Here is a 242,487-nt window from a genome sequence, read left to right as displayed (position 1 = left end):
TAGGTTCACCTTAATCATAGAATCATTGTGTTGGAAGAGACCTCGTGGGTCATCCAGTCCAATCCCCTGCCAAGAAGCAGGAAAATCACATTCAAAGCACTCCCAACTGATGGCCATCCAGCCTCTGCTTAAAAGCCTCTATAGAAGGAGCCTCCACCACACTCGGGGCAGAGAGTTCCACTGCTGAACAGCTCTCACAGTCAGGAAGTTCCTCCTAATGTTCAGATGGAATCTCCTTTCCTGTAGTTAAGGACTCAATGAGTTGGAAACAAGTCGAAGGCACACAACAACAACATTGGCATTCCCACTAATGCAAAATTTAGAATTTTAGCTACCTGTGCTTTTTCTAATAAAATAAAAAGCTATGACATATGTAATCATAATTTCACTTAAAGAAATCCAACACCAAGATGTTTATTTTAGCAGTGCTCAGGGAACATGTCCTCCCAATGTAGCGACGGGACCAAATGAAGCAAAATCAGTCCAAGGAGAGATCAAACACAGCTGAGGTGTGTTATGGAGCAGAGGAGAAAGGAAACAGTGGTGGTTAGCAGTGAAAAGAGGACAAGAGGAGGGAACAACGTGAGAAAAAGAAGGGAGGGAGGCTGAGGGGGAAAGAGAAATAGAGACAGAGAAAGCAGCAAAAACAAATGGGTCTTTGTTAAGAAACCAGAAAAAGAGGATTTTTATAAATAACACAAATGCCAGAGAAACTTGTTTGCTTTCACCAGGTGTTATAATTTCACTTACAACACTCTTTAAAAATAGCCCCAGCCCACCCAGCAGCTTTGGTCTCCTGCTTCTCCAGCAATCTCCCTGAGAATTTGTGTCCCCCTACGCTGTGCCCACTTCAGCCCTCTCGCTCCGCTTTCTGTGCTTTTATTGCTTAGATTTAATATAAATCTAGCCAGAGAGTCCCACACCAGAATGAACCTGCCACCCTGCAAAACAGGGAAAAGTCTAGCGGCTGCAACTCTACTATCTACGATCCACACGAGTCTGCAATGGCCCAGGTCACATCGCTTTTGATTCTGTGCCCTTTTAAGGGAATTGAAAGTCCAGGAAAGCAGTGAAGCAGCAGGCACAGCTCTTTTCCCACCATACAAAGAGCGCAGGCAAAGCACTGCACAAACAAGAGTTCAAACCTGACAGCTGGAAGAAGCAGTCAGGGTGAGCTTTTCTCCAAATCTCATTCCAGTAGTAGGTTAAAATTCATGGGACGAAAGAAGATTTTACATTCACGCTATCAGCTCAGCAGCTCCCCTCTTTCCCAGCCAACATCTGAGGATAGGGGAAAATAAATAAACATGATGGCTTTATCCTGTCTTGTTGCTGAGACTCACTGTAATACTCCAGAGTAGGATTTTACCTGCTTGCCACAAAAGTAATATCTATTTCATACTCTGCTTTTGCCATAACGTGACCGTTATCCATGTCTTCAGTTGAGGACAACTGTTTCAAAGACAACACACAATGGAATTATCCACTGCGCAAACATCTCATCCATGCCACCCACTCTGTCCCTCATATCCTGGAATTTGGAAGGTTGTTCATAAGGAATGAAGTTATCCATAATTCAGTACAATGGCATGAGCCGGGATTTGCCATTCTATGTTCTCTGCAATGGGCTGGCAACTGCCATATTCAAGAATTGCTCAAGATCCTGCCTCCAAAACCATAGTTTCTGAGTCCACTGACAGTGTCCAGCTCTCAATTCTTTGAAAGGTATGTGTACATTCAAAAGCCTATCAATATCCACACGGTTTATTTTTAGCAATATGTCCTGTTTCATGTCTCTTCTGGAGAGCATTCCAGAGCCGAAAAGCTGCCCTCCCCATCATCCAACATGGAAGAGTCATTTTTCAGGTTGGTTTGCAGAACTTCAGACTCAATCTCCTCCTGCTCTTCCTCTTCCTGCTCCCGAAGGGCCTGTAGTCTTTCCTCCCGGGCCTCCATGAACTCCTGGGCTCCCTCACCCACCACCACGACACTGTCAGCCACATTTGGGGGGCCTTCCACAGGGTTATGGTCATAGGAGAAGAGCCGAAGGCGCCGCAGGTGGCTCAAGTCGGGAAGCTCTGTCAGCTTGTTGCGGTCAAGGTCCATGATGTGAAGCTGGGTCATGCAAAGCAAAGGCTGTGGAAATTCATCAAAGCGGTTCCCATATAGCCAGAGTCCCCGAAGCCCTCTCATGCGTGGTAGGCCATTGGGAAGCGTTTTGAGTCGGTTGTCGCCCATCTGCAGGGACTGTAGCCCGGGCATCTGGAGCAAGGCCCGGGGGAAGCGGTACAGGTAGTTGCTCTCGATCCACAAACAACGGAGGGTCTTGAGCTGGTAGAATTCTGCGGGCAGGCCAAAGAGTCGATTGCTGCCCAGGTAGAGGCGGGTCAGGTGGGGCAGGCGGCACAGCGCTTCGGGCACTTCCTCCAGCTTGTTGAAGTCCAGTGCCAGGATGCGCAGCTCCTGCAGCCCCTCAATTTCCTCGGGCAGCTCGGTGATGCCGGTGCCACTGATGTACAGCTTCTGCAAGTTGCTGAGGGAGCACACCGGGATGGGCACCCTCTTCAGGTGGCGCCCGGAGAGCTCCAGCATCTGGTCCCCGCAGCTCAGCTGCTCCTCAGCCGACGAAGGCAGCCGCTCCTCCCGGCCTGAGGAGCCCCCACTGCCCATCCTCAGAGCCCGGGGAGGCCACTGGCACGACAAGGGCCACAGTCCCGGCCCATGGGCGGGCTCCAAGGAGACATGGCATTGGCCCCCCCTTGTGCCCTCGGGGCTGGCCTCCTGGCGGGGGCAGGATTCGTGCCGTGGGGTGGAGGGCGCTGCTGGCCCCGCTGCCTGCCAGGGCTGCTTCCTCCTGGCCCTTGACCTCAAACCAGCGGTGCTCGCAGGGTCCTGGAGGCGCCCCCGGGCCCCTGGACCTCGAGGGCAGGCCAAAGGCAGGCCAGGCCAGGCAGCAGCTCCGCCTCAACGCCCAGAGCGGCGCCCTTTCTGCCTCCCAACCCACCCTTCACCCTCGAGGGCGAGGACCCTGCTCTTGCTCCTCTCGCCGGCTCCCTCGCCTCTCGCTCCGGGCCCCCCTGCGAGCTCTGAACTCGGCTCCCACACACGACAGAAAGAGAGAGAGAGCGAAGAGAGAGAGAGAAAGAGCCGGGCGCCTAGCGACTCGTCGCCATGGCAACCCCCACGCGGGACCGCCCGCCTATGGGAGCGCCAGGCGGGTTGGACGGGGCGGGCTGGGTGGGCGTGGCTTCCTTCCTTCCCCGCGCGCCTGGCTCCTCGCTGGCATGCCTGCTGCAAGCCCCGCCCCCTCCCCTCCCCTCCCGCCGACACACCCCCTCGAGGGGGCGGGGCTGCCACGCGCCACTAGGGCGTTTCAGTGGCAGAGGCTTCTCTGAGAGGCTCAGCCAAGGCTCGCGGAGCCCCAGGCCGGCTCTTCGCGCCCTTTCCCCGGTTTAAGCAGCTCTGTTAAGGCTTCTGCCCCAGCAACATCTCAGTCTTAGAAGGCTGCATCTCTACGCCGCAGAGTTCATGCAAGTTTCACTGCCATGGCTCAATGTTAGAGATCCTAGGAGTTGTAGCTTGGAAAGTCAGCAGGACTCCTTGGCAGAGGAGGCGGAAGACCTAGAACCACCACTCTTGGGATCCTATAGCACTTGAGCCATGCCAGTTAGAAGTGGTGTCAAACTGCAGTGTAGATCAGTGGTTCCCAACCTGTGGTCCATTGTGGACCATCAGTGGTCCGCAAGGACTAAAACATGGTCCGCGGCCTCAGCATTACTACACTGCTGCAAGGAGAGCAACTGGTCTCATGAAACCCTCTTAAAGTACCAAGGCTTATTAAATATGTTTTTTCTGTGAGCGAGTAGATGGTGACTACTGGATAACATGATTCTATAAGTTCTTAACCTGTGGGCCATGGACCACCAATGGCCTGTAAGGACAAAATTTTGGTCTGAGTCTCCTTCCTTTTTATTTATTTATTATATTTTATTTATTTTATTTCTGGGTTGTAGGTTTTTCGGGCTATATGGCCATGTTCTAGAAGCATTCTCTCCTGACGTTTCACCTGCATCTATGGAAAGCATCCTCAGAGGTAGTGACGTCTGCTCCTTTTGCACCACCTGTCACTCCCCTGTCGCTGACCATGGCATATGTTCTGTATCAGAAACTTAAGCTGATATGGTCTAACCAATGCAATTTTCTGAATCAGCATCCCAAATAACCAAACCGAATCTAAAGTTGATCAAAAACTGATTTGGAATCCTTTTGGTACTAATGTTGGAGAGTAGTCCCTGATCAAAGTGGTCCCTGGTCAAAAAAAAAAAAGGTTGGGAAGCATTGCTCTAAGCTTAAATACAGTGCCATATATGTAATGAGCAGAGTGGGCCCTGGTCAAAGTGATCCCTGGTCAAGGTGGTCCCTGGTCAAAAAATAGCTGGGAACCACTGGTGTAGATGCACCCCAAGTCTCAAAGCCAACACAAGTTTTGGGAAAGTTTGAGTGCTGGATGATGATTCTGGAGACTACTGTTTCAGTCCCTGCTTAGCCACAGAACCACTAAAGCCCCTTTACACTGCCATATAATGCATATATCTGCATTGAACTGCATTATATGCGTCCACACCAACCATATTGTACAGTTGGAACTTACATAATAATAGTCGTCATCATCTTTATTTATACCCCGCCACCATCTCCCCAAGGAGGACTCGGGGTGGCTAACATGAAGCCAAGCCCAAAAATAATGCAGCAAAATAAGATACAAAACAACAGAACATTAAACACAACAAAATGCATAATGTAACAAAATAAACAGTGCAAAACAACATAATAAAAATCAAACAGAAAGGGCGGGCCAGATGTGCAAGATAAAATGTTATATTGCAATGTACATGGGACTTGCGGCCCAACATCTGGAAGGCCATTGTTTGCCCACATCTATTGTAAAGAACCTTCTCTCACACAAAAAGTACTGACAGTCACAAGCCCCCTGTAATCCTGAGGCAACGAACCTGTGGCTGTCATCACATTACAAGTTTTCAATCCACATTATCCACAAATTGCATGTAAGAGTTTGTAGTCCCAACAATGTTTGGAGGGGCAGAAATCGTTCACTTCCACAGGGTGTGTTCCCCTGTTCACCTCATTTTCTGTCCCTGCGATAATTGGATTTTGAAGAATGTGGCTTGTTGTGGAAACAAGGATTGGTGAAAATGCTTAAGTAAAGATACCCTTTCCCCATGATAACTCTTCCAGGAGATAATTTCCTTTCTTAGGGGTAGATTCCTGTTGTCTCACCCCTGTTCCTAACTATGAGTTGTTTGTAAGTCAGATGTTTGTAACTCGGGGACTGCCTGTACTGTATTCATTTCACAGAATCAGAGTCAGAAGGACTAATGCCAACCTCCCGGCCAATGCAGAAAATTCATCTAGAGCAGGGCTTTTTAAAATTTTCCACTCATGATCCCTTTCAGCCTAAGAATTTTTTACGTGATCCAGATATATAAAATAGGTATAAAAACCAAGCAGTCAATGATAACACATCAGCTTTTGCAAGACTTGCTACACAAACTGATTTTCCTTTTTGTGAAGTACAGCGGAAGCATCTTCTGCAGAGTCCATGTAATAATAATAATAATAATAAACTTTATTTATATCCCACCCCCTCTCTCCAAACAGGACTCGGAGTGGCTTTCAGAAAATAAAACACAGTACAAAAACCAAATCAAAAATAAAACACAATACATAAACAGCAATCTCAAAAGCACTGTACAACAGATCCGTGTAAATGTCTAAAAGAGCCACCAGGTGACATTTAGGAAAAAAATTGAGACTCCAATATTGAGCTACGTGCAGTGTTCTCAACCTGTAGGTCCCCAGATGTTTTGGCCTTCAACTCCCAGAAATCCTAACAGCTGGTAAACTGGCTGGGATTTCTGGGAGTTGTAGGCCAAAACATCTGGGGACCTACAGGTTGAGAACCACTGAGCTGAGGGAACCCACTTGGGGTCAAGACCCAGTTTAAGAAGCCCTAATCTAGGGCATTCCCAGAAGGTATCTGTCCTAGATCAGTTCCCACTGATTCCTTTAGACTACTCTTAAATTGACTTAAGGCCCAAGTGTCCATTGTTACAATGGTTCATCATTACATTATCTCCAAATTTTGCCAGATACTTCCACCTGTGATGCCACATACTAAGCTGACTGCCCAAAGAATTCTGCACAAACTAGCTGTGAAAGTAGTTCTTGCGGTGCATGAATGCTTTGTGAGAAGAACAAATAATACAACACCCTTCACAGGACCAACTCCAGCATGAAGTGTCTCATGATGGAAGGCAGTGTCTCCAAGAAGTACCAATCCTAAAATGGTTCAGACATGAAGTAAGGCATGAGTGTACATGAAGTGTATGTCCCTGGCGTCTGGTAACACAGAGTTATGTTCGGCATAAAAACAACAAAACAGTTCTTTCATCCCAAAATAGCTCATTAAAGCACAAGACACAGCAGGCTGCCTCCACAACCACTACTGTGTCCTGGAAAAGCTTGCTGTGACTCTTACACTATTATACAAGCACTCAACCCACTGCAACACAGTACTGTAAGCAACACTTCAGCTTTGTATCTATGGCACAAATCGGCTGTTGGTGCTCAATAGGGAGTCCTTGGCCAAGGACTTCTGTGTTTTGCAAAAAGCATATTTTTCATTATAGAAAGGAAGTTTGGCATCTGCCTAATATTCAGGAATAACATATGCATAAATAAATGGTTAACAATTGCGGAACATGCACACTTGGCAGTTAAGACAAACGGTACTCTTAACATCTTGATCTAGCTCCCACAGAAATTACCAATTACGGCACTTCTCCATTGACTTTACTGACAAGCAAATCAGACTCAGAATGAGAGTAAGGCCTCTTCTACACTGCCATAATGCCATTTGAAACTGCATTATATGGTCAGTATAAATGTCCTGATATATATGTGTTCTGTGATCCGCTCTGAATACCCTTCAGGGTGAGAGGGTGAGAAGAGTAGAATTTAAATACTGTAAATAAAGAAACTCATAAAATGCAGTTCAATGCAGATAAACAGCATTATATGATTCCACACAGACAATGTAATGCAGTTTCAAACTGCATTATATAGCAGTGTAGATGAGATCAGAGTAAGAGAAAGAATTTAGCACAGTTGGCTCCAGCCACTATGATCCCAGAAGCAAACACCAAGTACACCCCTATGTAAGTGAGCTATTTTGGTACCATCACTCCCTCAGTTATGTATCCATCATAATGAGTGACACTAACTCTAAATTAATTTTTCTCCAGATGGTTATAATGGTGATAGGATTCTTTTTTTCAAAGCTGCATGCAGGTTTCTTTGTCTTCGGCTGAGTCAGTTATCAGCTGATGTCACAGATTTAATCTGCACCCATTTATGCTTTCTAAGCTTTAACATGACATCCTATGAGGATTGTCAGGAAACAGTGGGCCGTTTTTCAGGTAACCACGTCCGTCAGCCAGTAGATATACAGGTTGTGCAAATATGGAAGGCACACCTCCATATCCACCCACAAGCAGGTTGAGCAAAAATCTAATTTGGGACAAGAACCCCTACTCACTCAATAATATCAAGGCATGCTTATCTTCAAAAATGCAGCTAATCCATCTGGGGAAATATAAACACAGATATTCAGTAGGAGGGAAAAAGCAGAGAGAGAGGCCCAGATAGCAAATTAGGTATGCAAGAACAGCATGGTAGAGAGTGTAATTATACAGGATGTACACAAAGATGGAGATGCTAAGATTTAGAAGAGAAAAATGATGGGTATTGACTACCCAGCTCTACTAGGAACTCTCTTCAAACAGGGTCATAGGTGGAAGCAAATAGCAGAAAGAAATGGCTTACAAAGTTCATTTAGCAGCATACAGCTTCAAAGGTGAAGTCAAATCACAACAATCTAGACATTGTTGTAGTGGTTTGGGTGTTGTACTATGATTCTGGAGACCTGGATTGATTCCCAGCTCAACCATGGAAAGAAACCCACTGGGTGACCTTAGGGGAGTTACACACTCCCAGCCTCAGAAAACCTAAACAGCAAGAAACATTTCAGATCAGTTTTGACAAACAAGATTTAGAAAGTGGGACTCACAATAAAGGTTAATTTTAATGGCATCCCAAATAATTAAAATAATGCATATATTTGCTTGCAAATGCTGACTTTAAATTCACCACATATGTCTGCAGAGGCGGCCAAACAGTACTTAGGGTGGGAAATTGATGGTTTCTAAATAGAGGTACTTTCTTTTCCTTATAAAGTATAATTAAGCTGGCTTTTTAACTGTTTATGCACCCATATGCCTCATCTTTGAATCAATCATGTTTCAGCATCAAGCAACAAATGCATTCCAGGTTGCGACTAGATGCAAAGCAAGCTCTAGGACAACAGTGTAGGGTTTGCTGGGTAAAATAGTAGAGCCTTTCAGTTTGAATACATCAGATATGTTATCACATTCCAGGGCACAGTGGAAAGCTGATTGGGTGCCAGATAGCATTACCCTGAACGTGAAGCTGCTGTGTGCGGCACCGAGAAGTATTTTTCCAGTGTCAGAGCAACCTGCGCCACCAGCTCATGAAACATTCACTAGGAGTGAAAACTCATCCACAGAGAGAAATGTGAGAAATGGAAAATGGAAGAGAGCACACTATAGCACCAATTATTACTGGATAGAAAACTGAGAACAAAAGCTGAGATGGTGTGCCTTGCACCTGAACGGGAAGCGACACCAAGGTGTCAGTTCCATGCTGGAAAAGGGGGGAAAGTGAATCTGAGTTCATGTAACCATGCGTGTGATGGTGGGGTAAGGGCATATGTGGGAGAATGGTCTTTGCTATAAGGAATCATTAGATAATGGAAGGATGCAGGGAATTCCAGCTCAGCATGCACCTTCTGTTAGTTTCACACCACACAATGTTCTCTCAACTGTGTGAATGTTCATTGAATGAAAGCAGCAGGATCCTACTGACTACGTAAGCTGATGAATTGGTGTATCATAGCATAAGGGCGCATATGAAAGTTTTGTTGCATGATATTTCATCACAACTTGCAGGGGTACGAGGAATCCTCTATGTGTGTGTTTAACTGATATTAAACTCATACTTACAAAGACAGAGAATATCATACAGTCACATAGGCTAATACCACAATATTGGAATTAACATATTACTAAATAATACCATTTAGAAAATGTAACACCGGGGAAGGAATTGTGTGGTCCTCAAGCTCTTGCTGAACTGCAGCTCTCAGTATGTCTCGCCATTCCTTATGCTAGCAAGGCCTATTGGAATTAGCAGTCTGACAACATCTAGAGGGCTACACAATTCCCACCATTTCAGTGAGCCAGCTTGTACTGTCAGACAAAACAATTTTTACAGTGCTGTTGCTGAAAAATGAAGTTCTGTACAGACAGAGGAGCAATTGATACTGCATTATATGGCAGTGTAAGTGGGAACTGTGGCACAGCTGTCTGAGTGTCAGCTGCATTAAGGTCACTTCTGACCATAAGGTCATGAGTGCGAAGCCAGCCCGGGTCAGAGTGAGCTTCCGACCAATTGTGTAGCTTGTTGTCGACCTTTGCAACCCAAAAGACAGTTGAATCTGTCAAGTAGGAAAATGAGGTATGACCTATGTGTGGGGAGGCAAATTTAACTAATTTACGAGGCCATAACAAAGACTCCAGCAAAGCACTCCAGCAAAAAGCATGCGGGGAATGGGGGAATGCGGAAGTACTTCATCAGTGTCACAGATGGATGAGGAAAGCGACAGCTTCCCTGGTGGCCAGAAAAGTTAAATAGCCTCTGACCATTTGTCTATATCTGTTGTGTGTCTTTGGCATTGAATGTTTGCCATATATGTGTACATTGTAATCCACTCTGAGTCCCCTGCAGGGTGAGAAGGGCAGAATATAAATACTGTAAATAAATAAATAAATAATAGTCAAGCAGCTCACAAGCACTGTATGCCTCTTAGATAGGTGAGATATTAATCCAAGATAGTGATATTGTTCTTTGATCTTAGGGAACAGTAGAGTGGAGAAATTTAGCGATGAAACTGAAAATTGGAGAGACAAATTGATTACCTATAATATACCTAAATGTTTAAAACTGTATTACATCTATCACATGGTATATAAAGCCACACTGTCATTCTTCCCCATTTCCTGCTTATGATCCAAGTCTTAACGTCTTCCCAAATTCTTCCCAAAAACCTTATTTACTCCAGCTTCTAAAGATTTTCCTTCATCCATTTTGACAGTGTTTGTGACATCAGATATATCAGTAAGGTATGTTTTAATTCGTTGAAAACAAAAAAACTTTTGAGATTAAAGTTTTTGAGCATCATCACTGGTGTTTTTCTTTAGCCAGTGGGATGTAGACCTGAAGTTCAAAGGAGCTGCATAATTCAGAGCAGAGGCTGCAAAGAGAGAGAAAACAGAGAAAGGGTAAATGCTGAGTGGTAGGAAAGATTATATACAAGTAAAATGTCTCATTTCCCTTTCCCAAGAACACTAATGCAAGGCAAATTCTAGAGGAAGAATTTTGCTGCTCCTCTGCACATTTGCTTTAGAGAGAAAAAAATGAGGGGTTTTTGTTTTGCATGCATTCCTGGAAAAGGAAATGAGACCAGGATTACATCCAATAAGCCCTAAAGCCCAGTTATCATATAGTTGCTGAATCATACAAAAAGTAACACACAGGATCACCTTGTCTTTACGCAAGGTGTCCAGACAGATACCCTATTATGCTTAGCACTGTTATACTACCGCCCTAAGGAAAAAATGGATGATGTCCCTTACTTAATTGGGTACAGTTGTCTGATGGAGAGCTGTGAAGCGGCGGTCGTGGGGAGAATCACGATAAAATGGATCAACGGTTGTGATGGTCCTGTAATTGCAGGAGAGAACACAATACAAAGCAGAAAATGGCATGCCAGTTGGAATGAGGGAGAAGAGTGGAGAATAGGCATTGCAAGTGGCATCCCAGAGCAGGAACAGAGGAAGGACAAAGAAACAGCACAAACAAATGCAATGAGTGTTACCTTCCAACATGGGGGTGAACAGTCCTCAAGGTCTCTGTGGCATTGGGATCAGTGCCTAAATCGGTGGCATGGTTGTTGGTAGCGAACCCCCCTGCCTGCTGTGGCTGGATCCCTCCCCGTGTCCAGCCTTCCCTGTCCACGCCCTTTGGTATGTTTTCATAAAACCTGTGGAAAATAAGAGGTGGGTTATGGCATGGCTAACAAAATCCACACAGGCTCCTCTTTCCTAAGCAAATAGTTACTTGTATACAGTTCCTACAAAATGCCAAGCACCCAAGGCCCTATGATGCAATGTTTTTAATTGTATCAGAAGCGACTTGAGAAACTGCAAGTCGCTTCTGGTGTGAGAGAATTGGCCATCTGCAGAGACATTGCCCAGGGGATGCTTGTGGGAGGCTTCTCTCATGTCCCCGCATGGGAAGCTGGAGTTGACAGACGGGAGCTGACCCCTATCTCGCAGATTCAAACCACCAACCTTCAGGTCAGCAGTTCAGTCGGCACAAGAGTGTAACCCATTGCACTACCATGGCTCCTTACGATACCATGTGAGTATCTATTTTTGTGGCTACTTACAATACCATGTGAGGATCTATTTTTGTACATGCAAGTCACACATCAACCCGCAGACCCAGGAATGGTGTATACCCTACTGCTGCCTCAAAGATCTCTCCAAAGTTCTTACATACAACAAGCTAATACCTACACAAACAAGTGAACCATAAGGTTTCCACATATTAAAGGACATTAATAGTGCTTTTATATAGAAAGAGTGTTATCACTCTAACACTGAGAGTGTTATCGCCCTAAATATAGGATGTCAAAAGGAACCAAACAGACTCACTTGGAATTGTAGCTAGTCAGGAACCTGTTGGCATGATTAGGATCATACGCTGGTGTCACATAACTGAGGTTATTGTGGCTGAATCCTGTTAGCTCCTACGTGTGAAGCCATGAAAATAAAAAAGAAGGACTTGGAACCAGATGGACAGAGCAAATAGACTTATGGGTTAAAGAGCTGTGATGAAACTGTAAGGCCTTGAGATTGCCTTTCAGGCATACCTTGTTGCCCACATATTCCCGTCCTAGAAGGCTGGTCCGCGTCTGAGGTTGCCTCTGAAGCCCTTGGTACTGAGAGTGGCTCAGAGGGCCTGGCACCTCTGCACTGGGTGGAGTTTCCTGTAGAGAAGCAAGAGGGTGATAATAAGTGAAGACCTCATCCTGAGAGCTGCTGAAGCACCACAGAGAAAGCATAGTAAAGGATGGAGAGTGGAGAAGGAAATGGAAGGTGCAGGTGGATGGTGGTTAGAGAGTAAGAACAAAAGAGAATACTAAGACACCAGATGGTGATACAAAAAAAAAAAAAAACAGAAAAATGGGAGATCTTTGTTTGCAGTTTCTGGTAGGGGAAGAAAAGCCTTAGGCCCCATCTACACTGCCATATAAAATCCAGATTGTCTGATTTGAACTGGATTATAGCAGTATAGACAATATAATCTAGTTCAAAGCAGATAAATCAGATTATCTGATTTAATAATCTGGATTGTATGGCAGTGTAGATTCAGCCTCAGAGAAAGGCGGAGAACAATTGAGACAGAAAAGAACACGGGTAGAGAAATGTGTTATTGAAATATTGAAATATGAGTCCCAGGGAGATAGGGCTGAATATAAATAATGTATTATTATTATTATTATTATTATTATTATTATTATTATTATTTGAAACACAAGATGACTCCACAGCAAACAAGATCACTCTGCTGGCTGTTGTACTGGATCACACGTCGGACACTTCCCAAGTGTCTAAGAGCCGTCGCAAACTAGGTTCCTGAGGGAGAAAACCTTGCTAGCACGTCCCTGACGTCACGAGACTCCGCCTCTCGCCCCGCCCCTTTCTCCACCCCTTTCTCCTTGCGAGAGTGGTTTTTCCTTTGCTAGGGCAGCATTGCCAGCATACTCTCTCAGTTGGCAGAATTCAACTGAGAGAAAATGCGGGCAATGCTGCCCTAGCAAAGGAAAAACCACGCTGGCAAAGAGAAAGGGGCGGAGAAAGGGGCGGGGAGAGAGGCGCAGGCTCATGACGTCAGGGACTTGCTAGCAAGGTTTTCTCCCGCAGGAACCTAGTTTGCGACGGCTCTTAGACTGTGTGATGTATGAGCAAATAATGCGTGCAGATCCCAGTAAGGTGGCCTTTTGCAGCTGGCAGATGGTAATTTTGTCAGCACCAATTGTGCTTAAGTGCAGGCCAAGGTCTTTAGGCACTGCACCCAGTGTGCTGATCACCACTGGGACCACCTTTATTGGCTTGTGCCAGAGTCTTTGCAGTTCGATCTTTAAATTCTCATATTGTGTCAGCTTTTCCAGTTGTTTCTCTTCAATCCTGCTGTCACCTGGGATTGAGACATCGATGATCCATACTTTGTTTTTTAACATGTTTGTGAGGTCAGGAATATTGTGCTCCAAAACTCTGTCTGTCTGATTTCAGAAGTATTATTATTATTTGAAACACAACAAGATGAGTCCACAGCAGACACTCTGCTGGCTGTTGAATTGGATCACACATCAGACACTTCCCAAGTGTCTAGGACTGATGATGATGATGATTATTAGTGTTAGTATTATTATAGCACACAGAGGAGTTGTCTACATGCCAAAAACTTCTATACTCACCTCTATTCTGGTGCTGTGGGAACATACAACGTAAGACAGTTTTAACAGTGGAAGTGCTTCTTTTAGGCTTTAATGTCTTTTTTTAAAAAAACACTTCTTGTTCCACACTTTTTGCAAAAAAAGTATTTTTCTAGTATCTCTATCTGGATTGGGGGTGAAGGGTGGGGTGAGACAGATTGGTGGGTGGCAAGTGTCAACATTTCATTTTTATTTTTTGAGTGTATATTGGAGAGTTGAAAATAAAAAGCAGGGAAAAAGCTGTCCTACTACTCCAAATTTGGGGAGGGGAAATGTGTGGCCATCATACGTCACACTGCTATATTACAAATAGGTGTTGCATTAGGAGGGGAATTCTCCAAAATGCACCTGATTTATTTTGCTGCTGTAGATAGAAGGAGCTATATGAGGCTAGAGAGAACTGTAGACACATAGGACATGGAAAGGAAAGCAGGCAGCTAAACAAAAAAAGCCAAAAAGCCAATAGGCAGAGGGAATATACATACAGCAGAACAATCTGGAGGTATTTGACTTCTGCCAGCACGGGCACATCACTTACTTCAGTACCAGGTCCAAGATTATTCTGCCGACTGAATCCAGACCCCCTTTCAGAGCCTTTGGAAAGGACTGGGAGAAACTCGTCACCCTGTCAAGAGGAACATAATGCAGGTGGGTGGGTATAGTACACACAAGCAGTCAGAGGTGGAATACAAGAGGTGAAAAATGGCACAGGCGAGCAAATATATCCCTTCATCTGTTCTCTCAATCCGCAACTATAAATAGATTCCTTACATGGGGAAAAGAGGATGGCAGATAATCTGTCTTCGTAATGCTGACCCCCGGCATGCTGGCCTGTGAAACAGAACACAGTATTAAGACCTCAAGTAAGCTAGGCTGAACACTTGTTCCACATTACAGCTCCTACTAAAGGGATATCATAAAAGGATGCAAGGAGTCCTTTGTAGAAGAAATCAATTGCATAGTAACCCACAGATAATTATATCAAACCATCTTCCTGCAATAATAAAAAAAACTGCAGGGATCTCTAACTACAGAGAAACCAATGGTACATCTACACTGTAGAATTAGTGCAGGGGCAAACCAAGAATAGGCAACTTGGAAGTCCCTGAACAGACTTAGAAGTGAACTGGGCAGATGAAAAGACAACCTGGCAAAATGGCACTACCAAGAAGAATACTCCACCTTGTGCAACTGTGGAGCAAAACAAACAACCCCGCATCTGTGTGCTTGTTCACAATGCCCTGCCTCATGCACAATTGTTTAAAGCTACAATGTGGTTGCTGTTGCCCTTTTTTGATCAAAAATTATTTAGCTGCTTGTGCTCCTTCTATTTTTATCAGTTTTATACTTATTTATGCAATGCTTCTGACATTAGATAGATAGATAGATAGATAGATAGATAGATAGATAGATAGACAGACAGACAGACAGATAGAGTAATGTAAATGAGGGTCACAGGGAAGACACCACTACTCCAAAACTCAAATGCAGTTGCACTACTAGAACAAGGGCAGCAATTCTGCTAGTGATTGGCTGTGTAGCATGCTTCATATAGATATCTTGGCCCTTGCCAAGAACAGCAGCATATACAGAGTGCACTGGGACAACCTGAGCTGCTGCTTTGTCCAAAATGGGGTTGGCGAAGCAACCTTCAGTGAATCCTGTCTCTTCTTTGGCTCCAATTGTTTTCTTTTGCAGGAAATCTGCATGGGAAGATTTAATTTGAAAGCATGTTAATCTCTCTCCTCAGCCAACAAGGCTCCTGGAACAGCTTACAAACAATCAATAAAAACAAGACAGCCCTTGCCCTCAGGTGTACAGGCTAAATAGACATGACACAAAAGAAGGAAAGGACGGGGAAGAAGGTGGACAAAGTTTTTAAAAAGCAAATGGTCTTTCACTAGGGCTAGTGCAGAAGTGTCAAACTTGTGGTCCTCCAGATGTTTGGGCCTCCAACTCCCAGAAACCCCAGTGAGCTTGCCCAATGGCCAAGTATTCTGGGAGCTGGAGTCCAAAACACCTGGAGGGCCACAATGGCATCACTAAGCTAAGCAGGGTCATCTTTCGTTAATACTTATATGGGAGATCGCCAATGAACTCCACTGCTGTAGGTTATCTTTCAGCGGAAGGAACTGGCCATACTGTTTCTGGTATTCCTTACCTGGAAAATCGAATTAAATTCAAGGGTTTCCCTAAGTCAACAGGCAACTCAAAATTACACACACACACACACATACACACAGAAAGAAAGAGAGAAAGAGCACTAATACCCTACAGTGGGGATTCTTAAACATTTTCTAGCTGAGAATTTTTTTCATGGGTATATAGGTATATAAAATAGGTACAATAATAAAATAATAACTGATATTAAATCAATATTTGCAAGGATCGCTAAACAGGTTGATTTTTCCTATTTGTGAAGTACAGCTGAAGTATTTTCTACAGAATACAGTAATCCCAACATTGAGCTAAAGGACCAATTTGGGGTCAAGACCCACAGTTTAAGAAAAAGTGCCCTTAACGACAAGATTAGAATTCAAAATTTTAGGATTTCAGATGTTTATTTTTATTTTTTATTATTATTTGGAATGTCTGTATTTGCATATGCATATATAATGAGGTATCTTGGGAATGTAACCTAAATATGAAATTCATTAGTTTCACATTCACCTTTTGCACATAGCCTGGAGCAGGCATGTAGCCAGGGGGGAGGGGCTTGAGGGGCTTAAGCCCCCCCCCCCGGAAATTCTCATGGTGGTTCGCGAAAAGGCCTTACTGGTGCATTATTTAAACTGTTATGTTGATTCATATCATGATCTGATCACCATACTCAATATATCCCATATGCATGGGGTTTTTGGGGTAACAATACAAAAGGTTTGCTAGGGTAGACCCTCTTTCACGCACACTCAGCCCCACCCCCACCCCGAAACAAACTCAGCCCTCCCCCCCCCCCCCCCCCAAAATCGAAATCCTGGCTACGGGCCTGGCCTGGAGGGAATTTTAGAGGAGGAGGAAGAGGAGGAGGAGGAGAACAAGAAGCAGAAGATGACTTAATTTATAACCCACTGTCTGTCCTCAAAGGAAATATTTTCTACAATTTTCTGCATGAAAGTTTGTGTGCCATTAGAAAGCAAAGGTATCACTATTCCAGCCACCTAGGTGGACAATTTTGGATTCGGGGAGTCTTTTGGATTTCCAAATTCCAGATGAGGGATGCTCAGCCTGTATTTCTTCCTCCCTGATCTCCTTTTTGTCCAATCCTCCAATCTTTTTTCTACTCTTAGACAATAAATCTCAAGGTTTTTCTGCTTGAAACAATGGTTGTGTATTCCTTTGCAGTAATAACCTTTGCCCTCTTTTTGCTTGGTCACACCCTTTGTACCAAACTTTAGTGTGATAGTTTCATGTTCTGATTTTCATCTGTAAAGTGTCAGAGGGTAGATGAGGATTGATCCACATAGTGATCACTCTCGTGGTAATACCATCAGAGAGGTCTGTTTCATATGAATCCTCTGATGCATTGTGTAAAATATATAACATTGAAGGTCATCAGCCGCAATACAGAAAAGTAAGAACAGCCAGGTTGAATCAGACCAGAGGACAAAGACAGGCAAAAAAAATGTCCATTCTTGTTGTTGTACCCCAACAATTGATGCTGCCTTTTATCCAGGAGCTTGCAAAATATAGTCATCATGACTAATAGCTATTAATCCTGAAACAGCCTTTTCCAACGTAGCCTTATTATGACCCCAGTCTTGCAATTTTCTAATTTTCACATCTGACGGAGGAGGAATAGAAGCCATCCTTCTGCTGCTGGCATGTGGAGGCTATAGAGGGTAAACTCAGCAACAGAAAGGAAGTCTCTAAGGCAGAGAGATGATGACACACTTTTTAAACATGTATCATTTCATGACACAGTAATTCAGTTTTACTAGCAAACCTGATGTTAAACCAGCCCCTCATAAGAGATATGGGCAGAAATGTAAATTGTTATAATGAAATGTATGGGGTTGCACAGAGGCGGCCCTAGGTAATTTTCAACTGTAAGCAAACAGTATTTTGAGCCCCCCCCCCCCCCCCAAACCAATCACTGATATATATTTTCTGTTTGTCGTGGGAGTTGTGTGTGCCATATTTGGTTCAATTCCATCATTGGCGGAGTTCAGAATGCTCTTTGAGTGTAGGTGAACTATACATCCCAGTAACTACAACTCGCATATGTCAAGGTCTATTTTACCCCAAGAGCGCCTCAAGAGTGCCTCTGGGCAAAATCAACTATACTGCATAATGGGTTGAGCCGCCCCTGGGGTTGCAACATCTATATAAATAAAAATGTAATGTTCGTTTGTGGGATTAACATAACTCAAAAACCACTGGGAGAATTGACACCAAATTTGGACACAATACATGTATCAGGCCAACAAATGACCATCACTCATAAAAACACGGAAAAACACAGCAGAAAAGACTTAAAAAGCCAAAAAACAAAAATTACATCACAACTCATGTGCAAAACCACGCATATATACACAAATATATGCACACACAAAGCACATATACACAAAGTGGGCCACAGCAACACATGGCAGGTGATGGCTAGTAATCTATATAAATAAAAATAACTCAAAAACCACTGGACGGACTGACACCAAATACACCTATCAGGTCACCGAGTGACCATCACTCATAAAAACACTGAAAAACACAGCAGAAAATACATTAAAAGCCAAAAAATAAAAAATACATTACAGTGAATGCACAAAGCCACATATATACAAATATATATATACACACACACAAAAACACATCTATACAGACTGGGTCACAGCAATGTGTGGCAGGGGATGGCTAATATCTCATAAAAACCTTTCATTTGTTTTTCTAAAAGTATATTATTTGTATGATAATGATAGACATTTCCAAGATTTTGCAACATATCTACACACTGTAGCTGACACAAACATGTTGCTACACACAGTTTAGAAAGTTCTGCTCTAGGGTGTGACCAGGGGCTGCTCAACCCATTATGCAAAGTAAGCATTTGCAGTATAGTTGATTTTGCCCAGGGGCGCTCTTGAGGCGCTCTTGGGGGAAAATAGACCTTGACATATGTGAGTTGTAGTTACTGGGATGTATAGTTCACCTACAATCAAAGAGCATTCTGAACTCCACCAATGATGGAATTGAACCAAATATGGCACACAGAACTCCCACGACGAACAGAAAATATATATCAGTGATTGGTTGGGGGGGGGGGGGCAAAAATACTGTTTGCTTACAGTTGAAAATTACCTAGGGCTGCCTCTGGGTGTGACATAACTATAGGAAACCTTCAGAAGTACTCTGTTTCCTCTGAAATTTCAATCCATGCACTTGCTAAGAGGGAAGGCCCCTCAACTGCAAATTCCCAAAAAGGTAATACAGAATACAGAAAAGTTCTCTCAGAGAGCTGCATGGATTTCTGATTGTCACCTTAAAAGATGAATTTATTCTCACACACAAGACTGGGTTATAGAGCTGTACCTGTGCTATGCGATGTGACAAGCTGTCCCAAGACATTTAGGTAAGACAGAATTTACATGGCACTTCACAACTCTTACAATGCTATTTTAAAAAGGTTACACCGTTCTAAATTCTCCAACCCTCACAGTTACATAAGAAAGTCCATTTTCATTATAAAATATTTCCAACATCCCAAAATATAGAGTCTAAAGGAAGACTTTAAATGTTAAAATTATCATGGGTGTAAAAAATAAATAGGCCCTCAAAACAACCTATCAAAACAACCCAAACAACAAAAACTTTGTTTGGGGTTTTAGCCCTTCTGTGCTAACCAAGGTGGCCAATTGCAACAATTACACTTGCCCCCAGCATACAAGAGTTTTTTCTCCCACCCTGGACATTCCACAGATATATAAACCTCACTTGCCTAGTTTCCAACAGACCTCACAACCTCTGAGGATGCTTGCCATAGATGTGAGCAAAACATCAGGAGAGAATTATTTTGGAACATAACCATACAACCCGGAAAACTCACAGCAAGCCAAAGCAAAAACTGCAGTTTACATTTTAATCTCACAATTTCCAGTGTCTATGGCATTATTTTTTGAATACTAGTGGGTGACAGTAATGATATGTGCAACTTTTTAAAAATCAACTGGAAGTAACTTGTGATCTGGATTTAGGCCAAACTGCTGCAGCAGCTACCTACATACAGATTTAGAAGAACTTAAAATTCAAAGAACAGGGAGGTGAGATTCAGAGTAGGAAGAATGGCATTCTGTGGCATGATGTTTAAAAAAAGGATAAGAACATAGAGGAAATATATCCCAAATTTCTACCTTTGTGAAGGCAGCACAATTTCATATGCGGTCTTGTTTTAGGCATACGAATGTCACAAGCCAGTACAGATCTTTAAAAACCCTAATTTTGCACTGGATTGTGACCATTATGTTTAGAATCAGGTTGAACGAACTTCTCCTATTATATTTATCTGGCACTGATTCCTAAAAGGCACACTGCACCTGGGTAAAAAAAAAGTCAAGCATCTAGTCTGAATGGGTAAGAGACTCAACTGGATCATAACAAAAACATGCTTTTTAGCCCATAGTTGAGCAACTTCTGCATTATCCCCATAGAATCCAATAGGGGCTGCACCCCACCCATTCTTCTAAATGTATTTTTGTCTTACTGGTTTCAATCTGTCTTATCAGGCTTACAGTTGCACACACTGTTCATTCAGATGCCATATTGGTGTTTATATGCTGGTGTGACTCACCAGAATTATTCCATGGCTGGAAATGTTACACAAAACGATGGGATGTTTGTTTCATATCCTAGTCATACTTTTGACTTTGTAATGTCATGTTATTCATAGCAGTTTATCGCTTATAGCTATTAATGCCATGTCTGATTGCTCAAGAAAATATTTATTTCTCTCTCTCCCTCTCTCTCTCTCTCTCAGCAGTAGTGTGGGAAGGTGGGATTATGCGGGTTGGCAAAAATACAATCGTGGGGCTACAGGTTGGCAAATTGACACAATTGCACTAATTAAAAGAGAAGCGACATCAAAAGTGCTCATCGCAGTATGTATCCACTATTTACGAAAACACAGCTGTAGTGGAATAATGGGTTCTTGTGATAAAGTCCCTAATCTTCTTCGTAAAACACATAAAAGTAGTTTTACTCACAAATACTTGTGCTCATTTTTCTGATGAAAGGTAAGAAAAGAAAGTGTCAGGAGAGTTGGAGCATCTCACCCAGAGAGAGAAGTTGTCACACACACTTCCAGGAAGATAGGAAGAAAGAGGCATAAATCAGATGAGACCCTAAAGAGCAAAGGAAAGGCTATGTGATGTGGAGAGAGAATGGGTTTGCACAAACACACAATCAAGCAGGAAGTAGCCATAAGTATGAGGCACCTAAACTCTTAGAGAGTGGCATGTAATTTAATTGAGTATAGACATTCAGAGGTAGCAAACCTCAACAAATACACATAGTTCTGCTTTTCTAACTGGTGAAGCAATAGTATGGCAGAGGAGGGAGGCCTGCAAAGAAGAGCCGTACCTGGTTGTCCTGGGATATTGTAGCGGAACTTGGAGCCATACTCTGTAGACATGTAGCGAGGTCCCTAGAAGTATATCAAAGAATAATATCATGAACTCTGGAAGCAGACTGCTGCTTGTCTCTTCAGTAGAAGATGCAATTCACCACTCCAAATTCCACCCACTTCTCTTGGCCAGTTATACTTGGGGTTATGCTTAGCTGTTGGAGGTTCTCTCTAAAAGGCATTCATTCTTTCTTTCTAATCCATTTTGCCTTAAGCCTGGACCTGATTTCCTGCATGTCCTCTAGAATTTCAATCCCCCCACCCAAAAAAATTAGTAAATCTTATGGCATTTTCAGGGAGTCCCCAGTGGCGCAGTGGGTTAAACCACTGAGCTGCTAAACTTGTTGACCAAAAGGTCAACAATCGAATCCAGGGAGCTGTGTGAGCTTCTGCTGTCAGTCCCAGCTTCTGCCAACCTAGCAGTTCGAAAACATGCAAATGTGAGTAGATCAATAGGTACTGCTTCGGTGGGAAGGTAACGGTGCTCCATGCAGTCATGCTGGCCACATGACCTTGGAGGCATCTACAAACAACACCTGCTATTCGGCTTAGATATGGAGATGAGCACCAACCCTCAGAATCAGACACGACTGGACTTAATGTCAGGGGAAAACCTTTATCTTCACCTATGCCATCTTTAGGAGGGTTCCTCAACTTGCTATTCCATCTTTTTGTCCTTAACTAATTTCCTGCCATACTGTAAAAAAAATAAGGAAAACAAGGAAGGGCTATGTATGGAGAGGGAATATGAGGTTTGGTGATGGCACAATAGACTTTGATGAGAACCACTTTTAACTTTGCATAATAATCATAATGCTATAATTAGGTAACACAAAAGGTCCCTAAGTACCATAAGGACCCTTTGAGTTACACAATTATAGCAATATGATTCCACTTTGACTGGCATGGCTGGATCTTGTTGAATCTTGGTATTTATAGGTTCAAGAGATGCACCAGAAAACTTTTCTAGATAGGAGTTCTAAATGCCTTCTCCTGAACTGTAAATCCCAGGACCTCATAGGACAGAGTCATAGTAATTAAAAGGGAATCTTAGTGCTGTAACTGCGTAATGTAAATAACCCTCCCCAACACCAACCTCACAGTATTTTTTCCTCTTTTTTTTCCTCCCTAAGTATCCCTCCCATTTGTCTGATATCTCCTTTGTACCAAATGATAAGAGATTTAATTCTCACTTTTTGTTTTGTCTTTCCTACACTTATCACTTCAAGATGAGATTTCACTCAAAGCTTGTTCACAATTTGCATACTGTGATGTTGAGTGATGACTTGTATGCATATAATAGCTTTCACAGACCAAACATTGCAGATGGGAATTTTATTTCACCATAAGCACCAACTGTCCAGTGAAGGCCATTCACACTTTCAGTTATACTTGCAAGCCATGAGGGATGAGGCAGGTGCATGCAAATTGTTCCTAAGATCAGAATTGAGGAACTGGAATAAACTGTCCTGGCGTTGAAGAATACACAAATACAATCAAAGTGCCCTGAAGAAAAATCAGTTCCATTAATGACCTTCTCACCTTGGGCTCCTTCTAGCTGGTCATTATAGCTTGAGTTTCTCTTGTCCAAAATGCTTAGAAACTAACATTTTTCAATTTTTGGATTTTTTAGGATTTTGGAATACATGTATATTCTTATACATATAAATTTGGAATGAGATAAATGGAGGCTAGTCACATATCCGCTCTGAGTCGCCTCCGGGCTGATATGAGCAGGGTAGAAATAATGCAAATATAAATAAATAAATATCCAACTTTTCCTCAAAGAGCCCTGATAGGGGAAAGAGAAGAGTGGACAAAGACTCCACTCACACAAAAGCTGATCCCCAGATGCTTCCCTGGCCATCAACACATTTTTCACTCTTTTAGCAAAGCAACCCCATGTCATTTTGTTCTTCTTCCATTGGAAGAGGAACAGCATAAGATTTGTGCTTATTTCCAGGACGGCCATCCCATTGAGTGCTATCATTGGCCAGGTAAATATGGAAGCATCTGGAACATCTGCTTTTTGTGTATGCAGTCTCCTTCCCCCCCCCCCTCCCCCTCTTTGCCTGTCAAATTTCTCACAGTGAGAAAAAACTTGGGGATAACTAGACATGTGATTATCCCTCAGGTGGAAGTGTGCAGCTAGGAGCAAAAAGTTGTGGGCTTTGGAGTATATTGGATTTCTAGATAAAGGAGACACAGCCTATGTAAAAAAAATGCAATTTAACTTTTTCAACTCTCTTCCTTCCCATCTTCCTTCCCGACTTCCTTTTGTTTTATGGTATGTTACATTAAGATGATAATCTTATAAATACAGACTCTCTTGCTTTGATTAATCATATATACATGTTTTGATTAATCACATACAAATGACTCTAGAGGTCTCTGAAAGCTGGGACCAACACATTTAATTTCGGTAGGGATTATAGCAGGCATGAGCAAACTTTTGCCCTCCAGGTGTTTTGGACTACAACTTCCACAATTCCTAATGAGCTACCCGCTCAATCTCTAGGTAGAGGTGGGGAAGGAACAACAACAACAACAACTGCAAACAATCCCTCTCACTGACTCTTTCACCAGAACATGATACCCAAGGACAACCAAGTAATTTGACATTTAAAGCAGAACATTCCCCCCTCCTTGAAGGTAAAAATGCCAAGTAATAAATGAAGTATCTGATGACTTGCTGCCTCATCCAAAGTCAGCTGCTGAGGCTATCACTTCAACATTTTCTGGTGGCAGGGCTAACCCTGGCAATGGACCCCATGTAGACTCACGTATCTGGCATTTTCCACATCAATAGAGCCTTTTCCCTGTAGTTTGTGAAGATCAGGAGTATATCTGGGCTCCAGCCCTGGTATAGAACTTGATCCTTGGTCCGCTGTATCAAAATGGACTTGCTTGACCTGTGAAAACAAACCAACTTGTAATTAGGCAATCAATATGAATAGTCATATAGAAGCAGTAAAATCCGCGCTACAGCAGAATAGGAAAGAACAGTCAAAACAGAACAGAAATGCTTAGAGAACATTTTACATCCATCTTCTTTTAAGATATATGGGGGATCCTATTATTCTCTAAGTAAAACACATAGAAGGCAGCAAGGCCAGAAGGTCTCATGCTCTTAAACCTCATGTGAATTATTCTTTTTCCTAAACACTCCAAATGGAATAGTATGAATTTCAGCAAATGTATTTTGAATGGAATAAAGGTTCAACTTTTCCTGTTGCACTGAGTGCTTAGAAAAACATAATTATAGTGTTGTTGTTTTTTTTAAAAGGACACAATAGAAAAGGGAAACCACAACTTGGTTTTAATACAAGCAATTTTATAATTATAGAGTTGTTGAGTCTGGCAAATACTAGGGCTCAATCCCACTGCCCTTCCCCAGCCTGAATGAAATATCAGCAGTAGCACATTTCAGAGAGGTAAGCAGAATTTTATTTAAATATGGGACTGTCCCTTAAAATCCAGGATGCCTGGCAACCCTGAGAATAATGTGGCTTGGTAGAACAGGATTAGGAGAGGCACGGAAGGAGGAAAGAAAGCATTAGGAATATTTCTGGAAGCAATTATCTGATATTTCTTGGATCATCTAAGAATCTTTTCAGAATTCTACCCTGCTTACCTACCATCACATAATGTTACTACAGAAGTTAAACCAGAATTTGAAAACATTACTTCTGGACTACATCATACCTTCCAACATTTCAATTGGCAGGACTAAAGATAAACAAGAAGAAAACAAAATGGCTAACAAAAAACATCACCAAAGAACGACAGAAAATATTGGAAGAAAAGAGTGAGATCCAAGTAGTAGACAAAATAAAGTACCTCGGAATAACAATAACAGCAAAGAACTCACACCTGCTCAAGAATAATTATGAGACAAAGTGGAAAGACATAAAGAACGATATGGCAAAATGGAAACATCAAAATCTTTCTATGCTGGGCAGAATTGCGGCTATCAAGATGTCAATACTCCCGAAGCTACTATTCCTCTTTCAGGCCATCCCGATAATCAGAAACACACAAGTAATTAAGAATTGGAATAAAGAGATATCAAAATTCGTATGGTGTGGGGAAAAACCAAGAATCAAATTTACAAGTTTAATCGAGAATAAAGAAAAAGGTGGACTGGGACTACCAGATCTACAATTATATCATGATGCTTGCGGACTGAACTGGGTAAAGGAATGGGCCAACATTAACAACCAAAGAATCCTAACGTTAGAAGGGTATGACCTACGTAGTGGTTGGCACGCGTACCTATGGTACAACAAGAAGAGAATCGAAAAAAACTTCGGCAACCACTTCGTAAGGTCATCCCTCATCAAAATCTGGGAAAAATATAAGAATAAATTTCACCAAAGAACCCCTCTATGGATTTCCCCACTAGAGGCAACCCAAAGGAGAGAGCTAGGGTGGGAAAAATGGCCCAGATATAAAGACATCCTAAAGAAAGACAGGGAAGGCCACAAGCTCAAAACGCTAAAAGAGATAAAATCAACATATGGTGAAATCACATGGTTCCAGCATAGGCAACTAATAGAAGCATTCAACAAGGACAAGAAAGAAGGATTTGACGACAGAGAGACACAATGGGAGAGAATAATGGCTACAGAGAGAAAAGGAATCACGAAACTTTACAAAATACTACTAAGTTGGAAATCGGACAAAAACAACATACCGTAGATAGCTATATTACAAAGTGGACAGACATTTTGGGACACACCATAGACAAAGCAGAATGGGAGAAAATATGGAAGATAAAGTTAAGATGGACCAACTCCTACAGCCTTAGAGAGAATTGGATAAAGATGATGTTCCAATGGTATCTAACACCAAACAAACTAGCCAAATATTATAAAAATGTAGACGAAAGGTGCTGGAAGTGTAAGGAGAAAAAGGGCACCTTCCTACATCTCTGGTGGACATGTGAGAAGGTTAAAAAGTTTTGGTCGGAGATATACCGAACAATAACCAACATACTGGAACTACAGATAGAAAAGAAGGCTGAATACTATCTATTAGGAATGTTGGACTTCGAGACTGACAAGAACACAGACAGACTTTTATTTCACATGGCTACGGCGGCAAGACTAGTATTAGCAAGCAAATGGAAAAACGAAGAAATTCCTAAATTAGAAGATTGGAGACTAAAGCTAATGGACATAAGAAACATGGACACATTGACGCAACACTTAAGAACAAAACAAACGGCAAGGGAAAACAAAACAGACTGGTCTCCAATCAGAAAATATCTCGAGAGTAATTAAAGACATATGTAGAACAGGAAGGAAACAAGAAGAAGATAGAAGAACAACCTAGAAGACAACACAAGTACTAACCAAATTCGGGGAAGCAATGAGTAAACAAAAAATGAACTAAAAAATTACTAACACACTCCACGTCCCACGCCCCAATCACGTGCACACCCCCCCCCAACCCCCCACTGCTCTTCCTGCTAGATTAGGGACACCCTTCCCCCTTCCAACTCCCCCTATTCCCCTCCCACTCAGAAGGAAGGTGCCTTACCGTCCCCAACCCATCCCCCCAGCCCATCCCTCATCCCCCCTCCCCCGGTTTTTAAGTTACAAGCAATATATCGATGTTTAACACCCAATCGATGTACTGATAATGAAAACTATAATAAAAATGATATTTAAAAAAAAAACCCTTCCAACATTTCACAGATGACAACTGGGGCATGAATGACCAAACAACAATGTGTGGTTAAAATGACAACCTGGAATATGACCTGGATTGTGTGATGTTTTAATGTTATGTTTTAATTGTGTTGGATTTTAATTGCATTTGTTTATTTATTGATATGTATATATATAATCTTTTACCTGTGTTTTTAGCCAACATGTATTTTAAGCAGTTTTTAACTGTTATAAATTTTATCCATTTGTTTTTTCAATCAACTGGTTGTTCTTAATCTTATTACCTGTATACCTTAAGGCTGAAACACGCTGACACTTCTTGTAGTTGTTTACCTATGTTTTTAGCCAACATGTATTTTAAGCAGTTTTTACTGTTGTAAATTTTATCCATTTGTGTGTTCAATCAACTGGATATTCTTAATCTCATTACCTGCATGCCTTGTATGACTACAGTGCAATAAGGGTCTTTGGGGCAGAATAAAATGTTGTTGTCATTGTTGTTGATGATATGTGTATGTATATTTATTTACCGTATTTATTTACCGTATTTATACACCGTCTTTCTCACCCCTAGGGGGACTCAAAGATTCAAAGATGATACCACTTCTGTTAATTTTTTCTGACTTTGGTAGCATTTCTTCTTTTTAAAAAATATCTCCCTTATTTATTTCCATGGTGAATTAAATTACAATGAAGTTTTCAAGCTGATGTTGTGTCTGGTGCTGTTATTTATGTAATTTGACACAGTTTGCTCACAAAGTAATATCCTTGATCAGACAGCAGCTGCTATAAAAGTCTTTGTTTAAAATTCATAAAATAGGTGCATTGCATCATGGCCCTCAAAGTCATGTTCAATTTGCTTGAAAACATAACATTTCATAACTATTCTCTTTTTATATGTCAAAAACCTATATGCGGCATTGAATTGTTGCCTTTGTGAGGCCGCCCTGAGTCTCCTCTGGGGAGAGAAGGGAAGGTAAAAGTGTGGTAAATAAATAAATAACACTATTAACAAGGAAGAATACACAAGCTAGGAGAGGCTCCAGCAGTTTGTTCTCCCCTCAACCTACTCATAGAATCATGGATGGCCCATGAGGTCTCTTCCAACTCTTTGATTCTATGATTCTATTAATCATAAAATCAAAGAGTTGGAAGAGACCTCATGGGTCATCCAGTCCAACCCCCTGCCAAGAAGCAGGAATATTGCATTCAAATCACCCCTGACAGATGGCCATCCAGCCTCTGTTTAAAAGCTTCCAAAGAAGGAGCCTCCACCACACTCCGGGGCAGAGAGTTCCACTGCTGAACGGCTCTCACAGTCAGGAAGTTCTTCCTCATGTTCAGATGGAATCTCCTCTCTGGGCATGGGAAAATTCCCCTACCTCCTCTCCTCTTCCCGCTGTGGACATAAGAGTATAAATTACTTCTGTACTTTAAACTCAGCCTAGACTAATTGAAGTAGACCATAGTAAAGGAGGAAAAGTGAGAGGGGAAGAAAGTGGGACACGTTTGAAACTGTTGAAAAAGTGAGATGACAGAAGATTGAGTGAGGCAGTTGGAGGAAAAGTTACAACTTTCCAAACTCCATGGCCAGCATGGCCTAAATCACAAAGTAGGAGAGCCTAAGCCATCATTGGTGGGAACTTGATGACGTTACGTTAACAGAGCAATCCACAACACAAAGCTAGAGCCTTGATTCTGGATACTTACGGTTTTGGTGGTAGGGAACGAAAGGGGTTTTTCCCGGACATACCCGCTCCCTGACTGGTGTACATTCCAGGGCAGAGGATACTTCCCATCTGGGAGCTGGAAAGGCTGGAAGTGCTTGGTAGTTGTTGATTCGTAGTTGTCTTGAAGGAGAGCCCTGGTTTAAGGGAGAGAAATATGAAAAAAAAATCCTCTTAATGAGGACAATCTGTTTAAGTAGAAAAACAGTGCTCTGAAGCGTATGTTAGAGTGTTTATTCCTGTTGGTTTTGTAGCTACGCTTTAAAAGTTGAAGGTATTTTCATAGCATATCCCTTTGTTTTCCCCATATACTAGTTGTGAACATACGCACAGGACTTTTGAGCATCACTATGTTCATCTTTAAAAAGAAATCAATGGAAAGCCAAAATATTACAAGTTCACCAGTGGTGCTCCTCACCTCTGCCTATCTTCTTGTGGTAGCTTCTTGCCCATTCAGAATAGAAGGAATGTTTTCTAGTTTTATGGTAGGAAATCTAGCTGCAAACGCCTAGCTCATTTAAACACTCAATACAAAAAATATTTTTCCCTCAGCACTGATTCCCTCAGAATCAGTGCTGTGTTATTTTTGTAACACAGCACTGATTCTAAGAAAGAGGTGAAAAATCATGAACAATAAATGCATGACATAATGCTATTGTGCTACAAACTATCCCAACCAAAGTGCAAGATACCTACCCCACAGCTGGATTATCTAATTTGTCCAGGCTTGGTTTGTATTGAACAACAGGACGGTAGTTGGCTTTGTAACCAGCTCCAGAGTGGAAACCAGTCCGAGGACGAAACCCTTCCCGACCTAGTGAACAAAAAAGAGTCAGTCAGATTTGTATCATCCAATTATTTACGTGCTCACAATATTTATACACCACCTTTCTGGCAATGTGTTTCAAGTATTCACAATTCAGATATGACTCAATTAATGAAGTAGGGAAATGTATCTGTTTTGCTGCTAATGCAGTAAGTGATTTTTGAGACTGCTGCTGTCTGCCTTGACTATTCTAGGCAGGAACACACAGCTTTAGCAGCATTGACAACAATAGAATCCCATTCTTTCCCAACTCAAGTCTTTACAGTATTACATTATTTACAACAGAAACACTGCTATAATCCTACATGAAAAGTCAGCAGGTGTAAAGAAGACTTTCTAAAAAGGAGCTTCTTTGTTCAAGGCTTTGTTAAATGCAGTATGCCTATATAATGATTTACTGTGTAATTAACACAACAAAAGAGGGAGAATGCAATGGGACAAAGAAATCTGGATAGTAACCCATACATTACATCATAATTGAGTACCGTTTTGATGGATTTTTTTTAAAAAAATATTTTGTTTTGTGTAATAAAAACAATTATAATCATGATATATACAGTGTGTCCCTCTCCCTAAATCAGTATCATAATTTAAGATAGATTTCTCCTTTTATTCCTCATTTCCACTCTCCCTTCCCAAATAATGGAGTCATAAACTGTATCCCTGTCAAACACCAATGATATAAATTGCCTTCCAAATAATTACATTTTGTTTAGATATTAATCATAACTTTCAATGATTACTTTTCAAAAGTTGTTATTGATCCAAAGTGACCCTATGTCCAATATAAAGTAATATAAGCAGCAAAGGACTTCCAAATAATCTCAGATGTATTTTCTTTTATGTCCCCTCTTAATTTATATGTTAATGCTTTTTGAACAAGTTAAGAACCATATACTATTTAACCACTTTTCTATTGAGTTTTCTAATGTTTGTCATGCTTTAGCTGTTTCTAGTATAACAGCATTAAACATAAGTGTAATAGGGTTTTATCTGGCAGGCATTAATTTTCACTTTCAAATATAGAAATGAGTAACAGTATTCCTTTAAACATGGACCTTTTGGCAAAACATTTGTCCTATCCATCCATATTACAGCCTCCCGAAAATCTACATACTTTTGGATACATTAAGGTAAAGGTAAAGGTTTTCCCCTGACATTAAGTCCAGTTGTGTCCGACTCTGGGGGGTTGGTGCTCATCTCCATTTCTAAGTCGAAGAGCTGGTGTTGTCCATAGACACCTCCAAGGTCATTGGCCGGCATGACTGCATGGAGTGCCGTTACCTTCCCGCTATTGATCTACTCACAACTGCCAGGTTGGCAGAAACTGGGGCTGACAGCAGGAGCTCACACCATTCGCAAGTTCAACAGCTCAGCGGTTTAACCCATTGTACCACCAGGGGCTCACAAATAATTCCAATCACCTATTTTGACACATTTTCAACATTTAATAATCTTAGGATTGGATAATAATACCATTATGAGCACTTTGAATTCATTTTCTCTGGTCTGAGCAGATACTGGGACTTTTCACATCTGGGATGTTTCACTTAGTCAGGATGCTCCCTAAAAAGACTAGAAAGTCCCAGGTTTGTTCCTATGTTTTCTGTCAACTCCCAGTACAAATACTTTTATGCTAGTTTTCCAGGTTGGCTTATTTTAACCCACTGTAAAATCAGAAAGAACAGGGCAAAAATCTATGACTTTTAAGTCAGTCTGGATATGCTTTTTAGGCAGTGAAGACAGCGAATGGCTAAAGGCAGCCAATGAAAAATGTCAGGCAGGTGGACATTTCTTCATCTAATGCAGAGGTGGGATGCTGTAGAAAATTCTAACCCTAGGAGAGTCTGGAGGGCTGCATCTGCTCTCTGAATAGCCACTTTGTCTTCAGCTGGCTGACATTTCTCCACGGTAGGGGCATGCCATCAGCAACAGAATGAAGCCCTTCCCATAATGATAAAGGACCTTACCATAAGCTGTGCCATAGCTGGTGCAATAGAATTTCATGGGGTCCATACTTCCACCAGAGCTGGTTTTTACATAGGGAGAAACAACCCCCAAAGGGAGCCGCCCCATCTTCTCTGAAGATACAGAGAGCGATGGTCTCAGGTACGAATTTCCTGCACAAAGAGAGATTGAAGATGACTGACCACTAAGCATTCTAGATAGCGGAGATGCTGCCAAGTGCCAGGAAGAAGCAGAAAACAAGCAGTTTGGCTCGGAAAGTTCTGCAGTGAGCCCTAGAAACAGAATGTGGTCAAACATACACAGCACTGTGATGTCATAACTAGCCCAGAATGTATTTTTAAAGGAGGAGGTTAAAGATATACACTAGTCCATTTGCAGTCACATGAAGAATAAAGCAGGCTGATTATATTTATTCATGCCCTGCTTTTCTCCCAGGACTGAGACCCAAAGCAGTGCGCCTTAATATATATATAATTTTAAAACCTACAAAATATAAGTATTAACAATGATCAAAATGAATAACTGGTTTAAAAGGTCTTGACTACTCCCCGTTATTATTACAAATGGGTTGTGTCACAGGTTCAAACAAGCTAATAACTCCTTCAATGAGTATGAACTGTCTTTTTAAGTGTAAATTTTTAAATTATTGAAACACATATTTTGTTTAGCTTAAAGGAGAGATGAGTAACCTGTGGCCTTCCAGAGATTGATGGACTGCAACTCCCAGAACTCCCCACCATTGGTTCTGTTGTCAAGGGCTACAAGAAACTGCCATCAAACAATATCTTGAGGGCCAAACATTGTCCACCATGGCTAACAGATATAGGATAAGCCCAACTTACCTATCCGAACGTGTCTCTCCTTATGAACCTTCCAGGAATTTAAGATCATCTGAGGAGGCCCTACTCTCAATCCTGCCTGCCTCACAAGCGCAATTGGCGGGGACGAGGGACAGGGCCTTCTCAGTGGTGGCCCCTCCGCTGTGGAATTCCCTTTCTGGGGATATTAGATCGGCCCCCTCCCTCCTGACCTTTAGGAAAACAGTAACACCTGGCTCTTTGAGCAAGCTTTTTGGAACCTCATTGTAACCAGATAAACTCAGTATTGTGAATGAATATGGAACATCTTAACGATGCAAATGGACATGGATTTAAACCTGGAAGTCATTTATTTTTATAGTTTTAAATTGTTTTTATATGAATTTTATTATGTGATTTAACCTGTTTTAAATGATGTATTTATGTGTGTTCAGCATCTAATTATTGCCAGTCTGTACACCACCCTGAGTCACCTTCAGGCTGAAAAGGGCAGGATAAAAGAGTGGTAAATAAATTAAAAAGCCATATTAAAATGAAAGGAAATGATATGCCAACTTTTATTGAAAGCTCTGGCAAAACGTTTGTACTTAGATTACACTGGTCATCACACATTTTGGTGCTTTTAATGTTATCCTTGTTTCTCAGTATATTTAACCTGCTAATTTCAAAAATGGCACCAGTTTCCCCCTATTAGCTATAAATTTAGGATACAGAAAATATGTTATATACCAGTCACCATCTGCTCACCCATATGAAATCATGTTAACCTTATCTAAGAAATTAGAGCTAATGTGCTTTATCCAATGCAATTTTCTGAATAAGTGCCCCAAATAACTCCAGGAACAGGCCTAGAAACCAAAACACCAATATATATATTTGTTGGGCTGTGTTATAGTTTTTCTCTCAAGAACTCTTCCTATACATTTATTTCGTGTCAAAAGCATTGCATAAATAAATAAGATTAAAATTGATAAAATAAGGGAATCACAAGCAGCTAAATAGGGCAACAGTGACCTCATTGTTTGTGGTTTTAAGCAATTCTTCCTCTGTGCATGAGGCAGGGCATTGTGGGCAAGCATACAGATGCTGAGCTATTTGTTCTGCTCCACAGTCGCACAAGATAGAGAATTATTTTAGGTAGTGCCATTTTGCCAGGTTGTCTTTTGATCTGCCAACTCCACTTATGAGTCTGTTCAGGGACTTCCAAATTGCCCATTCTTTCTTTGCCCTTGGAGGAAGACCCTCATGAGGGAACCATCCAATTGAAATGGTCTGATTTTGCTACCCACAAGGATATTCTTGCTGTTACTGGAGGAACATTTAGAGGAGTGTTGGTTCTCATGAAACTTTTCCTTGATTTAAGTCTACTGGGAGGAGGTTGATAGTCATACAGTGAGTGGCTTTCGCAGTGTTCAACCTTATTTCTCTCACAATTGGCAGCAATTTCCCATTGCACATCGGGGGCAGGGGGGCAATGCCAGCTATCGTATAGAGTCTATCAAGACTCTAGGTTTAAGACATCCTGTGATTATTCTACATGTCTCATTCAGTGCTATATTCACCTGTGTCACATGGGCAGATTTATGCCAGACGGGGCAGGCATACTCAGCAGTTTAGTAAAGCAAGGCCAGGGCTAATGTTCTTATTAATTTTGGATCTGCACCCCATGGGCTATTAGTAAGGTTCCGCAGGATGTTATTGTGTGCAGCTACTTTGTGCTTGGTGTTCACACAGTGTTTCCTAAATATTATTGTTCAATCTAAGGTGACACTGAGATATTTAAGGTATATATTCCTATATGTGTACTAAAGACTTCATCAGACGTGCAGGAGGAAAGCAAAGGAAAGCATTGGGAAGAGTGGGAAAACCGTTTTACCCCATTGTCTCCTGGCAAGATTAATCTTTAGGGGCCATCCTACAATCTTTCCCCGTCTTCTTCCTGCTTTCCCTTGCTTCCCCCCACTTCCCCCCACTCTCTCCCTTGTAGTATACTGACAAGATGGATTCTTACAGGTGACTACCATGGGACTCCGTTTTGCCAACATGTGAAAATGAGGAGAAAATGGGGGGAAACATCCATTTGATGAGGTCCTAAATGTGGGGTTTGCTTTCAGTAGGTTTCTTCACTTAAGTTGCTTAAGGACTGCACCGGGAGATACCCCTTATCTGCTAGAGTCCTGGTCTTCTTGCGTATCTGTTTCCGCTGTTATTACTGTTGTCTCAACTAACTGTCAAGCTATGTCGGCACAAATTATCTGCTTCATAATGTTCTTTAAGTTCTGCCTCATCATTTAGATCTCAAGTCTTTGCACAACATGTTCATAGTGCACAACTGGACTGCCTTATACCTAAAACAAAAAAGATAGGAGAGATATCTATGCCTTTCGTAATGGCTTCATTGTCTTTATCAGAGATGTTTCTTTGAACCAGTAAGATCTAGAATACTAGCATTTGAAGCATTAAAAACCATATTAGATTCTCAGTAGCTCTCAGAAACAAAATACAGTTTCTTCTGCATTTCTCTATTAACTCCTAATTAATACTTCCGTGACTAAATTGTGTTTGCATATGCATGTTTGGCTCCAAAACAGTCATAGCTTTTCCATTCCTGACAAAGCACGTATGATATGCTATTTGCATAATTGGTTTGTTGGAGATTAAGTTATTCCAAGGAACGAGGTTTGAATTCAGCATAATACCTTTGTTCTTGGGGGTGGGGGAGGGACTTTTGTCTGTAAACTATTGATTATCTCAATTTTGTTGATAGAAAGACAGTGAGATATTTCTCTTTTTCCTAGGTCTTTGAGGTATAGGCTACTACAATCTAAAAAAGTAGATGAGGATGGTACCTAATTATAAATAATAAGAGGTTTTATTACATAATTGTGTTTTCTGTTTTAATTGGCACAATGGGATAGAAATTTAATTAATTAGTACCATTGGCTTCCCTTTTTGGCAGGATCACTAAGAGCCATCTGGCCTAAAAAAATAGCCTCCCCAGTAAGCCATGTATCCATATAAGCATTACCCTTTTATTGCAAGAACCACATAATTACTGATAATACTTTTTCAGGACAACTTTGCACAGCATAATTAATATCACAAGAGTGCCTTCTAACACAAATTACTACGTATGGCTGACAGACTTCTGTCTCCTTTGAACCAGTAAGACTGACCGGGAAAGGGAGGAAAGAGGGTGGGGGTGAATGTAGCAGCACTTTTAAGACTAACAGGTTTTATTTTTGCATGTACTTTTGGGCAACTGCTTTTTTTCAGATGCAGTACAGAGTGATACCCAAGCCTCAATGCATATTTACACAGCTGTGGGAGAGAGATGGAATGTAATAGGATCCGGAAAACTGCAAATCATGACCTGTAGCTTTAAATTTTCAAAAGTCTGTATAAATTGATATAGGTTATGCAGATCCTTACAGGTATCAGTGCCAATGTCTGAAAACAGTAGACCTGTTCAGCAAAAATCAGTTTTCCTGAGTTCAAAACCTTGTCTGAAAATATTCCTTTTGGCAGATGTGCAGTGGCATAGACTCTTGTATTAATACAGGTAATGTGCCATGAAGTCATTATCTTTGTTCATTTCTCAGATAATAGATTACAATGTGTGGATTTAATTCAATTCATCCATTTCTTTCCAGTCTTCCTTTTAAGTTCCTTGTTCAGTGACTGCCACTTGTAAATCCATTGTTATATGTTTCACAACTAGTTTGGGGGTATTGTCATTTCTAATGTCAGATTTGTGTCCATTTATCTTCTTGCATAGAGGCTATCATGCTTGTTCAACGTTGAGGGGCATTCTGCCATAGTATGGCATATATCACATTTAATGAAGATCCAATGAATACACCTCTGATGCTGTTGATGATGTTATTGGCCCCTCTAATATTGCTTCCAGAATAGATGTGGGGACAGAGTTGGCATCTAGGCTTGCTGTTGCACATCTCACAGAAGGAATCTTATCACAGATTTTGAATACAAAGGAACTTTATTTCAATAGGCAGATTTCATAACTTTCACACATCATAACATGAAAAGAGACCAAGGTGACCCATCCCTGCTGGACTTCCGCAAGCAGGGCAAGACCTTTTCCTGGGAATTTCCAATTCAAAGAGGAGTAAGATAAGGTTGTCCCCTCTCACCATCTCTTTTTATAATAGCTATATAGCAAATAGTATAAGAAATAGTGCAAGGATAAAAAGTAAATTTGGTCAGGAGGAAGAGATTAAATTTAATCTTTTTGCAGATGACCTTATGGTAATATTAACTAGCCCCTTAAAATAAGAGAACTAAAATTAAATTATTACGGAAAAATATAGGGTTGGAGTAAATATAAAGAAACCAAAAATCATTTATTTCAAAGTAAAAACAGAAAAAATAGAAATAGAAAAAATGGAAATAGGTATGGGAAAGAAGAATCAAATACTTGGGAGTGACAACACAAAAAAACACAGTAATGATGAAGGAGAGTAACTATAAAGAGGCATGGAAGAAAATTCCTAAGATCATGAAAGGATGGGGGGGGAGGGGAGAGAGAACTTAAGTATTCTTAGTAAAATAAAAGCTGTTAAAATGTTTTTAATTTTTTTTAAATGTACTTATTCCAGGTCATCCCAATAGAAATTGATTGAAGACAATTTAACACTCATTAGAGACTGGGTTTTTAGGAGAAAAGAAATTTAGAATTTCAAAAAAAAGTATATTATATACACCAGGAAGAATTAGGGTGGCGGATTCCAAACCTGGAACTATACTATGAAGCATTTCAATTAAAACCACTATTGAAAGGACATGAAAGACAAAGGCTCCTATTGTATGACATAAATGCTCAACTGATCCCCATAAGCAGAATAATAGAAACAGTGGGAAATAAAAACTGGATAAAAGTATTAGGCCTGTATAATAAACTTAAATAAGGGAAATATGGGGAATGTATAAGAAAGTAAGCTGGAGAGTATAGTTATAAAAGGAGAGAAATCAGTAAAAGGATTAGCAGGAATAATATATAAATTGATGATAAAATATGATGAATAAATAGTATGAACACTACAACATACATGGCAGAAAGATGCACCCCTCACAAAACAAACAAAAGAGGAAATAAAGAAGGGAGTTTAGAAAGTTAAAATGGAGCAGTATAAAGAGTTAGAAAGAAAACTTATTTGGAAATGGTACAGGACACAAGCTCAGTTATCAAATATGGGAATGGGAATAAAGTCAACATGTTGGCATCGTTGGTATGTGGTGGGAATGTCCAAATACAATCATTTTCTGGGAAAAGATAGTAAAGAAAGTGGAGAAATTAATCAAAACACCAGTTCAGGTAAATATGGATTTTATGTTAATGTCAATAATCATAAGGAACAATAAGATTAATGTAAAAAAAACAAGATTTATTTAAAGCAATGATTCTAGGAGGAAAGGTGCTAATAGCATAAGGGTGGGGAAATGGGGAAATGGAATTTGGAAAACTGGAGTAATATCTGTTTGATCAAGTCTAATTGGACATTATAGCATGCATAGTTTGAGTGGATACACAGGAAGATAAAACAGAATAAATTAAAGATAAATGTGTGGCATATGTGGAATTGATAGAAAGTGGGGAAGCCAATATAGATAATGTACAAAGATTAGGAAAATTGTGATCATGGTTAAAGATACAGATATAGAGGAAAATGTGGTAGGGGATTGGGGGTGGGGAGAATGTGAAAAGAAGAATCAACTTTGTAAAAGAGATAAATAGATGATATAATAATACTCCATTATTTTAAATGTGTACACACAATAGTTGTTTATTGCCTATTAACAGATTGTGCTGCTTATGTACTAAATTTTTTTAAAGACCTTTCTCTGCCAACAAGGTATTTGGAGAAGAAGAGCCATGTTGCCTGGTTGTGGGTGGGATTTGGGGGGGGGGGGGTATGTGTTTTAAAATGCATGTTAATTGTATTATGTTTTAATTGTATTTTTAACCCAGACACACAGTACTATTTGTTTGTTTGTTTTTACTTTTTGTACTCACTTTATTTTAAATTGATCAAAGTGTGTGATTGTTTGCCACTTTAAATCCCCTTGGGGAGAAAGGCGCTGTTAGCCCCAGCTTCTGCCAACCTAGCAGTTCGAAAACATGCAAATGTGAGTAGATCAATAGGTACCACTCCGGCAGAAAGATAACGGCGCTCCATACAGTCATGCCGGCCACTTGACCTTGGAGGTGTCTATGGACAACGCCGGTTCTTCAGCTTAGAAATGGAGATGAGCACCAACTCCCAGAGTCAGACACGACTGGACTCAATGTCAGGAGAAAACCTTTACCTTTACCTACTACTACTCTAAAGGAGGACAAAAATAGGAAAATATACTGTACCAGCACCTTTAAGACTACTCCCCCACTCCAGCACCTTGAGATCTGGATATCATTCTATCTTGTATCTGAAAAGGGAGTTTATATCTGCAAGAGCTGACACTGAAATGAAAACCAGTTAGTCTTAAAGGTGCTGCTGATATACTTCCTTCCTTCTCCTTACCTTTCTCCTTTTTAGGCTACAAGAAACTAACACATCTACTTCTCTGAAAACAATTTGAATGTCTACTTTGTTTGTCTTAAAACACATGACGGCACCTGAGCAGACATCTTCATAAATTGTGGCCAGCCCATGCCTTCAGCCACACGTCTCCCTCTGAGCCTTTAACTTGGTGTTAACATTCCCAGCAAAGCTAGCATGCAAAGAATGCAATTCAATTAGGAGTGAGGGCATGCTTGGTTTCATGGGAGAGCACACACTTTGCATGCAGAAGGTCTTGGGTTCAGAACCAGCTCTCCATTTAAAACTGTGGTAAGGTAATAGTGCTGGATAGTTGTTGAATAAATTTGACAGCCCTGTTCAAGTACAACAGCAAAGGGAAAGTAAATTCAGTAAAGCCACATGTTCTTTCCTCACCCAAAGCCACTGGGGCATCATTTCATCCCACTTCTCCACCTGAGGGCAGGATGCTCTTACCTGTCCTCGTCCAGGCTCTGGTTCAGGCAGAATCTTGCCCCAAAGAATGAAAATGCTCCCTTTAAAAAAAGTTAAGAACTTGACGGTGGAATGCGTACAGCTAAGCCCAAGAGCTTGTCTCCTAGCAACTAGCACATAGCAACTCATTCAAACACACCAAGAAGTTCACATGGATACACTGCATACTATCGCTTTGGGCCATTGGGAAGAACACAGTGGCTCTCTTAGTATATACCATCCACCCTTCACGTTGCCTAGATTGGAGCAAAGAACCAAAGACAAAAATTGGGAAAGAATGAATTAAAAAATGTTCATATAAGAGACAGAGACTCTCTCTAGGTTCTCCAGTAGGACTGTAAGTCAACTTCTGCCAGAAATTTACTTTCGAATTACACTGGAGGACAAGGGATTCCTCATTGGTCTTCAAGCATAACTCTGGTCATCTAGTGGAAGTTGTCCATAGAGTTGCACTGGAGGACTGAGAGATTCCTAAGATTAACATTTTAAGTCAAATCTGCAAATGTGGTGTGCCAACTGTACATCCTAAACATATACAATAGTTCCAAACCATGTGTTGATCACTTGGATTCCAAATCATATCACATCAGGATTCCAAGAGAATAACTGTGCATTTCCCAGCAATTATAGTTTAATGTGTTTCTGAATGATTTTTGCATTAAGATGGAGCCATAGAAGCATGCAACTATTGGATAAAGCCAAAGTCACATAACTAATAATAAGTGTTAGGGTTTTTTTTTTTCTGTTGTTTGAAAAATAGAAAACAAGTCAGAGTGGATATTTAAAAAATATGTAGCACAGTATACCTTCCATATTCCCCTAGCCATAGCAGAGTAAAATATTTGATTTATATGCTGCCTTTTTCCCAAAATGAGGATTTCTGTATCTCTAAAAAAAAAGTTTCAGACATTAAGAATGAGACTAACAGGAGGTGAGATTTGCATTGCACAGAGACATGAGGTTTCAATGTTTTGTTCTTACTCTCCTATACCTGCCTAGAATTAAAATGCATTTATTTAAAATATGTTACTTTTATTCTAGCTAAAGGTAAAGGTAAAGGTTTCCCCTGACATTAAGTCTAGTCATTTCCGACTCTGGGGGGTGGTGCTCATCTCCATTTCTAAGCCAAAGAGCCAGCGTTGTCCATAGACACTTCCTAGTTTATATGGCCAGCATGACTGTGGCCAGTGCCATTACCTTCCCGTAGAAGCGGTACCTATTGATCTACTCACATTTGCATGTTTTTGAACTGCTAGGTTGCCAGAAGCTGGACCTAACAGCAGGAGCTCCCTCCACTCCCCAGATTTGAACCACCGACCTTTCGGTCAGCAGTTTAGCTCAGCAGTTTAACCCGCTATGTCATTAGCAACAGAATTGTATTTATTGGGCAGAACATGTACACTTTAGCATAGATTATCATTTATTTTCCACATTGGTGGTAGTGAGAATATCAAACATTTCCATCTTGCTAACTAGTGGGTTTTTTATATGTGTTCACTGAAAATGGTCAATGATTCTGAATTTAAAAGCTGAGATCATAGGTAAACAAAATAATAGCAAGAGCAAAGAGATGCCACAAATACTTTGAAAGTTAACTGGTGCAATCAAATGCTGAGATAGCTTTTCTCATCTTATAAAGTCGTGAAAAAAACTCTACAGTTAATCCTACAATAAATGCTGAATAAGAAGGCTGGTAAATGATGCCATGTGTTAACATAGTTCTTACAAATGTATTGGTTTTAGAACAGTTATGGTTGAGTTGCACTGAAAATGCATATAACAGGATCAGAATATGACATGGCACAAAGATAAGCAGGTCAAGAAAACCTTTGACCATCAAAATCACCACACAATGCCAGCAAAGCAGGCCTTTGCTAGGTGAGGCATGAGTCCAACTAACAGGGGTTTAAGGAAACATCTGGTCCAGAAATATCCAAACTTTTTCTTTTCTCCTGTGACACAAAGGAACAGATTAAACCTAACATAAGAGATTCGCAAGCAGTTTTAAACAGTGGTCAAGAAGCTGAGGCACTCAGCATTAGATGTACTTAAGGCAGGAGTGTGTATGTTAATATTTGTGATAACAAAATCATTTTGTAAAAGTTCAACAAGAGCGGCTGGGACCTGAAAAACCCAATGGAGCCTCTACTATCTTTTTCTGGTAAAAGGGGGCTGTTTGTACCAAGAGGAGCACACTCTTGGTGGATTTGTATCTTTTAATAGAGGTTGTTTCAATCTCTGGCTTTTAAGTATCTCTTAAAATGTTGCAAGATATTTAAAGCAAAAATTCAAGTTTGTCTCAAGATCAATTTCAATTTTAAAATAAAGTCTTGCATGCCAAAAGAATGATTATGGAAAAAATTAATCATGCTAAGTTAATGTATATACTCATGTAGAAGGCTAGAAATTTTAGTCAAAAATGACCAAAAAATCCCATGTTGACTTACTTATGAGCAATATACGTACTGTACCTTAACTCTTGTTATAAAAGGAACCGTCCCTTTCCCTGGATAGAGTGGAGGATGGTGTAAGGAAATTGGGGGGGGGGGGGGTCAGCAACCAGGGCAGCTGGCCCTCTGAGGCAGTGTTGGTGCTTTCCCCCTCCATTAAATGACCATTGGCTCCAGAGCCCTGGAGTTTGAATCAGCACTTTGAATCTGGGGAATGGGGTGAGCTCCCATCTGTCAGCTCCAGCTTCTCGTGCGGGGACATGAAGCCTCCCACGGGATGGTAAAACATCTGGGCGTCCCCTGGGCAACATCTGCAGACGGTCAATTCTCTCACACCAGAAGCGATTTGCCATTTCTCAAGTAGCTCCAGATACTAAAAAAAACACAAACCACGGGCTCCTCCATGTATCATATGAAAAGCCATATTTTTGGCTCCCAAACCTGCCCTCGACTTATATAGATCAATTGATTCAGAAGTATACACAGTGCTGCCTGACTGAGGCTAGCAAAAAGCAGACACTTGTTTATCACAGCACACACACCTCAGATAAACTAATTTCTCATTAAGTCTTTGTAAAATCCTTCACCTTTTGTCAGTAATGAATGAACAGAATCTATATACCTGTACTAATAATGACACCATGTGGTAGTTCCCAGGAAATGTTATAGATACACCAAGTGGGTGAAATATGTAGCTTAAGCATGACTTTAAAAAAAATGGTGTGGTTGAGAAGAAGAAAACCACATTTGATGGGATCAAACTATATTTCAACACAGTTAATTTTAAAATAGCTGATCATCACTTGCTCACACATAAATAGGAATCTTTGGTTGTCTGTGGTATTAATTATATGACTGATTCCTAGCAAATGTTGAAACCCTATCTGAGCTGGTGTGATAGAACCAGACACAAATCTAAACTGCTTGTCTTAATGTTAATTTTTAAATCAAGGTAGTGGCACATAATACTACTAGTACTTGCAATACTAAGAGGAAACAAAATGGAAAACGAAGAGTAAATACTATATGTGGCCAAAACTAACAAAATGAAGTTCAGCAGTGACAAATGCAAGATACTCCACTTTGGCAGAAAAAATGAAATGCAAAGATACAGAATGGGGGACGCCTGGCTCGAGAGCAGTACGTGTGAAAAAGATCTTGGAGTCCTCGTGGACAACAAGTTAAACATGAGCCAACAATGTGATGTGGCGGCAAAAAAAGCCAATGGGATTTTGGCCTGCATCAATAGGAGCATAGTGTCTAGATCTAGGGAAGTAATGCTACCCCTCTATTCTGCTTTGGTTAGACCACATCTGGAATATTGTGTCCAATTCTGGGCACCATAATTCAAGAGAGATATTGACAAGCTGGAATGTGTCCAGAGAAGGGCGACTAAAATGATCAAGGGTCTGGAGAACAAGCCCTATGAGGAGCGGCTTAGGGAACTGGGCATGTTTAGCCTGAAGAAGAGAAGGCTGAGAGGAGATATGATAGCCATGTATAAATATGTGAGAGGAAGCCACAGGGAGGAGGGAGCAAGCTTGTTTTCTGCTTCCTTGGAGACTAGGACGCGGAACAATGGCTTCAAACTACAAGAGAGGAGATTCCATCTGAACATTAGGAAGAATTTCCTGACTGTGAGAGCCGTTCAGCAGTGTAACTCTCTGCCCCAGAGTGTGGTGGAGGCTCCTTCTTTGGAAGCTTTTAAGCAGAGGCTGGATGGCCATTTGTCAGGGGTGATTTGAATGCAATATTCCTGCTTCTTGGCAGGGGGTTGGACTGGATGGCCCATGAGGTCTCTTCCAACTCTTTGATTCTATGATTCTATGATTCTATGTTAAACAATCCAGTACTGAATCATGGTCATAGAAAGTTTATAAACACAGTAACAACGCCTGCTTTTTCTTCTTCTTTTTCTTCTCCGTTTTAAAATTTTTGAACACCCTACCTATTTTAAGGGACATATTTTCTCTTATCATAAGGATATTGTAGTAAGAGTTAAAGGGGATGCAATTACTAAGATGATCTCTAAACATGTATCAACATTTAGCAATAAAAACCCTTTCTAGTACACAATGTTTTTATATACCTGCCAGATTTGCAGTACAGCTCACCTGACAAATATGCACAACAAATACGCACAACTTGGCATCACCCTGCCAAGTTCAGGTAAGACACAAGAACCAATCTCTTTTATTAGTGCCAGTGCAGACAAAATTAAAATCAATAGATTGGTAGTTGTAGCCTTCCACAGTTGTAGCAAATTCTTGACGCAAATCACTACCAAGAAAGACAATTATGAAGATGCTTGCAGAATTTGAAGATTCACATAATAGCAATGGAGTGGTTAGGTAGAATGGAGAATTGGGTATTTTTTTACATGATAGCAAGATTGTAATTATACTTACATCTTTGAGCTGAAAGATGAGAAGTGAACTTATATTTCTCTTCTTTTTTGTTATATGGGAATGCATTTTGGAGAGTTTGAGAAGTAATATAAGATTTGTATAATAAGCTGAGTTTGTCTTCGTAGTATTTGCAATATGAAATTTATATTGCAACAGCAAAATGTGAATTTTTAAAAGATTAAAACTACAGTACTTTGCTCATCCAGCAAGGTCTGCCTCCCACCTGGAATAATATCCAGGGTGGGATAAAGAAAGAGCCCTTGTCTGTTTTGGTGCTAAATTCCTAAATACAATAATTTCTACATAACGTTGAACTGCTTTTTCTGTCGATTTAATGTAAAATATGTTTTTGTGCTTAATTTGTAAAATCATAACGTAATTTGATGTTTAATAGGCTTCTCCTTAATACCTCCTTATTATCCAACATTTCCACTTATCCAACATTCTGCTGGCCTGTTTATGTTGGATAAGTGAGACTACTGTACCACCAAGAGTCAAAGACAGAGCTTGGAATGTTAGATTAAAACTGCAATAATGTTGCTCATTGGAAATTCAAAATTAATTTACAACCATAAACATGAATAATTTAAATCGTTAAGTTGGTTACTGTTGTTCAAGTTATTGATGAACCCATAAGTATGCAGCAACACTATGGAATTCACTGAGAACAACAGGAAGGTTGTTGCTGCTCACCTTGGAAAAGTACATTTGGGTTACTGGTTCTTTTAGAAGCTCTTTTAATTCTTTTAAAGTTGGGTTTCTGTGAGTTTTCCGGGCTGTATGGCCATGTTTCAAAAGCATTCTCTCCTGACGTTTCGCCCACATCTATGGCAGGCATCCTCAGATTGAAGGGTTTGTTGGAAACTAGGCAAGTGAGGTTTATATATATGTGGAATGTCCATAATGGGAGAAAGAACTCTTCTTTGCTTGAGGCAAGTGTGAATGTTGCAATTAGCCACCATGTAGACATTCATGTGTCAGTATGATTGGGAAAGATGGTCAAAAGCATGCAGTTTTATTTCTCAGCTCTTCTATTCAATTTGCCTTACACCTGCATCTTGTTTCTTTCCATGCCATCAACATAGACACTACTCACTCTGCATAACTCTTGTTTTTAAAGGTTAGTAAGTATTTCAGTTAGAGCCATGTCACTTACTGAGGTGGTTCCTGGAAAGATGCTGAACACAAGTATTCAGAAAAAGGATAAAGAGTTGTAGCCAAATGGGAAGAACCATGGTCAGAGTCCCCAGCATTTTTAAGAGGAAAATGTTTGCTGGCCTCAAGCATTAAGCAGTCTGGGAAGTGCTGAATTGGACTGCAATGATCCTCAGTAAACAAATGGAAAGCTATAAAGAGTACTTAGTGAATTCAGAGTGGAAAAGTCTTAGTCACAAATTCTTAGTCACAAACCCACTCCACATGTACACCAGAAAAATTTTCTGTGCACCCAAATATTTCTGCTTCCCCAACCCCAAGAAAGAAGTGTGTACCTCAAACATCAGTGGTATAGTATAGGTTTTGCACACAGGAGCCTGGAATCCCAATTTTAATTTATAACATCTCTAATTTAAAAGATCACACTTCTATCAACTCCACTATGTTCTGCAGTCATGTTACCTTAATACAAGGTCTTGTCTCTTAACCTTGCATTGCAAGGAAAAGTGTTATTTGCAGTCATCTTGAATGAATCGTAGCTCTAACTAAACTCACTGAAGTATACAAAAAATAATATATTTTACAGATTGACAAGATTTCTCTGTATGACCACGTGGGGAAAAGGTTTATCAGAAATTTATTTATTTATTTACTTCATTTTTATCTCACCTTTCTCACCCCGCAGGAGACCCAAGCAGCTTACAAACTCCGGCAAAATTAAATGCTGCGTGGTCATAACAATAAAACACACCCCATCAAATTATAAAACAGTTAAAATATATGAACAATTAGAACACATAAACAATAAAACAGATTAAAACCATATATAAACCATATAAAGTGCAGTGTCTTGATCTCAAACCTATCCAGTCATTTTCCAAAATCCATAGTCACTGTATGCAGAGCCAGGTCTTAAGCTTTTTTCTAAAGACCAGGAGGGATGGGGCCTGCCTGATGTCACTAGGGAAGGATTTCCACAGCCCAAGGGCCACCACTGAGAAGGCCCTGTCTCTCGTCCCCACCAGTCACAGTTGAGAAGAAGGTGGGGCCAAGAGCAGGGCCTCCCCAGCTGATATTAAAGCTCTTGTTGGCTCATAAAGGGAGATGAGTTCGGACAGGTAAGTTGGACCAGAACCGTTTAGGGCTTTATAGGCCAAAGCCAGCACTTTAAATTGAGCCCAGTAACAAATTGGCATCCAGTGGAGCTGACGTAACAGGGGTTGTACGCTCCCTGTACGCCACTCCAGTAAGAAATCTGGCTGCTACCCGTTGGACTATTTGGAACAGTTTTCAGAAACAGGCCAATGTGGAGTGTGTTGCAGTAGTCTATTCGAGATGTAACAAATGCATGGACCACCACATGTCCTATCGAGAGCAGGCCATACATTTTGGTAGCTTTACCTTTTTGTTCAAATTTGGTAAACCTCCCAAAGGGTGTGACAAGACCCACTGAAGAATGGATGGGGGAAAAACATAATAAAAAGAAGGGGAAAAGAGCTAAGCCAAAAGAGAAAGAAATGGGAAGGAAATTGGGTGAAATGGAATAATTTATTATTCAAGAACCTGGTATCATGTGACTATTTTGCGAAAGAATTGCAAAGCGTTCACTGCAGCTTATCCCAAGCAATATTATATCATTGTTGTATGACATAAATAATATACAACAGAAACCAGTTTAGAATATAATTAGGAGATAAGTTATTGAAGAGAGTCATATTGAGAAATACTCAAAATACCTTCCTTCAATATGGCCTGACATTCTTAAAGCTACTTAAAAGCTAGAGGACCTAGGTCTCCTCTTAAATGAACAAATAATGTCTCATCATTTAGAATACATTTACACTAGCAAGATTCACACAGACTTCCAGAAACACATAATTCTCATTTGTTGCTACCTTTTCGGACAACATCTTCTTGATAAAATATTACCCAAGGAAAACTTGAATTTGGTATGCTGTAAGTGGGCTGTCCACATCTGCTAGGGTTAGGGGCACAGGACCCCCATTAAGATGGGAAAACTTTGAATTATTAAAAAGGCTATTTTACCTGACAGAACACCTCTCAACGAATCTCTAAGTCTTCTAGCATGCTACAAGTAATTCACAGAATGTGCTGGAGGACCTAGAGATTCACAGATATAATATATTAATCAAATCCATGAATAATAAAATCCGGAAAAGCTACGCTCACAAATCTGGAGGGCCAACTGTAATTTTAATAATGCAAGCACTTCTAAATGAATCTGATCATATTCATCAACCTGCAAATACAAATCAAAAGCAAGACTCCCTCATCAATAATGTTTCTGCAGAGAGGAATTCCCAATTTTTAAGAGAAAGCACTGAAATTTTATTAAGGAAGCAAAGCATGGGAAACAATTGCTAAATAAAACAAACCACAGGAGGCAGGGAACTAAGAGAGGTGCAAGTACTAATGTTCCTGGTGTCAAAGAAGTCCAGAACTGTCCTTCTGGAGAAAAACACCCAAGATCAGGGCGTGTTTTCAACAAGGTATTCTAGATCTGGCTGTCGCAATCTCTTCTCTCTGTTTTTGTTTTTGGTAAATTCTATAAGCATCTCCATCACTTCATTCTCAAAGACTTTTGGAGCAGGCTTTGCCTCTGTGGGAAGAAAGCAAAGTAAATACACATTATCAGCTCTGTTACCAGTTCTTGAGGATTCTCTATATGTTCTGCTAAAGAATATTAATATTTCAAATACTCTTATAGATGATGCCACTTCTGTGAGGTTGCACAGGCCTTTAACCATTCAAGAATGTTTCTTGGAAGATACTGCTGGTTATCATCAAAAGTTTGTTTGTTTGTTTTTTCATGTCAGGAGTAACTTGAGAACTGCAAGTCACTTCTGGTGTGAGAGCATTGGCTGTCTGCAAGGACACTGCCCAGGGGATGCCAGGATGTTTGATGTTTTACCATCCTTGTGGGAGACTTCTCTAATGTCCCCAAATGGGTAGCTGGAGCTGACAAAGGGATCTCAACCCACTCTCCCCAGATTCGAACCACTGATTTGTCGGCTAGTAGTCCTGCCGGCACAAGGATTTAACCCATTGCCCCACCAGGGGCTCCTCATTAACACTAACTATAGTTACCAAACTTTCTTATGGATGATTAGGAGGAACTACCACTAAATAAGATGGGTCTTGCTTACACATTTTTGTAAAACTAAATCCAAACTCTGTTAGGTTTCAGTAGTATATCTACTCAAATCAATAGGTCAAATTCATCATCACTAACTTCAGTTCCCATTAATTTAAGTTAATCTGCTTGAAGTCTGAAGACATCTGAAGCCACCCTTGAATGCTGAGAATTTACAACAATTAAAAGAGTGAATTTACTGACAATCAGCACTGAAAATAATACCAAAGATCTTAAAGGGCACGATCAATTGGATAACATATGTATGTCCCCCAACCTCCAAAACATGTTAACAGATAAGAAATAGAGACAAAAGTATTGTATGTACTGACAGCTACAACTGAAAAATAATACTTCATGAGACAGGAAATTTCACAAAAATCTAATGATCAGAAAAGGCACCATTCCACCTTACCTGTTGCCCAGTAGTAGATATCCCAGTCATTGCTGGGCTCATTAATCAGACGATCATAAAGATCCAGCTGTTTCTCACTCATTTGATTCAGATTCTCTTTAGCAAAAAGACTGGGGAACACAATAAGACACAAAGTAAATGAAATTGCTAAACATATGCCTACAGCCAGGAAACTGATCAAACTATAGACAAACAATATACCAAATAAAGACAAATCTCTACATTCTCATATGCCATTAAGAACCAAATTTGCAAAGAGATAGTAAAATGGACAACATTTTGTGGAGACATGCTGAAGTCAAAGAAGAGAATCGGAATATTTTGTATAGCAGGCACAACAGGTAAAAACAGAATTTGCTGCACAAAAAAGAGGACTGATACGAAATTAAGACAATACTGGCTGTATTTTCAGAGATTTTGCTTGAGAAGAACAAGGTCATTTCTGTGAAAATTGCCAAGTATTTTCAGCAGTAAAGTGCTCCTCATTACTGCTTCTTAAAGTGAGGGACCCGAACCTAAACGAAGTCTCCTTAGCTCACTGTGGGGTCCTGAAAAAATTGGTAAGAGTACACATTTTGAACATCACCTGATGGCTGTTTTAGACATTTTCATGAAGGTATTTGTGCAGTTTTTACAGTGGACTCTGCAGAAGATGCTTCAGCTGTTCTTTATAAAAAGAAAAATCATCCTGTTTAGCAAGCCTTGAAAATGCTGATTTGTTATTAGTGTTTGATTTTATGCTTATTTTATATACCTATATACCCAGGGTCACATAAAAATTTCTCAGGCCGAAAGCGGTCACTAATGGAAAAGTTTAAGAAGTTTTGGGTTACAGACAGGACTAGACTATAATGTTATTTTTTTTTTTAAAAAAAAAGTTTTAACATAAAGCATTAGTACAAATTTGTTAACATATTTGTTGCCCAGTAATTAATTAATATTGAATTGTTTGTATATTACTTTATTTATACCCTGCTTTTTCTCTCAAAGGTATGAATTTTATAGGACTTTCTTCAGCAAGGAATATTCAGAGGTGGTTTTGCCAGTTTCCTCCCTTTGAAATCTAGCCCACAGACTCCCATTGCTGGACTTGTGAGTTTGTTGGCACACTAACCAGTCTGATTCAGTTTAGCTTTTAAGATCAGATTGGTTATTTAGTGTGAATATCTAATGCTCTTTGAAAATGTAAGGGTGGTGAGTTACTTTATTAAAATAACTAAGCTCCGCTGATTATATTCATTTTCTCACCTTCCCACAAACATAATTCTAGGTTTTGAGGGAAATCAAGAGAAATCAATTTTAAAAAGCAGGGAGAGCAAAAGAAGGTGCAGCAAAGGGTTTTATTGCAAATTGGGGGGGGGGGGGTGAGCAAACGTTTGTGTGGGGGGGGGTTTATTTATTTTTGTGTTAGGAGTCACTTGAGAAACTGCAAGTCGCTTCTGGTGTGAGAAAATTGGTAATCTGCAAGGACGTTGCTCGGGGACACACAGATGTTTTACCATCCTATGGGAGGCTTCTCTCATGTCCTCACATGAGAAGCTGGAGCTGACAGATGGGAGCTCACCCCACTCCCCAGATTAGAACTTCCGACCTTTTGGTGAGCAGTCTTGCCGGCACAAAGGTTTAACCCACTGCGTCACAGAAAGAACCATAGAAACTGAGCCTCTTTATAATCTTTTGTCATTTCTGGTGCATGTCAGGAGGGCTATGAAGATGCATCTCCACTCGAAGAAGGATAGATTTCTCCAATAATCTGGTGCTGCTGCTCCCACTGGGGATAAATGAACTCCTTGGCACACTGTATTCATATGGTTCAAAGGCAGGAATCGGGGGATGTGGGGAAGGACAATGAGAACTGGGGAACAGAAGGATGCCCGGTAAGGTAGGTCTTGATGGTAGTTTACCTTAGAAGTCGTTCACATCGTCATTGGTCAATGTCAACTTGAAGATAGTTAACAACCAGTGCATCTACACTACAGTATTCATGCAGTGCAACACCATGGCTCAATGCTATGGAATCATGGGAGTTGGAGTCTTGCAAAGTCTAGAGCAGGCATGGCCAAGCTTCGGCCCTCCGGGTGTTTTGGACTTCAACTCCCACAATTCCTAACAGCCTACCGGGAGTTGAAGTCCAAAACACCCGGAAGGCCAAAGTTTGCCCATGCCTGCTCTAGACTTTGCATAACTACAACTCCCATGATTCCGGCTGTTAGGAATTGTGGGAGTTGAAGTCCAAAACACCCGGAGTGCCAAAGTTTGCCCATGCCTGCTCTAGAGTCTTTTCTGCCAAAGAGTACTGGTGCTTCACCAAACTACAGATCCCAAGATTCAGTACCATTGAGCCTGGGCAGCTCGCGCGGGACCAATCTGCGTTAATTCCACCACGTGGGGGCTCCCACCTGAGGAGGAGGCAGTTCTCCAGCATGCCCCTCTTGCGGCTCTCGTAGAGGAGCCGGGCCCGCTTGGTGCTGAGATCCTCCTGGGGTCGGGCCTGCCAGGGTGGCAGCGGGATCTCCAGCATGTCCCGCCCGGAGTCCGAGGGCGCGTCCCCACGGTAGCCACATCTCGGGGCGCAAAGGAGAAGGCGGCGATCCCGGAGAAAGAGGGAGACCCGCTGCAAGGAAGGGAGAACTCTACGTGAATGCCCGGTAGCTGCCGCTCACCCCACACAATTATTTATTTGGGTTGTTGTAGGTTTTTTCGGGCTATATGGCCATGTTCTAGAGGCATTCTCTCCTGACGTTTCGCCTGCATCTATGGCAAGCATCCTCAGAGGTAGTGGGGATGCTTGCCATAGATGCAGGTGAAAGGTCAGGAGAGAATGCCTCTAGAACATGGCCACATAGCCCGAAAATCCTACAACAATCCAGTGATTCCAGCCATGAAAGCCTTCGACAATACAATTATTTATTTGTTTATTTACAGTATTTGTATACCGCTTTTCTCACCCTGACAGGGACTCAAAGCGGTTTACGCATAAGTAATGGCAAAAATTCAATGTCAGTACAAACAATTACAATGATATACTACAACTAGCTGTCCCCTGCCACGCGTTGCTGTGGCCTAGTCTGTTGATCTGGAAAATAAAGTAATGAGAAAGTGTTGGTTTCCAATATATGTAATTTATTTCTGCTTGTGGGTAAACAGTATTTTTTGTTGTTTCTTTGCCAGTGTTGATGTGGAGATTGTCTGGTTTGCCTACTCTGGAACATGCAACATATCACTGTCCTTCTTTAGGGGTCCCTTTCAAATCTATGATACTATATCTGTGTGTGTGTGTGTGTGTGTGTGTGTGAATCATATATATTTATCTATATCTATGGCTGGATGGCTCTTTGTCAGGAGGACTTTGATTATGTTTTCTTGCCCTGATGAAGGGAGTTGGATTGGATGGCCTTAAGTATTTTCTGTTGGTCTTGGGGGTTCTGTGTGGGAAGTTTGCCCCAATTCTGTCGTTGGTGGGGTTCAGGATGCTCTTTGATTGTAGGGGAAGTATAAACTACAACTCACAAATGTCAAGGTCTATTTTCCCCAAACTCCATCTGTGTTCATGTCTGGGCATATGGAATATTTGTGCCAAGTTTGGTCCAGATCCATCATTGTTTGAGTCCACAGTGCTCTCTGGATGTAGGTGAACTACAACTTCCAAACTCAAAAAAACAAAAAACCAATGAACGAAATGTCAATGGCCACCAAATCCTTCTGGTGTTTTGTGCTGGTCATGGGAGACCTGTGTGCCACGTTTGGTTCAATTCCATCATTGGTGGAGATTGTAAGTAAACTATAAATCCCAGCAACTCCAACTCCCAAATGACAAAATCATAAATTTTTGAGTGATGGTCACTCCTTGTGTTGTGAGACGTTTTGTTGCCAAATTTGGTGTGATTTCGTTCATTGGTTCTTTTGTTTTTAAGGAACTCATTATGCACAGAGCATTTATATATATATAGATTAGACATTAATCAAATTAAAAAAAATACATCCATGAGCAATCAAACAATAAAACACCGGGCTTGGTCCAGCTTACTCACCCGAACTGACAGCGCCGCCATCTTGGCGCCTTCCCCGGCCGCTCTAGCCCTCCCTCTTGAGCATAAAGAGAGGCGAGCGCAGCCGGAAAGCCGACAGTGGTGATGGGGTTGCGCGCGCCGGGCCGGAAGAGGCGGGCCTTCCTGGAAGGAAGGGAGGGCGGAAGGGGCGGGGCGGCGGCGGCAGCAGGAGGCGCTCACGGAGAGAGGGAGCCAGAGTGAGGTTCGCGCACACGGCCGCTTGCGTCTCGGGCCTGCTGGGGATCCTGGGCCTTGCGTAACGGGCGCGGCGGCGGCGGCGGCGGTGAAGGAGGAGGAGGCGCAGGAGGCGGCCGCGCGGGAGGGGATGAGGTGCCGGCTCCGAGGGGTCGGAGGCGGCGGCGGTGGGAGGTTTCCCTGGGAGCGCGGGAAAAAAAGGAGGCCATGACTGGAGGGAGCGGGAGTGCGCGCGCAGCTATGGCGGCCTCGGCGGCGGCGGCTTGCAAGTGGGAGTAGCGGCGGGAGGAGGAGGAGGAGGAAGGGGGCCTGCTCGGCCTCTTCGCCCCTCCATTCCCTTCCCGCGCCCCCGCTTCCTTCCCCTCCGGGCCGCGCGGCTGAGCGGAGGGGGCGGGGCCGGCGCTGGGCCCTCAGCCTCCCGGGCCCGCCTTCCTCCCGGAATCGTTGTCCGACGGTGGCCGGGGAACTTCATGAGACCCAAGGGCCATCCAATCCAGCCTCCTCCTGCCACACAATTAAAGCACCCCCAACAGATAGCCACCCAGCCTCTACATATGCCTCCACCACACCCTGCGGCGGCAGCGTATTCCACTTTTACCGTCAGGAAGTTGTTCATAATGTTTAGGTGGAGTTAATTTCCCCGCAAGTTGAGTCCATTGCTCCCTTGCGTCCTGGTCTCCAGGGCAGCAGAAAACAAACTTGGTTCCTCCTCAGTGTGACATCCATTCAAATATTTGAACATGACTATTTGTCTCCTCTCAACCTTCTTTTCTCCAAGCTAAAGATACCCAATTCCTTCGGCTGCTCCTCATTGGTCTTGGCTTCCAAACCATTGATCATTGAACATGACCATACATCCCGAAAAACTTACAGCAACCTATTGATCATTTTAGTTTCCCTTCTCTGGATGCATTTTAGCATCTTGGTATCTTCCTTGAATTGTGATGCCCAGAATTGGAGACATCATTCCAGGCGAGATCTGACCAAAGCAGAATAGGTTCTGGCCCAGCTTACTTGTCCGAACGCATCTCCCTCTACATCCCGCCTCACAGTTTAAGATCATCCAGGGAGGACCTGCTCTTGCCCCTGCCAGCATGGCAAATACGGCAGGGACAAGAGACAGGGCCTTCTCGGCTGTGGCCCCCCACCTGTGGAACTCACTTCCCACCGAAGTTTCATCCCTCCTGTCTTTCAGGGTTGTGGTTCTGGGACCAGGCTTTTGGACAACAGACATAGATAGCAGTTTAATATGGAATTTGACTGGAATGACTATATGGCTGTTAATACTGTTTTTATTGTTTTTATGAATGTTCTATTTATTGTTTTTAATTGTTATTATATTGCTTTGTTATATGTAGTGGCATCGAATTGCTGCCAAATGTAAGCCGTCCTGAGCCCCCCTTCAGGGGTTGAGAAGGAACGAGGTAGAAATACTGGAAATAAATAAATAGAGTGGGACTATGCATTTGGTAGAGGTGGTGATGTGTGTTCCTCTTAGTCCTCGATCTCCAGCTGTGGTTCTCAACCTGTGGGTTCCCAGATGGTTTGCTCTACAACTCCCAGAAAACCCAGCCAGTTTACAAACTCTTCAGATTTCTGGGAGTTGAAGACCAAAACATTTGCGGTCCAACAGGTTGAGAACCACTGATCTAGATACGATGATCCTATTGATGCTGCCTAGAATTGTGTTGGCCTTTTGAGCACTAACTCTCCTCCTCTTCTCCCCTGCACAGTGTGCAGCTCTGCCTCCCCTGTTCTCCTCAGAGGCGCTCCTGAAAATATGTCGGAAGGAGTGGACCTCATAGATATCTACGCCGACGAGGAGTTCAACCAGGTGAGCCCCTGCCAAATGGGAGCGAGGGAGAGAAGGAAGGAAAGAAAGAAGGAAAATTTGCCATATTCAGAATCAACTGAAATTTCAAACAATACTGAGGACTTGTCTACAATAATCATTTAATGCAGTTCAAAGCTACCTTCAAACTTTAGTGATCAGACAACAAAAACCCACAAAACTTCATGAAAGAAAGCCCTTAATGTTCATCTGTGCTAATTGCCATTTGGACCTCAAACTGGTTTCATGAGTTCCTATTTAACCACGTTTCTCAATACAAATTTGAAACTGCATTAAATGATATTTGTAGATTCGCCCCAAGATTGGCTACATTTGCCTAAGAGCATAAAAATAGTTAATTGGTTCTTGGGAGAGTTCGAGCTTGATTTATCCTGGGACCCAGTGATTTATCTTTTTCATAGTCCTTGGCATCAATAGAAGACTTCTCAAGCACCACATTTCAAAAGAGTTGGTTTTCTTACACAGTGGATTTGATGCTCAGGAGGGGTTTCTCCTACTGTTAATGTAGAGTGAGTGAACTGTAAATGGTATGTTATGTCAACTTGTAATAAATGTTTTGATTTTGTTACTTGTGGTGAATCTTTTTAATGTAACAATGGGACTGAAGATATCCCTTACTTCTCAGTCAAAGGGAAGACTGCAGGTTTTTTTAGATGTGGGTTGAGAAGAAAGTGAAACTGGTTCAGTTTGTATTTGGGTATGAAGCTTCATAAATGGATTTGAAGGCTTGTTCTATGATGACAGCAGGCCAGCTTTCACATGAGTTTTTATTTGTATAGAGCAGTGGTTCTCAACCTGTGGGTCCTCAGATGTTTTGGCCTTCAACTCCCAGAAATCCTACCGACTGGTAAACTGGCTGGGATTTGGAGGCCAAAACATCTGGGGACCGCACAGGTTGAGAACCACTGATCTAGAGTAAAGTTGGGCTGTAGCCTGTCCTGTCAATAGTACCACGCTGACAAAGTGACAGAACTACAACACCACTCTGTTTTCTTTTACAGCATTTAGCTTTCATGCCTTAGAGTAGCAGGTAAGAGTACCACAATGCAAATTTGGCTTTCTACTTCAATGCTTGTTCATATCTTACATTAGGGCTGTAGACTTTCCTAGGAATAAACCCTCTTGTGTTATCAGTAGACATCTAATTAAGAAGAAATAATTTAAAAAAGACAAGGCATACACAAAGGTTAAGAAATAACTTCTGAATTTATAGTCAGATTCTGTTTTCCCTCCCTGTTAGCACCATACTCTAATGTGTATGGTTATGAATTTTCCATTATTTGGGACTGGTACCAAACTCAGAGTAGAATTTCTTGCTATTTTTGCCAGAAAACATTATTGTGTGTATATATTAATTTTAGCAGTGTCTACATATGTTGCCTGGTGCCAGAGTACATTTACTCCGGATCCAGTGTTTAATTTTGTCATCTAATCAGACTGAGAAAGATTTCTGGAGTGTTTTCCCCTTTGTGAGTATGAAAAAGATTGAGATGAACAGAACCCTGGCTCATTATGTCAGTCTTCTCTGTCCCTGTGGCCCACTCAGCTTGCTTACACAGCTGCTCCTTTCTCCAGTAGTATTAGCCCCCAACTGCACTCAAGTCCAGTTGATAAATAGATCATAAATCAAGGAGTTATGGAGTGGGGGGAGACCACAATGGCCAATGCCTAACTCATACCTAATGATTTCTGGTATGTGTCTCTTAAGGATTCCAGTGTTGTTGAACTTGCAGCCATCAGCATCATTATATGGTAAGATAAGTAATCAGATAATGGCTTCTCTGTCTCTTTGGTGGGAATTTCTGCAAATCATCTTCTGGGTTACTGAGCTTGGGTTTCCAAGGCAGATCCCTATCCAGGCCCTGTCTACTAAAACAACCAGGTCATTGCAATAATTTTGAATGTGTGAATGCTGACACAATTTGCTGCAGTATCACACATGACTCTAGTGCAGTGATTCTCAACATGTGGGTCCCCAGATATTTTGGCCTTCCAACTCCCAGAAATCCTAACAGCTAATAAGCTGGGATTTCTGGGCACCCAACAGGTTGAGCCACTGTTCTAGTGCAGTGTGAATTTGCTGCACAGACCATTGTTTTGCTGCCTCGATGGCCCTAGGTGTCGGCTCGATCTTGACTTTTGGGCATGGATGCTACTTTGCTTGAAGAAATCTCTGTGTTCTTGTTTATAGTGGAATACATGGTCAAAGAGTGTCAAGTGTTCTGTTTCTATGCTACCTCCTTTCAAAATGTTCTTTATCAAATGAACAAAAAGGAAAATACAAAATGTTGCTGTCAGTGAATGTTGATAATGGACAGTTGTCTTCAGTTCCTTCATTTTAAAAGCCTTTTCAGTTATGCTAAGTATTTTCCTAGAATTCCTAGTTGGGATTATGATGAAAGGAAAACATGATATACCAAGGATTTGACCCTCCAATTTAGGCATTTTTTTACACATTCCAAAGGGCTTATATATTTCTGCAGTTGCTTTCCAGGAAATTGGTAGGTTGTGATTATACTTTTTTTAAGTGGGATTGGAAGCAGTTTTTCTTAAGTTGATGCATATCCTTCCTTCAGCTACTCTTGATCTCTGTATGTGCTTGGATTATGTCAACAAAGGAGAATCCCGAAGGAATTTTGTGTGTGTTTACTTTGGCTTCCTTTATTCCTCATTTCTTATAGCATACATGTTAGGAGCCTAGTTTAATTGTGACATATAGACCCCCCCCCCCCCCAAAAAAAGTTGGGGATCTTTAGACAAGGCTCCATATAGTTCGTGTTTTATTTTATTTTCTCTCTCTGGGTGTCTGTGACTTTGTCATTTGCCTCTGTGACTTGGAAGCAACAAAATGACCCCTCCCCCAGCTCATTCTGTACACTAAAATGGAGGGTTACTCATACTTTTATCATTTGTCAATGGATTCTACTTCACCTTTCACATTGCCTTAAATCAGTGTTTCTCAATCTGTGGGTCCCCAGATGTTCTGGCCTTCCAACTCCCAGAAATCCTAACAGCTGGTAAAGTGGCTGGAATTTCTGGGAGTTGTAGGCCAAAACACCTGGGCACTCAACAGGTTGAGAACCACTGGCTTAAATATTCTCAGGCAAAATAATGTCTAGGAAAAAGAAGAGAGCTGTTATGCAGCCAGGAAAGACCATAAATCCATACGGTATATATTGTGAGAGTTAGACCCCCCCCCCCTTCTACATTGCCATATAAAATCCAGATTATCTGCTTTAAACAGGATTATACGGCAGTGTAAACTCATATAATCCTGTTCAAATCACATAATGTGGGTTATCTGCTTTGATAATCTGGATTATATGGCAGCGTAGAAGGGGGTTTTAGAAATGAGCAATCCTAGAAAACACTGCTACTATGATAAGTGATGCTCATTAAGAGCAGAGAAAAGTGCTAGTGATCCAATAGCAAAATGATTCAGTTTGATAATAGATTATTCTATCACTTTTAGCCTATTGGCATTTCCTTTAGATTGACTGTGCATATCTCATTCATTGATTAATTGAAAATTAGGGCATATTGATATTGATTTAAATTCCACTCATTTCAATTACTGTGCTTGAAGGATGGCTCTGCATCTAATGTACAGTTTGTTCCGTGTTTCTCCTAAAGTGTCCAAAGCAAGTAAAGTTTACTGACTACAACTTCTTAGTACAGTGGTTGATTTGTTCTCTAGATTATTCCATAATTACTGGATTAAATCTCATCTTTAGTACTAACTATAGTACAATGAATCAGTGGGATTTACCCGTGTGCTGACTCAAACTTTATCTGTCCAGTGGGCGTACTCTTATTTGGAGTAATCACCACCCAAGGTAACTTATTCCACTGTAGAACACTTACAATAAAAAGTTCTTCCTATAGTTTTGATGAAATCTCTTCAAATTTGAATTCACTGTTTTGTGTTTCTGGAGCAGGAGAAACAAGCTTGCTCCATCATGTACCTTACTTCCATTGGAATATTTATCTTATTTTCATGTCATATGGTTGTGCCATCTCTTGTAACTATATAAGAAATAATGAACAAAATATTCTGTAGGCAATACAAGGAATGATCTTTAAGGGGCAACGAAAAAATAAGATTCTGGTGCGCCAATACTGCACTTATATTGTTAAATTGTGGCAGAAACATAGTGCCAAAACTAATATTTTCTGAGCAAGCACATGTCTTCTCAAAGGGAGAACGCTGGGGTGTTTTGTGAAACCATTGGTTCTCTACTACTCCTTGCAGTTAAGAAAAACAACTGTCACTAGTTTTGTTTCTTGTGATTAGGGAGATTGTGGGAACATGAGAGAAGCCTCCTACAAGGATGGTGAAACATCAAACATCTGGGCATTCCCTGGGCAATGTCTTTGCGGCCAATTCTGTCACACCAGAAGTAACTTGAAGTTTCTCAAATTGCTCCTGACAACAACAAAAAAGAGGGAAGGGGGGAGATTGAATATCTCATATAAGTGCATTATATGTATGTTAGATCTATAGCAAAATAGATGAGATGGAATGTTGGCCATGCTTTTCTTTTGCAAATGTTCAGTGATACCTTCCTGTCTTCCAGGACTCTGAGTTTAGTAATGCTGACCAGATGGATTTGTATGACGACGTACTAGCTGCCAGTTCGCAACCTTCTGAAAGTTGCCCTAGCAGCTCTGAGCCACCCACTGAAAACCGCCAAGAACAGTCTCCCAAGCCAAATAACAAATCACCCGCTATCCTGTATACTTACAGTGGACTCCGCAATAAGAGAGCTGCCGTGTATGTGGGCAGCTTCTCTTGGGTAAGTGAATATGCCACATAGGAGCAGAAAGTGAAAGCCATAATTTGATGTGTATTTTACAGAAGAATCTCCAGTCATGCGGGAAAGTGTGTTTATATTTCATTCTTACTTCAGATCAGTGCTGAGCAAAGTGCAGGCCATGTGGCCGTCAGCCCTCCTTTTTATAGCCCCCCATAAGTCCCTATACTGTTAGCATTTTTTCACCCCACCTTCCCATCAAATACTATCAGGGTTTGTATTCTGCCTTGAAATGTCCCCCGCTCTTTAAAAAAAAAAGCTGATGCCAGTGGAAGGTAGGTGAAAAGGGCAGAACAAAGCTAGCAAGAGATCAGTGTAACTTTTTCTGTCACATTTTCATATTTTGTCTGGAAGTATACTCAGAGTTGGGGAACAGAGATGCCAAATTTTCCCGGCCCTGCTATGATTATTCTGTCCTGCTATGGATCAATAGTTCTTAATAGCGTAGCATTGCTATGTAATGTGTAAAAGTAAGTAGTTTTGTTGCAAATCACAATTTTCAGTAATTATAAGAAGACTCTGACAAATTTAAATAGGAAAACTAGAAACATTTCATTATACTGTAGAGTGGAACTTAAAACTTTTCCACTTGTGTCCCCTTTCGATCCAAGAAATTTTTATGTGACCTCAGGTATACATGTATATAAAATAGGTATAAACATCAAACATTTACTGATAATAAATCAGCATCTGCAAGGCTTGCTCAACAGGCTAGTTTTCCTTTTTGTGGAGTACAGGTGAAACATTTTATGCAGTCCACTGTAAGCACTTCATGTTATTCCTAACAGATTCATATAAATGGGTGGCATTCAGAAAACTTTTACTGTTGTCAGATTGTTCTTGACCCCAACATTGGCCTAAGAGAACCCCATTTGAGGTGGGGAACCACAGTTTAAGAAGGTCTGCTGTAGAGTATTAATGTAGTAAATGATGGGCAACCTATGGATCTCCAAATGTTGTTCAAAACGTTTTGATGCTGCCTAGTATATATGGTAATTAAGAATACTGGGAGTAAACCCACAGAGCCAGAACACTGAAAGAAACCTTTCATTATTTCCTACAAAGCAAAGAGCAGAATGTGATGTTCTTGATAGTATGGCACATTCCTGTATTCGTAAGACTAGTCCTGCAGTACTCATCTGACCAAAAAATATCCTCTCTAGGACTTTTCTGGGTTCTTCAGGCAATTGTGTGGTATGCTTTTCCATTGGAAGTTATCACAGAGTCACTCCGGAGGACATAGCAAATTAATAGAGAAGATGCCTATCATCCACAGTTTCCTGTTTCCACAGTACATTCGGGAATGTATCCCCCACTAATACATGGTTGTGCTACAATATAATTTTGAGGCAAGGGTGAGCTGCACCATTTCCAGGCTAATTAGGGCTCAAAAAAGGTGCAAGATGTGAGCTTTTTTCCATGTCAGGAGTGACTGAGAGAATTAGCCGTCTGCAGAAACATTGCCCAGGAGATGTCTGGATGTGTTACCATCCTGATGGAAGTTTCTCTCATGTCCTCACATGCGAAGCTGGAGTTCACCCTGTCTCTCGTATTTGAATCAGTAACCTTCAGATCAGCAGTTCAGCCAGCTCAAGGGTTTATTAATCCATTGTGACACTGCAGCTTCTAAGATGTGAGCTGAAATAATTTAAAATAAGGAGACTATCCTCTGGAAATGTTTATGAAACAAGACATTTGAAATCCCAAAGATCAAAGTCTGTGCTGTATCCAGCAATCGGTAATCCCTTTTCTTTACATACATAAATAGGTAGAGCCTTTCAGCAATTCAAAATAATCAGTGTAATCCAGTGCTCCTTTCCCTAGAATTAGTGGGAAAACAAAATTGGGAGTTTGAGGAGTTCTTGATCATACTTAAACAGTGTTGCTGATGAAAGGGGGTGGGTATCCTACAAAAGGTTTTTGTTTATATCTTTTAACTTCCTGCCTCTTCATATGCAGTGGACGACTGACCAGCAGCTGATTCGTATTATCCGCTCTGTGGGTGTTTATGATGTGGTGGAGCTCAAGTTTGCTGAGAACAGAGCAAATGGCCAGTCCAAAGGGTGAGCACTGCTAGAAGTCTACCTAAAAGGATCCATCATGAATGTTGGGAAGTGCAATCTAATGAACAGGGTGCCTGATGGTTCTGTGTGATGTAGGCAGTCGTGAGTCTGGTTTTCCTCCAGTTTTTAAGGTACTGAAGAAATCTTTGTGACTGTCCATTTCCACCTCCAGCAACAGTGTTTGGGTGTTAGGCGAGAGGAGCTGATGTTTTCTCCTGTTGTTCAGGCCATGCATGTATAAAGATGTGTTGCTTTTGCTAGTCCTTTCATGAGCCCTCTTCCCCAGAGGTTTCTGTTCATCTTGAATTAATTTTCCCATGGCTCTGCGAACAGGTATGCAGAAGTGGTGGTGGCCTCTGAGAACTCTGTCCACAAACTTCTGGAGCTGCTGCCAGGGAAGTTTCTCAATGGAGATAAGATGGATGTGAAGTTGGCGACTCGACAGAATCTTGCGCTGTTTGAGGCACAGGCTCGGAAACGTAAGTTTGATGGGGTGAATGTTGTATTAATTGTATAAGTATTTTTATTGTATCTTAACTTAATTAATTGCTTTTAAATTGTTTTAATTATAGTATTTGTCGTATTTTAAAATTTATTGTGTTGTATCATGTTATTGTAAGCCGCTTTGAGTGCCCATGGGGAGAAAGGTGGGGTAAAAATAAAGTAAGTAAAGACATAAATATACTGGCTACCTAAAGAAATAAAGAGTGGGGAGTAAGGACATTCTTGAATAAGAATGTCCCTACTCCTTCAAGTGAGATTCTTGAACAGAGCTTCTTAGGAGACAGGCACAAAGTCACCGTTGAATAGTATATGCATACTTATTCTTGCCCGTCCCCATGACTTCTGATTAAGTAAAGCCCGTTAAAAATTATGATCCCAGTTTATATAATGTGAAGGTATTTTAATAGTTTGTTGTTCATCCTCCTTTAAACTAAATTAGCTCTCACGCTTGAGGCTGCTGTTATAGTTGAGATAACACCATAAGTCTCACAGCTTTCCCTATTTTGTGATGTTGCACAGGGGTGCCGCCGAGGACACACTCAAGGGATTCCACAGACTCAATCGATGGCCGAGCCACTCCAACGGAGAATACTGTGCCTCCCCCGCGCATTGAGAAGCCTCCTTCTGTTTTGCCTTTCTTCAACCGCCCTCCTTCTGCCCTTCCACTCATGGGGTTGCCGCCGCCGCCACCAATCCCACCCCCTCCGCCACTTTCCTCCAGTTTTGGAGTCCCTCCTCCCCCACCAGGAATCCACTACCAACATCTAATGCCCCCTCCCCCTCGACTTCCCCCGCATCTCGCTGTTCCTCCTCCTGGGGCCATACCCCCCGCACTGCACCTCAACCCAGCCTTCTTCCCACCACCAAATGCAGCAATGGGTCCTCCACCAGACCCCTATAGCAAGGCCTCTGCACCATATAATCACAACAGGTGAGAAATTTGAGAAAATGGGAATTGAAAACTCACAGTATCTTAGCATATTGGTTAGCAAGACCAGAAAACATAGTTCACTAACTATCTTTGTCAACACGTCAGTATACGAACACCTGTGTTTTGGAAGAGCATGAAAGATACGCTGCATTGATTGTTTTACCCTATATACCCATGTATAAGTCCAGAAATTTTAATCTAAAAAATAAACCAAAACATTTGTGGTGACTCTTCTATGGGTCAATGTGAATACTGCACCTTATCAAAATGGAACCATAGTCTTCTCTGAATAGAATAGTGAAATGAAAGAGCTTTTGTATGTCCTGTGAGAACCATTTAGAGGACCATTGACTTCCTGTATTCTCAGCACCATGGCAGAGTTCCTGGCCTTTGGATGTCTAGGCAGGGAAATAATGGTGGTCAGAGGCAGCTACTCTCACTGAGGTGGAATTGGTGCTTTCTGCTTTCTACAGAATGACCCTCAATATATCCAAACATCATATCAAAATCCATTATTTGGATTCCAAAATCTCCCCTTGACATATGAGTACAGTCATTTTATTAGCTTTTGTCCTTGCAAAATGGCAGAAAACTCCTTAAGTTTTCAAAGTTCTGAAGGATGCTGTATATTTTATTCTCTGCTTTGTAGGGCTGGGGGAGATAAGGTACACAGCAAGTGAGGAATTAAATATTTTAAGGCCCTTGTTCACTAGGTATTTAGATAAGGAGCCTTATCACTGTTTTGATTGAATTAGTTGTATGGTACTGACTACTGAGTGATGGGTGTATATTTGTGTACCACAGCCGGGAGTTGATTCCATTGCAGCCTCCTCTCAGCGAAGCTGAATTTGAAGATATTATGAACCGGAACCGAGCAATTTCCAGCAGTGCCATTTCCAAAGCTGTGTCTGGTGCCAGTGCAGGTAAATGACGCTGCTGTTACTTCCTTTTACGCTTTCCTCTTAGCCTCCATCTTGACAATATTGTCTTTCTTGTTGCATCCCAGGGGATTATAGCGATGCCATCGAGACCCTACTTACAGCAATTGCTGTGATTAAACAGTCGCGTGTCTCGAACGATGAGCGGTGTCGAGTCCTTATTTCTTCACTCAAGGATTGTCTCCATGGTATTGAAGCCAAGTCTTACAGCGTGGGCGCAAGCGGCAGCGGTGGTAGTTCCTCCAGGTATGTTTCAGCAAATATACAGTATGACTGCTGTGTCTTTGTTGTCGGTACATGCCGGTTTCATTTTCCCACACCTGACAAAATATGTCCTCTTTAGCTCCACCAAGCAATTTGTTGGTGTGCTTCTCTAGAGTCCTAGCAATGCCTATAGAGCAGTTGTTCTCAACCTGTGGATCCCCAGGTGTTTTGGCCTACAACTCCCAGATATCCCTGCCAGATTACCAGCTGTTATGATTTCTGGGAGTTGAAGGCCAAAACATCTGGGGGCCCACAGGTTAAGAATCCCTGGTATAGAGGTATTCTTACTAGGCATTTTTCAGTGCCCTAGTGCAACTTCTACTTTGTAGGGATGACAGAGGTGCACATCAAATGGGTTTCTGCTGAATATTGTTATTTCACTAGGGTTTGTTAATACTCATGGTTTTGCATATCATTGTGAAGTCCTGGAATATATGCTTTGCACCTATGGCAGTTGTATTTCAATTGTTATCTTTGTTGAGGATTCAGCTACACATGTCTACTGGTCCTTACAGCCTGCTAGCTGCTTGCCATTTTCTGTAAAGTCAGGGAAATGAAAAATAGTAAAGAAAAAGAAGGAGTGTTGGCCAAAAGTAGAAATTGTGTTGTTTTTTTTAAATTTTTGTTATGGTCCAACACATTTCTTATACATTGTTTGTTTTACAGCAGTCACGTAATACTCAATACAATCTAACATACATTAACTTTTGGCATCTACTGTTATTTTTACACTTAGGCATACTTTCTATCCTTCACCACTGTGTTCCCCTCCCCCCGAGCCACTCCTTTTATATATCATCTGTCCAAAATTTAATTTCCTCTTGTGGGGGTAACTTTCCATCTTTCTTTTTGAATCCTTTTACAATAAATTTTCTCCATACATCATCAAAATCACTTTGTTTCCATATCCCTCTTTTAACTTTTTAGCTTGTCATTTATTGCCAGTTTCCATGCTTCCTTATACCACTCTTCTATTTGTATATTTATTTCTCTTTTCCAATTCCTTGCTATAAGCAGTCTGCTATTGTTAATAAGTTTGTTATCACATCTTCATCCACTTTTTCCTGCTGTTTATTATTATAAAATGATAATAAAGCTATACTAGGACTTCTTTCTATTTAATGTTTATTATATCCTCAATCTCTCTAAATACTTTTACATATTTACACTGCCACCACATGTGTATATATGTTCCCGACTCTTGGCACCCTCTCCAGCAATTTTAATAGTTTTTTTTAATTTATATTTGCTATTCCATTTGGATACCATTTGAAAAACCTATCAATATGGGTTAAAGAAAATTGCTATAAGTTAATATGGAAATGGTATCTAACACTGAAAGGTTATGTTTAAGATACCCTCATCCTGACTGTTTGAATCATGCTCCAAGAAGACAGTCTGTACTTGTGGTAGGTGAGGTAGCAAAGCTGCACAATACAAATGGAAGATAGTGTTGAACAGTAAAACAGAATAAAATGATCCTATATGTGTTGATATGATTTTCTCATGAAGAGAGTAATTGATTTTTTGCAATTTGGTAGTTTATGGATTCAAACGTTGATTTGAAGTTTTTAAATTGAGACTATGTGGATTTATTAGTCTGACCTCAAACATTCCTTCCATTTGTAAATCCCAATCCTGCCACAATACTGCTGCAATCTCAAGAATAAACACAAGGGTTATAAATAGAACTACATTCGTAAATGGGAAGATGTTTTAAAATGTTAAATTTTAGATTTTTTTAGATACTAGTATGAAAACATTTTTTCTTCATTCTCCAAAACGAAGTTACAGTTTTAAACAAGAATATGAGGCTTTTTCTCTTTTATAATAGTTTATGAATGAATTTTCATATTGATGTCATTATTACAACAGTTTCATGAGAGATGGGTTTCTTTAGTTAATGTTCTGTAAAGCTCATATTGATGCGCTTTTCTTGACCCCACCCCCACCCCAGAAGATAATTACATTCAATTCCCTATGATTAATGTAATGTAACTAACATATATTTTAAAACTTGAGGTTATTTTTAGAGGTCTTTTCTAGAGGTGGAAGCACTTTCTCAAAAGTTTGGTTTTATTTTCCAGGAAAAGACACCGGTCTCGGGAGAGGTCCCCCAGCCGTTCCCGTGACAGCAGTAGGAGGCACCGAGATATGGTCCATGATGAAGACTGGCACGAGGAATATTTCCAGGAAAGAGGCCGGGAACATGAGAGACACAGAGACCGGGACAGAGAAAGAGACCGGCATCACTGAGAAGAAGTGAGGTGATCTTTTGAGAGCGCTACTCCTTCCCCCAGTACCTTTCCCAAACAAACCCACACTGTATTTACTTCACATATCATCCTTAGTGAAGATTCTTACTTGACATGGTCCGTTTGTCCCACGTTCTGCAAGACTTTGTATTGCAGAAAGTTCATGCATCTTTGTCTACTATGAACAAATACATAATATATTTTTGTGTTCTCTTCGACAAATTTTCTGAGAGTTAAGAAATTTCAAGTGGAGAGGAAGTTACAGTGGTCCCTCACTTATTGCGGGTGTTACATTCCAGGACCACCCGCGATAAGTGAAATTCCGTGAAGTAGGGATGGCCCCTCACTTTCCCCCTCGCCCTCCTTACCTTCCTCTTTCTGGTCGCCGCATGGGGCCTGCAACGCCTCATCAATCCTCAATGTTCCCTCGCTACTTAAATTCTTTTTTTAAAAAAACCAGCCAGACAGCGAGTCTGCGATAAGCGAGAGACCACTGTACTCACCATAAAATTTTTTTGTTTGATTTACCTACAATATATTGTAGCAAATAGGTTTATTCTGTAGGTTGGAAACAGATGTTGTCATAAATGTTAAGGGCAAGTGCTCAGTTGGGGGAAAGCAGTGTTTGAATATTGGGGGGGGGGGGGGTTACATCAGGAGCTACTTTTAAAACTGCAAGTTGCTTCTGGTGTGAGAGAATTGGCTGTCTGCAAGGACATCGCCCAGGGGACACCTGGATGTTTGATTTTTTTCCATCCTTGTGGGAGGCTTCTCTCATGTCCCCACATGGGGAGCCGGAGCTGACAGAGGGAGCTTAACCTGCTCTCCCAGGATTCAAGATAATATTTAGTATGACTGAATGTTTAGAAAGTTGAGTCTGGATTTGAACCCTAATCATGAACAAAAGAATGCTTCTTCTCTCCTTTCCCTTTTGTATATAGAAATATCAGCGAAGGTCCTGAGATTTAGTCCAGAGTTTGGTCCTTTCTAGAGGGCGGTCTTTAATTAGGCAATAGGAGTTACTATTTTTTCCTACTTTGTGTTGTCTTTTTAGGAGCTTCGGAAGCATTCGGTGTTTTTATGGACTCGTTATCTCCTCTCCTTAATCAAGACTTAAAGAGTGGAGGCTTCTCCATCCACTCCTCCCCACTGCCCTCTGCTCTTTCTGGACCCCTTGGAAGTGACTTCGCCTGCAGAACTCCATCTTGTGGCACCAAGCCCTCCCTGTCTGTGTTGCTGCTTGATGGAGAAACTCAAATGACTTGGGACTTGGAAAGGGGAGTTTTCCTGAGCCACTGTGACCAGGGGGCCACTTCAGTCCATGGATTCTTGGACCTAAGGAGAATGGTGTTTCCCACAGAGGTCTCCAGCCTCTTCCCTTACCAAATTTTCTCCTAGAGCACCTGAGGAGGAATCCATCCGGCTTTTCTTCTGTAGGAAGAACATGGTGCTTCTGCACAGCACAAGATGTAACTGGGGCTTGTGTCCACAGTCCGCACTGTGTTGTCTTCTCAGGCACCAAGGTGTCCAGTCCTCCTGAAGTCTCAACCTTTTCCCAAAACAGCTTTCAGTCTTGTCTTCTAGCACCATTGTGTACAGCTTAAACACCATAGTATTTCCTCTCTCTCTTTCTTCTGGGATGGGGGGTGGGCTGGTTGCTGCTTCCAGTCACCTCTCTGGCCTCCTTTCCCCACTTAGTCCCTGAACCAAGGCACCTAGTTGCCTCTAGAGGGGCCTGCGTTAGTCAAACTGCTCACAGTGTGGAGTTTCCCTTAAAAAGATAGATCGAACTCTGGCTAATGCAGGCCCACTCACTATCCACAGATGATTTGCTAATAGATTCCTTATTTTGTTTTATACTGTAGCTGCTCTGGTTGCAACTTCTCTCTTAACCCTCTTGTTTCCAGGCACCACCCCTCCCAGAGTGTCACCTTCCTTGTTACAAAGGAAGCGCTGTGAACTGAGACCTGACCAACGCAGTAGCCTGGAATGGAGTCTCAATCAAACTGGAGGGCTTTCTTGAAGTTCTCCCTTACAGTACACCCTGAGCAGTTTTAGATTCAATGTGATGTATGTGTTGATTTAAGGTCCAGAAGTTTCCTCACACACCATCCTCATTTTACATTTAAGTCACTATGGAGGGGGTTCACCCAGGAATTTGCTTCAGGCAGCAGCATACCTCACTGATTTCTGGCATCCCAGTCTACAGTTTGAGGCAGTGAAAAGCCTCCGTTCACATCACCTTTGTGTAACAGTGACAGAGTCATTACTAGGGCTTTTGAGACAGCAACCTCTTCAGGCCAGTGGCATTAACATCTACATAAGGAGTATTATGGAACAGAAATAGCTACAGAGTTCTGATAAAACTCATCTCTGGAATGAAACCCTTGAGGATGGGGTTGTTTCAGTTCTCCTTCCTAGACCGAGTAGCTTATGATAACACACTGTATCCTGGAATAAGTAGCTTCCAGCACCTGGATCTCTGACATGGCCACACTTTTATTAGATTCATGAACGCTCAGTGGGATTGTCCGGCTGCATGGTGAAACCCCTTCATAAAAGGATCCTGTCTCATGTCACAGACGTTGTGTGGCCTACATAAGGATGGATGGTGTCTGTCAAAGGATGACACAATGTAACGCAATACCTCCTTTTGTACTCTGAGAGGTATTCCGCTCAATTTTTTTAAAGGAAAAAAAAGTTAATGTAGAAAAATGGAATGGCAACTTAAAACTGTAAAGCATAAAACTTGGATTGGAAATGTTGCTTTTTACAAAATGGGACGTTTTTTTAGTTTGTTTTGAAATAATGGAAGCAAAAAAGAAAGAAACGAATGACAGAAACATAGCCTTGTTTTCCCCTTGACTCTTCCACCCTTGTTCTTTGTGATTTAATTTGTTTGTCTTTTTCTGATAGGTTGCAAATTGTGTAATAAACTTGATGATATTGTCAATCTTTTATACTGCATTGTATGGCTTCTTTTTTTTCTTTTTTGTAACTTAAATGGGGGCAGGGTGAGTTGTTTTATAGAATAAGATTTTCGGGTGGGTGGTTATTGTGACTTAAAATTGGCCTCGGATAAATAAAGACAGATTTTGACTGGGTGTGTAGCCCTTGTACAACCATGGCTTTATGTAATGCTAAACTAGTTAAAAAAACACTTTATGTACAGAAATTAAAACGCCTTTTTAAAAGCTTAACATTCTATCTCATCATTATACTTAAGTGACACCAGGCTGTCTCTGCAGTTTGTTCCTCTGAACTTATGTGTCTGAACATAAGTTGCATCTCTGAGAAGATTGTATTTCTGTGGAACTAAAATAAACAGCCCTAACTCATTTGTAGGTTCATGTGAATTTTGAGGACAGGCATTTGAAGTTCCATTATGACCCATCACTTGGAAAAACATATTTCTAACTTTATTATAAGGGCAAATAGTATTTATTTATTCTATTAGGTTTTCCCTGTCATAGGTAGTAAGAGGACCTAAAGCTTTGGGGAGCTTCTGTTCAACCTTTTCAAAACTCCTTGATTGAGCGGTGATGGCACGATCATCAGCATAGATGAAACTGTCCCTTGTAGCAGTGGCTGATCATTGTGAAACATCAATGGAGCAAGCACGCTCCCCTGAGGCAGACCATTCTTCTGTTTTCGCCATCTGCTTCTTTGGCCCTGGAATTCAACAAAAAACTCCTTTTTGTAGTGGATTTCCTATGAAGTGGGTGAAGTGGTAGTCCTTTGTGATATTTTAAGTTTTTCTCAGGAGAAAGCAATGATTTACAGTATCATAAGCTTCTGATGGGCATATGAAGACAGCTCCTGTGATCTGCTGCCTTTCAAAGCCATCTTCTATGTGCTGAGTCAGGTTCGGCACTTGCGATGTGCAGCTTTTGCCTTTCCTGAAGCCAGCTTGTTGTGGAATCAGACATGGGTCTACTTTTTTCCATAATTCTATGCAAAATAAGTCTCTCTAGAACTTTGTAAAGATGGCACAACAAGGAGGTTGGTCTATAGCTTTTTGGATCATTATGGTCTTTGCCTGGTTTCAAGATGGCTATGACTTGCTTTCCTCCAGATTTTGGGGATCTGACAGGATGCAATACGTTTGTTCAGCAGCCAGCACCTTGCTTTTGGACCACAGTTCTTAACCAGCTGATTCCTAATCCATCTAAAACACAGATGTGTGCCTTTCATTTTAAGAATAGACAAGCATCCCAAGCTCTGAGGATTACCTGGGAAGGAATCCCACTGGAACACTGCAGCACATCCAAATACGGGGTTACCCTGGACCGGGCTCTGACTTACAAGAAGCACTGCTTGAATATGGAGCAAAAAGTGAGCACTAGAGACAATTATCATATGAAACCTAACTGTCACAATCTGGGGACCAAAACCAGATACAGTGAAGCCATCTGCTACTCTAATGCTGAGCACGCATGCCCAGTGTGGAACCCATCATACCATGTTAAAACAGTGGATGTGGCTCTTAATGAGACATGCTGCATTATCGCAAGATGTCTACGCCCTACACCACTGAAAAGGGATGCAACTCAGAAAAGATGAATTGGAAGGGATTTGAATAACTTCCACATCAAACAATGTCAATAGCAGAAGGAGGAAATGTAAACTTACAGAGAGGTGCATCTATTAAAAGATGTGCAAAGTCTTAATAAGGGTAATTTTCTCATATTTATTTTTAGATTTAGTTAATTTGCATTCTTATTTATAGCCTGGCACTTGAAAGTGTTTGTCGGTCAGCCAACAAAGCTTGCTCTTATTGTAATAATAACACATCTTTATAATGTTGGTGAAATAATCTAACGATTATATGATACAGAATAATACACTTATGATTTTTCGTGCTGAAAAGTAATGTTAACACTGCATTTCTCCCTCTTATTTGTTCTGAGCTCAATCTGCCTATCAATCGATAACCTTTTCATCATCCTCCCCTTTACTTACTGGGCAAAAGAGGTGGATGAAAGAGAAGTATGTGAAAAGGCCTGCAAAGATCCAGCTGATTTCATGGCTCTTTGTTATGGTTGTTTCTTCCTCCACTGACCACGTTTCTCGAAGGAAGTCAGGTCCCCATAAAATATTTTGCATTACAGTTCCCATAATCTCTGACCATACTCTTTGGTGCTTAAATAGATACATTAATTATCAGCACATCCAAACATCAAAGTGCCTATCCCTCAGTGTCAGAGTACTCCATAGAGCAGACACGGGCAAACTAAGGCCCGGGGGCCGGATGCAGCCCCCTGGGTGCTTGCCACAGGCCCTCCTCATTTTCTCTGTCCTCTTGGCACAAGGACATGGTGGCCCACCACATCCTTATGCCAAAAAGACAGGGAGGAAGGCATGCAGCAGCTGAGAGCCCTCTCAGTGACCATGTATCTTGTCCTCCTCTTGGCATAAGGATATTGCGAGCGGCCCCGTCCTTATGTCAGGAGGACAGCTGGAGGAAGGCGTATGACAGCTGAGAGCTCTTGGAGTGTACTCAGCCACCGCCTGTCTTGTCCTCCTCCTGGCATAATGCGAAGAGGACAGCTCAAGGATCAGGGAAGGAGGATTGGAGCAGTCGCCGTGTGACCCGCCTTCCTCTTGGTATAAGGATGGGGAAAGCAGCCTTGTTCTTATGCTGGGAGGACAACCTGATGATAACCCAGGCCCTACCTTGTCTTGCCTTGCCTTTTTCTGGCCCCACCTTCTCCCTCCCTACCACTCATTGGCCCACTCCGCCTGAGGTGTGACCTCCCCCCAATCCCAACCCTGCTGGCAATGAGGCCCCAAGGCAAAAAAGTTTGCCCATGCCTGCCATAGAGGTTACATGTAGCCCTTGAATCCAACTTAAATGAGTACTCTATATACTAATGTATAAGTAGAAGTTTCAGGGAAATAATAGATCCAAAAAACCTGGGTCGTCTTATCCACAAGTCAATGTGAATACTGTAATTTTACTCTTACTTTTTAAAAGGAACCATACCTTTTTTCTGAGTAGAGTGGCAGAAGATAAGAGCTTAGTCCATTCTGGATCCTAAATGCTTCCTTTGAGTCCTGGAGGTCTCATTACTTTGCACTCTGCTTTGTCTTAAGTGGGCCTTGCAACCTTGTTTGTGTATCACTGCTGGATTGTGTGGTCCAAATGAATTTAGTACTTTGTTAAGTAGGCTGGACTCCTGTGTGGGGTTTGATGGTGGGTTTGCCTGGTTGCTAGGCACCCATTGTGACCTCATAGCCCAGGAGGAATCTCAGATAGTCCCAGCTGGCTATTCTGCAGAGCTGGTGTCATTCCAGCCTTGGTTAGCCCCACCATGACTGTCTCCCTAGAATTTGGCCTGGTCAATGCAGCCAACCGATACCTGACTGCTGAGCCCTTCCGCTTCCAGGTGTCAGCCACCGGCAAGCAGCTGAAGCCTCGCCAGGTCTGGGTGCTTCAGTTCCTGAGCCCTCATGGCGCTGGGGCAGCCGGCCCCGGAGAAGGGGCTGGCCAGAAGCTTCACTTGGTCAGTGCCCTGAAACGCTACTTGGCAGCTGACCCAAATGGCAAAGTCACCTGTGACCAGGATAAGCCGGGACCTCAGACCTCCTTCCTTCTCCATCAGTATCCAGATGGCAAGGTGACATTGTGCAAAAAATATTCACAAGCTGTCAACCTCCATTCTCAAACTGGGATTCTGCTTAGATGGGGTGAGGGTGGAGAGGATATGAGACCAATAAGCTATATTAATATGCTCTCCAAGTTATTCTATGCTGTCCCAAAGTGTGGGTATCTAATATCTATTGCACTATGTAGCACGATTTTTGTTCCTGGGTTTATTCTATTAAAAAAAAAACATGGAGAAGATTTAGTAAAATGCAAAAACTTTGTTTGTGCAGGACATCTTGCAACACATTTTGCTATAGTTTTTCAATGAATATCTGAACCAATTCAACATAATTTGTGGCAGCCAGAAAAACAAAGTTTCTGGAGTATAAGAACTACAGTAGTCTCTCGCTTATCCAACCTTTGCTCATCCAACACTCTGTATTATCCAATGCAGTCTACCACCCACCTGGATCCACAGCTCTTTCAATACATTGCGATGTTTTGGTGATAAATTCGTAAATACAGTAATTACTATATAACGTTACCCTGTATTGAACTGATTTTTCTGTAGATTTACTGTAAAACACGATATTTTGGTGCTTAATTTATAAAATGATAATATAATTTGACGTTTAACAGGCTTTTACTTAAACCCAATATTTTTGCTGATCCAACGTTCTGCCAGCCTGTTTATGTTGGATAAGTGAGACTCTACTGTACTTTCAAAGTAAGTGCTGCGCAGTTACACAGTTACACAGTTCCCAGAATGTCCCAATGTAGTCCCAGAAATAAAACTTCCAAATTCTGCACAATCACATGGCCTTATCTGATCTGTTCTGGTACCACCTTCAATGTGAATGAGGATATTCCTCTTCTTTCTCTCTCAAGTGATCAAGTTCCCATTTCTCCCTCCTTCATGACAGGTGTCTTTCCAGAATGAACAGTCCAAGCGCTACCTGGGTGGCGCAGAGGAGAATGTCACTTGCTTTGCCCAGGTTGCCACGGAAACTGAAAAATGGACCTTACACCTGGCAGTGCACCCCAACGTCGCAATGTACAACCCCAACAAAAAGCGTTATGTGCGCTGTGATGAGAAAGCTGGGGTGCTGCGCTGTGATCGCGACATGCCTTGGGGAGCTGAATCTGTCATCACAGTCTACTATGATTTCAGAAGTGGGTAGAAGAAGCATGTTCCCATTTTTATTTATTTTTATTTTGTGTATGTGTGAGAAGCAACTTGAGAAACTGCAAGTCGCTTCTGGTTTGAGAGAATTGGCCATCTGCAGACGTTACCCAGGAGATGCCCAGTTTACCATCCTATGAGGGGCTTCTCTCATGTCCCCGCATGGGAAGCTGGAACTGACAAATGGGAGCTCACTCCACTTCCCAGATTCAAACCTTTGACCTTCAGGTCATCTATTCAGCCAGCACAAGGGTTTAACTCATTGTGTCACCATGGCTCCATGTTCCCTAATGACTTGTCTTCCCTTTCATAAGGTTTCAGCCTTGAGGTTAAAGTCCATTTCAATATCATGCAAAAGAAAGCTTGGAAGAGTTAGCTTTTTGGAATACAGCTTAAAAAATTCAAAAAGTCCAGTGGTTGGGGTGTGTGGTCCAAAAATGTTTCCTGTCTAAGGTCTTAATACTGAACTTAAAGACAACAATCTATCACAAAGAAAACCTGGGTGATGCAAAATGAGGAATTATGTGGTAGCTAGGGAGAAGGAAGTCACACCCTCCCACTCTTTTGATGGTCCTGATTAAATACTTTGTTATTCCACTGCTTTTAAAATGCCCCCCCCCCCCGATTTTCCCTCTTTGTTCTCAGCATACTTCAGTTGCTGCAAACTGTTCAAACTTCAATACAATTTACACTCAGTTAACTCAAGATGGGAGGGGAGGAGAAGGTGGAATCTCATCCCTCTCTTTGGGTCAGGCTAAGACAAACGGCTCCAGTCTCTCCTAGTTTTCCTGTTTTTCCTGATTAATAACTTTTGCCATCTTGACCACATCTCATAGAAATTTTCACCTGTGAAATGTGAAAGGATATGAAAACAGTTTTCCAATATAGACTTCTTGGATTTAAACTGTCCCCCATAATTTGAACTTTGGGATTAAAGGTATATACCCTTTAATCCCCTGGCATTACATTTACATTTAAGAAAAATATTTAGAATTCGCAAAGCCCACAACATTAAACAATAAAGCCCCCAATTCAGTTATAAGCTAATCATGATTAAGATTGTGGGTGTGTCTACACTATAGAATTAATTCATTTTGACATCACTTGAACTCCCATGGCTGAATGCTATGAATCATGGAAGTTGTAATTTTATAAGGTCTTTAACTTTCCCTGCCAAAGAGTGTCTCGCCAAGCCACATGTTAAAGTGGTGTCAAACTACATTACTTTTACAATGCAGATGCACCCTGTGATCCTAAGTGTAAAGGAAACTCCATTTAATATGGCAATGTTCACTTCTGAAAGGTTTGCTTTCTTGACATAGGAAAGCACTGTAAGTCCCACTGAAAGCACTAGGCTTGCATTAATTGTGACTAACTTGAGCTAGATCAGGGTCATCACTTAGTACTCTCAACTATCTCTGATCTGGTGGAAAGGCATGAGTGTAGAGTCAACTTTTTTCTGTGCAGTTAATTGCGCCTTAGATACACTTTGTTCACTCTATGTATTATTTTGCAAAGTCTCCCTGTGCCCCTCATTTATATTGTGGATGATTAGTATCTCACCTCCACACCTACACTCAATTCTTGTACCTGGAGAAAGTGCAGTAATTCCAACCCTCCGTTGCTGCATATAACCGTTCTGTCCAATCTGCCAGGGCACCACTGCATATGCAGAACTTGACTGAATGCTATTTATGTCATGATTAGTGTGCATTGCAATGTCTAATGTCTGCTTGTGGGTCCAGCATCATGGTGCTTGAACTGAGGACATTGCAGTGAGGTGCACACATACCCTTCCTCATTGCATGAGCCATGCAAAGTAATATATCCCTTGCCATGCACATCTACAACTTAGCTGTGAACCGTAAAGATAAGCATTTTTGTGGTAATGTTAAAGTAGAATGACTTATTTATTGAACAAGGCTTGTAAAAAGAACAAGGTTCTCTACCACATCTTCCTTTGCAAAGATAATTAATGATTTTTTTATTCTTCTATTGGATTATGATCTAATGGTGGGAGGTAACAAGTTTTTTTTCTCTCCTGCCCTGCCCTGGATAGTCTGGTTACAAATTCCTTACAAACAGTCTATTAAACTATTGTTGTTGAAAAGCATCCCATGGAAATAAGAAGCAGTAGCTGTAACACAGTTGAAGCACGTTTGAATATGTAGTGCAGAAAATCCTCTTACTTAGTCTTTGAAAATACTGTATATCTGTTCTCCCCAACATCTAATGATCTCAAGGTGGCACACAGGTAAAATCAATACTGACAGGTGAAAATGATATCAAACAAGACCTCTATGGTATTTTAAATAGATTAAATACATATTATACACATCACAATAATAACAATATTTTTTATTTATACTTCACCACCAGCTTCCATATAACATATAAAACAATATAACAACATTAAAACCAATAATGCATTTAAAACCAAACATAAAATTAACAAGAGCAATAGAATCAATAAAATATGGCAATAGTCGTTAATTAAAAGATACATACAATCAATTTAGCCTTCCCTGGCTAAAGATAGTAGTCTGACTGCAATCTTAAATAACATCAAAGGTCTGCAGAAAGAACCAAGTTTTGAACTCTTTCGGAAAGTGCTATAATGTGGGGCTTGCCTAAGTTCAAGCTAAAACAGGTTTAAATGGTTAAAATTGTTTAGAAATCCTGTACATAGCACTTAAAGTAGATCAGTGATGCCCAAATAAATAAGCATGTTTTTACACATGCAAAAAATGAAATAGTTATTAGTGACAATCCACGTACACAATCCATACGTAAAAATTCCAGAGAAATCAAAACAACCCAAGATATTTTGCTCCTTGAGGAAATGACAGAATGGTGTTCCCTCTTCTATGAACCTTATCCCACATTAAATTTCTCCCGTTTTCTGACCATCTTGTCATTCTGGCATAACGGAGTCCATCGGAGTTCTTCCCATGATGCACAGCCACTTCTGGTGGCTGTGCATTGAAACCTGTCTTGCCAACGTGCAAAGACAGTCTCTGGAGTCCATCTGGAGTCCAACAGAAGACAGTATGCAGAAGCAGAGGAAAGTGGCGAAATGTCGCGGGATAGCTGTCCATCCCTGAAGATGGATTTTGCCAGGGTAGGACGCTTTCCCCTGCTTTCCTTCGCTCCCCCCACTTTTCGTCTTGCCTGTGGAATAAGGTTGAAAGTTCAGAATTAACTGAACTAGCAGCTGAATCTTACTTCAAGAATTGGAATGAAACAAAATCTTCCATCACAACAACAACAACAATAATGCTTTATTTATAGCCTGCCCTATATCCCCCAAGTGACTAAGGGTGGCTTACAACAAAATAAAACACAATGGCAAACATTCAATGCCAAGGATAAGATATAACAAACCAAAAACAAGCTTAATAGAAATGCTAAAAGCAACTTACATAAATAAGACATAATAAAATCCACGGGAGCCCCCGGTGGTGCAGTGGGTTAAACCGCTGAGCTGCTGAGTGTGTTGATCGAAAGGTCACAGGTTCAAATCCCCAGCTTCTGCCAACCTAGCAGTTCAAAAACATGCAAATGTGAGTAGAACACTAGGTACTGCTCTGGCGGGAAGGTAACGGCGTTCCATGCAGTCATGCTGGCCACATGATCTTGGAGGCATCTATGGACAACATTGGCTCTTTGGCTTAGAAATGGAGATTAGCACCACCACCCGGAGTCAGACACGACTAGACTTATTTCCAGGAAAACCTTTATTTTTACCTTAATACAATCCACATAGTTAGAACATATTAAATCCTTAAAAACTCTTAAAATTAGACTAAAATCATTGGAGTGAAGATGGTGAACAGCAGATTGGTAAAGGAGAATGGGATAATTTAAAGGGCACAAAGCTGATCACAAGGCAAACATAGTTCTTGTACTCCAACATAAGGAAATATCCTAAAATACTTAGGAAGAAAATATGTGGGGCTCTTACTGCTGCCCTTCCCTGCATCTCTTCCCCGAAGGAGCTTCCTCACTCCATCCTGTTGTGTAAACTGTCCGTGGAAATGCCCATGTCTTTCTTGTTGATCCTGTGTCATGTTAAGTATATGGTGGTGTAGCTTGCTTTGCTGGGATAGCATGCAATTTGGTAATTTATTGAGAGGGGCTTATAAACCATGGTGTAAACAGTGTCTGCTAAAATCCCAAACCCACATTAAGTGCAGTTAGCTGCCCCAAGCAACTACTAAATTAGTCCTCTGTGTTTTTTTAATGTGTGAAGAAGTTAAGCCTGAGTCATTTGCATCTCCTCAATAGGTCGGGAGTCCGTGGCACACAATGCTGACAGAAGGCAAATGTCCCCATATATACCAGGTGAATTCAAATTCTGTTTACCCAGCAAGTCACTATGGATGGCAGAAATCTTGATTTCTTTAACAGCATTCATTAACTGGGGCAGAGCTTGGGAAAGTTACTTTTTTGGACTGCAACTCCCAGAATTCCCCAGCCAGCATGGCCACTGGCTTGGGTAACTATGACAACTTCTCCAATTATAGCAAAGTGTTGAGAACAGATTCAGTTATTTGTGTGTACCTTGATGCATTTTAGCTAGATGCGGGGGCATGTTGCCTAGGAACATACATAAATTCCCCCCAATATAGAAATTAAATAAAAATAAGTTAAACAGGTGTAATGGTAGTACCAAATAAATATAAAAGTAAGAGACAATTAAGAAATGACAAGGACCTGCAGCATGATGTAGAAAGAAAACCCATTGGACTGGGGTGGGAAATACCACTGGAAAGATCATGAATAAGAATCATAGAATCATAGAATCAAAGAGTTGGAAGAGACCTCATGGGCCATCCAGTCCAACCCCCTGCCAAGAAGCAGGAATATTGCATTCAAATCACCCCTGACAAATGGCCATCCAGCCTCTGCTTAAAAGCTTCCAAAGAAGGAGCCTCCACCACACTCCGGGGCAGAGAGTTCCACTGCTGAACGGCTCTCACAGTCAGGAAGTTCTTCCTAATGTTCAGATGGAATCTCCTCTCTTGTAGTTTGAAGCCATTGTTCCGCGTCCTAGTCTCCAAGGAAGCAGAAAACAAGCTTGCTCCCTCCTCCCTGTGGCTTCCTCTCACATATTTATACAGGAGGGCAAATGTGTTGGAAATTGTTTGATGCTGCAGGATCAGATCTTGCAACGATTCTGCAGAGAAAGGAAAACGTCGATTGTGATACTGCTCTGTAGACATTATTTCAAGTGGAGGCTGTTTTCAGTGAATGAAACATCAGTCACTAATAACTTATTTTCTTCTTCTTCTTTTCTGTTCTTCAGTGAAGAAATATGGCTTAAGGAATGGGACTGGCAAAATGTTGGCTGCCAATGGCTCACTGGTATCAGATATTGGCCCAGAAACCTTGTACTCCCTGGAAGTGAATAGTGGCTTGGTTGCCCTGCGGGATGATGAGGGGAAGTACTTGAGTGCACGTGAAGGTGGCATGAAAACTGTAAAGATGGACAAACCAGGACGAGATGAACTCTTCAGTATGGAATCCAGCCCTGCCCAGGTCTCGTTGCGTTCCTTTTCTACCAACAAGTTCATCTGCTGCAGACCAGGTGAGTTGAGGGCAGGCATTATCAATATAGGATGCCACTCATCTGGCCCTGATTTTACTGATGTGGTCTGATGACCAGGGACATTCCATAACCATTTATCCTGCTCAAGATAGGAGGAGTGTTTGTAGCTCAGTTCCTGGAGAGATGGTTTGTTTGGCTGAAACCTAGGAAGGAGACTAGCCTGTGAGGCCAAAGGAAGAATGGAAATACAGAAGGCGGGGCAGCCATGATTAAATATTTGAAAGGATGTCGCATTGAGGAAGTGTTTTCTGTTGCTCTGGGGAATAGGACAGGGAGCAATGGATTCAAATTGCAGGATTAGAAATTCCTAAACATTAGGAAGAACCAAGATCTTCCCACCCTCAATATAGATTACTTTAAGCATGTGGAAGTATCTTGCATGCAAATCCTTTGTTATGCATACTCTGAGCAGCACCATAGTAACACCACTGTATGTGGAGAAACTACCTGCCATTGGACCCCAGAAATCTAGATGTGAATGGGGATGTGAATCCAGGTATACACCTAATATTTAGTGCACTTTTAATCACGTTTCTAAAGGGAATGTCATATATAGACTCAGTGGGGTCTTCTTACAAATATTAGTATCACATACAAGTACTACAGACTTTCTAATTCAAGCCTTACCTCAGCCAGCAATGGTATTTGAAATAGTTTTACATCAGAGTGAGATTGATGTGCTTTACCTTATAAGGTGTGGTCACTGGGTCCTCTGCTTTTTTCATGTTCTGACAGGAGCTGACCTCTATGCCAATGCTATGGCTGTTGGCAACACAGAGATCTTACAGCTGCTATATGATGATGCCACAAAGAAAGTCTGCTTCCGTGGCTACTGTGGCACATACATGTCCTTGGTGAGTCTGGGACCAAGAACCTGTGTCAGGAGGAGATGGCTGAAACGAGAGCTACTTCAGTCTATCTTTTTCTTCTTCCTTCAAGTTTGTCTCTTGCTGGCCTCCCCATATGGCTACGTGGTGGAGAGTGGGGGGAGATGAGAAGCAGCTGTTTGTATCCCTAGCACCGGGTGCATAACAATGACATAATCCTCTGGGATCTCCTGAAGACACCCTAAGATCCCAAAGAATTCCTTCAAAGTCACCATCCTGCTATAGGGGCACAGCCAAATGCTTCTCATCTGCCACCAGTCACCACAGTGTTATGTCCTGAAGGGGAGCATCAGGAGACAGATGATTTTGAGGGAGATGGATATCACTGTATGAGGGAGAGTTGAATTCCTTCCTCTGCAACAGTGGTTCCCAATCCTACCTGAGGGCAACAGGCTGACTTTAAAGTGGCAGAGCCAACTTCCTGAAATGCCCACAGAGGAGTGTGTTACTACCTCTCTCCACATTGTAATGTTCACCATCTCTGAGAACATTACCTTGGCTATTGCATTTCCTCCTAAGCTTATGCATCAATGTACTCTGGTTGTGTCACTCACCCCAAGAGCATTCTTTCTAAGCCTTGAAGCAAGACCTAACAAATATATAAATATGGAAAGTAGAAGGACTGATTACTTTCCAGCTATTTTTTCCCCCTTTCACAGGGTCCCAATGATTGTATCATCAGTAGCAGTAAGCAAGACAAGAATGTCTGGTTTGATCTCCACTATCAAGACCAGAAGGTGATGCTTCGTATAGGGGACAAATATGTCTCCATGCGACCAAATGGACAACTGCTGGCCATTCCCAAAGCTGCAGGTACACATCAATGGAGAGGCTATCTAGCATGAGGAGGGCTTCTGTATTGAAAAGTGAACTTGAGTGGGTTGATGGACACAGACTGCAAGCTTTGAATAGTTGTGTGTCTAAAAGGGGATCCAGAGACTTTTCTCTCTTACTTTACAGTCTTTGTGAAGTGAAGAAGTGAAAGTTTAATTCTTATTTATTTTGATTGTGCTTTTCCTGCATGGCAGGGGGTTGGACTAGATGGCACATGTGGCCTCCTCCAACTCTATTATTCCATGATTCTATTCTAACACCACCTTTCCAGTGTGGGAGAGATACTGCCAAATATTATCTTTTCCATTTCCAGGAAAAACTGAAGATTTCTTGCTGGTACTGGTGAACCGACCACTGCTAGTCCTGCACAGTGATGCCGGCTATGTGGGATTGGGCTCTGATGTGAGACGGTTGGAAGGGAACTGTGTCAGCTATGTTGCCAGCACTCTGTCACTCACTGAGGAAGGCTTCTACAATTTCCAAATTGGTTAGTATGTCCTGCTTGCATTGGGGTTTTTTTTCTGTGTCAAGAGTGACTTGAGAAACTGCAAGTCGCTTCTCGTGTGAGAGAACTGGCTGTCTGCAAGGATATTGCCCAGGGGACACTTGGATGTTTGATGTTTTTACCATCCTTGTGGGAGGCTCCTCTCATGTCCCTGTATGGGGAGCTGGAGCTAACAGAAGGAGCTCAACATGCTCTCCCCGGATTCAAACTATTGACCTGTCAGTCAGCAGCCCTGCCAGCACAAGCGTTTAATTCATTGTGCCACTGGGGGCTCCCCTTGCATTGGTGACCACTGTTAAAGTTTAAAGAAAAGAAGACTCTAGTTCAGTGGTTCCCAGTCTTTGGTCCTCCAGGGAGTTTGGGCTTCAGTTCTCAGAAGCCCCAGTCAGCTTGGCCAACTGTCAGGACTTTTCGGGACTGAAGTACAAAGCACTTGGAGGACCAAGGTTCAGGTGCCACTGCTCCAGTTTATAATTAGATTAGAACCAAAGGCATAATTAATTACAATTCTCTCCATCCCAAATTAAAGGGAGGCTGGAGACTGATGCAGTAAAATTAGTCCCTTAGAAACTACACTGTACTACGGCCTAATAGGTGTGATCTAGCCTCCCTGGTGTAGTTGAATAAAAATTACTGTTAAAATGTAATTATTTACATCCCTACTGTATTTTCTATAAATGTATTCCCCAACCCAAGGTCCTGCAGGTAATGGGGAGTATCAGAATTTCTGACCACTTGCCACACTGGTGAGGGATTTCTGGGATTATAAAGAAAGCTTCCTGACAATGAAGCTGTTCAAAAGTGGAAAATGCTGCCACGGAATGTGGCAGAGTCTCCTTCTCTGGAGGCTTTCAAGCAGTGGTTGGATGGCCATCTGTCAGGAGTGCTTGAATGGGGGTGGACTGGATGGCCCTTAGGGTCTGTTCTAATTTTAGGATTCTGAGACCTGAAAAGGACCAGATTAAAATGAATGCTATAGATCACACTTGGTAGTAATACTTTCTATTAGTAAAGTAAACCATTCTAATTATAAGCAGTCCCTGAATTACAAACAACTCATAGTTAAGAATGGGGTCGAGACAACAGGAAGTGAAAGAAATCAGCCCCTAGGAAGGGAAATTAACTCCTAAAAGAGTTGTCATGGGGGAAAGGTGTTTCTGCAGAAGCTTTATCACCAATCATTATTTCCACAACAAGCCAAAATTTTCAAAATCCAATCACTGGGACAGAAAGTGAGGTAAACAGGGGCACCGACAGCAAAACAAATACCACAGGGGTATTTCCCTTCCCTATGCTATCCAAAGCTTGTGTGTGTGTGTGTGTGTGTCTAGAGTTACACTGAAAAAATGTACCTGTTCTGACTTACAAACAAATTCAACTTCAGAACAAACTTAGAGATCCTATCTTGTTTGTAACTTGGGGACTGCCTGTATATGATTTTCCATCAATCAACTAGAAGTCAGGGAAATTCAAAAGTGTAGCTTGTTATGCTTGCATCTTCTCTGACCTCCTCATTTTCATCCCGCTTGATCTGCAGAAGGCAAGTACTGGGCCTTGGAAAAAGATGGACAGATCGCCATCACCTGTGACCATCCCACAAATTTCACAATCCAGTTTGCATCCTCAACCTGCCTTATAATCAGAGCATCCAACAACAAGTTTTTGGTGGCTGAAAATGGAGGCCGATTGTGGGCTGGAGCGGCAGACCCATCTAATGCAACTCTGTTCCATTACTGAGGGCTTTTGGTCTGCCGTGTTCATTAATAAATGTCTGCAGTGTGGGCTCAGTGAATACCACTTCTTAATACAGATGTCCAGGAACAATGCTTTCCCCAGTTTCTAGGAAACTACTCTTCTTTTGCAAGGATAATATAACCAATTTTTACTTACATATGAAATGGAGAGTATGCATTTGTACTCTTGCAACAAATTGGATGCAGAGCTGCTTTAACATGACTTCAGTGTACCAAGTCCTTCTTTTGCTCTAGTTTCAATTTTTTGTTTTTATCATCAATGCTAATGCAGACTTGAAATCCGTGTGCTTCTCTTTCTCATGGCCTCTTCTTTGTTGAAATTATTTACTAAACTAGATCAATTCCAAGCTTAAACTTACTTTGGGTCAGAATATAAAGGCTTTTCCAGAAACTCATAACTTACCAGGTCTGGCATTTGTGGATCTGCATCACCTTTCTTTTTTTGCTGCAGAAAGCATTAATTAGAGTTATCATCATCCAGCAATGTATTAAATGAGACTACTCTTATTATTGCTAACCAATACATACCAGCCACTGTGGACACATCTACACTGTAGAATTAATCCAGTTTGACCCCACTTTAACTGCCATGGCTTAATGCAGTGGTTCCCAACCTGTGGGTTCCCAGAAGCTTTGCCCTCCAATTCCCAGAAATCCTAACAGCTGGTAAACTGGTTGGGATTTCTGGGAGTTGTGGGCCAAAACACCTGGGCACCCACAGGTTGAGAACCACTGGCTTAATGCTTTGGAATCCTCAAAGTTACCGTTTGGTGAGACATCAAAGCTCTTGGACAAAGAAGGTTGAAATCCTTCTAAAACTACAAATCCCATAATTCCATGGCAGTTAAAGTGGGATCAAACTGCATTCATTCTGCAGTGTAGATGCACCCTGTCTTTCTTGAAAAAAAATGAAAAACTCCATGTGGCTCCAGAAGTTGAAAAATAAATATTTATTCCACAGGTACAGTAGAAAACCAAGTATCACAAATTGTCAATACACATCACAACAATACTGAGTGAGGGAAAGAGTCCAAGAGCCACTGCCTTTGAAACCCTGTGCCCTTGCAGGGATAGGACACAGAAGGTTACAGAGTTAGGGAGGATTGAACAAAAATGCCACAATGAGAGTTGCTGCACACATGCTAGATTCTTGACCCCATGTCAGAACGCCTCCTTCTAGAGGAGATGAAGTACACTGCAGTTGAAGGGCACCACAATCTATAGATTAGGCAGAGCTCGATGGTCCGAACTGTAGAGTTTGTGTGGAAAAACTGCCACCTTTCAAAAGGAATGCTAGGTTGACGGTGGTCCTGTTATGGATAACTGTTGCCCCTTGTCTGGACATGTCTGAAGGGAAAGAGGTACCTACAGCATCTTCTTTTGGCTTGCACAAGAAGCTGAACCCCAAACTTCATCTTGGCTCAGCCATGGAAATGAAGGGTTCTTCCAGCCTTACATTTCGATCTCCACATAATGGAGTCCAGGTAGTCACTCAGTATGAATCCAAACTTCAGAAAATAAAAAGACATAACAGAAAGATATCAGCAACTCCAGTTCCCGACACTTTGCCTCTTAGCCAAAAACAGGCAGGAATGTATTGGACCTACATTCCACTGATTATCTACTTGCGGAAACAAACCCAACAGACACAACAAATGAGATAAGTATGTAGTTAGCATTTTGATGAACAAAGAACTGAACCGAAGAGCATTTACAGAAAAGTTAAGAATAATGCTCAGAAGGTCTTAATTATTATTGTGCATTTTCCATTAATATTATTTAGAGAAGGACCCCATGCTTTGCCTTAAAAAGTGATCCAGTTAAATCTTTGCTATTAGGATTGGGAAAAGGGTTTTGCAGGAGAATCCTTTTTCAAATCCTAATCTGCTCTTGCCAATCAGTGCAGAATAGGCACATCCTTCCAGAACTAGTTCAACTGCAACTTTCAATATAGCCAGTAATGAGGATTCTTGGGAGTTATAACTGAAGACCACCTGAAGGGCTCCATAATTCCTACTTCAGTATAGCTAGACTCTAAATGAACCCAAATCCATCTAAATATAAAGCACCATCCTCTATCCTGCCTATTCATAATGTTTTACATCCCTTCTACAATGCCGTATAATCCAGATTTTTTTATTGTGTCAAAAGTGACTTGAGAAACTGCAAGTTGCTTCTGATGTTAGAGAATTGACCGTCTGCAGAGACGTTGCCCAGGGGACGCCTCTCACCATACTTGTGGGAGGCTTCTCTCAAGTCCCCGCATGGAAAGCTGGAGCTGATAGACAGGAGCTCACCCCGCTCCCTGGATTTGAACCGCCGACCTTCAGGTCAGCCAGCATAAGGGTTTACCCCACTGTGTCTTCACGGCTTCTAAAATCCAGATTATCAAAGCAGAAAATTCACCTCTGCTTTGACCTGGATTATATGAGTATATATATATAGCAGTGTATAGGGGGGGCTGAGTGTTGTAAAAATGGCCATCTGTTCTCCTCAGCTGTTTTCCCTTATTTCCACATACTGAGGAGCCTGCTGTTACATAATTCCAATCTTATTTCCCCTTTTTACTGAAGCACATAGTATCTCTGAGATATTAACTATGGAAGTATCCTCAAACTCTCAAAGCATGGAGAAGGGAAGTCAACCAAGAACACACATGACTATTCCCCTGAAATAACAAAAAAAGTTCACAAGAGGGTACCTGGAGAAGGCGGCCAGAGTAAGAATGCCCAGCAATAGTTCAACGGCGTAGAAGAGAAGCAGGATTGCATTGAGGATGGCTTCCAGCCGCAGGGCATAGGTCTGCAGTAGCAGGTAATAGGCTGCCATCACTGCTGCAGGAAAGGTTAGTGCCAGACTGATGGCAAGTGGTACTTTCCGCTGACATAGGTTCCCTTTTGAGCCTACCATACACAAAATAAGATTGGTTAAGGGTTAGATTTGTTATAAACCTACAGTATTCAGGGGGTTGAAGAGGATGTAAAGTCAGGGTCAACCTAAAGACCTTTCCATGCCTGAGGAACAGTAACTAATAGCTCACATCAAGGTACACAGTCAAAGTATTTTGGTATGCAAGATCAACAAATAAAATTAAAATTCACAATCAGTTCTCCCCAGCACTGGCAGGAAAAATATAATTACATATCTGCATACTGCCCTTTCTTGATGGGCAGATAATAATAATAATGAGAAACGACTGGAAAAGCTGACATGATATAAGGATTTAAAGATCGAACTGCAAAGACTCTGGCACAAACCAGTAAAGGTAGTCCCAGAGGTGATCAGCACACTGGGTGCAGTGCCTAAAGACCTTGGCCTGCACTTAAACACAATCGGCGCTGACAAGATTACCATCTGCCAGCTGCAAAAGGCCACCTTACTGGGATCTGCACGCATTATTCACCGATACATCACACAGCTCTAGACACTTGGAAAGTTTCCAACATATGATCCAATACAACAGCCAGCAGTGTCTGCTGTGGACTCATCTTGTTGTGTTTCAAATAATAATAATAATAATAATAATAATAATAATAATAATAATCCGCCACTCCTTGAGGCTCAAGGTGGGGCACAACATGGCTAAAACAGAACAATAATACACAATACTATTAAAAAGATATGACACAAGGCCATATCAATAAAATGCAGGTTAAAATTCACAAGTTAAAATTGACTGAGGCCCCTTCTGCACAGCTGTATGAAATCCACACAGAACTGGCTTATTTGGCAGTGTGGACTCAGATAATCTGGTTCAAAGCGGATATTGTGGATTATCTGTATTGATATTCTGGGTTATATGGCTATGCTGTAGGACCTTGAGTAGGCCTGCGGGAAGAGATAGGTCTTCAGTGGTGTCTGAAGCTCATTTAGCTGATGGGTTTTTTCCGCAGATCATTCTATCCTTGTGGCGACCAATGAAAAGGTCTTTGGGGTGATGAATGCCAGTCAGGTTCTGGCCTGTTGGAGCGAATGCTTCAATATGGCCTAAAACAACTGCCCCACTCTGGTGAACGGTAGGACCGCTCTCCTATGCATTCTACCTGAAGCACACTTCCAGTCTGCTTTGATAATGTTATTAAGAACCACTCAAACTGCAGAACTGAATCCCAATTAAAATTCAAGAATGACACTTTGGATTTAACAACTTCACCTACAATAGTTCTAGTTAATCTAGTTACCCATAGTTTTTATGGCACTGAATTGTTGCCTATGTGTAAATGCCACTCTGAGTCCCCTTAGAGGTGAGAAGGATGGGATATAAATATGGTAAAGAAACAAATAGTCCTGCTTGACTGGAGGAATCTCAAATTACTATTCCACCTCAACTTGTGCTGCTGTGGTCCTTATGTACCTCTGAATCAGAATGTAAAATAGACTGTTTTGGGAAGATGAAATAGGAATTGCCCCTTTCAGCTTCACCTCAAGACCTCTTTTCCAGCACAGCAAAGTAAAAAGGACTAAAATGACAGTGTCTGTGGCCGTCACACATTCTTCTTAAAATATGCTGTCATGCAAACAGACTGCTGAATGTGTTCTTGTGACTGTAAGATGAATGTGCTGCTTTTCAATGTCAGGATCCATTGTTTGAAACTCACCGAAAAATATCCTTGTGACTTCAATTCCAAGATAAAGGAAGAGCATAACCAGATCCAAAGCCAGATTGGCAGAAGGGTAGGGCAACAGGAGTCCTGTAGACATGCACAAATTGGTACATTAATTAAAACAAAACAAAAAGAGGGAAAGAAAATAGAATAGCCAAATACTTCTCACAACACACTGGGTTAAAATTTTTTAGTCTTATCTAGAGTACACCCATTGAATTAATTAGTTATCTTATCATCCAACAATGTATTAAATAAGGCTACTCTAATCGATACTAACCAACAGATACCAGCCACTGTGGTCACATTTACACTGTGGAATGAATGCAGTTTGACCCCAACTTTAACCTTTATGGCTCAATGCTATAGAATCCTGGTAAACACTGGCATTCTTTGGCAGAGAAGGCCAAAGTCCTTGCAGAACTATAAGTCCCATGATTCCATTCAGCCACTGCAGTTAAAGTGAGGTCAAACTGCATTAATTATACAGTGTAGATCTACCCAGTGTTTTTGAAAAAGTTGATTTCATACCTACGGTAGCAACCAGACTTAGAAAGTAGGAAATGTGACACTAGTGTGTCTGCAAAAACCTTGATCTCTCAAACAACTAGTAACTAAAATGGGGAATGAACCAGACAATATAACATTCACTTATTCCAGTTTTTACTTTAAGGGAAATTCATAAAGGAGATTTGCCCCAACTGATACATTTTGCAGAAGGGAAAACAAGCCCTGCTCTTCCATGCTTCCTCCCCATACCTCAGATTGGTGGCTAAAACTCACCTTTATAGACAAACATGAAAATCTCCAGCAGGAAATACGTGGCATAATACCAGCCATTAAGGAACAGCAGAATCTCCAGAGGGGTAGAGGACAGTTGCCGATCTGCGGGTACAATCAGAACATGAATATATATGGAGCAGGCCTTTCTTTGTTCCACTCAAATTTTCTCTCAAAGAGGATCAGAACAATACATTACCATTTCAAACAATGAGACCCAAATGGCAAGAAATTAGTCTTGATGCAGCTATGGCGCTTGCAAAACTTGCACAATAAAATTATGGTTAGGTTATTTTATTTATTTCATATCAAAAGCATTGCATAAATAAGTATAAAACATAAAATAGAGGGAACACAAGGAACTAAATATTTTTTGACTAAAAACGAGCAACCGTGACAGCATTGTCTGTAGCTTTAAACAATTCTTCCTCTGTGCGTGAGGCAGGGCATTGTGGGCAAGCATACAGATATGGAGTTGTTTGTTCTACTCCACAGTTGCAAAAGGTGGAGAATTCTTCTAGGTAGTGCCATTTAGCCAGGTTGTCTTTTGATCTGCCCACTCCACTTCTGAGTCTCTGTTCAGGGGCTTCCAAGTATGGCTGAAAATTAGGAAGAAATTCCATCTGAACATGAGGAAGAACTTCCTGACTGTGAGAGCCATTCAGCAGTGGAACTCTCTGCCCCAAAGTGTGGCGGAGGCTCCTTCTTTGGAAGCTTTTAAACAGAGGCTAGATAGCCATCTGTTGGGAGTGCTTTGATTTTGATTTTCCTGCTTCTTGGCAGGGGGTTGGACTGGATGGCCCATGAGGTCTCTTCCAACTCTAGGATTCTATGACATGGAAAGAGTCACCTCGAAGACTGAGTAAAAACAGTCAGGCGTCCTCTGGGCAACATTTCTTGTAAACGGCTAATCTTTCCAAACCCCAAAGCATTGCTTATAAACATGGCTAGGTTATAGCTGTTCAAGGTGAAACCAATACTCACTGCAGAGATTTTGCAAGGGGAAGGAGAAATTGAATCTGGACCATGTGTGCAGCTGCACAGTCAAATTAATGCAGATTGACACCACTTTAACTACCACTGCAAAATCCTATAGGATCCTGAGGCCCCAGCATTCTTTTGGCAAAAAAGGACACATCCCTTGTAAAACTTACTTACTTACTTACTTAGGCGATCCCTCGTTGGACGAGTAAGATGGTCTTCCATTATGGATTTCCTTGTGGGTCCGTAGGTGGCTGTGGAGCCCTATTCTTGCTCTGCATCTTCTTCCGCAGTGAGGGCATTGGTTTCCAGGTGGAAGGCGTTCCCGGTCGGGGTTGGCTTGACGCGCCTTCCTCCTGGCACGTTTCTCTCTTTCACCCTCCACTCGTGCCTCCTCGAATTCTGCAGCACTGCTGGTCACAGCTGTCCTCCAGCTGGAGCGCTCAAGGGCCAGGGCTTCCCAGTTCTCGGTGTCTATGCCAGAGTTTTTAAGGTTGGCTTTCAGCCCATCTTTAAATCTCTTTTCCTGTCCACCAACATTCCGTTTTCCATTCTTGAGTTCGGAGTAGAGCAACTGCTTTGGGAGACGGTGGTCAGGCATCCGGACAACGTGGCCGGCCCAGCGGAGTTGATGTTGGAGGACCATCGCTTCAATGCTGGTGGTCTTTGCTTCTTCCAGCACACTGACGTTTGTCCGCTTGTCTTCCCAGGAGATTTGCAGGATTTTCCGGAGGCAGCGCTGATGGAATCGTTCCAGGAGTTGCATATGACGTCTGTAGACTGTCCACGTCTCACAGGCATATAGCAGGGTTGGGAGGACAATGGCTTTATAGACAAGCACCTTGGTCTCCCTACGGATGTCCCGGTCCTCGAACACTCTTTGCTTCATTCTGGAAAATGCTGCACTTGCAGAGCTCAGGCGGTGTTGTATTTCGGCGTCGATGTTGACTTTGGTGGAGAGGTGGCTGCCAAGGTAGCGGAAATGGTCCACATTTTCTAATGTTACACCATTAAGCTGTATTACTGGCATTGGAGAGGGATTGGCTTGTGACTGCTGGAACAGCACCTTGGTTTTCTCAATGTTCAGTGACAGGCCGAGCTTCTCGTATGCTTCTGCGAAGGTGTTTAGAGTGGCTTGTAGATCTTCTTCTGAATGCGCACAGACGACATTGTCATCAGCATACTGGAGTTCTATAACAGATGTTGTTGTAACCTTGGTTTTGGCTTTCAGTCTGCTGAGGTTGAATAGCTTGCCATCTGTCCGATAGATTATTTCCACTCCGGTGGGAAGCTTCCCATCAACAAGGTGAAGTATCATAGCGATGAAGATGGAGAATAGAGTTGGGGCGACAACTCCCATAATTCCATATTGAGCTATAGCAGTTAAAGTGGTGTCAAACTGCATTAATTCCGCAGTGGAGATGCACCCCATGGCTGGCTAAGAGTTATAGGCAAGTGCCCAGAATGGAAGGACCCTCTCACATCACACAGTCAGTATCCGACTTCAGCTGCCATGGCAACATGCACTGGAATCCTATAACTCGAAGCTTAGGATGAGGCATTGTTAGCCAGAGAGATCACCTGGTACCCTTGAACAAATTATGTATTTCAATAGATTTTGATGGTTTTAGCTATTTCAATAGTTTATTTATTTATTTATTGCATTTCTATACCGCTTTTCTCACTCCTAGGGGGACTCAAAGAGGTGTACAGCATAATAATTGGCAAAAATTCACATAAGAATAAAAACAATACATGACAAATCTTAAAGCAATAACATATAACTGTAAATTAAAATCATTAAAATCGTCAGACATGATCGTTTGCCAGTTTGTGTAGCTTTCAATTACCAATCTTGTAAGCAGTGCAATATTTGATCTAATTTTAGTGTGAGAGTCTCCATACTGCTGAGTCTGGATCTTCCATACATTAGGAGTCCTGACTGCAGAGAGGTTTCCCTTTCTCCTCCCCCAGTTTCCCTTCCCTTCTCTTCCTTTCTGCCTCCCCCACTTCCTTCCAGGGACACAGCTCGTCCTCACATGATACTGAGTGCATCTACACTGTAGAATTAATGCAGTTTGACCTCTCCAGTCCCCGCCACCACTTACTGCGAGGCGCCATCTTCCATCTCCATGGACACCAACTACGCAGAAAGCCTGCGGCCGGCTGCTACTTCTCCTCGCCCGGATGTCAATCTGTGCCCCACAGAGAAGGGCCTGACTTAGGGATGAAGACGTCACTTCCGCTATGGGATCGGAGCCGCTCTAGCCCTGGACTTCTCAGGCTCCAAACACAGGCCGGTCAGTGTGGCGCGAGTCTGCATTCGATGCCGGAAACAACGACGTGGACTCTAAAGAGGAAGCCGCTTCGTCCTCACAAGAGCCCGACAGGGGTCGCCTCCGTTTCCATAGTTACCCCTTGGCCCCGCCCCTCGCCCCCACCAATCAGGGGGCGGAAAAAGGCCTCCCATAGCAACTAAGCAGAACTAAGAACCAAGAAATAAGCAGCCCTTCAGATGCATCTATATCAGGCTTAGGCAAACTTGGGCCTTCCAGGTGTTTTGGACTTTTGAAGTCCAAAACACCTGGAAGGCCCAAGTTTGCCCAGACTTGATCTACACTGTAGACTTTATTAATTGACCCCACTTTAACTGCCATAGCTCAATGCTATGAAATCTTGGGCTTTGTAGTTTGAGGAAGCAGTGGCACTCTGGCAGAGAAGGCTCAAGACCTTGTAAAACTACAGCTCCCACTATTCCTTTGCATTAAGCCATGGCAGTTAAAGTGGGATCAAACTATATTCATTCTATAGTGTGGATAAACCCCAAGATCCTGCTTGAAAACATCTTTACCGAAGGACTTTCCGCCCTTCTATTCCTTCATTTCTCCCTTTTCAGTATACAAAGCAACTTTTCACTGCTACAGCTTGTCTTGACTTCTATACCCCAGGATTTGAGTACGCACAGAATTTTGTGGTTGCTTTGTTTCAACAGCATGTTTCTTTCCCCTATTCCTGTCTTATCCCTGGACAATGGAAGTGCAGGCTGAGATTCTCTTATCAGAAATGTTTGGGACAAAGAATATTTGGGATTTTTATGGATTTCGAAATATCTACTTGCATATACACATGATGGCATGTCTTGGAGAGGGAGCCATGCTTAAACGCCAAGTTTATTTTTGTTTCTTATACTATTAAAAGAATTTTATATACAATATTTGTATTAATTTTGTGCATGTACAATGAACATAAGAGAGCAGCCTCCCATGTGAACAATTTAGTATTTTGGATTATTTTGGGATTCCAGATAAGGGATGCTCAACCTGTAACTTTTTCTTTCTCGTGGTTCTTCTATAATGGAGTATTACTAAATTAAACAACTTAGTTTTAAGACAAATACTAGACTAGACAAGCAGGGAAACATTCTTCATATCAATAATAATAATAATAATAATAATAATAATAATAATAATAATAATATCAGGATAGTGAAAGGAAAGATTAATACAAAATAATCACATTATAGTTTCTGGAAAAAAGTTTTATTTTCTCATAGTTAATAAAAACACAAGTACAAAAGACAAGTCTAATAAGTCCTCGAGAGTATGTTTGCCCAGATAAAAGCAATATTGCAAAGCTAGAGGATTGTTCTTTTATGCTTAGTTGCATTGCCAGTGGTACTAATGAAGGCAAGAGGCCTTTTTGACAAACGATGTGGAACACATGATGAGGGAATATTCTTCAAAGAGAAAACTGCTACTTGTTGAGTTCTTGCCAATCCCATTTGGCACTTCAGATTGTTCCTCAGTAAGGCTGCAGCCACATCCAGGGGAAAAAAATACAGTCTGAAGATCTGGATGGAGGATGTAGAGTGCCTGGAGGTTCAGAAGCATGTAGCAGAAATCAGAGAATCCACAAAAGAGCAGCTTCATTGATAAGTAATCTGAAGTGCACTGAATTTAGGATGTGGATGATGTCATCTGATCATGTAAGTTTTAGAACCAAAACAATAGGAAACGGGTGACTGCAAATAGCTAAGAAGAGACAATGTCCTGAAAGATACTGATGAAGTCTCCTTTATATTGCAGCAGAGTGATTTCAGTTCAGGTAGGCCAGAAAACAGCTGTCAGCTGCGGACTTGAGCAAACTCCTTCCGAAGCCAGAGTGAGTCCCGGTAGAAACGAGGGTCTCCCAAATGCACAGCTGTCCTCTTATAAAAATAGTAATAAAGCACAGCCACTGCAACCAATAAGAAAAAGGTTACAGTCAGCAAGGTCTTCATCACTTTCTATATTATTAATTTGACTAGTTTTATGGAAACCTTTCCATTCTGGGGAAGGGGGAATCAGTCATGATCAGAGAAGGTAAAATAATAATAATAATAATAATAATTTATTTATTTATATCCCACCCTATCTCCTCAAGGGGACTCGGGGCAGTTTACAACGAATGTCGGCAAACATTCAATGCTGTAAAAAGACTGAACAAAGACAAAATACCAACCCGCCCAGATCCCAAAAACAAATCCACATGTACATCAAAAATAAGCACACATTATTAAATTAAACGATAGCATAGCAGATATATGGTATTATATACTACTAAACTAAGGTGCTAATGCACTCAGCAAGCAAAGCATTTTCAATACCTGCCTGTGGTGGACTGCTAACTTTGTAGGTAGAAGATCCTAGATTAAAACCTCAACAGGTCTCCAGACAGAGCTAGAAAAGAACTTCACCTCAAACCAGAAGCAATTCTGTGTGACAACTCTCCCTGAATCCACTTCATTACAGCTTCTATAGCTCTGTCTACCACTCAGAGGACAAAGTGATACATTCTAGCACTTACCCAGTCTTTGGAAAACAAAGAGGGTCTGTAGTCCATCAGTCCAAACAAAATAATTGGAACTTCTCCAGCGGAGATTCTGTAGGATATAAATTATAAAGTCTTAAAAAGCAATCCCTTAACAAGAAAACAAATTCAACACGAAAAATTGTTCCCCCTGCAGCATAAAGCTCATCAGCTTCCCATCCAGTCTTTTAAAAAATTACTCTTCTAGCAAGCTTCTCTAGACCAGAGACACTGCTTCTACAGTTAGATACAGTAATTTCTACCTTTTTTAATATAGTAACTTAAAAACCTTTTAAAATTCAACAATCTAGTACAAATGAGGCATTTGTTTTACCATTATTTCAATTAGATCATCTTCCATTGGGTTAATAGAATCACAATTCAGTAATATCTGGAAGACCATAGATTCCTATTTTTCAACCACCCAAATCTCTGAAGTAGAAGGAAAGCCAATTGTTTTGTTTCCAAGGAAATCGAATATTAAAGATTCAAGCTATATACCTCTCAATGAGGGCAAGTTGCACTAAACTCTGTGGGTTTTCCTTGAGTGCACAGGGCTGTGCTTTTAGTATAGATTTTCACACTGGAATACTGTTGTATGCTTTCATTACTGCCGGGACACATTTGGGATTCAAGTTCATTTATTTTAAATACTGCTTCCTAGTTATTCTTGTCCAAATGAATATTTCAAAAACACTCACAAATGAGTCCTGAGTTCTTTAAAAGCTCAGATATGTTAAGAAACACTAGAGCTAAAATTGACAACTTCACTCCTCATATTTTCCCTACTTCATTTATTCAGAACACATTCACAGATAAAATGAAACCTATGGAAGGGCTCACATTAAAAGTTTCATAACATTCCGTAAGACTTCAAGCAATATTAACAACACTTTAAGGTTACATGAGGCACTTTCACATGCTCATTCTACCTGAGATCTCCTCAAACTTGTGTTTTGAACCACAGCAGCTCTCCTTCAAATCTACCCTAATGATTGAGCATCTAGACACCACATGAGTGCGAGTGCTAGGGAGCAGCTCAGGGAGCACAGAAAGGTTAATCGGATCAGCAGATTTATAAAGAATGCCCAGACCTATTCTAGCTCCTAACAACAGATCCCAGAAAATCCTCTTAAAGCCTCCTGCCTGCTCAAGCAAAGTCCAGGAAACTAGTCAGACTGAAGCATTACCCTGGAGAAATTAAATGAATCAAATATGTGTTAGTAAATTAACATGTGTAACTGATCTCTAATGAGTCACTTATCATATGACTATTAATTAGCTATCATATATGTATGTAATGTCTCTTCTAACAAGTCTCACACAGAAGGTTATTGTTTAAAATAACAGCACACAATGTAACAGAAAAGATACAACAGAAAAATACATTGAGAAGCAGAGAGGGAAATAAACCAGTCTAGCTCCCATAGGTTCTTGACGTGTGATACTCTAAGAAGGATGTATTTGTTGCCAATACAGTGATTACTTTGGGAATGAAATGCTTTTCTCCTAGTATACAAGGAAGCTATACCATGCATTTTTTGTAACTTGCAGCTGTTTCAGCAAAATACAGTGAGCCCTTAGTATCTGTTGGTTTAATTCAAAGACGGGGGATCTCTTAAATCTGTGGATGTTTGGATCTCATTATATGCAGTAGCATAGTAAAATGGTGTATCTTATATAAAATGGCAAATTTGAGGTTTGCTTTCTGAATGGTTTTTTAAAAATTCAAGTCAGAAGTGGCAGACTTTGTGGATATGGAAGGCCAACTGCAATCAGATATTACATTAAAACTTCATAATCTCTGATACAATGCTATTTCATAGGAGCAAAACTTTCAAAATTATGTGTCAGTTTCAACAGCCTAAATGAGATGGGCTGTATCAATCAATTCCTTGCCAAAGCATCTGAACAGCAACAGATGTAAACAATCATACAGCAGGGATGGTCAGTCTTCAGAACTGAAGGATCTAATTTATTTAGATTTTGAATAAACTCCAAAGATCCACTAATCATGGTATTAGACAAAAGACACATGCAATTAAAGAATTCTGGGCCTAGGAATGTATTATGAATATTTATTTATTTATTTATTTATTTATTTATTTATGGTATTTCTATGCCGCCTTTCTCAGCCTAAAGGCGACTCAAGGCGCCTTCGGGCTGAGAATATTAAAAATGAATATTAAAAATGAAGTCAGTCTCTTCAGCACAAGCCTTTTAAATTCTGTATGGGGTAGTATTTTTGCTGTAATAGTTCAGCATTCTAAAGTCAGGAAGCATTGCCAATCTACTACAGATCACTTGGAGATCTATTAGGGTTCTGATCTACCTTCTGTCTAATGTATTACTGAATCCAAACTTCTGTTGGCATTGAAAAGTATGTCACAAATATAATCAACTGTAGAAAAATGAGAAATGCAGGTTTTCATCTACTACAATAATGCGGCTCCCCAAATGCTGCTGTTCGGTTCAGGCCCCGCCTATCTTCGCGATCGCATCTCCCCCTATGAACTGGCGCGAACTTTAAGATCTTCCAGGGAGGCCTTCCTTTCGCTCCCACCACTGTCACAAGCATGGTTGGTGGGGACAAGAGAGCCTTCTCGGTGGTGCCCCCCCCCCCACCTCTGGAATGCCTTTCCTGGAGAAAGAAGATAGCCCCCATCCCTCCCCTCCTTTTGTAAGAGCCTGAAGACCTGGTGGTTTAAACAAACCTTTGAGAACGACTAGTTCTAGCTCTGCCCCAGATACAGTTGAAATTGCCCATATCTTTTTCTACCAATTACCCAGGTCACTTTCTTCTATTAGGCCCTGGAAATGTACAGCCATAGACTTTACCTAATTTCCTGGGCCCTCTAAAATTGCACTAGCCCAGCCCAGCCTTTTAAACTGCCTTGAACAGGCAGGATTATTTTAAATATGTGTGCTATTGTGGTTTTTAATGCTTATATTGTCTTGTTAATTTTATGTTTATGCTGTTTTCTTTGTATGTATTGATTATGTTACTTGGAAACCACTCTGAGTCCCCTTGAGGAGATAGAGTGGTATATAAATAAAATTTTGTTTGTTGTTGTTACTGCTGTACTGCAATTCCCATGAGTCTTAGCCAACACAGTTTATGATTAGGAGTCCTGGGAGATGCTGTCCAACAACAATAGGTCCCAAAATGCCTACCCCAAGTTTAAAAGCTCAGAAATAAATTGTACTTCTTTATCACTGTTTGAACACAACTACTACAGAATTTCTTGCTACTTATAGATATCATCAAAGTTTCTATAGACCAATAGACCCAAATGCTTCCACCATTCTCTCTTTTAATTAGTTCAAATGATGATGTTTCTGTTGAATTCTAAAAACCCAAGTAATGTGTTATACAATATATATGAGACAGCAAAACCACAATCCAAATAAGACAAATTTTATATCTAACTGCAGGGTGCCACAAATATAGTTAGTGCCTATTCTGGAAGATTTCATTGATCCAAACTGGCCCATAATGCTGGACCATAATCCAATGGAATAAAGGAATATAAACAATGCTTCAATCAAAGGTTTGATCAACAAGTGAAACTGTTGTAGTTCTCCAATAATAATGAGTAGTATCAAACATCTAGAATACTACTGGACTTTACTGCAATTATAATAAAACAAATGTTGAGCCAATAATGTTCTTTGAAATAGTCATAACCAAAACTCTCTATTTCTGTCTATAATTAGAGTTGCAGTAAAGTAATTAGGGTACAATCCATATCAGAAGAGTTGCAGCCTATATATCAGGGGTCCTCAAACTTTTTAAACAGAGGGCCAGGCCACAGTCCCTCAAACTGTTGGAAGGCCGGATTATAATTTGGAAAAAAAAAAAAAGAAAATTCCTATGCACCCTGCACATATCTTATTTGTAGTGCAAAAACCATTTTAAAACAATACAATAATTAAAATGAAGAACAATTTTAACAAATATAAACTTATTACTATTTCAGTGTGAAGTGTGGGCCTACTTTTGGCTGATAAGATAGAGTTGTTGTTGTTGTTGTGTGCTTTCAAGTCGTTTCAGACTTAGGTTGACCCTGAGCGAGGGCAGGGTAAATGGCCTTGGAGGGCCATATCTGGCCCCCGGGCATTAGTTTGAGGACCCCTGCTCTATATCTTCCAAACTACAGAAACTGCAAATCAAAAACTAACCATCTCATCTTAAAGATGACACACGATCACAGATACACACAAGATCATCTCTGTAAAAACCATAATATATAGACTCTGGTAGACACATTAGTCCCTAGTGTATTGCACACTATAATGTAAATCCAAATCGACAACTCTAACAGCTCATTTAAATGACAACATATGCAAGGCCATTCACTTTGCACAGATCTCAGATACAGATAACTAAGAAAGTAAAATTAGGTCAGCTTATATCATTGAGACAGGCCATACTGGGAACTAGGTCACATTATGAACTATGCCAACAAGGAACAAACAGAAGTCCGCTTATTTGAAAGTAAAAAAAAGATTCAAAAAAAGTAGTCATCAGTGCATTTGGACCAATTCTATCACTGAAGATTTAAAGGGCAACTATAACAAACTGGAACTGTCAAAAGCAGAACAAAGCAGAAACGTGTCAAACTTTGGAAGTGGAAGATTAAAAAGCAAAATAAAAACTGAATGGTCTCCTGAGATGTTCTAATCATGGCAATAGGAAATTCTATCTTGACACTATCAAAATTATAAAATGTTTGAAGCTCATTTAGCACCCAAGATCAATGCAGAACGAAGAACTATCAAGCTATGAGGATACACAGTAATACAATCCATGGTGGTAGCTAGGTTTTGAGACAACTTATAATACTGATTCATTTCTGTTAAGCTTGTTTCAGAGATACAATTTTTTTATGCCAAGAGGGCACTTTGTTTCATTCCTGGGGTCCAATTTCTTGAATATCACCATCCTGGAGACTCTCACAAATAAGACAGCTGCACAGAGAATTTGCAGTTGTAAGGTATAGAAAGGACAAAAGAATGACATACTCAGTGATCTAGCAGTACCTGCTGATGCGCAGAGGGAATAATAACTGGGTTGATCTCTATTTTTAAAATCTCTATAAATGGAACTCTCCATCCCTCCCAAAAGGAAGCCTCTGTTCTAGAAATTCTGTACACCTGTACTAGAAACTGCTTATGTTGTTTTTTAATTGTGCATGTGCACCTCCAAGTTACTTGTTGACTTACAACAACCACAAAAAATGTAAATGGTCTTCTTAAGGCAAAGAATACTCAAAGATGGTTTTGTCAGGCCTTCCTCTATAGTACAGCCGACAGTACTTAGTATTTGTTAGTAGCCTCCCATCCAAGCACTAACCAGAATTGCTTAGCTTTCAAGATCAGACAGGGGCTGGAGCCTTTAGGGTATTTAGGTAGGAGTATGGAGTATGGAAAAAAGTTGAGAAATCTGAAGAAAATATCTGCAAGGGATTTATTGCATTTCAGAGATAGTGCCTGCATGGCTACCTTTTTCTCCAGAGTTTCCAATGTATTGACTTTGTTACTTTTCACCAAATACGTTTTCAATGAGATTTATATTTTGCATAATTGTCTTTAGCAGCCTTGGGCAAAAAGTCCTCTATCCACCTGCACTTTTGCTCACAATACCTTTTTGTTGAGTACACCAAAATGAAACTGCATTTGATCTATATTAACTAAAGCTACATAGTACTGAATTCACTCTGAGACATGGGGAAGGAAAAATATAAAAATGTTTTATTTGCTTCCTTAATTATTCTATGCTCCACATGGGCTTTTATAATATGTATTGTCAAAGGCAATACATTTATAATATGCATTACAAACAATCCTCCGTATGATTCAAATAAAGAATGACCTACCATGATCCAGATGTGGAAGGATACACTCAAAGCAAGGTATGTTCCTGATATAAAGATTGTTCCCTTAAATTTGTGGAACAGAAGATTAACCAGGCCAGCCTGGAAGACGAAGGTATTGAAGAACATGAGGAAGATGATGATAATATTGAAGAGGATAGCAATATCCTGAATGCTGTAAAACAGACAGTTCAATAAGACAGATTGATGGATGCCTTACATACTGTAGAAAGCAGTCACCTGCTACTAGAAAAACATAAACCTGTGAGGTATATTAACCTAACTATTCATTTCCTCTGCCCATTATCTATTATAGAAGGAAAAAGCTCCAAATCTGTTGACAGAAGAATGTCATGGAATGACACCTACTTACAATTCACTCATTTTCCTTCCTGCCACTCACTGGTAGTCATAGTTTAGAAAACACACACATATACACTGAGCTAGCAGTCATAGGAAAAATACAAAACATCAGTGGTTTATTTTGCAATAGTTTTGTCAACACACTATTCAGCTATTAACCACTCAGATTTCAGAAAGCACACGTTCTGTACCAATCTCTATTCCAAGTCATTCATTCGAAACACTACAGTAGTGCAGTGAGCCCTTAGTATCGGCTGGGGATTTGTACCCAAGACTCTGGCATGGATACTAAAATCTAAGGATGTCCAAGTCCCACTATAATGGTGTAGAAAAATAATCTCATATAAAACAGTAAATTCAAAGTTTTTTGTAATGATATTTAAAAATATTTTCAAATTGTGGATGACTGAGTCTGCAGATACAGAATCCATGGATATGGAGAGCCAGCTGTATATGCGTCTGTCTGTCTAAGGATTTTACAAATACAGAATAGTAAGTGTTCCTTTTTGTTGCATTAACCTTTTAGTAAGTGAGGCAAATACCTTCTAAAAGTAGAAATTGATGCACATGCACTGCCGTGCCATACTCACATGAAGAGCACAAGCTGGATGACTGGGGCGATGCGCAGTAGTTCGGAGAAAGAGTTGACAAAGAGGTCATAGGATAGCAGTAAGAACTGCAAGGAGAGCACCAGGCTGTAGTTGCTGGTTTGGAGCATCTTCCTGGCCAAGAGTTGTGGGATCTCAATGCCTGCATCCCAGACAAGAGCGCCAGCTCATTCTCATAACACACTGGGGTACAAAGCTTTTCCACCAACCCAGTCACTCATGAGTGCTTTAGACAGAGATCTCAAATCTGCAGAAATACAAGGGGAGGAGGAGGGAGTGATAGAAGCAATATTGTAATAAGAAGATTCATAGACTAAGAAAAGGCATGGGCAAACTTTGGGGTTTGGACTTCAACCCCAACTATTTCTGACCTCGGGCCCTTTCCTTTTCCCCCTCAACCGCTTAAGCAGCTGAGGGAGAAAAGAAAGGGGCCTGAGGCCAGGAATTGTGAGAGTTGAAGTCCAAAACGCCTGGTGTGGGGGGGGGGGGGAGCCACAGTTGCCCACACCTGACTTAGAAGACACCCCAAGGGCAATCCAGGCCAACTCCATTCTGTCTTGCAGGAACACACAATCAAAGCTCTCCTGGCAGATGACCTTAAAAACCTACAGAGAAGGAGACTCCACCACACTCTGAGGTGGCCTATTCCACTGCTGAACAGCTTTTGCAATCAGGAAATTTTTCTGAATGTTTAGGTGAAATCTCTTTTCTTGCCATTTGAATCCATTGCTCCATGTCCTAGTCTGCAGGGCCAGAGAAAACAAGCCTGCTCCCAATTCTTCCTCCCACCTCGGTAGTCCTGTCTTCCGCAAACCCAAAATCAGTGGTTTCCAACTTTTTTTTAGCTGGGACCACTATGACCAAGGACCACTCTCCAACATTACTACTAAAAGGATTTTTGTTTTGTCGTGTCAGGAGCGACTTGAGAAACTGCAAGTTACAAATCAGTTTTTGTTCAACTTTAGATTCAGTTTGGTTATTTGAGGTGCTGATTCAGAACATTGCATTGGACAGTCCACATCAGCTCTAGTTTCTGATACAGAACATATGCCATCCAGTAGTCACATTCTGCTTACCCACAGAAAACCATATTTAATAGCCGCAACACGATAGGAGGGTTTCGTGAGACCAGTCGCTCTCATTGCAACAGTGTAGTAACAGTGAGGCCTTATTTTAGTTCTTGCAGACCACTGGTGGTCTACAGGCCACAGGTTGGGAACCACGGCTCTAAGTGCAAAATACGACAGATCTGGTTCCCTGATCCCTATGGATACCAAAATCCATGGACATTCATCCCATTATACGTGGCAAAATGTAATCTCTTACATAAAATGGCATGATCAAGGTTTATCTGCCAGGCCTACCCAATCAATATGAAACCATGATTTTGTAATTTACATTTTATTAGCATTAGTATTTTAATCTTTGTTCTATGGTTTTGTGTGTGTGTGTGTGTGGTCCTTTGTTTTGTGTTTTTAACTGCTGCAGCCTGTGAGGAGAAGTAGGTAACAAATATTTTTAAAAATATATATTTATTTCCTGCATTTTTATTCTGCCTTTCTCAGCCTGAAGGCGACTTATGTGTGGAAGATTTTCAAGTTGTGGATAGTCAAGTCTGTGAATGAAAAATCAGTCAACACAGAAGAGGACTGACTGTACTCCATAAATCCTGGAGGAAATAAGGAAAATGGTAATGGGTTGCTGTGAGTTTTCTGGGCAAAGAAACAAAACCGTGTTTCCACAATCTTGTTCCCACTATTACTATTTTCAATGTGTTGTCGAAGGCATTCATGGCCGGAATCCATGAGTTGCTGTGAGTTTTCCGGGCTGTATGGCCATGTTCCAGAAGCATTCTCTCCTGACGTTTCACCCACCAGGTCAGGAGAGAATGCTTCTGGAACATGGCCATACAGCCCAGAAAACTTTGCCTTCAACAACACACTGAAAATAGTAATAGTGGGAACAAGATTGTGGGAACACGGTTTTGTTTCTTTGTAAGTAAACAATCCAAATCGTAGAATCACAGAATGGGGAGAGACCCCCAAGGGCCTTCCAGTCCAAGCCCATTCTGCTAGGCAGGAATACACAATCGAAGCACCCCCGACAGATGTCCACCCAGCTTCAAAACCCTATGAGAATGAGACTCTGCCTCATTCCGAGGCACCACCTCTGTTAAATAGCTCTTCCAGTCAGGAAGTTCTTCCTCATGTTTAGGTGGGACCCTTCTTCCTGCCATTTGAATCCATGGCTTCCTTGTGTCCTGGTCTCCAGAGCAGCAGAAAACAAGCTCGCCCCTCCTCCCTGTGATATCCTTTCAGACTTAAACGAGCAACGGCTGCTTTGTGCTGCACTTACCGCGGCCTGTGCGTGACATCCTGGATAAAAATCGCTGTCCAAATCCGCCGCCAGCGGGCTCAGCGGGAGGAAGAATGGCGGCGGCTGAGCGGTCATGGAATCCCCGGGAAGAGTCCGTACAAGGCCCAGACCTGCCAAGGCCCCGCCTGTCGTAGTATAGACCGGCGCTTCGAGCCTGCCTCAGCCGGGCGCAGCTTCGACCTCACGCTCCCCCTCCTCACTTCAGGAGCTGCAGGCGAGCAAGAAGCCTCGCGCCGCCCACACTCGCCTCGCCGACGGTCTCCATGGAGACGACGCAGCCAAGGGGGCGGGGCGAAGGGCAGACGCCGTGGGAGGGAGTGGGACCGGAAGCAGAGCGGCGCGAGACCCCGCATAGCCTGCACAGGCGGTTTCCGGTTTTTTTTTTTCTTTTAGTGGGAGCTTGCCCAAGGAGGCAGTTGCAAGCAGACAATAGAAACACCGTCCCGTATTGCGTTGCCAAGAGTGCAGCCACAGAATTGTTGTGAGTTTTCTGGGTTGTATGGCCATGTTCCAGAAGCATTCTCTCCTGCCGTTTCGCCCACATCAATGGCAGGTATCCTCAGAGGTTGAGGGGTCTGTTGGAAACTAGGCAAAGGAGGTTTATATATCTGTGGAATGTCCAGGGTGTATCTGTTTGAGGCAAGTGTGAATGTTGCAATTGGCCACCTTGATTCGCATTAAATGACTTTGCAGCTTCAAAGCCTGGCTCGTTGCTGCCTGGGGGAATCCTTTGTTGGGAGGTATAAGCTGGCCCTGATTGATTCTTGTCTGGAATGTCTGTTTTTTGAGTGTTGCTCTTTGTTTACTGTCCTGATTTTAGAGTTTTTTTTTAAAAAAAAAATACTGGTAGCCTTGAAGTTGCAAGGCCATTCAATGCTAATCAAGGTGGCCAATTGCAACATTCAAACTTGCCTTGAGCAAGCAATAGTTCTTTAAACAATCATACTTGCCTCAAGCAGACAAGAGTTCTTTCTCCCACCCTGGACTTTCCACAGATAGATAAACCCAATTTTCCTAGTTTCCAACAGACTTCACAACCTCTGAGGATGACTGCCATAGATGTGGGCGAAATGTCAGGAGAGAATGCTTCTGGAACATAGCCATGCAGCCTGGAAAACTAACAGCAAACCAGTGATTCCGACAACGCAATGCATAGACAGTTCGGCACCACTTTAATTGCCACGACTCATTGCTATGTAATAATGGATGGGTTCTGTAGTTTGCTGAGGCGCCAGCACTTGTTTGGCAGAGCAGTTTAAAGACATAAAACTACAACTTTATATTTTTATTTACGACATTTATATGCTGCCCCTCTCTTCCCGAAGGGTACTCAGAGCAGCTAATAATATAATACAATATATTATATTATTAGCACAGTACAATAGCAGTATTAAATATTACTATATTTAACTATACCATTAAACCACTGAGCTGCTAAGCTTGTTGACCGAAAGGTCGCAGGTTCGAATTCGGGGAGCGGCGTGAGCTTCTGCTGTCAGCCACAGCTTCTGCCAACCTAGCACTTCAAAAACATGCAAATGTGAGTAGATCAATAGGTACCACTCCGGCGGGAAGGTAACAGGGCTCCATGCAGTCATGCCAGCCACATGGTCCTGGAGGTGTCTACGAGAGACAGCCTTCTCTGTGATGGCCCCTCGACTATGGAACTCTCTCCCGAGCAAGATTAGATCTGCCCCCTCCCTCTTATCCTTCAGGAGGCTAGTGAAATCCTGGTTATGGAACAAAACATACCCAGAATAATGGCTGAGACTGGTTACAGACCAAAGTGAGTGACTACATATGCGGACTGAGCTGAACATGATTTTACCTTGGCGATTTGGTATATATGTATTTTAATCTTGTATTGTTGTATGATGTTTTAACTTGTATTAGTAGCACTGAATCCTTGCTGTAAGCCGATCAGAGCATTTTTATATATAGAGAAGATTATATTATTAGCATAGCATAGGAGACAAGGTGGAACTGTCCTCTTCCCCCTTCTCTCTTCACTCTGTCCCAGAACAGCAGTAGGTGTTGGGTGGAGGGAATAACACTCCCCAGCGCCGCCGCCTCCGCCTCCGCCTCCTCCTCCTCCGGGGTGGGCGGGGCCAAATGCCGAAGCGGGGTCTTAAGAAGTGGGCGTGATGAGCGGTGAAGAGTCTGTCGAGCTGCGAAACTACGCTTCCCGGCATCCCCCGCGGCGCAGGCAGAAGGCAGAAGGTGGGCGACGCGGCGTGGCTTGGCTTAGCGTGCTCCAGCGGGCTTGGGAATGAAAGTGGGTTCGACCCAGGCCTGGACAAACTTGGGCCCTCCCTGCAGGTGTTTTGGACTTCAACTTCCACCATTCCTCACAGCCTCAGGCCCCTTCGCTTAAGCGGCTGAGGGGGAAAACGAAAGGGCCTGAGGCTGTGAGGAATGGTGGGAGTTGAAGTCCAAAACACCTGCAGGGAGAGCCCAAGTTTGTCCAGACCTAGTTTAATCCCCTGTACAAGCCACATTGCGAATGCTTTCATGCTTAATGTTTCCAGCAAAGGATTCTAAAACATTGCTGGAAATATCTAACTTCTTCACAAGGTCGCTGCCTTTCATGTGCATTTGAATGATTTGCTGACAAGGAAGATTCTTCTCTGAAGCTGTTTCCTGGTTTGGTGCTGTAGCAGCTAAGGGTGTACCTGCACTGTGGAATTAATGCAGTTGGATACCCCTTTAACCTCCTTAGCTCTGTGCTATGGAACCAAGTGAGTGGTTGCTTTATATATTATCTGCCAAAGAGTGCTGTGTTCTCACCAGACTCCCAGCAGAGTATTGTGCTATGGCAATTAAAGTGGTATTATTTCTTACAATGTGGATGCGCCCTGGGTGGCTCAGAGGTCTTAATCCAATCGGTAAACAATGCATTCATTTCCTGATAGAGAATTGCATTGCTTGGAATGATTAAGGGTCTGGAGAACAAACCCTATGAGGAGCGACTTAAAGAGCTGGGCATGATAGCCTGAAGAAGAGAAAGCTGAAAGGAGACATGATAGCCATGTATAAATATGTGAGAGGAAGTCATAGGGAGGAGGGAGCAAGCTTGTTTTCTGCCACCCTGGAGACAAGGACACGGAACAATGGCTTCAAACGACAAGAAAGGAGATTCTATCTGAACATTAGGAAGAACTTCCTGACTGTGAGAGCTGTTCAGCAGTGGAACTCTCTGCCCTGGAATGTGGTGGAGGCTCCCCCTTTGGAGACTTTTAAACAGAGGCTGGATGGCCATCTGTCAGGGGTGCTTTGAATACAATTTTCCTGCTTCTTGGCAGGGGGTTGGACTGGATGACCCATGAAGTCTCTTCCAACTCTATGATTCTAATGTTGGGGAGGAGGATACTCTAAAAAGTAGCCACAGGGTTCACTTTCAAAAACAATATTATGTGTTAGTATATCTTTTATGGAGCCCAGTAAATTTTTACACAAAGTAGTGCAAAGATGCTGCGAGTTCTTCCATGAAGCATGTTGGTATAAAATACTGGAGAGAAGGGAAGAGATAAGAAGTCTTTCTAGATTGACGGTTAATATATCTCTGGGTGCATCCATTTGTCCTGGCACTAAGTTATAGACTCATGGGATTTGTAGTTTGGTGAGTTGGCAGAGAAGGCTAAAGTCCATGTAAAACTACCACAACCATGGTAGCTAACGTAATGGCAAAATGCATAAATCCTACAGATGCATAATCTATATCTGAAGCAGCCAGACCTGAAGACCTGGATGTTCAAACAAGCGTTTGAGAATGCCTAGTCTCTAGTTTTATCTACGCAATTGTTATGCAGCCCTGTACTTTTTCCCATGCCACTTATCCCATTCCCAGTTCGATTGTTTACTGCCTGGCTATGTTTATAGTAGCTTACCGCCATTGGTTGATGAACGCTGTTTTTAATTGTTAGTTGATTTTTTACATGCCCTTATGTTGTATTTAATTGTATTTTTAAATTGTTTTCATTTTATGTACTGTTCTTAGGCACCTTGTGCCATGTGTAAGCCGCCACAAGTCCCTCCGGGGAGATGGTGGCAGGATACAAAAATAAAGTTATTATTGTTATTTTTAAAAACCAGAAAAAATGTTTAAAATGCCAGTTTTCTGCTAACTGAGATGAACAGTTTATGGAAGCTTTCATTCCCACCAAACAGAGATATCGTCTGTGATTTACAGTGTTGTGTGTTGTATGTGAAGATAGATGCCACAATAAACCATTTTAAAGAAAGTGTTGAATGCCACAGGGGTTAACTCCTTACGAGATTGGGATCAGTTCCTGGTTCCTTATCCAATAAAAATAATGAGCTGCCTAATGGAGAAACAGCAGTCATGTACCTCTGCCTCCTGGAGACTCCTTGCTTCAAGATTTCTTCGCTTGATAGTCTCCAGTGCCTTTGTTTTTGCAGATAACCATCCTTTCTTGCCACTGCGCAGAGCGTCAGAGGAGTTCAGTGTTCAATGGCCATCCAGGTCATGTGCCATAGATTAAAGCTATTAATGGAAGCAGTGACCCAGCACTCTTGAAATTATTACATCTACACTGCTCAGGCATTAATCAATGAGCTCCTGTGCAAAGCAGTTACATGAGCAGAAGAATCAAAATGCTAAAATATATTCTACCACAATAATGCATTAGAACACTGACCAACATTTTCAGAGTTATTAATACTGTAATTGACTTAATCTTAGGCCTGATGTTTTACAAGGCTGAGGATAGCCCTGACTTCTCCGTTCCTTGTTTGAACTTTAGCCCAGTGGTTCTCAACCTGTGGGTCCCCAGGTGTTTTGGCCTACAACTCCCAGAAATCCCAGCCAGTTTACCAGCTGTTAGGATTTCTGGGAGTTGGAGGCCAAAACATCTGGGGACCCACAGGTTGAGAACCACTGCTTTAGCCTAAAAGCATCTCTGAAAGCATCTCTAACCCCTGGGAGCCCCCAGTGGCACACTGGGTTAAATACATGTGCCGGCAGGACTGCTGGCCGAAAGGTCAGCGGTTTGAATCCGAGGAGCAGGGTGAGCTCCCATCTGTCAGCTCCAGCTTCCCATGCGGGGACATGAGAGAAGCTTTCCACAGGATGGTAACATGTCTGGGCGTCCCCTGGGGAACGTCCTCGCAGACTGCTCATTCTCTCACACCAGAAGCAACTTGCAGATTCTCAAATCACTCCTGACACTGAAAAAATATCTGGAACCTGCATATCCTCCAAAAATTTCTTTTTGAGAGGCTGAGATAATGATACCTTTGCTTTCTGAGGATTCAGTGTACACATGCTATGTTTCAGGTACAGCATTATTTGAAATATTGTGTTTGAAATTACTTTCAGGCCAGGTATATAAGGTACGGTGTATACGTAAATAAAACATAATCCCATTTCATGTTTATACTCAGGTTCCATCTCCAAGATTTCATTATGAATATGATAGTATTAAAGAATAGAAAAACAGGACATATTGGTACTAGGCATTTTGGATAGGTGATACATAATCTATACCAGCAAACCAGGCTAACTTATGTAGAAAATAATAAGAATTGCGCTTGTTGTTGTTCATTCGTTCAGTCGTCTCCGACTCTTCGTGACCTCATGGACCAGCCCACGCCAGAGCTCCCTGTCGGCCGTTACCACCCCCAGCTCCCTCAAGGTCAGTCCATCCACCCTAAAATCAAATTTTGGCTACATCAAATCATAGCATGTGTCCCCTATTAGATGGCAATGAATGCTGTCCAACACAAAGTTTTCTATGTGGACAAAATGTGGGCATGCTCAAATGACTCAGCAGAACACATCAACTTGAATTAGATATACAGCAGTTACAAAATCCAGCTGTCAATGCAGGAAAGCAAATTTAAGTCCCAGCTCTTTATTTGTGCAAACCTTAAAAACTAAGCTCATTCATTAAACTATGTACAAACATTATGCACATCCTTCTATTATATCAGATGGCATTGAGCTAAAACATTTCTATATACACCAGTGCATGTCAAGCAGAATAGCCTGGGGGATAATCCCAAACATGAGCATAGAAAAATAAAGATATTTTCAGTATACACCTATAATAAACTAGGGTCAGCTCAAGTCAAACACCCAGATGTTCAAACTAAGTGAGAACACAAGGTTGCAGTTTGTGGGATGCAGAATCTCCAACGAATGAGCTTAGTTTCTTAGTTTCCAAGAGCTGGGACCTAAATTTGCTTTCCTTCATTGACAACTGGATTTTGTAACTACTGTTTTTATTATAAACTTGTATAACTAATTCAAGCTGCTGATGTGTTCTGATGAGTCATTTGAGCATGTCTACTGAAACATTCCGGGGACAGGGATGAGTAGTGAGAAAAACACTGAGCATGTGACAACATTGTAGTTAACGGAGCGTGTTTCAAAGAGTAGATTAGCGTTTATGTGTAAAAATGGAAAAATATGCTGGGGCAGCTGTGTTGGCCATGTAGCAAAATCCCAAATCTACAATATGGTGGTGCTCTTATTGGTCAACCAAAATTAAGAAAATACATCACACAAGCTTTCAAAACTTCACTGACTTTGTCACCAAGCAAAAAATATTAAAAATTGTGCAAGAGAAGGAAAATGACTATGTTAGAGCTGTGGGTCGTTTAGATTTTTTTTGTCAGTTAAGGTGGTCTAGAGCAGGGCTTCTTTAACTCCCCCCCCCCCCCAAATATGTGGCCCCTTTCTTCCTGATAACCTTTTTTGTGATCCCAGGTTATCTAGGTATATAAATTAGTTTTTAAAAATCAAACATTTACCAATAATAAACCAGCATTTTCAAGGCTTGCTAAACAGGCTGATTTATCTTTTTGTGAAGTATAGCTGAAGCAATTTCTGTAGAGTCCACTGTAAATACTGCACGTTGTTCATAACATTTGTGTAAATGACTTGGGGTGTTCAGAAGCCAATTTTTGTGACCCTTACATTGAGCACTTCAGGTTGGGACCCACAGTTTGAGAAGCAGTGGTCTAAAGCAGTGGTTCCCAAACTTAGGCCCTCCAGATTGTGGAACTTCAACTCCCAGGAGCCCCAGCCAGTTTGGTCAACTGTCAGGAATTCTGGGAGCTGAAGTCCAAAACACCTGAAGGTCCAAAGGTTGAAATGGTTATCAATCACCTTCTTAGCCATGTGGGGACTACGGTCAAAGGGCAATAAAGAACAGTAATAACATTTCAATTCTATTTGTGACAAAAATAACTTTCCTTGGGATCCAGTCAAAGATAACTTTTCTTAGGGTGAATCTACATTGTAGAATTAATACAGCTTGACACCACTTGAACTGCCATGGCTCAATGCTGTGGAATCCTGGGAGTTGTAGTTCAGTGAGGGAACAGCACTCTGTGGCAGAGAAGGCTCAAGGTCTTGTGAAAGTACAATTCCTATGTCCACAGCATTGAGTCATGACGGTGGCGACTAACTATATTAATTCTACAGTGTAGATGCACCCTTAGACAGAGATTTCATAAGAAGATTTTGCAAGAAGTGCCTGCACTGTTACATCTGGAGAAACATTTAGGTTCTGTATAGATAAAACTTCCCAATTGTAGTCCAAATGAAAGGATTTTAGTTTTGTTGGAGGTAACAACTGTTGTAAGTACAACAGTGCTTAGCAATTATGAGCTAAGAATGCATCTAAGCAGTAGTGAGAAGATTAGATAGTTTTGAGTGACCCAAACAGTCTTCTCTTTGTCTATGTATTCTGACCCCTCTGTGATATGAACCGATACTCTTTGAGATGTTTTCCTAGCTCTTCTGTCCCTGCCGATTCTCTCTCTGCTCTTCCCTAAAATGATGCTAGATCATCACACTGAGTGACTGTTCTGTCTTAGAATAGTGTTCCTATAATAAAGCCCATAGTTTGTCTCTTTTTCATTATCAAGATCTGTCTACACAGTCTCTATCAGAAACTTCAAAAAGTGAAGTCCACTAGTTCCCACTTGTTAAGTTTCATTTGTTGTGGCAAAATTTGGTATTTTCACATCCAGGAAACACATTCAGGGGCAGGCGGGCAGCAAAATACAACATAATCCAGAATCCTCAAAACTGTTACCTTCATAGGTGAAGCCAGTTTTGACGTGGCAGAGATGGGAAACTGACTCTGCCAGCACTGAGATCCCTCCAGACTGCAGAAGGATAATCCGAGACCAAATGTGGGCCTGTGACCCCAAAATCATAACTTTTCTTTTGATGAAGAAGCAGTGAAGTTTTGAAAACTTTAATGGTGCATTTTGTGCTTTTTGGTTGACCAATAAACGTATGGCATTTTGTGCATTTTGTTGTTTTATGCCTGGAACTGATAATTCAGTAATGCTGTTAATTATTTTGAATGGAGATGTGCTATGGCTTTTTAAGGTTCCTTGTATTTTTTGTAATTATATTGTTCTGAAAAAACAAGTTGGTATGGTGCACTAAATTAAGTAGCAGTTGAGCTCAAGGGCAATTAAGGATTAGTTCAGTAGCTTCAGGTCAACAATATATCTACAGTCAATTTTAGGGGTCCCTTTTCATCTCTGCCAGGCTCTTACATTCAGGAATGAAAAGAGCTTGTGGCATCTTTACATGAGCTACATATGAGATCATATAAAGAGCACATTAATATTGTGAATTCCCGTGATAGCAAAAACCTAGTGTGTGTGTGAATGTGGAAGGCTACCAAGATTGTACAGTATGCTTAACTAATCCTTATAAATGGTGTGCATTTTGGAATAATTCCTCTTTTGAATCATAGCTTTCATAACTACTCAGCCTCTTGATCACCAATAGTACTATTTTCAAGCTATGTCTATGGCTAGCCTCATTGACATTTGGCTTTGCCATTCAGTTCTGCCTCTGTCTTTTCCATCTTCTGAAGTTGTCCTTGGCAAATTTGTCTTATGTTATTTGCAATCCCTCTTATTCTAGAAAAGCTGATCAGACAGCACCAGAAATTGGACTTCGTATAACTTTCTTATAATATAGGACACATCTGATAATAAGATGTCACTCTGGCTAACATTTTAATCTCTCTCAGGTGGTGACAGTGTAGAATTTTTTTCCCAACTGGTAAGAATAGATAACTTTGTTAAAATCTATATTTGTACCTTTGTGTTTGCATTTACTTAAGTTATCAAACACAAGTGCATGTGTTTGATAACTTATGTAAATGCAAACACAAAGGTACAAATATAGATTTTAACACAGTTATCTATTCTTACCAGTTGGGAAAAAAATTCTACACTGTCACCACCTGAGTGAGATTTTCTGCTTTCAGAGAAGGAGGTGAAATGAAGCAAAGCAGATTATTCTCTATTCCCCTTGAACAAATTTGATCTGTGAAGATATATTTAACTCACAATTACAAACTTTTGATGCGCTCTATTTATCTACTTAGTTCTGCTCTGAAAGCAGAAGTTGTGACTATCTTGTGACCCTGCCACCCTGCAGGAAAGAGTGGGTGCAGGTGACACATCGGTGTTGGGGTTTTGTCAAGGTGGGAAGGATATTAGTTTTGCATCTTGGTTGTGGGACAGCTTGTAAGGGAAACTGAGAGCCCTAATGGGGATTTCTTTCTTTTGCTCACTTGGTTTGACTACAGTGACTTTTCTGTCTTTGTAGAAGGACACAGCAAGGGGTGCATCTACACTGTAGAATTAATGTAGTTTGATACTACTTTAATTTTCATGGCTCAATGCTATGGAATCATGGGAATTGGAATTTCACATGAACTACAATTCACATGCTCCACAGCATTGAGTCATGGCAAATAAAGTGGCGTGAAACTATGTTAATTGTACAGTATAGATCAGACATGGGCAAACTTCAGCCTTCCAGGTGTTTTGGACTCCAACTCCCAGAAATCCCAGTCAGCTTACCAGCTGTTAGGAATTGTGGGAGTTTAAGTCCAAAACACCTGGAGGACCAAAGTTTGCTCACATCTGGTATAGATGCATCCTAGGTCTCTGAGTTGAATCCAGAAGGAGCTTGTCTTATTTCTCATTGAGTGCTGGTGACTTTCATGAATGTTTATTTCAAGAAATTTGGAAATCAAAAACTCATGGTCTGTTTTTTCATATTTAATTTAATAGAAGTTGCATCCTACTTGACAATGTAATGGATTCATTCTATATTCTTACTCCTGACAGACAGTTGACAAGAATTGATGATCAGTCTACCAGTAGCTGTTTTCTGTACCATACTTACCGAGGTGGTTGAGCAGTGGTCCTCTGCATTCCTATGTGACTTGGTTTTGAGAAGGATAAAAGGAATGCCAGTTAATGTCTGTTTGCAACAGATCTTGTGCTTCACTTAGAAAGCAATGTGGTTTAATTATATACAAGAGTTTCCTGTCTTCCTCCAAGCTGTGATGTTTGATGTATGCTGTCTGTGTCTGGTAGTTAATGCACTCTAAAGCACCTCCTCTGCCTTTGTGGCTCCTCCCTTGTTAGGTTAGATAAGAAGAAATCTGAAGCAGGCTGTCCAGAAGACTGAAACACTTCAGTAAGGGAAAGCAGAAAAGGGCAGACACCAGGCAAGAATAGTGACTGATTAGTAATATCATCTAACCAATAGTCAATAACCAGTATCATTTTGACGGCTAGCTTCTCTTCTCTTAGACGTGCTCCAAAGCAGCAGCGTGATGCCTGGTATCCCATTCTTGCCGTTTTCCATCTTACTTGGAGTTCTGGGAATCTTGTGTGTGGGCTTCACAGTGTATTGGAGTCACCACTGGCTTGGTGGCTTTGCCTGGGATGGATCGTCTCAGATGTTTAACTGGCACCCAGTTCTCATGGTGACAGGAATGTTGGTCTTGTATGGCGCTGGTAAGTGGAAAGAGGATCCAAATTCTTACTGGTTCCATTCTCTGCACCCCAGTAGAAAAATCTGGAAGCAAAGCAGTTGCTATTGTGTGCAGAGAGCTTGGAAAATGGGACTTCTTGGGATCACAACTGGCTTGGGGGTTGCATATTATAGTTCCAACTGGCGTGTTTTGAAGGGTAGGGATGGGGAATTCCTGGAGTCTTCTGACCCTGATGACATCTTTCCTCTTCTGCAGCTGCACTGGTATATCGGGTACCCCTCTCCTGGCAGGGATCCAAGCTTCCATGGAAGCTACTACATGCATCTCTGACCTTGATAGCATCCATCATTGTTGTCCTGGGTCTAGTAGCTGTCTTTGAGTTTCACAATGTGCAGAAGATCCCAAACATGTACTCAATACACAGCTGGATAGGTCTGTCAGCTGTGCTGCTCTTCTTCTGCCAGGTAGGTAAAAATGAATATTTACAATTTTTACAGGTAGTTACAATATTTACGATATTTACAGGTAGTTACAATCTTTTGTGGGCAGCATAGCTATTCCACATGAGGACCTTTGGAAGCTGAGCTGCATCCCATTAAAGGCTATCACTTGTGGCTGAGTATAATTTTCTTCCAGAAATAGAATTTAGTGATAGGACTGTTAGTGACTGTAGATATGTATTCTTGATCTGCATAGTCTCTCATAGTGAGGGCATACATTTCCAGATGGAAAGCAGTCGTGACAAATTCTATGAGCCATATACCACCTTACACATCTTACTATACAGCCTCTGAAGTCTCTCTTCTTTATCTTGTGGGATGCAGGCAGGATCAGAGAAGCATCTGGCTATGTATCTGTAGCCACACACAAAATTTGTAGTAGCAATGAGATCTATCAGCATCCTCTGGAAGTTTCATTATTGCCATAACCATTGCTTGTCCTGATATGGGGACATAGCCAGACACTTCTCTTGTCCTGCCCACTTACCATATGGCACAGAAGGAGCTGTATGGTTAATTTGGGGGGGGGGGGAGAGTTGGGGCACTGGAGGGAGGAAACAAATACTAAGTTCCACAGCACCCCAAAAAGGACCTACACACTCGCAAGAGCAACCTACCTGTGCATTTTTCCCAACAGAATGTAAACCTTTGTATGCTTTTTAAAGAAAACATACTATTTCTTACTAAAGGGTCAATGGTGTTAAAAACAGAATGACCAAAACAACTTGTAAGAGCTGCTGTTGGGCATAGGAGCTATGAAACTATAATAATTTGCCACCAAAGTGCATGCTTTACATTCAGAAAGTCTGCAGTCCAGTGCTTGGCATCTCCAGGCAAGGCTGGGAAAGACCAGAGTCTCAAAGCCTAGAGAGCTGCTCCAAGTCTATCAACAATGAGCTAAACAGATCAAATGGTCTGACTCATTGTAAAGCAGTTTCTTATGTTCCAAAAAATAATATCTGCAAATGTACTATTTTGGACTACACCTCCCGGTCTTAGGCTAGCTTAGGGATTCTAAGAGACGTGGTCTGAAAAAGTAACATTCTCAAACTCTGTCAGGTGAGAAGCGATTGAAAAAGTTCAACTGCCCGTCTCCAGTGCAGAAAGACTTTATCTTGTAGCAGAATTTCTTGTTAACTGGTCATTCCTGCCAATATATATGTGTTATCATAATACATAATACAAAATCACTTGCTGTAGTTTGTCTCCAGGCTATAATTCATTTCAGTTCATTTTTTATATTACATATTACTTCTCTGTTACTATACTATCTATTACTACCATGTTTACTTAAACAAACTCATTGAATAATTTGCTAAATGATCTTTCACATATGTAAATTGATTTCATGGATTTACTCTAGTTAGACAGTGCTACCAATTACTTTGCACACCAGTTTACTTGTCATGGTTTCAGAATGGCTTTACAATCTAAATCCAAGAAAACTGGCGTGCAAAGTAATTTGTACCACTAGGTGTTGTGCAGTTTTTAGGCTGGGAGCACTATTTCCTCTGCTTGGCAGATCACAGCTGCAAATATTATGTGATGGAAAGTGTTCCCGTTCTTGTCTTTTCCTTTTCAGTGGCTAATGGGGTTCTGTTCTTTCCTGCTGCCTTGGGCCCCCATCTGGTTCAGAGCCCTCTACAAGCCCATCCATGTCTTCTTTGGCTCTGCCATCCTCTCCTTGGTTGTGACAGCATGCATCTCTGGCATCTTTGAAAAACTATACTTCAGACTGTGAGTAGCAGAACTCAAAGGCTGGAGGGAAGGAGCACTATACTCCATTAATAGGAGTGTAGAGTCTAAATCCAGGGAAGTCATACTACCCCTCTATTCTGCCTTGGTTAGACCACACCTGGAATACTGTGTCCAATTCTGGGCACCACAATTGAAGGGAGATGTTTACAAGCTGGAATGTGCCCAGAGGAGGACAGTTAAAATGATCAAGAGTTGGAGAACAAGCCCTATGAGGAGCAGCTTAAAGAGCTGGGCATGTTTAGCCTGAAGAAGAGAAGGCTGAGAGGAGACATGATAGCCATGTATAAATATGTGAGAGGAAATCACAGGGAGGAGGGAGCAAGCTTGTTTTTTGCTGCCCTGGAGACTAGGACGTGAAACAGTGGCTTCAAACTACAAGAAAGAAGATTCCATTTGAACATTAGGAAGAACGTCCCGACTGTGAGAGCTGTTTGGCAGTGGAACTCTCTGCCCCAGAGTGTGGTGGAGGCTCCTTACTTGGAGGCTTTTAAACAGGCTGGATGGCCACCTGTTGGGGCTGCTTTGAATACAGTTTTCCTGCTTCTTGGCAGGGGTTGGACTGGATGGCCCACGAGGTCTCTTCCAACTCAATGATTCTAAGGTAGTGTTAGAATCAGTGTTAAAATGGTTGCTGATAATATATTTTGGAGAAAACTTTTTGATCCTGACAGAACAACTAATGAATGGGTGAAGCATTTAGACTACTTAAGGGAAGTAACGTTTTTTACTAATGTCAACTTAGAAAGGAAACTGCTCTGCCCATATGGGTCCCAAGAGTTGTGGCAGTATTGGTTTCAAAGATGTCTCTGAGAAGTACCTCTTGGCCATCACAGTGGACACCTTTCCAGCTGCAATGCCTAGAACTCTTTTTTTACCTCTGTTTTTCCCCCCAACCCTATCGGGCTGGCAGTGGTGTCTGTGGACTGATGAATCCATGCTGGGATTTAATCCAGACTTTAAATGGGTATCCAAGCTGCTGAATCTAAACGAGGTATGGAAGCTGGTTTATAGAGATCTCTAGGTATGGGAGCTGAAATGCCACCCATGCCAAGGTTTGTTATGCAGTTGAAATAGATTTATACTACTTTGAGATTGTTGATGTAAAGGTGGGACATTGTTATAAGAAATAAATAGTCTACCTATAAACCAACATAGATTATCTGGGATAGTTACAAGGTGGAAAGCTCAAGCCTCATGTGCTAAAGTAGGGGATTATGTGATGTAAAAGAGCTTACTGGTTACACTTCCTCATATCTGGGTCTCTGGGGAAGTTTGTGAGCGGCTACTGGTTTCACATCAAACTTTTCTGTCTTTCCTTTTAGATCAAACTCATCAACTCCTTACTCCATGCTTCCTACAGAAGCTTTGTTTGGCAATGTACTTGGGATGTTAATCCTGGTGTTTGCACTTTTGGTGTTGTGGGCTCTGGCCAAACCTGCATGGAAACGTCCAGATGTGAATTCAGAAGACACCCAAGAGGTGAGGAATTAAACTGGCTCATAATTCATGCCTGGAGAATTCAGATATTAGAATAGATCTTTGGGAAAGGGGCATATTCTTTTTAGGGACATAAACCACCTATTTCAGGGATACAAAAGTAAGTTTGTTTTGGAACGTTGTACATAGATATCTAGTGCATCCTTACACCACTGTAGTTTTCTTGCATAACAACCAACAACCAGGTGGTGCTGAGCTATCAGTTGCAATCCTACCCCTCAAATGGGGAGTGCCCATTACTCTCCTTCCCAGACTTCCTGTGTCACTATGCTTGCAGAGATTTTTATGCTCCACCAGGATTAGGTAGGTTTTTTTTTTTACTTATACTGAAAATCCCATCAATCTCAGCCAACATATCCAGTAGTGAGAAATGATAGCTATATTCCAAAAAGATCTGAAGGCCATGTTTATAGCAGCTTACTGCCACTGGTTGATGACCTCAGTTTTATTGAGTTTTGAGTTAATGTTTTTATATGCATATGCATTTTATTGTATTGTATTTTATATTGTGCTTCATTTTAATGTTATTTTTAGGCACTTTGTGTCGTCTGTAAGCCACCCCGAATCCCTTCAGAGAGATGGTGGCAGGATATAAGAATAAAATTATATTATTATTATGCTAATTTTTGAAGACAATCTGAATTTTCCTTTGTAAGATGATAGGTATGGCCATTTTCGATCAACCAAGGAGTTGTGATAGCTCTTAACACTGACTCTTGATCTGCTTTTTCTCTACAGCCTTTGCTACATGGAGCCAGATGAAATGTAATGAAGTAACTCTGCAGAACAACCAAGAAGTGCTGCAATGGCCAATTCTCCACTGAGATTTGAGGCTGTCTCCAATATGGGAATCTGCATCTTGAATCGATGCAGTAAGAAAAAGCAATAAGCTTCCCAGCCTGTTCTTCTATTTGATGGCTCTGCTTTTTGATGGCTTGAAGTACTTTTGCTACAATGGACAGCCGGACAGCAAGTTCTGAACAGCCCATTCTCTGTTTGCTATTTGAATTTGGGGTTTTTTTTGTACATTTATGGCTCACCAAAAACTTAAATTATCAACTAAAATAAATGATTTTGTTTAACCCTTCTGTTGTTCAGTTCAATATGGGTGCCTGTGCACTATTTATTTTTATTTTTTTTGGTACGGCATCTGTAGGATACATTCTCTCCCTGTACTTTTCCCATTGTTCGTCTTTTCCAGACCACAGAATGTTGAATTTTTTTAAAAGAACAAAAATTGCAAGGTACGGTAGTGTCTTGTTTATCCAACCTTCGCTCATCCAACATTCTATATTATCCAACTCAGTCTTCCTCTTGCCCGGATCCACAGCTGTGCATTCAGTGTGATTTACTAGCATGCAACTGTGTTTGTTTTAGCTCAGTAGCAAATTGTTATTTCCCTCTTCGTATAGGTGAGTGTAGAAATTCTTTTTATTGAAATTCTATGAGATACAGCAGGAAAGCTCAGTGGAATCAGGGTCCAAGTTCTACTCCCCCCGCTTCCTGTCTGCATCACCCTAACAAGAAGGTGGCAGACTCTGTCTTTGTAACAATCCTTTTTGGGGTGAAAGTATGGATGCTGCTTTAAAGCATCTGGAGAACCTACTTTCAATTAGCCCAAGAGTTGGCAAAGTGAAACCCATGAACCACAGACAGCCCCAAAGCCTGTTTGGTGGTCCACAAAATTTTGAGGGGTCACCATAACCTGAAATCATTTTTTCCACTTTTGGAGGCTTCCAAAAATAGTATTTTTGTTGTTTGCAGGATGGAAGGTCTCCAATTTCCACCTCAAGCCCCTAGTTTTTGTTGTTTTTTAATGTACTGTATGTAGAGACTGGGTCATGTCTGGGTTGCATTTTTTAATTGCTTTACTATTCTAAATGCAGCACACAATTCCTCAGGAGCCAAAAAGTGCTTCCCAGGCCTTATTAAATGGTCCATCCCAAATTTATTTAGGCAGAGAGCAGTGGGATAGATGGATTCGCTGGCATTTTAACAGTGCATTCCAGGGGCAAACCAAGAATGGGCAACTTGGAAGTCCCTGAACAGACTCAGAAGTGGAGTGGGCAGATCAAAAGACAACCTGGCAAAATGGCACTACCTAAAGAATCCCACACCTTGTGTGAATGTGGAGCAGAACAGACAACTATGTATGCTTGTCCACTATGCCCTCCCTCATGTACAGAAGAATAATTGTTGGAGGCTACAGACAAGGCCATTGCTGCTGCCCATTTTAGGTCAAAAGATATTTAGCCGCCTGCGCTCCTATTTTTTATCAGTTTTATACTAATTTATGCAATGCTTTTGATACGAAATAATTAAAACTTCATGAGGGGGGGGGAGGTTGGCCAAGAAACTGAGATCAGCGGTGAAAGAAGGCAGAAGGACATCTGGCCTGAGCAAACCTATTTTGCCAATGATCTTCTTCATTGCCACTTAGTCCATAGCTTTTTTTCCTCCTGCTACACCAGTGCCAACAGAATCCCAACCTTATGCATTGCCAGGTCATAAGATCATGTTGTTGGTGAATCGTAACATTCAAGATCCTATTTGCACTTTTTTAGGTGACCCAATTCCTTGCTTTTATAATCTTTGTTTTGTAAAGCTATATTGCCAGACATTGTTCTTTTAACTAAAAAATTAATTGGCAGTGGTATTTGAGGAGGTCAACCATGAAAGGGAGGCTTCCTCTTCATGGTTAACCACATTAAGAGTCTCCTCTTAGAACAAGCACTGTATGTCTTCTGGGTCAGGGACCAGCCCTTGGCATGAAATTTAATTTGGGGTTGAATACTTCTCGACGTTGCTTGATGGAGAATGGTTCGGGGCACAGCTATCCATACGGGATAGTCTTCTCTCATTTTGATACAAACAACTAGGAATAACCCACCAAAATCTAGGGCATGTTATAAGGCAGGAAGAAAGATATTCTTCCAGTCATTATCAGCTCCTCACATGGATAACTTTGCTACCTACAAAAATATTGTGTTGTCGAAGGCTTTCATGGCCGGAATACTGGGTTGCTGAGTGTTTTTTGGGCTTTATGGCCATATTCCAGCAGCATTCTCTCCTGACATTTCACCCGCATCTGTGGCTGGCATCTTCAGAGGTTCACCTCTGAAAATGCCAGCCACAGATGCAGGAGAAATAGGCGAGAATGCTGCTAGAATATGGACATACAGCCTAAAAAACTCACAGCAACCTAAAGATTTATTATTCTCCAGTAGCTTGTACGCATCAGGCTTTATATGATCCTGTCATGAGAGTTCTTGAACTTTGTGGATTATCTAGAACACTGCTCCTCAGAGCATATGAATATTGGGGTGCAGCAATTATTTTTTCCCAGTGTTCCAGTAACTGATGCCTTATCTAGATCTCTTGTCTATAACTCTTTTATTTGCTGGAAATGTATCAGGGATAAGCACTGGTCCAGGGACTACCACTTCAATCTAGAACCATTTTTATCCAGGTTTCAGGCCTGGTTATGGAATAGGCATGTTGTTCGTGAGTGGATATTCTATGTTGGGAATTGGATGGGCACTGCCTTCTTACTCGTTCTATGAGTGACATTATTTGTGCTCTGTTGGCAGATCATTCAAAATCCATTGTATTCCAGTAACAGCTGCAAGATCTGCTGCAAATTCTTAAAGGCAGTGGATTGCAAAGGGAATGAGTTGTAGCTACTTTTGTTACTTTTGCTTATTCCGTAATATATTGCTTTGTTCCTGTATTTTTGTGCACTTATTAAATGTATATTAGTTTCAGAATGTTTTGTAATAGAAGTCGGGCCACAGACAAAATAATTTGATTGACACTTTCATGTCAAATTTCTTGAGAAAGGACTAAAAGGATTAAAATGTTATGCACCAGAGTAATCTGATTCAACTATATAGTAGCATGCTTTTCAGAATTCAGAGATTTAAAATTCTAAGTTAAAGACCTACTCTTATTTTTGGAGAGCATGACATGTACAATGAGAAACAAAGTTGCTTTTGCATAGTCTCTGATGTATTTTTAATAAGGTAGATAGTTAAACTGGCCAAGTCTACTAATTTTGCCCCCCGATATTCTTGATCATAGTTATTTACGACGTGTTTCATAAAGATACCTTGCTCTAATCATAGAAGGGTATATATTAAAATCTTAGTTGGCATAGTTAAATAAGAATGCTTAAAAGTGCTACAGTACTGATCAAGAACACCAGCAAATGGGCTTTAAGTCAAGGTTGGGAATTGTGCAGCCCTCCTGATGATTATGAACTGCAACTCCCAGCAACCTTAGCCACAATAGCCACTGGTGAGAAATGCTGGGACCTGCAGATCAATAGCCTTTGGTGGCTTACGTAACTCCCACATCTAGTTTATGCCAAAAACTTCAGCGGATCCTTTCAACAGGAAGGTTCACTTACAGGTCACAGTGTAGGAACAGATATAGAACCAGCTTTCAAAAAGAAAAAAAAACAGGCCTCTTATTCACAAACACTACAAAAATGATTGATCCTGAAACAAGAACATAAAGCCCAGTCCTCTTCTTATACGTGGATTCATGGAAACAACCCCCAGTAGCAATTAACTACCAGAGGGCTCTCAGTCAGGTATGTGTAGGGTAAGTAATAGCAGGAGCACAGAATCGTTTTGAAGCTACTGTGATTCAAGGAGAAAGCCCTGCAGAAGAGAAGGAGAACAGCTGCATGGCATTTTAGCAAGTTCTAGGCTACGCTCTGAATCATGGACTGGGATGGTTTACTCTGCAGCCCTTCCAAAACTGAACGAAGAATTGCGGCGGCTGCCACGGCCCCAGGATCTGGCTGCTCTAGGCGGGCTGAACTGATGTAACTGGCTCTGCCGGCAGCAGCTTCCATGTTCTTTGTAGATTCAGCAGCAACTTCAGCCTCCTGATGAAAACCAGCAGAAGTGTAGTAGTAAATAGATTCATCAAGAACAAAGGCATTTACATGCTTCTCAACTTGAAATCATAATGCAGAATTTGGATTGTACGGTCTATTTTTGAACCTGAGAGAACACTCTTAAGAATTTCTACATTCTCCAGCATGACTCTATGGTCAAGCTCTCCTGGAAGCTGGCCACAGAATAACACTGTAAGATCAGCAATTTCTAGAGAGGTGTTTTCAAGGAATCTTTACATCCTCCAGCATGACTTTGTGGGAAACACCTGGAGGAAGTTTGTTAAGAGTCACAGTGGAGAACCTATAGATTTCTAGGAAGAATATGTTAATCAAATATAGGAATAATCAGACTCGCAAAACTCAACACGCAAATGTGGAGGGACTTTATATTGACTGATTGCATTTATGTGCTGCCCAGTATAGAACCTATTCACTTTCAGCTAACTATGATTTTAAACCATGCAAATAAACCACTGTTAAGATTCCATCTGTCTAATTTTTGGGGGGATTTTTCAGATTCCCAAATCAAAATTCTTTAGAATTATTTCAAGTAGATTGCTAGCCATAATCTTTATTCTGAGAGAAAAATATAAAGAATTTATATCAAACAAAGGATACCCAATGTATGTGTGCGGTGTGAAAAAATGTACTCAACAGTATTCCTCTTCTCATTAAATTATGAAAAGGTGATTTACTTTAGGCTGCATGCATATGAATAAACTCACCTGTACAGCTTTGGCCAGGATCTGCAATGCATTTGCTTTTGGTTTCTTTAGATCTCTGAGTACTACAGCAGCAGCACAAAGTGAATCCAGCTAGACAAGAGATTAATGAAGCAGATAGCAACTCTATCAGGGCAATAATAGAAAGCCTTTCTCTCGTATTGTGACACGGATAATATTGCCTGGCTCAGCCCGGCACTCTTGAAAGACTGCCCTCCCCCCCCCCCCCTTTAAATTCTTACTCACTATAATGGGAAATATTTCTAGTATCCTAAAATGCTATGTCTGGCTCGGGGGGGGGGGGGGGGCAGGCAAATGAGTTCCCATTGCTAGGAAGAGAACACTGCAAAGGATTGTTTGTATGTAAGATTATAGCAGAAGAGACAGAATGTATGATCTCTTTTACACCAGTTATATAAATGTTTTTATTGCATAAATGTAAAAGTCACACATATATTATCCTATAGGATTTAAATACAAAATTCCACTAAAATAGTACTGGAAAGCTTCTGAAAGCTTTGTTGATGGTACAAAATGTATTCCTGTCTAATATAGAAATATATTGTACACAGTATTTAGATCTCAGATATTTTTATGTACATCTTCAGAGTCAGAAAATATTAGTAACTACCCTTAATATTAGTCAGCACAGATAAAACATAAATCTACATAATCTACTTATGTATTAAAGCACTCCTGCAACACTGAGCCCTTTGTAATATATGAAGAAGCCCTGGGACAAAGTAATGTGAACTGATACATCATTAAGTCACTAGTGCCAGGCATATGGCAAATGTAATTGCATGACCCACTTTATTAGAACTGTGTGCAATTTCTGTAAAATGTGAAACTAAACAAAAATGGAAAATTACAGAGGGCCATTTTTGCCTCAAGTTGAATCAAGGCAACTGAAGAGACGATAAAAGAGAGACATGGGTAAATTACTCACCATGGTCCTATCTCCAGGTGCTGCTCCTCCATACCTGTCAGATAAAAACAGTCAGCAGCGTAGTATGTACATACGCGCAGGACCATAAGTCACAGACAGCAGCTGGATTCACAGAACCATGAGCCAGAATTTGGACAAACGCAGATTTGCCATGAATCTTACACACATCATATATGTGCTCCTACTTGGCTCCTCTCACTGGTGTCCATATGAATCTGAAATCTTACCACAAGGACAAGGGTTTTGGCTTCTTGAGTCCTTTACAATACAGATACTAAATGAGGAATTGTTCTTGGCTAATGAGTGCTGGTTTATTTGGAAGTAAAATAAAGATCCTGGGTTGGTATGCATTTAATTCTGGTTTAACTACCTGAGTTTAGCTATTGGCAATAGCAGTCAGGCCAGAATGAATATGTCATACACATATCAATGCACAGTGCATTAACAAATCAGGATAGACTAGAATCTGGTTTTAAAATCTTGTGGGAATTCAGTGGCTCTCTCTTTTGGAGGAAGGACAAAAATAAGCAGGAGTTGTGATATATCACTTCTGTTACAATGATGTAAAGGCAACACTTACCTCATCATGGCCTTAATACCAGCGTCCATAGCTAATGACCAGTATGGCAAGTCATCACTAAGCCGTAGGGGCTGAGCAGCTGCTGTTAGAAACAGTCCATAGAGCTGTAAGGAAATATGATAGCAGGCAGAATCGGTAAGCACCAAAGCACCAAATGTAGGACTTCTCTTTTATGTACAGGCAGTCCCTGAGTTACAAACATACAACTTACAAATGACCCATAGTTAAGAATGGGGATGAGACAACAGAAAGTGAGAGAAATCAACCCCTCGGCAGGAAAATTCAATCTAGAAAGTTATCATGGGGAAAAGGTGTCTCCACTGAAGTTTTAGCACCAATTCTTGTTTCCACAACAAGCCATTTTTTTTTTCAAAATCCAGTGATAATTTCATATCTAGAAATTCTTCCGAATTGTATAGATTTCCCCTCTCGACCAACCCAGAGAAAACAAGGAATGTTACATCTTATTGCGTTTACAAATTTACATGCATACATTTCTTACTTCAGCAGTAAAAAAATTATCTTCCTAATTCACTGTTCATTCTCTCATTATACAAACACGTTAAAACTAAGAGTATTTATTATTAACTCTTAGTATTTAGCTAGAAGCTATTGTGGTTTTCTTAAGAAGGGTGTCTAAAACTCACCGCGCCTGAAGAACCCCCCATCTTCTCCAGCAATAGCTTTGCAAGGGAAGAGAGCAGCTTAGAGGGCTGAGCTGGCAGAGGTTTTGCTTCCATCCATTCCTGGATTGCTAAGGAAACAATACTCACATATTACAGATTTTTTTTTTCAACATGTGCCCACTTACTCTACAACAATTCATATTTTCCAGCAACAGATATTCCACAAAGAGCTAAGAAAATTAGTGGTGGAAAACTGAACTTGTCTTGCAAAACAACTCTGCTGATATTTCTGAATTGGAATATAATTTTTCTAAACAAAGAAAAAATCCCTTAACACTTTTCAATGCAGGAGTATATTGCTTCCCTCTGCTACATGATATTCAGTATACACAGAATCATAGAATCAAAGAGTTGGAAGAGCCTCATGGGCCATCCAGTCCAACCCCCTGCTAAAAGCAGGAATATTGCATTCAAATCACCCCTGACAAATGGCCATCCAGCCTCTGCTTAAAAGCTTCCAAAGAAGGAGCCTCCACCATACTCCGGGGCAGAGAGTTCCACTGCTGAACGGCTCTCACAGTCAGGAAGTTCTTCCTAATGTTCAGATGGAATCTCCTCTCTTGTAGTTTGAAGCCATTGTTCCGCGTCCTAGTCTCCAAGGAAGCAGAAAACAAGCTTGCTCCCTCCTCCCTGTGGCTTCCTCTCACATATTTATACATGGCTATCATATCTCCTCTCAGCCTTCAGGCTAAACATGCCCAGTTCCCTAAGCCACTCCTCATAGGGCTTGTTCTCCAGACCCTTGATCATTTTAGTCGCCCTCCTCTGGACACATTCCAGCTTGTCAATATCTCTCTTGAATTGTGGTGCCCAGAATTGGACACAATATTCCAGGTGTGGTCTAACCAAAGCAGAATAGAGGGGTAGCATTACTTCCCTAGATCTAGACACTATGCTCCTATTGATGCAGGCCAAAATCCCATTGGCTTTTTTTGCCGCCACATCACAATGTTGGCTCATGTTTAACTTGTTGTCCACGAGGACTCCAAGATCTTTTTCACACGTACTGCTCTCGAGCCAGGCGTCCCCCATTCTGTATCTTTGCATTTCATTTTTTCTGCCAAAGTGGAGTATCTTGCATTTGTCACTGTTGAACTTCATTTTGTTAGTTTTGGCCCATCTCTCTAATCTGTCAAGATCGTTTTGAATTCTGCTCCTGTCCTCTGGACTATTGGCTATCCCTCCCAATTTGGTGTCGTCTGCAAACTTGATGATCATGCCTTCCAGCCCTTCATCTAAGTCATTAATAAAGATGCTGAACAGGACCGAGCCCAGGACAGAACCCTGCGACACTCCACTTGTCACTTCTTTCCAAGATGAAGAGGAAGCATTAGTGAGCACTCTCTGTGTTCGTCCACTTAACCAATTATTTTGTTTTATGTTCAACAGGGCTATGCGGTCTACATTTGGGGGGAAGAGGGGTTGATGACATTCCACAGCATCACTAAGGAATGACTTAACTTGGAAGTGGGGGTGAGGTGAGAAGTGGAGGTTGCTTACCTGTAAACACGGTTTCCCGAGTGACCACCTGTGGATTTGCACCTATGGTAATTCCTGCGCACGCGCAGGCAGCATCGGACAATCTCGAGACTCTTTGAAACCGTTAGCTAAGCCACGCCCACCTCCGAGCACATAAATAGCCCCAAGTGCAGCTAACGGTCAGTTCTTCCGCCGCAAACAGCAAACAGAAGCACTGAAGCATGACGCAGCGGGGAGGTTGGGCGGGCTGTGCAAATCCACAGGTGGTCACTCGGGAAACCGTGTTTACAGGTAAGCAACCTCCACTTTCCCCTCGTGACCACCTGTGATTTGCACCTATGGTAATAGACTAGCGAGCTGCTAACCTTGGATGGTGGGCGTCATGCCACAGCTGAAAACAGAACTGCTCTCCCGAAGGCTGCATCCTTCTTAGACAATACATCAAGCTTGTAATGTTTCACGAAAGTCAAAGGCGTAGACCAGGTAGCCGCTCTGCACACTGCGTCAATCGGGACGCCTTTCATGAAGGCTGTTGACGTAGCTACTGCTCTCGTTGAATGCGCTTTGACCTGCAACGGTAAGACTTTTCCAGAATTACGGTAAGCCATACGTATAGCCAGCACAACCCACTTCGAAAGTCGCTGCGACGAAACGGGTTCACCTATTGTATCTGGCCGGTAAGTAACAAACAACCTTGGGGACTTCCGTGACTTGGCCGTTCTATCTACATAGTACGCTAGCGCCCTACGAACATCCAATAAATGCAACGCCCTCTCTAAAGGCGTCGTAGGGTTTTGGAAAAAAGCCGGCAATACGATCTCCTGGGACATATGAAAAGCACTAGTCACTTTTGGCAGGAAGGCCACATCCGTCCTAAGGACCACCTTATCCTTATGCATGCGCATATAAGGAACATCGCACCGCAGTGCACATAGTTCGCCTACCCTCCTAGCAGATGTTATTGCTACCAAAAAGGCCGTTTTCCATGACACAAAGGAGATATCTGCCGTTGATAGTGGCTCAAAAGGAGGTTTTGTTAAAGCCGTGAGCACTAACTCTAAGCTCCACGGCGGGGCTACTGGGGCAACTGTAGGCCTTATATTTTTTGCCCCCTTCATAAACCAAGAAACTAACGGGTCCTTGAAGCAGGACGGTAAACCGGCCTTCCGTCTATACCAGGATAGAGCTGCAAGGTAACATTTTAATGACGACACTGAAAGGCCCGAGTCCATCAAGGACATTAAAAAATCTAAAACTAACGATGTGGAAGCTTCAATGGGGTCTACACTCCTCTCCTGGGCAAACTTTGTGAACCGAGCCCACTTATAAGTATACGATCTCTTTGTTGACCGCTTATGAGCGGCGTCTAGAACTGCTTGCACTGGTTGTGATAGAGTGATACTAGCAGTCATTTTCTGGGGAATATCCTCCATGCCGTCAGCTTCAGGGTCTGAACATCCGGGTAAAGAACCAAATTGTTCTGCGTTGCCAGTAAGTCTTTCCTGTCTGGCAGGCGCATGAATACTCTTTTTGACATCTGCAGTAGCAGGGAAAACCAAGGCTGCCGTGGCCACCATGGGGCTACTAAGATTCCTTGGGCCCTGTCTTGGAACATCTTCGCCACCACACGCAGTAGCAGGGGGATTGGGGGAAAGGCATAAACTGTTGTGCTCCCCCAGTCCTGCAGGAACGCATCTCCCAGACAATTGCTCAGTGCAGTCCGGCTCAGCCGTGCGCAAAACATCTGGCATTGTGCGTTCTCTGGAGATGCAAACAGGTCTAACTTCGGCCATCCCCATGCTCGAAACAGAAGCAATGTCACCTCTCTGTTCAGCATCCATTCGTGGTGTTGTAAAGGCGACCTGCTTAGGTCGTCCGCTAATACATTTTGTACTCCGGGCAGATGAATGGCCATTAAATGTATGCCCTTCTCTATGCACCAATGCCATATCTTCAGAGTTAATTCCAACAAAGTTGTTGAATGAGTCCCTCCCTGCTTGTTTATATAAAACATTACAGTTGTATTGTCTGTTACTAGTTGGACATTTTGATTTACGAGAAGCAGCTGGAATGCTTTTAATGCCTTCTCCACAGCAAGTAACTCCAACTGATTTATGTGCAACTTTGACTCCTGCTCTGTCCACCTGCCCTGGGCGGTAAAGCCTTCTACATGTGCACCCCAACCCCTGAGTGAGGAGTCTGTTGTCAAAACTGCCGTTGGTTCCGGTTGTCGAAAAGACAGGCCAGCACAAACGTTGTGCCGATCCGCCCACCACAACAGGGATTGGCGGAGCTCCCCAGGTAGGGAAAAACGGGTATTGGGGTTGTGATGCAAAGGTTTGAAAACTGACAGGAACCATGACTGCAGGGGCCTGATATGCAACCTCGCATGTGGTGTTACTGCCGTGGTTGAAGCCATGTGACCTAGTATTTTTTGGATATCTTTTGCTTTTATTCTGTCCTGTTCTACTGTCCGCAATATTAAAGTTTGCAGGTTCTTGAACCGGTCGTCGGGAAGAAAAGCCTTCTCCACTTCCGAATCCAGTATGGCTCCAATGAATTGTATCCTTCTCACCGGGTCGAGGTGGGATTTCTCCCAATTCACTATTAGACCTAGGGACTGGAGAAAATACAATGTTTTTCTAATGTCGTTTTCCAGTCTATATCTAGATCTAGCCACCAATAACCAATCATCAATATACGGGTATATCGTTATCCCTGCTGTGCGGAGGTATGCCGCTATGACAGCCATACACTTCGTGAAGACCCGTGGTGCTGTCGCTAGCCCGAAGGGGAGCACCGTAAACTGGTATGCTTGATTGTCTACTTTGAAAGCCAAGTATCTATGATAGTCTTTATTAATTGAGATATGGAAATAAGCGTCCTTTAAGTCCACTGTTGCAAACCAGACATTTTTATTTAGTAAAGGTAAGAGAACTTTCAACGAAACCATTCTGAACTTTTTTGGGACGATATGCTTGTTAACGTTACGCAAATCAAGAATGGGGCGTTGACCACCACCCTTCTTGGATACTAAGAAATACCTTGAAAAAAAGCAACTACTGTAATCAGATGGATGTACATAGGTAATCGCCCCTTTCTCCAACAATTTATTAATTTCATCTAACAGTGGGCCAGAGGACAAAGTTGACCTCACGCGGCCAACAGGGGGCAGTTTTTCAAATTCAATACTGTAACCGTTCTTAATTATCTCTAAGACCCAGGTGTCTGAAGTAATATTAGACCAAACATCATAAAAAGGGGTTAAACGTGACCCAAAACATGGCAATACTTGCTGAAAACATGCAACATTCATTAATACATCAGGTGGAGAAAAACCATTAAGCGAGGGTATAAACCCCACTGGTAATACTGCTTCCGATATCTCTTGCGAGCGAATGTCAAAAACGCTGCTTGTTGCCCCCTGAACGAGTAGGCTTGTTCTGGTAGGGCTGGAAGCGATTCTTCGTTCCATACACTTGCCTTCCCTGTGCAAAGGGCTTGTTATTCTGGAAATTTCTTTGGCGTTGCTGCCCATTATAGTAATTACCAGGGTATCTCCTGTAAAAGGGTTGTTGCCATCTTGGTTTCTGCTGATAATTTGACTGACGAGGGAAACCATAGATCTGCATTGTTTTTTTCATCTCCTGAGTATGTTTAAGTCTCTCATCTGTCAACGGATTAAACAGGCCACTCTCATTCATTGGGAGATCCTCCGCAATAGTGCGCCCATCCTCCGATAAGGACGACGCCCTTAACCAGGCATGACGTCTAATCGCTGTTGCTGTCGCATATATTTTCCCAGATGTGTCTGCTAAATGCTTAGCGAAGTCCTTCTGAAACTTCGCCAACAGTAATGCCTCCGTGTGGTATGCCTTTGGCAGGCGTCTTTCATTCTGAGGTAACAAATCGATGTAGGGACTCATCTTGTTCCAGAGAAATGTCTGATAGGCTGACATGTAAGTGGCATAGTGCGCCATTCTTGTAATTAATCCTGCGGCTATATGAGCCTTCTTTCCCAATGTATCTATCTTCCTACCTTCTTTATCAGAAGGCGCAGTTTTTTTAGACTTCTTCCCTTGGCCAACCTCTGCCATAACAGTATTGGGTATAAATGGTTTATATACCCAATCAGCGGTAGATAGATCCAATCTGTAAAGGTTATCTACTCTCCTAGGTATAGCTGGCGCCGACACAGGAGACCCTTCTGGCACCTTGGTGAGTTTTAGAAGGTATGGCAATACAGGTAATGTAGTAGTATTAGTTGCCTCCTGCTGATCCGCCGGAAACATGGGGTCTTCCACTGGTTCCGGTGGTTTGGGGTTAGGTAGATCCAAAGCCTTAATCAGTCTAGTTAACATTGCTGTAAATTTAACAAGGTCATCATTGACATTAGTCGCAGGACCTTTCTGTGTCGCACCATCAGGTGTGGGTAATTCATCATGTGATGAATCCGTCATGTCCATTTCCGACATATGGGCTTCATTATGATCATCTTGCTCTGACAGCGGTTCATCTAGCACAGCTACATCACCAGAAACTGCTGGTAAACGCCTATGTGTCCTTGGAACCCTGGGCTCATGTGGTCCCATATAAACCCCAGTAGGAACATTGGTAGATTGCCATTGATAAGGAGGTGGGAACCCTCCTGGTGGAAAACCTCCATAAAAGATGGGGCCTTGTGGTGTCATATGCCAATAGCCTCCTTGAGGGAACCCCTCCCTCATCTCTCCCCTTGAACATGATGGTAAAGGGGAACAGCCTCTCACTCCTTGATCAGCTGGAATTCTGCTTCGTCTACTCCTTCCCCTTTGGCATCTCTTTTTTGCTCTGGGAGGGGAGGAGTCTGAGGAGGAGCCTGAAGAAGGACCAGTGGTGCTCCCTGAAGCTGAACGCTCCCGGCGCCGATGCCTTTCCACCTTCTCTCCCTCAGCGCCGGCAGCGCGGCGCGAAGGGGCTCTCGCCCGGCTTCGCACAACAGAACCATCCTCCTTAGCCAAGGAGGGGCCTGGCACATGGGAGGAGTCAGTGGGAGGAGCCTGGCATGACTCCTCCCTTGGAACTGTGATATAGGCCATGGGGGCAGCCGGCGCCGACAGCGTCGGCATCGGGGGAGTGGTTTGGCTCTCCCTCGCGTCTTGCGCATGCGTCAAACGGTGTTTTGCCGATCCCGGCTCCGACTCCTTCAGGGACGCATGCGAAGGGGTAGAGCCTTCCCCCATGGCCATCTCCTCTGTGCTCGCTGGCTGTTTTGGCTCAGCATGAGCTACTACCTTTTTGGCTGGAAGAAGAAGAAGGCCTGGAGCCTTTTCTTTCGTTTTTTTAACCTTCTTAGGTCGCGCCTTTACAGCAGAAGACGATTCAGGTAAGTTCTTTCCTGACGCTACGCCTTCATCGCCATTTTGCCTCTTTGTTGGTAATGGCGGAAGGAGTGCCTGCTCATAAAGAGCTGCTTTAAGTCTAATTTCCCTCTTCTTCCTCGTTTGAGGCGTGAAGAGTTGGCAGATATGACAGTTTTGAAGCATATGCCCTTCGCCAAGGCATACAATGCAAAGGGAATGCGCGTCGTTGTCAGGAAAATTAGCCTGGCAAGCCGTACAACGTTTAAAACCAGTTGTATGAGACATCTTCAGTCCCACACACAGTTCTCCAGTAATTGAAGCTAGAGTCTCAATTGCCGTACTGCCTGTATGCGGCGGTTAAAGAGAACTGACCGTTAGCTGCACTTGGGGCTATTTATGTGCTCGGAGGTGGGCGTGGCTTAGCTAACGGTTTCAAAGAGTCTCGAGATTGTCCGATGCTGCCTGCGCGTGCGCAGGAATTACCATAGGTGCAAATCACAGGTGGTCACGAGGGGAAAAATAAAAAAAAACACTTCATTGAGGAATTGTCCCCCTTTCCAAAAAGTATCTGCTCTATTTGAGTATAATGTATTATCAACATGCTATTCGAAGAATATATTATCCTGCCACACAGAGGCTGCAAGAGCTATAGCTCCTATTCTTAGAATTCTTGCTCCAGAAAATGTTTCTGCTAATCAGTACTGATAATAGGCAAAAGAGGTATACTAATGGGTTGAATTCCATTTTTGAAGAAAAGGTAGGATCTAAATAAATATGATGATCATGATATGATAACACAACATATCTTAAAGAAACAGTTCCCAGCAGCAAATATTATCAAGGGAGACAAACAGGACCTAACTGCTTAAGATACAACAGAGGAGTTGTTCAAAGATGGCTAACCTCCGGCTGCCCGTGCGTGTGTGCTGCCACAGTCCCCATCGCCTGCAGCCCGATCCAGATCATTCAGCTGCTCCTGTAGGCTCAGCAGTCTGTCACAGACCTTCTCTAGAACTTGCCTCACATAGGGGGAGGGTGGCACTAGAAGAATTCCAGGTTATTTCAGCAACATGTACATTTTGCTCTGTAGTTCAAGTATTGATGTACTGTTGATTTTCCTTTCATAGGTTTGCCTCCATCCAAATTAGCCCTCTGAATCAATGGGACTTGCCCAAGTGTTGGTTTACCAGGTTCCCATTGATTCCATGGGTCTACTTTAGTTTGGATGAGCAATTGTGTGTATGTGTACAAGAGGTAACCATTACTTTATCAGAAGGTTATGTTTATTTGATTTCTCATTATGATTTGGGCAAAAGGTTCAGTTTGAAATGAAATAATACAAACATACAGTGTTTAATCTATGATCATCTAGTCATATGTAAGTCACTTACACTAGATCATGGGGGACATTATTAGTGTGTGAAGTGACACAGGGTTTGTCTTAAAATATACTTTCTGTGTTGAACAGCCTCCAAGCAGCCAAATGTCTCTGTAAGAAAATACAGAATTCTTTCTTGATTTATGGGCATATAATATTTAGGTAACGATCACTTTATGACCAGACTTATCTTTCATACTTTTATTGTTAAATGCTTTATGCAATACAAACAAGATTGGAAAGCTGACAATGATTTTTCATACAGGAAAAATAATACTTGTCGGACTGTAACAGTCAGATTTCCATGTATTTACAACCCAGGAGTCCTTATCACAGCAAATTCCTGTTTTTATAACTCTCTGTTATATATGGCTTTACTAGTACTTGAAGTATCCTAGTTTATAGCCTCCCATTCAGGTATATCCTTATCAGACTGATGTGTGCTGCTTCTGCTGTTGTTTTATGACATTTCCATTGTGCTACTATGTCCAGGTTCAAAAGTTAAACTAGACGGCTATTCTGTTCAGTAATTTTCTGAGTGCTTTTCAAATGATATATATTTGATTCAAAACTTTCTTGATGATATGATTCCCTGTCATATTCAGACTGTATTTACTAGATTTCCAAATGTGTTCCAGTTCTTAAATATACTAGTGTCATATGGGAAACTATCACATTCTTTCCATCTCACAGAAATAAACCTAACTGGTCTTTTACATATTCAAACAGAAATGCTATCATTCAGAAGTATCTTATTATTGGTATTGAACAGGTGGATTGAGGTATGGGAGGATTTTGTTTGCTATGTCGTGCGAATTGTGAGAAGGCAAAAGTCTAGTAGAGGCTGCAAATGGACAGTAGAAACCAATGCTTCCATTATATTGATTTAAAACTATACATTACCCTGGTCAAAACTCTCTTTCACTCAGACTTACAGACAAGACTCCTTAGAGGCAACATCTGTCCCTAAAGCTTTTTAAAAACGTTCACACTATATACTAAACAAAAAATGTCCTGTCATGTCAGGGAACCAATGAAAGAATGAGGCCACACCATAATAGCAAATCCTGAGTAGGAGCAGATGGTTCAAACAGTACCTTGTGGTGGAAAAGACTCCTCTTCCTCAAGGTCCTCCTTCGGTGCTATCCTCTCTCTTTTCTGGCCTGAGACGGACACTTTGGCAGGTTGTGACCAGGCAACAGCTGTAGTATCTGAATCTGGAAATTGAAATGCAACTATGAGCTGCAGTTGTAAACAGTTTAACAACAGCATGGCTCTGATTTTATCAAAGTTGTGCTTTCTTAGGCAAGGAGTATTCAGAGAGGGTTTTTTGGCCAGTTCCTTCCTCTGAAATATAGCCTACAGCACCTGCTATACATTGATTGTTTTCCATCAAAATAATAAGGGCTGTCTTTGCTTAGCATTCAAGATCAGACAGGATCTGGTGCCTATAGGGTATTTTAGGCCCTTCATTCAAAATACATTAACAGATAAAATTGAAAATTCTCATCATATTTTTTTATTAAGCTGAAACAAAAAGGGTCCGTGTCTGATGTTAATTATGAGCAAGCATAAAAGAGCTTGAAAGCTAGTCAAGAAAGGGCTTGTATTAATGAGAGATAGGTGTATGCTACCAGTTGGATTGCTGTGTATTCTAAGTGAGCTCACACCAATGCCTCATTGATCAGGTTGAAAGTAAAATGAATACATCATATATATTTAAATGCATATTAAGTGGCAGCTTAACTTACAAGTTGCAATGTTAGAAAGACAACTGACCACTAGGAAACTCACCAAGGAGACTCAAGATCTCATCATCCACAAGCAGAAGGGTAAGGGAAACACCTGCCATCTCCAATGCAGTCATAAAAGAGCCAACAAAAGCCCGGGCAATATGAACACCCTTTTTTTCTGTAATAATGAAATGAAAACTGAACAGTAAGGAAGTAGGCTGAGAAGAAATCACAGAAGAACTGATCTAGAATTTTTCTTCAAATGACATATAGTCATATTTGCAAGAAAATAAATATCGTTTAAAACATCATCCATTTTGGGTATTTGGACAGAGGGACCACAATGTAGGAACAAACTAAACAAAAAACTCAGACAATTGATTACAAACTGGGAGTACAACAGTGATTATGGCAAATTTAGTTCTAGAATTTGAGAGTAGAACAGTGTTTATAAAAACTCCCAGAGGTAAAGGGGGAAGATATGTCTCTTTTAAGATTCCCCTTTCCTTGAAGCCTCCTGAAAAATCAGTTTTGGAAGTATGGGAAACCATCTGGAACAGAATAGGAAGTAGTTCCAAAGCAGCATGACTTATCAGCAAAAAATCATTTCTCCCACTCTCTTACATAGCAACCTTGCTAGAATGCAAATAGAAACCTTTGTGGAAAAGGACTTGTTTTGCTAACTTACATAATTTGTAATGATTCAATGGATCCAATTAATTGTGATTAGAAAATGGATTCAACCATATTTGCCTAACTAGAATAATGATATTGTTCTAGTTAGGCAAATATGGCTGAATCCATTTTCTAATCACAATTAATGTGGATCCATTAATGTGGATCTAGTTAGCCATATCTGCCTAACTAGAATAATGATATTTCCTCTATGTCCTAATCCTACCATAATTTGTCAGCTCTTAGTTGATGATGTGGTGATTGGGACTAACTGATAAAGATGTAGGGGTAAATCATGGTTAATGCTGAAATACATGGGCAAGGAAGTAGTTCCTAGGGAAGGCATGGGCAAACTTCAGCCCTCCAAGTGGGAGTTGAAGTCCAAATGCTGGGAGTTGAAGTCCAAAACACCTGGAGGGCCCAAGTTTGCCCATGCCTGTCCTAGAGAGTGAAAGTGATTTCCATGGACTGATCTGTGATACAATTTAAAAATCCTATCTTTGGTCAAGAGGTTAAAACAGATTACCTTTATTCCCCTTCCCCTTTAATTTTAGGACTGTTTGAAATGCCAATAAGAAAATTTAAGGAACATATGGCACGTTTTCAAAATAAAAAAACACATCTTATATATTGTATTAAATACGAGGACCAGTGCGGTATACTGTTTAGACTGCAGGCCTGATCTTAAGGGGTTCAGGTAGTACTTTCCACAGAGACATAAAACACTGGGCTACCTTGGACAATCACTCTCTTTTAGCCTGACCCATCCTTAGGGTCGCTTTTAGATGAAGTATAGTATAAATATCATGTATAACACAAATAGATAATTTCTCTTAATTCATTCTCAAACTTACCAAGATACCGTACTGCAGATCCAGCCACTACTCCCAACTCCAAATATGATAATCCACCCAGATTATTTACTACCAAGACTACAGGTGCACCTGAAAGCAAAAACAAAATGGGTATGAGTAAAACCAACTCTCAGAAAATAGGGAAGCTTGAGAAAGAACCTATAATCTGTTGCAATGGGATATTATGTTAATCAGTTTTGCTTGACATAAAGTATATTTTGTTTGGCATTATATATATTGTTATATTTGAATTCCCGTTTTTTTTTATTCTGGCTGTAAGTACACATAGTACTCAACATACACTAATGGGAACATCATGTCACATTGTTATTAATCTTACATGCACATCTAGGAAAGTTAAGGTTAATGTTTCAGAAAGTAAAAAAGAATACATTCTTGTGTATATATTATGTCTGGAAAAACCATAATCTTTCTCTACAGGATAAATGATTTGCCAGGAATTTGATTTGTAGGACCTGTAGGGCATTGCAGTCACTGGTCAAATTTTGTTAGTATTCCTGTTCAGATTGCTATTGAGAAGTGTTCATATCATCCCTCAATATTCTTCGGCTTTTCCTTCATCTCTTTATCATCTGAAACATGAAGATCCATAACCTGGCACAATTGGCTATTGGATGAACAGAATGCTTTAATTATAGAGGGAATTATTCCCTAATTTCCTTTTAACCAACCTGCACAACATCTCATCATGCTTTCTTTTTTGGAACAAGAACGGAAACATTATTATAGTCTTTCCCTTTTAGAAGTGCTGTCCACACAGAATTGTTCTTCATCTGTAAGACAAGATAGCACTTTGCTGGTGTAGTTGCACTGATATTATTTCCTCTTCAGCACAGAAAGACTTTTTTTGGTGGGGGGCTTTGGTGGGGGACTTGGGAGGTTTGTTACATTTCATGACTGCTTCTCCACATCAGAGTTGACATCATCTTGGTTAATAGAAATAATATGCATTACTCACCAGACTTGAGCTGCAAATGTGAGTCACTAGAATGACTTGTCATGTGATTCAACATTATCTTCACAATTTGATCTGCTGAGGTCATCTATGAAGAAGGTATATATAAATAAGTCAATTGTGGACCCTGAACCTCATTTGAGGCCGTATTGCAGTCCCCATAGGCTTTCAAACCCTTCAAATATGAGGATTTTCATGTGAAACCTGCAGCAAACACACCCAATGCACTAAGAAATGTCTTTCACTCTTCCCCAAGTATTTAAAATCACCTGGAAACTGGCAAAATCAGTGACATGACATCTGATGTGCCAGGACTGAGACTAAAACTGATGCCTGCCCAGTTGCCCGTCACTAGTACAACAGATAAAACTGTACTGCTCTATTTGTGAGATGCATTAGGCAACTTACTTTCATCCTGCGCACACCAGCTTCACCATGAATTCCTACGGAAAGTGCAAAATGTTAGCAAAGGAATCTGATATGGCTAGCTCCTTCCTAAATGAAAGCTAATTTAGTTCATACACTAAACTGTTTTAGGAAATCTGAGGTCTTCCTTAATTAAGATACATGAATGCAAGTATATAACCAGTGAACTGTGTAATGATTTTACTTCTTTTTACATTTTATTCTGAAACTTTTTAATTTAACTGTCTCTGGGAACTACACTGGGACCCACTCTAGTTAGGCAGCAGAGAAATACAATATATAAATAAAATCTCCTTTTGCAGACAAAAAAAAAAGCAGTTTTCCCATTTATACCACAAAGCCACTACAACCACACAGGACAGGCAATGGGTCATAATTGGCAATTGAGATGCACAGATAGCTTTGCAAAGTAAAGGGCACATAGGATCAAAGAGGCAGGGTTCGCAAGACCACTGCAAGGAAGTTGGTAGGCAACAGTGGAAAACATATGCTCACCCAAGCCGAGTTCAAGCTCATCATCAGCAAGCTGGAAGGTGGGCATTGATCCTGGGACACTGCAGGGGGACAGACTCACACCTAGGGTGCCTATGTAAGAGAAAGAAAAAGTAAACCCCATCTATCATATATTTCAACAGCAGGACAAGGAAATAAACATCAAACAGGGCACATCTTGGTTTACCTCCAATAAAAAGAAGTACTTAAATGCTTACCCATTTGGCTTTTGACAGCAGTAACTTTTCGAACGATTTCCTTCAGACTAACCCCTGCTTCAGCAAGAGCCCCAGCTACCTAAATACAAATTACAGTAAGGAAAAACGCTACACTGATCCTGCAACACAAGGAATGGGAAAGATCGCTGTTCATTTGCACACATTCATATAACATGGACAGAGCTGAAAGTTTCAGTACTAAAGCAGAAGTAAAACAATTGCAGATATACTACTAGTATTCCCTGTACTAATATTCCCTGTAATAAGATACCTGTGTATTATACTCCCTATTCCCAGATTATCTCCCATCCCAAGTTTCTAATATATGCATACTGTACATCAAACATTAACTTTATTCAGAAATCTAAATGGAAACAATAATATGTCCTCCTAAGGACAGTTGTGAAGCTCAATGCAATTTCTATTTACTGAGTACAAATACATATTATTTAAATTAATGTCAAATTATACCATATTATAAAATATAAACATCTGATATTATTAAAATACTAAAACATTTTTAAAAACCCTCAGAACACGGCTAACAATAACTGACCCCATAAAATGGGAAAGCTTTCCATGGTTAAGAAAGACACTGAAAATCACTAGGCTAAATGTGTAATATCAACTTGAGAGTAGGGGTGTATAAAATCCAACTGCAACATTATAAAGCCACCAGCACTGTAATATAAACCTAAACTCATTTTCATTGTTGTGGGTATAACAATTTTGAAACACAAATACTATTTCTCCAGAACTGTTTATATTTTGTAATTCTATATAAGCAGAATTTTTCATGCTAAACGTGGTAATATAAGTCAAGTCATATTCCCTACAGCAGCTAAAAACAATCCGAAGTGTCTGTGGGCAAAATGCATCTAAAAGAATTAACATGGGATCCTCAATCAGTACAATGTTCAGAATGGAATTATCACTGATACCTCACACTACAATGTGTTTAGGCCTCAAAGTAGAAAATGTTCTGGTTAGTGAAAAAGTTAGCCGAAAGTGAGAGGCAGGCCATTCCTACCTTGTGTATAAGCACTGTGCCACATAGTCCTCTCCTGCCAGCCTTCTTCTGTTTGGTGAAAGCAGAGTCATCCCCAACCACCACCATGTCCACATCAGCCCCTTCTGCCCGTGCCTGTTCCAATGCCAGCCCAAAGTTCAGGCGGTCCCCAGTATAGTTCTTCACTATCAGCAATGTCCCAACTATAAAGGAGATGAAAAACTGAGTTACGTTCTAGCCCTCAATCAGAAGAGATATTAATCTACCAGAAACACTACTATACCTGCTCCAGCTTCTTTCATAGCCCGAATTGCTGCTAAAATGCTACCAACTGCAGGAGAAGTAAATACTGGGCCAGCTACTACTCCACTGAGCATTCCCTTTCCAATGTATCCTGAGGGGGGGGGGGGGAGACAGAACTACATTACACTTTTAGAATACTTACATTTCATATATATACAGTATATTTTCATAACTACATATATCTCAGATGAGATCTGTCTAAACTTAAATTTTATTTATGCTTCATATATACTTTGTATACATAGCCTGAAGATAATTTTATACCATATTTTAAATAATTTTGTGAGGGGACATGGAAGAACCCTCCCTGCAGAACTGCAACACCCCTGGGCAATGTCTTTGTAGATGGCTGATTCTCTCACACCAGAAGCGACCCTTTAGTTCACTTCTGATAAAATAAAATAAAAAATCATGCCCAAAACTAAGTTTGTTTGCTGCCATCAAATCAATTTCAACTTATGACAATTCCATGAATGAGGCTTCCAAATCAGCTGACCATCACAAAGTTCTGCTCAGGTCTTACAGACTCAGGACCATGGCTTCCTTGATTGAGTCAACCATCTGGAATGGGGTCTTTCTCTTTTCCTATTGTCTTCCACCTTACCAAGGATTATTATCTGTTCAAGTCAATTATGTCTCCTCATGATATCACCAAAGTAGGGAAGACAGTTTACTCACTTTGATTTCTAGGTGGGCGTTCAGGCTTGATTTGCTCTGGGACCCCTTTGCCTTTTTCGCAGTACACGGTATCCATAGAACACACTTACATTACAGTTCTCCTGCTATTCAAAATAACCAGCAATCAAACCCAGCAGCTATCAGAAAGAATTGCTGTGGGAAAGTATTCTATTCAAGTTGTATCTAAATATGCACTTTGAGAGTGCTCTTTGTATTGAGGAAATACTGCACATTTCACTGAGTTTTGGATAGTAAAAGAGGACCATCTCACCACATACCTAGACTTCCTATGGCACTAACTCTACTAACCTGCATGTGCAGGCTCATGTCCCGATCCACCTCCAGAAATCAATGCCACTTTGCCCTGCAGGTTTTCCAAGTCAGCACGCAATGCCACTCTGTGTCCTTGCAGGATCTGAAGATGAGGGTTGCATGCCACTATCCCAGCCAATGAATCATCTGCACAACCCAGGATTGTGTTCACTAGCTTTTTTGAACCCTAAAAAACGCAGAAAAAAAACAAGATACACACTCAAGTTTTTAGCATGGAAACAGTCCCAAAGTCATTATTCTACCAGCTTCAGAGATTTCAGAAACTTCTTGTTGCTGCAGGACTTTATGCACATATGATGATTCTGTAGTAAAACCAGCAAAGGAAATCTAGCAGGAGACACAGGTAAGTTTCATGTTGTACTTGAGCCTGCATATCTCTCCACATCAACTTCCTCTTAAACTGCAGAGCTGAAGAAAAAGGGGGACTGCTTGAACAACTACTATTTACAGATCTTTCACCTCTTGGACTTTGGCTCCCATCATGCCCCAAGATAGGAAAACTAGGAAACTCAGTCTGATGTGTTACTTATTCACAAATGCTTACAAACTGGCCTGAGTCACTTTTGGGCTGATATGGGTGGGATAGAAATAGTGTAAATAAATAAATAAACAACTTTCATCTCAGTATTTCAAAACAAAAAAAATCACAGAATATAAAAAATACATAGGAGTAATATAGAAAAGTTATGCAACTATCCATTTGGAGCTCTTTCTTTGCAGCAATGGCAGAAGCAGTTGTAACAATCAAAACTCAGATACATGTAAGAGTTGCCCTCATTGTCTAGTTACAGTATTCTCCAACATATATTCTCCCTTTCTTTCTATGTTCCCTGCCTGTCTATTGTATGTACTTAACAATTTCAAAAATAGATCAAGCAGATAACAAAATTCTTGTTCCCATTATTTTTAAAGAAAAATGACTCCACAGTGAGAAATCCCTAACTCAAGCTATAAGCCTTGCTATTAGAGTGAAGTAGGGCTGACTGTTGACTCAGACCAGGGCTGTGTGCCGGCCTCCATGCAGTGAAATGGAATGGCAGAGTAAAAATATGGCAAAATGAACTAATTGAAGAACAGTAGGCCTTTAGAATTGGCTGGTGTTTGGTTCCAGAATTCCATGTCCCCCGGATACCAAAATCTGTGGAGGCTCAAGCCCGCACATTCATTTGTAATGACAAACAGCCCTCCACATCTGTGAGTTTAACTTTTGTGGATTTTATTAATATGATTTCTCTAGGAATCTGTGTTCTCCAGGTGGTCAACTTTTGCTGGAAGATCTAGAGATCTCTAAAGAAATTCTCTCAGTTTTAAAATGTGAGCTTTTCACTTGTGGTTTTCCACTTTCCTGCAGCCCTGACCCCAGGACTATATATATATACATAGAGAGACACACACACACACATACAGTGGGTTGCTGTGAGTTTTCCGGGCAATATGGCCATGTTCCAGAAGCATTATCTCCTGACCAACCTCTGAGGATGCCTGGCATAGATGTGGGTGAAACATCAGGAGAGAATGCTTTTGGAGCATGGCCATACAGCCCGGAAAACACAGCAACCCAGTGAGTCCAGCCATGAAAGCCTTCAACAACACACACATATATAACTGTATAGTAAATTATGCCCTTATACAAAATGTCAAAACCCAGATTTGCTCTTTGGATTTATATATATATATATATATCTCCAAGAAGGGGGTGCTTGAATTTGTGGATACAGAATTAATATAGGGAAAATGTGCCACATTCATCTATTTAGTTAGTTTTATTAGCATTTACACCACATTCACTTGCCAGAAAAATTCAAAACAGATCACAAACGAATTTAAAAAAATGTTTTTTTGTCCTTATGGGTCTCTTTAAATACAATGACACAAGAAGTGATGGACAGGAAAATGGGGTGGGGGTCTACCGTTAATATACTGCAGTTCGACACCACTTATACAAAATGTCAAAACCCAGATTTGCTCTTTGGATTTTTATATATATATATATATCTCCAAGAAGGGGGTGCTTGAATTTGTGGATACAGAATTAATATAGGGAAAATGTGCCACATTCATCTATTTAGTTAGTTTTATTAGCATTTACACCACATTCACTTGCCAGAAAAATTCAAAACAGATCACAAACGAATTTAAAAAAATGTTTTTTTGTCCTTATGGGTCTCTTTAAATACAATGACACAAGAAGTGATGGACAGGAAAATGGGGTGGGGGTCTACCGTTAATATACTGCAGTTCGACACCATTTGCCCTAACGCAATGCTATGGAACCATGGGAGGTTTAGTTTGGTAGGGCACCATCTCTCTTTGGCAAAGGAGGCGAAGGACCTTGCCAGATTGTCCCTTCCAGGCTCCCATCACGTTGAGCCCTGGCAGTTCAAGGGGTGGGGGGCAACTGCATGACTTCTACAGTGCAGGTACACCAAGGCACGAGCTTTCCTCGCTCCTCCAGGGGAGAGGGATGAGGAGAGTTTAAAAACTCCGCTGGGCCTTGTCAGTTTTTAAGCAGAAGTTGGATAGCCATCTAGAAGCATAGCGTTGGAAGAGACCTCATGGGCCATCCAGTCCAACCGCTTTCTGCCAAGAAGCAGGAGTATTGCTTTCAAGTCACCCCTGACAGATGGCCATCCACCTTCTGTTTAAAAACTTCCAAAGAAGGAGCCTCCACCACACTCCGGGGCAGAGAGTTCCACTGCTGAACGGCTCTCGCAGTCAGGAAGTTCTTCCTAATGTTCTGATGGAGTCTCCTTTCTTGTAGTTTGAAGCCATTGTTCTGTGTCCTAGTCTCCAGTAAACAAGTTTGCTCCCTCCTCCCTGTGACTTCCCCTCACATATTTATACATGGCTATCATGTCCCCTCTCAGCCTTCTCTTCTTCAGGCTAAACGTGCCCAGCTCCTTAAGCCGCTCCTCATGGGGCTTGTTCTCCAGACCCTTGATCATGTTAGTCGCCCTCCTCTGGACACATTCCAGCTTGTCAATACCTCCTGTTGAGAGCGTTTTGATTGTGTGTTCCCACAAGGCAGGATGGGGTGGACTGGACAGCCCTGGTCTCACCTGCATGTTGTCAGGAGGAGCTGCGCCGGGGGACAGAGAGGGAGGCCAGGCGGCTCTTCGGAAGGCGACACCTTCGAGGGGGCGGAGGGAGGGAGGGAGGGAGAGGCTCGCGCCCCTCGCTCGGACTTCGCCCTGGACTCCAAACTCCGCTTGGCTGGAGTACGAAACACGCGCCCCCGGCCTGACTGGGCGGGGCCAAGGCGCTGATTGGCAGCGGCGCGCTCGAGCGTCGACGGTTGACTGAATGGCGGTGGCCGAATCCCCTTCCAGTCACGCGCAACGCAAGGGGCGGGGGCGGAGGTCTTAAGCGCGCCTGCGCGACCGTCCTCCACCCCCCACCATTGCCTCCCCTTTCTGGCATCTCACAGGTAACCAGAGGACTAGGGAGGCTTCCACGCATGCGCCTCAAATCCCGCTCCTCTCTTCGCCAAGGAGGCGTCGGTTCCACGCATGCGCCTTGGCTTGGCCTCCCTCCGACCACTAGGGGCCGCTCTTTCCCCCTATTAAAACCTGGGAGGCGCTGCCGTCGCGTTTCCCGTGGTGCCCCGCGCGGGCACTCTGGCCGCGGCGGCGGTGGTGTCTCGCTGGTGCCATCGGCGGCGTCGAGGACGTGCTCCTTCCGCGCGCCCCCCTTCGCCGCCCGAGGGCCTCCCTCCGCCCCGCCGCCATGTCGTGCAACTACGTGGTGACGGCGCAGAAGCCCACCGCCGTCAACAGCTGCGTCACCGGTAAGGTGGGGGGGCGGGGGAGGGAGGAAAGAGGGGGGAATATCTCTGAGGGCAACTGTCACTGGGTGTGTGTGGGGGGGGGGGGGGTGGGAAGGCCGCGCGCGCCTTAGGAACAGAGGCCGACCCTCTGGTGTTTCGGACCCCAACCAGGACATTTCACCTCGGCGGAGGACCTCAACTTGTTGATCGCCAAGAACACCCGCCTCGAGATCTATGTGGTCACCGCGGAAGGGCTGCGGCCCGTCAAGGAGGTCGGCATGTACGGCAAGATCGCGGTCATGGAGCTCTTCCGGCCCAAGGTGAGCGAGCCTCTGCGGAGAAGGCCCTCTGCACCCAAAGCACACCTCTCCCCCTTCCTCATTCAGTTTGAATCTGCTCTCAGAAGCATTCCGCCCCCATCAGTTCAGATCAGTTTTCTTTCTACAGCGCTGCTTCTTAAACTGTGGGGCTCGATCCCATTTGGGGTTCTTTTAGCTCAGGCATGGGCAAACTTGGGGCTTCCAGGTGTTTATTATTATTATTATTATTATTATTAAACTTTGTATTGTCGAAGGCTTTCATGGCTGGAATCACTAGGTTCTTGTGGATTTTTTCGGGCTATAGAGCCATGTTCTAGAGGTGTTCTATAGCCCGAAAAAATCCACAAGAACCTAATTATTAAACTTTATTTGTACCCCGCTAGCATCTCCCGAAGGACTCAATGCGGCTTACAGAGGCCAAGGCCTCAACACAACAACAGCATAACAACAACAATACAATTCAAAGCAAATTAAAAACATAAAGCAATAACAAAACATTACACCATTATGCAGTAAAAACCAGGGCCGGGCCACTGATGGGTACAGATTAAAAAGTGCTGGGTGTGACAGGTGGTATGTTGGGATTCTGGACAAGTGCAATGTGCAGAGAGTCTTAAACTCTAGTAAAGTGCTTCTGGGACAAAGTGCTGGGATTTTCCTATTCCGGAAAGGCACATCGGAATAGCCAAGTCTTCAAGCTCTTCCTAAAGACTGCCAACGTGGGTGCTAGTCTAATGTCTTTGGGGAGGGTGTTCCAAAGTTGGGGGGCAACCACCAAGAAGGCCCTGTCCCTTGCCCCCACCAAATGCGCCAGTGACGTAGGTGGGATCGCGAGCAGGGCCTCCCCGGATGAACGAAGGGAGCACGTGGGTTTATAAATGGAGATGCGGTCACAAACTTCAATTCCCACAATTCCAAACAGCCTCAGGCCCTCCCCCCACCCCCCACCCAAAGAAATTACTGTTCTTAAGACAGATGAAACATGGTGTTGGAGCAGGCATGGGCCACCTTCAACCCTCCAGGTGTTTTGGACTACCATCATTTCTAACAACCTCAGGCCTCTTCCTTTCTTTCCTCTCCTTTCCACTTAAGCAGCTGAAGGGGAAAAGGAAGGAGCCTGAGAGTGTTAGGAACTGTGGGAGTTGAAGTCCAAAACAGCCGGAAGGCCCAAGTTTGTGCATGCCTGCTTTAGCTGCATGTTGGGGTCATGAAAAATTGGACAACAGTAGAAAGTTTCGGAATGCCACTCATTTACACAAATTTGTGAGCAACAACATGCAGTGTTTACAGTAGACTGCTGAAAATGCTTCAATTGTATTGTACAATTCAGCTGTAATGCAAGCCACTTTGGGTCCCATTAGGGAGAAAAATGGGACACAAAGATTTATTGTTGTTGTTGTTGTTATTATTATTATTATTATTATTGGGTTGCTGTGAATTTTCCAAGCTGTATGGCCATGTTCCAGAAGCATTTTCTCCTGATGTTTCATCCACATCTATGGCAGGCATTCTAAAAAGTAAAGTATATTGGAAACTAGGCAAAGGAGGTTTTTTATTTCTGTGGAAGATCCAGGGTTAGAGAAAGAACTTGTGTCTGTTGGAAGCAAGTGTGGATGTTACAGTTAATCACCTTGATTAGCATTGAATGGCCATGCAGCTTCAAAGCCTGGCTAGTTGCTGCCTGGGGGAATCATTTGTTGGGAGGTTTTAGCTGGCCCTGATTGATTTTTATCTGGATTTTTGTCTGGAATGTTGCTCATTCTTTACTGTCCTGATTTTAATGGTTTTTAAAATAATACTGGTAGCCAGATTTAGTTCATTTTCATGATTTCCTCCTTTCTGTCGAAATTGTCCACATGGTTGTGCATTTCAGTGGCTTCACGTTATTGTTATTACTCCACAAAAAGAAAAATCAGCCTGTTCTGCAAGCCTTGCAAATGCTGATTTATTGTCAGTAAATGTTTGTGCACAAAGCAAATCTTGTGTGTTGTTGAAGGCCTTCATGGCCAGAATCACTGGGTTCTTCATCCCACCCTGGACATTCCACAGATATATCAACTCCACTTGACTAGTTTCCAACAGACCTCTGGGGATGCCTGACATAGATGTGGGCAAAACGTCAGGAGAGAATGCTTCTGGAACATGACCATGCAGCCCATAAAACTCACAGCAAACCAAATCTTGTGTATCTTTAACCATCAGAAAACAAAGATGTCCCTGTCTCACCTATCAATATGAATTATTTAGGATTTCTGAGTGTTCTGGAATTCCAGGAAGAGGATGCTAATTCTATACTGGTTGGCATGGAACTTGTTTTCATTTGCCTACTCTTCAGATAGTGTGTTATTGCTCCATTACTAGAGGTTGCACTAGCTCAGGGCCAGAAGTCATGCAGCCCTCTAGGTGTTGTTATATCTCCCAGAATTCCTTGCAATTGTCAGTGTTAACAAGTGTTAGTGGGTCAACATTGGCATGAGTCCCAGCTGCATGATCATGGCCACAGTAGCAAGTTGAGTCCCTCAAGCGCATATCATGTTCCTGCTTTTTGTCAAGGAGAGAGTTATGGATCTCTGTGGAAGTTGCCGTTAAATAGTACTTTGACATTACTGTGTGAATCTGTGCCTTCCTGTCCCACAAACAAGGCTGAATTTGTCACACATACAACTCTTTTGCCCTAAGAGTGTGTTGAGATTTGGCCTTAGTGCTTTCCTCTGGCCCTTTCATATTTAACATGATCTCGATTCAACTTGAAATACTGATATTAATCTGTATCAACACACTAGCGGCTGCTGACGAAGAGAGCAGGGAACCGATTCTGACCAAAGTTGGTGTCTGTAATGCTGCCTCAAACTAGTATTTACCTCTGATGGTTTCTTCTGGTGCTGGCCATTTAGAGTCAGATATTTCATCTATCTGCTGCAATTCACTTGAAATACTCAACAAAAGTGATGGAGTTTCCAGTACATGTGATTTGTGATGCCCATGTGATATTTGCATGAAACTAGCAATAAATAAATAAATCTCTGGCCACCCAAAATACAGCAAATGCAATTGTCAGCAGTCAAAGAAAGAACAAATCTAAACTAGTTACAGAAAAATAGTAAGAGCTTCAAAATGTTTTCTGAATTACATTATTTACTGCAAGTAGCTTTGAGTTTCAGGAAAGTGGGATATACATCTGCTTTAAATAAAAGAGATTGCTATTTTTGTGGCTATGCTATTTGGAGTTAGGAAGTCCAAGATGACTGAATAGATTTTTCCTAATTAGAACTTTTATTAAATCTCCTTACGCTTTTCTCCCAAGGGAGAGAACAAGGATTTGCTCTTTATCCTGACAGCAAAATATAATGCCTGCATCCTTGAGTACAAGCAAAGTGGGGAGAGCATTGACATCATCACCCGAGCCCATGGCAATGTGCAGGTAAGGGAGAATATTGGGTGTGGTTGACAGATCATCACTGATAATCACATAATGTTGTTCCATTTTGTTCAATTCTGAATAGATCTCCTGTAATAAAGGTGGGGAACCAAAATGGGATTAGGTTTGGTTGAATTCCTCTATCCATAGACCCTTGGGCACCCTGTGACATCTCTGGATTCTTGACCAAAGCAGTAGGCAGAGCTTTCCCACACATCACTTTAACAAGGCATCTCCTTTCTTTCTTTCTTTCTTTTTTTTCTTGCCTGGAAAAGATGATGGGGGATTCAAGCATCCTCAGTTGCTCTTTTAGGAACAGCTAAGAGCTCCCATTCAGAACTTGGAAGAGAAATATTCAAGCAATGACTGAGAATACATGGGGCTAATGTTCCTCCCTTTTGTAAATGTTGTAGTCTCTCTGTGCCGAACACCATCGTATAACATTCTTGTAAATGTATGTTTTTAAAATGCTCTCCACTGATGGTGTTTTTAATACTATTTAAGGGCAGAAGTACTTTTTATAGTCTAATCCCAATAGTTGTTCTGAGGCTGAACTGTCTGATTGATTTCTTTCTTCAAAAAAGAATATCTGTGCACCAGTATGCAAAGAGAGGAGAAAGGGGAGGGCCATTGCCATCTATGTTCTGTTTGTTGGGCTTCCAAAAGCACCTGGCTGACCATGGCCAGAATGAGTTACTTTGGTGTGTGATTTTACCAGCTCCTATGTAATTAAGATTCAGTGAATATCTGATAGCCCACTTTTCAATAAGTTTAGTATAAAATACTAGAAAATGATGGATGTCTTCAGTGGCAAAGATCTTTTTTTTTTCAATCAACAAGACTGTGTCTTGGCCCTGACCTTGCATTGTTCTCCTAAGCTCAGCACAGAGTGAGAATCCTGAGCTTGGTCCCAATTTTGTAGTAAGGTAATGATTTACATTTGCAATTGCATTGTAGTTTCAAGGTGTTTGGCACACTTGGAAGTGTAGCATGAAAACAAACTCTACTATATTTCTTTGGGCTGGAATGTCAAGGTTGGTTCTACTGAGGCCCTGAAAAAGAGCTCCAACCCCCTGCCAAAACAGTCAGCAACATAATATTTAATGGGAAGGTTGAGTCTTCTAATTGTCATGTTATGTCACTGAGGCAATTGGATCAGCATGAAGCCTGTTATATTCTATGTCCTATATTGTGAGAAAGTTTGGAGCTTGTCAGAGTTGCCACAAATGCTTATAAGTGGAATTACGGATCTCCAGTGACGTATTGTCAAAGTAGCATTATGGTTTTTAATAATACAGAAAATACCTCATAGCAAATGTAGGATTACCACTGAGACTATGCTTGACATCATTCTGCTCCTGTTGTCTCAGTAGTACAACATGACAAAAGTAAGCATGCTCTGACACACTCATATTTTGGCTTGCATATTTAGTACATACTCAGTTAATTTATAACAATAGCTATTGAGCTTAAAGAACCTGTGAGCTTGCCAGAACTATCAGTGCCCTAAGGCTTAATCACACAAATGGAAAACACACAGGGGGATCGTGGAATGAATTCATTATATTATGTACAAACACCTATGCTACTAATTTATCCATTTATATCATATGTGTATAACTCAAGACCCATGGGCCGAATCTGGCCTCCCGTGTCATTTTATGTGGCCTTCCAGATGCTGGACTACTCCTTTTTCCTAATTGGTAGACATCATTATTAGAACTCATGGAAGTTGGGATACAGTCATGTTACTGGAGTTTGAATTTTTATATAAGGTTTGTGGATATGATGCCTGACTTTAAAATGCCCTTTAACCTTTGCCCAATCATAGAGCCACAAGTGCTGTTGGATTGCAATCCCCATTATACCCAGTCTGCATGGCTAATCAGGTGATGGGAGTTGTCATTCAATAACATCTGGGGATCCAAATTGGGTTAAATCTAAAGAGCACTCACTATGTAAAAAATATAGTTGGCTTTCAGTATTTATAAATTCTCCATCCACAGATTCAGTGGTCCTTTGAGGGCAACATAAGGCTGATGTGGTCCTTGATGAAAATTAGTTTGACACCCCTGATTTAAATATTAAAATTGTGTTACATAACACAAATAATAGGCTCTATTTTGTATAGTTAATGCAATTTAGCATTTCTTCAACTATGTGAATTATTTTTTTTAATAATAATAATAATAACCTCCCAGGGTGTGTGAAGGGAAAGAGAGAATATCGATATTAAATGTCATATAGAATTTGAATAACATTAATGGTTGACTTTTCAAGTTAAGACTTCTTGAACTGAAGTACAAGTGCCAAACTGGATGCACTTGCCAAGTGCTATTCATGCAGAACAATGCAGAATTGACAACTGTGAACCAGATGTGTACTGTACAAAGATTCCGTTAAAAGCACTTACAGTAGTGACCTACCTAAGCAAGAGCCCATTATTCATTTGCCACATTTTTAAGTGGCATGAGTGATTTGCTGCTGATTTGCTGCTGATTGTAAGGCACAGACTTACCAACAGAAAATGTAAGAATAGTATAAATAAAGCCTAAATAGCCTAAAGGCAGGAGATGCGGTCTGATCTCAGAAGTGAAGCAAGATCAGCCCTGCGTCGTACTTGCATGGGAGACTGCCAGTGAATACAAGGTGTTTTAGGCCACTGCTTAAAGTGTGACTCCTGACTTCATATGTTGGGGGTTGTGAAATATTTGGCTGCAGCAAAAGGTTTCTGAATGCCACCAATTTACACTATCTGTTAGCAACAGTATGCAACGTTCACAGGGGACTCTGTAGAAGGTGCTTCACCTGTACTCAACAAAAAGAAAAAAAACCCAGCTCGTTTAGCAAGCCTTGCAAATGTTTGATTTCCTACCTATTTTATATACCTATATATTTGGAGTCATATAAAAGTTTCTTAGGCAAAAAAAGGAGTCGCAAGTGGAAAAGGTTTAAGAGATCTTGCTTTAGGCTAAATTCCAGAGGAAGGAACAGGCAAAATTACCTCTGTGTATTCCTTGACTAAATTAACTTTTTGAAATTCGTGGGGTCAGCATGCATTGACAGTTACTTGAAAGCACATACATACACAGAAAAGTTCTGTAAGTGAATATCATTTTAAAAAATCAGACAAGGAATAGTGTACATTTTGACAGGTTTCAGTGGGTTTAATTGTTTATGTTTCATTTGAGTTACAGCTCATTTAAAGTTATACAGAATTAAGGAAGAATCTTTGCATTTTTTTCCTGCTGCCTTCTAGGATCGTATTGGTCGTCCTTCAGAAACAGGCATAATTGGTATAATTGACCCAGAGTGCAGGATGATTGGATTGCGCCTCTATGATGGCCTCTTCAAAGTGATTCCTCTGGAGCGAGAAAATAAGGAATTAAAAGCTTTTAATATTCGACTGGAGGAACTACAAGTCATTGATGTCAAGTTCTTGTATGGGTGTCAGGCTCCTACCATCTGTTTCGTCTATCAGGTATGCATGTTCAACTTCTGTGTTGAAATGGAAACTGTTGCCCAGAGCTAGTAGTAGTCAGTAGTATTTGAATATTAGAATATGATTAGTAGTATTAGAATCTGTGGTCATCCACTGAAATTGAATGGGGATAGATTCAGGAGAGATAAAAAGGGAGCTTGTAGTTAAATTCTGGATGTTGTTATCACAAAATATAGTGATGTCTGTTAACTGGGATGGTTTTAAAAGCAGATTGGATAAATTCATGGAAGATGAGACTATTGGTGGCTGTTTCTTATGATGTTTGTGCACAGCAACATTGTCTCGCTTTATATTTGTCTTTTATTTGTACTATTGGTGCCCTGGGTAACATAACACATCACCACAAATTTTCCACCATGTTGAGAGCTTAGGTTTTCAATATTCCTTTTAAAGTTTTAAACTCTGATATAAGGCTGCCTCAATGCTCTGCAGGCATTACATCCCATCTGGTTTCAGAAGCTAAGGAAGGTTATGTCGGGTCCTATAGAGATGTCAAACAACCTCTGAATAAAAATTGCCAAGAAATACCTATGATAGTTGCCATAGGCTAGAGTCAATTTGAAGGCACTTAACAACATCAACAATAAATTATTTAGGTTTTTGCTATATCAGGCTGGCTCCCTGCCTTGATTATCAGCAGTATCCATCCAATAAATTCCCCTTCAATGGCAACAAAATGTGTGGGTGCTGCCATTTTAAGGAGAGTCCAAAATGGCTGTTATACATAGCCACAGAATACTACTAATGTTCCCAACTGAAGTATAACATATTTAGGGATAACTCTGTTAGTGTTTTTCAGTATAATAAGTAGGGAAGTGGGGATAGTGGGAGTGTGCTGTGGCATCTTCAAGGCTACCTATCTTGCTTTAGTGGATTACAACCCATTTAATTAGATAGAGTACAATATGGAAGCTTCGGGTATGAATGTTCCAAAGCTGTGGAGGCAGATGAGAGTGAAATAGAATACAAAAGAGGCCAGTTGTCAAATTGGTCACAAACCTTCAAAGACTTGCCATACATTCTTCTTGATTATGTTTTATAACGAGCAATCCATTCTTTCATAAGCGGCGGTAGTGGTTAGCTGGTATGTCTGCCAACAAACTGTTTAATATACCATAGCTAATGTTTTTCATTAGAGAGAGGCATTTTATTCATCTTGCTTACTCTTGCATAAGCTGTTCAAAACTGTTTCTGAAGGTGGGATGGGTTATTTTTTGCCTTCCTACCTGCATATTAAATTTAATTTCATGACACATGGTTTGGATTGCAGACTAGATAAATATTCATCATAGATTTGTTATGAAAAATTCGACAGTTTCCTGGATACAGCTTTTCAAACAATGTTTCACTGATTTGCTCCCATTTCCTCTCTTATCTTTTTATGATGCCTTTAAGATTCTTGTTCATATAACTGGGCCAGTCCCTTTCTAAAATAGCTTATTCAGATACAGCATGTCTGTTCTAACAAACTAGTTTGCCGGAACTGGACTGAAATTCTAGTGTTGTCTCCTCTCTCCAGAGGAGGTGTTTGGGTTTGTTATACAACAGTTTCTTAGGATAGTTGAATCAGTAAAGTGTGTCTTAAATACTTCATACAAATCATGATTTGATCAGTGTTTGCAGTCCCAAATTGAATTAAAGTCCCCAAATCCAGATTTTTCAATACTCCTATACAAGAATAATCAAAAGAATGCTTACATAACATTCGAATTGAAAGAGCACACTAGCTCTGCCCCAAACCCCCTCCTCCTTTGGTTCTGTTGCTTTTTATGCATGGGGGACATCAAGCTGAAGCAAAACGCCTCTGCCATTCATGGACACTCTCTCAAGAGAGCTGATATCCAAGGTTTCCAGCTAATAGGGAGAGTTTCTGAGGATAGTAGCGTCTCCCGTCTTCTAGACCCACTGTTATTCACATACTTTAGGCAATGGAAGGGCCAATTGGAGGTATGCAGTTTCATCTTCTCCCTCCTTTCATACTGATTAAATACACTTGGGTCACACCTGGATCACTCTTTATCAACCCAATGTCTGTATGAGGTTTTGACTGTTTAGTGCAGCATGTTACATCCAGCCAGGCTAGAATTTATTCCATTCTGTAGGAAATGCTTAAAAATGCTAGAAAATGCTTAATTTTGAACATCCTTTATGTGCAATTCTTTGAAAGATAATATTGTTTGCTGCCTTCATTAGAATAGTGGTCTGGTATTCTTAAACAATTCAGTGATCAATGTGTTGTTGTCTTTGAGTATATTCTGTAGCTTTATTGTTAGTCATTCCTATTACTCAGACTATAAGCTAAATTCTATCTAGTTATCCTTATTACTCACCATTCTTAACAAAATATTATTTAGTTCATGACTTGAATATCAGGAAAAATTCCAAATAATAAAGTTATAAATTATAGCAATATTTCTTGCAATATCATTTTTCAGGATGCCATAAACTTCTATAATAAGGGGCTTGTAGTTATTAAATGAGTCTGCCAAATGCTAGTGAAGAGAAGTCATTTTTTGCCCGTAGGCTGACCAGGTTTGATATTTGGGGCCCCATTTACACTGCCATATAATGCAGTTTGAAACTGTGATATATAGTTAGTGTAGACTTGCAATTCAGTGCAGTTAAATTGCATTATATGAGTATACACTAGCTATATAATGTAGTCCCAAACTGCATTATGTGGTAGTGTACATAGGGCCTGCATTTCTGTCCTGATCAAAGCCTTTTGTTTGATCTAATGGCTTTCATTTTTTTCAAAAATCTTAACATTGACCCAATAAAACATCATCAGTTCTTACTTCTGTTATACTCTGTTCTTTAGCTCTTAGTTCACCACGAACATCCTGTGTATTTTACTCAGAAGCATATACTGGTGCAACAGAATGCTTCATGCTTTTGCCACCAGTTCTCTTGGTTTCTATGCTGAGTGTGGAATAATCTGTCTGTCTAGTACGGAAGATTAGGCTGGCAGGAGAGGGGTGGGACAATCTATATCCACACTGCTAATTTGCTTGGCTTCTAGACTGGACTCCATTCTATAGGCTTTTATCTACTGTTCATCACAGAATTATGGGATGGTGGTCACAAGACAGTGCGATTAGTGCCTTTGGCAACAGTCCCCGAAAATTTTGTACTGGATAAAATCAATAAAGTCAACAATGGAAGGCCATATTCCTTCATCCCTCTTCCTTATCTATAGGAGAGGTTAACAAAAAAAGTACTTGAGTGCTCAGTGTGACAGCCCCCCTTTTGGATGAAAAGGAAACAAAAATGTTGTAAGATAGTAATTTTATTGGACCAACTTAATTAGCCAGGAGTACTGTCCTTTCTTGGTTCCACATTGATAATCACTATGGTGAGTTTTTTGAATTTATCTCAGATTCAAAATCACTTTGGCATTCCCCATGGGACTGGATGCTCTTCCAGAAACACAAGTCCAAAACTGCCTGGAATGAGTGGAATTGTTTGACTTTGAATCCTGACTATCTTTGGGATTTTCTCTTCATCTGCACATCTTTAGTCAGTGTTTTAGCTGGAAGATTTTAGTTCTTACCCAAGTTATATAAGTCACTGAAATCTTACCAGCAATGCTTACATAGAAATGGAATATTTTAGTTGATATGAGGAGAGATTAGTTGGGGAACATGGGACAAGGAATTATTGTTACCTATTCATTTTGCTCAGAAAGACTCATTTCTTGATCTGAAAATAACTTGCAGGTTACATAATGTTCCAACTCCCATTGGCTGCTGTGGTACCAAAATAGCATTCTTCAGACCTAGAGAAGCTCCCACTCTTACTTTGTGGAACAAAGGTGCTCCTTTTAAAATTTTCAAATTACCTTAATTCGATAACAGTAGTGATAATTATCCCTCACTCATTATTACTTTTTGCATGTGGTAGTTTTAGAAAGCCAGCTATTTTTACAGGAGACTTTGAGACAGAAACAATCTTGAGTTCTACTTGTCTTACTTGGTATTGAGTGAGAGCACTGCAGTACTCCGTCACAAAACTTTGGTGTGCGTTGTCTTCTTCTCCCTAGGATCCACAAGGTCGGCATGTCAAGACGTATGAAGTGTCCTTACGAGAGAAGGAGTTTAACAAGGGGCCCTGGAAACAGGAGAATGTGGAGGCAGAGGCCTCCATGGTAATTGCAGGTATGCTCATGCTCATAAGTGATCTGTTAGCAGTTGCCTAGACCGAAAAGCTGCAATTAGTAAGTCAGCTTTCTTTATCCTTTTAGCATGTTAGCTATATATTTTTCTGCAGTCACCTTGTGTTGACAGTTTTTCATTCTATCAGAAAAGTCTTACATTTGGTGGCAGCTGAATATTTTATTCACCTTTGTCCCTATCACTTGTGTTTTTCCTAGTAGATCCTTTAAAACATTCTAGTAAATTACCTGTAGTTGCTGATGAAATGTTTGCCTACGCAGAAGCAACAACAACTAAGACTTCCTCTAGCTTTTGATACTTTGCTTTGTCATGACTCGTTCTTTCAGTGCTGACGAACTGCAGACAAGTCCCATTAATTTGATGGGCAGTCTGCTCTTTTATCAGTTTTCCTTGCCTGTGATATTCACTTGTGAACACTTGCATGCATGTCTGCTGTCCCAAGACCTGCTTACAGAAAGAATGTTCTTTTATTTGAATCACATTTGAATGAGTGCAAAAACTCTTTTAACTTTATAATGCATTCAAAAGTTATAGCTAGTGTTTTACTTACATTTTTCAGTGACCAAAATGCATTTGCAAGCTAAAATAACCTGGGTTCTTTTCAGTGAATTCCTCCTTTTGGCAGTGCTCCATTCCCTAACTTGTCAGATAAATGGGAGCTTCCTGTATTGATGGCTTGGTTGCTAACAACCACTACAAAAGCAACAAACAAACACATAAAAGAAAAGCTGGTTTTGCACCCTTATATTCTTCAGCCACCCTTCTGGCCACTTTGGCTCATCTAAATATAGCAATCTATTGAAGTGCATAAAAAGGAGACTTTCACAGTAAAACCATTATAAGCCTCTCTACTCCCAGTTAACATGTGCTTGCAAATATTGGTGGTGGTGGCATTAGTGTTGCTGCTCCTTAGTAAATCTCACTTTGTGATTCTTCAATGGCTTTTTGTGTCTTAGTGAATAAGCAGAATCAAACCACTCATTGGTACCATATTTTTGAAACTAAAATATGAAGCTAGCAGCTGAGCCACCCATAAAGCTTAGCCAGCACTGCCCAGAATTAAACTAGAGGCTCAGAAATGCTGTTGTGGGTATGACATATATAGCCTTCATATGTTTACTGAAATGTTGCATGATGTTTTCCACCAGAATGATATATGCAGAAGCCTGCTAAAGAGAGTAAACACAATTCTGCTTAAGTCAAAGCAGAGATCTGTCAGATTAGCTGGCTACATTTATGTAGTCCAAAATTCTAACACTTGTGGTTTTTGAGTCATCACCTTTAAGGTGCTTGCTTTCTGGATGACCTCATGTGTTTAAATCACTAAAAATTCAACAGGGATGTTATTTCAAAAACAAAAACAAAACAAGACCTAGACTGCAAAGGTGATCAATATAGTAAGGATAACTTGGGATAGTGGATAATGAATGAGAGGCTGCAGAAACTTGTAATATTTATTTGTTTCTATACTGTACTTTTTGTAATGCAAGCTAATGATCACTATCTAAGAACAGATTCAACTGCAAGAAGAGAAGCTAGACATAACATTAAAGTTCTTCTCTTAAAGTCCGAGAAGCAGTATTGTTATATTATAGTTAGCTTGCTGACTTCTATAAGTTCTTAGTTTGTTTTACTTTTTTCATAGTCACTAGTGCATACTCAGTGTTTTTACAAACTGATTTCTTCCTTTGAAAAAGTGGGAGATTCTGTGTGTATTAAAGAGCATTAAAGAGTATTAAAGAGCAGTTAGGTAAGAATATAATTATGTCTACAAGAATTGCCATCAGATTGGAAAAAATCCACTTACACCCCCATACCAAAAAAGGGAAATGCTAAAGAATTCTCAAACTTTTGTAAAGTGGCACTTATTTCACATGCCAGCAAGGTACTGCTCTAGATCCTGCAAGGTAGACTAGCAATACATGGAGCAAGAGTTGCTGGATTCAGAAAAGGCAGAGGAACGCGAGAACAAATTGCCAACATCTGCAGGATAGTGGAGAAGGGCAGGGAGTTTCAGGGGGAAAAAACATTTATTTCTGCTTTATTGACTATTCTAAAGCCTTTGACTGTGTGGATCATAATAAATTGTGGCAAGTTCTTGGTGGGATGGGGATCCCAAGTCACCTTGTCGGTTTCCTGAGGAATCTGTATAATGACCAAGGAGCAACAGTAAAAACTGACCATGGACCAACAGACTGGTTCAAGATTGGGAAAGGCGTATGGCAGGGTTGTATACTCTCACCCAACCTGTTCAACTTGTATGTAGAATACATCATGAGATGTGTGGGGCTTGATGAATCCAAGGCTGGAGTTAAAATTGCTGGAAGAAACATTAACAACCTTAGATATGCAGATGATACCACTTTGATGGCTGAAAGCGAGGAGGAGCCGAGGAGCCTTCTAACCAAAGTGAAAGAAGAAAGTGCAAAAGCTGGGTTGCAATTAAACATCAAAAAAAAAAAACCAAGATGATGGCAACCAGACTGATTGATAACTGGCAAATAGAGGGAGAAAATGTGGAGGCCGTGACAGACTTAGTATTTCTAGGTGCAAAGATTACTGCAGATGCACACTGCAGCCAGGAAATCAGAAGACATTTACTTCTTGGGAGGAGAGCAATGACCAATCTTGATGACATAGTGAAGAGTAGAGACATCACACTGGCAAAGAAGATTCACATAGTTAAAGCAATGATATTCCCCGTAGTAAACTTTGGATGTGAGAGCTGGACCATAAGGAAGGCTGAGTGAAGATAGACGCTTTTGAACTGTGTTGCTGGAGGAAAATTCTGAGAGTTCCTTGGACCACAAGAAGATCAAACCAGTCCATACTCCAGGAAATAAAGCCCGGCTGCTCACTGGAGGGAAGGATATTAGAGGCAAAGAGGAAGTACTTTGGCAACATCATGAGAAGAAAGGAAAGCTTAGAGAAGACAATGATGCTTGTGAAAATGGAAGGAAAAAGGAAGAGGAGCTGACCAAGGGCAAGCTGGATGGATGGTATCCTTGAAGTGACTGGCCTGGCTTTGAAGGAGCTGGGGGTGGCAACGCCCGACAGGGAGCTCTGGCTTGGGCTGTTCCATGAGGTCACGAAGAGTTGGAAGCGACTGAACGAATGAACAACAAAACAATAGGCAAAGATTTGAAGATCCCACACAGAAGAGGGGGAAAATTTATTGTGCTTTGCTTTTTTCTTGTAGTTTATTTCCTATTACTTTCCCCTATCACTAATCTTATACTCACTTCATGTTCATGCTCTTCCTTACAGTGCCTGAACCATTTGGAGGAGCTATCATTATTGGACAAGAATCCATCACCTACCACAATGGTGATAAATATCTCGCTATAGCCCCACCCATTATCAAGGTGAGTGCATTTTTCTCTTTGGAAGATGTTGATTTGGAGCTAGGAGTATCACCCATTCTTGTATTCTTTCAGCATGTGTCCTTTGAGTATCTAAGCTGATATAGCTTACACATTGTACTAGGGCTGCACTGAAATTGGAGGGAAGGATTTCATGTACAGTTTTGTGTAGAAAGACCTTTGAGATTTGAGGCAGGTAGATTGCTGCAGAAAGCCCTACAGGTTTGCCTTTTCAAGGAGCACTACTATTCTTCTGGGAGCAAACAAAGCTTATTCAGTGACCCATGTCACAATCCGAGAAGCAGTGGTGTCACTTTAAATCAACTTACTTTGTCTGCAATGAAGTTTTCTTGTAGCTAAATCTTGTTGCAAACATAATTTGTGATGTTGACACTGTGACATTTCAATTTTGGGATCTTTGTATTTAGAGGTAAAAGAAAAGATTAGCTCTAGTTTTCAGAAGTTCGAACAGTTTAGAGAATTGTTACTATTCCATCTCCACAATGCAGCACTATTGTTCTCGATCTGTATAGGCAGAGAGTAGATTGTTAGATGTTTTGAGTTTTAACTTCCGTAATCATTCGTCATGCTGGCAGAGACTGATTGGGATTGAAGTGCAGAACATGTAGAGAGTTTCCATTTGCCCAACATGCATTGGTGAACTCTATGTGGCCCTTGGAGAGACTCTTGGACTTCAGTTCTCAGTAGTCAGAGCCAGTCAGACCAATGGTAGGAATGTTGAGAAATGTGATGCACAAAGAAGAAGAGAAGGTTGCTTACCTGTAACTGTGCTTCTTCAAGTGGTTGTCTGTGAATTCACACAACCTTGCCTATCCTCCCCTTGCCTTGTCCTGTATTTCTTTAACTCTTTGGCTGCTGCTTTGGCCATGGAACTGAGGATTTAAGAGAGAACTTTCCTAAAACAGCACAGACACAGATAGTCTGATTGTGTGAATGCACACATGGCCACACAGAGAACCACAGTTACAGGTAAACAGCCTGTTCTTGTTAATAGTTATGTCGTGTTTTCTGGCTTATTTAAGTGTATCCAATAGCTTCCAGGCCTGAGATTTTTTTTCTATCAAGAGTATCCACTGTAAACACTACCTTTTCTCTTAAAAGAATTCTGAATTGTGTCTCTTTTATGAAACAGCAAAGTACAATTGTATGTCATAACCGTGTTGATCCAAATGGTTCCCGTTACCTTCTGGGGGACATGGAGGGTCGCCTATTCATGCTGCTATTAGAGAAGGAGGAACAAATGGATGGTGGTGTAAGTCTCAAGGATTTGCGTGTGGAGCTACTTGGAGAGGTAAGTCTCATTCTTCCATTCTGGTTTTGGTGGCAGCTCAAGCTGGAGCAGGCACTTGAGAAGCTAAAAGGGTTGGGAAGGAGGTCCCCTAGGAAATGCTAGTTCAAGCAGTAATTTTCTTTGCTTTGCTATAAAGTTTTTGAACTTGGGTTGAACCTGTATTAAAGGGGCCAGGCATATCATATTCAAGAGGCTTTTGTCATCAAGAGAATTGTCTGTTGGAATTCATATGGTGAGAACTTTTGTATCTCTACCCTTTGAGACTTTGTCAGAAATATACTTTTTCGTGCTTCTTCAGCTTATCAACTTATTTCATAAGTTGTTGTTCCTTCAAATTGATTACAACATATAGCCTTCCTATCTTGTGATATTTTTAGTGAGATTTATTCAGAAGAGATTTGCCATTGTCTTACACTAAGGTTTAAGAGAGTGTGATTTGTTCTTGGTCACCCACTGTAGAAGGATTTGAATGCCAGTATCCCACAGTTATAGTCTAACACTTAGGAGTACTTCATCATGTTAGCTCTTGTATACACAGAAGTAGACGTATGGAGTGTTTATATCCTAGAAGTTAATCAAAGGCTCTTGGAGAAATGCGTTAACTTTATGACCATCCCGTGAAACTGATTAAACTGAAAGAGAGTGGTCTGTCAGATTCTTCCTCTTGTAATGTTATAGCTGTATGGATTCAATCTCTGTATCCTCCTTCAATTTTTTCTCGTATTTGTTTACCATGTATTTTATTTTTATCTCACATTTCTCTCATTGTGAGATCAAAGTGGCTTAAAATATATATTAGAACAGAACACACCTAAAGTAAATGTTAATATTAAACAAAATTAAGACAAGACTAAATTAAAAACAATGTAAAAGGAGTTACAATGTAATTAATGACAAAAATGCTGAAAAACCCCCTACAAAAATATAATTTTGGTCTGTTGCATCACATGATCAAAAGATCTGACATATTTCAGAACTGGATGACTGGTAGTTTTTTCTCTGTATTGATATAATTGAATTGTACAATCTTAAAAATATTTTAAATGTTTTAAAAATTTAACATTGTATTTTTCACCTTATCCACATGTAGACATCAATTGCAGAATGCCTGACATACCTAGACAACGGTGTTGTGTTTGTTGGCTCTCGACTTGGGGACTCTCAACTTGTGAAGGTAAAGTGTAGCCCTTGGTGAATTTTCTAATTTGATTGTTGTCAAAGGCTACTTGCTTATCTTCTGCTTACTATATACGTAAATGGCATATCTGCGGGGACATTCAGTTTATTTTTACGACCTCTCATCGTTTTTACAGTTTGGCATTTGTGTCAATTTCTTACTTTGGTGTGGTTTTCTGGAAGATTATAATAGTCTTATCTCCATTACTAGCTCAACGTGGACAGTAATGAACAAGGTTCATATGTCGTCGCCATGGAAACCTTCACCAACCTTGGACCCATTGTGGACATGTGTGTAGTAGATCTTGAGAGACAAGGCCAAGGGCAGGTAAATTTCACTCTTTCTTCCATATGTTTGAATTTCTTATCTTATTAGGAGAGGACATTCTCAATCGTGTTTTAATCCTATCTTCTGTCTTAAGTTTCTCTGAGCTATATATATGATTCTCCTTATTCAAAAGACAGATATTTTGCCTTCACAAAACACTGAATTGTTAGTCTAGACAAAATTGTTTGATCTGTGATTAATCATTGGTCAGTATCAGGGCTGCACAGTTTTGAATCTAGATCTTTCTGTGTCAAGCCTGATGCTCTGTGTATTTTACCATGCTGGCTGCTGTTAATCTGATGAGAGACTCTGAAGTTATTATTCCTCTGGCTATTTGGTGAGTAAGATAAAGAGACCTTAGAAATTAGACCAAACAATACTGGGCAATTTTGCTCATTAAATAAATGAGTTAACAGGGTTAGCTAGTTTGATTTTTTCCCCTCTTTCACCACTGTTATCACTGTGTGCTGTGTATGTGCCTTCAGGTCACCTGTCGATTTATGGCAACTCCATGGATTTCATAGAATTAGATAAGGAATATTCAGAGGTAGTTTTGATAGTTCCTTCCTCTGAAATAAAGCCTATAGCACCTGCTATTTATTGTTGGTTTCCCATCCAGGTACTAAGCAGGTTAGCTTCCAAGATTCAACAGGATGTGGCACCTTTAGGGGATTTAGGCACTATTGTTATCAATACCGAAAGAGAAAGAAAAATAACTTGATCTCTTTGGAAACGGGCAATAATGTAGGAAAGTAAGATCCAGTCCTGTCACTCTGCTGATGGAATGACTTCTATTAGCTTGGGTGACTTCAAAAGACTTTAAAGCAAAGTCCTGGGAGATGGGACCATCAGTAGCTGTTCATTATAATGTTGTGTATTACCTCCAGTGTCAGAGACAGTATAATTATCACTTGCTGGAAAGTATTGCCTTCCTTGTGAGCTTGCTGAAAGGCAGCTGGTTGGCCTTTGAGGAAACCTGCTCCTGCACTGGACCTGATCCAGCATATCTCCTCTAGTGTTCCCAGTGTTGGTTTGAGAAAGGCTTTTTTGGGGAATTGTGCACTATTCCCAAGTCTGATGAGTGGGCTTTTCTCAAAAACTCTTGCTTTTTCACATGGTTTGGGTTGACTGCAGGATGTTGTCTCCATTGAGACCTTTACCTCGTTGACCATATGTAAAATATAGGGAAAATCTATTTATTCTTCAGATCTAAACTAGATTAATCATGTCCAAAGATAAATGTTATGTTTGGGACTCCTTATTGTTAGTACCTGTTTTGAATGAGAAGGTTTTAATAATAGCAATCTTCATTTTGTCACAGCTGGTTACTTGCTCTGGTGCCTTTAAGGAGGGCTCTCTGAGGATCATCCGGAATGGCATTGGGATTCATGAACATGCCAGCATTGATCTGCCAGGGATTAAAGGTGTGTCATTCTGAAGCAAATTGATTATTTTTGGCATCTTTGGCTATGATAGCACATGTCAGAAACAGTTACGGTTTTGACTTATTGCAAAAGTAGTCACATAATCAGTTTTACAAATGAGCTTTCAGTACTGAGTCATAATCCAAATGATTCATTACTGAGGTTTATGAAACTGAAGGTGTTTAATAAAGTTTTAGGAGGTCAAACAGGTTTTCAGAAAATAAGAATTCTATTTAGTATCGCATTTTTCTGCTCTTTAGATCTTACATCTTCCCCGTTCGCATTCTTGCCTTGCCTTTCCTGACTTGCCTCCCTGCTTATTTTTTTAAAAATTATTTTGCGAACATTCTTAAAATCAGGATGAATTATATGGAGTAAGTAAATGTGTAGTTGTTAAACTAAGTTACACAAAGCCAAGAATGCGAATTATTGGCACAGCATGAATATTGTATATTCTCATAAGAAATGAGGATAGAGATGTCTTCGGTTGGCATATTTTTGGTTTTGCATGCCACTAAAATATTTAATTAAAACACAAAATCTTTGTCCCTGGATTGCAGGATTGTGGCCTCTGAGATCAGACCCTCATCACGAAACTGATAACACTTTAGTGCTGTCGTTTGTGGGACAAACCAGGTAGGAGAATTGGGATCTGTTGAAGGATTGGGTGTCCTAATAAGGATTATTGCATGTTCTCTGCTGAGTTTCACTTGAACTTCCTGCATCTTGTAGGGTCTTGATGTTGAATGGGGAAGAGGTAGAGGAAACAGAGTTGACAGGATTTGTGGATGATCAACAAACTTTCTTCTGTGGCAATGTGGCTCATCAGCAGCTAATTCAGGTAATGGCTAAGTTCTTCTTGAGGATTAGTCTCGATAATTTGATGTCTTGGCAATGTTGGAAGACAGTAGATTAATGAACAGCCTGGTTTTGAGCTGGGAAGAAGCAACTATTTTGGTTTCTCATTTCAGATAACATCCGCCTCAGTACGACTTGTCACTCAGGAGCCCAAGGCCCTTGTAAGTGAGTGGAAAGAGCCAAATGGGAAGAACATTAGTGTGGCTTCTTGCAACAGCAGTCAAGTGGTGGTAGCTGTAGGGAGAGTGCTTTACTATCTAGAGATCCACCCCCAGGAACTCAAGCAAATAAGGTTAGTGTGTGAGAGCCCTGTTCTGGGCTGTTTTGTGTTGAAGCTTTGTTCTGCTGTAATCCTGATTTGTTCCTTCCTTGTCAGTTGTACAGAGATGGAGCACGAGGTGGCCTGTCTGGACATCACTCCCTTGGGAGATGCCAGTGGCATGTCCCCTTTGTGTGCTATTGGCCTTTGGACTGACATCTCGGCGCGTATTCTTAAGCTGCCCTCATTTGATCTGTTACACAAGGAGATGTTGGGAGGAGGTAGGAGCTGCTGGTGTGTAATCTGCATTGGGAAAGGAGAAGGTCTGGAAACGTGATGTTGACCAACTCCATTCCTCTCTTGCAGAGATTATCCCACGTTCCATTCTGATGACCACCTTTGAAAACAGCCATTATCTGCTTTGTGCCCTTGGAGATGGGGCTCTCTTCTATTTTGGGCTGAACATTGAAACAGGCAAGTTATAGCCATGACTGTCATTACAGTTTCTATTTTTGCTACAGATTGTGTAGACACCAATTCCAAATGTGACCCCAGGAAATTAATGAACACTCTTGCAGGTGACTTTCCCCTTTGCTCTAATTTCCTGAAACTGTTACCTGCTCTACATGTACTAGATAAAGAACTCTTGACGTGGCAATGCATTTCCTCTTCTTTTTTGCACGTTCTAATGCTCGTTAACATCTAATTCTGTTCTGTTCCTGCAACAGGTTTGCTGAGTGATCGTAAGAAAGTGACTCTTGGAACTCAGCCCACTGTTTTAAGGACATTCCGCTCTCTTTCCACCACCAATGTATTTGCCTGCTCTGACCGCCCGACTGTGATTTACAGCAGCAATCACAAACTGGTCTTTTCCAATGTCAATCTTAAGGAGGTGAACTATATGTGTCCTCTCAACTCAGATGGATACCCTGACAGGTGGGTGTGTCCTGTGGCCTGTAGAGCACAGAAGCTCACTCCCCCTGTCCCTTCCTGACTGATAAGTATTCGCGCCATCTCTATATCTAAGTTTGAAGAGAAAGGGTTTTCCTCTTTTCTTTCTTCTTATTCAACACTTGATAAGTCACTGTTGTTTCCAGAAAGACTCTGGCAGTGTTCTCCCCACCCCCCAAACTGGTGTAAAACTTTAACAGGGAAAACCACTTGCTCTTTTGCGTATGATTAAACTCCTTCCCTATTTTGTTTCTTCTTCTTTTTTAAGATGAAATGTAGTCTTTCACAAGTCAGCCACATACTGGAATAAATGTACTCCTCTTTGTCATTATCTTTGCAGCCTTGCTTTGGCCAACAACAGCACTTTGACAATTGGCACCATTGATGAAATTCAGAAGCTCCACATCCGTACTGTCCCCCTTTCGGAGTCACCCAGGTAAGTAGAGCCAGTTGTTCTTGGATTACATTAAGCCTGTCAATTTTAGACTGAAGAAAATAGATAAAAGAGATTGCTGCCCTTTTCTTTGCCCAAATAAGTGTATTCTTCCTTTTTTCTGGTGTGTAGAACTATGTATAATGCTAAATCAGCAGAATGCTGCTGCTACTTGGAGCTCTGAGGTCTATTAAGGGGGGTTGGGGAAAGGGAAAAAGTGAGTATGAACCTCATTTCCTATGTTATTGTTTGTGTGCTTATTTATTGTCTCTCCCTGCCCTTGTGCCTGTTTTTGTCATACAGGAAGATCTGCTATCAAGAAGTATCCCAGTGTTTCGGTGTGCTGTCCAGTCGCATTGAGGTTCAGGATGCCAGCGGAGGCACCACAGCACTGAGGCCCAGTGCAAGTACTCAGGTAAAAAGGCACTGTGACCAAGACCCTATATCGGCACATAGCTCTGCATGCACATTTCCATATCCTCCTAACCACTGGCAATTGTTCAGTCCTTGGCAGGGGCCCATGCACTGCTGCCACTTACTGGTTGGGATGGGACAGAAAAAAGAAATCAAACCACAGAGAATAATCTGATTTCAGCTTTGTTGGAGGAAGTAATGTGAATGCACTCTTAACTGGAGGGCAGTAGCCCAAAATAGCCAGATCCTCATGATGTTAATTACTTATCTCCTCCCCTTCCCAGCAGTAAATGACAGCACAAAGGGGCCTGGGATAATCAACAAGTGGTCGTGAATGTAAGGGAGATTTAATCGTAACAAATTTTGCACATTTTAGCAGCATAGTATCACTCCAACACATGTTCATGAAATGAATAATTTTAAACAAAACAATTTATTATCTGTCGGTGAATTGGTTTTTTTTTTTTTACAAAGGCTGTGTTGCAGTCACATTCTACTTTTATTTCTTATCCTCTGTCTAGGGGGATGTTTTTTAGCAGCATCTGCATTGGGAGGATTGTAAAGTAGGGCTGGAGAAACACAGACATTCAGTGTTGGGGTGCAGTAGCATTGTCAGCAATGAACCTTGTAATAAAACTTGAAGTGGGAAAGAATATCTTGCCTGACCTTGTTTCATTTCATGTATGCATATTGTTAGTTATAAATGAAAAGTTGTTGGGAATATGGTAAACTTCTCTTTCTCTTCCTCGTCATCTGCCTTCCTCTTCTTCTCTTCTTCTCCTCTTTCTCTTCTTCTTCCCCATCCTCTTCTTCTTTTTCTTCATCATCATCTTCTTCTTCCCTCTATTCCTCTCCCCTTCTCTTTTTTTCTTTTATTCTCCTTCTCACCCCCTTCTCCTCTTTCCCTTCTTTTTCTTCCTCTCTCCCATCTTTTACTCATCCTTAATTTTTCTCCCCTCCTCTTCCTCTTCTCCTCCTTTCCTCCCTTCTCTTCCGTCACTTTCCTAGAAGTGTTGGGAGAGGGGAGAGACCCCCTAATCCCTGCCCCTTTTTTCACTGCTGGGATGGGGCTTGGACTAAACCAATGAGAAAGGCTTGAAGCGGAGGAGAGGGGAACCTACTGAATTTTCCACATCTCAGGGGAGGAGGGAAGAGGGGCCATTGCTCATGCATGGCTTCTCCCTCTCTTTCTTTTCCACTCTCCCTCCCCTAATCCCTGCACTTCATTGCACCCCCCAACATCTCCCTAGTTCTCCCTTAATATATACACACACAGAGTGAGGCTGTACCTCTAAATATAGTGAGAAACAGAAAAGCAACACGGAAAAATCCCAAAAAACTAGCTGAAATATGGGATTTCTCAGGAAATATGGGACAGTTGGTCATTCTGAAAAGGGCCCCTTCTGGAGTTTGACCATTGTTGGAAGATTTGGGGTTTTTGAATTATGCAGAAAGGCAAAAATAATATCCCATTAGGATGCTATAACAACTGGAATAAGTTCTATGACTTTTGCAACTATAGTAGAGTCTCACTTATCCAATCTTTGCTCATCCAGCTTTCTGTATTATCCAATGCAGTCTGCCTCCTGCCCAGATCCACAGCTGTTTCAATACATTGCGATGTTTTGGTGCTAAATTCGTAAATACAGTAATTACTACATAACGTTGCTGTGTACTGAACTGCTTTTTGTGTCATTCTGTTGTAAAACACGATGTTTTGGTGCTTAATTTGTAAAATCATAATGTAATTTGACGTTTAATAGGCTTTTCCTTAATCCCTCCTTATTCAACATTTTTGCTTATCTGACGTTCCGCCGGCCTGGATAAGTGAGACTCTACTGTATATATGATGTCCATGATGTCATAGAGCATTGTTTGGTGAGTTGCCCTCTCCATCTCTTGCCTAACAGTTTGAACTAGAGTGGAGAGTTCTGTAATCCCCCCTTTTTTGGATTTAGATACTTCTGCTATTTTACAACATGAATATTTTAGTCTGGCTGAAAATTGGGGCATCTCCAGTTATTTGTTCTCCTAATTTTCTATTGTTTATTTAAATTTTCCCCTCTCCCTTTATAGAAATATCCCCTAGGACATCTTGGCATTTCATTCCTTCTAGGCTCATTTCCAAGCACCTCTTCAATAAACAGGAAAAAAAAAACTGGCAGTACTAATCCACTTCTTCTTGATAGTGCCATAAACACAACAGTCTTCCTGACCCTTTCCATTGTCTCCTTCCTCTCAGTCCAAATATGGCCCTGATCTGTGTAAGCGTAGCATATCTTTATTTGCTAATGCAAGCCCTCCCTTTCTCTTACACATGTTGGCCATCAACTTCCTTTATTCATTGAGTCTGGGTTATGTCATCATCTTTGTTGTACATTCCTGTTTTCCTTCTCATCCATGTTTCCACGACCCATAATTCAAAAGAGGTACTCTTTTCTCCATGTTTCAGGCCCTCTCTAGCAGTGTGAGTTCCAGCAAGTTGTTCTCTAGTAGCACTGCCCCACATGAGACATCATTTGGTGAGGAAGTAGAAGTTCACAATCTGCTCATCATAGACCAACACACATTTGAAGGTATTATTCCCAACTCATGCAAAGTTGTATTTTTTACATCTTGTTTTACTGCTTTTCAGAACTTGAGAAGCAATTGAGGATGTGAGGAGAGGGTTTTGTTGGGGTAATTTGAGGAAGATGCTGAAATGGATTCTGCTTTTTAAAGGGGTAGCTTAGGGTAGTTTCAAATGTTGCGTGTTTCACATACAGTACTTCATTGGAGAACTTATTTGGGATGTTAATTTAATTCTTCACTTTTTCACCTTCAGTGCTTCATGCTCATCAGTTCCTGCAAAATGAATATGCACTAAGTCTGGTTTCCTGCAAATTGGGCAAAGACCCCAACACATATTTTATTGTGGGGACAGCTATGGTGTATCCTGATGAGGCTGAACCCAAACAGGGACGCATTGTGGTGTTCCACTATTCAGATGGTAAGACTTGGATATCTCATAAAATTTCCACATTGCTACTTGGGAACTGTTGAGGTTTTTGATCTTTTAAAGCCCATTTGGCTATTATTATAACTGGTCTGTGCTTATGAAAGAGATCGGGTCCTGCGTTCATCTGCTCTAGAAGCCATGGGCCCTTTTTATTGTCTGAAGAACAGCCTTATCTGTTTCATATGAGTCGAGGGATGTCTATAGCTTTTTATTAAAATCATAGCATTTCAACATTTTAATTTGTTTTCTTATTTATAAGTGGTCAATTGCATAAAATAATCATGAAAGGCAACTATACATAAGCTAGAATCCATCAGAGAATGATGTTATTGTAGTGAAACACCTTTAAAGCAACAAAAATACTGTATTTCTTAGCATAATAGTCACACCCCATCATTTTGGCTGTCCCAAAATGGTTTTTTTCCCTTTCTTCTGCATGGTCCCTGTGAAATGCACACATATAGGTCTCCTGCGTCTGCGTAGACAGTTTCGGATTTTATTTAATTGCATAATAGTCCCACTCCAATTTTTTCCAACAAAAAAGGGGGTAAAATGCAACAATTATACCACGAAGTACAGTAAATTATAGATTTAAAAACAAGAAATTGAAAGTCCTAGAAAAATCAAAAATCTTTAACTAGCCCCAGAAACCTCAGAATAAAAATTAAATTAGTTAAATTTGAGTAGAGCATCCTTTTATTAGTATCCTCCCACCTTATTTCATCAAATCATAGTCTGAAAAGACTGCAAAGGCCATCCAGTCAAACTACCTGCCATGCAGGAATAAAAAATCAAAACACTCCCAACAGATAGCCAGCCCATCTGTTTAAGAACAGGAGATTCCATCACATGTTGGGGAAATAATAAAAAGAGACCTATTGAGATCGGTCTCAGGATCCTAGCAGAACCAATATAAGCCTAAGAACAACGAACACCATTCCAAAGGTGACCATAAATTTTCAGAACTGTCCTCTAAGTTCTTCCCAGTTTATTTTTGTTTTCTATGTTTATCACATTCATATTCTGACCTTCAGCTAGAATGGTGACCAGTACATCTTTCAGACAAATGAAAGCAACCCAGCCCTTCAATCTAATAATTATGTGCTGCCCTCCACAGCAAAAAGATGGGTAGCACCTTTTCACCAGTAAAAGGGAAGTTTTTGATGGAATTATTCTCATGGTCTTGAGCTGCTGATTTCTTTCAGTGTTGTATCAGGAAAAGTCTCAGGGAGGTAGAGAGATTATTGCTGTACAAACCAATGGTATATCACGTACTAATGTGAGTTGTGTCATTGCCACAACACTTCTGGATAAGGATAAGCATTGCAACCATGGTCTTGGAGTGTAACTCTTTGCATTTTGGAAGCCTCATGGAATGTGCATTTTTCAAGGTCTGTTTTATTAATCCCAGGTAAATTGCAAACGGTGGCTGAGAAAGAAGTGAAAGGGGCTGTCTATTCCATGGTAGAATTCAATGGAAAACTCTTAGCCAGCATAAACAGCACGGTAAGGTCCCCAGGGGCTCTCCCATTAGTGTCCTTCTTTAAAAGAAGAAGATAATCATTTTGGACCCTGGAGGTCTTGTACCTGATGCTTTCAGCATTGGCTTTCAGGGGTCTGACTTGTTTTCCCAGGTTCGGCTGTATGAGTGGACAGCAGAGAAGGAGCTTCGCACAGAATGCAATCATTACAACAATATCATGGCACTCTATGTGAAGACAAAAGGCGACTTCATCTTAGTTGGAGATCTGATGCGCTCCGTCCTTCTGCTTGCATACAAACCCATGGAAGGGAACTTTGAAGAGGTAGCTTTTCTATTTCAGAAAAAAAGACAATTTGATGGGAAGATCTGTTTCTCTGTATGTTTGATAATGATATTCTGATTTTGGGTTGGGCTTTGAACATAGCTTGTCAGACCTACCTCAGGGCTGCTGTTAACATTAGACCAGGGCTAGAGAAAGGCCAAGCTTTTTTCAAGGCTCTCACTCCCATTTTCATTGTATTTGATGGTTCAAAAACATTTTTTCCAGGACTCTTGAGTTGCAGGGGGGCATTCTGAATTTTAAAAATTAAGCAAAAAAAGGGGCTGCAAACCTCGAATTGTTACTGGGGGGGGGGGGCTATGGCAACCCACCAAATATTGGTAATTGCCAATCCTTGCATTAGACAATATGAGGTAGGTGCCTCAGGTGCCTGTTTAAGCTTAACTTTAAGCTACTTCTTTCTTCCTAAAAGATTCTGCCCTAGCACAGAATGCAAATACAGGGTATTTGCAAACATTAAGATAAACATTGAAAAACAACATAGCCAGCTCAAACAAGACAAGTGACATTTGAAATGGAAACAGGGTCTCCTTCAAGTTAGAAGATTTACACTGAAACAGTAACTTGCCTGAATTCAATATCTGGAACCCCAAATTGACATTTTAATCGTAATGTGAATGTTTGTTGAAGTAATTTGATAGTTCCTTAGAATGTTCACTCACAGGTAAAGATTGGGGCCACATCAATTTTTTTGTTGGAAGTGTTTTCTATATCTCTCTTTTTAGATTGCCCGTGACTTTAATCCTAATTGGATGAGTGCTGTGGAGATCTTGGATGATGATAACTTCCTAGGGGCAGAGAATGCTTTCAATTTGTTTGTGTGCCAGAAGGACAGGTGAGATACCTCCCCCAAATAGAAGTACTAAGGGGCGCAATTGACCTCTTCAGTAGCAAGTGAGGATGAGGGAGATGTTTCTCTGTCCTTTGACTAACAGGCATTCTGCCTTGCAGTGCTGCCACAACAGATGAGGAACGTCAGCACCTGCAGGAGTTCGGGCTCTTCCATTTGGGTGAATTTGTAAATGTCTTTTGCCATGGTTCCCTGGTCATGCAGAATCTTGGTGAAACGTCCACACCGACACAGGGCTCTGTCCTCTTTGGCACAGTCAATGGAATGATTGGTAAGGTTAGAACCATGCAGGGACCTTGCTGTCTCCCTAAATAGCAGGAGAATAATGTTGTCATCACTCTTGGCAGACTTTGGAATATGGAACTTGGTAGGGTAACAGTGGTAGCAGACTGCTAAGGAGGGGAAGCTAAGCTTTTAAAAGAATTGGAGTAACTGAGACAACAAGAGAGAGAAAATAGGGGCTACAAAATTATGCTTCTTAAATCAATGTTATATAAAGGCAGTATGCACCAAGTGTGTGTTGGCCAAATAAGTCCTTGCAGGGTAACAATTGGTGTTGATTGGTTTTTATTTTTTAAAAAGATTGTAACAGCTGTCATTTCCCTTTCACAGGACTGGTGACTTCACTATCAGAAAGCTGGTATAACCTCCTGCTGGATGTGCAGAACAGGCTCAACAAAGTCATTAAGAGCGTAGGAAAGATTGAACACTCCTTATATCCTTTCCTTGTCCTGTCAGTGTCCTAATTCATATATGAAATGCTTTGCACTGTTTGGCTATTTAGAATAATATTTTGAAAGCAAGGTTCCAAGGCAACATTTTCGAATCTGCACAACAAAGAAGTGAGGAATGAACCATTGTGGACATGAAAACTGCATTCAGGATGACTATATGCAGAGATAAGGATTTAAGAGGGAAAATAAGTGAAAAATTGTTTTCCAAAACAGAAATGTCTAAAAATTGTTTAAGAGAATGAACAAAATGAATATCATAACTAGAAACCTTCCAAATATAGAAAGCTGGACAAAGCTTCAGAAAAAGGGAGAAGAACTAAAAAGTCTGAATTAAAAGATAAGCAGCATGGTAGAAAGGCATCACAGTACAAACTAAAGCCTTAAAAGTATGAGTAAATATATTAAATGAGAGTCAGTATGGAGACTCATACAATGGAGTTTTTTGTTTTTTTTTATCGTGTCAGGAGCGACTTGAGAAACTGTAAGTCGCTTCTGGTATGAGAGAATTGGCTGTCTGCAAGGACGTTGCCAAGGGGACGCCCTGATGATTTGATGTTTTTATCATCCTTGTGGGAGGCTTCTCTCATGTCCCCGCATGAGGAGCTGGAGCTGATAGAGGGAGCTCATCCGCCTCTCCCCGGATTCGAACTTGCGACCTGTCGGTCTTCAGTCCTGCCGGCACAGGAGTTTAACCCACTGCACCACTGGGGGCTCCACAATGGAGATGGGCAGGTGGCATGAGCTGCAGCACTGAGAATAAAAATCAGGGAAATATGGAAACCAGGGGACTTTAACCAGGGCCCAATGAGTAAAGAAGATCGACACAAGGAGAAAACCTTTTCTAAGGATGAAGTAGGGCTGGGACATGAGTGTGAGCAAAGCATCTTGGGATCCAGGCAAGAATGATCACTACTGCATTGGCAATATTAGTAGGAAACACGGGTTCTTGGGGATATTACATAATTATTAATGCACATTTTTGCAGTAAAATAATCCAAGGATGAAAATGTCTCCTTCTGAGAAATGATGCTTTCACTATTCTTTGAATTCATTTGTAATTTGAGGTGTTTTTCAGACCATAAGTGCTGTTACTCCTATGGGGTCAGAAATGATTTCAACATAAAAGTTTATGTTAAAGGATCAGACAAAACTTTTATTGAGACATTACTGGAGAACTGAAAGAGACGAGCATACTTAAAATAATGTGAGCTTCTTATGATTCCTCAGTGGTTCTGTAAGCGGGGGGGTGGGGGGGAAGGATAAGAACTGAGCCCTGAGGCACTTCACTGGCACATAGCATGAGATACATTTTAATGAAATATCAGTAAGAGTGACTGACTGAACAGGACAAAATCCTGAAACTCACAGGTGTCCAAAATAGGAATGATTAATTCTGTCAAAATAGCAGGGAGATTAAAATGGATGAAGATAGAGGAATCAAGATGTGACTGGAATTTTTAAAGTTTTTATATAGGAAAGTTTACGAAAGCAGGGCCAAATGCAATAGTAACAGATGGAAATTCCAAATGATGGTTATTGGCATGCTCTTTCCTTTTTAAAATGTGGGAAGGAAGCCAGAAAGGTATTTTTAAAAAGACAGGATAAGACTTTTCACTCATAGTTGCCTGAAGTCTCAGTACTCTGAGTAGGTCACTGCCGTTAGCCAAGTATATTGTCCACTGTAGTCCCATACATAGTTAACCCTAAGATAAAACTCTTGATCTATTAACTGAGGATTGCCTTGAAATAAGTATGCATAGGTATGGGTATGCATTGCACTGTAGATAAAAAAGATACTTGTAAAGTTGATCAAAAGGATCAGAATTTGTCAAACCTGAGATTTGTTTTAAAGCACCCTACCACTTTATAAATTCCTTATAAAGTATATTATTTGTACAAAGGTAATTGGACCAGTAGGGTAGACTTTATAATATAAATTACACAAATGCAGATGTGTAACTTATATTCTGCTTACTATTCCCTAGAGGCAGCTAACTTATATTGTGACTTCATAAAGGCCTGTCCTTCAAATTAAAAATGGGGCTGTTTTGAGCAAGAAATCCTAAATGGTAATGCATCATCAAATACGCTGCTGCCTTGTTGCCATGGAATTATCCAAGCATTAAGTTTGCTTAGATAGTAAGGGAACTTCCATCACTAGTTTGAATGGCAGTTACAAGTATTCTATCCTTCCAAGGTGGTGGTAACTCTCAGTTACATATAGTACTTAAATCTAGACGTACTTTTAGCAATTCTGTAAGATTGTTGTTAGTTTATTAATAGCTTGGGTAAGCAGGATATCTCTGTAGCTTGGCAGCATGTGATGTTTGCTGGTTTACTGATGTAAAAAAAAATCAAGTTTGAATTTTATAGTGAAGAGGATTTTTTTTGTCAAGCTCCTGGTATACCTAATGTATAGTCTCTGGATCAGTTTTGTCAGTAATCATATTATGTCATATTCACATTCTTTATCCACTCATCAGTGGATAATATATTTTCCCCCAATGAGGAAATCAGTTTAAAGAAATCTAGTTAGAAAACCAATGTTTTCTTTTTTAAAATTTCATAAATTATTGAATATCTGAAAACTACACACAGGTCTGTTAAAGTGGGTGTGATCCTTCTTTGTTAAGGAATGATTATTTCATGATACGAAATATCTGGATTGGAAATTTCTTGTGAAATACAATTTTAGCCTTTCTGGAAAATTGATTTTAATATATTCGCCCTATATATACCCCGCCTTTCTCTACCCCGAAGCAGACTCAAGGCAGCTTATATATAGGCAATGCCTTCAAACACATACAATTCCAGTAACATTAAAACTAAAATTAATACATATTAAGCATTTTAAATGTTTAAAAACATTTCATTATATATAAAATCACACCATCCGTAAATGTAGGGCAAAGATGTTCCATAGTCATTGCGCATATTCCAAATCTGATATTGCACTGCATTATTCTTTGAAAGCCTGATCCCAAATCCAAGTTTTTAGTTTCCTTCTGAAGGCTGTCTGCATGTGAAAAGTGTATGAATCCAATACATGTGATACATGGGGGTGGGGGGGTCATTAAGAAAATCTAAGAATAGTTGGCTGAAGGTTTTGTTTCCTTGATTCTGGATTGTACTTGGAGATCATTTCACACAGAACGCAAGACAGAACCAGCAACAGGATTTATTGATGGAGATTTGATTGAAAGCTTTCTAGATATTAGTCGACCCAAGATGCAGGAAGTGGTGGCAAACCTACAGGTGAGATGGGAATGTGTTTTTTTTACATTTTTTAGGCTGCTATTCCTATTAATGAAACGAAGTTGAAAGGTATATGTTTTTACCTTGGAACAAATGCTCTTCAAGTCAGCAGCACCTCTTTCTGCATAAACATAGTATTGAAGTAATCACTAGGGGGGAAAGCAAGCTTTGGTCAGATCTCACCTGGAATACTGTCCAGTTCTAGGTACCACAATGCAAGAGGGATATTGACAAGCTGGAAGGTGTCTAGTTGTGGGCAACTAAATTGATCAAAGACCTGGAAACCATGTCCTATGAGGAAAGGCTTAAAGAGCTGGGTATGTTTAGCCTGCAGAAGAGAAGAGTGAGAGGAGACTCGATCACCATGTTTCATTATTTGAAAGACTGTCATAAGGAAGAGGAAGCAGGCTTGTTTTCTGCGGCCCTGGAGACTAGGACATGGAACTACAGGAAAACAGATTCTACCTAAACACTAGGAAGAACTTCCTGGCTGTCTGAACTATTTAGCAGAGGAACTTGCTACCTTGGGAATGAGGTGAAATCTCCTTTAAAGGCTTTAAAACATAGACTGAATGGCCATTTGTCCGGGATGCTTTCATTGTGCTTTTCCTGCATGGCAGAACGGGGTTGGACTGCATGGCCCATATGGTCTCCTCCAACTCTATGATTCTATGACTATCTTAGGAAAAGAAATATCCTTGCTTCTGCTTTTGCAGAAGACTTTTCTCCCCTTGATGTTTTTTTCCTTGTTTCAGATTGATGATGGCAGTGGGATGAAGAGAGAGGCCACCGTTGATGACCTGATCAAGATTGTGGAGGAGCTCACCCGTATCCACTAGCTGGATGAAGAACAGTTTCCTAGCACCTTTCTTCCTCCATCCTAGCGTATGGAGTCTTTCCCCCCACCCCTGCAGCTGGGGACCCCCTTTCCAGTTGCACTGTAACACTAGTGACAGTAGCAGTGTACCTGGGAGGAAATGGGGGATCTATGTAATGAAGCTGTATCACTAGGGACTTGGGGTGCAAATATGGGCTGTTGATGGCATCATCTCCTGCTTCGATTTGCTCATCCTGGGGCTCTCATTGGCCCACCTAGCCCTCGTCCTAGCCAGTTGTTCCTATTGATAAACAGCTAGCAGTTGACAAAGGTGCACCCCTTACCTAGACTCTTCCCACAACTCATTTGTTGTTGTCTTTTACTCTCTTTTTAGATTTATTATTTTTGTTGTTCCTTGTGTTTTGAAGTGGGAGTCTTTCTTTTCTCCCCCATTCCCATTTTCTTCTTCATCCATTTTAATGCAATGTGGCTAGATGGCATTAGGGAGATGGACACGATGCCTACTCTAGCTTATAGAGGTGCCTGTTTGGGTAAGGAACCCGAATGTGGGTAGATGGCCTCTCTACCCCCAGGCCTGGCTACTCATTCAGGGAGAAGGGGCTGAAAAACAAAAAATTCTGTTGTTGATTTTGGAATTTTACCAAATAAAAGTAGTCCAAAAGGAAAACGTTTGGTTGCTGTTGTCTTAATCTTCCTCTGAATACTGGGATATAACAACAACATGAAATAGTCGACACTCTTCTGTTTGCAGTATTTTACTTACTCTATTTCTAAGCATGTCAGCCTGTCTAATCTTTCTTCATTAATGTTTAATTTCCTCCAAAAATCCCTCTGTACAGACAGGCTTGCAGAGGAAACCTGAAGAGCCTGATAACTTAATGGAAGAAGGCATGACTTTTCTCTTTACTGATCAGAAAAAAATGTGATGTCATGACAGGATTCTCTTCCTTTACAATAAAAATCGTAGACTTGTTTTCAAGAGAAAGAAAAGGTGCTTACTTTCATTTGCACTGGAAAGCAGTATTCTCCTAAAAACTGGTCATGGTTCTTTCCCTGTAGGTGAAAAAGACAATTTCACTAGGTTTGGTTTGTTGCCTGCAGCAACACTCGCTAAATATTATTTATACATATACATATTATTTGATACATGTTTATTAAAAATTTCAGTAATATAATTGTTGCTATACAATGTGTAAAGACAATAATTTTCCCATACGTGACATACTACTATACACACCAATTAAAACTAGCTTCTTCTACCCTTCCCCACTAGATTTTTTTTCAAAATAATAAAATTAAAAGGTTAAAATGGACTTCCTGCCTCCCTCCTCAAAGATAAAACATGAAAATATTATTGTAGTAGTACTAATCAATTTTTTAGACAGTTTCTTCATTCTTCCTGGCTATCTCAATGTTTTACTTAATCTTTAAAACCCACAAGCATTTTTACATTTTTTTCCCCTTGTGGATAATAGAAATGGTTCCCAGTCTTTTAAAACCTTGTCAATTATCTTTTTTATCTAACAGATAAGCAACTATTTGATGCCTTCAACAATGTACAATTAAAATAAAAATTGAAATTAAAGTGCATTGAAACATCTAAAACATTCCATTCATTATTAAAACCTGCTATCCACAATCGTAATCTAGGCCATTCAAGTAGTTATTGCACATAATTCCATATCCATCTATTGCACCATAGTTATTTTCTGAAGGCTTGATCCTAAAGCCTCATCTATCTGAAGATCAGGAGGGAGTGGGCTGATCTAATATCACTGGGGATGGAATTCCACAGCCGGGGAGCCACCACTGAGGAGGCCCTGTCTTTCATCCCCACCAGTTGCACCTGCAAAGGAGGCGGGACTGAGAGCAGTGCCTCTCCAGATGATTTTAATCTCTGAGATGGTTCAATGGGGGAGATACGTTCGGACAGGTAAGCTGGGTCGAAACCATTTAGGGCTTTATAGGCTAATGCCTGCACTTTGAATTGTGCTCAGTAGCAGCCTGGCAGGCAGTGGAGCTGACGCAATAGGAGGGATGTCCTCTCTCTGCGCCACTCTGGTGAGCAATCTGGCTGCTGCCTGTTGGACCATTTGAAGCTTAGTAGTCTATTTGGGATGTAACCAGAGCATGGACTTCCGTAGCGAAGTGTGACTCCCCAAGGTATGTGCGCAGCTGGCACACAAGTTTTAATTGGGCAAAAGCTCCCCTGGCCACTGCTGAAACAAGATAATTTAGCCATTTCTGCCAGTTCTAGAACTTTTATAATCCATTTTAAGGGATATTTAATTTTCCATATTTGTGCATCTCCATGTTTTACGGATTCTATCCTGCCTACTTTCATCTCTGTGTTTTAAAGAAAGCAATTCCCAGGACCTGTAGTATCTTTAACAGCTCTGTACAAATCCATTTCCACGTGTCAGGTGACTTTTACCTCCCATCTCTTCTAAAGATGCCTTTAAAAAACCCACTTTCGCAGGCAGCACTGGGGTTCATTAGTTATGTTACACAGTAATTCTGTTGTAAATATGGTGATGAGATGTTATGGTGGCTAGAGCTAATGGTCTCAAATTTCCTCAAGACATTTGATGCTTCAGAAAGTTTTCTCTTGGAGCAAGGTGTTAAGGAAGTATTTGTTTTATAAGAAGTACAATCCATGTAATCTAACTCGGGGATATGAACCTTTGCTTGTAGCTCATGTCCAAGAAGCTTAGCTTCAATTCCAGAAGGAATTATTAAAAGATCTATGACCTCTGAGAAAAAGGGAATGAGCAAGAGGAGAGGAACAATATAAACCTGTCCACTGGTTAAAGCATTCTCATAGTAGTCAGCTAGATTGCATACAGATGAATGAAGATCTCAAAAGTCTCAATGCTGAGCAGATGGAGTGGTTCTACTTTTTATTTGCTGCTGGTGTCAGATAAAGGTGGTCTCTCGGCAGATAGAGGTGTTAGTGGCCCTGCTTGCTGTTATGTCCTCTTCTGAAGCATCTCCGGATCTCTCTCTGCAGCAAAAAAAAGGCAACTATGTATGCATTCATTGTGTCTGCAAGCAATTGCCACAAACATGTTCCCCAGGTTTCCCTTTATCAAAGAAGACCAACCTTTTTTACATGTGAAAGGTCCACCATACCCTTCTTCCGTCAGTATCTGAAAATTAAACAGGGTGCATCACTGCTTCTCTGTGCTGGACGGCGTTGCACTCCCCCTGAAGTCACAGGTCCGCAGTCTGGGTGTCCTCCTGGACTCATCACTTACGCTTGAAGCTCAGGCATCGGCGGTGGCTGGGAGGGCCTTTGCCCAATTAAGACTCGTGCGCCAGCTGTGACCGTACCTTGTGAAGTCGGATCTGGCCAGGGTGGTCTAAGACAACAGCTATCTTTTTGGGTCTTCTACCTACACTATTTTGTATGCCTTCCATTTTCATACCTATTTAATTTCTCACAATGTAAAGGAACATGAAGCTGTGGAAAAATAATTGTTCACCTGTTGCTACCTTGTCTCCCAAGTGGAGAAGCTCATCATCCTCCAAGCAGATTATTTGGAAGGAAAACAGCCGCCTCCAGCTTTTTGAAGAGGATCTTGTCTGTCTTTGTATTTTGTTTCCCTCCCACAGGATAAACACTGATTTGGCAGAATACACAAGGCTGTTGTGGTTGTAGCTGAAAGAGACACAGCCTACTGTTTATTTGCCTCAGGCAATGGCAGCTATTCTGCTTTTTGTGTTTACTGGGCTTTCTCTAGTGGGGGGAAAGACAGGGAAAACACTGGATGGCTGCAAACGCTACACAGCCATGCCTGGAACGTCTATAAATGTCCATGAACCAGTGTAGGGCAAAATTGCTATCATACTTCCCACTCTGGAAATGCACTTGCAAAAGTGTAACTAAGAAGGACCACTTGAGAATAAAATCTTATTTTTGTTTTTCCAGCAGCCATTCCTTATATTGCTTTGTGAGGTATGTAGAATAACATAGTCCCTTTCCATCATTTTCAAGTTTGTATTGGTGCATTGCATTAGTGTCTTCTGTGAGAATATTGAGTTGCAAACTCAGAGAGGGGGGTAATGAGATAATTTTCACTGGGAGGGGGGGCAGATAAGTTTGGCCATCTGTCACTATAAATGAGGTTTCTGTGAAGTGAGGGATTTATCATAGCGAATGACAAAAATACCTCCAAGCCCAACCATCTCATCTTCTCCTTTAGACCACGTTTGATTATGCATAAATAATATGTATAAAGAGCTATATGTCTTTCAAAATATGATGTTTGCTTTTTTGCTGCTAGATTCTGCACGCATATCTGTATATGGGCATGACACTGATTATTCTTCAGATGCTCCCTTGCCAGTTTACTCAGCTTGGGAAGTCGCATACTATCTTTCATATATCTGAACACTTTATTGGGAAAATCCAGGAGCTCAAGAACAATCGAGCCTAAGACACCAGTTCCCATATGATCTTTGAAGCTAAGTTCTGGGAAACTGCCAACTAAAGCCTGGTGCTATCAACTGTATTTCAGAGGAATGAAGTAGCAAACCACTTCTGAAATTTATGGGCTCCCCCCCCCCGCAAAAAAATCTACAATCAATTTTAAAACATATACATGCAAGAGACACAAAGTGGCTCTTGATGTCTCTGATGCTTTTTGGAATAGAGGCAGGTGGAATACCCTCCTATTGGTTAAGAGGTTCCTAGGGCAGATCCTTATGAAACATCCATTGGAAATAAACATCAAATCAATAACATGGTTGAGCAGGGACTATAACACAAAGATCCTATGGGTGCTACTCACTTTTGGAGATATTAACCCCCCCAGGGATATTTTGTTGCGTAGATAGTTTTTCCAGGGTTGGGGGATTCAAGTAAAAAGGGGCAGGGTTTGGGGCTCTATTTGATTGAATTCTGATGGGGATGACTGGGCTAGGTTCCAAGACCTACTAGAGGGACTTGTAGTAGGGAGCCAATCCGGGAAACGCTCAGACAGTCCCCAGGGGCCCCTTGTTCTTGATCTATCAACCCATAATAGTGAAGTAGACCTCCACTTAAGGTCCCTCACTCCATCAAAATTTAGTGAAATAGAGCTCCAAACCCTGCCCCTAGATCAGTTCACTCCACCAAAATTTAGCCAAATACAGCCCCTAACCTTGCCCCCGGTCCAGCCTACTCCATTAAAATCTAGCCAATTAGAGCTCCTAACCTTTCCCCTAGACCAGTCACCTCCATTAAAATTTAGTCAAATAGAGCCCCAAACCCTGCCCCTAGACCAGCCCACTTTATTAAAATTTAGCCAAGTAGAGCCCCAATCCCCATCCCTAGCCCAGTCATCCCCATCAGCAATCAAATAGAGCCCCAAACCCTGCCCCTAGACCAGCCCTTCTTGGTCTCAAGTGTTTCCATCAGTCTGTCCATACAGGAAGCTGCTCTTGAGAGTTCCCTGTGGATAATGCCCCCCACCCAATTGAATGCTGACAGCTGACTGCCTACCCCTCTAAGTCCATTGGATAATGTCTCTGTGGGAGGGTTGTCCTGGGAGCGGGGGTTCACGATTGAAGTTGTGCCAGGGAGGCATAGATGTTTTCGCAAATGCCACCCCAGGGAGAAGCGCAACAGAACAACTGTGACCCTGCGACGAGATAGGTTGGAGTGCCACCATGACAGTCCCCTTGGGCTCAAGGTCCTGCTGCTAAACGCTAGGTCCGTAAATGGTAAAACCGCGGCCATCCAGGATTTGATCCTGGATGAACAAGCGGACCTAGCATGCATCACTGAGACCTGGCTGGATGAGCTGGGGGGGGGGGGGAGTCAACCTCACCATGCTCTGTCCTCCAGGTTTTGGGGTGCATCAGCAGGCCAGACCTGTGGGGTGGGGAGGAGGGGTTGCGGTGGTGTCTTGTGTCCAAATTTGGTGTCAATTCGTCCAGTGGTTTTTGAGTTCTGTTAATCCCACAAACAAACATTACATTTTTATTTATATAGAAGCAGGGCCGTAGCCAGAAAAAAAAATCGGGAGGGGTTGACATTTGGGGGGGGGGGGTTGAAAATTTCGCGGAGGGGGGGGTTGAAACCTGCCTCCTAGCTCACGCTGAAGCAAAGAGCACAGCAGGGGGCAGATCAGCTTCCATAGCCTGCAGCTCCGCCCTTGTCAACCACCTCCACCAAGTCTGGCCTCCTTAATGAGAGCATTCAACACCCCCCCCCCCCCAACTTGGTTGCTTCGCTACATGGGCTATTGCTGCAAGTAATGACAGTGTGAATAAATTGTCAATATTTGCCTGAGATAGTGCTTGCAGTTCTGGAGGGACTCTTGATTTTTTGCATCTCATAGACTTAGCAGGGGGATTTGGTTAACCAGTTAAAATTCATGAGTAAAGCAGGTTTTTTTAAAAAAAAAACTGAAACATTTCGGGGGGGGGGGTTGAACCCCTAACCCCCCCCCCCCCCCCCTCGCTACAGGCCTGTATAGAAGGTTACAAGGGTACTCCCGGCTTGCTTTTGATAGGATAAATACATAAGCTGAAGGCCACCTTGGGCGGTCCGGGCATGGAAGAATGCTTTGGTCCTGTCTGGAGGCACCTGTTCTTTGTTGTGATGACTTAAAGTGACCCCGAAGGGAAACGGGGGCCTTTGGGGCAGCTCCTCCTCCCCCCACCCGGCTCCTCTCCACGGGTAGCAGCTTCTTCTTTGGACCTCGGGTCTCCTTCCCCGACTGGGGCTTGGGAGGGCTGCTCAGCTTGGCACAGCTGGGAAAGCAGCCTGCAGAGAAGGGGAGGCGAGGGAGGGGGGCGCTTGAGCCTTGCCAGATGTGGGAAAGGAGACTCCTGCGAAGGGGGGGGGGGGGGAGTGTGGTGGTGGGAGAGAGAGAGAGAGAGAGAGAGAGAGAGAGAGAGAGCCCAGACTCTCTTCCCAGTCAAACAGCGGAGCGGCTGTGCTTGGATCCTTCTGCCCCCAGAGAACTCGGAGACAGACAGTGCCTTTTCCACGGCTTGCGGGGAAGGAGGAGCCTGCCTTGCCCACGGCTGCCCCCCGCCTGTGAGCCTTGCTCAGCCCCGGAGGAGCCCCCCGCCTGACCCTCGGTTGGGTGGGTGGGAGGGAGGGAGGGGGGAGGAGGAGGAGGCAGAGAGACGCGGCCTGAGATGTTGGCCCGGCTGCTGCTCTTCCAGGCGGCCTGGGGGTCCGCGCTCCTCCCAGGGGCCCAGGGCAGAGCCTACGGCGGAAGGAAGAAGCTGGCCAACTTCGCCTTGGAGAGGTACCGCCCCAGAAGGGACCCCACACTTCTCACCCAGGTCCCACCGCTGCTCTCCCCTCTTCCTCCTTCTCCTGGTGGACTTTCTTTGGAGGTTTGGGGACAACAACCCACCCTTCGTGATGTCGCCCCAAAGTCGAGCCTCGCTCCCAATTCCACTAGTCTGCGGGCAGGGAAGAGCAGCTTCTCCTAGCCCCTGGCCTGCCTCTCTTTCCTGGCTCTCCGCATCTTTTGTGCATGTGCTGAGAGGCAGCACCGCCAGAGCGGAGTCTCGTGTCTCCTTCGCTTCTTTCTTTATTTTGTCTCCTTCGCAGAACATCCATCACCTCCTTCTGTCTGTTCTTCCAACAACCTGCCTGACTTATCTTTTTAATCAGCTCCGGGGGGGGGGGGGGGGGGAGAAATGGGCAAAACTTTGCCTACTGGATTGTTTTGATTTCTAGGCTGTATGGTTGTATGCATTATCTCCTGACGTTTCACCTGCATCTGTGGCAGACATCCTCAGAGGTAGTGAGGTCCATTGGAAACTTTTTTTTCGTGTCAGAAGCAACTTGAGAAAATGCAAGTTGCTTCTGGTGTGAGAGAATTGGCCGTCTTGCAAACATGTTGCCCAGGGGACGCCAGGATTTTTTTAATGTGTTACCATCCTTGTGGGAGGCTTCTCTCATGTCCCCGCATGGGGAGCTGGAGCTGACAGAGGGAGCTCATCCACGCTCTCTCTGGATTCAAACCTGCAACCTGTCAGTCTTCAGTCTTGCCAGCACAAGGGTTTAACCCATTGTGCCAACTGGGGCAGTAGAAACTAGGAAAATGGGGTTTATAGAAAAATAATATAACAATAACTTTATTTTATACTCCGCCAACCATCTCTCCAAGGAGACTCAGAGCAGCTGACAAGGGACAAGTCCAAAATTACAAGTAAAACACAGCCAATAAAAACATCAGATAAAATATAAAAACAACACAGTTATAAACAACATCAAAACAATAAGGCTGAGAAAAGAATATAGCTGAGGTACAGACTCACTGAGTGCAATACATTTTGATGGGCTTTCCTGGTTTCCAGCAGACCTCACAACCTATGAGGACGCCTGCCATAGATGCAGGCGAAACAACAGGAGAGAATGCTTCTGGAAAATGGCCGTACAGCTCGGAAAACTCACAACAACCAAGTGATTCCAGCCATGAGAGCCTTCAACAATACACTTTGCCTACTGCCACAAGCTGCACAATCTCATCCAATTGGAAGAGACCACAAAGGCCATCCAGTCAACCCTCCTCAAGTGTTACGGTGTGGACTTGCTCTCAAGTGATTCATCATTTGCACAACAAGTGGGCCGAATCATTGGCTGGGCCACCACAACCAAGGGACTGGGTGTGGGGTACATAAGAAGGGGAGCAAGTTGTGTTGGCATCACTGTGTGCCCAAGCACAGTTGTTGTTTTCTTCCCCCATTCAGGCTAGTTTATTCATTGCGGATTGCCTCCTAAAGTTGAAGCTTTATGTGTTCGCAAAGCTTGGAACGGCATGGAAAGTAGCAGCTTGTACTTCAGGCAAAAAGGTTTAGATAAACATGCTTCAGTAGGACAAAATGAAAAGCCAACCTGGGGCAGAGTGGCAAGGTGTATTGTTGCAGTTCTGAGTCTGCTTTTTTATATATCCTGGCCACTGCTTTCTTTCAATCTGGTACTGTTCTATCCTCTTCTGCTTTTACTCCAGTGCACCTCTTGGCCTTTTTGTGATTTGCCAGTTATTTCTGTCCCTCTCCTGTGGTCTTCTTATGAAACTAAAACTATTGCTACCTTCCCAACCACAGGAGCAGGCAAATCACCAAGTCACAAGTCCACCATGGAACCTTTCCCTAACTAATCAGACATCCCACCAACAGGGCAATGGGGAACTGTTTGCACAGCTACAACAGGGGTGGGAACCTGTTGCCCACTAAATAACTTTTCTTGCTGGACTCCAGCTCCCACTATTCCATAGCTTTTTTTTTCATGACAGGAGCGACTTAAGAAACTGCAAGTCGCTTCTGGTGTGAGAAAATTGCCAGCCTGCAAGGACGTTGCCCAGGGGACACCCAGATGTGTTACCATCCTGTGGGAGGCTTCTCTCATGTCCCCACATGAAAAGCCGGAGCTGACATACAGGAGCTCAGCCCCACTCCCTGGATTTGAACCACTAACCTTTTGGTCAGCAATCCTGCCAGCACAAAGGTTTAACCTATTGTGTCACCAGGGGCTCCAGTAGCTATGCTGGCGAAGGCTGAGGGGAATACCAGCCAAACATCTAAGCAAGCATGACTTTCTCACCTTTGCTTTATAGTGGCCTTGCTGAGATTGAGCAGTGAATAGAAATATTGACTCTTTTAAACCATTGGTCCTTGCTTTAGTTGCCTTGTGGTACAGTCGTGATTTCCTCTGCCTAGGACTGGTTGAAACATGCAATTTCATTTGGGTTGCTTCTGCAAGGAACTCTTTGTAGCACTTTATTGCATAATAGGTTTTGGGAAGGGGATGCAATTGTGTAGCAATCTGGGTATGGACAATGAAAATTCACATCATACAAGCTTTCAAACCTTCTCTGGCTTTACAGCATCACTGAGTTGGAGAAGACCACAAGGGCCATCCAATGCAACCCCCTGCCATATACAGTTAAAAACCATGCATGATGTATTAAGTGCATTTTGGCTGGCCCAATAAAGGTACAGTGGGCCCTTGCTCTCCTTTAGGGTTTGATTCCAGAACCCATGTTGATACAAAAATCAATTGATGCTTTAGTCCAGTGATTCTCAACCTGTGGGTCCCCGGGTATTTTGGCCTACAACTCCCAGAAATCCCAGCCAGTTTACCAGCTTTTAGGATTTCTGGGAGTTGAAGACCAAACATCTGGGAACCCACAGGTTGAGAACCACTGCTTTAGTCCCATTATATACAATGGTGTCGTAAAATGGTTTCCCTTATTGAAAATGGCAAAATCAATGTTTGTGTTTTGGATTTTTATAAAATGTTTTAAAGCCAAGGATAGTTGAAACCATGGATGCAGATTCCTTGGATATGAACATCAGACCGTACTATGGTTTCGCTGTTGTATGTTGCTGTTTCATCAATACAGCTACCCCTAGATAATGGTTTTGATTAGGGCCACCTAGTGATGTTACTTGGTAAATGGATATCTTGACTTGTTCCTCATGAGGGTTAAATGGTTGCATGCCAACTTGCAATTTGAGCACATCATTTAGACAACTTTGAAACTCTGAATGCAACTGGCAGGGAGTTGGACTGGATAGCCCAAGAGGTCTCTTCCAACTCTATGATTCTATGATTCTATACCATGCTGCTTCCTGCCTGGTATGATCAGAAAAGTCACATGAACTAGCTCTACAGCAGAACACAGTTGTGCATTTGTTGCTGCTCTCAGATATTCTCACACCATCTCTTGATATTCCTAGACGTCGCCTTGGTCCACATGTTTGCCTCTCTGGTTTTGGAAGTGGCTGCTGTCCTGGGTGGATACCAGCTCCAGGCAGTGGACAGTGCACCCTACGTAAGTAATCTGGGGGAGGCATCGATTCACTCACCTCTTGAACTCAAACAGTGAAACTCTTTTGCTTCATGGTTCTCAGCCTGAAAGACAATATTCACGAACTCTCAATGAATTTAAAAATGGATAATAAGTCTTCAAAGATGGAGTGGCAGGTGATTCAGGTAGCTATAGCATTTGATGTACCATGTGGCCAGCAGACCTATATTTTCCAGTTTGGCTACAATTAGATACCAACTTGTCATTGGCTTAATAATAATTATCTTAACCTAATAAGAATGGGAATTTTGCAAAAGGAAATAAGAGGGTGAAGTATCTCTCTGCTGGTAATAGCAACCTTCTTCAAGCCTCCACTAGTAATTTGTTTTATATATGGTTCTGTTTGCATACTATATTATATATGTATGTTTCGGTATGCAGCTTTCCCTTTACTCTATGTTTCTTGAGGTTGTGGGAGGGGCTGCAGACCACACGATCATTTCTGAGACTGCTCAGAGCTCAGGCTCCATTTTAGAGGGCAGATGCCATGAGACTTTGGATTTTTAAAAGCAAACTCATGTTGCTGTTGATTGTAAGAAAGATACCATGTGTTGTCTGAACAGAGAAACCACTTCAAATCTATTTGTAACTGGATTGACAAGTTATGTACATTTATGCCGAATATATGAAGGTTGTGAGTAAACCTGAGATGTTACTTTTAACAAAGTCTACTTTATTTTTGTCTCTTGAGAGTATGATATAGAAACAAGATATTTTATGGGAGAGTAGATGTATTTTTGGGCAACTGAAGAAAAAACTTCTGAAGAACTGCTATATTTTGTGCATTGGCATAATCTCTGTTCCTAACAGATCACAAACAACTAGGTTATTCAAATGAGTTTTTTGGTTATTCTCTGGAAGATCATACTTTCCCAAAAGGTTATGATTTTCAAATGGTTGTAAATACCATTTTTCTCCAGAAGGTTATGGAGATTCTGGCTTTCCAAAACTCTAAGTTTTAGCATGTAACCAAACTATTATTCCCAGGATTCTTAGAGAGAAGACAGATTGATAAAGTATATAAAATCAATTTGGCTTTGTAGCATTGTATAAAAGCAATAGGATTTTTATTGGGTTTTTTGTGACAGCTGACAAGGGGGAGGGTAAAAACCTTCTGGATAATGTGTGGACAGGTTTTTTCTCAGAATACACAGATTTTCTATATCATACTTCTATACCATGCATACTGCCATGGCACCACATCTGACGAAATTAGATTTTCCCATTGTAGCATTACCGAGCCACGATGATGTGCAAATATGAAATTCTTCAGCATCTGTTCACAATGCTGGTGCTCCCCACTTGAGTTGTTCATTTGTTCATACAATGACACATAAGATCCAGCTGTTGGCATTTTGATTGCACTGCCAATTGCTCTCATTCACTTCCACCAGCTGGCAATTGAAGATGAGAGGATTTATTCACTAAGCACTTTGGAGATCCATGTTTGATTTATTTTCTTTTACTGTCTTTATTGTTCCCTGTTTGTTAAACCCTTTCTCTATAACTGGCATGGGCAAACTTTGGCCCTCCAGGTATTCTGAACTTCAACTGGCTGTTAGGAATTATGGGAGTTGAAGTCCAAAACACCTGGAAGGCAAAGTTTACCCATGGCTGCTCTATATGATCTCAAAATAGTAAATCATTATGTTTCTTTCCATGAATAATAAAAATATGTTTGTGCCACCACAAAATAATATTTTGATCTGGTGATGTAGGAGAACAAAGACAGGGTCATTCTAGCCATTCTAGGGAAGGAGCCCAGGTCCGGGAGCAGCCACCAGGAAGTCCCTGCCTGAGAAGTGTTGGGACAGAGAGAAGAGCCTCTCCAGACAATCTTAGGCCCCTTCTACACTACCACCAGAGAAGGATAATCCACATTATCTGCTTTGAACTGGATTATATGAGTCTACACTGCTATATAGTCCAGTTCAAAGCAGATTTTATATGGCAGTGTAGGAAGGGCCTTAGAGCTCTCATCTGCTCATACATAAAATACGGTCCTTCAAATATTCTGGACCACAGGCTTTAGGGCATTGTTGGCCAAAACTAGCATTTTAATGGCTCTTTGGGTCAACTGAAATTTTGGAACACCTCTGCCTTGATTTGCTCTGAGATGTATCTATTTGTCTTTTTGGCAGTCTAAGTTATTTATAGAGCTCTTCTCTCTCCATATTTCAGATCAATTGATTTGCTTCCTATCATCTTTCTTCACAACTGTACATAGAAACTGGCAATACAAATGCATAAACAATCCTGACTTTGCTATTCAGTAATTTAATTTTACACTTGAGAATCTTGTCTTCAAAGTCTTAGTCTACTTTGATTTTTTTTATTACAGTAGCAATTTGATTGATGACTGAGGTAAGATATAGGACATTTTTCACTGTTTCTAGGTCTTCATAAATGTACCCTATGTCGATCATTTGTAGTCATTACTTTTGTTATATTACTGTTCTACCTTAAACCTACTCTTGCACTTCACTGATTTTCTTCATTAGTTTTTCCAAGTCTTTGCGATTTTCTGTTGGTGATATGGTATCTTCTGTATATCTTAAACATTTTAAAATCAGATGTTCCTTCATCTGATTTTCACACGTCCTTCCTCTAAATCTAATCCGGTTTTATGTGTTCAGCATACAACTTAAATAGATAGGCTAATAAAATACAGTGTTCCCTGACCATCATCCTGTTTCTTCATATTCTGCCTAACAGTGGTCTCTTGTCCTGAGGATAGGTTATATATTAGGATAATCAAATATTGTGGTACACCCATTTCTTTAAGAGTGAGCCATAATTCTTCATGATCTTCACAAAGCCTAGAAACGGAAATGGAGATAGTTGGGATGATACAAATCAGACATTTGTTATTGTTATTGTTATCATGACACTGCTACTATAATTTTAAAGAGGCAGTATATGGAATAAGTTTTAATGTTTGTATTGGAAAGTGCTTATTGTACTTTTAAAGGTTGTATATTATTTGATGTCATGGCCTGTGGCTTGTAAAATAAACCATTCATTCATTCATCCATTCATTCACAAAGACTTTGCTATAACTGATAAAACACAGACTGATTTTCTCCTGAAATTCCTTGCCGTACTCCATTATTCAATATGTGTTTGCAATATGATCCCTAATGTCTAATTCTCACCTGATCTGACTAATGTTTGCTTGACTCTCTACCAGCACTTTGTTCCTTTGGCTGTGGCAGTGGCTTCTGCATTGCTCCCAACCTATGTTCCTGTAGAGATGGAGGGCAGGGCATTACATGTCAAGGTAAGGGGTATGTTGTGTGATGCTTTTGTGTGTGTGTGTGTGTGTGATTCGGAATCGACTTGAGAAACTGCAAATTGCTTCTGGTGTGAGAGCCCTTGTTTTTTTTTATGTAAGAAGCGACTTGAGAAATTACAAGGTGCTTCTGGTGTGAGAGGCCATCTGCAAGGACGTTGCCCAGGGGACACCCAGATGTTTGATGCTTTATTATCCTTGTTGGAGGCTTCTCTCATGTCCCCACATGGGGAACTGGAGCTGACAGAGGGTGCTTATCCACATTTTTCCTGGATTTGAACCTACGACCTGTTGGTCTTCAGTCCTGCCGGCACAATGGGTTAAACCCTTGTTCTGGCAGTACTGCTGATTGAAAGGTCAGCGATTTGAATCCAGGGAGTGGGATGAGCTCTTATTTATCAGCTTCAGCTTCTCATGCGGGGACATGAGGGAAGCCTGCCACAGGATGGTAAAACATCTGGACATCCCTGGGCGACGTCCTTGCAGATGGCCAATTCTACATATCAGAAGCTAATTGTGTCATGCTGTCAATGATTTGGTTTGGAATGGCGAGGTCTTCTGTTTCTGGCTTTTTGGAAGGCATTCAAATCCGATGTTAGAAATCAGACGTGAAAACAGGATAGGGTTTGCAAATTGGCATATTATTTGGGACCTTAGTAGACCTGCAGTATCTATAGGGTTCTGTTTTAGGACCTGCCATGGGTACAGGAAAACATGGATGATCATGCCCCATATTATTAAACGTTATTCAAGTTAACGTCACCACTATTGACTAATATGTGGTGCAGTGATCCATGGTTGCTGGAAAACATGTGCCCACTGTACTATATCTAGGTGAATATCTACCTAGAAAGAAATCCTGCCAGTGCAGTTTTCCCTACCATGGCAGAATACAACTCTTTGCTTAAGGCAAACTGCACTGACCAACATTCTCAATGACAGAAAAAATGGGAGTGAGAAAGAGTAGCTTTTAGGAGAGGAGATAATTTGTATTATATATCAAGAGTGTAACACTGTTCTTTCCTGCTAATGCATGTGCATGTCTAAAAATGCCTAATTTAGTCCAATTAATATGGAGTCTATGGAAATACTAGTCAGGGATGGGGAACTTGAGGCCCTTCAGATATTGGCTTCAGTCTCCCAACTAGCTCAGCTAGTGTAACTTCTAGTCAAGGATAGCTCTAATATCATTTGATGAGCCACAGATTATTCACTCCTGCCCTAAGACCTGCATGATACAGGTTGCCAGAGGAGATATTATACTTGGTTTAAACCTCAGATTCAGTTCTTTCCACCTGTGACTTCAATATGCTACTGTGCTGCGGTGTCCTTTTTCTGTAATGTGAAGATACATCTGCGGTCTGCAAATTCAATACCATCATTTGAATTTATTTGCCAGTGTGAAATGACATTGTGAAAAATATACCATCATCACCGTCACCATCAGTTATTGGCTGGAGTCATTCTAAAGTTGTTTTTCTCTTTAAGGAGTGGAACTGCTCAGTGTTGGCTTGCTTCCTTTTGGCATTGGAGAGTACTAGGCATGGGGTAGTTGAACCATAGCCAGCATCTGTCTGCAGGGACTGATCACTGCTGTGCAAGACAGCTTGCTTTGCCATAAGGAACCCTGCCAACAGTAGCTCTACCTCACTTCTCCCTAGAGCCAGCCTTCAACATTTTGGTGCTCCAAGCAAATTATTAAGATGTCTTCCCTCTGAATAGTCCTACAAAAATCAGAATGGCGAAGAAAGTTAAATGAATATCCTTCAGATGGACTAGACAGAGAGAGAAGAAAGGCGATAGCTTTAATGGGAAATAGCTTCATGATGTTCACTATATGACGAGAACCAATTTATGTCCTACACAGTCAGAACAAGGATTTAGAAAACATGTTGTAACAATCTGGATGAGTTCCAGTTTATGTAATCATATGTTTTGCAATGATGCCCATGTACAGTTCAATGCAGTTTGAGGGGTGGTTTTTTTTGTTTTTGGTGCTAATTCATTGGATTATGGTGCAATAGTCAGAGTATATATATCCCCCCTCCCCGAATCCCCTCTGCAAAACAACAGAATGAAAAACACAGCACTAGACCCCCTTGTTTGCTCACAATGACTGCTGACATTCATTTTGTCCCACTATCCAGCTTTTCCCTGTAGTTTTTGAGCTCTGATGACAGGGCCTCTCAACAGTATCCACCTCATGTGGAAATGTCTGAGGGTTTTTCACCCTATCTTTATTTTCTGCTAAAGTAACATGGTTTATTTCATCATTATGGATCTGGGATTGTAATTCTGCCTTTCACACTTCTGTTCTGGTCTTGTGACTGTAGTAATCACTTGCCTTATAGCTTTTCTGCACAGGGAGAAATTTTGGATCTAGTACTTCATTACTTGAAACCCTTTGGAAGCTCGCAGCTATGTGCTGACACTGGAGCAGCCAGATCTCAGGGTCTGGCCTTGAGTCTCTAGTTTCCATGGGTCATCTCCAAGTAGAAGACAATGGTGCAAATTCTCCAGTTTTGATGGGCTCAATTCTGCGCATGAAAAAAGGACTGTGTGCAAATCTTTAGCTAAGCTAGTTGGGCAACAGCAAAATACAGTTTGAAAGGTTTATTAAAATTCCACAATGTGCAAAGGCTCTCCAGGTGGGTACCCGATTTTGAAAAGCTACCTTGATGCCTGTCCTTCTTGTCCTTTCAGACCCTCCTAGGGCCTGTGGAGAGTATGGCTGTGACCTGGCCTGCAATCATGGGGGCTGCCAGGAAATGGCACGGGTGTGCCCTCTGGGGTTCTCCATGACGGAGACGGCCAATGGTGTACGTTGTACAGGTAAACCAGAAAACTGGGTTTCTTCTGCACAGCAATCCAGCACAAACCAAACTTTGCAATTATTCCCAGGCATATTCTAGGACCTTTTGCAATCTCCATTGCTCTTCCACCATAACCTTCATGTGAAATTGTAAACCACTTTGGAATGTTATATTTACCATATTTGTACCCTGCCCATCTCACCCCCAATGGGACTCAAGGCGGCTTTACACATAGGCAACAATTCAATGCCATAAAAACAACATACAATTAAAACAGACATTTAATGTTATTCCTCCTTTCCTCTGTTCAAGTAGGTGTATACTTATATCTTTTAAATTACATGCCTTTGAGTAGGATCCCACTCTTTCTGGTTGATTTACTATAAAGCACATGGTGTTAAATAAGCAATACTATTACTACTACTGGTGTCTAGCACTTCTCAAACATGGACACCATCCTCACCAGTAAACAGAACATAGCCGAAAGGGGGAAGACTAGCCTTTCAATATAACAGTATATAATTATTTATTATGGTTGACGACTAGCACCAAATCAATATAACTGTGTATTTATATTTATTTTACAAAATCCACTTTTAAAATCTGTGCTACACTCTTTTTCTACTATTGTATGAATGTGTAATATTATTTTTAAATGTAGGCATGTTTTAGTGGTAATGTTAAAATGACTAAGAAAAACAACAGATTGTTAACATGGCACAAACGGCAGACCAAAAAGGTAATAGTGGAAGTGTACCAAAGTGAAGATGCTTAGAAATAGATTTTGGCCACCCAAAGTGTCAAAACCATGTATTTACCAACAGGAGGAAGTGCATTATAGTTGTCCTTCTGATGAATACAGGGCTGTCTTGTTCTTTCCTTAGAGATTTTCAAAATGAAAACTGTTTTCATGTGATGGGCAACATGTCCATCCATTGCTGGACTGGCGGGGAAGCGTACTAGGTTGCTAAAAAAGCCCAGTATGATGAGGTCATAAGGTAAACATTGTTTAATAGGTGGGTACCTTGTTTAACGGAAGTGAACAACATGTAGCAGTACCAAAATAGAGTGCCAAGTAGTATTTCCTGTCTGTATCCATAATTGCTGAACAATTTAAATTACACCCAGTCTCTCAGTGCAGTTGAATACAGGAACTGTATTCTGTTTCTGTTTCTGAGAAAATTAAGAGTGATCCACACAATATGTCTGCCACATGCAGAAACAATTTTAAATAGCTTCAAGCAGTGAATGTCAGTGTGTGGTGGAACTTTAATGTAAACTGTTCTTCATGTTTAGTGTTGATTTAATTTCCCTCGTGTCACTGCAAACCTCAAGTGGGGAAGAAAATTGCCTGATGCGCTTGCTGAGCATTGCTTGAGATTGTGAAATAACTGGCAGATAAATAAAACAGAAATTTCTTGGAATTCTTTTGCAATACACAATTATAGTACTATGACTCCATGGTACCATCCTATGGAAGCCTAGGATTTCTAGTTTAGGAAGGGCTCTTTAGAATTATCAGTCAAAGGGCTCCTATGATGTCTTCGCAAACTATAATACCACAAGATGCAGCCGTGGATGTTAAAGTGGAACCGTAGTGCTATACTTGTGTAGCATTTGGTGTGTAGTTATGAGGGATTGCCCACTTGAATAAGAATTATGTACCGTATAAAGTTTTCCTTCAGTCACCAAAACTTAGAAAATCAAGTATACCAAATCATGTATACCATATTTGCTGTTTATTCCCTGTTTTGTACAACGCTAAACTAGATACAATGGTACAATAAGAAAGGGCAAAATAAAACTGTTGTCTTCTAAATAAAAATTGTGCCCCTAAAGACATTTTACTTCAGTCCCCTGACTATTAGCATTTATTTATTTATTTATTTGCACTATTTCTATTTTGCCCTTCTCACCCCAAAGGGGACTCAGGGCACAGAATACATATATGGCAAACACTCAATGACAGTTATACAATGACAAGACAGGCAACAGATAGAAGTATATATAGGCTATTTCCCAACTTTTTGGCATCTGTTGCATCCCAGATCAGGAAACGAGACCATAAGATTAAATCCACCACACTTGACTGTGGGAAAAACAATCCTTTTTTATTGATGAAAAAATGGTTACAAAATAGAGGAAAATGCAAAGTCAAAAAGCCACAGTAAAACTCAGCAGTCAGGAATATCTCTGAACTAGATCAACATTCCAAAAGCAACACTATAAAAACCTGGAACCTGTTAGTATCTCACTAACCGTACTTGGAAACTAGAAGCCTCTGGGAATGCAGGCCATGGGAAACGGGAACTCAGCCAAGGTAATGCCTCAGTCTAAACGATGCTTGATCTAACAAGACAGCCCGAGGGGAGACACTTTAAACTAAAGAAACTGTTTCAGGACATGCCTCCAGGATTGGAAGCCTCCTTTTCCTTTAATCTACTTGACCTTCGCAGACTCTGTGATTCACTCCTGTTTCCCCAAATCTGCCTTCTTCTATCCTCATTAAAAAAGGCAGGTGTTAACTCCTCTGGAGAGTTATCACCGCTTGATTCTGAAACATCCTCATTAGGATGTTTAGTTTCACTCTCCGAGCCACTGCCCTCAGAATCAACAGTTTCCAAACCATCAGGGAAAAATACATGTTCAGTAGCCTGTTCAGTTTCATCAGGAAATACAATCAAAGAATCAGGGTCAGGTTCACACGGAGGCTGAGGGTCAGTTTCACAGAGAGGCTGAGGGTCAGGTTCACACGGAGGCTGAACCCCAACAGCATCTTTGGAGGCTTTGCTCAGTTCCGGCCACAAGGAGTGCTGTCACTCCATCTCCTGAAGAGCTTTATTTGTTCATAAACTTTCCTCCTTTTTCTGATTGAAACACCATGCCTAAAACACCTCCCTGCTTTAATGCACTTCCTATTTATCTACTCACATTGCTGTTTTCGATCTGCTAGGTGGACAAGGAGTTGGGCTGAAGATCAGGAACTCACCCTGACCCATCTTTGAACTGTTAATCTTTTGGTAGGCAAGATTTGCTGCAGTTGCAGCTGGTGATTAACCTGCTGTCCTAAAGCATTGCTGTAACTCAATTTCAGTTGAGTGTTCAGATAGTCTTCCTATCCAAAGAAAAGCAGTTTACCAAGATAATCCGAAAAATATTTTGCACAGACAATTTTAGGATCTTAATCTCTGAAATGTTAGAGATCCAGGGACTGAAGGAAAATGTCATGTAGTGGACAGAATTATTTTTATGAAAATATCCTTGCAAGTTTTGGTTTTTGCTGTTTGTTTGCCTTCAAGGCATTTCTGACTTATGGTGATCCTAAGATGGATTGTCATCTTGTCGTGATGAGGGGGCTAGCGTGGAGGGGCCACAGGGGTGGATCCAGACCAAGCACAGTCCAAAGACCTCAATGGCAGAGCAGGTGGAGAATAACATGGTACATGTTACAATGGTTGTGAATGCAGAAGAAGGCTGCAACAGATTGAGAAGCCACCATTGTCGTGTTAACCATGCCACTGGTTGGGACCTCACTCTATGAAGATTGTGTGTTAATCGGCTGTGCACCGACCTCCACACATTAAAAAAAAACTCATGCACAGATGTCTCCCAAGAAAAATGGAGGTCAGCTGTGACCAGCAGTGGTGCAGAATTCAAAGAAATACAAATGGAGGGCAAAAGGAAGAAACATACCAAGAGGAAGGTGTGTCAAACCAACTCTGACCAGGACCGTCTTCCACCTGGAAACCGATGTCCTCACTGTGGGAGAACATGCGGATCAAGAATTGGGCTCCACAGCCACCTACGGACCCACCATCAAGACACTGCACTTGGAGGACTATCATCTTGGGCTATGAGGAATCACCTATGTAGGTAAGTAAGATCCTAAGGCAAACGTATCACAGGTTTCTTTGGTCCTGAGAATGTGGAGTTTGCCCAAGATCACCCAGTGGGCTTTCATGGCTGAACAGGGATTTGAACCTTGTTATTCAGAGTAGCATGCCAACACTCAAACCACTCCTGCTTACAGTCACTTAACAAACAAGCTTTAAGCTTTAGATATCACAATTAATCACCCTCCTTGGGAAATTGTCTTTCTTTCTGTTAGCACCAAATCCAGTCTCTCTCTTCCCATTTGTACTTCAACATTTTCTTTTCCTCAGACATTGATGAGTGCCTGAGTGCCTCCTGTGAAGGGCTTTGTGTGAACACGGAAGGTGGCTTTGTCTGTGAATGTGGCTCTGGGATGCAACTGTCAGCTGACCGGCACAGCTGCCTAGGTAAGTTTGAGTGAGACTGGAAGAGAAAATATGTAGTTGTGGAGGTTCAAAATGAAAAGAAATGTTGGGAAGTGAGTTGGCGGGAGAATAATTTTTGTGCGGGCGACTGATACTGACAGTACTGTTAACCATTTTCAACCCCAGACACAGATGAGTGCTTAGCAACACCCTGCCAGCATCACTGCAAGAACAGCATTGGCAGCTATAGATGTTCCTGCCATGCTGGCTTCTACCTCCATGGAAACCGGCACTCCTGCGTGGGTGAGTGTCCCTTCATTTATTGGGAGGCTAAGGAGAAATACATTAACTCCCAATGTGGAGGCAGCTAACATTGATGCCACTTGAAGAAAAATTCATCCTGTCTCCAAATTACATTTGAGTAGAAAAAACAAGAAAATATAATAACCTACAAACCATTGACAACAAAAATTATCCGCACAATAATTTTGAATTGAAACTCAAATTGTTTTATGTATTTAATTTCCAATTTTTTGTCAAAACGTGTTATTTTCAAAGCCTAAGACTTTAGTAGGCAAGAGTAGCCCAGTGACAACAGAAACAGCAATAGGTCTATTTGTCTGAGACTGAATACCATGTGACAGTAGCTATTTGTAGGGCTGATTAAAGTCATTTTGATGAAGGTGTTTTGGCACTCATTTCCATTACATCTACAGAAGTTGATTAGACTAGCAGTTGAACCTTCCTTTAATACTGGCATTAGATTAGAGAAGTTTTCCCCAAACTCTGGTCTTCCCAGAAGCTTCGGCTGCCTTGGCCAATGATCAAGAGTTCTAGGAACCAAAGTCCAAAACATCTGGAAGACCAGAGTTTGGGAATACAATGTTAGAGCTTTCCACTGCATTTCGAACCACCAGGTTTCATTCAAGTTCAGGGTTGGCCACATTGCACACACCAGCATTTCATCTCCCAGGTGCTACTATCTCAAAGGCTGCCTTTCAATGCCTGTCTGAGCAATCCAGAAAATGTTATATAAATGTAATGGTAGCATATTCTATTTTGATGTGCCAGTGGTTCCCAAACTTTGGGCCCCTAGGTGTTTTGGACTTCAACTCCCAGAAACCCCAGCCATCTTACCAGCTGTTTGGATCTGTAGGAGATGAAGTCCAAAACGCCTGGAGGCCCAAAGGTTGGGAACCACTACATGTGATAATATTGTGTCGATTAGGATCAGGATGGATTAACATGTTGTTTTCTAGCACAGTTCTTTTACTAGGAGCCTAAATTCAAAAGAGAGAGCTTTGCATAGTACAGTAAACTAATAATGGAAAAGGTTCTTTCACTTTCAACAACAAAATAAAAATGCCATCATGTATATTGATGGGATGTTAGGTTTTCCCTATTCCTTTATATTGTTTTCTGAATGTAGGAGACTCTGGCTGACTGGGCAGCTGAAATTACCATAACATCGTCCTTTCCCTGCCTTACAATTCAGTGGATCTAGGAGCCCTGCTTGATGCTAGGCTAGACTGTCTATCTATCTTCCCAAATGTATACTTATAGGTGAAGGGTGAAATAAGGGTATCTCCCTCTAATAAGAATTCTGCCCAACTAAATTTAGTCCCCAAATTTCTTCCCTTGCAGAAAGTGAGACTTTGAAAAACATTCACACTTAGAACTCTTATATATGTGTATTTGCATTCTTTTTTCACTTTGTATACCTACCATTATTTTAACTGTTTTATTGAGATTTTGAGTTATTGCAATACAAAGAATTTGAAGATGAAGGAAAATGCAAATTGAGAAGCACAATCCCCACTGTGCCTAGCTACCCTCCTTGTAGGTACACTCTTGTATCTAGTTCAGTTTCATTTGCTCTAACTGGTCTTTGTTTCCTAAGCATCCCAGGTAAATACCTTTCTAATCAACTGTTACTTGATCCTTTTAAATTGGAGATGCCTAGAACAAAATCTGAGCCTATTTGCATGCAAAACATGTGCTCTGCCTCTGAGCAGGGTTTATTTCCCATAGCTGCAGCAGAAGGGGACAAATGAAAGGATCAGAATAAAAATTCACAGCTTTTTCCTCACTCACTTCACTATCACGTACTTTAGTGTTAAATGGGAACTATGGCCCTCATGAACATGATTTCACTTCCATTCTGAATATACATTTGAACTGTTTCAGAACCAGAACGAATTTAAAACTGTCTTAACTATAAAGAGTTGGTTTCCTGTAAAGAAGAGCCCCTGGTGGCACAGTGGGTTAAAGCACTGAGCTGCTGAACTTGCTGACCGAAAGGTTGCAGGTTCGAATTCAAGAAGCGGCATGAGCTCCCGATGTTAGCCCCAGCTTCTGCCAATCTAGCAGTTAAAAAACATGCAAATGTGAGTAGATCAGTAGGCACCACTCCAGTGGGAAGGTAACGGTGCTCCATGCAGTCATGCCGGCCACATGACATGTAATCACATGCCGGCCACATGACATGAGCTCCCGTTGTTAGCCCCAGCTTCTGCCAACCTAGCAGTTTGAAAACATGCAAATGTGAGTAGATCAATAGGTACCATTCCGGTGGGAAGGTAACGGTGCTCCATGCAGTCATACCAGCCACATGACCTTGGAGATATCTATAGACAACGCCGGCTCTTTGGCTTAGAAATGGAGATGAGCTCCAACCCCCCAGAGTCGGATATGACTGGACTTAATGTCAGGAGAAAATATTTACTTCCTGTAAAAAATTAAGAATGGCAAATTCCCTGAGATCTCAGTGGGATCAGTAACTCCTTAATTCCTCTTTCTATTAGACAAGAAATAGGAAAAATAAAAGAATGTCATAGTAGGTGTGTGTTCACTACCCAGCTGCTGTGTTGGTTCATAGCATTGTTACGGAATAATTTCCTTCCAAAGGATCCTCAAAGCTGCTGCAAATCTCTTTTAATCGTGAAAACAATATCCCAGCTCCGTTTTTTTTGCAATCCCCCTTTTCACCTTGTATGGCCAAGTTATGGCGATGGCTGTACAGACACAAGCTTGAGCCTATCCAGCCCTGATGTAAATCTCTAGCATCCTGTGCATCTGGTGCAGATGTAAATGAATGCCGCCGACCTAGCGAGAAACGAACCTGCCAGCATTCCTGTCACAACACACTGGGGAGTTTTATATGCAGCTGTCGACCAGGGTACCATCTCAGCGGGGATCGAGTGTCATGTGAAGGTAAGGGCTATCTGTGGTAAGTCTACAATGGTACAGTCATTCTGGGATTGAGGACTGAGAGTCTCAGCCAAGGACAGAGCAGAACAATTTCAGAGATACCTTGTCTGGAACTATAACACAACTGGATCACACCAGTGCTACACTTCATTTTTTTAAAAGGATACGTAAGTTCTTCTAATTATGGGAGATTTCAACCTCTAAAATTCTAAGAAAAATTAAAAATAGAAAAAAACATCATTTCTTTAACAAGACAGCTTTAAAAATGATACTAAAATGATATCAGTAAGTGGTAATTGGGTTGGTTGCATTTATTGGTGGCACAAATATTAGTGATACCTGAGTATCTTTTGCACTACCCAGTTATACTGCCAAAGACCTCAACGGCGGAGCAGGCGGAGGATAACATGACACATGTTACAACGGCTGCGAAGGCGGAAGAAGGCTGCAACAGACTGAGAAGCCATGGTCATTGTGTTAAACTACATCACCAGTGGAACCTCATCTGTGAAGACTGTGTGTTGTTCAGTTGTGCACTGACCTCCACACATTAAAAAAACCCACGCACAGGCGTCTTCCAAAGAAAATAAAAACCAAGCAATCAAAGTCCCATGGCGATCAGCGAGTGGCGACGGGGGCAGGACTGTGAAATCTGGAAGCCCCTAGTCACAGACTGGCACATGGGCGGTGGGTACGGACTCAGTCGTTCTACCTCAAGGTCCGAGGCAGTTGAGTAGTTCGGCAGCTGTATCCACGACTGAGCAGCCCTATTGAGGACCCACTCTGCTCACCCCACACGGGGAGGGGGCTAGAAAAGGTGCCCTAAACATAGTCTGCCTCACTTATCCCTGACTGGACTGCCGCGTCCAGTGGGGTCACCATCCTGCGGCCAAAAAAGGAAAATGAACTTCGGTACGTGGAACGTACGGACACTGATGGACAACAGTGACAGTGAACGCCCCGAACGCAGAACTGCCATCATCGCAAGGGAGCTGGGACGCTTCAACATCGACATAGCAGCCCTTCAGGAGACCCGGAGAGCAGGAGAGGGACAGCTGAAGGAAGAAAAAGGAGGCTACACCTTCTTCTGGAAGGGACTGCCCGAAGAAGACCAAAGAATGCACGGAGTTGGCTTCGCTATAAGAAATGATCTGATGAAACATCTGTCCGAAGCACCCACTGGCATCAACGAACGACTCTCCACCCTCCGAATTGATCTTGCCAAAAACCAACGGGCAACCATCATAAGTGCCTATGCACCAACACTAGACGCTGATGAAGACATCAAGGAGAAATTCTACTATCAGCTGGACACTGTCCTATCGGGGATACCTAAGGAGGACAAAATCATTCTCCTGGGGGACTTCAATGCAAGAGTCGGGCGAGACTTCGACCTGTGGCCAGGCACCATAGGAAAAGACGGGGTTGGAAACAGCAACTCGAATGGCATCCTGCTTCTCACCAAATGTGTGGAGCACAACCTTGTCATCACCAACACGCTCTTCCGCCAGAAAAACAAGTTCAAGACATCATGGAAGCACCCCCGGTCAAAGCATTGGCACCTCTTAGACTATGTAATCACACGTGCCAGAGACCGCCGTGACGTACTCCTCACAAGAGCCATGACAGGTGCTGACGACTGCTGGACCGACCACAGGCTAATCCGATCCACGATGGCTATCAAGATCGCCCCCAAGCGCAGACTCCAAGGAAGAAAGACAAGGCGCAAAATGAACACCCAAGCCCTTCAGGAGCCCTCCAGACGAGCCCATCTCCAAACAGCACTCAAGGACCATCTACCCACAGTACACCCCGAAAATGTTGAGGAACATTGGAACAAACTGAAGACCTCCATCATCCAAGCCTGCGAAGAAACTATTGGATACCAAGCCAAGAAACATCAAGACTGGTTTGACGAAAATGACATCGAGATCCAACAGCTAATCGACAAGAAAAGGAAAGCCTTCCAAACATGGCAGAGAGACATCAACTGTGCTGCTAAGAAAAAGATCTACGCCAGTGCAAAAGCTGAGGTCCAAAAAAGGACAAGAGAACTCAAGAACATCTGGTGGACAAAGAAGGCTGAAGAAATCCAACACCTGGCAGATACCCATAATGCTCAAGGATTTTTCAAAGCCACAAAGGTCATCTATGGGCCAAGAAACCATGGCATACAGCCTCTACGCTCATCAGACGGAACCAAACTCCTGAAGGACCAAAAGTCAATTGCACTACGTTGGAAAGAACACTACCAAAGCCTCCTAAACCGCAGCTCCAGTGTGGCCGAAGAGGTCCTCTCACAAATCCCGCAACAACAAACCAGGGATGAGCTTGCAGCACTGCCTAGTTTGGAAGAAGTCAGCAATGCCATCAGCCAACAAAAGAACAACAAAGCCAGCGGACCGGATGGGATCCCTGCAGAAATCTTTAAAGAGGGAGGACCTGCGCTGACACACCAACTCCACCAGCTCATAGAAAAAGTGTGGGTGACCGAGAAAATCCCAGCAGACTTCAAGGATGCCACCATCATCACCCTCTTCAAAAAAGGGGAAAGAACAGACTGCGGAAACTATCGAGGTATCTCCCTTCTAACCTCTGCTGGAAAAATCCTCGCAAGAATCCTTGCAAACCGCCTTCTGCCCCTCTCAGAAGACACCCTCCCAGAATCCCAGAACGGCTTCCGCCCCTCCAGAGGAACTGTGGACATGATCTTCACTGCACGACAACTCCAAGAAAAATGCAGGGAACAAAACCAACCTCTGTACATGGCATTCATCGACCTTGCAAAGGCATTCGACACAGTGAATCGCAGCGCTCTCTGGACCATCCTCCAAAAAATCGGGTGCCCAAGCAAATTTGTGAACATCCTGCGGCTCCTCCACGATGACATGATGGCAACAGTCTTGGACAGCAATGGCTCCCAAAGTGACCCATTTAAGGTGGAATCAGGTGTCAAACAGGGATGTGTTATTGCCCCAACTTTATTCTCCATCTTCATCGCCATGATACTACACCTTGTTGATGGGAAGCTTCCCACCGGAGTGGAAATCATCTATCGGACAGACGGCAAGCTATTTAACCTCAGCAGACTGAAAGCCAAAACCAAGGTCACAACAACATCTGTTATAGAACTCCAGTATGCTGATGACAATGTCGTCTGTGCGCATACAGAAGAAGATCTACAAGCCACTCTCAACACCTTTGCAGAAGCATACACAAAGCTTGGCCTGTCACTGAACATCGAGAAAACCAAAGTGCTGTTCCAGCAGTCACCAGCCGCCCCCTCTCCAATGCCAGAGATACAGCTTAATGGTGTAACATTAGAAAATGTCGACCATTTCCGCTACCTTGGCAGCCACCTCTCCACCAAAGTCAACATCGACGCCGAAATACAACACCGCCTGAGCTCTGCAAGTGCAGCATTTTCCCGAATGAAGCAGAGAGTGTTTGAGGACCGGGACATCCGTAGGGATACTAAGGTGCTTGTCTATAAAGCTATTGTCCTCCCAACCCTGCTATATGCCTGTGAGACGTGGACTGTCTACAGACATCACATGCAGCTCCTGGAACGATTCCATCAGCGCTGCCTCCGGAAAATCCTGCAAATCTCCTGGGAAGACAAGCGGACAAACGTCAGCGTGCTGGAGGAAGCAAAGACCACCAGCATTGAAGCAATGGTCCTCCAACATCAACTCCGCTGGACAGGCCACGTTGTCCGGATGCCTGACCACCGTCTCCCAAAGCAGTTGCTCTACTCCGAACTCAAGAATGGAAAACGGAATGTTGGTGGACAGGAAAAGAGATTTAAAGATGGGCTCAAAGCCAACCTTAAAAACTCTGGCATAGACACTGAGAACTGGGAGGCCCTGGCCCTTGAGCGCTCCAGCTGGAGGTCAGCTGTGACCAGCAGTGCTGCAGAATTCGAGGAGGCACGAGTGGAGGGTGAAAGAGAGAAACGTGCCAGGAGGAAGGCGCGTCAAGCCAACCCTGACCGGGACCGCCTTCCACCTGGAAACCAATGCCCTCACTGCGGAAGAAGATGCAGAGCAAGAATAGGGCTCCACAGCCACATGCGGACCCACAAGGAAACCCATGATGGAAGACCATCTTACTCGTCCAACGAGGGATCGCCTAAGTAAGTAAGTAACTGCCTTGATTACACTTTAACCATCACATCTACATTCAGTGGAATTCTTTTTTAAAAATAGTTTTTATTAAGTATTTTCTAAATAATATAATAAAATGGTTTAAGAAGAAGGGAAATAGAAGGGGCAGGGAAAACAGGGGGAAAGGTCGGGGGGGGGGTGTCTTTGGTTAAGTTCCAAACCTCTACATCATGGTATTAAATTCTGTAATGTCTGTTTGCTTCTTATATCCTACTTCCTCCACCTTTCTGTAGTCCAAAGGGTGTTTTCCCTCCACCTTATAAGTTCATAATAGCATCTTAATTTTTTCTTGTTCCATGTTATTAATCAATAGTGACCTGTCTATGTCTTTTTTGGGATTGTTTTGTCGATATGTTAATTGTTGTGTTAGCTGGTCCATGCTCATATTTTCTACCATCTTTATTAACCATTCCTTTGTTGCTGAGATTTCTGTAGTTCTCCAGTGTTGAGCATAAACTGTTCTGGCCGCTTTAGTTAAGCAATTGAAGAAAATATCTTTATTTTTTATCTAGTTTTAGGTTTATCATTCCTAATAAAAATATTCTGGTTTAAATTGCATTTTTATCTGCAAAATTCTACATTCTTTAAAATTCTTTGTTAACTGCTCAGTTCTTGTGAGGAGAAACAATAGAAGAAGTTTGAAGGAGAGAAACCTTGAATGTTCCTAGAAGTAAAGCGTTCCTGTTTGACTGCAATGGTCTTCCTCAGAAACACAACCTAAAAGCAGTGATTCTCAACCTGTGGGTCCCCAAGTTTGGTCTTCCACTCCCAGAAATTTTAACTGATGGTAAACTGGCTGGGATTTCTGGGAGTTGTAGGCCAAAATATCTGGGGACCCACAGGTTGAGAACCACTGCCATATAGAAAATAGCAACTATTCATTGTGACCTGAACTTTTTCTCTCTAAGACTGTGGTATTCAGCCAGATGAAAAACAAAAAGGATGAGTGGTGGAGACACAGGCCATATTGTAACCCCTCTATCAATAAAAATCTTCACCCTCAAGATGTCTTTATCTCTGGTACTTCTTGTTATTTTTTTATGGTCAGATGATGTGAAGGAAGGCATTGTTCCTTCTTGATCTGCCTGGAAAAGTGTATATAATTAGCATGAATAGCAACCCTTTTCGTCTAGTTGTTGGAATCCTTCATGAGCAAGTGATTCTGCTATGGGGCTCCCGAACATGTTGGAGGAAACCATATTTGGGTCATAGATCTCAAGGGGACTTCTGAACTTATCAATGCCTTCCTCCTCCCTTCTTAATTCCATAGGTTTTTCAAAGACTAGTCTGGGCCCTTCTCCCATCTTGCAGTCACTCCAGCACCCACCAACTCTGCTACGCCTTTCTCCAGAATCACCTGCTGGGCCTCCAAGGGTCTCTCCTCCTTCCTGGGCTCCTGCTCCCCACAGCGCACCCAGGACTCCACCTCCTTCCCCGTCCCCTTCCACTCGCTTGCTGCTTCGACAGTCATCCTCTCCCACCCCTTCTCCTCCTCTCCCAACTGCTTTCTTTGGCACACCCTTCTTGCTGAGGACTGCCAGGCCTTTGGTGACAACGAGCCCACTGCCACCCTCATTGCTGCAAGAACAGATTGCAACATCCATTCCTCCAAGTCCCTCGGCTCCATCGATTTCACTTCCATCCTTGCCTGCAACCTGCTGGTATGAAGGGTCTCTTCATGAGAATGGCAGCCACTGGATAAAACAGGGGTGTCTAAATTGCTCCTGTGAGGTAGGTGGCCTATACTGGATTCCTTGCTTTCTTTCCAGCTGCAGTTAATGTGCCTGTTCTGTTATCTTTAGGGAAGCCTGTCTTTTCTTGTTGCAGGGTGGGCAAGTGCGGTGTCAAGCCATGATGTGCGAGGTTACCTGCTCCCACCCTATTCCAGCAGCAGAAGGGGAGTGCTGTCCCAGTTGCAGAGGTGAGAGATGCTCCTTCCTGTTCAATAATAATAATAATAATAATAATCTTTATTTATACCCCGCCACCATCTCCCCGATGGGGACTCGGAGCGGCTTACACGAGGCCAAGCCCAAACAATTTATTTATTTATTTACTTACTTTATTTGTATACCACTCCTCTCAGCCCTTAGGCGACTCGGAACGGTTAACAGCAACAGTTTCAGTATACAAAGTACAAGGTTACTGGGTATTTAAAAGCAATCACATAACAAGTTAATTAACAGTAAACATCAATACAACAATATATCAATACATCAATATAACAAATCCATCAGATCTCATAACTAGAATCAGAATCCAGTCTCGTTATCCATTATCGTTATCCATGTTCACAATTACAATAAAGAAAAAACCAAAACACAAACCAAAGACATGAACAATAAACAATAGCATCATATTAACATAAAACATATGCATACATAACAATGTAAAAATTACAATAAGCACAGACACAATAATAATGGGCGGGCTACATGTAATGATTAAAAGACAAACTGATTAAAACTAATTAACAACTCGGGCGAGATAAAGGAGAGAAGCAGGTAATTTGTGGAGGAGAGCTCAATTATAGGGGGGGGGGGGGGGGTGGAAGCAGGCTTTCCCAAGAAGGGGGGGCCAAATACTCTGATGACAGAACTTGAGCCTGAGCAATAATGTGAAATTGTATACCTACTCATCAAAGGCGCAGCGGAAGAGCCAGGTTTTGATGTTCTTTTAAAAAATTTCTAGGGAAGGGGCTTTCCTAATTTCTCCAGGCAATGAGTTCCAGAGCTGGGGAACCACAGCGGAAAAGGCTCTCTCCCTTGTACTAACCAAGCAAACTTGTGAGACTGGCAGGGGCGAGAGAAGGCTGTGTTGTCTTGCCTGGCTAATGGTCTTCTCTGGTCCCAACATTTGGAGATGGAGGGAGGATGAGAAAGGGGGTACTGTGTCCAATATGTGCTCATTTTGCTTCAGAAGATGTGTGCTAGGGCCCTTTCCCTTATCTCAGTTCAACTAATTATGGCCAAATTAATTTGAATTGAATGCATATTTAGGGCATTGGATTTTTATTGATTCAGAATGGAAAGCTGAAATGGGGGTCTGTTCAGCCATGAACCTATGTCCCTCTGATGGAAATCTTCCCATTCCTGTTTCCTGTAGGCTGCCTCTATTATGGGATTTCCAGAATCGAGGGAGAAGTTTTCTCTCTTTCTGCGGACAACTGTACGGTCTGCGTCTGCCTGGTGAGTCCAAAGGAACTTGGGAGATGGTTGTCCTTATTTTGAGAAGGAGACATTATTTCATTTCATACCAGTGAAAAACTTACAATGGAAACTAGGGTTCCTACACATGCTGTGAATCATCCAGTGGCATCATGAAGGGATTCTGAAAAGGGTACAACTCTTCATTAGGGTGCCAGATGTGAAGAGAAACAATAGAAGAAGTTTGAACTCCACAGCTAGAGTGGTCTTTTGATTCCAGCAGCAACTGGTTTTAGCTGGTCTATGGAATGATTTTCCATATAAGATGCCAAATTCAGAGATGAGAGAAGGATGACAATGCAGTAGTAGAAGTTGGTAGAATGTCTCTTAGATTTCCCTTCTGCTGTCAGCACTCTTTTCATAAAGAACACCTTCTTGACTTCGGTTCAGTCAAAAAGGCATCACAGCTAGAGTGAGCCAACTTCTTTTAGCACCCTGGGAGGTAGCTACTGTGCCATTGTCTTTCTGTTGAAGTTAGAAACAATCAGAAACAGTCTTTTCATTGTAAGTCATACTCCCTCTGCTTTCAGCTTCCATGGTTGCCACTCACACCTACTTAATCACTGGGATGCCTTCTTTGTTGGCCTGTTGGAATTCAGCCCCACACTGCCCAAGTCTCAAGTCCTCCATAGGGAATGGCTTAGTTAGCTCAGTATAAGCTAGGGGAATTCCCTCCCCCCATGTCTCCTGTATGACAGTTGGGAATGTATATTTTTCTTATCTCTTCTCTCTTTCTGCTCTCATTCTAATTAATTGTTTAAAATGGATACTTTTCTACTGAACCTGACTTCTGCCTTCTTACATTTTAGTAAGGAGAGTATGTGCTGTGTGCTTTGAGATCTCTCTCTGCTTGTGTGTCAAGAAAGATGTAGTGATTGAGTTTTTCCCTCCCTTGAAATCTTAGAAGAGATGGGTGTTCGAGTAGCTCAGACCTAGTTCTTGATTATTAAGAAATGCAGTTATTTCTTATTATTGTAAATAAATCTTTTGTGATTTTTAAGATTGGACTCTGCATGTTTGCCTCCTAAGCTATTTGCTCAACTGTATGTATCCTGTTTATTTTTGAATGCTCTGCTATTTTATGGTAGTTTTCTGTAACAGGCCATCCTCTACTATCCTGGTAGAGCTCATATATTTGATGAAATAAAAGGGAGTCTACTTAGATGAGATGTAACCAGACATATCATCAACCGAGAGCTAGGGTGGAGACAAGGCTTTTACGGGCAACTGGTTTTGGTGGCCAATTGTAACATTCACACCTGCCTCAAATAGACAAGAGTTCTATCTCCCGCCCCAACATTCCACAGATATACGTATAAAGCTCACTTGCCTAGTTTCCAACAGACCTCAGAGCCTCTGAGGATACTTGCCATAGATGCAGGTGAAACATCAGGAAAGAATGTTTCTGGAACATGGCCATACAGCCCGGAAAACTCATAGCAACCCAGTGATTCTGGCCATGAAAGTCCTTGACAACACATTGGGTTTGGGAATAGTTAAATGTGGGTTACTTTATTTATTATTATTGTGTTTTATTGCTGTGGCTTCCTTGATTGAATCTATCTGGAACATGGTCTTCCTCTTTACCTTCTGCCCTCCACTTTACCAAGCATTATTGCCTTTTCTAGCGAGTTATGTTTTCTCATGCTATATCTAAAGCACAACAGTTTCAGAATGTTGTTTATTTGTTCAGTCACTTCCGACTCTTTGTGACCTCATGGACCAGCCCACGCCAGGGCTCTCTGTTGGCCGTCACCACCCCCAGCTCCTTCAGAGTCAAGCCAGTCACTTCAAAGATACCATCTGTCCATCTTGCCCTTGGTCAGCCCCTCTTCCTTTTACTTTCCATTTTCCCCAGCATCATTGCCTTCTCTAAGCTTTCCTGTCTTCTCATAATGTGGCCAAAATACTTCATTTTTGCCTCTAATATCCTTCCCTTCAGTGAGCAGTTGGGCTTTATTCCCCGAAGTTTCAACATAGTGATCTTTGTTTATAGGGATTCAGGATACATTTTCTTTTTGTTTTTAGGAACATAGTATCCCCAAAACCTTTCTCCAGCACCACACCTCAAATGAGTTGATTTTCTTCCTATCATTTTGTTGTTGCATACCTTTATTTCAGAACCAGGGAGCTTTGGAGTTTACTGTTTTGTCTTAGGCATCAAACATCTTGGGTTGGCTTTAAGCAGGTGACAATAGTGCCCATGAACACTAGAACATCTATGATTTGTTGAAGATAATGGTAATAATGTGATTAAGTAATCTTGGTGTCTGATTTGAAGATAAAACTGTCATATAAGCCAGTGAATATCTGCTCTGTAATCTGTTGGTTCCTGATTCCAGGCGGGCAATGTTTCCTGTATTTCTCCAGAATGTGCACCCAGTCCATGTCCCAGCTCTACTCAGAGTGATTGTTGTCCCTGTCAACCAGGTGAGCCCCAAAATCCTATTTATCTGCTCTTTTGCAAAACAGGCTACGAGGGATATCTGAGTGCCCTAATTTCTACAAAGAGTTGATGCCTTCTAGGCATCATTTAATCACAGTGATGGAAATGGTGGGGAAAGCCTAATCTACAGTTAGATAACAGGCCATGAAACCCTTTGAACACTTGAAGGCAGTGTACATGTTGTGGTGTTTCAAAGGCCCTGAAAAAAAATCAAGAGATCTCTTCCTTCCATGTTTAGCACCAGATAAGCTTTCCTCAGTAGGATTGCCACTACAGAAGATAAACTGTGCCCCATCACTGCTAACACAGCTAACACTGTTTACTACCAACACATCCTGAGCCATGCTTCCGTTTTCTGCCATGGCTCTTCCAGAATAGCCACACTGACCTCCTTTCTTTTTCTTCTGCAGTAGAGTGCCATTTTCGTGGTCAGAGTTATGCAGAAGGGACTGAGTTTAGCCTGGATGGTGATGACTGTACCACCTGTGTGTGCAGGGTAGGTGTCCATGCCTCTTTCTTAAGAAGGGCACCATTTGTTATACTCTGGCTAACTGGTAGTCCCTCCTGAGTCCTTAGATCTACTCAGTTGTCAGTAGATAGCAGAATAATGCATTGACAATGCAAAACAGCCTTTGTGTTGAATGGCAGTATTATAACAACTGCATGCACATGTGAATATGCAGTCAAATGCCATATGTGTATGTATGTCATAGACTCATCTCTGGTGTGTTTGAGACATCAGAACACCTCCATGCAATGGGTTCACAGCCAAGACTGAGTAATGTAAACAGAGGGCAAACATCTGGGGCCCTGCGTGAAGAAGAACCTGCTTAGACTGGAAGACATGGGGGCTGTACTGAGAAACTTTTGGAAGTTGAAGGGGTGGGTTTTTTTTTTGTGGGGGGGGGGAAGAATTGAACTGAGAACTTCATTCATAACTTTGCTGTATAGTAGTAACCTAACATTAAAGAAGTGTCCAATATTTCTTTGTGAGTTAATTTAACTGCTAACAAGGTTCTGCAATCATCACAATGTAGACACACTACATACATATATATAACTGCATGTAATGAATGCAGATGTTCCTGGTGGGCCAAAAATGTCCAACCACTTCAGTAGGAGAAGCTGCATATACCTAAAATGGCAACAGGTTTCCATACATACTGCTTCATTTGTTGAAATGTTGCAGGTTATTTCAGTTAGATGAGATTAATGCATGTTTTAAGGAGCCCCTTGCTTAGCATCATTAAGATGTAATATATTACAATTGTGAAATTGTCTTGTGATTGCACCATGTGTGTGTGTGTGTGGGGGGGGGATGTATGGGCCAGGCCTAAGGCCTTCTTAAAGAATTTTCTGTGCCTCTGTTCTTGAAGGGCTACATTTGGTATTCTCTGGTTAGGTGATAAACTCTCAGCCAAGCAGTTGCTGCGGATTTCTCGTACAATTTTTTTCTGTGTCCTGAGTAATACTTTGTAGGGATAACTAGTAAAGATCAGCAGAGGCAAATTGAAAGATGCTACTTGCCAATATGCTATTTTAAGTGCATTTCTTATATTGTAATCTTTATTTTAGCTTAATCTACACTGTGTTGTTTAATTGATTTTTAATGTTTGTATTCACTTTGTTTTAAATGGTGACAAAAGTGTGTGAAGAAAGGCAGGGAATAATTAAAGCAGATAAATAAATGGTCAAGGATGGCTTCACAGATTCCTGTGACAGGCCTTCGCTACCCATCTCCCTTATTTTACAAAACTCAGTAGGGAAGAGTTGATTGGAAGTGTTCATGATCTCATCCCTGCCCACCTTATCGTTACTGTAAATAAAAATACCACTGCTTCCTTCTTCAGCAAGGTGAAGTTGAGTGCTCCTTTGCACCCTGTCCCACTCTGGAGTGTCCCCAAGATGAGTGGCTGTTGGCTCCAGGGCAATGTTGTTTCACCTGCCGAAAAGCTGCACCAACGACAGGTAAGCTCTCCATGAACAGCCTATGTGTGCACATGGCACTGTATCAAGAGGTAAACAATAGTCTGTCTGATTATTTGGAAATGGAGGCTGTGGCTGGATCTACACTGCCATATAATCTAGTTCAAAGGAGATAATCTGGGATCAGAAACTGGATTATATGGTAATGTAGATTGGGCTTCAGTCAACAATGTATGCATGTCACAGAACCCACTGCCTAGTCTGTTTTTTGCAGAGGTTTTTACTCGATGTTTACTATGTGTTTCATTTCAATGCCTCTCTTTTCTTGACCAGGTTGTTTTGTGGACGACAATGGAGTTGAATTTCCAATTGGACAGATTTGGTCACCGGGTGATCCCTGTGAGTTATGCATCTGCCAGGTGAATGATAACCTGCTCTACTTCATTCCGTTTGGACCTTCTAATCTCCTGTTGTATAAACTGTGGTAGCCCTTGATCCCTAGTCTACTAAGAAAAAGAGAGTCTTTGCCCAACTAGGACTGAGATCTTCCTGAGGATACTTGGAGCAACAGTGTTGTAATTCTAGCCCATATTTATCTATGAGAACTGGGATACTCTGAGGGGTATCTCAGTTATATTTTATTGTTTTTAGAAGAAAGGGCAACATTTTAAAATTGATAAATAATTTGTCTGTTTTTTCAGTTCTCTTTATATTCTTCTCTGATCTGCTTGGATGTTACAGTAGATCTACACATGCAGATGTGGTATTACAGCCTATATAGTTGCCTTCAGATTGTCTGCAGTGAAGGTAGAGTCTGGACAGCTTTAGACTAGGCCTGAGTGCTGATTGTTTAGGTGATTTCAGAGAGTAAGGGAGCATTTAGAATTAATGCAGTTTGACTCCACTTTAAAGGCCATTGCTTAATACCTAGGAGTTGTAGCTTGTTAAAGCACTAGCAGTCTTTAGCAGAGAAGACTAAAGACCTTGTAAAACTACAAGTCCCATGATTCTATAGCAGTGAGCCATGGCAATTAAAGTGGTATCAAGCTGCACTGATTCTATAGAATAGATGCACTCTTATAGTTTGAAGTCTAGCATTAGTCTAGAAAACAAGCTTGCTCCCTCCTCCCTGTGGCTTCCTCTCTCATGTATAAATATGTGAGAGGAAGCCACAGGGAGGAGGGAGCAAGCTTGTTTTCTGCTTCCTTGGAGACTAGGACGCGGAACAATGGCTTCAAACTACAGGAGAGGAGATTCCATCTGAACATGAGGAAGAACTTCCTGACTGTGAGAGCCGTTCAGCAGTGGAACTCTCTGCCCCGGAGTGTGGTGGAGGCTCCTTCTTTGGAAGCTTTTAAACAGAGGCTGGATGGCCATCTGTCAGGGGTGATTTGAATGCAATATTCCTGCTTCTTGGCAGGGGGTTGGACTGGATGGCCCATGAGGTCTCTTCCAACTCTTTGATTCTATGATTCTATGATTCTATGATTACCAGCAGCATTGTTAAGGTGACATTTCTAACCATTGCCTAAGCGCCATAGACTTTGAAATAGTGTATTTCAATGTCTGTTAGTACATTTAAAATAGTATATGGGTTTTGATGCAGATCGGTTTGTCAGCAAGAGTCCAGTCATTTGTGCTGTGGGTTTCTGTGAAGTTCCTTTTCATTGCAGGCAGATGGTTCAGTGAGCTGTAAGAGGACCGACTGTTTGGAGACGTGTCCTCACCCTATACGGATCCCTGGGCAGTGCTGTCCAGATTGCTCAGCAGGTAAATTTCTCCTACATGCCTTGTTTACATTGCGTTTGATTCCTGTAGTGTGCTCTGAATGGGGCAGCCCTTGAAAAATGCTGATGTAGCTGCGCCATCAAAAGCATGCTTCTAAAAATATATGCATGTCTTTAGTGGCAAGAGCATCTATATTTTGGAGTTAGCCTCACTCTTTTATCCTTCTCAAAAAAAGTTGGATTTTTTCTACTAAGCAAAAGATTGAAGCAGCACTTGAAAAACATGGGAAAGTTAGGAGTTCATGATGACATTTTGTGGACACTTTACAACGTGAATGAGCAGCCTAAGGTGATTCTGTTATAAATTCATGTCTGGAAGTATGTCTGGATAAATGATTGAAGAGAAGGGTTGGTCTGAGAATAAAATGTGTTTAGAACTTAGTTTAAGAATACATAAGTGCCAGAAGTGAGATTTTCTTGGTGCTAGGAAGTACAGTGAGCCCTCTGTATCCATAAATTGTGGGTCCACAGATTCCACTATCCATGACTTGAAACTATTCCAAATAGCAAATCTTTGATTTTGCCATAACAGGCAGCCCCCAAGTTAGAGACATCCAATTTACAAACAGGTATGAGATAATTTTACAAACAGGTATTTGAACTGTGGTGTTGGAGAAAAATTCTGAAAGTGCCTTGGACCTCAAGAAGATCCAACCAGTCCATATTTCAGGAAATAAAGGCCGACTGCTCATTGGAGGGAAGGATATTAGAGGCAAAGACGAAGTACTTTGGCCACATCATGAGGAGACAGGAAAGTTTAGAGAAGACAATTATGCTAGGGAAAATGGAAGGAAAAAGGAAGAGAGGCCGACCAAGGACAAGATAGATGAATGGTATCCTTGATTTGACTGGCTTGACTTTGAAGGAGCTGAGGGTAGCCATGGCCGACGGGGAGCTCTAGCATGGAGTTGTCCATGAGGTCACGAAGAGTCAGGAGTGACTAAACAAATAAACAACAACAATGAGACAACAGGAAGTGTGGCCCCTTCTACACTGCCATATAAACCAGTATAATCCTGGATTATCTGCTTTGAACTGGAGTATATGAGTCTATACCGCCATATAATCCAGTTCAAAGCAGATAATCTGGGATTAGAAACTGGATTATATGGCAGCGTAAAAAGGGCCTGAGAGAAATCTGCCCTTAGGAAGGGAAATTCACTCCTGAAAACGCTTTGGGTCTCCGCTAAAGTTTTAACACCAATCCTTGTTTCCACAACAAGCCAAATTTGTCAATATCTAATTATCACAGGGACAGAAAGTGAGGGGAAATCTTCCAAAAATGAACACAGACAGCAAAACAAACACCACAGGGGAATTAACCTTTCCCTCTGCTAACCAAGGCATGCACGCATGCACACACACACACGCGCGCGCACCCACACATATACTGAGTGACACTTTAAACAGGTACTTGTTCTGACTTACATACAAATTAAACTTAATTAACAAACCTATAGAACCTGTCTTGTTCATAACCTGAGGACTGCCTGCATATGTAAGGGATACCATGTATTATGCTACTGTATGAGACTTACTGTGCTATTGTATGAGCATCTTTGGATTTTGGTATCCACAGGGTGGGGAGGGGGTCCTGGAGAGGCTCCCCATTAGATACCAAAATCCACTGTCTGTAATGATGCATTCAATTCTTGATTTTTGTATGAGGTGGATTGCATTCTGGTTGAAAAGGGAATATTTATTAATGCTACAGGGAACTGCAGAAAATGGCTAGGGGTTTTCCATATGGAAGGAGCCTCAGGCTAACAATTAGAAGGCACTGTGCAGTTGTTCTGTCTTTTTCTACTTAATTGATTTTTTTGAAGTTTAAAAGAAGAAGATATAGTTGGAAAATTAGTGTAAGTTTTGGAAGAAGGTGTCATAAATCCAGTAAATGAGACAGTGTTATGAAATTAATATAGAACCACTCTTTGTTATAACTCAGGGGGCTCTTGAGTATGCTAGATATTTTGAATTTTTTTGTCAGAAGCAACAAGAAACTGCAAGTCACTTCTGGTGTGAGAGAATTGGCCGTCTGCAAGGACATTGCCCAGGGGATACCAGGATGTTTGATATTTTACCATTCTGCGGGAGACTTCTCATGTTCCCGCATGGGGAGCTAGAGCTGAGACAGGAGCTCACCCCGCTCCCTGGATTCGAACCCCCAACCTGCTGGTCAGCAGTCCTGCTGGCACAAGGGTTTAACTCATTGCACCACCGGGGGCTCCTATTTTGCATAGGCACTCATGTTTTTTGTTTTTTCTCTCTTTCTAAATGGAAGGCTGCTCTTATGCAGGAAGGATCTTTTACAACAATGAGACATTTCCCTCTGTTTTGGATCCATGCCTAAGTTGCATCTGTCTGGTAAGTACTCAGCTTCTTCTTCTCAGTCTGCAGTAATTGCTCCATCCATCTAACAGATCTCACGGAGTAAAGTGGACAGCTATGGAGAGTCCCCATAGACTAGATCATTTCCATTTCCAACTCTAACCAGAATTGCTATCTAAGGCTATGTATGTGTGATTGTATGTGTATGTTATCATTTCATTCTGTGGAAAACCCTAGTGGCATAAATATTTTACTGAAAGGCTTTTGGGGTGATAGGGCCCCGTTGGGCTCTGTCAGGCCACATGTGACTCACAGGCAAGATGTTTCCCATCCCTGTTACAGAGGAGAAATGATACAACATCTTGCCTGTGACAGCATGGTCAAGAAGGTAAAGGAATGTTCCCTACGATTTTAATTCATTGTAGTTAGTGAGATGTTTTTGTATTATTATTATTATTATTATTATTATTATTATTATTATGTAGAAAAGTGTAATAAACAAAGGGTTTTAGAAACGTTACTGTGTGAACATACTGAGAATCAGTCTGAGTTTGGCATAAAAATGTTACTGAGACAGAGTTACCAGTGAATGATCCCTTAATGGTCAGCGATTGCCCCTCTCATATAGAGAGTTGCAGAATCTGTGCCCTTGTAGATGTATTTGAGTAGAGTTCTTGCAGTCTCTTTACATGATCTGTCTGTCTCTAGCTTTCAGGATTTTTAAGCCCCAAACACCTGATGAGCCAAAGCTTCCCTACTCTTGTTGTAATTTGAGCCTATGCTTGGCAACAAGGCACAGACAGATCTCCCAGGAATGTGAAATCCATCAACTTTGTAAGGCAATTATTTTGTGCCTTCACCTCCTCAGTTAGATTTCATGTATAGAAGCAACTGAAGACTTGCTTGGTGAAGAGAGAGAAGCAGAGACGGGGAACTGACAAGCAATTCTTAAGTGCAATAATTTATTCTGCACACCAGATATGTGACAATTGATCTGTTTCATATGAGGAATGCTAAGTTGCTTGTCTGCACCTATGTTTTACTACTTTTAAGACTGCATCTATAAATAAATATTAAAATGTGACAAGTTTCCTGTGACCTGCCCACCAAAAAGGAAGCCAAATCCTAGTAACCAAATGGCCCTGATGCTTTTATACTATTCAGATAGGTAAAGATAAAGGTTTCCCCTGACATGAAGTCTAGTGTCCTACTCTGAGGGGGTACTAATCTCCATTTCTAAGCCAAAGAGCCGGTGTTGTCCGTAGATGGAGGCGGGGTATAAAAATAAAGTTATTATTATTATAATGGGTGGTGTTACTTCCTCCATGTTTATGCAGGGGGGATGGGGGGATGGCAATGCAGTGATAGCCACTTTGAAGCTACCTGTTTCTGAATGCCCTGCTTCTTATGGCATGTGTGGATGGCATGGACAATTTTTAAGACCCTGCCCATAGGGCTTTGTGGCGTTTATCCCATCTCCCATCCTAAAGCCAGACATTCAAGATACAGGTAACTGCAAAGTGGAAGGCACCTCCTCTCATATTTACAATGGAAAGTACAGGATTTCCTGTGACTCTAGGAATGTTAGCCAAAACCAGCTTTGAAAATGCAGTTGAGACTGTCTACATGGTTCTGCTATTAAACCAGGACCTCTGTTCTCCATTCCTCTCCTTCCCCGATGCCTCCTGGGTGTATTTTTCTCTCTTTTATAGCTGGGCTCAGTGGCTTGTTCCCCTCTGGACTGCATTGTCTTTTGTACATATCCTTTCCACCCGGAAGGAGAATGCTGCCCAGTTTGTCATGGTAAGCATTATAATTTTAAGTGTTTTCCAAATTGATATTTAGAAGAGTTCATTGTATATTGTTAGAGGGGAGTGGGTGCTACTTCTGTACCCCATCTAGCCTGTGCGTCATGCCAGAGAAAATGCTGTGCAGCACTGAAAATGAAGAGGGGTGTGTGCAATACTGAACGAATATACAGAAGAACAAAACACTGAGATATTATCAGTAATTCCCTGCCCACCCAATGGAAACAGGAACTGATCAAATTAAGGGCAGGATAAATTTAGTCATGATGTTGCTGGAATAGCGAACAGAACACAATAAAGGAGGGGTGAGCTGAAAGGCAGGAGTTGCCCTGCAAAGAAAATGCAAAATCAGTGTTTTTTGGTAACAAACAGCTAATAAAGGCACTTAAACTGTGGAAAACAGAGAAGGATGGAACATAAAGAATCCGTAATGTATTCGGCTGGCCACAATGCTGTCTTGTCTCTCATGGAAAAGTGAATGAGCAAAAAGAATAACAATTACAGTTGAAATAGATATGGTAGAAGAATACCTTGCTATGATACCAGACTAGATGGCCTGTTTTGAACTATTTTCGTATGTTAATGAAAATCTCTTTTGTGGGAGCATGAGGTCCCCAAAGAGTAATCACTACGATAAAAAGGCCACTAGTTTTATTTTGCAAGTGCCCCCCCCCCCCCCCGCATGTTTAACAATATATGTCTCATCAAAGTTGGTTTCCTTTGAGGAGAATAATTTTTATAAGTAACTACCTATTGGAATACTAAAAATCCACAATGTATAACCTCCTTGTCTTCTCAGCTCCCACAAAAGCATTTATATCTTGGCTGTAAAGTAAAGCTGTGGAGCATTTAGAAGCGGCAGTCTCCAGTATGTTGTTAGTTGCATTTTAGTGCTAAAGTTAGGAGGTTCTCTAATTTGTATGTATGGTCATGTCTCTTAAATGGGCCTGGATACATTATTCTGTCATTCAACTTCCCTTTTGTGTTGTTCTTCTTGCGCAGACTGCAATTACAAAGGGAGGAAAGTGGTGAATGGTCACAACTTTGTACCAGAAGGTGAACCTTGCATTTCTTGTACCTGCCGGGTAAGGCTCTCAGGCTCTCCTTCAAGCATGACCTACTCATGATCACACACTGGTGATGATTCCCCTCGTTTCCCACTGATCTAACATAAGGTAACCAATATGCCATATATATAAAGTTGACCTGTTGAATCCATGAAGGCGATCAGGTAGTCCATAGCCCATGCGTAGCTTAGAAAACAATGAATGCCGTTTAACTAGTGCACCAAGTTTTAAAGACTAAACAGGCATTTTAACCATGATAGATACTTGACAACACACACCATAAATATGATAATAGCCTGTTCAGAGGCCTTGGATTCCTGACAGATGGAGAAGCTGCAGTAGACTCCTCAGGCTTGTGCATACAGCTCCACCTTTATTCTTCTTCTTTTGTGTGCCAAAGGGGGAGATCTGAAGCTCTCAAGTTTGACATTATTTCCTTTTGTCTCCAAAGCATGGCAGAAATTGCACAGCCCACCAGATGTGTTTGAACCACAACTCACACCTACACTACAACAATATCTGAAGGGATGCAATATTCCCACCCCTGATTTAAAGCATTAGCAGGGAACAAGTGGTCCTTCAGATGTTTTTAGACTGCAGTTTCCATTCCCACTTATCACTAGCTAAGAAAGCTAGGGCTGATGGAAGCTGCAGTGAGCTACAACAGAATCAAACTTTAATCCCTTTCTCTGGCATGTGAACCTAAGGTTAGCTGCAGTAGAAATCTGTGGTTTCTTATTACTGACTCTATTTGATATTTTCTCAGTTGGGAGAAGTGAACTGTGAGAAGAGGGTTTGTCCAAGCACGTGTACTGCACCTTTTGACCCCCCAATACATTGCTGCCCTGACTGCCAAGGTAATGAAATCAGAGGTAAGCATGCTAGTAACATTGATCTAGGGAAGGGGTATGTGTGGCCCTGGGACCATCTGCAACACCCAAGCCTAGTTTTTCTGCAATCCTCTTTCCCTTCCGATTGACCAAACTGCTTTTTTTCCGATCAATTGAGAAAGGGAGATGGAGGGGAAAAAGGGAGGACTTGGAATCTGCAAAGGCGGATGATTTGTGTTTCAAATAAGCTTCAGGATCCCCTGTGTTTTTTTTAACATGTCAGCAGGGAACATAATGTTTACCTTCTCCCAAAAGAATTGCTAAAACCAGCCTTAATTCCCAAAATGGCAGTCTTCTGGGTGTACCTCAATCACTGATTTGGCTTGTGGCCCTTCTGATGTTTTAATCCCACCAGCCATCACAAATATAGATAATTCTTAACTTGTACATTAGCACACCGCTACAAAGTTTGTTTTAATATAATTCCTGAAGTGGCAGATTATTGTGCCATACTTAAAAACAGCAGAGTCCTATGCCACCTTAAAGTACCAAATCAAACTAAATATATATATTTTAGCATTTATTTAGTAAAGTGTCCTCTCAAATAGCAGAAGACATGTTTTGATCTCCACATGTTGCTGTCTTCAATCGTGTTTCTTATATTTAGGCCTTGTTTTATGATTACTCACTAGAAAGTAAAAAATTAGCTTAATTTACAACCTTCGTTCCTGCAGCATTCATTACTGAAGGAACCTCCCCGTGAAATTAAAAAAGCTCTTATTCATAGTAAATATTTATTTATTTATTTATTTATTTATTTATTTGCTGTATTTGTATACTGCCTTTCTCAGCCTACTGTATTTGTATACCCCCTTTCTCAGCCTTGCGTCTGTTAAGTCTAGTGTGGCAAATGAAATAATTTTATGGCGTATGCATTTCAACTATATGGTATTAAAGACTCTTTGGGTCCTAGTTCTGGGAGAAAAGTAGGGTAAATGAATGACTGAATGAATGATGAACATGATCAGGTACATGACCCTAGCTCTCTAGAGGCAAGAAAAGCCATGTATGCATCTTTTCATCTCATTGAATGATTCATCCAAAGATGGTAGTGTGTGTGCCTGTGAGGATGTTTACATACACCTTTGTTGACTGTAAATAGGCCATAAACAGAGGTATCACTTGAACAGTCCTTAGTCCAGTTTTGGTTATTTCACAACAGATGATGTGCCCTCACTGGAGAGTACCCTAAATGACTCTCACCTGGAAGACCAAGAGCCAGAGGCAGCCTTGCAATCATTCCTGGGACACTCAATGGACAGAAATTGTAGCCACTGCTACTCCAGCCCTTCACCTGCCTCACTCAGTCCAGAGGTTCATCTTGCAAGTGCTTTAGAGGTGCCACCTGCAAGCCCAACTGCACATGGGAATGTTGAGTTCCAGCCAACAAGACAAGAAGATCCTGGGAGGCTGCATCTCAACAGACCACCAAGTGTCAAGCCCCTTTCTTCTTGGCTAGGCTATTCTCCAATGACCCAGACAAAATCAAGGTCCACTGTACACATTCTGAATAGGCTGAAAAGCAATGGTTCTCCTTCCATTGGGCCAAGTGACTTCCCTGCAACTCACCCTAATCTCCTTTCTCTTGGTGCAAAGACCACTGAAACAGCTTTGCCTTCCCCTGCTGTTCATGCTTCCTCAAAGCTCAGGAATTCTATGGCTGTCCTCTTCCAGCCCTCAACCACCCCCAGTCACTTCCAGCTGAAACTCGTTCCTCTTCAACCAGTGGCCCCCAGCCTAGCCTCTTCTCAGGAACTTTCTGGGAATGCATCCCAAATAACAGGTTCATCCACAGCCAAACAGAAAACTGAGGAGAACATCTCTACATCATCTCCTTGGGGTGAAAATAACCTCAATATTACTGATCCTTAAGTTGGAAGGAAAGCCAGGCTTGTTTTGATACAAAGGAGCATAACCACTTCAACCTCATAGGTGATGGAGAACCTGTACAAATAAGGTTGCCACTAGTGGTCTGAGCGGGCCCTGCCACTAGTTCTTCCTGACCCTAGCCACTGTCTGCCTTCTTGAGGAGCAGGTCTTATTAGTGAGGGCATTAGTTCAACCCCAGCTAGTACTGAGGGTTTGAGACTTAGTGTGCTTACCTCAGTCATATCTACTTGGCCTTCAAACATGATAGGATAGTGTCTCTTTTTTCCAATATTGGCATGAAGATTCCAGCAGGTGTGATAGGTCAAAAGACTATCGATCACAGTAGTAATCTTTTTTTTTTTAATGATATAGTACTGTCCTTCTTGGTACCAAGAAAAATGATGTCTGCTGCCCACAGTTACATCTCCTAGCATGCCTAGCATAGATATCTTGCTAGTGCTTGCTGACTTATATTTGACATTTCAAGATGTGACAGCTCAAGATTCAAGGCAGTGTAAGATACACCACAAGCAGATTTTGACCCTGAATTATAAACAAGCAGCATCCAACAGGCTTGCATAAAAGCCAGTATGGGTTTGGCATGTAGTGGTCCAGCAGCTGAATCTTTCTATGTTTGCAAAAGACCCCATGTTGTTAAGAGACTGGAATGGGTGCAATGTCACACACCTCCTGAATGATCACTGGTTAATTTCTCAAACTGCTATAAAGCAGATAACATAACCACCCTACCTCAGAGAGCATATGTATACTGTACCAGCCTGTCAAGACTTGGTACTATGTCAGTTGCGACTTCCACAGAGCATCCTCAGGACTGTATTTTAAAGTTTATGCTAAGTATCCTCTGTCAAAGAGTTCTACTTCTCTTTTTACAGAGTTGCATTTCATGGTGCTCCCTAAGGAAGAGGGAATGTCAAAATGAGTTATATAGATATGCCTGTAGTGTACTGAAGCTGTCTTTAAGTGCTGTACTTAGTATCAAGGCAATAATGGCATTCTCCGATTTTTATTCCCAGACCTGTTGAATACATTCCCTAGTCAGAATTCACAATATCCCCAGAATTAGGAGCCATATTGACATCACTTGATGATACTCATCTGACTGTGTTACGACATTTTCCTCTGGTGTTTGATTTGAAATGTCTTTTTCAAACATGCGTTCCTTCATTTACATGAGCAATTGAGGAACATGTATTCTTAATTGAGTTGCCATGCTATGCTGCAAGATGTCAAAATCAGTTCTCAAACTATGATTTTTGGTATATTTTGTTTTCCGTATTTTATATAAAAGCTTGACATTACATTGCAGTTAACGTTTCCATTTGTGGGGAGAATATGATTATTGTCTGTACAAGCTAAAGCTTAGTTCAATAAATGTAACCTGAATTTCTGCTAAAATGCTATTTTTTAGAATTGAAGATCTTAAATGCTCAGTGTTCAAAATGAGGAATTTAAATGCAAAAGAAAATGTATTGTACAGAGTGAGATGAAGGGCTGCCTCTTTGCACATTCCAAATACAAACGTAGGGCATTCAATGTGGCGCATTTTTGAGAAGATGTGCAGTTTTTCCAGTAGAAATAAAACAATTATCAGATGTTCATGGAGCAAAATTTCTTAGAAAGTGGCAGAACAATCTCCTCTGACAGGAGATAGCTTGTTGGAATCTCTTAAAATATGACAGAGTTGAGATTAAAATATTATTTCGTCAAAGTTATATATACTTTTAAAAACCATTTATTTCAATTATTCCAGTTTGTAACTGTCTCACGGAAAATATTCACCCTGTTTAAACCTTCTAACATATAGATCAGTGGTTCTCAACCTTCCTAATGCTGCGACCCCTTAATACAGTTCCTCATGTTGTGGTGACCCCCAACCATAAAATTATTTTTGTTGCTACTTTTGTTGCTACAGTTATGAATCATAATGTAAATATCAGATATGGAGGATGTGTTTTCATTCCCTGGACCAAATTTGGCACAAATACCTGATATGCCCAAATTTGAATACTGGTGGGGTTGGAGAGGATTGATTTTGTCATTTGTAGTTGCTGAGGTTTTTAGTTCACCTACAATCAAAGAGCATTATAAGCTCTACCAACTATGGAATTGAACCAAATTTGGCACACAGAACTCCCATGACCAACAGAAAATACTGGAAGGATCTGATGGGCATTGACCTTGAGTTTTGGAGTTGTAGTTCACCTACATCCAGAGAGAACTGTGGACTCAAACAATGATGGATCTGGACTAAACTTGGTACGAATCCTTGATATGCCCAAATTGAACACTGATGGAGTTTGGGGAAAATAGACCTTGACATTTAGGAGTTGTAGTTGCTGGGATTTATAGTTCCCCTACAATCGAAGAGCATTCAGAACCCCACCAACGACAGATTTGGGCCAAACTTCCCACACAGAACCTTCATGATCAACAGAAAATACTGTGGTTTCTGGTGGTCTTTGGCGACCCCTCTGACACCCCCCTCGCGACTCCCACGGGGTCCCAATTCTTGGGTTGAGAAATGCTGATCTAGATAATTAGGATATCCAGAGAAGAAATGAGAACATACTATGAATTAGAAAATGTAAATAATGTTTGAGGAAAACATGTTTGCCTGAAAAAATGAAAAAAGAAGGATTCATTGCTTTTATATTTGTTTATTCTACTGTTAATAATGTTACAGCTTGGGGAAAAGAAGCATACTGACTAAATTTAGTTCCAAGAAATTAAAGCTTCCCTTTGTTAGGGAGTTGTTTTGCCAATGGATGGTGTCACATTTACGCCACGGGGGCCAAGCCAACCTGGTTGTTTGCTCTGTCAAAGACACAGTAGTACTGACGGATGAAGACATCTCCAAGGATCCAGAGTTCACCAGATTGAGTAGGGATATCAATGCCTTCAAAGCCAGATGTGCAATAGCCATTTTGGCCCTGGGAGGAGAAAAAGGGAAAAAAAAAAACACCCAATGAGTGATGGATCCGGTGTACTATGAATGTAATGTGAGTAGCTTTACTGACATGAGAGATTTGTCCAGAGCAGGGCTTCTTAAACCTTTTCTTCTCATCACCTCTTCCCACCTGAGAATTTTTTTCATGATCCCAAGTATATAGGTATATAAAAGAACTATAAAAATCGAACATTTGCTGATAATAAACCAGCAATTACAAGGCTTGCTAAAGGAGTTGATTTTCCTTTTTGCAGGTTTCAGCAGTATTTTGTTGCTAATAGATTTGTGTAAATGGATAACATTCAGAAACCTTTTACTGTTGCCATATTTTTCGTAACCCCAATATTGAGCTAAGGGGACCCCATTTGGGGTTGGGGGCCACAGTTTAAGAAGAAGGGTCCACAGCACCTAAATCAGGAGCAGAGATTATGTGCTTCTCCAAATGATGCTAGATCTACAACTGCCAATGTTTCTTGCTATGCTTGTTACAGCTGCTGAGAGCTTGGTCCAACAATATCTTGAGAACTACATCATTCCAACTCCTAATTTAGACGTAGGATGAGACAGGTAAGTCAGATTTGGACTCTGTGTGAAATCAAAGCAGTCCCATAAATAAGATGTACAAACATTTGTGCACCAAGCACCAATTTTCTCCCCATCAGGCCCTTCCTTGCATTTAACCATGTTTTATTTATGCCTGTGTGACATGATGAGACATTTTTCATGGAGATAGGCTCCCTGCAAGTACAATAAATTTATACGATTGCACTGCTCGGTTAAAATGGTCATGTTTGAATCTAAGGTGATAAACTAAACTGAAGTGTGATGAGATATTCATTGAAAATGAGATTCATATGGAAAAATAAACCACTCCATATTCCACTTGCTACTACCACTACTACTATATATTGACTGGGATCTAAACTTGGACATGAAACAAATCTTGTTCTTAAATATTTATATTTAAGACAATGAAAATTTCTTGAAATATTACGGAATTCCTGGTCTGCTATGAAGCGCTGAAGCAGACTATCAACATTATTTTTTATGTAAGAAAAGATCAGAGCTATAATGTGCCCAAAATGCTTGATTACAACTGTTTATTTTGGCCCTTTCATGAATTCATGATACTTCTCCCACACATATTTCTGAGGTCATCCTAGGTTAGATAGTGCAAAGCTTGCTAAAGGTACTCTTTTGGACTAAAACCCCAGGCTCCCCAATCAGTACACAAATTGTAGTCCAAGGATTCTTTCCAGTCTCCCAGGTGAACCAGGACTCTTACCTGACGAATGTAGGCACTGGCAGGCAGGGGGAATTCAATGCCATTGATGGTGAAGATAATGTCAGGCAGGCTGCTCATGGAGTTGCAGCTGATCATATACTGGTGCAGAGTAGAAGAGACAGAACAGAAATATTAGTCACATGAGACTATACATTCAAACATAGGAGCAAAGGAAAAGATTTAGCTGTCTATTCTGGATAAGAAATTAGTCCAGAAGGAAAGGTCAAGGGAAAACATAACTTAGGATAATGGACCCTGCGGTGGTGGTGTCAGTGTTGGAGGTCCACATCCCACCTCATCTTTTGCTATCAAAAAACCTCCACATCATTTGCTCCTCCTCGAAAACTTCTGGAGCAACGATTCCGCATTTTAATAGGTTGCAGCCTTAACCATTTTCCTGGTATTTTTGGCAATGTCTACAACCCACAGAGGTTCGATTACAGAACATTGGGCCCTGGGCTCATTAAAGTCTCCTGCCCTAAGTCAGAGTGCTAATTCCTAAAGGAAATAGGCAAAACTCAAAGAATTCCAGTTTCTGGGAATTTAAATCCAAATATTATAACTTTTCCAGGCTCTGGTTCTAGTTTGTAATGAAATTCTCTAAAGTCAAAGAGGGTCTTTTCCTTGCTTCCAAGAGAGAAGCAATATTTTGAAAAAAGAAAGATATCTCTGAGCATTGGGATGGGAAAGGAGATACTGGCGTGGGGATCACCAGCTGTTGTTTCTTTGTTTTCATAGAAAGCTTCCTACTGGAGATATTAAGAAGGAGATATTTCATTCCAAAGAGATGAAACACACACACACACAGCAAGGGGCCATGCAAGTCAAAAAAAGAGATGGTGTCCAAAATATAATGTCACCTGCTATACTTGGCTTTGCAAGCACTGTCAGCAATATTAGGCTAGAGAAAGCCATTTTTGGGTGGCAATTGCATGCTCATTATGGCTAGCTAGTGGAAATAACTTTGTGTAACTTCAATGTAATTTGAATGAAATCATATTTCCTGGAGGGAGAACAAGGTTCTCTGAGGAAGATGTTGAGAGCTTCCCTAATAACAAAAAAAAAAAAAGCATTGTGTATTTATTTTCCAAACCCCCATTTTCCTGTATAAGCCCTTACCACCATTCAGAAAACCTCCAGATTAAAAATATACAATTATTATGTCATTCCTCACAGACATTAGAAAGATTTCTTCGTACAATAAAGACAAATTACAGGAAGTCAACAAATGAAGAACCACTGCACACTTGCATTTTTCATTACCTTTCCTTATCACCTTGCCTTGCATGCATAATGAGTTAGTAGTAATAATTTAAATAAACACATGAAAAAACCCAGTGTTTGGGTTAAACCCCACTATTTTCAGTTTGTGCAGCTGTCTGCCTATGAGTCCCAGGTACCTCCCAAAGCCTTGATCATCCCTTTCCTTACCTCACCGTTGGAGGACTGACTGGCACCAATGTAGTACTGAATGTTAGCAATGCCATTAGGGGGACCAGCCAACAGAGAGGTACCGGTGTCAACAATAGCTTGGCAGCCACCAGAGCAAGCGATGGATTGGCCATTCATGGTGATGCTGAAGAGAGAAGGGTCACATCAGTGTGAAAGAAAGGAAATTGCCACCTTTTTTGCTCACAATGTGCCATTGGTGAAACTTAGGGGAAATGTGCCAAGAAGTCCACTTATATTAGAGGATAACAGTGCTTCTTTTTGGAGCTTGTTACACATTACTTTCAGCTACTTCTTTTGTGGAAGTCTCCCCCCCTCCCCCCCCATTACATACTTCACTCTTTCCTTCTTGATATTATGTTGATGAACCAGGGAAATGATGAGGATGGTGGGAGTTCATCCAGAGTCAAATGATGGTGGTTACCTGTCCAGAGTGATCTGCCAATAGGACTCTGAAGAAAGAGGCACCCAGTTGAGGCTTCCAGAATAGTAGGAGGTATCTACGCCACCAAACATGACAAAGCTGCCACTCTGGTCATCACTGCGAAAAGAAAATACAGTAAACTGCAACTGTCATTTCAGATTGTTTGACCATTCAGCCCTAAATTCTTTGGCAGATGTTCTCTGATGTTACCAAGTCCAGTCTCCAGCCCCTGAAGGAATTTTCACGAGGGGAGGGGATCCTTTAGAAGTGAATATATAATCATGTGTTTAATGCATTAAAAAGATAATGGAATAGTTTGCCTGCAATGTTGAGAAGTAGTGAAGAGATTACCACAATTTATTTATTTAATTTTTTGAAACATTTCTATTCCACCCTTCTCAGTCTGAATGGGACTAAGGGCGGAGTACGGCACACATTCAATGCTGGAACATAAAATAACTACAAATATACACAAACACTAAAATCAGTTACATCTACTTTAAAATCAGTTGATTAAAACCATCTCAAAACACCATGCTGGCTCCGGTCAGCGGAGTGGGTTTTCTATTATTTCAATGTCCCAAAGGCTTGGTCCCACAGCCAATGCTAAAGCATTGCATTCATATTGCTAGTATGCATTTCTGTCATTCCAACTACAGAGCTAGAGTCATTCTTTCTTTGAGGAATGCTCTGCAAAATAGTGGACTACTTGGACAAACTCTCTATTTCACCCAAACCTGGCTAAAACACCTTCTGGCTAAATGTATGTAGTTGTTGTTGAGGTTACTCAAAGATGAAGTCAGATCCAAATATTTGAAAGATGCTGTTGTGTGTAGTTTGACCCTTACAATGGGGTGGAAGCAGGCCCGTAGCCAGGATTTTGATTCGGGGTGGGGTGTGGGGCTGAGTCTGAGTGAAAGAGGGTCTGCCCTAGCAAACCTTTTGTATCGTTACCCCAATACCTCCATGCTTATGGGATATATTGAGCATAGTGATCAGATCATGATATGAATAAACCTAACAGTTTAAATAATGTACCAGTAAGGCCTTCTCACGCACTACCATGAGAATTTTGGGCTACATGCCTGGGTGGAAGGAATGGCCAAATACCAAATACACACTGTGTCATCTAAATGATTTCTTTTACTGTTCAGTTTCTTTAAAAAAAATTGCCAGAAACTCCTAACTGTATCCATCAGCAGTAAATTGTGACCACATCTCTTTCCAAGAAGATGTATAGCAGCAGGCCATACTTACGAGCTCAGGTAGACGGAGAAGAGATCCTGGGACACCAAACCTTCACTCATCATGTTGTCAAAGACAGGGGTGGCACCAGAGGAGGCAATGCTGGGGTAAGCCAGACCCAGGATGCCATCGAAGGGAGAGTAATAAAGGAAGCTGCCAGGCTCAGTCTCGCTCAGACCAAAGATCTGGTTTGTGACCACAATGCTTCCAACCTAGGTGGAAGGGCATAAGGACACATAAGGAACAGGGTTGTTGTAAGACTTAACACAATACTCGCATATTGTGTATGCAATGTTAAACCATAAGCCAGTGGTTCTCAACCTGTGGGTCACCAGATCTTTTGGCCTTCACCTCCCAGAAATCCTAACAGCTGGTAAACTGTCTGGGATTTCTGGGATTTGTAGGCCAAAACACCAGGGAACCCAGAGGTTGAGAACCACTGCCATAGGCCTATGCTATACACACAACCACTCAGTCTTGTCCCCTTCCCTCTTCTTTTCCTGACATACATCACAAAAGGACGCAAGAAGCATCAATTTTCTTCTTTTCAATAGGCCACAGTTTATCGTGTCTGAATCTGGAACTGTGGGTAAGTTAAACTATGATTTACTGAAACAAACCGGTATCAGAAAGCATAAAGTAAACTACTTATTGATCGTTGTTAGCTCTATCAACAAATCATAACTAATTTAAACAAATGTGTATAGTCTCCTTTTCTATAACACATTAGAAAAGGTAGATGTAGTCGTATATGTTGATTTAGTTATTGATTTTTTAATTGGGGAAATATCTGATAATTCTCAGATTATAATCCTTTATTATAAATTATAAATATAAAATTATAAATGAAAGATTATAATCTTTCATGGGACACAGTTTGAACAGTGGTGTTCTCAAATCTATATAAATAAAAATGTAATGTTCGTTTGTTGGATTAACAGAACTCAAAAACCACTGAACGGATTGACACCAAATTCGGACACAATACACCTATCAGTGCAACAAGTGACCATCACTCATAAAAACACAGCGGAAGAGACTTAAAAAGCCAAAAATTTTAAAAAATACATTACAATGCATGTGCAAAACCACATACACACACACACACATATACACACAAAACACATGTACACATGTACACAGACTGGACCACAGCAAAGTGCGGCAGGGCACAGCTAGTCCTAAATAAGAATGAAATCATATTTTTATGTCTCAAGGAAATTTGGTTATTTGATCTCCTGGGTGCAATGTGAATGTGTTGGACATTGTTAGTCAGACATGGAGACTATGGCTCCAGAAGGTGAATGCCACACAAAGGTTATGCAGGGTGGGCACTGATGGACATTTTACTGATGGCCCATAACTGTACAAGCAAAGGACTATACAGCATCTAACACAAGAGAAAGCATGGCTGACTTCGGCTTGGCATTGAGAAGGCTTAGAATGGATTGTAATGGTTTTGCCAGAAGTAAAGTTTTAAAGGGACTCAAATGTGTCTTATATAATTCATTCATGCCTGACACTGTATCTTCCATGCCTCCAGGTAGATGTTACTCTTGTGTATCTGCCTAGAACCATGCTAGCAGTTTTTGCTCCCAAATTGACTGCTAGTGATTCTGTAACCCCCTGCAGTTTACCTGGACAGTATCATAGGCCAGGAATCCAGTCATGCTCCCAGTGCCATATGTGACAGAGACGCTCTGGCTGGTGGCTTGATAGGTGGAAGAGTCCTGGGGGTTGAAGCGGTTGTGGTTTGCTGCAATGCAATCAGTTAGGCCATGAGACATGTTGAGCAGCTCTCACCGTTACAGTTACAATAATACAACAACAGTGTAATTAGGAGTTTTGCCAAAGTAACATCCTAGCAGAATTCTAACTTCAGATCCCACCTACAAAAACTAGCTGGATCGTGTATATGTGATGTAGTTCTATACTTATTCTCTTTGCTACTACCCAGAATCATTCCAAGATATTTTGAAGCCTAAGGTCTTTAAAAAAAAAAAAAAAACCAAGGCGATGCTTCTCCTATTTCATGTACAACATTGGTCAACTGTTGAAACTTTATTCAACAATGAAGATTGGACAGCGTCCTCTGCTACATCTAAAGGCAACAATCTAGGTTAGGAATCACAGGGCAGGCTCTCTCCTCCAACACCGGAGCACTTTCAGTATCTGCCTTGTGAGGCAATAGCTTCACTTAGCCTCACAGTAGAGAAGGCCATCCTGCCCCTTCCCTAGGGTTATGCTAGGTGGCCACATACTCATAGAATCATAGAGTTGGAAGAGATCTCGTGGGCCATCCAGTCCAACCCCCTGCCAAGAAGCAGGAAAATCGCATTCAAAGCACACACCCCCCCCCCCCCCCCACAGATGGCCATCTGGCCTATGTTTAAAAGCCTCCAAAGAAGGAGCCTCCACCACACTCTGGGGCAGAGAGTTCCACTGCTGAACAGCTCTCACAGCCAGGGAGTTCTTCCTGTTGTTCAGATGGAATCCTCTTTCTTTTAGTTTGAAGCCATTGTTCTGCATCCTAGACTCCAGGGCAGCAGAAAACAAGCTTGCTCCCTCTTCCCTATGACTTCCTCTCACATATTTATACATGGCTATCATGTCTCCTCCCAGCCTTCTTTTCTTCAGGATAAACCTGCCCAGCTCTTTAAGCTGCTCCTCATACCTAATATTAAATACGACCACCTTTATACACAATGAGAAGACAGTTCACTATACTAATCAAGAAGAACTAGTTCCTTCTTAAGCGCTGATAGCAAAAATTCAAGGAAGCTACTTACAGCAGGCTGAGCTTGAACAGTACACAGAAGGGACCCACAAGTTAGAGGAGCCGGTATCAAAAAGGACTACAAACTGCTGGGCTGGAGTACCAATGGAGATGGTGCCAATGTACTCGATCTACCGAGGGCAGAAATGGTGCATGATAAAGAGTATGCCTCATTGTTATCTATCACACCTGTTACCTGTGATCAAACATGTTCTGCAGAAATTTGAAATAACAACACAAAATCTCTGTTTTCTAAAAAAGAAAAAAGAAAAAAAGAATGCAAACTAAATTTCCCTAATTTTATGAGTGCTTATCATACCTAGGTCTCTATGTCTATATGTCAGATTTCTTGCTTTAAGAGCAAAGTTCAATAAATTAGGTTATCCCTGTGTTCATGCTTTTCTGACCTTGTCCATATGTGATGGGAAACAGCAGAGAGACAACACTTGGTGCTCCCATATTGTACTGTTCCTAAGGCTGCCATTAGTATGGTTCCGTAGAGATGTATGTGGAGCCTCTGAGTAATAAATGCTGGGAACAAGGCAGGAGTGCCTCATGGAAAGGTTGCATTGAATGAGTACTTGTGAACAAACTGCAGCTGTTTAAGGAATGGGGAGACCAGCCTAAGGCATTTTGGTGCTTCAAGCCAACATCTAATGATGTCCCTTTCCACTCATTGTCAGGATAGTTATCTGAAGCTAGTCAAGTTATTTTGGCACCTGCTGATGCAGAAACACCACAATCAACCCCCTTCCTTCCTGGCACTAAAATGCAATACTCATAAACATAATAACTAGTGGATTGCTGCCGTTTCATACTGAAAATCAGCTGACTGGGCTCTCTGCTTCACTCTGTTTAATGGTAGGACTAGCATGTGAATATAGGTTGGGATGGTCCCCTAGGTGGACCTACCAAGCTGCTCATTTTAAATTAAGTGAACAGTGATTTGAAGTACAGAGCAGTAGTCAGTTTTATTTTCTCCACCAAAAATAAAAAGCCAAGATAATTTTAGCTGTTATTTAAGCATATTTTTCTAGTAACCAATACTCACATCCATGTAGTTTTCCAAGGGCTCAGCAGCATTTTCATTGGCAAGGCCGGGGAAGTACTTTGTACCCAAGTTAAGATGATGTGTCTGCAGGTATTTTTCCAGCAGTCCATGTTCTTTAAGGCTTTGTCTTATGGATTTGGTTTTCTTCAGGGGGACTCTACATAGAAAAAAAAAGAGTGATAAAAAGTGGGCACGTAACAAAGGAAAGTTGAGAGTTGAAAGTTTGGGAGTTGGACTAGACTCCAGGAGATCAGGGATCAAATATTTGCTCTGCCTAGAAAGTAAACCATTCAGTGAGTTTGGGCAAGTCACATTCTCTCAGCTTCAGAGCAAAGCAAAGGGAACTCCTGGCTGAACCAATCTTGCCAAGAAAACCTCATGTCACCATAAGTCAGGAATGCAATAGCCTGCTTTTCAAAAAGGAAGTCTGAAAGCCCAATACTCACTTGGTCACAAGGCACTGGGAGAGAGCCACCAGCCCTAGAAGCAAAAGCCACTTCATGATTTCTTGCGTATCCCCAGCCGTTGAGGAAAATAAACGAGATGTGGGTCCCAACTGTAGAGCAACAGAGCTGGGTGCTATTCCTTATATACATCTAGCTTGGACCTTTTCTTATCATTTATGCAACTCTGATAAGAAAGGCAAACCTTTCTGATAATAAGTTTTTAAAAGCCCAAACAAAAAATATTGGAGAACTTTCCAAGTTCATCCATTTCTAATTGCATAAGAACCGTGACCCAAAAGGGCCCTCAGACTCAGGTGACATTGCAACACCCTAGAACACAGAGGCAGACACCAAGGTCATGAGTGCCATGTGTTCAAAACCAATCAGTGTTCTTAAGAGGCTTCACAAAGTGCTAATACAGCTTCAGAACTGTGCAGAAATGTAGTTTTCTTTGCAGTGGGCAAAACACACAAAAAGCCTGCATGTGAAGACAAGGGCTGGATCCACACTGCCACATAATCCAGATTATCAAATCAGATAATCCATATTATCATATTGGAACTGGATTATATGAGGCCCCTTCTACATTGCCATATAAAATCCAGATTATCTGCTTTGAACTGGATTATATGGCAGTGTAGACGCATACAATTCATTTCAAACCAGATCATGTGGATTATCTGCTTTGATAATCTGGTTTATATGGCAGTGTAGTTCTAACCTGTGTCTACACTGCCATATAATCCAGTTCAAAGCACATAACCTGGATTTTATATGGCAGTGTAGATGGGGCCTCAGCAGAGAGAAGAGGCTCAGGCCCCCCTCTACACTATCCTAGGATCGGATCCCAGATTATCAGTTTATGTTGCACACCAAGGCTGGGGATACACCTTTGAACCCAGAACCACACCAAAGTTCTTTTAAGCAAACCGTTTATTGAAGAATAAAAGTAGCTTCAGCAAAAGGGAAGTTCAAAAGGATAATAATAGAATACTGTCCATAAAACAGTCAGTTAAGCAAAGTAAGCCATAAAGCAAGCATCAAACTCAGAAAGCAATAAGGGCTCAAAATCCAAGACAAAATCCACAGGAACTAGAGTCTGTGAGTCCAGAATGTCCAAGAATTCAAAGTCCCACAAGGCATGGACATAAATCAAGGCAGAAACAAACGGGAATCTCAGCATGAACATAAAGTCATGAATACAAGACAAGGATGCTCTTCTATTCTAAACGTTGGTCTCACTAAAAGTTAGTTTCAAAGGCCCTATATTTATTTTAAAAGCCATGGCAAAAGCATTCCATTTCCCTTGGGAAATCTCTCCCTGACCCCTTTTTTCTCTTAATCTTTCGGACCATCTTCTACCTCCTTCCAGGTGGCGATGTTGATTGATTTAGCTTCTCCTATCAAAGAGTGTCTGGCCCTCCCTTGGTCTGCCAATTACTGCATTCTTTTCACATTTCGATCTTGACTGCCCAGAGTCTCTCTCAACCTCTTTTTCTGCCTGTACAAACACATCTATAGCAGGCTGGTTAACTATCCCAGAATCCTTAGCTTCATTCTGACAACAGTACTCTCTTGACCAAAATCCCCATTTCCAAACCCCTGTGAGTCTGCAGGAACTTGGTCATTTAACTCAGGCATTGAAACCTCTGTAGACTCAGGCAGAGAAACCTCTGCAGAACCTTGATCATTTAATTCAGAAGCCTGAGGCAAAGAAACGATTGCAGGCTGAACCCCTACAATTTATTCCAGATTATATGGCAGTGGAGTTTCATATAATCCAGTTCAAAGCAGATAACCTAGGATCAGATCCTGGGATGTAAGGACAGTGTAGAAAGGGCTTCAGGCAAAAGCAAACTACTGCAGCCCTTCCTAGTTTGCCAGATTCTCTTCATTAATAATTTTTGCCACCTTGATCACACATGTCCCAGATTTCATCTGCAAAATGTTGGTTCAGGCAGTGATAACACTCATGGCTCTACTGCAGAGGTGTCAAACTTGTGGCCCTCTGGATGTTTGGACTCCAGCTCCCAGAAGCCCTAGCCAGCTCATCCAATGGCTGGGAATTCTGGGAGCTGAAGTCTAAAACACCTGGGGGGCAACAAGTTTGACACCACTGCTCTACTGGGCCTTAGTGGAGCAACTTTAATTGGATTTTTAAAATATAAAGAGGGGGAAAATAAAAAGAAAGTAGAAGTGCATGGAATAGTTGTGTGAGCTGGGAGAGTACATTAATAAGCTGACTATATGTTCAAATATATATTTTCTTGATGCTCTTGATGTTGGTACCTCTAAAATACATGTTGAAAAGTGTTATTTCCCTACATCGGACTTTAGGTCACCACTGGCATCCTGAGTTTAGACACCATAATTTGCTTTCCATTTAGCACTATCAAAATCCTGAGCTAGGAACAAGTAAACACCAAAAATGTGATGTGACTTGCCACGCGGCCAGGTATGAATTGATCAAGGCTTGAGACAACCTTTGTTAAAGGTCCTGGTATTGTGTTAGTCAGATATTTCCTCCAAAAGCAAATCTGTTCCTTGTTTATCTTCAAATATCAAAATGCATGTCAAATAACATTTATCAGGAGTCTCCTGATAGTGCAGCGTGTTTATTTGTGAATGGAATTCACACTGTTTGAGGACTTTTGGAAAAGATGAAGATTGGGTTATAAAAGCTGAAAGGGAATGCAAAACTCTGGTGTTTGTGAAATGCTAAATGGTGTGTGTTAGGAAAGGTTTCATGTTTTAAAAAGATATGCACACAATATCTACAAGTTCTCATTAACTGTACCAGTATTTTGGGACACTGCTCATATTTGTAATCACTGTTTTGTGAATTTTTACTCTTTTGGATAGTTTCTTGTATTGCACTCTTCCTACTAGAAGAATAACTAAATAAAAGTCACAACAATGGGCATATCACAAGCAGTCGACAGTTGTACACTTGTATCTGGACCATATCTAGGGTTTTCATTTCCTCAATTCCAGGCATTTTATTTGCAAATTATTCTGTTCGGAATTATGTAAATCTAGCCCTTTGTTGATCCCCCCCCCCCTCCGCCACATTCCACTGTGTTTCAACATTCATAACATTTATTTTGTTACATATGTTCCAAGGTAATTAGTACAAAGTAATTTTTAAAGTGCTGAACTTGAAACAAGAAGATCCAACTTCAAAACTCTGCATGCTCTTGAGAGTTTTGAAGTTGGGTCTTCTTGTTTTGAAGTTTTGAAGTTGGGTCTTCTTAAAGTGCTGAACTTGAAACAAGAAGACTATTTCAAAACTTTGCATGTTCATGTGACTTTGGCCTGCCATTGCTTATCTGCAATCCTTCTTCTCGCACTGGTCACTTTCCCTTTTTTTCTTACTCCCTCCATTGACTGAACTTGCTTCACTGTTTCTGGTGTAATATTCCTATCCTCACTGCACCCTGTGCTCTTGCAATGTGTTCCTTGCTTGCCTCTTCTACATATTGCCTACTCTCCTTTCCCTTCTGCCTTACCTCCTCTCTCCCCCCATCTCCTCTCAATGTGCCCTTCTACGCTCTAGATGGCTTACTATCCCTTTAGGACTTGTTTCTCATGGAACTATTTCATAGATGGTTTTTCCACATTTTACCTTATATCTTGGCTCCTACAAGCTCTGACAGCTGATTTAGCTGTCGGAGCTCTACTATCAGATCATTTCAGAGACTTGGGGTGGCTGAGGAAAAGGTCCTCTGGGTGATGGTTGCGAGTCGGGTTCTGGGAGGCTGGAGTAGATGCCCCCCAGAGGACCTAAGCGTTCAGGACAGCTTGTACAGGAAAAGGTGATCCGGTAGGTAACCTGGATCCAAACCATATAGGACTTCAATGGTCAAAACCAACACTTAGTACTTTGCCCGGAAACTAATTGGCAGCCAGTAGAGTGACTTTAGGATAGATGTGATATGTTCACTCCTGGATGTTCCTGTAACCAATCTGGCTGCTGTAATTTGAACCAACTGGAGTTTCCGAACTTGGTACAAAGGTAGCCCAATGCAAAACACATTGCAAAAGTCAAACCTTGAACTTACCTTGAATCCAGACTTATAGTATGAGGATCATACTATATTCTACTATCATATTGATCCACACACTTTTTCTGTTAATAAGATTACCTTTGAATTTCATTTCTCAGGGCCTGTTATGTTGCAAAGACCCTGAAAGCTATCTAGTTTCTTGGATTCATTCCTGTCACTTGAAGCACAGATGATCTCAGAGGTGAAGGGTGTCTTATACCAGCTTCCTCTGACTTCCTAACCTGTCCTTATATGGACAGAGATAATGTAATTTCAGTAGTCTAGTTTTTTTGTTTGTGTCAGGAGTAACTTGATAAACTGCAAGTCACTTCTGGTGTGAGAGAATTGACCGTCTGCAAGAACATTGCCCAGGGGATGCCCAGATGTTTGATGTTTTACCATCTTTGTGGGCAGCTTCTCTCATGTCCCTGCATGAGGAGCTGGAGCTGACAGAGGGAGCTCAACCCACTCTCCCCAGATTTGAACCGCTAACCTGCTGGCACAAGGGTTTAACTCATTGTGTTACCAGGGGCTCAGTAGTCTAATGATATTCATGATATAGTAATGCAATGTGCTATATGTCACCAAGTGCCTTTGTTTAACTTTAAGACATTTAGTCATTATAACAATACTTGGGTGTTTGTTTTACAAGTTTCCTTTGAAAATCTTAGAAATTCCAGAAAGCTTAATAGATGCAAGTTGCTTTAATTGGCCTTTATCAGTAAGATGAGTCAATAAATACTACATTGTTTTACTTTAGCTGTACCAGTAGGATAAATAAATTAGCACCACATTGTAAGGTCATAACTTTTGGAAAAAAATATTCTGGGCTTTACTTGAAGACTTCAAGCGATCAAGCACCTAATATTGCATTCACAATCTCTGCCAGAAGATAATATCCTCTCTTAAAGCATGGACTTTATTTTTTGGTATTGGAATTTAGGAGTCATTGGCTCCTGCAATGCCTTTTCTTCCTCATTATAGAGGATAGAACCTGTTAGTACCCAGTATTTTTCCACTGGAAAATATCCATGACTGTAATCAAGTGACTTCTGAACCTTTTCTGTTTTTGATAAAGTAAATGGAATTGTTTCCTTAAACTCTTTGTTTTACATGACCTAAGAACTTCAGTAATGTAGCTGCAGTGGAAAGAGCTGTTAACATTTTGTTTTTATCATGGTGATGTCCAAATAGTTCTTGAATGTTTGCTCTGGACAACTTAAGAATTTGTAATGAAAAAATTACTGCTATTTAGTCTTAACTACAGGTCAGGCTTGAACCCCATGGTAAAAGTAAACTAAAAGTTTGGGTCCTGGAGTGTTAAGCTCCCAAAGGATTGAATGAGACTCAGACAGGATGAAGGCAAAGATCAGAGCTGTTTATTTCACCTTGGCCAAAATGGATGTCAGCACAGTCTGTACTCCAAAGACTGACATCCTTCAATGCAAACATATAGAAATATTTATAACACTTTGACAGATATTCAAAACAAAGTTGTTGTTGTTGTTGTTGATTCAGTCAGTCAGTTGTTTCCGACTCTTCATGACTTCATGGACCAGCCCACGCCAGAGCGCCCTGTCAAAAGGCACTCTGCTATATTGGCTTCTGATTGATCCAAAATGGTGCCAGCTAGGATCCACTCTCTGATAGGTCCAGGAGCTCCATCTGTCATCATTACTGATTGGCCCCAGTCATGGCGGGAAATTCAGTAAGCTTTCAATGGACTATTTGAAGGCTTGTGTCTGTTTATTGATTTGCC

General features: G+C 41.5%; 12 protein-coding genes across 23 annotated transcripts; 5 read left to right on the top strand and 7 right to left on the bottom strand.

Annotated features, from left to right (window-relative positions):
* Window positions 1-383: 383 nt before the first annotated feature.
* Window positions 384-5,025, bottom strand: LRRC10B (leucine rich repeat containing 10B). The gene is made up of 2 exons (XM_060770768.2): window positions 5,013-5,025; window positions 384-2,963 (listed from the first exon to the last, which is right to left on the bottom strand). Exons 1-2 carry the CDS (start codon window positions 5,023-5,025, stop codon window positions 1,789-1,791), a joined length of 1,188 nt encoding a protein of 395 aa, XP_060626751.2. The 3' UTR covers window positions 384-1,788.
* A 3,120-nt stretch (window positions 5,026-8,145) lies between these two features.
* SAXO4 (stabilizer of axonemal microtubules 4) lies at window positions 8,146-31,780 on the bottom strand. Its single transcript, XM_060770856.2, has 13 exons — window positions 31,591-31,780; window positions 29,491-29,608; window positions 28,778-28,931; window positions 24,176-24,304; window positions 21,350-21,413; window positions 15,389-15,483; window positions 14,552-14,611; window positions 14,319-14,405; window positions 12,155-12,271; window positions 11,937-12,031; window positions 11,096-11,260; window positions 10,854-10,941; window positions 8,146-10,471 (listed from the first exon to the last, which is right to left on the bottom strand). The coding sequence occupies exons 1-12, from the start codon at window positions 31,778-31,780 to the stop codon at window positions 10,854-10,856; spliced, it is 1,362 nt and encodes a 453-aa protein (XP_060626839.1). The 3' UTR covers window positions 8,146-10,471.
* A 15,199-nt stretch (window positions 31,781-46,979) lies between these two features.
* SDHAF2 (succinate dehydrogenase complex assembly factor 2) lies at window positions 46,980-53,161 on the bottom strand. The gene is made up of 4 exons (XM_060770917.2): window positions 53,051-53,161; window positions 51,419-51,633; window positions 49,020-49,129; window positions 46,980-48,070 (listed from the first exon to the last, which is right to left on the bottom strand). Exons 1-4 carry the CDS (start codon window positions 53,069-53,071, stop codon window positions 47,940-47,942), a joined length of 477 nt encoding a protein of 158 aa, XP_060626900.2. The 5' UTR covers window positions 53,072-53,161; the 3' UTR covers window positions 46,980-47,939.
* A 31-nt stretch (window positions 53,162-53,192) lies between these two features.
* Window positions 53,193-69,844, top strand: CPSF7 (cleavage and polyadenylation specific factor 7). 5 transcript variants are annotated; one of them, XM_060770878.2, is made up of 10 exons: window positions 53,193-53,270; window positions 54,997-55,097; window positions 59,693-59,911; window positions 61,889-61,992; window positions 62,326-62,471; window positions 63,016-63,427; window positions 64,232-64,350; window positions 64,434-64,611; window positions 66,717-66,891; window positions 67,939-69,844. In XM_060770878.2, exons 2-9 carry the CDS (start codon window positions 55,044-55,046, stop codon window positions 66,883-66,885), a joined length of 1,401 nt encoding a protein of 466 aa, XP_060626861.1. In that variant the 5' UTR covers window positions 53,193-53,270; window positions 54,997-55,043; the 3' UTR covers window positions 66,886-66,891; window positions 67,939-69,844. The 5 variants fall into 5 exon arrangements, with proteins under 5 accessions (XP_060626861.1, XP_060626852.1, XP_060626869.1 ...); XM_060770869.2 differs by having other exon boundaries at window positions 66,717-66,896; XM_060770886.2 differs by lacking the exon at window positions 53,193-53,270 and adding an exon at window positions 53,280-53,398 and having other exon boundaries at window positions 66,717-66,896.
* Window positions 69,845-73,198: 3,354 nt separating this feature from the next.
* Window positions 73,199-84,365, top strand: LOC132772136 (fascin-like). The gene is made up of 8 exons (XM_060770930.2): window positions 73,199-73,504; window positions 74,397-74,646; window positions 78,944-79,000; window positions 79,965-80,246; window positions 81,003-81,121; window positions 81,814-81,967; window positions 82,302-82,475; window positions 84,031-84,365. Exons 1-8 carry the CDS (start codon window positions 73,199-73,201, stop codon window positions 84,228-84,230), a joined length of 1,542 nt encoding a protein of 513 aa, XP_060626913.2. The 3' UTR covers window positions 84,231-84,365.
* An 817-nt stretch (window positions 84,366-85,182) lies between these two features.
* On the bottom strand, window positions 85,183-92,994 carry TMEM216 (transmembrane protein 216). Its single transcript, XM_060770944.2, has 5 exons — window positions 92,721-92,994; window positions 89,635-89,736; window positions 88,846-88,938; window positions 86,949-87,150; window positions 85,183-85,755 (listed from the first exon to the last, which is right to left on the bottom strand). Exons 1-5 carry the CDS (start codon window positions 92,731-92,733, stop codon window positions 85,740-85,742), a joined length of 426 nt encoding a protein of 141 aa, XP_060626927.1. The 5' UTR covers window positions 92,734-92,994; the 3' UTR covers window positions 85,183-85,739.
* A 1,135-nt stretch (window positions 92,995-94,129) lies between these two features.
* On the bottom strand, window positions 94,130-104,943 carry TMEM138 (transmembrane protein 138). Its single transcript, XM_060770956.2, has 5 exons — window positions 104,663-104,943; window positions 102,290-102,554; window positions 101,340-101,511; window positions 95,458-95,533; window positions 94,130-94,848 (listed from the first exon to the last, which is right to left on the bottom strand). The coding sequence occupies exons 2-5, from the start codon at window positions 102,415-102,417 to the stop codon at window positions 94,736-94,738; spliced, it is 489 nt and encodes a 162-aa protein (XP_060626939.1). The 5' UTR covers window positions 102,418-102,554; window positions 104,663-104,943; the 3' UTR covers window positions 94,130-94,735.
* Window positions 104,944-106,781: 1,838 nt separating this feature from the next.
* On the top strand, window positions 106,782-120,313 carry CYB561A3 (cytochrome b561 family member A3). Of its 3 annotated transcripts, none has more exons than XM_060770995.2 (6): window positions 106,782-106,903; window positions 115,292-115,498; window positions 115,732-115,940; window positions 117,559-117,713; window positions 119,057-119,213; window positions 119,970-120,313. In XM_060770995.2, exons 1-6 carry the CDS (start codon window positions 106,828-106,830, stop codon window positions 119,991-119,993), a joined length of 828 nt encoding a protein of 275 aa, XP_060626978.2. In that variant the 5' UTR covers window positions 106,782-106,827; the 3' UTR covers window positions 119,994-120,313. The 3 variants fall into 3 exon arrangements, with proteins under 3 accessions (XP_060626978.2, XP_060626987.2, XP_067318515.1); XM_060771004.2 differs by lacking the exon at window positions 106,782-106,903 and adding an exon at window positions 107,127-107,421; XM_067462414.1 differs by lacking the exon at window positions 106,782-106,903 and adding an exon at window positions 107,127-107,421 and having other exon boundaries at window positions 115,277-115,498.
* A 2,908-nt stretch (window positions 120,314-123,221) lies between these two features.
* Window positions 123,222-146,475, bottom strand: TKFC (triokinase and FMN cyclase). Of its 2 annotated transcripts, none has more exons than XM_060770983.2 (17): window positions 146,030-146,475; window positions 142,947-143,136; window positions 141,940-142,050; window positions 141,678-141,859; window positions 140,648-140,726; window positions 140,433-140,522; window positions 139,920-139,954; window positions 139,515-139,599; window positions 138,536-138,625; window positions 137,068-137,184; window positions 136,371-136,490; window positions 134,799-134,936; window positions 127,036-127,142; window positions 126,389-126,492; window positions 125,809-125,842; window positions 124,863-124,952; window positions 123,222-124,125 (listed from the first exon to the last, which is right to left on the bottom strand). In XM_060770983.2, exons 1-17 carry the CDS (start codon window positions 146,033-146,035, stop codon window positions 123,940-123,942), a joined length of 1,764 nt encoding a protein of 587 aa, XP_060626966.2. In that variant the 5' UTR covers window positions 146,036-146,475; the 3' UTR covers window positions 123,222-123,939. The 2 variants fall into 2 exon arrangements, with proteins under 2 accessions (XP_060626966.2, XP_067318497.1); XM_067462396.1 differs by having other exon boundaries at window positions 145,957-146,036.
* Window positions 146,476-146,566: 91 nt separating this feature from the next.
* DDB1 (damage specific DNA binding protein 1) lies at window positions 146,567-179,833 on the top strand. Its single transcript, XM_060770970.2, has 27 exons — window positions 146,567-146,757; window positions 146,908-147,056; window positions 150,361-150,477; window positions 153,734-153,955; window positions 158,019-158,133; window positions 161,419-161,516; window positions 162,667-162,825; window positions 163,916-163,999; window positions 164,213-164,329; window positions 165,651-165,753; window positions 166,314-166,389; window positions 166,486-166,594; window positions 166,725-166,903; window positions 166,988-167,151; window positions 167,237-167,344; window positions 167,599-167,806; window positions 168,162-168,257; window positions 168,558-168,669; window positions 171,121-171,244; window positions 171,493-171,657; window positions 173,078-173,172; window positions 173,301-173,471; window positions 174,215-174,324; window positions 174,441-174,610; window positions 174,952-175,054; window positions 178,205-178,328; window positions 179,084-179,833. The coding sequence occupies exons 1-27, from the start codon at window positions 146,697-146,699 to the stop codon at window positions 179,165-179,167; spliced, it is 3,423 nt and encodes a 1,140-aa protein (XP_060626953.1). The 5' UTR covers window positions 146,567-146,696; the 3' UTR covers window positions 179,168-179,833.
* Window positions 179,834-186,276: 6,443 nt separating this feature from the next.
* Window positions 186,277-227,611, top strand: VWCE (von Willebrand factor C and EGF domains). 5 transcript variants are annotated; one of them, XM_067462370.1, is made up of 20 exons: window positions 186,277-186,413; window positions 189,862-189,956; window positions 193,183-193,272; window positions 195,988-196,116; window positions 200,261-200,377; window positions 200,522-200,638; window positions 203,399-203,548; window positions 208,982-209,442; window positions 209,539-209,632; window positions 210,817-210,899; window positions 213,260-213,347; window positions 213,774-213,859; window positions 215,214-215,331; window positions 215,623-215,708; window positions 216,963-217,059; window positions 219,358-219,440; window positions 221,117-221,207; window positions 222,215-222,297; window positions 223,046-223,136; window positions 224,332-227,611. In XM_067462370.1, exons 1-20 carry the CDS (start codon window positions 186,301-186,303, stop codon window positions 225,039-225,041), a joined length of 2,982 nt encoding a protein of 993 aa, XP_067318471.1. In that variant the 5' UTR covers window positions 186,277-186,300; the 3' UTR covers window positions 225,042-227,611. The 5 variants fall into 5 exon arrangements, with proteins under 5 accessions (XP_067318471.1, XP_067318479.1, XP_067318468.1 ...); XM_067462378.1 differs by having other exon boundaries at window positions 215,623-215,688; window positions 216,967-217,059; window positions 223,046-223,151; window positions 224,332-227,610; XM_067462367.1 differs by having other exon boundaries at window positions 223,046-223,151; window positions 224,332-227,610.
* A 225-nt stretch (window positions 227,612-227,836) lies between these two features.
* Window positions 227,837-236,738, bottom strand: LOC132772205 (pepsin A-like). The gene is made up of 9 exons (XM_060771069.2): window positions 236,683-236,738; window positions 236,237-236,393; window positions 235,199-235,316; window positions 234,047-234,165; window positions 232,422-232,621; window positions 231,165-231,281; window positions 230,723-230,867; window positions 229,292-229,390; window positions 227,837-227,989 (listed from the first exon to the last, which is right to left on the bottom strand). Exons 1-9 carry the CDS (start codon window positions 236,736-236,738, stop codon window positions 227,837-227,839), a joined length of 1,164 nt encoding a protein of 387 aa, XP_060627052.2.
* Between the last annotated feature and the right edge of the window lie 5,749 nt (window positions 236,739-242,487).

Source organism: Anolis sagrei, chromosome 1 (assembly GCF_037176765.1).
Source record: "Anolis sagrei isolate rAnoSag1 chromosome 1, rAnoSag1.mat, whole genome shotgun sequence".
NCBI lineage: Eukaryota > Metazoa > Chordata > Lepidosauria > Squamata > Dactyloidae > Anolis > Anolis sagrei.
Note: the sequence above shows the minus strand (reverse complement) of the source record. Positions and strands in the feature narration are given on the sequence as shown.

Bases quoted from the DNA above. Each gene is read 5' to 3' on its own strand.
- SAXO4 (XM_060770856.2), bottom strand. From the start codon at position 31,780: ATGCTTAGTGGTCAGTCATCTTCAATCTCTCTTTGTGCAGGAAATTCG. The intron at 15,484-21,349 runs GTACGGCTCTTC...CTTCCCATGCAG, and splicing joins CAATATCCCAGGACAACCAG to ATTTCCTGCAAAAGAAAACA. The intron at 11,261-11,936 runs GTGAGTCTGTTT...TATTTTCCACAG, and splicing joins CTGACTAGCTACAATTCCAA to GTTTTATGAAAACATACCAA.
- SDHAF2 (XM_060770917.2), bottom strand. From the start codon at position 53,071: ATGGCGGCGCTGTCAGTTCGG. The intron at 51,634-53,050 runs GTGAGTAAGCTG...CCTTCCTTGCAG, and splicing joins TGGCGGCGCTGTCAGTTCGG to CGGGTCTCCCTCTTTCTCCG. The intron at 49,130-51,418 runs GTGGGAGCCCCC...TGTGTTCCCCAG, and splicing joins GAGAACTGCCTCCTCCTCAG to TCTTTTTGCTAAAGAGAATC.
- CPSF7 (XM_060770878.2), top strand. From the start codon at position 55,044: ATGTCGGAAGGAGTGGACCTCATAGATATCTACGCCGACGAGGAGTTC. The intron at 63,428-64,231 runs GTGAGAAATTTG...TGTGTACCACAG, and splicing joins GCACCATATAATCACAACAG to CCGGGAGTTGATTCCATTGC. The intron at 64,612-66,716 runs GTATGTTTCAGC...TTTATTTTCCAG, and splicing joins AGCGGTGGTAGTTCCTCCAG to GAAAAGACACCGGTCTCGGG.
- LOC132772136 (XM_060770930.2), top strand. From the start codon at position 73,199: ATGACTGTCTCCCTAGAATTTGGCCTGGTCAATGCAGCCAACCGATAC. The intron at 81,968-82,301 runs GTACACATCAAT...TTCCATTTCCAG, and splicing joins GGCCATTCCCAAAGCTGCAG to GAAAAACTGAAGATTTCTTG. The intron at 82,476-84,030 runs GTTAGTATGTCC...CTTGATCTGCAG, and splicing joins CTTCTACAATTTCCAAATTG to AAGGCAAGTACTGGGCCTTG.
- TMEM216 (XM_060770944.2), bottom strand. The intron at 88,939-89,634 runs GTGAGTTTTAGC...GCATGTCTACAG, and splicing joins TTTCATGTTTGTCTATAAAG to GACTCCTGTTGCCCTACCCT. The intron at 87,151-88,845 runs GTGAGTTTCAAA...TGTGTATGGTAG, and splicing joins AGTCACAAGGATATTTTTCG to GCTCAAAAGGGAACCTATGT.
- TMEM138 (XM_060770956.2), bottom strand. From the start codon at position 102,417: ATGCTCCAAACCAGCAACTACAGCCTGGTGCTCTCCTTGCAGTTCTTA. The intron at 101,512-102,289 runs GTGAGTATGGCA...TCTGTTTTACAG, and splicing joins ATCCAGCTTGTGCTCTTCAT to CATTCAGGATATTGCTATCC. The intron at 94,849-95,457 runs GTAAGTGCTAGA...TATTGGTTGCAG, and splicing joins CTTTGTTTTCCAAAGACTGG to TGGCTGTGCTTTATTACTAT.
- CYB561A3 (XM_060770995.2), top strand. From the start codon at position 106,828: ATGAGCGGTGAAGAGTCTGTCGAGCTGCGAAACTACGCTTCCCGGCAT. The intron at 106,904-115,291 runs GTGGGCGACGCG...CTCTTCTCTTAG, and splicing joins GCGCAGGCAGAAGGCAGAAG to ACGTGCTCCAAAGCAGCAGC. The intron at 119,214-119,969 runs GTGAGGAATTAA...TTTTCTCTACAG, and splicing joins ATTCAGAAGACACCCAAGAG to CCTTTGCTACATGGAGCCAG.
- TKFC (XM_060770983.2), bottom strand. The intron at 140,727-141,677 runs GTAGGAATGGCC...ATTTGTATTTAG, and splicing joins GCACAGTGCTTATACACAAG to GTAGCTGGGGCTCTTGCTGA. The intron at 139,955-140,432 runs GTGAGCATATGT...CACTTTCCGTAG, and splicing joins TGAGCTTGAACTCGGCTTGG to GAATTCATGGTGAAGCTGGT.
- DDB1 (XM_060770970.2), top strand. From the start codon at position 146,697: ATGTCGTGCAACTACGTGGTGACGGCGCAGAAGCCCACCGCCGTCAAC. The intron at 158,134-161,418 runs GTATGCTCATGC...TCTTCCTTACAG, and splicing joins GGCCTCCATGGTAATTGCAG to TGCCTGAACCATTTGGAGGA. The intron at 168,258-168,557 runs GTAAGTAGAGCC...TTTGTCATACAG, and splicing joins CCCCTTTCGGAGTCACCCAG to GAAGATCTGCTATCAAGAAG.
- VWCE (XM_067462367.1), top strand. From the start codon at position 186,301: ATGTTGGCCCGGCTGCTGCTCTTCCAGGCGGCCTGGGGGTCCGCGCTC. The intron at 210,900-213,259 runs GTGAGTCCAAAG...TCCTGATTCCAG, and splicing joins GTACGGTCTGCGTCTGCCTG to GCGGGCAATGTTTCCTGTAT. The intron at 215,709-216,962 runs GTGAATGATAAC...TTTTCATTGCAG, and splicing joins GTGAGTTATGCATCTGCCAG to GCAGATGGTTCAGTGAGCTG.
- LOC132772205 (XM_060771069.2), bottom strand. From the start codon at position 236,738: ATGAAGTGGCTTTTGCTTCTAGGGCTGGTGGCTCTCTCCCAGTGCCTT. The intron at 231,282-232,421 runs GTAAGTATGGCC...TTCTTTTCGCAG, and splicing joins TTCTCCGTCTACCTGAGCTC to TGATGACCAGAGTGGCAGCT. The intron at 229,391-230,722 runs GTAAGGAAAGGG...ACTCTGCACCAG, and splicing joins GTCAGTCCTCCAACGGTGAG to TATATGATCAGCTGCAACTC.